The sequence below is a fragment of the Salminus brasiliensis genome, chromosome 1 (genome assembly GCF_030463535.1).
Source record: "Salminus brasiliensis chromosome 1, fSalBra1.hap2, whole genome shotgun sequence".
Classification (NCBI taxonomy): domain Eukaryota; kingdom Metazoa; phylum Chordata; class Actinopteri; order Characiformes; family Bryconidae; genus Salminus; species Salminus brasiliensis.
Window position 1 is genome coordinate 78,789,601 of NC_132878.1, and position 277,709 is coordinate 79,067,309.

The window sequence follows — 277,709 nt, forward strand, 5'->3', positions numbered from 1 at the left end:
TGGCGACATCATGACAGACAGACAAACAGGCAGCTCAAGCTCTCCGTGTGGGTGCTGCGGAGTGTTTAGTGGCCAGTCCAGGAGGAAGCGTGATGTGCCAGTTAAGGGTGGAGCGCTGAGGTGTGGATTTGCATAGACCTGTTGTCTGCATGGGACACTTACCCTGACTGCTCAGTAACCTCTGAAGGTCAGCAAGGGAGAAGAACTCAAAAGGGCAGCAGTCTACACACAGGCTTTCATCAGGTAGGGTTCTTCCACAGGTTCTTAGACCAACATACATGGTCTGGATAGACTAACATACTTCCTATAGCTTCATCAAATGACATGATATGGAGAAATTAGTGTTTGTAAAAGAGATGTGTAAATATGAACCTTGAAATGTGTTCTCCACACTCACACATCTCTGGTACTTCTATGGTTCAACATTAGTTGAAATTCTTGAGATGCTGAGTGTCCATTGCTGATGAAGAGCTGAGTGTGGATCAGTTGAGATGCTTTCATTAACAAGGTAGTCTGATGTGCTTACCTGGAGGTGCCTGGATTTATGAGCGAGCTGAATTACTCAGAGCCCTAAGCCTGCTTTCATCTGTTTACTTAATGTTGACATGAGCATTTTCCTCCCTCTCTCTATGCCTTAGAAACAAGCAGGCCAAGTTTGCTACTGTACAGATCCATGCAAATGAACTCTGTTCTGATTGGCTAACAGCAGTATGAATGGGCCGAGCTGAACTGCTTTTGACTAAATAGGTGAAATTTATGTAAGTGAGTTGTTTTTGTGACATCACTGAAACAGTGTAATTAAAATGCTTAGCTTTTTTTTTTTTAAATGGACTGAGAAGCAAATAGTTGTGCATCTTGTAGTTTGTTAATACAGTTGTCAATCTTATCAACCACTGACTTGACTTTGGGCTTAAGCCCACAGGCTTGACTTTGGCTCAGAAATCCTGCTTTATGAAATATCCCCCTGGCTTGGCAGTGTTAGTTCTAGGGTCAGATGAAACCAGCACACGTATGGGCCTGAAAACACTTCAGACTGGCATCACTGGTGCCACTGGGAATGGGTTCTTCTCATATCAAACCGTGAGCCAATCAGAAAGTTCCCAGGGCAATTGAAGCTCCGCATGCTGGAGTGTAAATTGGGTCAGGATCTTAATAAGGAGCCAGCCTTAGTGAGCTTCACTGAGAGAGACAAGGGAGCAGGTGAGGACCTGGTAGAGGCCAGACGGGGCGTGGTGTTTTGTCGTCCCACGGTGAGGAGCGTGGTGCGGAGCTTGCTTTACTTCAGAACAGGTAAACTTTGTAAAAAAAGGGGGGCATGGCTTTTGACATTTCTCTGACACTAAATAACTGTTTTTTGTGCACTCATTGCAATCTAGGTTCATTTCTTAGCTTCAATTCTTAACACAGATCGTTGACAGTTTAGTAATTGGAGTATGAATGGTGTTTGTTTGGGGTTTAAGGCATTGCTCCACTTTCCTCATCACATCTGCTATGATCCAAGTACATTGAGGCATTTTGATCTGGGTTATAGCAGGCTAAATATACTCATACACTGTTAAACCACCCTGTTGTAGGCTTCAATCAGTCTTCTCTCACTGATGTTACCTGAAGGTAAGCTAAACTGAGACGGCTTTTTTTTAATGAAAAACATCAAGTTGTCAGATTTACTCATAGTAGTTATTGGGTCAATGCAATCTTAGTATGTACAATGTTCATTTCTGGCATCTTCTGGTTTCCTGGCATCTTTCATACGCATGTTGTTTTACTTGTTTTGTGTTCTTGTATTGTCTTTTCCCTTAGTCGACCTTCTCTTGTGTGTGCATCCTTGGTTACATGCCTAGCCTTGTTGTTGTTGTTGGCTGTTAGAGAGTTTCCATTTCCCCTGCTGCTGCTGCAGCTGCTGCTAGTTAAGTTCTACACCTTAATTAAATTATCTAGATCCAGCTTAAACCCGTAACATGTGTTTCTTCTTCACAATCATAATAAGCTGAATGTTGGAGTAAAGCTTAAAACCAGGTTGGGGATGATTCTTCAATGACCAAGTGAGAATCACACCGAACACTCTCTCTATCAGTTAAGGTGATCTTAAAGAAGAAACTGGGACCAATCCAGTAAGGAAGAATTCACTCAAATCACGTTTGTGTGGCTTACTTAATTAATAGAGTTAATTTAGTGTATATTACTCAGTTAAGTGTCTTAGGCCATGTTCAAACTGCAAAGCAAATTGGATTTGCTTCTTAATTTTGACTACCAGCCCAAATCGGATTTTTTGTCATGTCTAGATTGTATCCAGATTAATTTTTGGTAGTCTGGACAGCAAAAAGCCACATGAGGTGGAGGTGATTTGAAATGTGATTACAATCAGATTTGTACAGATCTCAGGACGCTCTGGACACTCACATTCAATATGTTGTTTAGCATCACTCGCAATGTGACAAATACTGACCACATCAAATACTGCAGGAATCCTAGAAGAGCACCACAGGTAGTTACTGATGCGACCCATGCAGATATGTTTGCGATGTCTGGACACACAAATCCAATTTGATCACTTGTAAATAACAATGTGGACAGTCATCTCACCAGATCTGATTCGAGTAACAAATCTGAACAAATCTGAAAACATATCTGAATCTGGGCCCAGTTTCCCAAAATCATCTTGGTGTTAAGATCATTTCAACTGGTCTTTTGGTGTGATGCTGGCTTAGCCATTTTAGAATCACCTTTATGCTAAGAAACGTTTGGGAAACTTAAGCCAGACTTGTATGGTTGGGCTGTAGTCACTTTTTCTTGCATAGCCACGTTGGTTATCATAGTAGCCACAAGGCACACTTATTTGAATTCATCCAGTGCATATTGCTCAGTTGTGTATCTTAGGCTGTGTTCACACTGCAAGGCAAAACGGGTTTGCTCTTTAATTCAGATTTTCAGAGTGTTCAGAATACAAGCTGAAATAACTAAATCTAGGCCCAGTTTTTTTTAAAAACATCTTAGTTTTAAGGTCATCTTTACTGGCCAGACTTATGATTAGACTGAAGTCCCTTTTTGCTTGCCTAGCCACATTGGTTTTCCAGAGTGTGAATCTGTCTACTGTAAAATGAGAAACTTAAATATGCCTCACTTTCTATGATGTAGTATGTAAACTTTGCTCAAATTTCACAACATAACATTCACTCTCTGGCCCATCCACTCCAAACATGCAAATAAAGCTGTAAAAGCAGCTTGTTTGTATATCACTGTTTTTGTGATGTCATGAAAAACCACAACATTTACATGAATGCTTCTATTCAGCCCACAGCAGTTTAGCTATGCCCATTAATCTTCATATTATTTTCTATTCATATTATCTTTTCTATTAAGAAGTACACAATAAGATTAGCTGTCCTGGTTTTCAGAAGACATAAAGTTAAAGATTAAATCTATTTCTTTAACCCCTTGATGCAGAAATGCTTATTACACACTAAGCTGTATTATTCAGTAACTACAGGGACTTCTGTACAAACTGATGGGTTATTCTTTAGTAATAGAAGTTTGTAATAACACTTTCGGCCCACTGGCGGTCCACAGCTCACAGTTTTTTTACCAAAGCAAATGCTTGGGCACCCTGGGTGGTCAGTAAAATCTCTTTTGGCAAGTACCACAGCTTGTTAAATGCTTTTTGTAGTCCGCAAAGGGTCCTTTCATTCTTGTTTAAGGGATGCAACAGATTTACAATTATGTTTATGTAAGAGGACTGTTAGGGCCAAGACTTTAGCTTGCACCTCTTGAGATTGCTTACTGTTGATGTTAGGGTGTGAAGCCATGCTGTTTTTAACTTCAGCTATTTTTACAGATGGTGAGATTTGCGTCCAGAACTTGCTGGTATTTTATTAAAGAATATTTCCCTCTACCAGTGCAATGTTCAATGTGCCACTGGCTTCAACACAAGCCCACCCCTGTGCTTAACAGTTGGAGAGTTATTCTTTTCATGAAATTTCTTTTTTTTGAAATTCCTTTTTATCCAACTCTTCTTTTGCTCATTATGGCCAAAAGGTCTATTTTCATGTAATCACTTGCATCAGTCTTGTTTGTGTGTTTCTTTAAAAACTCCTGATCCCAAAATTTGTGGTTAGGATAAGAAAGATTTGTTTCTAATGACTCTTCCATGAAGGTTATATCTGTGCAAATGTTTGTGCACAGTAGAACAGTGCCACCACTCCAGTGATCTGCTCTGATCTTTCTGAAGGTCTTTGGTATGAGTAGTTATCTTTTTGGTAGTTTTCTTAGTCTTCCAGACTTCAGCATGATCTCCACTGTTCTTGTTAATTGCATAATGAACCGCTACCTGAAATGAGATGAGATAATGATCTCCACTGTTCTTGTTAATTGCATAATGAACTGCTACCTGAAATGAGAAATGAGATACTGATGAGTTTTGAGGATTTGACTGAATGTAGAGTGTCTGAATAAAGCTTTATCGTTAAAGCTATACACCGTTTATATATATAAACGGTATATATAAATTTTTGCTATATATATATATATATATATATATATATATATGCAATATATCACTAAACACTCCACATTTGTGCTATATATTTAATTTCATTAAAATAATTTCACATGACTTTGAGACAGCAGGCTGGTGTATGCCGCTTGTACACAATAAGTGTAGGCCGTAACTTTATACGTAAGTGTATGAGTGAGTGTATAAAGAAGTGACTGTGTTGAGTGTGTGGTCAGTGTGGATAGAAAGCAGTGTGTATCACACGGCTATTTATAGTGAGAACAAATCCCAGATATGAGAGGAATCCCTTTGCCACTCTTCAACCTAGAGAGAGAGAGAGCGAGGGGGAGAGACACAGAGAGAGAAAGAAGGAAAGAGAGTCCATTGAACAGCACCGCCAGACTGCACGGGACCAGGCTGGCCCATTAAGGACAGAGCGAGAAGGCGACGAGGAAGAGGCACGTACATACCTGGCCTGTCCTTAACACAGAGGAGGACGCCGTTGGACAGTTCCAGCAGTAGGTAAGGACGAGAGAAGATGGATGGTTGTGTTCTTATGTGTGACACTTTGTGATGAGTGTGTGTATTTGTGCCTTTAAGTGTTGAAAGATTTCGGGCATCTACTGTGTCACACTTGCTTTCATATACTATAATGTATCACATTCTTTGGAAGTCTCCAGGGTCGACAGGTTGGGAGCCAAATAGTGCTTATGAATAAGCTTACATTTGTGTCAAGCTGCTCCCTATTAAAAAAAAAAAAAACAGCAACAAAAAAATTGTCACTGCATCAAAACTTTACATATCCAAAATGTCATTTTAACCCAAAACTTTGCAACAATGTTGTAGCAAGAGCTTTTTGTAACAGCTTCTTGTAACAGTATGTGCTTGTATAAGCAGAGAAAAATGGCTACTCCTTTCTATATAAAGATTGATATTTAATTTTTACATTGTTGCTGTCATGTCAAAACCTTGTATTTCCAACTTTATTAACAATGTTGCAACATTTCTAATATTTTGTAACAGCTTTTTGTAACAATAGTGCTTATAAAATGGCCCAAGCTAAAAATATTTTTCTTTGTTTATAGTTGTCACATCAGTACCTCATATATCCGCAATATAACTTTGTCCTAAAATATTGTAACAATGTTGTAACATTTTGTAACATTTCTAACATTTTGCAACAGCATTTTGTAACAACAGTGCGTATAAAAAAAGATAAAAATTGCCCAAGCTACTCGCTACTGTATATGAAAAAAAAAAAATTGTTTATAGTTGTCACATCAAGACCTCATTTATCCACCATTTAACTTTATCCTATAATGTTGTGATACTATTGTAACATTTTGTTACATTTTTAACAATGTTGTTACATTACACAACATTTTTTGACATCATTATGTAACATTTTATAACAGCTTTTCTAACATCATTTTGTAACAACAATTTGTAACAACAGTGCTTATAAAAACATATATAAATGGCCCAGGCTTTACATATCCACAATGTAACAATATACAAAACTTATTTAACATTTGTTATTTTCTTGAACAAGCATGGAGATATTTTATTCCAAGCGACTTTAGACTAAGGCATTTTTTAGAGGCACCAGGTGTTCAAAGTACAACCCTGCCTAAAACAACGATGCTAAAAAAAAAAGCTGAAGGACAGGCATGCTTAATTGTGAGTTATTTTTGGCTTTTGACACTCAAAGAGTAATGCAGAATGAAGCCTATTTGTCCAACTTTACCTGAACTCACTATTTCTATTCATTCATTTACAGTGAAATTTTACTGTTTTTGAAAAACAGTGAAAATGTAGCCAAATCACTTCACAATCTCTTCTGTATACCCTACATCCCCCAAGCTTAATCCCTTAAATGAATCCCTGTTAATTCAGTTATTTATTTTAAGACCTAAATTGGAACTTGTTAAGATAAGTACTATGAAACTGATTCACATGCAATTCACAAGTTATGTACTCATGAGAATGATGAACTTGAATACAGGCCTAAATGAAGGACTTTAATCGATCAGTTAAGTCCTGCTGTACTCAACTACTTATCAAAAGTAATGCATTGGAAATCAAATCACTTGTGTAACATTGTTACACAAATAAAAGATATTGGACACTGTTATCAGAGGCAGCACCAGCAGGGGAGTCAATCTGTTCCCCCAGGCCCTGCAATCGAGGAGGGCCAGCAAATATAATATATATATATATATACACACACACTGTATAGAAATGGCTTTCGCAATGTAAAAGTCAGAATAAGATACAGCATTTTCAGAGCAGATCTGAGGTCCAGTACACAACATGTGGCTACAAATGATATCTTCCCAACACAAATATATTTATGCAGGTTTTCAGTGAGTGAGGTATGTTTTGTTCCTGTTTAATGTGCTCTGAGTGGCTGTCGCAGAACATTTATAGTAACGATTCCAAACATGGTCATGCAGCTGCTGCACAATGCTTACAGTATCAGTGTAGATTTTTGTCTGCATCTGTGAGCTTGCCACTGTTGGGCCCTTGAGCAAGGCCCTTCACCCTCTCTGCACCCCGGGTGCTGGAGTTGGCTGCCCACTGCTCTGTGTATTTGTGTGTGCTCATTGCCCCTAGTTCACTAGTGTGTGTATGTTCACTACCACAGATTAAAATTCAGGTTAAATACCATTAGATACCACAGGTTAAAATGTTGTACTACTTTATTACAAGATATTATTCAAATCTCATAATTGCATTTTGGCCCACCCTCTGCATACCCCTTACAAACAAACTTTGCTGTAGCCAGTAGTGCCCACTACCAAGGCCTAGACCCACCACCAACTCCACTTATTCTCATCATCTATGGCTTTACCACTGTTGATCTATGTAGTGTGGTGTGTTTCCTTCTGATTTGTGCACTATGTGGCCAGAGTTTAGCCAAAAGCACATACAGTCATTTCTGTGTGACTGTGTGAATTTAGCATGCAAGGGTAAAATGCCTTTTTTGGGCTTTGAAGGCCTTTGGCCTTACAGCTTCAGCACATTCCCTAAAGGCAGGTCAATTTAAAGGGCATAGCATTTGTCCAATTAACATTCAGTGTGAGCTTTCAGACAGTTCTGCTTTGCATAAAAGAACAGTGTGCATTTGTGCCGTCGGGCTTTCCAGTAACACACCTGTCAGCCATTGTACTATTGTTAGAAATCAACAGGTATTCTGAAGAAGGCTCAATTTGATGTTTGGTTTGAATAATGAGTTTTGTGGTGGCACAGTGAGATAATACTGATAATAATAAAAAACAGTGAGGCTGTGAAATTTATTTTAGTCTATATGGACAAATGTGTAAGGACACCTCTTCAGTCACTATTTCTTCATAAATCAATAGTATTAAAAGTCAAAGGTTTTGTTGGAGTAACTGTCTCTACTCTACTACTAGATTTTGGAGCATTGCAATGTATTTTTCTATTGCCAGTATCTCTCTACAAGGACTAGACAAGTGTGTGTGTGTGAGTGTGTATTTGCACATCTGTGTCAGCAATGGGTGTAACTTAAAGTAGCTGAATGCAATTATAAGAAGGGGTGTTCACAAACATTTGGACATAGGGTGTATACACACCTATACACTAAAACAGTAATGCATTGAATTTGAGTGCATACTTTCCACCATGAACATATTACATTTTTTTGTCTTCCAGTCTCTTAACTTTTGTCAAAGATTTGAATCACTGATATAATATATGTAATTTCATTCAATTCTATTTTCAAGTTATTTCATTCCTTTTCAATTTTTCATTGAAAGGTTTGAAATCTCTTGTCATATTAATACATAAATAGACTGAATAAATGTCTTGTGCAAAGGTTTTTGCAACCCTTTTTGTACCCCCAAAAAGGTTTATCACACACTAAGGTGTATACTAAGGGAAGGCCTGCTAGTGGGCCATAGGCTGTTTAAGGGGTTAATGTACAGTAAACACAGCCTCTTTAGCTATCATCATCATAAAACACCATATATTTTCAGCAGCCATGACACCAATTGTAGGTAGAAACTGTCAGTGGTGTCACATTCACAATCTTTACAGATCTTTGACTCTTCACATTTTGTACTAACACTTTTTAAACATGAGCCCCTTTAAGCAACTAAGCAAACAAAACAATGGTCTAAAGACCTGAAAGCTAAAGTAATTGATGCCCAAAAGGGGCAGAGAAGGATATAACTTCTACTTCTACAGTGCATAATGCTGTTCAGAAATGGCAGTTCAGGGGCACTGTACCCCAATACAACATGGCAGGAAACTGTATGAAAGAAAACATTTACTTTGAATAGGCTAATATTGCATGGAGAAATATTAGAAATAAGTAATATGTAAATTAAGTGAATCCAAATAACTTACACCATGTAGACATTTGTAAAATTTCTAGAATCTATAACAGTATAATGTTATATACCCACACCTTTGTGACCCCTTCTTATTAGGAAATTCAGTTGTATTGAGGTCAATACTGTACCACTACATTTGTGTACATAATTTCTGTTGTTTACCCTTTCAGTCTCCCCAGGAGTACCCTTGATTTTGAAAGAAACCCTGGATAAGTAGGTGTCCACAAACATTTGGCCAAACTGTATAACTAAACAGCAAAATGTCTTTTGGCTGTAGAGCTTAGAATTTACATAGACATGAAGACCATTTGGCAACACTTTATTTTGGTGGTCTCCTGTAGATGATTTGTAGATTATCAGCTTATTTTTGTTTCTAACATTCACCTCATTCAATATCTACAAAATGCAATGGAACTCTAAATTGAATGTAATAGATTGTGTTAAATTTATACCCTTTCACAAATAAGTTCTTGCTACCTCTAATGGTCCGCCCAGAGTAAGTACTTTTAGCACGAGTGCTACTGGAAAATTCATGCATTTTAAGGATGCGCTGTATGTTGTGGGAAGACCAATCAGTGGATACTAATGGATTTGATGAACCAGTAGAATTAAAGCTGATTGTTGCCTCATGTTCGAAGCTGAATGTTCAAATCCCACCTGTGGGACCATACTTTGGAAAGGGTTGAACATAAACCTAACCCTAATCCCAGATGTTGAGAATCGACAGAGTTTCAACAGATCTGTTAAGAGTGTGAGCATCTGTAGGTAATCTACAATGGATACTCTACAGACTCTACAGACTACAGAACAGCAGTGTATATGCTTGAAAAATATGTTGTGGGGGTGAAGTGCTGTTTTATTGGGAGCGTGTGAGGAGAGGATGTGTGTGTGGGGCAGCTGCTCTCCCTTTCTGTAGAGATAAATATAGCGGCACTCAGGGCCTGAGCTGCACACCACTTTAAGTCCCGAAGCCCCACTGTTGATGTAAACAACAACCCAGTTACGGTTGTTAAGGCCTCCAGCAATCTACTCATGTATGTCCCCCACTGCAAGCTTAGCTTGGCTCGTCAGGATCCGTCTGCATAAAAAACAGATGGACAAAACGCATGTGACTCAGCACTGAACCCCTTTTACCTTGGTAGTTCATATAGCTGTATTTTAAATCGTATTATTATTATTACTATTATTATTAATTATTGTACCATTTAAGTACAAAGTTCTGGTTTGATTCCATTAAAAAATTGAATGACTGTTGCCTGCCTCCAAATCATCTTCTGATTTTTGATGACATCACAATTGGGGGTGTGCCAGTCCGATACTCAGGATTGGTATTAGTCTTAAACTGGCCAAACTCACTTGTTTGGAAGAACAAAAGTATAGGCGATATTCTGACACATTACCCCAAACTAGCATGTAAATACATGATTTAAACCCTACATGCTGGTATTCTAGGTTTCGTAACTTACCCTATTTGACACAACCTCCAACTGCAGGTGTGAAGTAAATTTATGATCAAAACGTGGTCGATTTTGTACAAATATCTTAATTCTGTTCATATTTTGTATCTTAAATTCCGACATATGTAAGTAGCCTAGAATCTCCTAACATGACATTTATACAAGTGAAAAAAGTTCAAAAAAGGCCTAGAGGTCAAAGGGTTATGATGGAAAAAGTTGGTATCAGATTGCTATTCGTATCAGCAGATACTCAATGTTGCAGTATCGGTATCATTATCAGACATAAAAAAGTGGTACCCATAATCACAATACACCAGTAGGCGAGACAAAATAATATTAACCAATGATCTTACATTTAACCTCACCCACCAATAGTTGAACCTTTTTTGGTGCTATATAGATACATTGTTGTTAAGACTGTTGTGTAATGACAATGTATGACAGCATCTGACATCTGTCATGACATGGTTACAATATGGTCAAGTGAGTATTATGTAGTAAAGCATTACCAATGTGTCTGAGAGAGAGAGAGAGAGAGAGAGAGACAGACAGACAGACAAACAGACAGACAGAGAGAGAGAGAGATACATGCAGACCCAGACAGTTCAGTTCAATCATGCAAACAGAACATGTGCTTCCATGACTGTCCCAAGGCCATCAGGGGGGTGAGGTCATATGCTCTGTGGAATGCAGGGGACTACACCTATAGCCTATAATAATGTATGCTACCCATGTACCTGCAGTCAACATCCTGGCAAATTTGGTGCTAAAGTGCCAGAGGTGTTTGCAGGTTCATTTACATACACACACACACACACACACACACACACATAGATGGAGTAAAATAGGTGTATTTCCGTGTGTATCTGCGTTGAGGTTATGGAAATAACCATCTTTAATCTCCACATCTCATCTTTCTATGAAGGTGGACGTTATTACATTGTGTCTCTTGTCCAACTAGTTCCAAACTGCAGACTGTTTCTCTGTTCTCATAAAAAATCAACAATCTGCAATAATAGAAAGTTGCAGAAACATGTATAAAATCACTCTAATATAAAGCTAACACAAATTCATTTTCATGTGTCCCATCATTTCATATAACAAATATTGCATAACAGATTCATATCTAGCAACTACATGTAGTAGGAACAATGCTATGGAACCAGTTCTGCTTGGTCTGAAAAGCTGCACTCTGGATGACACTCTAACAGTGCACATGGTTATGGTTATTGTATTACATGCCATACTGTCATTTAACAAATATGGATGTTCTACTAAACCACATGACCAACAGACTGAATTTATTAGGTCATAATCAAACAAGCTCAGAGAACACAGGAACCCAGTTAACATTAACACAGTAATGAAATCTCAAGGCAGTTACACTAAAGTGATAGGGGCAGTAGGTACCCTGTTCATAGTTTTTTACTAAATGTATATTTTTTATTTATTTGTTTACATAATTAACCTACACAACTCGACAATATTGGTCCTACAAATGAAAACAGCATCAGGACAGGCTAGGGAGGAGAAAAATGCTACAAACGTGTTGTAAATTGATAGAGGCACATTTAATACAATGCAGCTCTATGTTATGAACTTTTCCATTTAAATGCATAAAATAAGTGCATCTAAATAAATATGATCGATTGAAAGGAGGCTGTGTCAATAGTGGTACATTTATTTTGGACTAAAAAGTAGAACATTTAACTTTAGATATTTTTCACAAGACATCTGCAGAAGCATTCTGATGAAAACAGAAATGACAATAACCTTTACTGAATTGTTAGGTGTGTGTGTGTGTGTGGGGGGGTGTTCTAAACTAAATACTCTTTTTCATATTGTTTTTAACTGGGAGGCTTAGTTGTAACACGGTTAACTCCTTAGAAAGCCCATGGACTGCCAGAAAAAAATTGTTGTTACAAATTTCTTACCAAAGAATAGTTTGAACCAGTATATATAGAATATAACCAGTTTGTACAGAAGTGTAATAAGCCTTGGAGTGTTAAGGGTTTAAACTAGGAGGCTGTATTTGGCTAGCTCTAGTTTTTTTTTTTTTTGTATTTGGCTAGTTGTTTACAGCTAGAGATTTGTTACTGACTCCAAAAGAGTAAATAAACATACTATAGGAGTGAATTCAGTAACATGTACACATCACAGCAATCAGTTTATTGTCTTCTGGGATGAAATATGCACATTACCACTGTCCCACAAAAAAACAACAACTTATATCTCCATTTTTAAAACAGTTTGTACACTTTTTTTACATGTTGTTCTTTACATTGTGTAAAACCTTAATGGGGAATGAACCAATAGAAATGCTCTTGATGTTTTTACATGGACTTCCATTGAAAGTAGGTTTCTGCCTTATTTGCACGACAAAAACATGAGTAGAAATTATATTCAGAATATGATGAGATGCCCAAACGTATGTTCTACTACAGACTAAGATCTGTAAAACATAAAATACTTTACAGGTTCTAATTTTATACAGTTAAAATGTATTACTTTGTCCTGAGAGTGAGAAACTGAAGTGTGGACCACATGTGGAACCTTAGAGTTTAAGTAGTTAATACGTGTGTGTGTGTGTGTGTGTGTGTGTGTGTGTGTGTGGCTCATGACCTGAACTCCATTCAGTGTGTGTATGAATGATTCAGGTGGTCCAGTCCCTCCCTGCCTCTTCACTTTAGGAGTCGCTTAGCAACGGAAAGACAATCCCCCAGCACCTGAAAGGCACAAGCGGACAATGGCCTAACTTTTACACGCTCACACACAAGTGCATATATTCACACACACGCACGCACAGACAGGGGGTCACACACTTGCTCTGGAACCACTCAATGCTCACTTTCTGTTTTGTTTGCAGCGGGATCGCGGACGTCATTCTGCGCAAATGTCTAAACAGCCATCATCAACCGTCAAAGCCTTGCAGGTGAGCACCGAAGCAGTGTGTTGTTGTGGGTGCTTGTTGGTTTGTGCAAGTTTGTGTGTGTGTGTGAGTATGTGTGCCCTCATCATTTCTTACCATCACCGACCAACAGTTAAAAAAGGATCAGAAGTGCTAAGTGAATGTTTACAGCAGGGCTGTCATTATTACATGATCACTCTTAATTTGAAAGAATCAGTTGAGTAACTGGCATTTTGCATGATGATAACTAAATTATATTTATATATTATATTATATAACTGTATTTATAATTATATAATTTCAGTAAGTGTGCTTTAAATGTATAACAGTTATAATTATATAATTATTCAAAGTAACTTTTTAAATCATTTTAACCATTAAATGTATTTTAATTGTTTATTTTTGTATATATTTGCATTTTATATGTATTTAGTTTATTTTATGACATTTGTTTACATTTGATAGTCTCCTGATGAATGCACACAATGAACAGCATAGATTTTGTTTTATATAATTTTAATAGTCATAATAATGGGGGCCCCTCATTTAGTTAAATTCCTTCCTGATAAAGCTTGGTGCTGACACCTTCCTCTACTTTCCTCACTGGACTAAGTGCTTTCTGGTGGTGCAGTCATCTCTATATTGCCCCTAGCTTCGGTTCAATCCTTGCCTGTGGGTGGTTGGGATGGTCCTCCTTCTCCCTCCATCACTCAGCACTATGCTAGTCAGTGTGGGTGTCTGTTCGCTGATGCAAGAATTAGCAGTAGCTGTTCTGTTCCAAGCTTGTTCAGCTGTCCAATGGAGGTGTGTGTTAGCGGCAGTTTGAGAAGATGTGGACGAGGATTCATGTGACTCGGAGCAAGAACATTCTAGCCTTCACCCTTCCGGCACCATGGAGGAAATTGGAAGTGAGAACTGCGAAAATTGGCGAGGAAAAAAAGGACACGCGACAGTTTTAATAATTTAATCAGCAAAAGAAAGTTCCATTCTGAACACTGAGTTATTACCGTAAAAACACGTTTCCAATGCACAAGGCATTACAGTAGTGTTTCACAATTCACATCAAGCCCAATGATGTACAGAAAATGTACAGGAAATACATACAGAATGGTGCCCATGCTTCTGACTCTGATTATATATATCCAGTTAGATTATGCATACATATACATGTATATATGTAAGCCAACTGGAAATCTTTCCACCTCAAACACTCTGATAAACACACTGCATATAAAAATAGACACTCACACACACTGCAGCCAAAGCTCCTCTGACCACAGAGAGAGAGACAGAAAAGCAGAGAAAGATAGAGAAAAGAGAGGGAGATGAAAAGAGAGACATAAGAGAAACAGAAGATACACAGGAAGGGGAGGGGGGTAGACCAAGAAACAAGAGAGAAAATGAGAAGAGTCAGCAAGAGAAAGAAAGAGAGGATAGAGGGGGAAAAAAGTGAACAACGGGCGAAATTAGAAAGAGGGGTGAAGATGAAAAAAAAAATATATATATATATATATATATATATATAGAGAGAGAGAGGGATGTAAAGGCAGCAACAGGGAGAGAGATGTCTTATTGTCTGTGCAGAGAGAGAGAGAGAGAGAGAGAAAGAGAGAGAGAGAAAGAGAAAGTGAGGGCGTGAAGAATCTTGTAAAATAGAGAAGGAGAGAGAGAGAGAGAGAGAGAGAGAGAGAGAAAGAGGGACGTAAAGGCAGCAACAGGGAGAGAGATGCCTTATTGTCTGTGCAGAGAGAGAGAGAGAGAGAGAGAGAGAGAGAGAGGGAGAGAGAGAGAGAGGGAGAAAAAGTGAGGGTGTGAAGAAGCTTGTAAGTGTTCTTACAAAGTTTCTCCACAGCACAGATAAAACAGCTCACATACAAACATCGGACACCGCAGCCAAAAATAGACGCCTTTCTCTTTCCATAAAAACTCTCCATATACAGAATTATCTATAAAAAGCCCAACACACGTTTACAACTTGAGATATGGTCCCATTAAGGGGCACGGACAGAGAAGAAGACCGGCCATGCATGCAGAGAGGGAAAAGAGCGTATGGTCACGTAAGGGGCAGCCAGGCAGAGTGAGAGGCCAGCGATCTCTGACCTTTTTAACTGACCAGACTTCAGTTTAGCTGTTGTGACGGGTGAAGTTTAACAGTTGGGGTTTGGAAAGCCAGACCTAAAGAAGCACAACAGCAACAAGCCGAGAGGGTGTGGCCAACGTAGCAATAAAAGAAGGGGGTGGGGAGGGGGTTACATACACAGATGAGCCAAAAAATGATGACCACGCACATAAGAAGTGAATAATGTTGATGATCTTGATGTCTGGGTTGTATGTTAGTCAGTAACGGAACAGTCAGTTCTTGAAGTCGATGTGTTGGATGATGGAGAAGCAGCCAGATCACTGCCACTTTGGCAAGGCCACATCATTTAGGTGACTAGGTCAGAGCATCTCAGAAATGGCAAGGCTTGTGGAGAGCTTTATCGAAAGTGGTCAAACCACTGAGTGACACTCCAAGCTCATCAATGTGTGAAGGCAACGGACAGCTATCCTGTCTAGGTGAAACCGGCCGAAGGGCACCTGTGGCACAAGTCAAAGAAATTTTTAATGATGGTGCACCCATGCTAACCTCTATCCAAAGCCAAAAGTGCCTACAGTGGACAGAGTGAACGTCAGAATTGGACCTCGGAGCAATGAAAGAACCCTTTTGGTCTGATGTGTCCTGTTCTCTTTTACATCACGCTACACGCTACGCTACGCTTTTCCTGTAGTTGGTGCTGGGACAACCCACAGTCCAATCTTGCAACATGCAGAACTATTAGGATCTGCTAATCATCATCCTGGTTCCAGATTCCTCAGGACACCTTCAGAGGTCTTGTAGAGTTTATGCCTTGTCCAGTTGAAGTTGTTTTGGTGACAAGTGGAGGATATAGCCTACAGCACATAGGCAGGTGGTCATGGTGTTTTGGCTCATCGGTGTATATGAACATAAAGGAAAACAGAATACTGAGATTATGTTAGAAGGCCAAAAAGCAAAGACAAATAAAACACAATGGATAGGGATAGGGCGTTACTGTCACAAGAAAAACTCAACCTTTTTTTTTTTAAACTAGGGCAGTAACAGAAACACTGATTTTAAAAACGGGCTGATTTTATTTATCATCATACTGTTTACACCTGGCATTAAGATGCGTTTTTGGTGATCGGATGATGTTCAGATTTTACTTGTCCGCGTAAAAAGCCAGGTGTAAACACTCCCGGTACGCATTGTGATCAGATTAGGATCAGATCACTCAAACCACATTCAGAGGTGGTCAGAGGCGGATCTCGCCCAGATTCAATACTAGTGCAAGCGGCTTGCGCTTTCTGCGGTCAGATTCCGCCAGGCAAGCAGAAATACGTCCATAGAAAGAAATGTTAATATATATATATATATATATATATATATATATATATATATATATATATATATATATACACATATAATAGTATAATTTTTCCATAAGTCTTTCCTTTCCAGATTTTCTTATGACAGTGACATGTTTCAGAAACAAAGGGCAGGACGTTGAGTAACAAAAATGAGAAAATGAGGAGATCCAATAATGTTTATATTGTTCAGATTGAGTGCCATCGCCATGCCTTATACGTCTATCTGCACAGTTAGACTGTTGTATGTTCGCTGTATAATACAAGGTAGGCTAAGGCTGCCGGCCTCATTCAGGCCCCCCCACCTGGTGTTAAGAAGCTTCACTCCCACGATCTGTGCATCCAACGACTCATTTTCACAGAAGCACTTTGCTGTTCATAGAACGTACTGAACTCCAGCAGGAAGGAAAGGGCCAGTGTGCGGAGCGGAGAGACTTATCCAAAGGCTCACACTGAGCGGGTCCTACAGGCAACCGTTCACGTGGCCCCACATCAGCTACAGGCTACTGTTCTGCGCTATCTGCTTGACCTTTTAGACGTAGTCAGTTAGAGATGGTGGCTGTAGATTTCTTGTGTTTAAGCTTGATCCAGGTGTGAAGGTGCAGCAGCGGTACAGAGCATATCATTGGCTCATTTCCATGTCTGTCTTAAAGGCCAACCTCAATATTCCGATGGGAGCTTTGCGTCCGGGGGCGGGGCATCCTGTGAAGAGGAGAGAGGAGACAGTGGATGCAGAGGAGGTTAGTGTCCAAATATAGCCAGATTCAATACACACACACACACACACACAGATAAACCACCCAACATTTGGACAATAATTTCATGATCATATTGAGATTGATATTAAAATGGCATAATTAATATTATACATTATAAATATATATATATTTTTTTTACCTAAATAATATTTAATTATATAAATTCTAATAATTATAATAATATATACATTTCACTGTATTTGTAGCCATAAATAATTGTATTATATAGCTTTTTTTATTTATTATATTGTTCTATTTCGCTGTAATAGTAATCCAGGTAGATGATGTAGATGCTAATTTCTACATTTTATAAATATTCACAGTATCAGCAGATATGTACACCAAACATTTTGGGATATTGAGCTGTGGAGCAGTGGAACTGTGTATTTGGGATCACGGCGCTCCAACCAATACTTTTGGGATGAGAAGATCCTAACTATCCTCACTAACACTCTTGTCGCTGGATGCAGTTGAATCCTCACAGCAATGCAGCAAAATCTGGTAGAAAGCCAGTAGTGACATTAACAAATCAACAAAAGTAGGATAAACTCCTTCTTAAAACCATGATTTTGGAAGATACAATGAATGAAAAGGTGTCTCAAAACATTGTAAATATATTTAGGTCCAAAAGTCTGAAATCACATTGAAATTTGTATTTTTGGGTTGAGGAGTTCATGCAACCCAATAGCATGCTGCCATTAAAGCAAACTAAAAAAAAACAAAACAGCAAATATTAAACAATTTCTGAAATTCATGTTTAAGTTACGCTGATAATATAATTTGTAATAAAAGTGAATGTGTAATAAAAGAAATGTGGAACAGAAGCATGTTCACTAGTGGTCACAGATGCTTGAATCTCACTGTATCACAATATTTAAAGTTTCTCTGGGGACCGCAGTTAAATCAGACACAATGCACTATTAAATGCTTTTAAAATGCTATTAAAACTTTAGCAGTGCATTCTGTATCAGCACTGCTCAGCACTATGTCCACATTAGCTGATTTTAATCTCTTAGATCCTGAGCATCAACAGGACTCAAACCATCCTGACCAATGAGGCCAATAGGGCGAAACCTTAGATACCTACACCACTTGAACGGCTCTTCTTAACCTCTTTTTCATAAAACATTCATTTGGTCAGTTGCAGTACTGACAGAATCCACCAAAGGCCTACTGTGTTGTAATTTACAACAATATCATATTAGATTATGGACCACTACTGATTCCAATACCCAATAACCTATTAAAACCCTTTAACAGGTTTTAGTGTAGGAAGCGAACTCACTGCAAACATGAACTATGTAATATAAAATAACAGCAATTATTAATATGACAAGTGATTCCATGCCTCATAACCAATAGTGCACATTTACACAGATCCCTATTCAGTCAGGCTCTAAAAGGTCTGAATACGACAGTGCTGTGATCACTGACTTTTTGACCCCCTCAGCCACCGGCAGTGACTCCCGAGGAGAAGAAGCCCCTGCCCGGCGCTGTCAAACTGCCTGGCCCAGCCGTCAACCTCTCAGAGATCCAGAATGTCAAGAGCGAGCTCAGATGGGTCACCAAGGATTAGGCACATACACACACAGGTACAGTCTGTTCTGATCTCACACTCTACACACAGCATGATTAGTACACACTATGCATGTCTGCATGATAACTTCTCTATTTTGTATTTCATATTAATATTCATTCTTTTCACATTATTTTTTTGTAATGAGTCATTAGTCATTGTCAGTGGATAAAGGACATTCACATTTAAGGACATTATGAAAGATTGTAGCTTTTATAATATTGAATTATGATAATATTAATTGCTCTGCAGTTTACACAGCTCTGTTTAATTACTATACAGTGTGTACACACACACACAGAGCAAGGTCATGGATAAAGGACGACCCATTTTATAAGTGTGTCACCCCACTAAACCTGCTGCATGCTGTGTTCACAAGTGTCCACAGGGTGTCAGTGTCTCAAAATGCTTAGTACTATGGGATGTATAAAGGGATGTGTGTGCTAAAGAGGTGAAATGTGAATCAGAGTCTATTAATATCAGTGACCGAGCCGGGCTTGATGGGGCATCGAGAGTCTGTCTATAGTGTGACAGCCCATGGCATGACTTGGCAACGGAGCTTGCCAACGCTCAAAAAGCACACACAAACACACACACACGTGGCCTAAGACCTCACCATCTATCTGGAGTATGGGTCAGTGTGTCTGTGAAAAAGGAAAGACTGCAAAGGGTCTGTGTAATTAGTCCAAGGTAGTAACAAAGTGTACAATTCAACTGCATGTCAGTGTCTGCTGTATACTACCACAGCAGTTGTAATATTGCAGTGGGATGTAGGTGTGCGGGTAGAGTAATACAGCTACAGTGAAGTATGCTATTTGGCTGGGTAGTTGTTATGAACCTAACTACAGGGATTTTTTTCTGGCCCACCTCCAGATTAATTTTCCACAACCTCTGCTCTGGGCCTAACCCTATAAACCCCAACTGTAAACTCTTTCCTAAATCTAATGCTAACCCGAACACTGCTCTCAAACTGCTTGTTGATATTTATTAATTAATTTATTTATTTATTTATTTTTTCATTTAAAATATTTCAAATTCAGTGTCAAATTAATTGGGTAACGATGACTGTGGTAGTCAATCAGTTTTTTGTGTAGTTCTTACTGTTGTGAACTGCTTAGATAAAAGAAAAAAAAGGTAGCAATGAAATAATGAACAATAAAGACATAATGTAAAACATTGCAATAATTCATTTAAAACAATTCAGTTAATGAATGTTTATGATATCAATATAAGCCATTTAGGTAAATGGGTTAATGCAAAGGTTGAGAGAATTCCTGGTCGGCTGATCACATTTTGAACCAATTACTATGGCCTACTACAATACTGCATCTAGGCATTGTCTCTTGTTAAAAAAAAAGACACAACCAAGTCTATATTTGTAATCATATATGGGGAAAGTCAACATCTCCCTCCTCAAGCTAATGAGTCTCCAGTGGGTAGTGATGATCAATTTCAGCACTGGCTAAGCAGTATGAATTGCTCTGCATAGATTAATCACATGTGCTGTACAAACTTTAAGAAAGTCTAATGCTGTCTGCCTCTTCTGTATCACACTTGTAAGTTCCTGTTCACCTAGTGTCACATATAAATTGCTGTGTCAAATTGAATTGAATCTAATGAATCAAATTATTAGAAGGTGTGTCCACAAACATTTGGACATATAGTTTATTTTTTAATGGATGGATGGGTACATGCAGGGTGTTGCAGGGACAGCAAAACAGTCCCCAAAGAACTGTTTTTTACTCACCATCACTGTAAAAATGCAATTAACCAGTCGCACCAAACCACTCTGAATGATGTTTGAATTGGAGGAAAAATAAAATAGTGAAATATCAGTAAAATTGTTTAATGTGGATGAACACATGAGCTTTACTGAATCCAACTACCACCAGTGTCAACTGAGGCCCTTTTAACAGGTGACTCTTCTTTTCTCACGAACAGGAAGGATCCAGCTCTACCAGCTCTACCGTTCAGTCTCCAGTTCTCTACAACAATCTCCATCATCTAAGGTTTGAGTACTGTAAACCTTGACTTCAGCACAACTTCAACTTCAAACGTCCTAATTACTGCAACCCCAGAAGCCCACCAAACAAGCAGTCCTGCAAAAAACTGTCTGAATGGCTCCAGTGAAAATCCACACACGGCGGATCTGAAGCAAACGATGGCTTGCAACTGTACACAGACTGATGGCATGTGAGCAGTTCTAGGCTTTAGACCAGGCTTTAATCTCTGATTTTGGCTATGGTTTGATATAGGTCACCGCTTAAGCCGCCTAATGACTCCTTTCTTAATGCTGTTTTCCGTCTGAGTGTAAAGTGTGTTTATTCTAGCAGGAACTTGATATTCACTTTGCTGTCACATATTTCACTTTCCTGTAATAGATGCTGAATCACAGCTGTTTATGCAAGTGTACTCAAGAGTCCCACAGTAGCAACGATAATGGGTCTGTGCTGTCCTTGGCTTTAGTGAGAGAACGTTGTCTCACCACATACATCCTGAACAAATGTGAGGCACTGAAAAACATGAGTTTGTGTTTTGTTTTTTTCCCTTTGCTTTGTGGCTTTTTTCTTAAACCACTCCTTTCTGTTGGCCTTTTCTTGCCGCCGGTCCCCCAGGTTTGTTCTGTGTGCTGTATTGAGAGAGTGAGTGTAGGCTGAGGCGCAATAAACCGCTTCTCATGCTCGGTGTAGGAGGCTGAAGCGATCACGTGCTGTCTTTGAACAAACAGAACTGGATTTCAATCACTTTGCCATAGTTTTAACTGCTCGTAAAAATAATTTGCAAAAAAGAAAATTTCATAGCCCTCTTAATATGCAGCAAAGGCAGTGATGATCCCCAGCATGTGTATCCTCATCAGTCAAAGTGTCCTTATTCCAGATTCATATGTTCTTCCTTTGACCACAGTTTGAGTCAGGCTATATTAAGGGCTAAAAGATAAAAGACAATATGTATGCAGGGTAGTTCAAACCTCGATCACAAATAAAATATTATGCCACATTCTTGTTTTATGTTTTATTAAACAGGTACCTACTGTCAGGTACGTAAGGTCCAAAAGATTTGTAATTTTGCCTCGGTATAATAAATAAACCAATTCAGGTGATTAAGGGTTTAACAAAAATGTTGGACATCGCCAAAAGAGTTTCCTCTCTTGAGATGCTTTGCCAGGCCTTTGCTGCAGCCGCCTTCCCTTGACCTTCTCAACCATTTAAGATCATTCCATTTCTTAGCCTTAAAAAGCTCTTGGGTTGCTTTTGTGGTATGTTTTGGGTCATTATCCATCCATTATCCACAGTGAAGCGCCATTCTATTACTTTGGCACCATTTGACTGAATGTAAGCAGAAAGTATGCTCTAAGTAAGCTATATAAACTTAAGAATTCCATTACCATAGCATTGCCTCCACCATGTTTGACAGATGATGTGGTGTACTTCAGATCATAAATCCTGCCCTTACCTCGCCATACTTAAAGTAATCTAGGTCTAAAGAATCTAGTTCCAGAGCTGGTCAGGCTTCTTTAGATGTTTACTGTCAGTGTAATCCAGCCTTTCTGTTCTTGAGCCTTACCAGTGGTTTGCATCATGAAGTAAACCTTGGCCATAAAACTGGTTATCAGCCAATTGTCCAATTACCTTTGCACCTGTGAAAATGAAAAGAATATAGAACAAATATCTGCAAATCCTAAATGGTAACTGCAGTATTTCTGTAGTTTTTCAGTATCTGTGAGTGTTTTTCAGAGGTGGTGTACAGAGGCCATATTACAAATAAATGTGTCACTGTCCAACTTCTTATGGACATGACTGTACTTTGGCCCTGCTGTGCTGCAAGTGTGGTGGTGCATTTTACATATACAGTACAGTCTTATGCAAAAGTTTTTTCTTTTTTGAGGGCCAGCCTAGAAGAGACAATTTTGCTTACTGACTGGCTGGGTGGGAGACTGACTAACTGTTGAACCTTGTTGAAACGTGCACTTGCAAGGACTGCCTCATGTTTGCCTTGAAGAGACTTTCTTTTCGCACTGACGGTCTGAGGACTACATTTTGCCACAAAGCTAACAAGTACATGTGCTTTCGCTGTGTTAGCATGACTATCCAGCATCCAATACTAATAATGGAAGGATAGAAAATAATAATGATAATAATAAAAAGGATAATAATGGAAGGATCTAAAAACTGGTAAATATGTGGTCTACATCTTAAGGCTCTGAGGATTCTAAGTCCTTTACCATGGTACATGAAACATAACATATGTCATTTTATGCCACAGCACCTTTACCTTCAAAGTAAAGAGCATATATGTGGGTCCCAAACTCCCAATTGGTGAAATGCCATTGACAGTTTTATATAGCCAATGGTGGTTTAGCAAAACTAGGCTTGTTTTTTACTGAGAAGTAGTAAACACATGATGCCATGATGTATTTGTGTTAAAATAATGCTAAGGGGCTCAGAAAGACCAGTGTTGAACTGGTGTCTCTGTAGGAGGGCAACCAAAGAGGACAGGGATTAGCATGAGTGGCATGTGGAACATGTCCTGGGATCTGTCAATGCAGCAGGATTCAAAGAGGATTGCTGCATTCACCAGAAGACTAGATGGGAATGTGTGTAGATTAGAGACTCTGAAGTCCTCAACCAGAGAGCAAGGGCAGCTGGCCCAGATCATCAACAAAGCCCTCATAAGACTCTCACTACTCATAATGCAGTGCAGAAAAAGATAGCCTATCTGCTATTTCTCTGACCAGTTGAATCCTGCAGTCTCCTCAAAGACCCTCATCTGCTTCCAGCAATCGCTATACACCTCTCACTATACAATTACAAGAATGTGGGAACCTGCACATCATTCCAACAACTGGCTATTAATTGTAGAGAATAAATCCGTACAGTTTATCAAACAAAGTGGACAGAATTATTTTTTGGCAGCCTCTCAGGAGATGGACAAACGCACCCTGCTGGATTTCATAAAAATACATATTGCCCCATTAGCTGTAACAGATACGAGAAGGCATAATCTGCTGTACACAGATTTTCCTTATAAATAGAATCCAAAGCCATGATCTCTCTCACTCTCTCACTTACACAGAATAAGAGGAGTGTATATTTTCACCAGAGATATTAGAGCTAGAAATAAATACTAGCATACTAAATAAATACTAATAAACATTTACTACTCCAAGAAGTCATGCTTGGTTGCAATAACAAGCGTAGATTTTTGCGCTATAATAATCTCTTTTTTTTTTTGGTCACAGTGGCACGGTGGTTAAGGGGTGGAATATAAATATAAGGCAGCAAGTGAACAGTCACTTGAACAGCTAAAATGGCAAAGCATTAGAAGTCACTTTGACAAGAGACAAACCGTGATGGCTATATGACTGGATCAGAACATCTCCTAAACATCAGATAGGTCTTGTGGGGGTGTTCTCGGTACGCAGTGGTCAGTACCAACTACAAGTACTCCAAAGAAGGACAACCATTGAACCTGTGCCCAGGGCTCTATGGAGGCCCCACCTCACGACTTCCAGGACATGAGCCAGATACCACTGGACACCTTCAGAGATCTTGCAGCTCCAGGGGGACCTACACAATATTAGACTGGTGATTTAAAGGATATGTCTGTACTGGAGGGGGTTTTAAGGAGTTACAGAAAATAATAAACCAGACATACTGTAAAAAATCAGTTTAGATCATTTTACTCATGGTAACATTATCAGCAAATACTTCAACAATTTTTTAACATCAATATCTTTTAAAGTACTACAAGAAAAATATGTATACACTAGGTTTGCTGTAGTTGCCCATAAAAACAATCAACACTGCTGATTACAGACTTAAAGCAACTCTATGGGATATTAGAATTTCTTGCTTCTGGGCTCCCCCTACAGTCAGTAAGTGTAATTTGCACTTTGAGACACCACTCAAAAAGACATATTTCTGAACAAGCTGAGAGATAGAGAACAGTCACTGAAAGTAACAGAAGAAGGTGGACGACTGTGTAGTATTACGGGTAATGACACAAATACTCAGATCGGATCTTGCAGCGGTACACAGTTCTCACAAGCATACTCCTCCCAGCTTCTCCAAAGTTACATACTGTGGTTAGCAGTGTGCCGAGCCAAGACCAGCAACAACAGAGGCTCTATTCTCCCTGTTACAAGTCAGTGGAGCATCAACAAGATTTTGAATCTGTTATTTAACACAATGTTGCTTTAAAGCCTGAACATGCAAATGGATTCTATAGGAAGTCTAAAGGAAGTCTTGAAAGAATCATAGAACCCTAAATAGCTCTTTAAATGTTCATGGTTTCACAAATAACCATTGGCATTACCAAACGGGTATAGGCATTTGCTCAGACTCCGATGATGAAAGGAGCAAGGTGCTTGACCCCAGAACATGAGAGAAGCAAGGTGCTTGCCCACCCTAGAAAAGTCAAGCAATAAGATGGAGAGACTATTTATGAAATGCCATTTGCACTTATTGTATTGTATTAACTGAATTGCATTTTATAGTACTTGCAAGATTAGCCCAGGACTTGGCAGCATGTTAGGCAACCAGTAAGCTGGCAACTTTCCAGTCAGTTGCTTGAGACACCAACAGTGCAAACACAAATGCAGAAGCACTTGCACAGCCCTCCAAGGCATTTTGTTATGGCTTGCAATTCTCACTGTTGTTCTCAGAGTTGTTAAGTCTAAAACACTCAAGTTACCAATTAGAGAAGTGCAAGTGCATTCTCAATCCTCTGGCCTGGGACACAGTTTGGAGTTACTCCTCATACCTCTGAATCAAAGGATCACAGACTACACTGCAGAGTGTAACTAGCACTAGCACCCCCCCCCCCACCCCCCTTCATTATCTGTTCTGACTCCACCATCATATCCCATCCCTGTCCTGGCTTTGGCAGGCGCTATTCAGGGATGATGATGAGATAAATTCATGAGGTTTAACGCACTACTCACTGAGCCAGATATATACACATGCAAAATTTACAGAATGTAAATCATATAGCAAATCAACAGCAATAAGGCCAGCACAAACAAACAATCTATGTCCTATGTACTCTGTTTTTCCTCCATGCCATTCTTTTTTAGAACTCTATCACTCCACTCTCGCTTTCTATCTATCCCCTTCCGTCGTGCCTCTCATCAAGTCCTCTTTTAATGTGTCCCATGTTTCTATTCCTGTCTGCGTGGTAATGTGGGCAGAGAGATGGGTGCTGGTGGCGGCAGACAGGAATGTGGTGATGACTAACCCTTTTATTTGCCGAGGGGTGAGTTCACATCAGGCAATCACAGCAAACCAATACCCTCATCCCTCCAGCCCTGATACTCCCAACCGGGCTGGAGAAAAAGGGCACTGTGTTCAGGGGAAGAGATGTACTGGGGGGGGTTTGGATGTTTCCCCTCCCTGCGGCCCAAAAATGCCTGTCCAGTCCCCCTCCCTCTGTTTGTACTGGGACTACAGACATGCTTACCCCAGGAAAACAGAGGGGCGGATCACGGGATGGCCGCCCGTCCCTGCCAGGGTTGTAATGCTGAAGGGTTTGTGGGCTGTCCACTAGCTGCAAAAGAGATGGTTAGCCCTCCCACTGTCATTTTGCCATGGGCTACACATCCCAGCAGCTGCCTTCCTTGGAGAGTGACCTTCTCTCTCTCATTCTGCACCAGTTTGCAAGAACAAGGGGGCCTTGTACCTTCTCTTCCTTCCTTCCCTCTCCTCTATGGACTTCTCTATGCACTTCTTTCACCTGATCGTCTGACCTTTCTTTCCTTTACCTCTTCCTTTCTCTCTTTCTCTCAGGAATGAGTTACTTTCTGATGCTCAGCAAATCTCACAGCAACAGAATGCTGTCCCAGTTTCAGAGCTTGCGGCTGGAAAGGCGGATGTGTGACATTATTTTGGAAGTTGATGGCAAGGAGTTCCCTGCTCATCGCACTTTGTTAGCCTGCTCCAGCGACTACTTCTGGTCAATGTTCCAGGAACACACTCTAGAGTCTGGAGCCCACACTGTCAGCCTACCAGCACTGACCTCTGCTGGCCTGGAGCAGGTGCTAGATTTCATCTATACCTCCTGGATTTCACTATCTCCATCGACCCTGGAGGATACTCTGGAAGCTGCCTGCTACCTGCAGGTTACACATGCTGTGAATCTCTGCACAGAGTATATCTCAGACAGCCTAACCCCGTATAACTGCTGCTTTTTTGCTAATGTGGCAGCTCGTTATGGCCTCTCTGAAGCATTTGCTGTCACCAACTGCTTCATTGCGAGAAACATGAGCAAGTTGCTGGGCACCAACAGGGACAGGTCTGGGCTGCTGGAATTAAATATTGAATCTTTGCAAGAGGTCTTGGCCCTGCAGGAGATGCCAGGGGTGAAGGAGACAACGTTGCTCCAGTTTGCTCTAGACTGGCTGGGTTGCAACCCTTTACCTGCCCTGGAAAGTAACTCCCTACTCAGCCGTGTTCGATTCAGCCTGGTGCCTCCTGATGAGCTGATCCGACTGAGTGCCCTGAAACCAGCCTTGCGCACTCCCTTTATTCACAGCCTTGTGCAGAAAGCCCTGCATTACCACACACAAGGTCCCCTTCAGCCACTACTGCAGAGTGTCCACACAAGTCTGAGAGCTACAACCAACAGAGTACTTCTGGTAGGAGGGGGACCAGAAGCAGATCGGCCCCAGCCGCAGATCCAGAGCTTTGATCAACGCAGCAGGAAGTTCCATACACTGTCCATTACCATGCCCAAGAAGCTTCAGTATGAAGGCATCTGTGTGGTGGGAAACTTCCTATTTGTGCTAGGAGGGGAGGTGGTGCATGTGGATGCGGAGAATGAGAAGACAGCAGTGATGACGGTCTCTGACCAAGTGTGGCGGTATGACCCTCGGTTTGAACGATGGGAGGAGATGGAACCACTGCTGCAAAAGAGGGCACAGTTCTCCTGCTGTGTGGTCAATGGAGTTATTTATGCCATAGGAGGACGAGGTCAAAGAGGAGAGCCTGCCCTGTCTTCAGTGGAGAGATATGACATGAGGGCAGGATGCTGGCGTAGTGGTGTGTCTTTGCCTCATGCAGTACATGGGCAAGCTTGTGCCACAATCGGTAGAGGTATCTATATCTCTGGTGGGATCCACGGCAGCCAGCCCGAGAGCAGCAAAGAGTTATTATTTTTCAATACTCATGACTGTGTTGCCTGGGAAAGACGCTCTGCTATGTCTATAGCCAGATTTGGCCACCAAATGGCAACAATAAAAGAGCGTATCTATTCCTTCCTGGGAATGTACGAACCATTTTGTGACATTGAGCGTTATGACCCTGAACAAGACCAGTGGACTCGACTGAAGCCCCTTTTGCATGACCGCTTCTGCTATGGTTTGACAGTGACAGCAGGTGGACGTGCTCTGATGTTTGGCGGCAGAAAGTGGCAGGACGGTCAGGAGGTGTGCACTCCTGATGTGCTAGAGTATGACCCTGATTATGACAGCTGGAGGGAGGTGTGTAAACTTCCAGGCCCATTATGTGGGACACAGTGTGCTGTAATGACCATCTCAGAACTTACAGAGAAATAGACGCTCCAACTCCATTCCATATACACACAGAGAAGGTGAGGGGTTCCACTGTCTGACTCTCTGCCACAAGGGACAGAACAAGAGGATATTTTTCAGTCGGTTCACTCTGAAGCTTTGATGTTATCGTAGAAATAGTGGAGTACTAGTTGGATCCAGGTGGACCTTAACAGAGAAACGATATCATCAGTTGGTAAAGGTACAATTGGTTGCGACCTCTTGGAAATGGATCTGCTCCAGAGGTCTGCAACTGAGGGGAATCAGGGGAATCTTGGCACTGGAGGCATGGCACGGTGACTTGAATTCATGACAAGAGCCATGAGAGTGATGGGAGACTGGTTTTAACAACCTGCCAAAAGAAGAATTCCCGCAAGTTCTGGCAAAGGTCCGAAGAGCACAGGACAGTGCTGAGGGCACACCTTTTTGATTGCACAGAGGGCAAGCAAAGAGCAGGTTTTCGGACACTGCATACTTGGCGTGGGATGCAGAGTAAGGGGGAGTGATATTAGGTTTTATGACAGAACTGCAGTGGTAAGTGAAGGTCAGAGACAGAGAGCTCAGGAATGGACGGCAATTGAAAAGAGCAAGAATACATATGTAAGAGCTGAAGGTTGTGATTAAAGCCAGTATTGAGGACCTAAGGTATGCAAGAGCATTTAATTTAGTGAGAGTGTAAAGGTCTCTGAGTGTGTGTGGGATGAAGCTGGGAGAGATGTTAAACCTTTAACCTTAGCAGCTTAGCAGCAACCTTAACAGTACTCAGTAAATGTGCACAGAGAACACAACAAACAACAGGTTATTTGTGCAAAATTGAACAACTGACTGGAATGAGAAATAAGCTCTACATTGCTTTCCAATGCAGACTGTTTGACTAGCCTAAAAAAGCTAATTCAGTGGAAAACTGAAAAAAAAAAGTAGAAGTAGCGGAGATACTTAAGTATGGAATGCAATGCATCAACATGACTGTATGTGCCCTAATCATTTTTAGTTATGTAATAAAAAAATGCATCTGCCTACAGCAAACGTCTTCTGCTGTGCATACTCAGTGTTTTGGAGAAAATCATGCAAACTAATCAGAGCAATTCAGCAGCACACTAGAGAAATGCATGAATAAACATCTGGACCGGGGAGATCTTTCTTGAAGCTTGCGCGGCCCCCTGAAGAAGTCATTTGGAGCAATTCATTTTCGATTTGGTCGTAATGAGCTTAAAATAAATGAAATGATTAATGAGTGATGTTCAAATCGGGAGAGAGACGTGAACTGGGGAAAAGAGACACGAGGGTGTGGTAATTAACAGGAGAGATATGGGCCTGTTCGATTACAGAGTGTTTGTGCCAGGTGGCCAGGGAGAGAGAGAGAGAGAGAGACAGAGCATAACACAAGGAGAGAAAAAGCAATCTGCACGGCAGCTTGGGGAGAAGTCAAGAGATAGAGGGATGAATGGAGCTAGATGCCCATTAGCTCTGGCTGTTGAACTCAGCGAAGGACGCAGACCTAGCCTCTTCCCTCGAGCCGGGTGCCCTCAACAGGCCGCGTCGCTTCCTTCTTTTATCCGCTAATGCTTCAGCTGAGCCTGTTAGCGTTTCGGAGGAGCTCCTCGTGCGCGGCTAATGGGGAACAAGAAGCCAAGCTGAAAAGCTGAGAGACCGGCATGATCTCAGTGAAAGCGTGTGACTTCAAATTTAAAACTACGCATATTACGCATAGCACGACCACAGATTCATGAGCAGAGGTTTTTTTTTATTATTATTATTGACTTGAATCACATTTCGGCTTAAAACTGGAGAAAGCAACGACTCGCTAAATAAATAATGAAATAAATAAAAGCCAGGTAGGAAGCTAAACACAACACGTACTGCGTACGGCACTGCCCAAACCAAACCACATGCCTAGTTATAACAGATAAGGACAGACAGTACCATGGATTTACTAGATTGGTTACAGTGATACAGCTGAAAACTGTAAAAGGCATCTTCAGGACTTATTTGCTAGATATTTACACTTGGTTTTGTAACACTGGTGAAAAAAAAAAAAAAAAAAAAAAAACATCATGTAGAAGCTCACAGAGGGACATAAGTGGGTGGGTATGTAGGTGCAGCTCTGAGAAGAACGACTAAAAACAGGCATTTCTACAGCGAGACAACCAATCTAGTAACTCCATATCCATTGGTAAACATTCTGTAGCCTCTGAAAGCTAACTGAGTCTAGCATGATCTACATAGTGATATTGGCTATATAGTCACATGATCAAGTAAAGGATACAACCGTTCAATATAGAAGGAACTTCTGTTCTACTACAGTATGGTTTCGGGAGAGTATTTCGTCTCTCATAGAACTGATGTACATTATAATACACATCTGAACTTATCTTACATTCAACTCTATTCAGGACATTCAGAAGTTTCTAAAAATCACACAAAATAAGTCCTCTTGGGTTCCTGGGTTGAGAGCTTGATTGCTTTTGGTTGTTGTGCCACAGCCATACGAGTTTCATGTGAAGAAACACAGACTTTCATTCATTTTTGAAAAAAAAAGAAAAAAACAGAAACCCCAAAAGAAAAGAATGCTGTATGTAAACTTATACTATATCTGACTGAGCCATGCAGTACAGAATAGAAGAGTTTGTGCACTGCAACTGCACACGCTAGTCTCTCTCTCTCTCTCTCTCTCTCTCTATATATATATATATATATATATATATATATATATGCTGCTTGATATCAGTAAGTGCTGATGAACAATTAACATCAAGAGGACTATCACTGCTGTGGACAGCTGTCGAGGAGAGTTCAGTAACCAAGGAAACAGCCTTGCCGGTCCGAGCATGCGTCGTGCCTGAGACTGGAGTTGTGTGTGTCTGTGTGTGTGTGTGTCTCTGTGTGTGTGTGTATGTGCATGTATGTGAGTGTGTGTGCATGGGCGGCTTTGCCAGTCGCAAGCACTCGCTGGTCTCAGCCTGAACGACATGCGGCACTATGACTATTGCACTCATAAAGAGGAGGAAATGAAAGCTGTCTGGAGAGCAAGGCGTCCATAAACAGAAAGCCCACAAAGGCCAGAAAGCAATACGCTGCCTTCCACTTGATTACAAATGGTGGCCCAAGATACAAAAACTGCTTTCTCCCAAAAACCCTAAAGTGGTTTAAGCATTCCTATTTCACGTCAGTTCAGTAGTGCCTGTGGGTGTGGCTGTGTGTCTCTTGTGCTTCCAACCCGCAATTCATTTGCAAAGGGTCATGCTTTAGCTGAACTCAAGCATTGGGAAAAAAGGGCTCTAGAATCACGCAGGCAGTGGCTCTCTTAAACGTGTGTGCCTGTCAAAGCCTACACACCCAGTAATTACAGGCTTCGCCCGGCAAAGCCTACAGGTTGGCGCGATGAGATTTCTGCAGCGCAGGCCGATTTCAAATGCTTGAAAAAGCTTATTTTCAGTGCCTCCGGACACAGCCGGATGAGATGAGATAAACACACACTCGCGTCTCACACGCTCACACTGTAATGCGTGGCTGCTGTTTGCCGGGGGCCAGCCCATGGGCGCCAGAGCAGATATTCAATATAGGCGTAGGATATTATCCATTTTACAGTATATACACACACACACACTCGCACACACATACTGTAAAATGGATAATATTAATGATCAAACGGCGTGTATGTGTGTGTATGTGTGTGTTTGCCTGTCTATGCCCACAAGGAGATTTCCCTTTAAATGAAAAAAGGAGCTGGTGGAGGGAGAGAGACATCCACATCCGTCGGCACTTAACAAGAGCCACAGGTAAGATCTTTAGCCTTCATTCAGTGAGAGAGACCAAGCAACATTTAGCGCTAAGCCTTGGCTAGCCATAATTACGGCCAATGCTCTGTTTTGATAATGTTGCTGTGAAGGCCGCAAAGTACGCAGAATAAAAGAAGAAGGGCGACGGTGCAGAATCAAACAATTTGCACCCATCAAGATTGGCTAGAATAATCATCAGCAATGTCGGGCAAAGGTGGCCGAGCACCACTGTTTGATTAATCTTACATGTAGCTCCATTAAATTTAATATTTTCCCCCCTTAATCAAACCCCTCGTTTTCTTTGTTCCATAGTTCAAAGGTGTCTTTCCAAATGTCCTGCTCCTGTATGCCATCCCATGGTTCAGAGTCCTGCTCTTGGTTTAAGCCAGTGGATCTGTCCTGTTGTTGGCTCTAGGCTGTGATGGTTCTTATCAGGTACTCAGTCTTGTCTAAGCCCCTGAGGGAATGGTAGCCATGGTAACCAGTGGGCCACTAGTCGTGCCAGTGCCCAGCAGTTAGTAGCTGCGTCTGGACGTAGGCTGACGTTTTCAACACAGTCAACAGTGTTAGAATCAAGTGAACTCAGCTAGAATACACAAGTCATTGCGCAAAGAACATGTATTACGGGTGCTTTGTCCGAAAGCACAGGCTGCCATCAACGGTACATTTAGTAGCCTATTAAGTAGAAGGTGGGTGTTGATTGAAGGTCCCGAGGCACCCCAGTGAAATCAGACGTGAGTCTCAATGTAAGAGTGCGTGTGCGAGAGCGAGGGGGCGCGAGGGGTGGGTTCGGGAGTGGACCCTGGACTGGGCTCAGAAATGGGACTGGACTGCCTCTCCTGCTTGCCGTCCGCCGAGAAAAGCTCCAGGTACGTCCTCTTCCACTCCTGGAACTCGGAAGACGTGAGCTCAGGCTTTGCCAGCAGCTTGTCAATGGCTGCTATCTCGTCTTCCCTGTCCTATTGGAGCGCAGAAAGAGAGCAGTGGGAGGGGGTGATGTTACAGATGCACTCTCGAGCACATAAAGGGCAGGAGGTCAGAGTCACGGCACGCCACAGGCTGTTAGCTCACATGTATAAAAATAAAATTAAAAAAAAGAAAGAAGAAAAAACGAGGCGGTGAGCGGTAGCAACAAGAGCGTGCGGGGCACAGACACACACACACACATACACACGCCATGCTAGGCTTGACCAGAGTCCTCTGGCACTGTGGGCCTCACTGCCCCTATAGAACTGCCGTTTTTGTCCTCTTTTTGCGGGGACGCCTACAACACCCACAATGCAACAGGAGTCTGCTGGAGAACAGGCACACCACAGCAGCAGCAGCAGCAGCAGACACAACCTGCCAGGTGGTACGCACAGGAGCCATAGCTGTAGCCACAGCAGCCCAGACACAGAAAAGGTTAGCCGCAACCGCAGAGCTTGCAACACGTTCCCAGACAGCCAGGCACATGTTAGTAGACGGTGGGACACAGTTGAGGCTCTAAGACAGCAGCACGGGACCTCCTGCTGCAGAGCAGCTTGTTTTCCCTCTTTTATCCTTGCTTTTCCTGCTTGTTCTAGTATACCCCCTGTGGAAGATGAACAAAGTACGGCTCACTGAACTCCGGGGAGAGCGGGACACAAACTCGCGTGGAGTGAAACGTAACACAGACCTGTTACACAGGGTAGTTACACAGGCATGTCCAAGTAAGACATGATTTCCATCATCTTCTCACATTATCACAGCGTAAGTGTCAATGTTGACTGAATCCGAATCCGATTTTTTAATTTGCTACTATTTTCATGGTAAGTGTTTTTGATCACTTTGATTATAGACTGTGAGTGTGCACACGTTTTGGTGGCTGATATGGAGCACCATTTGGAGCCTGGTTTTAGTTACAGCCTCCACATGGTGGGGTTAGTTTTAGACAGGCCCACAGCAGTCCATGACTAATAGAAAAGAACTGAATCACTTGCTTTGTCGCAGGGTTCACTTAACTGCCATGGGCAATAAATGGGTGAAGGACCATCATTGTTCCAAGTACATCATCGGCAAAGAAGTATACCAGTAAAGAGACCAGTATACCGGGGTCTTAGAATAATGTTAAACGTCTCTACCCTCCCAAATAAATTCAGCACCATCATTTGTTGGAAATGTCATATTTTGGAAACTTTGTTATAGATGTTTTTTTTTGTTTAGTTTTATTGTGCTAATATTTGCTGTTCCTCTGTGGTCATTGGGCATGTTTAGGCACAATATGAATCCTGTTCAAATTGCACAAATCAAACTTACTGAATTATTTAGCCAAATTCAAACAGTGTTAGGTTCTTCTCAGCTCTCTCCTAGTTTCCAATATTAGTGTTTGGGACCCCACTCTCAGCACATTTTTGTGTTTTCCATCCTTGGAAGAAAAAATGTGCATGGGGTATCTAGGACTGTGACTGGGAACCACTGCTGTGAACTGTGGTCTTCTTGTCTGTGTCCTGAGGAGGGAATTGGGCCCGTCTAGTCATAGTCATTCTGTGTTGGACAAATATTACTAGACCTCTGTCTTCAACATTTTGGACGGATAAGCTGTCAAGAGCTTGCCCTGTTGTCCTGTCCTTCATACTGTCATACTATGCAGCAATGTTTTCAATCATAGTCTGTTGTCTATAGTGTGCTTCAGGCATCTGGCTAATGTAGTTAGCAATGAGCATAAAGGTTTAGACATGCAGACATGTTTGCACAGTGTTAAGGGTTGGCCATCAAATAATAGCTACATTAGGTTCGTAGCTCCAAATCTCCTACATTTGAGGTGATGGGAGTCATTTTTGACTGAACCAACGCTTGGTCCCCTGACCAGCACGGCTGTCTTCCGAGCCCCGAAGATGCCCGTATGGGCAGACAGACAGACCGAGAGACAGACAGGACAGACAGATGCGCACAGACACAAACACAGACTGCCGTGCGTGTGGCAACAGCTGTCCAGATACCTTGAGCGTGCTCTGCAGGATGCGCAGGCGGTGCACTTTGTCATTGAGCAGCGGGTCGTTGCAACGACGCACAAAGGAGTGCTTGTATTCTAGACGGGTGGAGAGGCGCCGCTCACCCAACGGAGACAGGCTGGCACGCTCCAGCGCCCGGTACAGGTCACCCAGTGAGTCTGCGTGGCCCTGCCGCTCCCGATCCTGCTCCCCACCTGGAGGTGGCGCCACACACACAACAGTGGTTAGAGGGGAGGGAGGGGGTCAACGGAGAACAACAGAGGACACAGACTCGGCAGTCACCACAGACGTTGACCAGCGGCGTAATTTAGTCTGAAGCAAGTGTACTGTGATTAGCTGACCTTGACAAAGATGATACCTGCCAGAAAAGATTGCCAGAAGCTGCCAGTGACAAGTGCACAGGTAGAAATATCGCTAGTGGAAAGCCAAATAACATTTAAAAAAATCATATCATAGACAAACAGAGACTCGTGTTTACTGTACAACAGGTCATCTAAGAGTCATATTACTAATATTGCTACATATAAGTTAATGCAACAGTGCATCAGTTAGACGTCAGTAAGCTACACCAAAGTAAGACGGGCTATAGTGGTCGTGTCACTTAGGTTGTCGTCCTTCTTCAAGGGTCACAAAAGTATTAAAGGAAGTGTTGAGAAGTCAAGCCTGACTAAAGTTCAACTTGTAGGGTTTGTCAAAGCAAGCCAAGAAGGTAAAGCTCTATCGTTTTTCAGCGATTAATAAATGAAGAACAGATAACTGCATCGTAAACTTCATTACTTCCCTGCGGAAAAATCCAGCTCAACACCTGCTTTTGCTAGTAACTGGTTTCAGATGATCTAAGCTGGTCCTCCATGGTCAAGGTGGTTGAAAAGATGGACATCCAGGAGAAAACATACCCTATGCTGGTAAGCAAGCTGCTTAAGCAGGTTTAGCAGTTTAGCTTATGACCAGCTCAATATATGTTTCATTTGAGTTTGATGGATTTGCTGGTCTATCACTGTGACAAAGGTGGTTGACCAGTTTGGACATATAGCTGGACTAGTGTGGTAAACAACTCAATTAACTGGTGAAGTGTGCTGGTTTGTATGGTTGTTTAAGAAGCTGTAGTTCAGATGATGTCAGTATAGTGCATCAGCGTACATGCAGCAATATTCTTATTTTGACTCTTTAACAACCTCACATTTCAGAGCATCCAGTGCTGTACAGGATGGTTCTGAACTTACTGCCTTATAACACCTTATAATTTCTTACTTTGAAGAAATTGAGCTTAGAGTCCAAATATTGCCATATATATGCATACTATAGCAGAATGATGCAGAACTTCAGGGGTCTACAGTGCATTGGTGGCCAAGACAAAAAAAAAAACACTTGGCTGACAAAGATCTAGATGAAATCTTAATATAACAAGTGATTATTTTGATTGATTTTACCGAAATGGTAAGAAAATAAGCTATTATTTTAATGTGTTCAGCGATACTGTTGATTGGTTCTCCACTGTTTGGCAGGTACAGTCTTCCGCCTTGTGCAGAGACTCTTTAATGTTCCAGATTAAATGTGGCAGCAAAAAGCGAGGTGTTTTCATTTCTCTCCTTCTCACACTAGAGATTTGTTTTATGGGATGTTGAAAAATGTACACAAGGATGACAGATGATACCTGCCAGATAAGACTGCCAGAAGCTTCCACTCACTACTGCATGGGTAGACATATTGCTAGCAGAAAGTCAAACAACTCTCCAAACACTGAATATCATAGATGAACAGAGACCATGAGCAATGACCTGTCTGATCTAGTTACATTATGGAGCATTTTTACCTTAAATATCAGCTTTAAAATTATTTAGTTCTCCACTGACTGTAATAGAGAAAACTCAGTATACCAGAAACTATGTAAGTATGTACTATGTAACTTTGGTGAAGCAGGCAGGACAGCACTCACGGCAGAGAACCATTTAATCAGCCACGTGGTTCAGACTATAGAACCTTGACCAAAGAAGCCTTAAGGCTTTTTTTTAAAGAGTGTATGCTATCAATGTTTGTCTTTTCCTTCATTCTAATTCCATTTTCCTCTATTTACTGGTTTACTATGATAATATTCTAAGACGGTAACCCCATGATAGGCCTGTCAATTAGCATATTAGCACCAAAACCTTTTGCTGACCTCAATATTGCCTATATACTTGTGTGTTTGTTCACATTCAGAATGAACACCCACCAATATTTTAGCCAGTTGCACTACTCTGTTCTGCGTCCTGATGTCTGTTGGAGGCGGGGCTTGAGTCAGCAAGCAGCGATACCTATCGAGTAGTGCCATGCACGCAATGACCAATGCCTCGATAATGGCTCCATAAGACATGTGACAGGTGAAGATGTGTTACTTGTCACGTTTGGGAGATGGGCATGGATGAGGAGGACATATGTACAAGCTTATGATTTTAATAAAAACAGCCAAACACAAAAGAAAAGCAGAAAATTTAGTATGCTAGAGATACTAAACTGACTGGAGACCAAACATAAAGGCAGTAAGAAACACAAAAAACAACCAACAAGAACCACAGGCAACAAAGATGCGACATATACACTGAAACAAACGAGGAACACCTGAGACAGGTGAGAAAGGGGCAGGGCTACAATGGAGAACACCTGGGAGACATGTGCACATGGCAGAATGGAAAGGAGACAGAGAACAGAAAGTAAAAAACGCATGGGCAAAACGAAGACACCTGTTACATGACTCAAGCCCAGAATTGAAAAATATGCTGCAAAATGTTGACAGGTAGTACGAATTGCCAAAAAAAACATATATCCCACATTATTATTAATTTAAAGTGTATTGCTCTTTTAAAGGGTGTGTTGCATTATTATATTACCATAATGTCATCATACCAGTAGCATAAATGGTCGTAAAATAACATTAATATCTTTTATTGCCATTATTTCTGGGAAGATCATCCGTAAAAATAGTTATCCGGACAGGCCTAGATGAGGATAACGTCCTGTCCTGAGCCTTTATCGGCTGATTCAGGGGTCACATCGGGAGATGGGGCTCTGTTGTTGAACGCTGGAGGCTCTGCTCATTCCAAAGTCGTCACCCCGGCTAAACAAAGGACTCTAATGGTAGGGGAGCAGAATAAAATGGAGGCATCCCCAGAGTTAGCAGCCCTTAATTATTAATTACTCCTTATCTGCCCAGAAATCTGTAAACATTCGGCTCGCCCGCTTTGCTCCTCTTTCTCTTTGTAGCCCCCTCATCATGTCTCTCTCCGCCCACGCGCTCTCTCTCTGCCTGCAGTCTCAGCACACACGCGGACACACATCAGCACAGCTCTGTCTAGGCATTTTTCCCTCAGCTATGAACATTTTTTATGCTCGCTCTGACACACACACAGACAAATCCTACTGCTTCCTCTCTCTCCGACACACACACACACACACTCCATGCCTCACAGGCAAACGAGAGAGTGTAATAAGTAAGCTCCGCTGTGGTGCACAAAAGCAGACGAGGAGCAGAGCGACTGCAACTGTTAGCTGACAGTAAAGCTTCAGCGCAGGCCGAAGTGACACTGACAGACATGTGCTCGTAGCAGCGGTCAGTGTGTAGCGCACCACGCTGGTCAGCTGAGCCAGGGAACAGGCCGAGTGGAGAACAGCTCTCAGCTGGGTCATCTATCACTGGGACAGACCCTTAAGGGGGCTTAATAACACTGCTGCTGTCTTAGTGCTTGTTTAGGTATAGGTGTTAGGACAGGAAAGAAAGAGAAAGAGAGAGAGAGTAACATAGACAGTGAGTAACAGGGTGAAGGACAGACCACACTGCCTACAAAGCTCCACTGACATACACACACCTGCTTTAGACAGAGAGAGAGTAAGAGAGAGAGAGAGCAAGAGATAGAGAGTATTCGAATGTAAATATGAGTAAGACAGTAAAAGAGGAGAGGGAAAGTAAGAGAGTGAAATGGAGGAGAGCGAATCATATCGAGAGAGAGAGAGAGAGAGAGAGAGAGAGAGAGAGAGAGAGAGAGAGAGCAAGAGGGAGAGAGAGAGAGAGAGACTGCACTGTCTACATGGTTCCAGAAACACACATACACACACACCTGCTTCAAAAGGAAGCGAGAGAAAGTGAGGGAGCATTCAGATCTGAATCTGAGTAAAGTTGAGTAATCTGAGTAAGAGAGAGAGAGAGAGAGAGAGAGAGAGAGAGACTTAAAAGGAGAGGAAGAGTAAGAGAGTGAGGGTGAGAGAGAGTATCAGAGAAATAGAGAGATAGGTAGAGGTAGAGAGAGTATGCAAGTGAAGAGAGAGAGAGATAGTTAAAGAGTGAAGGAGAGAAAGAGACGAGATGGAATGACTAAAGCAAAATGAGAGAATAGAAAGTGTGTGTGCGTGTGTGTGTGTGTGTAAGATAGAGATAGAGTGTATGGACGTGTTTGTAACTGATGCAGAGATGCAGTGTGTATGTGTTTATGTGTGTGTTTGTGAAGAAGAGGCACTTGTCTGGAGGGCAAGCTGTCAGTCTGAGTATAATTAACTGGAATTTATTGTGTTTGGAAAGAGGGGGCTTCTTCAACCTCAGGCTCATTCATATACACACACACACACACACACACACACACACACACACACACACACTCAGAATAGAGGAACTTCCACTGCTTGCCACACGAGGGCAGCAGACACTTACAGGGGGAGGGGAAGGAACTGTCCTCGCCTGCTCGTCTGAGAGATCTCATTTACCACCTTCAACAGACTTTTAATAATTTATCTGACCAGCACGTCAGTGACCTCCTCCTCCTTTAGATTCTCATGCTTGGACATGCACTATATGCCCAAAAGTATACAGACACTTCTTATCAGTCACTTCAGCTACACAATTAGCCAATCCTTCACAGTCTTTGTTCTTTTTATGAAAGGCAGCTCATCTCCAAATCTACTTTTACTGATTGTATCTAGTTCTACATTGACTACATCAGTCCACATGTCCACATGATCTAGAGATGCTGCACCTTGTAGGTCTTTGTCACACAAAAAGGATGCAGAAATGATAAAGGGCAGAGTGTGGTTGAGGAAATGCAGACATCATTTACTGCATATTCTACTGTGGGAACTGGAGGTAATAATCAACATTCCTGCAAGCTGACAGCTGACTGATAAATGTTGTTCTACCAACTGAAAACGGATGTTCTCAGCTGAAACCACAGTCATGTTATTGTGAGGAATGTCAGGGGGTGATCTAGGCATATTTTTATAGATCGGGTATCGGCTATTTTAATCCCAATCCAGTTCTGAGTCTTTGTTTTAACCCTGGTGTTCAGAGCGCCATTGACGGACATTATTGACCAGCCGGCAGCAGTGCAGATGTTCTCAGAAGGTAAATAAAAGAGTTTAGAGTCTGCAGTGTGGAGCTATTTTACAGTGAAATCAGGAAACAGACCATAATCTAAAATTTTATATATTACTATCACTGAAATGCTGTTTTACCAGCGGGAGAACCGCACGCCTTTCTTTGTTTTTGAACCAGCACTATATAAATCTCAATCATGGCACATTTGCCCACTATTAACCAGTTATTTCACACAAGAACAACATATATCAATCCACAGTGTGTACCACTACACAAACACACACAAAGTGCCTTTCTGGGAGCTAAATGGTCAGCGAGGTCAGTCAGACTGGATTATGAGAAATTAAACACACTATAAAAGTCATTTTAAGAAAAGTCTCTACTTAACTAAATCAATCAGTCCAAAATGTCTCATTATAGAAACTCCTCCTAAAAACACAGTGATTTTACTTCATTATTAATCAGCAGCATGTCTAAATTGAAATTGTGTGCTTGATTTATTTACACAAATTGCAAAGATTCTATTAAGGGTAATTGGGATATCCCTAGCCATTTGTCTGGAAATGTGCCAGCTCATTCACCTCGACATGCCGTCCCTGTGCCTCTCTTTTATATTAGAGTTTCAACTTGCTCTCCCATTACCTTTGTGACCATCTCATAATAGAGGACTTGTGAACGGTACGAGTTGTAAAAATCAAACATAGCTAGAAAATATAATCTGCAAACAAATCCTCCACAGTACAACAAAATTAGATTTTTAGGCATTTTTGCTGCTTATTTCAGACATAATTTCTATTTATGTTTCTGAAGTTAACATACTGGAAAAGACTTGAGTAAGAGTCTTTCCTCCTCTATCTCATTCTCTCCCTCTCTCTATCCCTCCCTCTCTTTGGCCTCTGGAGGACGGCGTGTGGCTCAGTCACGATCGATAAGATCTGCTGCTTCAGCAGGTGGTGGAACAGGCTGAAGCTCGGGCCTGAGAGGATGACTAACATCATCCGCCTCCACAAACACACACACATACAGAGAGAGAGAGATAAAGAGAGATATAGAAATAGAGCAGGAGGTGAAGGAGAGAAAGAGAGAGAGAGAAAGGGAGCGGGAGAAAGAGGTGATAGAGAGAGGCTCGAAACAAGGTGAGAGAGAAATACAGAAATAAAATAAGAGAGAGAGAGAGAGAGAGAGAGAGAAAGAAAGAAGTATGAGAGAGAAGGAATGACATCATACCCGAGTTGACCACATTCTAGTTACACCACAACTGGTTTGACAATCCTTAACCAGTGTTTTATGGAGAATCTGACCAAAATATGTCCCATGTTTTTTTATGTCCTAGGTTAGCATTGTTAGCACTGTCTCAGGTTATCACTGCAAGCATTGTCCCAGGATATCATTGTTAGCATTGTTAGCAACACCAGTTCATAAAAACGCATTCCAAATAAAACACATCCACAGATTGAAGCTGGACATTACTGTGGATACAACGGAGACACAAATTGATAGAAGTGCTACTAAACTGTACAACACTACTGCTTTTACTACTGTGCCGCCAGCTTTGATTTTGAATTCAGAGTCTTCTAAATCTCAGGATCTTCTGAGTGTTACGAGTAAAAAAAAAAACAACTTGTGGAGGCGTTCCAGCTAAAATGTTCTAGTTGAAACTCTAGTTGGGAAGAGAGAGGGGGGGGCCTCTTTGTAGCGTTCGGCTCAATAAAGCACACACAAAAAATGTCATATTGAGAGGACACTTTCCCCACTAGGACGTCCACCCTCCTCCGCCCTGTGGCATAACCAGCAAGCTAATTGGCTCTTATTGTTGAGGGGTACGACTTTATCCATAAACAGATGCCGCGTTTTATGTTACGAGAACTCATATTCATATTTCAGCCAGTGACCGGTCTCCTCATTTCTAATGTGTCTGGCTGAACTTGACACGTCGACAGGTATATGGCTCTATTTGTACCAGGTGAGCCTTAGAGAATCAGCAGTTATCTTGAGCTGTGTAAATTCAGCTTTGCATTTGGGCACTTATCCATCAGAAGTCTTACATAATCAAAACACTAAAGGTAATAAAATAATAGAGATATATAGTCATGTGGTTTGAGCAATATTTAAGAGGGGGGGGGGGGGTTGCTAACAATCTGTTGAGCTTGTCCAATCTAGGAACAGTTGTTGTGGGGGGGAGCATGGACTGGTCAGTTGTCCTTATCGGCCAGCCCATGAGCATAGTGGAGAAAATGCAGACCCAAGCCCCTCAGCGCTGCCCGGGGCTATTTACCTGAGCCTCAGCTTTAAGCCTCACACTGCTATTTCTGGAAGAAAATGTGTCTCTGTGTGTATACTAGTGTGTGTGTGTGTGTGTGTGTGTGTGTGTGTGTGTGTGTGTGCGTGTGTGTTGAGAGAGAGCATGGACGGATCTCTGAACAGCAAGAGGCAGAACAACAAAATGCACTACCCACACACACACATACAATTTTTCTGCTTCAAATAAAAAGAGGGAGAGAGAGAGATACAGAGAGAGTAAGGGTAAAGAGAGAGAGAGAGAGAGAGAGAGAGAGAGAGAGAGAGAGAGAGAGAGAGAGAAAAGTTGAAAACAAAGAGAGAAATAGATATTTATGTATATACTGAAAGATGAAGAGAGAGGGGACAGGGATGATGACAGAAAATGAGAAGACAATGGAAAAGAAAGAGAAAAAGAAGAGAGAGAGTGGACAGATAAAGTGCACAGAAATAGGATGAGAGAGAGAGAGAGAGAGAGAGAGAGAGAGAGAGAGGAAAAAAGCAAGAGAGAGACAGAGAAGGATAGAGAGACAACAAGAGAGAGAAGAGGTAAAAAAAAAAAAGATTAAAGTGCCTAGTGGGAAAGTGAGAGAAAGGATGTAACACAAAAGAGATTTCACCCAAAAAAAAGCCTCAGAAACACAGAACAAACAAAAGCCCACTTTTGCACAACTTCTCTTGATCGCCCGAATCGGCATCCAACAGCAACTATCAGGTACCACGGTGCCCTACTTACATTTTGTTCTTAATGAGCCGCGCTATTAAAACTTAATTAAGATGTGATCACATATTTAGGCCGTTTCAGGGGGAATGGGATTTTTTTTTTTTTTTAAATTAGCAGAGCATGCTGCATAGCTGGCAGCGTTGCACTTTAGCAACAAGCTTCCATTAATCCTTACCTAAATGTCTCCTGACTCATACATTCAGAGACCTTGTCTTTGACCCCTTTAACTCCTTTAATTAAAACCTGCCCCCAGAGTAGTTGATGTGCGCACTAGTCTGCGCTGGTCACAGTAAAGTGGATCAGCATGTGAAACCGGAGCTTCCTGTGTTCTAGCACTGTAAAAACAGGTGCTCCATGCTGCCTTTACTGAAAGTCTTCTAAACGTTGGAATAAGCTGCTCGGGCAACACTACACTGAAGGGCAGTGTTCATAAGGCAGAAGAACACTTACATAAGCCTTTCATGGCAACTGACACAAACCTACACAAACAGGCCTATGCTAACGTGCCACAGCTGTCATAAGGGCTGGCTCAGTTGGTCAATTCTGATTTTGTTCCGTCACAGAAAGTTTTATGACAGCTGAGACTTATTGAAATAAGCCTTAATAAATGTTTATGTAGGTTTATGCCAGCTGTAACTACAGGCTTATGTAGGTGATGTGTTGCCTTACGAACGCTGCCCCTTCAGCTTAGAGTTACTGCTAAAGCGCTTCACTTGAGGTAAGATGAGCATCTAAAAGTAGGCTAATATGCTCAGACTAAGCAGCAGGAAACACATAGCTAACATCACATCACACAACCCCCGGTTCGATATTGGCTTTAATACGCTCTTGGCCTCACCATTTTGGATTAGGGGAATCCCAGACACCATTTTTGGAGCCATTCCTTTACTTTATCACCAGGATAATCAACCAGTATGACAAAGGTTGGCCAGCATGATCCAGCTGGTTGACCAGCATGACCAAAATCAAATGCCACATATTCTATGCCTACCAGCATAGGGTACGTTTTTACCTGAATGACCAGCTAACTACATCGCTAACAACACAAGACTAAGACATACAATTCACTTTTAGACCAAAGCCTAAAACCAGACATTATAAGTTATCATTCACCCGACTGATAAATGTTAGCATACTGAGGCTAATGTAAAGTATATTCTAATTGAAAACTACATTTCTGGGGCTTCCAAGTGCTGGTAGCTTTGCGTAATGAGGGAGTCTTAACCAGTCGGTAGGAACTGGAAATGAGAAAACTGGGGGAAAATTACACTCCTTGTTGTCTTCACGTTGTCCCTTTCTGCCCTTACTTTCTGAGTAGCCACTTGTGTAATGTAGGTTTGACACACACACCCGAGGGGTGAGTTACTGATTGTTATTTCAGACTATTTTTGGTTGGACTATTTTTAAGAGAAATGTGAAGCCCTATCCACTGACGCCTTCAACCCTTCGCACACATTGCTTTCACAAGAATGTTTTTTTTTTTGCTATGGCACCAAAATGGTACCATATGGTGTTTTTTTCTATAGCATTACTCAAAGAACCCTTTGTACCACCTTTATTTTGTAAAAGCATGATATCGAATTAGTGCCTTTCTTGACAGAAACAAAATAAGAGTTTAAGACAGACCTTGTACAGTATATGTGATCATATTCTTTACATATCAAATCCCAGTACCAGCATTGAGAAGTTATTAGAGAAGTTATTAAAGAAGTAAAGTAGACTCTAAGCAAAAAACAGCTCATTCTTTTCTGTTCTGCAAAGTCTCTGAAACTGAGGACAGAAACTCATAAACAAAGACCTGCTTCAAAGCCAGACTGCAATATCTTCTCATAATCCCAAGCTTGCCAGCCCTGCTATTTGTAATACCGCCACATACACCGGCTTATGTCTAACAGGGGCGAGCATCAATAATAAGTGTTTTCGCTGTAACAGAACAACAAACAGCTTTTTGTGCCTTAAAATGTGCACTAGCTGAGAAGATGTGCTACTAAATAATGCAAATGTTAGACAACTATGTTCTAGACACTTGTAGCAGTGGTTGCATGTGGATCAGCATTCTGAAAAAGTCAATTTTATATAGGAGGAAAGCGTGGCTCTCCAGCTCCGATACAACAGCTAACTGATGTAACTGTGCTAACCAACGTCACACTAGGAGTGATGTGGGGAGGAAGTGCCAACATCCCACCCTGGGAGAGCAAGGCCAATTGTGCTATCTCGAACTTTGGCTGCTGATGATAAGCTGCATATTGCACAGGATTAACATAATAGAATGACTTCATACTTTTATCTGTAATTAAATTGGTTTTATATGGTTAAAAACATTTTAATCTTGTGAATTCTTCACAATGAGGGGTGGGTCAGTTAGGAAGACACTAAAATAGATGTTAGTGTTTCTGACTATTTGTCATTTAAACCCTTCACTTATTATTACACAATTGTAGATTCTCAAATGGCATAAAGGAACGTCTGACGAGCTTTTGAAGGCAGCATATGAATATGAAAACTTAAGAAAACCCACCGTTGTCAATGCAATGGCTTCGGCTTAGCTCCCTGCGATGAGGTTCCCGCTGCTCAGCCATGCTAGAGGAGGGTGTGAGGAGGGCGTGCAGGCCGCTGTCCCGTGGCAGTGTGAAGCTACGGGGCTTTCCGCCGGCGACCACAGGGTCCCGCAGCCTCTCGCCCTCGGCCATGGGGAAGGGGCCGTAGTGGTCCTGCATGAGTGTGCGCTGGGCGGGCAGAGTGGACTGGCGTCTGTACTCGGGGGACAGGCCCACACCTGGCTCGCAGAACACAGCATCCTCTAGTGGCAGGGTCTGCAGGTAGTGCAGCCCCGAGCTGGTCAGTGGCGTCTCGATCAGGTCCTGCCACGAGCGCCGCTGGCTGGCCGACTTGCGGGCTGGGGAGCCACCGCCGCTGCTGCTGCCACCTCCTGCAGGCTCAGAGCGGTACTCCTCATGAGAGGAGCGGGACTGAGAGGTCTCGGTGGACGACAGACGGCCGTGCTTGGGCTCCAGGTATGGACTGGCACAGGTCATCTGGAGGGACAGAGGGAGAGAAAGAGAAAGAGAGGGATGTTTAGATGTGGGTTTAAGGGGTTGGGGGTCCAAGACTACGCTTAACGCTTGCTGCTCTCACCCTAAACTAAACCTTAACCCAAAGCCTAAACCCAATGCTAACCCTTACACTGTATGTCCAGTTTCACCTGTAATTAAAGTAATTTACAGTGTTTCGGTGTACAGAACCATAATGACTTCCAACTATCCAAAACCACCAGTGGTTTATTCACTATATGTCCAAACGTTTGTGGACACCCCTTCTAATAAATGTATTCATCTCCCCTGAGAAAGCAAGCAGCATGACCTGGGATTTGAACCAGCAATCCTCAGATCTTAGTAGCAGCACTTTAGTCCACTTGGTCCATTTGATTCATTTACTCAGTCAGCACCCACCAGAAATATCCAGCCAACAGTGTTCTGTGGCCACTGATGAAGGACTAGAAGATGACCGACACAAATCTACAGGTGGACTAATTAGTTAGGAGTGTCTAATAAAGTGGACAGTGAGTGGACACATTGTTTAAAAACTCCAGCAGCACTGCTGTGTCTGATTACTTCACATTCGAAGTTACACTGTGATGATTAAAATAGTATTTACAGAGTTTGCAGGCAACTGGTTAAGGGTAGAGGGTACAACACTGCTCTTTACTCTTTATGAGCACACCGTGCTCCACCCACAAGGGTCCTTGAGCATGACTGTTAATACCTAACTCAGTTGGTTAATCAAACGGGTGGCTCCAAGGAGTCCAGTGGACTAAGACACTGACACTATGACTTGAGGATTACTGGTTTAAATTCTGGGTCATGCTGCTCGCTCATGTGTCAGAGGACACATGCTAGTCTTCACCCTCCTAGTACTGGGGGCATTGCTAGTGATAGGGGCAGTTCACATGAATGAGAATTGGGGAATTGGCTTTTAAAATTTGATAAAAATGTAAAATTAAGGTAAATATGCATTTCACAATTATCCTAGTGCGCCCCATGCCTTGCGAATCAGAACCCAGTGCACTCCAAAACTGAATGACGCAGGGACTCACGGGCTACAGGGTCTAAACCGTAATTCCCAGTAAATAAATAAAGAAGTGCAATTAATCAGCAAACAGAATCTTAATGAAACAAGACTGCTGTGACTGATTAGTTGACTTATCGAGTTGAGAAGGCACATCCCTAGACAACGAATCCGTTAGTCACTGATTGACTGATAATACGTGGACATGGCTGCTGATATGACAGTGGTGTTGGTCACGCACACCTCTGAGCTTTTTGTTTCACCTTCAGACAAGACCTAAATAAACTGAAGTGAATAGAGCCAGTGTGAAGATGTGACCCTTTCATTTCCTCTCTCCTCAATAGGGCAGCAAGATAAAGGGAGGGAGAAGGAGAGGCAGAGGGAGAGCAACAAATGGACACTTTATGTAGAAAGATATTGCTTAGGCAGAAAAGATGAACATTAGCATTAGAATTTATCTAATTTATCTAGAATATTTTTTTCCCCCTGCTTTATTCACAGCGATAAGCCATGAGAGGCTGTGTGTTACTGAGGGTTTTTGGGGCATGATGTGGAGAAAAACTCACTTGATCATGATAAAATCACTATAACACAATACTTGGCAGGGAACAGTGACAATGCAACATCTGGTAAATAACTGTAATTAATAATTTATGTAATTTGTGTAAAGTAATGTGCACTAAATTACAGCCAGCTCAACCTAAATGAATAAAGTAAAGGATTAAGTAGTATTTTTCTAATGAATAATATTTTCTTTTTTCGTTTTTTACTTTTCGTCTCAGTTTGGTCATCAACGTAGGTAATTGAGTTGGGTCTCAAAAACAGTAGTAAATAGGCTGCAGCTGAACTTGTTTAGATACTGCGTAAGATGTTTAGTCTGCATCCCTCCCCTTGAATTTGTTTACTGTTTATTCTCATCTGTAGGTTAGGACTCTAGGATTAGCCCTTTCAGTTGACATCCCCTTAACTGGGAGGCTTTTGACAATGGAGCACTAATCTCCTCACACTTGATGAGCAGGCAGTTAGACTCTTGTGCCACTCTAGTAAAATAAATGTACCTAGAAAGTAAATGTACCTTTTCACAGACTCAGACATGTACATGGCTTCACAGCTCTAAAGTGGCACACCTGTCTAACTGCCTGTTACAAGGATCGACTGTCAGCTCCTCAGTTGACAAAACTTGATTCTTATATCATTGGTTCATTTAAGCAGCTCACAGTCAGTCAACAGCACAATGGTGATTTGGTGCATTAGTTAGACAGTGATAGGATGAGAGTGTATTGAGTTTTTGCTACGCCTTTGAATGCAGCTCAGCCAATCAGAGACTGGGAACAAAACTGTCCATTTTCTACTGTTATTTTATGTTATCTCTGCCTGTCGTTTCCTATGTACTATATGGAGTTACGCAGAAGAAGCCACAGTGAATTGAACTGAATGGAATTGAAAGAGCAAGTGGAGGCATAAAGAGAGAAAGGGAGAGACGGCCTCTTTCCCATAGGAACCACTTGAAGGCTGTGTAAAAGGGTTCCACTCTATAATCTCCCCCCAGTGAAAAACAAGCGGCCTCCTCTGGAGGTCCCGCGGTTAACAATGTCACTCCCCGCCCGTTTCTCTCAGGGCACTTTGTGTGCCTTCTGAAAAAGCCGTTCTGTGGTGGTCTCTGCCCTGTGAATGACCTGCCCATCGGCACTGTGACCAAGAGCGCACACTGTCACACACACACACACACACACACACACATGCACACAGAAACATTAGTCTCTTATTAGCATTCCACATAGTGACTATCACAGACAACCAGTGCAAAATAAACACAGGTGTCAAACAGCTCACACTGCTCTCTTTTCAATAAAAAAAGTTTAATAAAATTTTTTTTATAAAAAATATATTTAAAAAAAATATTTAAAATATTTTTATGACAAATGTGCTGCAAACTGCAGCTCAGTCATATATTTTAAAAAATGTTGCTCCATCAAGTTCAATAATCAGAAATATTGAGCATAACTAAACTTAGCTGAGCTGCAATTTTAACTCAATATACACCAATCAGCCAAAATATTGTGTAGGTCACCCTTGTGCCGCCAAAACAGCTTTGACCCGTTAAGACACGGACTCCACAGGACTTTTGAAGGTGTCCTGTGCTATCCAGCACCAAGACGTTAGCAGCAGATCCTTTAAGTCCTGTAAGCTGTGAGGTAGGGCCTCGATAGCTCCATGGATCACGTGGCTAAGCCTTAGGTATCCATGACTGTCGCCGGTTCACAGGTTGGTAGGTACTGACCACTGCATACTGGCAATGCCTGCTGTTTTTAAAAATGCTCTGACCCAGTCATCCAGCCATCACAACGTGTTTCTTGTCAAAGTGGCTCAGATTTGTACGCTTCCCCATTTTCCCCCACCCTCTTGATTTTTGCCGCTGAAAATCAATGTTATTTAGTTTTTTTGGTTTTAATGTTATGGCTGATCAGTGTAAATATAAGCTTAATAACAATATTCCACTATAAATCAGCTGGTTTTCTTGTGAATTTACTGAAGGGGATACTTTTTAATGTCTCTGTAATTCTGAAATCTATCTTTAGTTGTAAGCTAAATGAGTACACCACTGTTCCTGTGATAAGTGATGGGAAATCCTCTACAAGAAACAAACTTAAATACGACATTTTCTGCTCATTTTAGACCACAGCTGGACCACATACCTCAATGAATGACAGAGGAGCAGTGGACCAGATATGAATTTTGGAACCCATATATAGGTTTTATGTTACAAAAGCATTTTTTGACTAACAAATTCAATAATTTATATATATATACTCCATTTAAAATAATGACAATGCAACCACCGCTGTCAGAAATGACCCATCAACCTCTTAACCACTAGCCCTAGTTCCAATTTTCAGGATAACTTTCCAACTGTGTCTGGCTCTCATCTGGACAATAGTATGTGAGCCAGCTTTGGATGTCGCTAGCAAGGGACCTTTAAAAGACATCCCTATGTAATCATAACCTGTATAAATATAGATCTGTGTATATCCTTGCACATAAGCTGTACAAGCAGAACCTGGCATTTGCTCATTGTTATTAAAAAAGAAGACTTTAAGACCTGACGCTGATCACAGCAAGTTCCTCTAGCGTATATTAATTAGTTACACAACTTCACATACTGTCAAGCACAAGGGTTTTCCATTAGCTTAACTTAGCAATTAGCTACCTGTTTGCTCAGGTATTTTAGTTTGATGCTTAATCTGACTCAGATATGATTAGAACTAAAAAAGAACAAAATAAAACAAAACAACCTTGCGCCTCTGGTTAGTGGTGTATGGGCGGGGGCGATGCCTACGATTCTTTTCTCTCTCCAAGTTATTTATACTGTGGGTCTGGACATGTGCTGACCTGAACTGGCCTGGTCACTCAGCCCAGACAAACACAGTCCACACTCCAGAGACTTCAGAGAGAGAGACACTAGAATCCACCCACACTCACAGCTCTGAATAATGGCCAGTGTACTAAGTGGCTCTATGCACTCAAATTAACCCTTAAAAGAGCAAACGGTGTTACAGTTGTTATGCAATCAATGAATTACCTGAGCTTCTGCTTTTTTAAGAGACTCATCGAGATTTTTCCACACAATGTTTTTTCTTAGAGCCTTTTCTGCTTCTTACCAAAACATGAAATCACTGTAAAGCACAACTTCAGGTGCTTACAAAATGACAATGTAAATGAGTATGAAATACATCAACTTTCAATAAATAATGTATAATAATGCTGCGATAAATTCACAATAAACACTATAGTCAACTATAGTACTAAAGTACTATAGAGTATGTCACTGTTGCCAAGCAACCACTGCTGAAGAAGGACAAGAATGCTGGGTACTGCAGTCATTTCAAGGACTTTTAAATAATTTGGCATCAAAACTGAGGTGATCTTGACACCTCATGCGCAGTTTCTGATTTCAAATTACCCCAAAACAATAATGCTAAACTCCATTAGTGTCTCTATGCAATTTTAGATGTTTGTGTAGAATCAAGCTAACAGTGTTATGTATCATCGTAGTGTTAAATAGGGAAATTATCACCTTATAAGCAGTTACTAAAAGCACATTACCCCCAAAATGATCACTATTAGTATCTCTGTGCAATTTGAAGGATCTCTATGCCGTTCCAAGCCATCCCAAACACATTCAATGATGTTGAGGTCTGAACTCTGGAGGTTGTCAGTCCACAGGTTCAGCCTCAGCAGTTTAATCTGATGTTTAATAGATGTTCTTTTCTCACTAAGAACTTCTCGATCGACTCCCATTACATCCTCTCAGACTCACAGCATTGTTGAGTCATCTTCTCACAGTGGAAGCACGGACAGAAACAACCATAAATTGTTATAGATCTAAAGCGAGAGTGGAGCTTGATTTTCTCCTTTCTCTCAAAGATGAGAGCTTTAAGAGCTATTTAACTGCTGAGGGGGCGGTTTTGGTGGTCAGCTAGCTCTTGCACGGTTGTTAGGGGTCCCATTTTCTCTGTAGCTTTTAATAATTTTCTCAACTCTGGTTTAGCTCTTCCTTGTACAAGTGGATTATATCAAATCCTCTTAAAAATCTCTCCAGAAAAATTAATGGTCGATGTGCCTGAAAAAGAATTTTGCATTGGTAGGTTCAGAACAGAGTCTGCATTCCAAAAACAAGGCAAAAGTATAATAGGGGCCAATGACTATGACTATCCAATAGGATTCATTATAGAATATCTCCTCTTCTACTTACAAACACAAAAGACTGGTTAGATCAGGTTAAGATCTGCTCTTTTAACCACATTTGCTGCTTGTATCAATGTGATGTAAGGGTGAATTGATTAACACTGACTGGCAGTTAAAAAAAACAGTGACAGACAAAGAGAGAGAGACAGAGTGAAAATGGAAGTGTGTGTGTATTTCGCTGTGTGCTGGCAGAGGGACAGAAAAGAGGAGGACGGAACAGAATGTGTCTCTGATGCTGTCACTGAGAACTCATAGCACCATGACTCAGAAAGAGACAGAGTGAGAGAGAGACATAGAGACAGAAAGGGAGAGGGAGAGACAGATTTCACCACTCTCTCCCCTGCAGTGTGCTCCTGTATTTAGGTGCCTGAATCACTCTCAATCACCTTCTCACACACACACACACACACATATACAAAGGGACATACTGGGGCCAGGTCTGGAGGAGGATTAACACACTGAAGAGAGCAAACCTTTAGCACTAAAAACACCAGCCAATTCAGAGGCCTGTCACAGTGTGGGACTAAAGGTTAGGGTGTTCTTGGGCATGACGCGATAAAATCACTGTAATGCACGACTTCCAGGGCTTACATAATAATGTGCATCAATGCTAATAAGAATCACAATAAAAAATCTCCTGCAAGTAATGCAGTATAATTCACTAGAGTATGTTACTGTTGCCAAGCAACCATGGACTGCTAAATGAGGACAAGATCGTTGGGTACTGAAGTCATTTCAAGGACTTTTAAATAATTCGTATAATAGTAAACATATCATAGCATAGCATAGCAGTGTTAAATGGGGACATCGTCTCCTTATAAGCAGTTTCTAACAGCAAATTACCCCTGAAACGACCCCAGTACTCTCTCTATACGAATCTAGAATTTTGTTAGCATCAAGCTAATGGTGTTGTTTGTCGCATTATAAGTTGCCTTATAAATTGCTGCCTTGTAAGTAGCTTCGGGTACCAAATTACCCTCAAAATGACTCTCATTAGTGTCTCTATGCAATTTCAGATGTTTTGTTAGCCCCAATCTAAGAGTGTTGCATTTTACAGCAGTTTCATGGGGAAATTGTCACCTTGTAAGCAGTTTTTTTAAATACCAAATCCCCCCCAAATCACCCAATTACTGTATCTATGCAATTTCAAGTGTTTTGTTAGCATCAAAATTCTTTCTTTAAATGGTTCTTTAGGGATTCCATGGAAGAGCCACTGTGATCAAGTGGCTAGGATTCAGGCGATCACCCCTGCGTCCTCTGTTAGGGGTCGTGGTTGCTTAGCGGGTAAGGCACCAGGCTTTTGATGACAGGGTTGTGGGTTTGATACCTCTGCTTGGCAATCTGCCTCTTTGGGCACTTGGGCTCACTGTGTGTGTGTTTGCTTACTAGTGGGTTGAACAAAAACCTCTTCTACCATTTTTCTTTTTTTTTAATATTTTTAATCTGGCAGTTCTTCTTTATATTTCGTCAAATTTCATGACAAAAGAACCAACAGAAATGCTAGATAGATTGTGTTAGTTTTAGTTAGCAATGATAAGCTGCCCGGAGTGGCAAAAGTTCAAATGTATTCCACTTGGGCTCTGAACTAACCTTTAAATGTTCAGCAAAACAGGATATTTTTAGCATTTCTGTAATGATAAAATATGATAAATACATATAGTCTGTAGTGCAGGCTTTCCTTAATCATAAAGTAATCAGTAAAAATTGTGTGTGCAGTGTTTGAGTTCCTCTCATGGTGATTTGCCATGACCTAGTATTGCCGCTGTAGTGGGTGGTGTGCAATGCACGGGACAGATGTGTATTACAGATTAATAATGTGGAATGTGGGTCAGCTAGTATGAGCAGTGTGTGCTCCTTTCAAAGTTGTAACTAAACTTATAACCCACTGCATAGAACCTTTTAAAAATGGCTTAAGCTCAGTCTCTCCACATGGACATTAATGTGCAGGATGGTGCCAGAAAACCAGGTTTTCTGCTTCTCAGTAGTGGCCAGTGCCACGAGCAATACCACAGAGAAGGTGCTGGAAGAGGCAACGCCTTATAGGGTGGGACTGTTTTTAAGCCTGGCCTCTCATTTTAGTACATAGCTACAAAGATACACCTGATATTCAATCCCTGTGGCAGTGGGGTGGAAGCAACACTCACCTGGGTGTGACCTGAGGAAGAAGTATGGGCACTGTGAAAAAGGAGGCTCAAACAGCCAAGAAGGGAGGGAGGGAGGCTGCACAGCAAGCCAGACTGAGATATATGGTGGAACTACCGAGCTGAAAAGCTCCTGTGTTCAGGAAGGAGAGTTTATTTTAAGGTGATGACTAAAAAAGTGCTTTACTGTACTCATGACTTTGGGCTGTAATAAATGGTCTGTCTTCAGATCCTAGCCACTCCTTGCTCCAGTCAAAATCAAGCTGCTCTTAAGCTCCACTTAGGGACCACAAGCCTGCATGTGGGGGTGTGTTTGGTTGCTCACCGAGGGGGGACGCGGGTATGTGTCGTAAGGTGGTGGGGGACTGTCCTGCTTGGGTGTAGAAGGTGTTTCGTTGTCTTCATGGTCACTTTCACTCCAGTAGTCAGCTGAGAGCAAGAGAGTGCAAGAGGGAGAGCGGGAGGGAGGGAGAGAGAGAGCAGAAGCAGTGTGTTGGAAACAATTACACAGAGCAAACAGTAATCAAATAAAGGCATGGGGGTTATATGCCGCATACAGTCACATACAGGTCTTCCCATGGAGACCCAAATTCAGTTATCAGCACTGCTCCCAGTGAAGGGAAGTACAATACACACACACCTTTAATGTCTATGTGTATAAACCCACCAACACACTTACAGTTCACTACAGACCCTGAAAGGAGGCAGTAAGAAAAACAGAGAAGGGGAGAAGAGAGGAGAAAAGAGACAAAGAGATGTGAAGAGATGTGGAAAGAGGAAATTAGAAGTTGAGAGGTGAAATGAAAAGAATAGAAGATATGAGAAGAAGATGGGAGCAGAGGAGAAGATAAGTGAAGAGAAGTATAAAGAAGAAATGAGTAGAGAGAAACAGAGGAGAGGAGAGAAGAAGAGAGAAGCTGACAGAAAATGATAAGAGAGGATAGAAATGGAGAAGAGAGGAAAGAAGATGAGAAGAGAAGAAAGAACAGAACATGACAAGAGAGTAGAGAAAATGAGAAGAAAAAAAGGACAGAAAATGAGAAGAAAGTAGAGAAAATGTTAAATAAGGAGAGGACAGAAAGGGATAGGAGAGAAGTGGAGAAGAGAGGAGAGAAGAAAAGACATAAAATGACAAGAGTAGAGAAAAGGAGAAGAAAAAATGACAGAAGTAAGGAGATGACAGAAAGGAATAAGAGAAGAGGAGAGGAGAGGAGAGGAGAGGACAGAAAAGGAGAAGAAATTAGAGAAGAGGAGAAGAGAGGAGAGAAGAGGAGAGGACAGAAAAGGAGAAGAGAAAAGAAAAGAGGAGAAGAGAGGAAAAATGAGAGCAGAGAAGAGAGTAGGACCCAGTCTGCTTTCATGAACATAATAAAGTTCATCAGCACTGCAGCAGATCCTGAATGAGTTACTGCATCTCCATTCACACAGCCTTCCCCCTGCTCAAGCTCTGCCTTACTATACACTGCTTAATACGGCTGTGTGTGTCTGTGTGCTACCTAAAGTGCTTATCTATTTTACTGAGAGAGCAGCACACAGCAGAGCAAGAGTGCTGCAGAGAGGGAGGGGGTGCAAAGAAAACTAAAATTGAGAAAGAGGCGGAGAGGGAGAAAGACAAACAAAGAGAGAGAGTGGAGGACTGATGAAGAAAGGGGCAGAGAAAGAGAAGAAGTAAAACAGAAAGAGGGAGAGAGCAACAGAGAGGCATAATAGGAAGAGAGGAGGGCAGAAAGGAAGAAGGACATGGGGAGACTGAGAGGAAGTGTGTGTTGAGGCAGCAGAGAGAGTGTTTGCAGAGACAGCTCCAATCTCTGTTTCTGCTCTCAGTGGAATAAACCAATTCCTCTTACTGATTCCTCCCTCAGCATAACACTCTTCCACCCCCTACCTCTGCTATCCTACTGTCTCTCTTTTGTGTTGTTCCTTGTCTCCACTGCCTTCATTTTGAAACATCTCCTTGTCCATACCGCATGTTCCTCACTCTAAAAGCCCAGACACAGTAGCTTTGCAGAAAAACACTGTTTGTAAAAATGACAGGTGAGCAGACTTCTGACAGCATCACAATATCCCAACACTCTAAATTCAAATTGGGCCAGTCTGGAAATATGCCTGCCCTACCATGGTACAACTTTGTGCCAAAGTATAAGTCTGGGTCAAGTCTGAAGTCTCTGAAGTTTAAGTCTGGGTCAAATTTGAAGTCTCTGAAGTTTAAGTCTGGGTCAAGTTTGAAGTCTCTGAAGTTTAAGTCTGGGTCAAGTTTGAAGTCTCTGAAGTTTAAGTCTGGGTCAGGTTTGATGTCTCTGAGGTGCATCTCTTAAGTCTTAAGTCTGTGCAAGTCTGAGCAAAGTTTCAAATCTCTAAGGTGCAAGTCTTGGTCAAGTCTGAAGTCTCTGAAGTTTAAGTCTGGGTCAAGTCTGAAGTCTCTGAAGTATACGTCTGGGTCAAGTTTGAAGTCTCTGAAGTTTAAGTCTGGGTCAAGTTTGATGTCTCTGAGGTGCAACTCTCAAGTCTTAAGTCTGCGCAAGTCTGAGCAAAGTCTCCAATCTCTAAGGTGCAAGCCTGAGTCAAATCTGAAGTCTCTGAAGTATAAGTCTGGGTCAAGTTTGCCGTATCTGAGGTGAAAATCTCAAGTCCTAAGTCTCTGTGCAAGTCTGAGCAAAGTCTCAAATCTCTAAGGTGCAAATCTGGGTCAAGTCTGAAGTCTCTGAAGTTTAAGTCTGGGTTAAGTATGAAGTCTCTGAAGTTTAAGTCTGGGTTAAGTATGAAGTCTCTGAGGTCAAAATCTCAAGTCTTAAGTCTCTGTGCAAGTCTGAGTCAAGTCTGAAGTCTCTGAAGTTTAAGTCTTGGTCAAGTCTGAAGTCTCTGAAGTTTAAGTCTGGGTTAAGTATGAAGTCTCTGAGGTCAAAATCGCAAGTCTCTGTGTAAGTCTGGGTCAAGTCTAAAGTCTTTTAATTAGCCTACAAAGACAAGAATGTACCATCCCCTCCATATATTATGGCAATGGTCAAAAGCCGATCAGTACCAAGAGCCTTTCAAGGTTCAAGTATAGCTCAGTTTGACCTGCCAGCCCTTAAGAGACTTTTTTCTTAAGAGACTAATGTCCCCTAGGTGTTCGAAAGGCAGAGTCGCTCACTGTCTTCAAACGCAGACTGAAGACCCACCTCTTGGGTGTAGTGTGGAGTTTTATCATCTTCATGTTGACTTTATGTTTAGTAGTATCTAAGCTTAGAGGTTTCTTTGGATCCTAGTCTATACAGCTATGTATAGCTAAGGATATTTAGCTAGCTAGATATTTAGAGCTTCTGTAAGTCGCTCTGGGTAAATGCCTTAAATGTAAATGTAAATATAAGTCTCAAGTCTCAAGGTTAAGTCTTGAATATCTGCATATTCAAGTCAAGTCTGAAATCTTAAAAATAAAAGTCAAAGTCATTTCTGAAGTCTTTAAGATGAATAAGAAAATCTTAAGTTGTATGCTTCAACTGTGTCTCCTTATTACTTTAAGGAATTGCACTGGATGACAATAAACCTGCCATATTGTATTTTTAGAGATTGTGATCTGTAACTTACAACAAACATAGCACACCTTCACTTGCTGTTCGGCTAGTTATCTTCCTATCCCAACTACTGGCTAGCCAACACTTTTCAACTGTGAACCATTGCCATTATTTTGCACTTCAAGTACGCCCATCAGACTGAATGTTTTTCTATAATGAAAGGCTCGTTATGTAAAGGCATACTGAACCTGACACCACTGACGCCTATTAAGGAGAATGTCTTTGCAGCAAATTACTGTGCATGACAATACTGTGCTCAGTTCACATGAACGATGCCTAGCATATAGAACTGCCATTCCAAAATGCACCAGGTGGCATTCCAAATGCACCGCCCACTAAGGGAGGAGCTATAGTCCCCACGCCTTACCCTGCTCCTGACGGATCTTCTCTCTCTCCGCGTAGCCGGCAGCTGCCATGTTTAGCCGACTCAGCCACCTGTTCATGTCGTCCACTCCGTCGGCCGCGAAGTAGAAGCTCTTGATTTTGGGATGGCACGCTTTGAAAGCACTATAACAGAAACGCAAAGAAGTTGTCACAGGAAAACACTAACGTCATTTCTTCTCCATTAAAAAATACCATCTATCTTTTACTTTTATTAAATATTTTATAAGAAATGGACCAATACGAACAGTGCAATTCATTTTACATTATGCGTTAAGTAGTTAGATACCATAATTTACTAATTTCAGAGAGACCAAATTTTCTTCCATCATACTGTAAAAGCTGTTGGTAACACCTCCTATAAATCCTGAGTTCATAATGCTGTATTAATGTACTTCTGTCATTTATAATACCTTGTAAAATTGTTAAAGTTAGCTATAGATACATGCATAACACTTTATGTTTATAAAACAAGAATATGTAATTTCATATCACAGTCAGTTACCATATTTCATTTTAATATCTGTTCATAATATAACTATAATCACAAATATGGTAAAGCCCAGTTTTAGGTCAGGCATCATAATTTCCCCACTGTGGGACTAATAAAGGATTATCTTATCTTATCTTATAAGGTATTATGAATGCCATACAACACTTGATCTCCTGTATAAAACCTAACATATATAGGATTCATAGGAAGTGTTATCAAACTGTAAATGATACAAAAATAATGTGAGATTGTTTTACTTACTACACTACAACACTACAAACCGGTGCAAAGGAACTCATGCAAACTGACTAAATCCTGTAAATGGTCAGGTTCCCAAAGGTGGGTCCAGGCTTTTGATTCTCTTTCCTGTAACGTAAGAGTAACTCAACTAGTTTGCACTGTTTTCCATATAATTATGGAATAATAACCCTTAGGATTCATTTACTCTGGGAACAGCACTTTATTTTTTACAGTCTGCTCTCTCTCACATGCACACATGCAGTGGCCAGCGTTTACAGCAGCACTTACTACTTCTTGCGACACTCGCTGGCACGGTCAATCTTGAACTCTGGGAGACTGACGAATCCTTCAGCTTTCTCATCCTAATAATACAGAGAGGGGGGGGGGCAGAGAGAGAGAGAGAGAGAGAGAGAGAGAGATGGTAGGTGTAGGAGAATGTCAGGGCAGATCTCTCTTTCGCACACACACACAGCTGTAATGACACTTTCATCCTCATTAGGAGTCACACCTCTTCCCTTTCTTTCCTCCTGGCTCCATTCCTCTCGTGCGGAGAGACGCTGCTGCAGCACTTTAAGGCTCGTGACAGGGACTTTACGGGAATAAATGAAAGACATAAATCGTTGCGGGGCTCCGTGAGCCTGTCTGTGTTTGCAGAACCCACGCAGTCCAGCACCCCGTACAAGATCATCAATTACAGCACAGCCAGGCAGGAGCTAAGGCATCCCTCCAGAGCTGAAACCAGCCAAACTGAGCCAAGCCAGAACTACAATCCTCTTCAATGCCATTACTCCCCTTCACTCCAAAATCATCCCTACACAGCAAAATCACCCCTACACACCAAAGTCACTCTCCTCAACACCAATATTACACCCCCGTACACCAAAAACATCCTCTCTAGACCATGATCACCCTGCTCTACACTAAAATTAGTCCCCTACACCAAAATCATCCCCTCTACACCAAAAACATCCTCACTAGACCATGATCACCCTGCTCTACATTAAAATCAGTCCTCTACACCAAAATTACCCCTAGACCAAGATCACCCTCCTCTACACCAAAAACATCCTCTCTAGACCATGATCACCCTGCTCTACATTAAAATCAGTCCTCTACACCAAAATTACCCCCCAGACCATGATCACCCTCCTCTATTCCAAAATCACCACTCTACAATACCAAAATCACATCAGACTCTCTATACAAAGGTCCCTTCATCCACACCAAAGTTCCTTCCTCTACACCAAAGTTCCTCCCTCTAAACCAAAGTACATCCCCTACAAAGTGCAGGACTAAAGGGGGTTGCCATGAGTCCAACCCACAATGGTAAAAGCCAGGGCGGTTATTAATCAGAATTGAGAGAGTGCATGAGAGAGACAGAGAGAGAGTGAGAGAGAGAGAATGTTTGATCTGTCTGGATCAGTGTTCAGGGATGCTGTGGGTGGCGTGGAGCAGTGGTGGGCTTTGTTGCTGGTTGTTAGAGTGAATTGGGATTAATTCTTCCGCACACACCAGAGGACTGAACCAACACCAATTACACTCTCGTCTCAGCTCAGCTCTGCTCGTCCTCAATATTTGACGCTGTTTGTGCCACTGATCTCTCTAAAATTGATGTCTGCCACTGTCCTACCTGCAGTGCTTCACTATATCCCTGCTAACATCTACAATAACGTGCAAATTCTGCTCCACTCCACTGAAACATACAAGTCTCCGTCAGGCTCCTATTCATTTTTAAAGATGCGAGCTGGGCAGATCTGTGGAGACACTGACCTCCTCGTTCATGTACCAATACAAGCAGGCGTCCTTCAGGACAAACCAGTACTTCTTCCACTTCTGTGAGAAGTAGCTCTTGGCGTCCTTCTTCTTCCACAGCCAGCCCTCACAGTCGCCCCGGCCCAGATCTTTACACGAAATCCTCCTCTTACTGATGGAAGACAGGGGACCCCCTGCAGACATGTAAAAGACATGTATTGGAGATACACTACTGACCAAAAAAGTAGAAAAGTAAGGGGCCCATATCATGGAAAACCAAAAAGGACTATGTAAACATTGCTAAAGAACTTCCATAAACTCAACTACATAGAAACTAAGCTGTGCAAACAGTCCATATTGCATTTACTGTTTTGGTGATGTCAAAATAACCAATGCATCTACATATAGTATATTAGCATAATTAACCTACACCCTCCACACCAATGTTACAAGGAGTATTTCAGCTTGGACTGCTTTTTTAATAATGCACAAGCAAGACCACCAATCAAAACACTGATTGCTTACAGTTAGATAGATAGAATAAATGTAGAAATATGCATTTGAACCAACTGGAGATGAAAGGTGGTGCAGTTATAAACACAATTTATTTTATATTATTCTTAAAAGCACAGTCACATTTCATTGCACAGGTTGGAAAATGGTCATGTAAAAATGAATTTTCTTGGCGGTTTTGGTATCTGAATCCACGCCAACATCATAAGTGAACGTCAAGGAAAGAAAAAAGGGCTACAAAAAAGTAGAATATGGGTCTTTTAATAAGTTCACATTTCAACAACCAACTTAAAGCAAGTCTTCTATTGGACAAGTCTTCATGCTCATTGTTAATAACAGTCCCTCACACAGAGCGGCTTTTAATTATTCACAAGCTCATAATTTAACACTCCAAATTCAGTTTATGAAGCCCTCAGGGGTGTCTGAATATGAGAATCAGGTGGATTTGATTAGAGCTGCAATAAAACACTGTCGGAGAACCAGCAGGAGCTAAATAAATGAACATCACAGGACATGTTGAGTAAACGTTAAAACACACATTAATGTCTATTATTATCACTAAACAGCTATTCTTTTTTATTAATTTTTATCAAAGTTAGCTGAACAGTGAGAGTTGGGTCTTATTTATTGCTTGACCTTTTGCTGGTTCTTTAAAAAATACTTAACTTAAGTAAATACTTCAATTAATAATTACAAAAACTTTTATTTGAATTACAATAACTAAAAGACAATGTTACTATGAAATAAATATTTTCTCTATAATCTACCTGTGCCATGAACTGTTGACAGAACTAAAAATTAATATATATTTTAGACTGCATGTTCACCTGAGCAATTTTCTTTACATTTTTAAAACAGATTAAAAAAGTAAACCATGTTTTTACAGCTACTTTTCCTTATGTTTACCAAAGGTATTTGTGGAGGACACTGTATATTTACAGCAGTTTGAGTGACTAACACCTTACATAATCAATGAACGTGAAAAAAATATATGAGGCTATGAAAAATTCATACAAACCTTTGCTCTTCTTCTTGGACTTTGATAACAAGGAGGATCCCTGGAACGTCTGGGAAAAACATCAGACAACACCAACAGCGTGAGTAACGATGAAAGAAGCACTGACAAAAAGAGAAACAGTACTTTTGCGCTGTTCATATAGCTCCAATAATCCAAATATTCATGCGGAAGGCAAACTTGAGTAAAAACACATCATATCGGGCTCTGAGTGGCTCAGTGGTCTAATGCGCTGCCGCAATGGCCTGAGGGCTGTGAGTTCGAATCCTGAGTCATGCCGCTTTGACCTCAGCAGCCAGAGTCTGAGAGAGCACAATTAGCTGTGCTCTCCGGGAGGGTGGATGGAGCTCTCTTCCCTTATCACTCTTAATTTCCGTGAGCGCTGTTTGCACAGGTACCTCCTTTAGCTGTTGATTATGCACATCAGCAGTAGTTGACATGTATCGAAGGAGATGTGTTAAGTCCTTATACTCCCAGGGTCGGGAGCAGTGCTAGAGGGAGGAGGGTCAATTGGCAGCACTCAAATTGGGAGAAAAAAGGAACAATTAAATAAAAGTGAAATAAAAAAAATAATAATAAAAGCCAGTGGTTCATCTGATATTAGATTAGAATATTAGTCAAAGTCAAAGTTAGCTTTATTGTCAAAACTGAAATGTTAAACTGATTGTGTTACTCTCAGACCCAGGATGCAACGAAAACAAAAAACTAATTTGTAGGAATGTAAAAGAGTTTAAGTGTTTGTATAAATAAACAGAGGTCCCTGACATTGACATCAGAAGTAAAGTGACATATGCAGTAATGTGTTAAAGTGTAAAGTGTATGAATAAGATATATGTATAAAGGTCCCTGAAAGGACAAAAAGTAAAGTGACATATGATGAAGATTAAAAATCTGCGTATGGTTAGTGCATTATGTCATTTATTTATAACTTGGTGGAATAATATTCAGTGACTATATGAACATTTTTATGGTCAACATGCAACTGTCAGGCTATATTCAAGCAAAGAAGTTGGGTGCGGGTCCACAACTGTGTAAATAAGGTTGTGTGCAAAGGTTTGTTGTTCAAATCATATGTTTAGCAAAACTGAGGGCAGCTGTCTGGCTGCTGATGTTGACAAGGTATCAAAAGCCTTCTACTAGCTATTATTGTTTAGCTGTGTTTGCATTTTTTACGCAATAATATATATATATATATATATATATATATATATATATATATATATATATATATATATATGTTTTTAAAGAACCATGGAAGAGGTCATTTCAGTATCCAAGTTGACATGGTTCTATACAGAACCACTGCCTTAATTAGGAACCCCTGAAGAACCTTTTTAACAGTGCGGAACATTTCATTCGGATTCAAACCTGGCAATGGGTGCCTTACTGCCTTACTGCAGAATCCTAAGCAGGCAGTTAAACTGTACCATTATCTTAGTGGATGCCATTTGTATGCTGTAGTTATTTACTTTCACATAATGTAAAAATCTATGAAAGGTTAAGGGTTCTTCCTAGCACAGTTACATTATGCTGAAGATCTTTTTGTGGTTCAGAGGATAAGAAAGTGCTGCAATGTCTGCACTCTATCAGAACCTGATCTGAGCATGTGTGGTACTCCACAGCGGTCAGGTCCAGTCTCAGCAGAGTGATGTGATGGGACGGCTGAGTGAAGATGCTCTTTATGGTGCCTTGTGTCTGAGAGAGCTCTCAGCACCTCAGCTCAGAGACGGAGAGAAAGAGAAAGAAGAGAGAGAGAGAGAGGGAGAAAGCAATTTGGGAAATTCTTCTGACTAGCGAGTGTGAGGGACAGGTAGAGCGGCCGAGAGAAATGAGAAGAGAACGGGGAGTCTGTAAGCCTGCCTCCTGCTCTACTGTTCAATCACAGGACAAATGCGTCAACGATCCACAGATAACTACCTCTCTAGTTCTGACGGATTAAAATCAGAGACAGCCCCTGAACAAGGAGAGAGAGAGTCAGAGACAGATAGCTGAATATGGATAAATAGATACACTGCATTTCCAAATGTTTGTGGACACCCCTTCAAATGACTGCATTCAGCTGCTTCAAGTTAATGTAAACCCAACACTAATTGATATATTGACCTGTTGTCTGAGGGCTCCTCAGGACAGCGGGTCAATGTTGAGGGGCTCTGCTGGGTAAATATCAGAGTTGACTGCTTTCTCCTGGTGAGTCACGCTCTTCATAGAAGGCAGTTATGGGAAGCGATGAACCTCATGACTGTTGTCGCGGTAACGTCTAAGAACAAGCAGATGCGGAAGTGACTCATTCTCCAGCTCATCTTCATATCATCGCAGTCCAGACAAATCCTTGTGTCTTCTAGGAATTATCCAATGTTTGCATCCTGATCTGTATCTGCCACGTCTATTGCAGGTGGTCGATTACCACAGGCTCATCTGTTCTCCCAATTGCCTCACATAGTTACTGGTTGGGAATTGACAAGGCTTTGACACGGGTAAAATCATTGAGGTCTGGCGACTGGGTCAGAGCATCTCGGAAATGACAAGGCTTGAGGGGTGCTCCTGGTCAGCAGTGTTAAGTACCTACTGACAGTGCACTGAGGAGCGACAAACAATGAACCAGTGACAGGGTACTCTGGGTACCCAAAGCCCATCGTTGTCAGGGCAACAAAGGCGATTCCATCTGGGCCGAACTGTCAGAAGAGCTACTGTGGCACAGAAATGTTTTATAATGGTTAAGAGACCAATCATAGTGCCTAAGCTAACCCCTGTTCACACTGTCTGGATTGCTGGATTAACAAGAATGACTCCACAGGGGCTCCACAACTCACAAGATCTAAATAATGTGTTACTAATGGTGTCGGATATCTTAAAGCACCTTCAGAGGTGTTGTGGAGTGGGGTGTTTTGATGGCAGGCAGTGTTTTGGCTGATTTGATCTTGTAAAGTTTATTCAAAGCTATCTTTTTTATTATTGTAATTTTCTATCCAGTTTGGAAGAACAATGACCCATTCCCTATTCATGTGAACTCCCCCTATCATTAGCAATGCCCCCAACACTAGAAGGGTGAAGACTAGCAAGTCTTCTCAGACACATATGAAGCCGCTGCTTCAAGGAAAATGTGTCTCCTTAGCTCAGATACAACAGCTAACAGACGCCTGTGCTGACCAACATCCCACTTGATGTTGGTCAGCACTGATGTGGGGAGGAAGTGCTGACAACTCACCCCTGAGAAAACAAGGCCAATTGTACTCCTCTGACTGTGGCTGTTGATGGCAAGCAGCATGACCCGGGTACAAACCAGTGATCCTCAAATCATAGTGTCAGCGCCTTAGTGCAGTGGATCACACAGAGCTCAGACAAAGCTATCCTTTAACATAATTGAATTACACAATATTTATGAGAATTGATACAAATTCAGAAAAAATATTATTATGTATATTTTATATGATATATTATCCCACCCCAGTTTTACAGTATGTACATTATTTACAGATGCCATATCATGGAAAACTGCATTTATCTTTGCAGAGTTGATAGATTTCACATTTTCTGTAACAAAAGGTTTGAACAGTGGCTAATTTTATTTCCACCCCCAAACCCAGCCTACAGCTGAAAGCCTTTTGAGCCCTGAGCCTCCGACGCAGCAAAACGCTACAGTCAGTTTTTTGAGACAGACATGCAAATCACTTTCACTTTTCAAAGTAAAATAATAAGCTAAGTGAACCAGGCCTTGTAAACGGTGCTTTCCCTGTGCCAGAGTCCACAGAGGGGATGCCCAGAATGGAAGCGAGCGGGTATCTGTGCTAGGCTAATAACTAATCCAGCTACACGCTTTTCAGTTAGCTAACTGCTCAATGTACTGAGAGGATGCAGAGGAGCACAGAGAGGACAGAGACACTATACGATAAGATGGAAATAACTATAAAATAATTACAATGTTCTCGTTACAGTGATAGAAAGAAAGCTAGGGTATGCTACACAGCCTCTGTGAGCGGCTGCAGTGCCATAAACCTGTCGGCTGTGTCCGAAATTGATCCCTACTCCCTTTTTAGTATATACGGGAGAGACTATTTAGTTTACTGAGTAGAACAAAGTGAACTAAATAAGACACATCCTCATTATCAACATGAATACAGGAATCATCTTTGACTGTTGTCTTTCACTTGCTTAAATGAGCAAACGATTAGGTGTTTAGTAACAAGATTCATTGATACATTTTGGTCCACATTTAGCTGATGTAGTGGTGAGTGCATTCCAATTAACGTTGGAATTCCACTTCACGATTCGGACACAGAGAAAAATGGCTGACATACTCAATAGTGCCCTAAAAAGTAAATAGGGAGCCATCTCAGCCACAGCTAGCATGTTTCATTCTGAGAAAAAAAGCATCTGGGCGTTTTTCACTCCAAGTCACTCAAGTTACAGCCTTGTATTTATATATATAAATACAAAAAAAGTAAAACTATATAAAATTCAAATTACACTGCAAATCTACACTGCACAAATCTTAGCAATATCTTAGCAAGTGCCTGGGTCATTTTTACATTGTTGCATAAGATTGTTCAATTTATTACAAACTTATTTATACTTGTTTTTGTACTTTTGTTTTTTTTTGTTTTTTGTTTTTTTTACTTATTTTTAATGAAGTAATTTTATCTACTGAAGGTGTATTATTCCTCTGGCAGACAATTTTACTTGTTTCAAGCTTTCCTTCTCGACAAAGCTAAATTCTCTCATTTCTTGATAGAATAAGATCAAAATAATTTAAGACAAGTAATTAATAATAATAAGTTAATTATGTTGTTTTATCTTGTAATATTACTATAATATCAGGGCTCCAAGTGGCTCAACTGTGGTGGAGGTGTTGGCGTTGCTGCATTGGTGGCAGTTTGATAAGAGACGGAGGCTGACTTGAGTTAATGAGTTACAAATGGGTGGGTTAATTGGCAGTACCAAATTGGAAGAAAAAAAGAAACATTCATCAAACACTCAGATTTTAAATGGTGTAAAAAGAGCAGAACAACATCTTTCTTATGACAGTGCTGCCATGCAGAACCCTTACATGTTTTCATTAAAATTTTTTGTATCTCCATTTTGTCCCCAGCCTTCCATCTATCATCCTCACTTTTGGTCCAAGACTCTGATTACTTTCTCTCTTCCTCATCATTGCCATCTTCTCTCCCTCTTTCCCTCTCCGTTTTCTGTCCCTCTCAATGTCCCCCTCTATTACCGAGGTCAGAAGTAAAAAAAAGGACGAGAATGCCACACAGCTCTCTCAGAACAGTGAAGAGGCTAAATTGAGAATGGAATTGCTTTTCAGCTCGATTGTTCATAAAACACAGCGTTTCCTTCAGGGAGCGAGACGGAACCTGCTGTCAACCTGCATCCACCGACTCCAAAAACACAGTCAAAAAAGTGGCCTCACCGGGCACACAAGAGCAGCCGCGCAGGCAGTAAAGCAGCAGCGATGTCTGTGGAAGGCGACGCTGCACATGCTGTGTTAAATTAGACTTGAGTGATGGACGATCACGAGGCCTTTTTTAAATTTCTTGTTGTAACTCAGCAATCCTGGACGTTTGGGTTAAGCAAGTGGCGGCAGGAATTAAGCGAGCGGACTGGACGCACTGGGCTGTGTCTAAAGCTTTCCGACAAGTGCTTTCCTTTGGAGAATGAATGTGTGCGTGGTGTCCAGTCGATCAAGTGAGCGAGCAAACACTCTCCTTTGGTGCAAGAGAGGTCAGTGCGCTGGCTTGGAACAGCCAGTGACTGCGGTACACACTACAGCTCCCTCACTCTCTCTCTCTCTCGTTCCCTCTCACTTTCTGCACTGCAGAACAGGCAGTAAAATCAAGTCTAAACAAAGTTACGCAGCTCTGCACAGCACACCAGCAGGCCGATATGGAGCACTGATCCAATACCAGTGCTCTGTTAAAGGTGAATTCCACTGAATCATCTTTTGAAATTTACGTAGGATATACAGAAGGTCATACAGAGTGGGTTCATAAAGAGGCAGTTTCCTGCTTTCAATGAAGTCCATGAAGCCAACTCCATCTCGTCTGGTTAAGAACCTACCTGGAATCATTAGGGCACAGGGGGAACAGGGCTCCATCACAGGGTACCACACACAAGCATTCATTCACACACTCACACCTAGAGGCAATTTAGCTTGGCCAATTCATCCACCATGTATATTTTTTGGAGGCGGGAGGAAACCCCGCGGACACAGAGAGAACACACCAAACTCCTTACAGACAGTAACTGGAGATGGCATTAAACCCACAACCTCAGGTCCCTGGAGCTCTGCGACAACTGTAACGCCACTGTGCCACCCCAACATTAACCTCTAAATATGCTCCAGGTTTAAAGCAACTTTGTGTAGCATTTTGTACCTTAAAATTATAGCTTCAAAATCATTTGGATGCTCCACTGACTGTAACACGGAGAATGGCGTCACTCCAAGCCTAGGACACTGCTATGTTAACACTATGTAACCTTACAAAACACATACGAGATCTGAGAGCTTGCCCTATAGTCCTTTGAACACTGTCCTTCAGTAAAGTGTTGGCAAAACTGTTTGTGTAAGTTTCAGGAAAAGCCCCTTTCTTCTGCAGGTACTGAAGGCTAGAAAACTAGCTTGTGGTCAGGCAGCTTGTTGTTAAAGGCCTTTTTCAGCTCCTGCAGAAGTACTGTAGCTGTGCTGCAGGTCAAGGCCCGTTTACCAGGAGATGCCCAGATGCCAAGTGGTGATCAGGGAGAAGCAGCGGCTCCATTTGATGAGGTGATGAGTGACAGAGCTTATACAACCACTCACACAAACATCCACACACACACATACACAAACACACACACCTCCTTCTCACCCTTTGGAGGGTGTGTGTAAACAGAAGCAGCAGGAGCTACCCAGTGAAAGTCACCCTAACACAGGACGTCAACACTCCAGCTGAGTGCACACACTGACACCTTTAACACCTCTGTGGCTCTATATATAGAACTAGGTTTTTGGAGGAGAGGAGACAGGAGGGACCCAAAATGTCCCTCGGGTGGACAGTGCTATCTGCACTGTAACCAAATGCTACTACGTCAAACACATGGCACACAGCTTTGGCTAGGGATGGGCGTGGTTTTACCAATACTAATCTTAGTAGTTGTCAATGGACACCCCTTTCAATGAATGCATTTAGCTACTTTAAGTGCAAATGCACACACACAGCTTGTCTAGTCCCTGTACAGAAGTATTGTCAGTGCTGGGCGTATAACTGTGTTCTCTGTAATAATGCTGATCTATCCAGTACTTTTAGGATGAGTTGGGGATTTGGGGGGATGAGGTGGGATAGTGATCATCCAACATCCTGACCTCACTAACGGTCTTGTCGAGATAGGAGGGGCATCAAAGTCCCATGCCAATGAAGTCCAACTGTAGGGTTGTAGGGTAGGGAGTGTAGACAAATCTCCTCAATGACAAGTTCAACGCTTAGACGGTAGCTTCCCAATAAATGAAAATTTTCCTTATTTTTAATAATATTACAATTTTTAAGTATATTTAAAGAGCAAAAAATGGTCAACATGCTTATTGTGTCCCCAGTCTCTGCTCTGCTCGCACGTGCGAGTCACAGATGGAGCTTGTCCAATCCCAGTGCTCGACACAGCGTGGAAGGTTACACTGTGACAGAGCCCCGCCCACACCAACACAGGCACCATCTGCCCACTCAGCATCCATATGTGCTTGGAGACAGACTCACACACCTCAGTGTGTTACCTAGTTTCAGCCGTAGTTCCACATAGTTGTCCAAGTCGGTGTGTGTGTGTGAGAGTGAGAGTGTGTGTGTGTGTGTGTGTGTGTGTGTGCGCACGCTGAGGTCTGAAGGTGTGTGTTCGTGGAGAGAAAGCGTCTGCTGCAGTCTTCTGTCCTGCAGAGGTAGAGTCAGCTCACATAGCTCCTACTAATAACCTCACTAACAGGAGGTCTGATCTCACACACACACACACACACACTCACTCTCACACACATTTTTTTCACTCACAGAGGGAGCGGATATGAGATTCCATTAAGAAAGGGCCAAGACGCTCCTGCTGAAAGCTAAACACAGACGGCCTGTGCGAATTAATCTCTGCACAAGTCTGTGCTGGCAGCAGGCCGAGAGACCTTGAGATAGCGGAGCGAGGACCTGAATGAAAGCAGTTGGTGCAGAGGGCGTGAGAGTGCGTTTGTGTGAGCAGCTACAAAACAAAATCCGGTAAATTAGGGGTGTAGACCTCTGACCTCATTTGATTGCGCAGTTCGAATAGCAAAGTGGCTAACACCGCTACCTTACATGCATCAGACTGGAATCTGATTCCTTGCTCGTGAAGAAGCATCATGCTCTCTCACTGAGTTTTTCCAAAAGTGCTAATTTTGACCGTCTCTGTGACACTAGTGAACTGTACTGTCACTGTAATTACACTGTCTACTTATCGTACAATACATGGACAATTTTGCTGACCTCGATATTGTCCATTGTGTTTAATTGCGTGTATTTTAGCAGAGATGTTGAGTTTTGCCAGTTGTGCTGTTATGTTCTCTGGTCTGCTGTTTGTCTGAGGCGAGAACAAGTATGGCATTAAATGATCTTAAAATGACATGAGTAGCACTGTTTATCATAATTATTTCTAAGACAATTTAGTTCTAAAGAAAAAACAATAGATATTGTGGCAGGCCTAATGGTTATGCCACAGACATTCATGGCAAGAAGTTCAGAAGAGCGTAACTGGCCTAACTCTCTCTGGGTGGGTATTTGTTTGTTATTTTTTTAGCTAACAGATGCTGGCACAGACTGAGTGATGGGGGAATAGGAGGGCCCAAAGGGAGGGCCTCCCAGAGACAGAGTGGCCATATTTCCATATTCCTATACTATTTGTTTTTAAAAGACATGTATTTGAACATCATAAATGGCTGATATGCTTATTGTGACCCCCGTCCCTGCTCTGCTGGCACATGGTTATTAGAGAAAAGCAGAGACAGTGTATAAATCTATCATGTGGCCACACTGAGGTTGTGTGTGAGTGAAATGCAAATGGAATGTTCCAACGTTTTCCTTAATTTTCTAGTGCAAACAAATGTACCTTTGGCATTTTCTGCACAGTTTAGAGCAGAGTTTCTATCTATCTACTGAATTTAATGCGTTAGAACATTATTTTGTGTCCCAGATGTGTTAAATTAAGCAAATAATCAGTAAGTGTGCATTACAATAGTAGAAGTGTGTGCTCTGTAGAGTATTTGTTCACTTATTTTAAAATCAACAAAATGTGATTTGAACAGGGGTGCCCAGTGTTTTACATACAGCTGTGCTGTTACATCATGAAACACATGTTCATTCAAGCTCACAGACTGAATGAGGGGATATAACTCGTACTGGAGTTCTAGCTAGCCTATGCTTTGTGCAAGCGGTGCCTTCTGATGAACAAAGGCATAACTGAGAAAGAGAGAAGACTCAGGAAAAGGAGGTAGGGTGTGGAATATTTCACAGGAAATCACAGAAAACAGAAAGTAGAGAAACATAATAGAATATGTAAAAGATGTCACATACGAGGAGGCGCTTCAGGCATGAACCTCCTCCCAAACTTTAGTTACTTCTATTGAACTCCATTTCAATGGTTTTAATGTTTCTCCTCGCCTTTGGAGTTCAGCACTAGAGGAGAGGACCTAATGGAGAGCACTTACATGGTAGAGCGAGGTGGAGTCCGAGCTGGGCGTGGACATGGACTCCTGACGCAGGACCTCCATCTGCAGGGCGGGCAGGAGGGTATAGTGTGCGGGGCTTCCACCTTTCTCGCTCTTCTTCTTTGTCCTTTTGCCCGTGTCCCGTTTGGCACTGCGGCTGGTCAGATACTCCTCTGGAACCTTGTCTTCACTCACATAGCGCAACATAGAGTTCTCTGGGGAGGAGGAGGGGGGTCAGAGAAAGAGTTAGAGACTACCCTTTATTAATTTCATTTCCAGTCAAGACGGCAATTATTATTTATTTTTCTGCTTCAGGAAAACAAACAGCAAACATATTGAACAGTAGGGATATCCCAAACCAATACCATCGGGGCAGATCCATATATTTTAAATGTTTGCCGGCACTCTTGATTTACGACTGGTTAGAAACAAAGTTATTGTGATAATGGCCCGTTCTACCAGCGGGAGAACCATGCTCATTTCTTTGGTTCTAATCCAGCACAGAACAGAGAGGAGGAAGCTATAAAAAAGGAGGAGGCTGCACACACGCTGTAGAAAAGCTAATCATAGCTCATTCAGTCTTGGCAAGGGCTCACTTGTAAAATAGATCACAGTGGGTAATCTCTGTGTGACTACCCTGCTTAAATAAAGGTTAAAAAATAATTAAATCTCCACACTATAAAACAGTTATTACACATCAGTAGATATATGGCAGTATAGTGCAGTAACAGACAGTACACAAGTTCAATAACAGCAGTTATCAGTTCAGAGTGTGTAAAGGTAAAGGTGCATGTACTTGTCACTGTACTATGTACAGCAAAATGTGTCGTCCGCATTTAACCCATCTGTGGTAGTGAACACACACACTAGTGAACTAGGGGCAGTGAGTACACACACACACCCAGAGCGGTGTGTGTAGCCAACTCCAGCGCCCGGGGAGCAGAGAGGGTAAAGGGCCTTGCTCAAGGGCCCAACAGTGGCAGCTTGCCGAGCCTGGGAATCGAACCCACAACCCTGTTATCAATAGGCGCTCTAACCGCTGAGCCACCACTGCCCCAAAATACACTGTACCACTAAATATACACACAGAGACAGTAATTTGACTGGAGTGTTGACTTAAATGGTCATGTAGGTATGGTCAGATTGTATTATAAAGTCTTATAAAGTATAAAGGATTATAAAGTATAAACATTATATAGTATCTACCAAAATAAATAAATAAGTGAGTTTAGTAAGTCTTATTATAGAAACCGCTCACTAAAAAATAACAGAACTTTTATTCTAAGTTGTGGGGCTGTATCATTTATAGAAACACAAAAATAAGACTTTGAGTGGCTGCAACTTCTATAGCCCAGGTGTTGTGAGGTCGAATCGAGAGCAATGTTGCTTTGCCATAAGCAGCCAGAGTAGATGATACTCTTTCCCCCTAATCACTCTTATGCAACGTTGGCCGGCAGTGGAGCTGGGCACCCAGTGCACCCGGAGTGATTGGAAAAAACTAATGGCTCAATAACTACCTTAATTACAGCTTCCATTCTATTCCATTCAGTTCATCTGCAGAAATCTGCAGGTAGATGCTTCTACATCTCCAGTTTCGTTTTCTGCTTCTCATCATCATTCACCTCATCCCAAACACATTCAGTGATCCTGGATTCTGGGTTTGCCAGTCCATTGTTCTAAGAACATCAGTTTTATTTAACCAGATCAGATATTTTTTGCTTATCTGCTTCGGTCAGCTTTACATCCTTTCAGACCCACAGTAGGTACTGTTGATTCATCTTCTCATAGTGGAAGCATAGACAGAAACCAGAAGCAACCATAGATTAGAAAACCATTAGTTTCAGTTCTAAAGTGAGGATGGAGCTTGATGGGCTCCACTCTAGTAAAGATGAAAGCTTTAAGTGATGTTTATCTGAGGGAAGCGGTTTTGGTGGTCTACCAGGTCTTGCACAGTTGTTGGAAGTCCCACTTCACCCTTTAATCATTGGATGAGGCCAAGTCTTAGAAATGTATTACTTATATCTGAAATATCTCCTAACAAATGAATAGCGTGTCTCTAATGGCCATTTCTGCCTGGGAATGACCTAAAGGAAGAATGACTATTATAACGAGTGCTATTATACAACATCAATTCAACTTTCCAATTCTTTTGAATATAGATAAAGTGATGTTCTACACCCCCGTCAAAAGTTTAAGAACACCTACGTTCTCCACTGCTTTAATGAAACTTTTATATTGGTTGGTAAACATATAACATATAGCATAACTACTCTGACAAGAACTTCAGCTGCAACAGAAAAATAAATGGCCTAAAACATGAACAGTAAACTAAGTGCAAAAATAGGACAACCTAATCGGTGGTTGTTACGTCTGCTCACCTTCTAACTAGGACTTGAATTGTCCTGGAGTAATATATTGCAATTCCGCTCCACTAGCAAGCACATCCATCTCTCAGTAACTCAGTAACCACCCCCCCCCTCACCAATCAAAAGCACAGGCTTACAAATAAGGGGCCAACCAACATCTCAAAAGGCCAATTCTTGCTTAAACGGGTGTGCAGGAGTGATTGGTCACGGCTACGCTGGCCTGCAGAAACAAGAGAGTTCCTCTAAACCATCCCTTTAATTCCAAACCCGCGGTTGCCATCATTAAGTTGGCTTGCTCCCACCCCTTTACTCCTCTGTTGCCCGGCAGCGGCCAATAGGACGTAAATCATTGCGGAGAGCTGCTGTCAGAGTCTCCATGGCAACAGAGTACTTGCAAAAAGAAGGCCTCTCTCTCTCTCTCTCTCTCTGACTGAAAGTTGAAAACAGTATGTAGAATATTTCACACAGATCCCAGAAGCTGCTCCACTGCTAATTAATTACACAGTAATGACTGTGCCAGAGTTGTTTTGGAGCATTTACACCTGGTCACTTCAGGTGACTTGTTTCTGTAGTGTATCCTGATACAATGTTTTACAAGATTTTAGCCACATGCATTTACACTTGGTAGTCAAATGCATCTCTGGTTAGTCTGAAATCTCTGTGAGACTGAAACTCAATCGATGTGTGGGGACAAAAAATGCAAATCTGCTTGTTGTGCAGCAATTATTATTACATTTACATTACATTTATGGCATTTAGCTGACGCTCTTCTCCAGAGCGATTTACAAGGTTACTCGTATTTCGGTAGTGGGCCAATGTAGTGTTAGGAGTCTTGCCCAAGGACTCTTATTGGTGTAGCACAGCATAGTCCCCCAGACTGGGAATCAAACCCCAGTCTCCAACATGGTGTGGTAGCTCACTGGCAGGTAGTGGTTTTATCTGTTGCGCCACACCAACCACTATGTTGTATAATAACACCCGTTATAAGTACCATGTCTCATGGTACAGTCACCATGTCTCAGTTGTACTGGGAGGAGATTTATTTCTTTATTTTTTATTTGTTTATTTGAATAATTGCCAGGCAGCCAACATACTCAGAGGAAAGCGCCAGGTCTCCATCTCGCTTGGATTCTGGCCACTGAGGGCAAAGCGGCATGGCTCAGGATTCGAACTCACGAATGGTAGCACATTAGACAGCTGAGCCACTTTGACACAGATGTGTTTACATTGCTATTACATGGCTCAAATGTGTCTCAGACCACCTCTTAAAGTGGTTTGAGAAATCAGATTTGTCTTGGGTGTGTTTACACTTGGCTTGAATACTCAAGTGACCAGGTAGTCTTTTTTAGACCAACCTTTTAAACAGTAAATATGTCTGTATATTTTAGGACGGTGCTACATTAGGTACTACAACTTTTTCACAGTAGGACCTAGTCAGTTTTTTGTTATTATATGTTAACATCAATAAATTGCATTTGTATATATTCATTTTTGTGAGTGATGCAACAAACTTATAGTATACTTATAGTGGATGAGTCTCTTGCAGCCTTATGTAGTTTTATACTAAAAGTCACCAAACTTTTTCCCCTAAGATTTATTTATTGAGCAATGAGCAAATGAGCAAAAAATGCACAAAAATGTTCCACACTTTCATCCGCGTACCATTTTTCGTATTTGCTTATTGTGGCCAAAAGCCACTTTGAAAACAGCACTTCAAAAATGCATCAGGCTTGTTGAGATGTTTCATTGAAAACTTCGGACACTGAGTTTCATGGTGAGGATGCAGGAAAGGTTTTCTTCTGATGGCTTTCATGAAAGTCATATTTGTGCAGGTGTCACCGCACAGTAGAACAGTGCATCACCTCTCCGGAGTCTGCTTAATCTTCCTGAAAGCCTTCTGCAGTCAGACAGGGGTACGACTAGTTCTTCCAGACCTCAACTTGATCTCCACTGTTCCTGGTAGCTGCCATTTCTTACATTACATTATGTACTGAGGGAACAGCTATCAGAAAACGCTTCACCATCGTCTTATAGCCTTCTCCTGCTATATGGGTATCGCCATTATTTTCATTTTCAGAGTGCCAGTTGGCAGTTGTTTAGACAAGCCCAATGTTGCTGATTATCGGAACATAATTTGAGGTGTCTGAGAAATATGCATCACCTTAGGCCTTCCCTAACGATGAACAAGGCATTCGCTTATCAGGTTTATGAACATTTATGCCTGCCTTGGAGAGCCAGTGCTGAGCAAACTGCAGGCCTAAAATTGTCACACTCCTGCCTCAACTGCAAATAAGTCTTATCTTGCCAGTTCATTAATGCCTATTGACTTTTTATATTTAAATATATATGATTTTTTAAATTGATTATTACTGAGTGTCAAGAACAAGCAGGAGAGTTTAATTTAGCCAGTTCTGCTATTTTAAGAAACAAAACAAACAAAGCTTTTCACATTATAGGGCAACATTTACATAAATCTCTCACTCTCCGTCTCGGCGGCCCAAACTGAAGTGTGGCACTCGCGGTTTAGAGGCTATATGTTTGCCTTGGTTGAATAGATGTACTGCCAGTAAAAATAGCTGCAGTGATGAGAGATGACAAAGCACCCGAGAGCTTTGAAAAGCATTGTGCTCCGATTTTCGAACTGACCTTGATGCATCTTTAGCCTTTTCACACTCTTCTCTGTCTCTCTCTCTCTCTCTCCTGCTCTTTTCCTCCAGTTTCTGCCAGCCTCACTCTGTCACTCTATCACTCTTTTTCTGTTCTCTCTCTCTCTCTCTCTCTCTCTGACTGTCTCTCTCAGTCTTTTATTCTATTTGTTTTTCTATATGTTGACTGTCAGTTTCCAAACTTAGCACCTGCCTAAACTGCCTACAGAGAGAGAGAGAGAGAGAGAGAGAGAGAGAGAGAGAGAGAGAGAGAGAAATACGTCACAGCACTAATCTCCTCACAATGCAGAAAGACAGAGCAGTTTAACAGGATCAAACAGCAGCCAGGAAAAAGAGCCCTGTGATTAGGGCTCCTCTCTCACACATACAAACACACACACACACACACACACACACACACACACACACACACACACACACACACACACACACACACACTACAAACACACCTATACATATAAGGATTGCAGCTCAAGTAAATAAGCTAAAGCTAAAGTGAGAGAGAGAAAGAGAGAGAGACAGAGAGGGAGTGAGAGAGAGAGTTTGAAGAAAGATCAAATGCACCCGGTTTTCTGATGCAAGGCTGGTGTCTGAACTTTGCTTCTGTACTTTTGCACTGAAGCTACAAGACTAATGAAGCTAACAAGCAAAGGAAACCTTGTGCTAACTGTACAGGCTGCCTAACACACCACATACTTACATTGTACTGTGTTGAGCTGCTGAGTAATCTCTCTGTAATTCTCCTACTTATATAGTTCGATACTGTATCACACTCTATTTTCAACAGCACGTTGCAATTTGACTGTGTGGTAAGCACCAAGTATTTAATGAGTAAATATGCAGTAATTACAAGTACTTTCTGGTACAGAGTTTGCAAGTATATGAAATTCTATCAGGTATGTCCAGCAACTAGGGCTGCTGGGATCAGTAACCATCAATATTTCATTTTTTAGTTCTCTAAAAGACTTCAGTTCAAATAAGAAAGGCTTTTACTCGTTACATAACTGCTCCATGAGGTCAGTCGTTTCTGGCTCCAGTCCGGTCAGATCCATTCAAAGCTACAGTTGAAAAAACAATTGGGGCTGCAGCAGAGTCCAACTCGAGACTTTTCAAAGACCTGAGGCTTTGAGAGTACACTGGGCAAAATTGACCATGTTGTTTCAATTTTCGAGTTGTGTACGCGCCCTCGTGGGCAGCAGCTTCATCTGCATTTCCGTCACTTTGGCCTTGCATCTACAGCATGTATGAAACAGCTGTTATTAAGCACTGGAAGGAAACTTTGTGAATCCATTTTTCTCATAGTCGCTAAATGCACTTGTTATTATTGCGATATATTTGTCTGCCTGCTTCCTTAGAATTTACTGTGAATATGTGATTAAGACAAAAAAGTTAAGGCTAGAATTTGAGCTTTTGTGTTGATTGACGGTGCCAGTGTGTCTGTCCGTGCACTTAGGGTTTGACTGCATATAAACCTTATGTAACTACTCTGTTCTGTCCATTGTCCATTGTACATTTCTTTTCATTAATGGCATAAATACACTAGATCACATACACTTTGATAAGGAGTAGAATTGCCCCACTGCACTGCTGACTATTACTACAGTTCTGTCAAAATAAAAAAATAATAAAATGCTCAATTTAACTTTTAAGGAGGAAAATTAATCGCTTAGATTAATCAACTAATCAACAAAATAATAGATGGATTAATCAATATAAAAACCGTTAGTGGCAGTCCTAACAGCAACCACTTATTTTACCTATGATTTACCTTGTGTGGACACCCCCTCTATTGAAAGCAATCAGCTATTTTAAATTGCACCAATTGCTGACACAGATGTGCAAATACACACACACACAGCTTGTCTAGTCCATGTAGAGAAGAGTTGCCAATAAAACAGGACTTTCTGGAGCAGTACTTTTGGGATGAGGTGGGGATGAGGTGGGGTGAACATCCAACATCCTGACTTCACTGACGTTCTTTATGCAAGTGCAATCAAATCCTCACCGCAATGCTTCAAAATGTATTTGTAACATACAATGAACTCAGAAGGAGGTGTTTTTGCAGATATATGAATAGTATGCTATGAAACTTTTAACAGCGTTTAGATTCTAAGTCCAGATACAGTGGGGGAAAAAAGTATTAGTAGTCAGTCACCAATTGTGCAAGTTATCCCACTTAAAAAGATGAGAGAGGCCTGTAATTGATATCATAGGTAGACCCATTAATTCTTTCATGTACATGGACCAGTCGTCCTAGTCCCTTTGCAGAGAAACAGCCCCAAAGCATGATGTTGCCACCCCCATGCTTCACAGTTGGTATGGTGTTCTTTGGATGCAACTTAGCATTCACTCTCCTCCAAACACAACGAGTTTCTACTTTCTACTTTCATCTGACCATAAGACATTCTCCCAATACTCTTCCGGAACATTCAAATGCTCTCTAGCAAACTTCAAACGTGCCCGGATATGTACTGGCTTAAGCAGGGGAACACGTCTGGCACTGCAAGATCTGAGTCCCAGGCGGCATAGTGTGCCTTTGTAATATTGGTCCCAGCTTTCTGCAGGTCATTCACTAGGTCCCTCCGTGTGGTTCTGGGATTTTTGCTCACCGTTCTTGTGATCATTTTGACCCCAAGGGCTGAGATCTTGCGTGGAGCCCCTGATCGAGGGAGATTAGCAGTGGTCTTGTAGGTCTCCTATTTTCTGATTATTGTTCCCACAGTAGATTTCTTCACACCAAGCTGCTTGCTTATTGCAGATTCAGTCTTCCCAGCCTGGTGCAGGTCTACAATTTTGTTTCTGGTGTCCTTCGACAGCTCTTTGGTCTTCAACATAGTGGAGTTTGGAGTGGGACTGTTTGAGGTTGTGGGCAGGTGTCTTTTATACTGTTAACGAGTTCAAACAGGTGCCATTAATACAGGTAATGAGTAGAGGACAGAGAAGCCTCTTAAAGAAGTTGTTACAGCAGAAATCTTGCTTGTTTGTAGGTGACCAAATACTTATTTTCCACCATTATTTGCAAATAACTACTTAAAAAATCAGACAATGTGATTTTCAGAATTTTTTTTCTCATTTTGTCTCTCATAGTTGAGGTCTACCTATGATGTCAATTACAGGCCTCTCTCATTTTTAAGTGGGAGAACTTGCACAATTGGTGACTGACTAAATACTTTTTTTCCCCACTGTAGCATGATATAGGCCCATTAAATCCCATAAATCCCATACAGAAGGAGTAGCCATCTTGTAGCCAGGGTCTCTTGTCTATGTTGATAGTGTTTCATATATATATATATATATATATATATATATATATATATATATATATATATATTTATTTTTTAGATATAACCTTTTATTACTTGTTAGCTTCATTAGCCTCTAATAGCTCCAATACAAAAGTACAGAAGCAAACTTCCAAAACTAAATAAGTGTAGATTCAAGATGAGTGGGAAAAAACGTGTGTGAACTTGCTGAACTATTGCTTTAAATTGAACAAGAAAGCTCTTCATTAAAGATGCTGCTGATAAGGCCAGGCCAGAGGTAGGTGTTCATAATGATAATGACAGCAATGATGACAATACAGATGATCCCCTTAATCAAGACGCCTCTAATGACAATCAAACAGATGCCCACAAAAGATTAGGGAGGTTTTGCATTCATCAGTCTCAGACGAAGGCCTGGGCCTCTCTCTCTTTCTCTCTCTATCTCTCTCTCTCCTTTGCTTTGTGTGCCCGTAGGCAGCCTGGCACTGTGTTACTGGCACTGGCAGGCCGGCGCTCGCTGGCACCTTACTCGGTGAAGCTGCTGGAAGTGGGTAATCAGGGAAGTATGGGCCAAGAGCAGGAAAGTTTTTGAAGAGTGCCGAGCTACCATGGAAAATCGAATCTAAGGTGTGGGAAAATCAGCTCTAGCTCCTGTGAAGAAAAAACAGTCACTAGTACACACACTCAAACACATATACACACAGTGAAGTGGAATAGAATGGTGAGGAGAAAAGAATGTCAAAGAAAGGACAGACAGGATAGAGATAGAGATGGCATGAGTGGCAGAATACAGAGACTGTATAAGGTAAGGGTTAGGTTTAATGTAGGACAGTTGTATGCAACTGTTCTTTAAAAATGTCTTAAAGACCCTGTTTCCTACTATCCACCTTTGACATTTGCATGATTTATGAATCAAAAACAACCAGAATACATTCAAATGACTATTTTCACCATCTGCTTATCCCATAATTAGGGCTGTTTTTGTCACTGTATCTTTAAGACTGATGTATGTAAATGAGCTCTCTTTTCATTAGCTGCCTTGCATTGTGCCTCATTCAAAAAGTAGTCTGGGCTGAAACACTCCTTATAACATCAATGTGAACGAGCTGGGCAAACCAGCCTCCGGGATGAATAGGTGGCTTTGTGTAAATGTGTATTCATAATGGCCCATTTTTGCGGCTTCATTCACAAACATGGACCGTGCAAACTGGTATACTGGTATAACTAAAATTCTTAATTAAGTCCACGTCACCTTCACCCTGTGAGATGGAAATCTCTATAGATAGAAATGGAAAATCTGTCATTTCCACAATGGTTTTACAGTATGATTTTGATGTAGGCTGCAAACATTAGGTCAAAACATGCTGTTTGCTCTCCAGCCCATGCTGCCGCTGTGATGTCACGAACACCAATGCATTTACAATATCCGCCTATTCAGCCTGCTGCAGCTTAGCCCCGCCCCAGTACATTAAAGGTTTTTGAATGAGGCACAATACAGGGCAGTCAATCAACATAATGTCTATTTACATACACTATATATCCAAATGTTTGTGGACACCCCTTTTAATGACTGCATTCAGCTGCTTCAAGTTGTACCCACTGCTGACACAGATGTGCAAATTGCACAAGCACAGTGTGTCTTGTCTCTGTGGTAGAATAGGACTCTCTGGAGCAGATAAACCAGGCGCTATTGTCAGCCGTGGGCTAGAGGGGTGTACAGCTCCACCCTCAGCAATCAGTTGTGGAGTAGTGGAACTGTGTTCTCTGGAATGATGGTGCTCCATCCAATACTTTTGGGACATGTTGGGGATAAGGTGGTATGGTGATCATCTAACATCCTAACCTCACTAATGCTTTTGTTGCAATCAAATCATCTCAGCAATGCTTGGAAATCTTGTAGAATGCCTTCTCTGGACAATAGAGACACCAACACTATGTGAACAAAAAGAGATTCCAACAACAGTAGGATAAAGTTTAGAAGAAAAAAAAAATGAGCAGGTGTCCCAATATTTTTGTCCACATAGTAAATATTTGTCTGAAGTGTACTGTTGTAAAAACAGCTTGTTTTATTCTGAATTCCATAATGGTTAATTCTGACAGATAAAGAGAGGTAGGGACCATAGTCATGTAGAATGAATTATGATTGTTTTTGTTACATAAACCCACACAGACATCATAGGCGGACCCTCAGGCGAAAAATTCAAACAAAAGAAACATGTGGGATTCCGGCTCTTTAATTTAACAGATACTAATGATCAGTAATGAAACTAATTGTCTAAAACCTCCTGGCATAATGAATCTGTTACAGGAGAAGCTCTGTTGTCTAAAAAGGCAACTGATGGAGGTTTGGCCTGGACTTTGGCACCACATTCAAGCCATCAATTATTGTCGAGGAAAGGGAGAGAGGTCTAGTGGAGAGATGGAGAGCTGTAGAGCTGGAGGAGAGGTTTTGGGAAAGAAGGGGAACGATGACAGCTAATAAACATCATTGAGTCTGACAGGCTGCTGACCTGTGTGTCTCTAATATTTGTGCACTGCAGAGAGGAAAAGAGCTGATCTGTGTGTGTGTGTTTAGAACACACTTACCTCTCCTGCCCTCTCTCTTCAGTCTGGCTGGGTCTTCGTAGTCTGGGACCCAGTTATACTCCACTGGCATAGAGATGGGCCTCAGGCGACCTGAAACACAAATAATTAGGGATGGGTGAAACTACCCACTTTCCTTTCGATCTGAAACTGAGTAAAATAAAGGTTGCTTCCCCTACACTGATACCCCATAAGTCCAAATGTTTGTGAACATCCCTGTAGAGAAACACTGTGAAAAGAATAGGACTCTCTGGAGCAGATAAACATGAACCTATTAGCACTGTGCCTAATGCCAGGTGTGAGTTAGAGGGGTATAAAGCCCCCCCATCATTGAGCTGTGAAGCTGTGAAACAATAGAACGATGGTACTCCATCCAATACTTTTGGGATGAGATAGGGAGTTGAGGATGAGGTGGGTTGGTGATCATCCAACATCCAGACCTCACTAATGTCTTGTCTGTGAACGCAATCAAATCCTCACAGCAATGCTCCAAACCATAGTACAAAGTACTTCCTGGAAAGCAGAGACAGTTACTCCAACAATAGCAGTAACAACCTTGATTTCGGAAGAAACTGTAAATGAGAAAGTGTCCCAATACTTTTGTCCATGTAATGTATGCACATCCACCTTGTATCTACACTCTAGACATTTTGTCAGAAACACCAAACAGACAGAGAAAGAGAGATAAAGACAGGTAGTGAGAGATATATACAGATAAACAGAGATAGAGAGTGAGAGAGAGATATAGAGAAGTATGGAGAGAGAGAGAGAGAGAGAGAGAGAGAGAGAGAGAGAGAGCTTGTGTGTGAGAGTGTGAGGCATAGTGCCACTCTTTCTCCCGTAAAACTATGAAACTGCACTCAAGCTCTGTGTCAGCATTTCTGCAGAGCAGAACGCCACGGATGCAGCAGGTACAGCTTGAGGGCTACACACACACACACACACACACACAAACACACATGCACATACACACACACTCACACACAGATACCGCAGACTGTTCTCCTGAGTTTAATTATGGAGTGTCTGAAAACCACTCAAGTATTCTTAACTTGTACCAGACACACTCCCTCACACTTGTCCCGCAAACACAGTGCCCAGCTCAGCCTTGCAGCAGCTCCATTTTGTGGCGCGCAGTGACGAAGCAACTGGAGACCACTCTGCCAGACCAGCAGCTTTTCCAATCAATGCCCTGTGTCTCTCCTCTTACCCTGATACAAGCTAATCAATCTGTTATAAGAGCACAATCCATCAGCTCCACCTTTCTGAAATTCCCACCTAATGGGAATCTCAATAGTTGCTCTTTTCTCAAAACCTCATGTTTCTGGGTACATACTGCAAAATAAAAGCATTACATGTGTATAAATTGAAGTATGTACAGTGTGAAGCTGACACAGACTGGTCATTGGGAAGTTCAGGAATTTTCAGGGTTGGTCTTGGTTGGTTGGTCTTTCCCAATCGTGGCTTTAAAGTGTATAAATATTATAGCAGGTAGCGGTTGCCATCACAGCTGAAAATACACTATATGGACAAAAGTGTTGGGACACCCGCTCTTTCATTGTTTCTTCTGAAATCACCGAAATTCAAAAAGAGATTATCCTGTTTTTGTTGGAGAAACTGTCCAGGGAAGGCTTTCTACTAAATATTGGAGCTTTGCTGTGATGATTAGGCATGGTGCCAATAGGTTTGTATCCGTATCAGCAATTGGAGTAACTTAAAGTATATGAATGTATTTATTAGGGGTGTCCACAAGATTTGGAAAATAAACATGAATAGAAAGAAAAAAACGCAGCCGGCATTGCTGAGACGGTGCGGCAAAAACTTTAAAAGGCTTTGTTGATGTCAGAAATTGTGCTAACTGTTAGCCGATCCAACCCTGTGTCCTAAAAAGTCATCCCTAAAGTCAACATGCAATCTGTCATTTCTAAGGTACAAAACAGACAATATTTGCTGGACATATGTTACAAATAACCCATTCTTGTGATTTATGTATGTTGGATTTCATGTGTGTGTACTAACAAAATTTAATAGACTGGACACATCTAATTGAATAACTGAGTAATTATAAATACATTTTGACCTAAAGGCTTATATTTCAGGGCTCAGACACACTAGAGCCAACCAAGACCATTTGATGATCACCCTCAAGAATTTTGAAGACATTCATATTCCCCATTAGTGTCGGACACAGATGGAATTTTGGCATCTGCCTTTAACCCCTCCATGCAGTGAACACACACACACACTGGTGATCAAACACTCACAGTGACAGTAAGCACACACGCCCAAAGCGGTGGACAGCCGGTCCCCAGCGGTGCTTGGGGAGTAGAAAGGGTGAAGGGCACCCCCAGTGGCAGCTTGCCGAGCCCGGGTATCGAAACCCACTATCCTCAAACATACTGACAAATCTACAGCTGATGGTTAAAACACTCAAATCCTTGTGAATAGGTGTGTCTCAACTTTGAACTTGTAACTTTCTGTGTTGTTCAGACTGGTTTAAGAGGAATACAACTTCGGCCATCTTCTTGTGTCTCATAGTTCTGATGTAGAGCCATAGGTGCAAAAGTCTACTAATTACTAATGACTATTTTTATTTAGCAAAAGCCAAACATTTGTATTGACTACTATATGCACCATATGCATGTGTGTATGATGTGTGTGTAATGATACTGGTGTGCATCTGTGCGTACCATAGGTGGGTGTGCTCTCGCGGCGAGAGGGTGGGGCTCCGCGGCTTGGGTCGTACTCGTAGCAGTAGAGCACCGCCTCTTCCTCCATGAGTGGGTAGCGCCGGCGGTATTCTTGGTCCAGAAATGAGTTTGGCGACTCAGAGCCTTTGGCTGCGGGAATCCCTCCCTGACCTCGCTCATCACCAGGCAGGTTCCCCTGTTCATCCCTGATCACACACAAATCAGAAGAACTCATCAGCCACTTACTAATGTACCTGAAGCCAGTTTCCCCTGCTCTCCCCCTGCTACCGGTGACTGGGAGCTTGCTGAATGGATCTGAAATGGACAGGAAACCACTGCAATAACGCCATTGCCTACAGTTTTTATTGGTAGCAGAAGTCGATCACTGTTAATTGTTAGAACCCAGTTATCCTTCTGTTGAAGCCATCTTCAGCTTTTATACAGATGGTGTGATGTTTGCTTCCGAATTCCAGCTGGTAGTTAACTGAACACCCTTCCCCCCTTAGTGAAGTGTTCTTCACGCCACTGGTCTGCTAGATTCTCCTGAATGTATTTTTCAGTCGAATGAAAGCTTCTAGAAGTCCTATAAGCAGTTCTCTAGTAAGATTTTCTTGGTCCTCCAGACCTCAACTTGGCCCCCACCCTATAAGTTGATTGTTATTTTTAAACAATTACAATGACATTAGAAACTGAGGAAACAGCTACCTGAAGAAACTTTGAAACCTTGGTAAAAGTTATCTGGGAATTTTCTTTTGGAGATCAGAACTATTCATACTAACAAGTTTATTTGACCAGGGGTGTCCAAAAATTTGAATGCCACCGTAAATAACCAACTAAACAATGCATATGTATAATTGAAAGTGATTTAAAGGTGTATAGTGGACCTAAAAACTACTATTAAAAATTACTTAAAAGACACGCTACCGAGTTCAGCAACATGAAAGGACCACCTGGGTGTTTACCTGGGTGTGTAGGGCTCAGCTGGAGGAGGGGGGATGTAGAGGTCTTGAAGGGCAGAGCTATCCCGCTTGGAGGGTGTGCTGATGGTGCTGGTGGGTGTGGCCGAGCTGCTGGTGGGGCTCTTGGGAGCAACAGGCTGTAGAATGACAGACAAAAGTAATTGCAGCAGATCAGTGGACACATCAATCTAAAGCCAGAGAGCCCTGCTCATCTACCACTTTACACCTCCACGAGGTCAGAGAGCTGTCAGGGAAAAGCTAAGTCTAGAGGCAGCCACATCAACAGAATCAGGGTTTAATAGGTCCCAGAGCAGACAGAGTCCGGAGTGAACGCCGCCGGTAAAATGGACACTCCAGATCTTCTCTGCTCTTTCTGTGCCTGGGTCACTGAGCTCTGATCATAATGAACGAGAGCCAGGAGGAACTGGCCCTGCCACTCCGAATAATGTAAGGCTTTTAAACATCCTGATTCATAGGCTCTTGTCACTTGACAGCAGGGCTTGGAACTAATGAAATACAGGGCACGAAAGGATTTAACTTTGAAAATATAGCCCTAATTAAATACCAGCAGTATATTGCCATCAGGAAATTATAGTAAAAAATAATCAAGAACCAGAGTAGTCATCGACTCTAACAACTCTACTTTGCCTATTAATAAAGTAATCAGGGGTTTAAAAAAGGCCAAATTGACCAAACTGAGCAATAACAAACCTTGTATAGCCAAGTTTTCAAAATACTTAGGGCTGTTGAATGAAATAATTAACCACTTTTAATTGCATTATTTATTGCAGTTAAAAAAGATTAGTCATATTTATCTTACTTCAGGTGATTTCCAGAGTAAACACAGTTTCCAAAGTACATTACAAACACACAGCGAGAGCCACATAGCCTCCGTGCCCAGGAGTGCAACCAGGAATATGCAGTAAGTCATTGGATTTGAACCCATTACTTTTTCATTCCTGGTACTGTGTGCTGGTTAAGTACTGTACAGATGTTTGAGACCCCAAAGCACATCCCTTAAAAGCATCTATCCCAGCAATAAGTGTGTGTTCTGCTTGTAGAAACAACATCATTCTAAGGTCACCTTAGAACAGATGCCAGTAAGCATAAATACGGTAAAAAAACATGACACTCGAATATCTCATTTCGAAGAAAGTAGTTGGTTCTTGTGTGAGTTTGTTCAAAGAACAAAGCTTGGTTCCAGATGTTTCCTGGAACGTTTCCTGGATGTTAAATTCCATCACCTGCAGATTTAGCATAATTAAACACTGATTTGCCAAACCAGGTCATGAAAGCTATAAACTAGAAAAGAGCATTTCCTGAAAGAAACGCTGGTCAGTTGTGCAGCTAAAGCAGTTGAATATTCTGTTGCTATGTGGTTGCTCTGATATTGCTAAGTGGTTGCAAGGTGGTTACTATAATGTTGCTGGGTGGTTGCTAAGTGCAATATCTCTCTCTCTCTCTCTCTCTCTCTATATATATATATATATTACAGTTAATGCCAACACCCTTTATTTTGCCATCAGTGTCTTCTTGAATTTGTGTTGTCAGAACTTTTCTTTGTGTCTTTTTGTAAAATTTATCTATATCAATTAATTTCCCTTGTCTTTAGAGCGCATAAGAGAAACGTAGCCATTAGACATAGCTTTACATGCAGGTATTTTATGATAATACAGCAGAAATATTCAAACAAACAATTCTTCCTTCTTCTGTTATCATGGCTTCAGCATCTTTGGTTGCTGAACATGGTTGAAAAAAAAACGAGTGGCCATTACTGGAATGAAAATGAAATCATCAGCAAAACAACTTGAGTGGAAAGTGAAATCTCTAAACGCTTTAATGCCAGCATGCATGCGAGCTGCACTGACTCCGCAAGCCTGTGCGAAAGCCTCTGATGAGCAGATCAAACCCACCTGAGAGTCGTTTGAATATCACCTTCAGCAAAAGAGATTCAAAACACATCCAACCTTTTTGTGCAAAGGCTTTAACATCAATGTCACACATTTGCTTAATTTGAATGTTTGTCTAGACCAAGAGCAGAATGTGGAATATTTCATTTTACTTCTCAGAAATTAGCATTTAGTTGTTTATTTCCACTTTATCCAAATAAAAATCCTAGCGTTTCAAAGTGCTCTCTGACTTCTCAACCCCACTGAATTTGCTTAATGTGCATTAAAAACACAAGCACACGAACAAACAAGCTGTTAGGAGGCACCCAGAGGTAGACATTTGGAGGGAAAGTTAAGGATAGAGTTGAGCGGGTCTGAGTTTATACCCACGGAATTGGAACTAAATACAGGCCAAATGAATTCTTCCATTTAACAGCCAAAGCAGATTAATGCCAGACTGTTTTCTGTTACACAAACACACATACACACACACACAGTACACACACAGTACACAAACACACACACACACTTTTCATCATAAATCCAGTCAGAATATCTAATAATTCTCATTGAGGCTGCATGTCAGAGTATGTTAAGATGATTTTAATTATTTCCTGACAGATTAGCTTGTTTTCAGCTATTTTAGCTAACAATTACTGTTACTTTGTAAAAATGACTAATTAATTGATGAAACAATTACTCAATCAATCAAAAATAAGTCAAAAACTAATAATATTCTTACAATGGTCTCACAGAGAAATATTGCATATTCTGACCAAATTTCATTTTTGGCAGTAGAAATGTTCTTAAGCTCTTCTGAGAGCTTCCCACCCTAGTTTTCTGAAGATATAACCCACCTTATCCAGTTCACAAGTCCCAATGTGCAGGGTAGGGCTATTCCAAGGTAGCAGTGGTAACCGCTGTGGTCAATTTGCAGTTTGCGAACATGCCAGTTCCAGCCTAGTCACGATTGTGGCATAAGAGCAAGCAGGTGCTGGAGCAGCCAAGCCGTATGGGAAATGGAGTCAGAGAAGAGAGTGGGAGGTGAGGGTGGGTAGTCGGGTGGGGAGGGGGGGGTTTGGTGGGGTTGATGGTGTTTTAGTATGTCTAGCACTAAGGGGCCCTGGCAGAGCTGGGACAGAGAGGGAGGTAGGAGGGCAGAAGCAGCCCGGGACAGCGCGTGGCTCATGGGGGGAAGGAGCTTCCTACCTGCAGGGCCAGGGGCTTCCACCTCATGTTCTTTAGCAGAGCTGGGGCGGAGGTGAGCGTGCTCTGGGGACGCTTTTTCAGCGTCAGCGTCACCCCTCCAGGGTCCCCGCGCAGAGAGTTTACCAAGTTTTTCAACTGCCAGCCCACCTACAGCGACAAACACAGGGTCAACAGAGGACACACACATACACACACAACACCACATGTCATGTACTGGACAACAGAATACACACTCTCTGCCTCTTTATATTCAGCCTTAGTGAATATAGAGAGGTCGACTGAAAGCGGAATTCAAAGACGTGCAATCACAGACAGGGTCTCGCTTAGCCTGAAGCTGATGGGATTTAAAATATGCCCAAACTTGCTTAGAGCTAGTATTGCATACACTAATTGAGAGGGACTTCATACCTGTCCTATCTATGTTCACACTGTCCACAAATGTACATCTTTGCACTGCTGTACACTGCTGCTGTTTGACAGCTTTATAGACACTTCACTGGGATCTAAAGACTTCCGTCTCTGGTTCCACCTACTTTAATGCAGTGGCTAACAACTATGGGACTGAAGGACCTCCTGCCCTATCAAATGAGCTAATTAACAAGCCCTTCCTGAGGTGAAGGTGGTGTGTTAGAGCAAGAAACCCCTAAAATGTGCCACTGCCTTGGCTGACAAGGGCAGTTCCTTGCTAAATTATTGAAATTATTGGTTCTTTCTTAAATTAAGCAAAAATAGTTTTTATAAGATAGTACATTTTATAGTATTGCTGTAATAATTTATAAGTGAGATTTATTTTAAGTTATTAGACTACATTCAAGAGGGTTTCACTTGCTAAAATATATCATTTTTTTGCAGCATGTCAAGATTGGGAAAAACTTGACAACAACAACGTCAGGAAAACCTTTCACATATAAACTCCAAAAAATGTCTGATATGGAATCAGGTCCAGAGTCATTAAAGTAGGTGGAATCAGAGACCAGAACCAGTGCCCCACAACCAGCACTGCTCCCAGCGGACCACATACACACACACTTAAACAACACACACATGTTCAGGGAACAGAGATCCCTCAATGTAAAAATACAATGTGCAATACCCCCCCCCCCACACACACACACTTGCAATTAAGAGTCAATTTGCAATTATCTGTAAATAATATTCTTATTGCTTTTTTTTACTTCTATTATTTATATTGTTTATATAGTGGTAATTTATCTATGTTTTTGCATCTGAGTGTCTTACTATCCCTTTGCTGCTGAGAATTTCCCCACTGTGGGACTAATAAAGGATTATCTTATCCAGAGTCCCACTCTCGCACATACAGACAGATATTTCTTTATATCAGACATGTTCTTACTACACTACTTACTATGTTCTGTGTGGTTTAGGCAAGGGATAGAGCCTGTGTAGCTTGTGCAAGAGGCACAGCATGATCCAATGTGTAGTCTCCTCAACATTACCCGCTCTGAAGACACATTAGACCCACTCTACATCTGTACTTTGCACTGTATCACTAAGTAAAATGATTAGTTAACTGCTAGGTTTTAGTTGTGAGGCAGAGAATGGAAACCTCCAAACTATGCTGGACCCCAGCACTCATTTAAGTTTCTAAAAATGAGCCAAATATGATAATATTTCCTTTTTTTGGATTATTAGAACAATTAACAAGATAAAATGGGCTCTATTTTTTCTAACTACACACAAGCCACAAGCTAATTTGTTAGCTTGAGCTAATATGTCCTCTCTTCTCTCAATTATAAGGTAAAGAGAATGTGATTTATTTTCAGAAGCTCCAAAGGCTGGTCTGGTCTCAGAGTGGGCTCTCTTTCTTATTTTTTATTACACTTCATGCAACATAATCATTATTAAAGTGAGTACTTCATTTGTTCCAGTCTGCTGAATACTCCTCAAAACCCATGTGCATTTAACCGAACAATACTGTTGAGTTGTGACACTCCTGAGCCAGGTTTCATTCTCAATTACTTACAACCAATCTATATGAACAGCAGGATACACATGCAAAATCAACAGCATTTAAAAGTTTGTTTGTTTATTCTGACAGCTACAGTTTCTCACTAGTTTGAATGAGGCTTTTGTCAGCGTTTAGTAAGGCCTGTCCAATCAAGCAACAGAGGAAACAGAATGAATGCAAAAGCATGGACAGACCAGAGCTCTAGTCTTTGATCACGAAGCTGAAACCACATGTGATAACCATCCGCTTCTTGCTTCAATAAACCTAACCCACACTGACCTCAAAGTGTAGAGCAGCTACAGGGGAGAAAGCCCTGGGCGCCGAGATTGCTAGAGACTCATCTGGCTGATAATTGATTATTTATCAAGAGTTTATTAAATACAGTCAATGCAGTTCCAATTCTGAGAGAAAGAGAAACACACGGTCCTCTCAAACACACCCGTTATCACAGCTGAGGCATGTCTTACAGGCCACAATCAGTATGGTCCTGTAGGCTTGCCCTGAAACTTGCCCTGATCAGTTTATGTATCCAACTGATTCAGCAATATCTGACAACCCAAATAAACACCAAAGAACGTCCCTTACCGATGCCAGATCAATGTTAACATGAAAGACACAGGCACCCACAATTACACATCAAGATTCCCCCCCAGAAATCACAAAGACAAGCAGTCATGACGACAGCTGGTGGCACAGCACACATAAAAACACACTGTGATGGGCTGGGCCCAGATGTGTGGGCTTTTTTTCTTAGGTTCCAATGACTCATGTGTGCCACTAGGGGTGGGATATATAATAATCCTATTTGTCTTCTTTATATGTATATTTCTTATTCTGCTAAGATTGAAATGAGCACACAATATATATATATATATATATATATATATATATATATATATATATATATATAACAGAACTTAATGGAACATCTGCAACACTGACCAACTGCATGTCTCATTTCTATATCCCTCCCATTAGTGAACTGCTACCAGCATAGGCACTCATCAGTGGCACACCATCAGACAACGCAACACGCTTGGAAGAGAGCACTAACTACCAGTTCTGTTATGATAGCTAGCATCATGCTGAGTGATGGGGGAGAGAAAGGACCATGCCATGGCAATATGCTGTCAACTGCTATGAAAGTTCTTGTTGAAATTACCAGTCCCGTAAGAGATTGAACTGTAGATTGACTGTAGAGATTTAACGTAGTGCAAGATACTTACATTTTGAGAGCAAAAACTCCCAAAAAAAATTCTAGCTACTTATTTTTCTATGTATCCTGTTTTCACTGCAAATTCATGGTTAAGATTGGGCTATTTTAGCTACACATTTTAAGTTCAGTTCAGCTAATTTCATCATGATGTAGGGTCATATTGCTCTGTTTTCTCCACCTTGTAGATTAGTTTCTCCTTAACCATTTTTGACTAGTTAAAATGTGTGGATGAAAGGCTGGTTAACTACAGAATCTGAAGATGTGGAACATCAGCACAACATTAATGTTCACAGCTTGCGCAGACAGCTTCATCAATTAGCTTCATCACAGGAGAATTTTGGTTTCAGTGTTGACATGCGCTTTGGTTTTTTAAATATATTCTGCATTGTCATTTTCACTTCAATTACGCCACAACAACACAGTCCCGCTTGCCAGCATTTTATACTGGAAACTCTACCCTGTGTAGCTACTCCAAAGTTTGTTCCAGTTTTCCATCAGGATGAACGGAATGCATTTTCACCAACGTTCTGGAAAGCTTATATCGCCATAGAACCAGTAGTGATGGACGAATGCATGGATTATTTAGATAAACAGCAACACGCAGTGTATAGTAATTACACATCAGTCCACATGCTTCTTTCACTTTTAGTGACGATTCTATATCTCTCAGTACATCTGGAGAATCGTCCCGTAGTGTTGGCTAAAAGCACAAATTACACTTCCCGACTGTAGGGGTCGCTCAGGACCAAGAACTGTCGGTTCTCCATAGTGTTTAAGTAGTTTCTTTTGGCAAATAATGAATTTAACTTGTTTGCAAACCTTGAAAAACTTACTAGATGCTGCATTGACCCTTAATGACCACTATACAGCACAAGTATTTCTAAAGAGACTAGCAAAAACATCTGCCTCCATTATTACAGTGTCTCCTTCAAGCAATTCCTCTGAGTTGTTTATCTTGGGTAATTGTTCTTGGTGAGGTGTGTTTACACTGTGTTAAAGGATTACTGTATTTACCGTGAGGCTTTCATTTATTCATTTATTTATTTATTATTGTAGTATTGTAGTGTGTTTTTTTTTCTGTGGTTCCAAACACGAGTCGCTTATCACACATTAGCCATGCTTTTCCCAGTAATGCAGTTGACAATGCACTAATTAATTTAGGATTAATGAGGCTTCAGTCTTGTTGATCTTTCATCAGAAAAGAGCAGGGCGACGCTTAGCTGCAGCAACAGAACGGCCAACGGGGGAGATAAACAAACATTTGTGGAATGGAAGATGGTAGAGTAAATTAAAAAAAGGCCACAGGTGACAGAGAAAACATTCCCCTGTTTTCAAACTGTGTATCATTTGGACAGATGGGAAGCACACAGCTAGAGGGCAATCGAGATGGTGGACTACGGTGACTAGGGTTACAATACAGATATTAAATGTTCATCTTTTCCAATATTGGGATACAATACGCAGTGAAAGTGTATGGACACCTGCTCATTCTGTGTTTTTAATTAAACCAATAGGAATAATTAGGAGTTTGTCCCTCCTTTCACTGCAGTAACTCTTCTGGGAAGGCTTTCCAATAGATATTGGACCATTGTTGGGAGGATTTAAATGCATTCTGCCACAGGAGCATCTGTGAGGTTAGGTGGATGATTAGTTGGATGATTAGTTCTGCCACTCCAAAGGTACTCAGTTCCACTGCTATACAGACCAGTGCTGGGGGCTTTACATCCATCTAGCCAACGCATAACATCAGCCATCACTATAGGCTCATATGTGGCTCCTCAAATGTGTCCCACTGGCAGTGTTTTACTATGGAGACTATATAAGCTGCATGTGGAACTAAATGCGAGCCATGAGCACGCCTACTACCACCAACTAGCGCAATTTATTAATTAGAAGTGGTGGCGTGTTACTTACTGGGAATGCTAGTCCACAGTTATTAAAACTGTAATTGACATATTAATAAGCAGGGCTCAATGTTCATCAAAGCTACAGATTCAAAGCAAAGAAATAAGAAAGGTCAATGGTGGTGCAACTGTCAAAGCACTGGCCTTATCATTAGGAGTTTTTAGGCTCAGTCTGGGACATCACTTGGCCAGGTGTAGTAGCATGACCCTCCCTATGTCCAGTCACTCAGTGTGATTGGAGCAAATGTAGACATCTACTAGCTGATTTAACAGAACTAGCAGTTAGCGTTATCCCTCAAGCATGTTCAGTAGTTCGATGACATTGCATTAGCAGCGGTTTACAAAGTGCTCGACAAGGAAGCACAAGCCTGCCTTCACCTGCTGGTAGTATTTTGCAATGGGGCAACATAGCTAGTGGGTGGGGATTGAAAATGACCAAACTGAGGAGAAAGTTGGGAAGTAAATAAAAGAAAAGGGTCAAAGAAAGTAATACGTTACTTTTTTTATTTAAAACATTCTTATAAGAAAATGCCTTGTTTGTGCTATCTTCGATTTGCCAGGTGCTTCAATCTTGCTTTGATATATATATATATATATATATATCTGTAATGTAATGCTGGCATTTCCTGCAAAAACCACAAAGCTGCCTTTTAGAATGTTCCAAACCACTCAGCGTGTACAAGATTATACAAAATTAATAATCACCTCACATTCATCAAAGGAATAATGACCCTTCAGACAGAATGCCTAACTTTGAAGTCATTTACTGCTTCCCCATATACACAAGCACACATACACACACACACAGAGCTCAGTCATCTCCTTGTTACGTCAAAGCAAACCTCCGCAACACTGCTCCTAGATAAAAAAAAAAAGTGGTTTAGCAATCACACACACACACATACACACACACACACATACACATTGTGGTCTCCATAGTCACATATACGTCAATGACACAGATCAGCACTCTGTTCACACTGCAGCTTACAGCTAACTCCCCATGAAATACAATCTGTTAACCCATGAAACCCTGAGGCTCCTTTTTCTAGGCCCACAATTCAACTGCTCAGTCTAATAACTACACAAATCACAGATCAGTTTCAAAGAAGCTCTTTAATAATTTAAAGCAGATACTGAATAATGAATCCTGAGATTTATAACTGAATAATAAGCCCACAGGACTAAAGCACATGAACGTATAATATAAATACTAATAGCACAGGCAAACAAAATACCCATTTCTAAGTGTGCCCATGAAGATATTACATAGTATCTCCTTTGGTAAAAAAAAAAACTCCATCACTGCTGAAATGTACAGAAATATCTGCATTACATAAGGGCAAACACACAGACACACACACACACAGTACAGGTAATAGACATACTGTTCTGTGCAAAAGTCTAAGACCTATAAAACTGGTTCAAAGCTCTCCTTAAAGAAAGCCCAATATTTTCATTCACTATGCAGCATCTACTTTCTCTACTAGTCTTTCATTAAAGTAATTCAGGTGTGCTGCTGACCTGTGTACCTGTGTTCCTCTAGTCAACACATCAATAACTTAAATAGTAATGTTATATAGTGTATCTATACGGAAACAAAGAATAAATAGTTAAATGTTGTTTATAACCACTTAAAGACCTCTGGGCAGTGCCTTAGGTGCCTGAGCAATGTAAGCAATGCAAGTGGATATACTGCCAATTCCATTATTTACTGTGGTTGGGCAGGGGCAAATGCGTCTTGTTGTGACTAAGTCATGTGCAACTGCGTGCCCATGGCTCATTGCTAAACCCTGCGGTGGCTTTGAGGCTATTGCTTTACTGTTGAATGGTCTGGGTTGATGTTAGGCTTGTGCGAAGTAGAGTTGTCTATGTCACTGACACAACTTTGGCCGTTTTCTAAGTGAGTGGGCCGGTCGTTAGCTAGCCACCAGTCAGTAACGTTCCAGGTAAAGGCAGGTGGTCATGTGTGTAGTTCTGTAAACGTGTGTAAACGCGCTGGTCACTGAAAAACATGCACCCCAGAAAAAGACTGGTTGGTGGTCAGGGTGTAGCAAATATGGACACACACCCGGAAAGTGCTGGAGAGTGCAAGAGATGGATGGAAGGATGGAGGGATGGGGCAAAGGGAGAATGGCGGCACGAGGAGAAGATATGGAGCCTTACCACTGTCTGATGGTTCACCTGGATCACTTCGTCACCAGCGTGGATCTTTTTACAGCGGTCAGCTGGAGACTGAGAGACAGAGAGAGATGGAAACAGTTCATTCAGTTACTTGTGAATTAGCCTGGAGGCAGGGGTGGTACAACATCTCCGAAAGTGATGGGGCAAAATGTATTAATTTAATGAATAAATAAATGAATAAATAAACAGCTGGCTTGAGCTAGACGTTCCTCTCTGAAGAACATCAAATTTGAGTTTACTAAGCCTACAGGAAGAAATACTGCAACTGACTTTAAGTAACTTCCACACAGTATAGGCGCACAAACTGTGACCAAGTGCATAAATAACAGTCTGTGCAATGCAGTAAAAGCATTTAAAGGATTTGTGAGCTCAGGCTCCTCTCATAGAAGTTGAAATCATTTCTGACATTTTGGGAAATGTTCCATTCCTCCTGCTCAAATGGATCTTTTAATTGGTTCTGCTGGTGAGTTTCACGGCCTGTCTATAAATCAGTGGTCAGTGTGTTTAGGAAACGTGTTCGTGTTTGTTCAGAATAAGAGGCCTGACCTTAATCAAAAAGTAGTGGAGCAGCAGTCGCTCCAGCAGTCTGAGAAGTGCTGGGTCAAGTGCCAGCTTGGCTTATAAGCCACATTTCATTTTGCGTTGCTTAGTCTGCTATATTTTGGAAAAAAAACATTAGATTTTAAATTTGCCACCACAGTGAATCAGCGGTTGCTGTTTATGTCAATTTGCATGATGAATATGCGTATTGCATTTCAAATCGCAGCAAAAAGCAGACAATAAGAAACAGGGTGGTAGACACACTTTATACGCCTAAAGTCACAGTGGCAGGTCACAGCACGTTGCTCTTACTTTACCAACAAAGTGTTTTTACAACTTCAGTAACAGCCACAGTAAACAAACTAAATAATACAGAGCACAAAATTTACAGAGCAAAAATTAAATTTCTTATTAATCTTATTATTATTATTATTATTATTATTATTTTTAATATTATTTGTATATTTTTCATAGTTATTTAAGCCAATTAATTATGTAATTATCACTGCTGTTGTAGAAGTTTGATAAACTTTACTATGTATCAAATACGATGGCTTTAAATGAATGATGAGGTTATGCATTTTAATGACCAGAGCTTTTCCATGTTTTTGTGGCAAAATAGACTTAAAATCTTAAAATAGAAAAGAACCACAGATTAAAGAGTAAAGACACAAAAACAATGGGGAAAAAAACAATATTATCATGGTGCCAAATGTAAAAGTGACTTCCATTCATTTAAACAATCCACTCCTAAAAGTAACGACAAGACAAAATAAAGGTGAAAGTAAATAGTAGTGATACAGGCAGTTGGTTGTATGGAAGTATGGTTTATGAATCACCAACAGAGTAAACAAAGGAGCACACGAGCAATAGCACCTTTTTAATGCAGATGTTGGTTTGTGAAAAGCAAACGTGTTATAATGGGTCTATTTCTACTTTACATCACAGTAAATCTGGTCCTGCATTTTATAAATCTGAACTAGTGTTGGACAGCGAAGGCTAGCACATGATTCCTGAATCCGCGAAGCATCACTGCATCTCTTTAAACTGCCGCTAACGCAACACCACTGGGCAGCTCAACACGCTTCCATGCCAGTCCAGTTATACCAGCTGACGGACACCTGCACTGATCAGCATCTTGCTAAGTGATGAGGGGAGAGAGCAGGCCAACCCACCAACCCTCTCTGGAATGCTTGGCCACAGATCGCTGTCCAAAATTTGAACAGCTGCTTGACCAGTGTTTAATAACGTGTGTGTGTGTATGTTCATTTTTAATTTATATTATTGTATTGATTATTCATTTCAAACTTGAGATATTAGAGTTAAAGTTGTTATTAAGTATTAATGCAGACAAGGGATTTTGTCCACGGATGCTTCTTTACATCTGTGCAAACATTCCCTTTCCCTCTCCCTTTTCCCCCTATCCTCTATCTCCCTGCCTATCTCAATCCCTATGTGTCTACCAAAGCTATCATATCTCAGTTACACCAACACAATCACACTTAGTCAGGGCTTTTATTGGTCCCATCTGACACACACGTCGTTTTGTTTCATGCTTCTTCTTAGTGTATTAAGACACTGTATCTCATCACCTCCCCACCATCTCTCATCGGCATTGATTGACAGCTCTTATACAAAGACGTCCACACTTAAGATTGCTATTTACACAGTTCATTACATTTACACTCGATTTCCATTCTGTATCATCAGGTCTGACTCAGTACCTCCGACGTCCTTTGTTTTGATGTAAAGCACAACAGTCACTTCACATTAAATTCAAACATGAGTGACATTTCTGTAACTGCACTTCCAATGGAATTTCTCTGCTTGTTTTAATGAGCAACAACTCGGACTGTTCAGGCAATGTTCAGGCATACAGGCCATGGAGAATCTAGAAATGTGTAAAACATTTAGAGAGACAGCAAGTTATGTTCTTACCCACAAACACACTGTAAAAATAGGTGAAAGCACTTACTCCCTCAGTGGTTCCAGTTATTACGTGAAGGCCGTCATATGTGGACTTGATGTACATGCCCTGCAAAACAATACAAATAAACCGAGACACAAGTACACACACATAAACATTCTTTCTCTCATATGTACACTCTCCATCCACTTTATTAGAAACACCTACACTGTGCTTCCACTAACTGGACACTTTATTAGAAACCCCAACCTTTAATTCTCAATCACTGGTTACTTTTTAGAAACACCTTCTTTAAACTTTGACTCACTGACCACTTTATTAAAAAATCCCTACTTTGCACATCAACTCACTGGCCACTTTATTAGAAACACCTACTTTGAATGCCTACTTTATTAGAAACACCCACCATGTACTTTTGAATGCCCAATTACTGGCCACTTTATAAGAAACACCTACCTTGTGCTTCCCCTTACTGCCCACTTCATTAGAAAAACACCAGCTTTCAATGATGAATCCCTGACCACTTTATTAGAAACACCTACTTGACACTTTGACTCACTGGCCACTTTATTAGAAACCCCTACCTTGACATCCCAATCACTGGTTACCTTCTTCAAACTTCGACTCACTGGTCACTTTATTAAAAATCCCTACTTTGCACATCCACGGTCATTTTATTAGAAATACCTGCATTGTGCTTCCACCCACTTAGCATTAGAAACTCCTACTTTGAATGCCCACTTTATTAGAAACACCTACCATGTACAGCCTCTCACTGGCCACTTTATTAGAAACAACAACTTTACACTTTTTTCTCATTGGCCACTTAAAATCTCTACTTTGAATTCACAATCACTGGCCACTTCATTAGAAACACCTACATTCTGCTCCCACTCACTAGCCACTTTATAAGAAACACCCACCTTATACAGTCTGTACAAATACAGACTGTAGCACAAGTGGATGCACATTTTGTCAACCCCTCACTACTCCAGTCTGCAGAAGTGGAGCTACAAGACTGATGATTGGCTGGTTGAACATTTCTTATTAAAAAGGAATTCAACTAATCTTAAAAATGACCACATTATTCAGTGGTACAGTGAAAGAAAGCTATTCATGGTGGTTTGATATGAAATGCTTTGTTCTCTCGAAACTTACTGAGCAGAATTGTCCACAGTGGTGGTGATAAGACCCAGACTCTATATCAAAGAAAGTTATTACAAGAACGGGTAATGAAAGTGCTGACTGATGTCTGAGATGTTGATTTGTGATCATTTGGAGAGAAGCCAATGACCTTAAACATATATTTAAAATTCATTCTGGTGCATGCAGGATGTCATAAGGCAAAAAAGTCCTTAAAGACAACTTATTATTTTCAGATTTTCCACCATTTTACCATAATCAACGTCACAAATAAAACCTAAGGGTCAGACTAAGGCGCTGGCCCTATGGGCTAAAGATTGCAAGTTCGAATTCTTAGTTATACTGCTTCACCAACAGCACAAGCACAATTGGCCATTATATATCACAGCTAGGCATCTGGCACTTTCCTTTGAGCGCACTGGCTGCCTAGTGATGCAGCACTGGTTGCAGTTAGAAAAAGGTGGTGGCTGACTGCACATGTTCCTAAGCATGTGGTTGTCTTCACCCTCCAAGTGTCGAGAGCATTGCAATTATAGAGCTACTCCCAGTGACTGGGAGGAAATTGGGTAACAATAATAATGAAAAAAGACAACACGTGCATGGAGGTTCACTGGTGGTTTTGGGGGATAACAAATGGCAATATTTGTGTTGTACACATTGTAATCCCAGTACTTAACACCACCACTGTAAGAAACAGTAAATATCTACAATTAACTAATTCAATTTGTTTACATCTTAAACACTAAATAACGTAGATCAACATTTTGTAAATGCAGATTTTTTTAAATTAGCAGAATTCTTCTTTAAAGCAGCATTATGCAAGAATTGGTATTTTCTGTTTCTGAGCTCCCTCTCCCGCCGGGAAGAGTAATTCATGCTTTGAGCCATCACTAAAGGACATGCTTTACACATAGATTTCTGGACAAGCAGATACAGAACCACACTGAAAGTGAGGAAAGAACCTGGTACAGTAATATTACAGGATTGTACACAAATATGACTCAGATTACGCAATATTATGTAGCTATCACTATCTATCTAAGTGTTGCCCTGCCCACCTTACAAGAGTTAGAAAGTCAAGCCTGGAGTGACAATAATCAAATAGCTATTCTCACTTTTTCAAGTCAGTGGAGCATTAACATAATTTTAAAGCTGTTATTTCAGGGTAAACATGCTGCATAATGCTGCTTAATTTGTAATGTCAATATCAGAGAACAATATAAAATACGAACTACTCCATGGCATATTTTAACATACACATGACAGCACGTCACTGAAATATACTGCTGGCATGTTTTTTTCATTGTTTGAAATATACTGGGGGCTTAACAGAGACCACCTCTCAAACGCACCCAATTCTGTCATACTGTTAGTGAGTGATTTGTAATACAGGGTGAGCGAGGATGGAAGTAGGTCGGCATTGTTATTTAAACCACGTTTGAATCACAGCTTTGGAGCTGCTAATAGAGAGCAGGTCTATCAGAAGAGAGGGGCTTGATGAGAGCTGATTGGCTGTGATTGGAGGCAGAGCTGTGTGACCATGAGGGATACTGTAATGAGTCTTGCATGCATAGACACACACACACAAGCGTGCATCACACTCCAGCAGGGGTAAAAATCCACCAAGGGTAAAGCACTTTTATCTGATTTTAGCCTAATCTCGTTTATCTCGCACACGCCAAGTCTCCACAGCAGCGGGGAGGGAAAATCTGCTTTACTCAGCCCACTCCACACACACACACACAACCACTGTCAGTGAGACTGTGAGTCAGTTAGTTCACGTATGCGTGTATGTATATCTATGTGTGTGTGTCTTACCAGGCCCTCAGTCGGTTTGATATTGGCCAGTTGAACCACTTCCAGATGGGCCGACTGAGATACAAGAGGATCCGAAGACAGAGAGATGATGTGGTCACAAACCCCTGATAAGGTCTTGCACTACAGGGAAAACAACACATACACACACTGTAGATTATCTACAATAGAAAAGCCCTGTTTCATTGAATTGAAGTTTGCAGTACAACCTAATAGCACAATCCATATGGTTCCTTACACTGTGGCACACACAAATGTGTTCTAGCTCATGCTACACTGCCTGTCAAACACAGCTACATCTGTGTTACATGGACAAAAGTTTGTGGACACCTGCTCATCGACTGTTTTGTTCAAAATCAAGAAAAGCTTTCCGTTAAGATTTTGGAACACTACTGAGAAAATCTGATTGCACTCAGAGCATTAGTCAAGTCAAGTAACTGATGTGGGATAAAGAATTCTGACGCTCCAACCAAACCAAAGCAAAAAAAGTTTAGACGCTTCCTCATTTCAACGAACGCAGTTCCACTGCTCCACAGCCCAATGCTGGAGGCCTTTATACCCTTATAACCCATCCTTGGAATAGGGCTCCAGAGCATCCCATTCTACTAGCACTGCTGATCTCTGGAGGTTTTGCTATGCAAGCTGTGTGTGTCCAACATAACAACAACAAAACTTTTAGACATATAGTGTAGATAATTTTTTGTCTTCGCTATACGAGTGTAGTATGAGAAAAGAGTGTATGCCCGTAGGAAGGGGAAAGAACTCCAGGCTGTGCTTCTGCTTTGAGCTAGTAGGTCAGGGCCCTAAAAAAACCTCAGGCTGAAGAAATAACTGTGCTAAGATATTGCACTGTGTGTTTGTTTGTATGTGTAGTATCTAGATTTCTCAGATTCTAGAGTCAGATTCTAGGGCTTGAGTGTCTTAGTCAGATGTGGTATAAAAGGAATCATAGGGTTTGGTGTGGGAGTTTAGCTGAGCTGGTAAAGAGGTGGACTCCTCGAATTCAGGTTACACTTGGGAGGTGAAGGCAGAGATGATGGTAGAGCAGATGGATTTCTTTTGAGGTCATTTTACGTGTACACAAGCAACTCTGCAGAAACCTTGTCATGGGATGCGGAAGGAAAATGTATAGGCCGTTCGATTAAAAGGAGGAGAAGCTTCAGGCATGGTCCTTCTCCCAAGCTTTGGTTGTTTCATAACTCCATTTAATAAATCTGCAAGTTTGCAAAAGGAAAAAGTAAGAAATGAAGGAATGATAGAAGCACTGACTGGAATGAATGAAGGAATGACTGATAATAGCCCTGCTCTGGGTATTATAGACATGCAAACCAATTATAGACATAAAAATGGAACTGGGAAACTGTACTGGGAGAATTTGCTTCAGTAATTGAATTATACTGTATTATAATCCTGTTAGGTATGTCAAATTAGTTATTAATTCTGAATTATTTGGTAAGGATTTAGTTTAGGCTATGCTGTGGTGTCCCACAGGGTTTGGGTTTAGGGGGTTCAGTCACATTATTTTTGTACAGTTTACCACTGTTAATCATATTCATGTTATTAAGATAAACATAGGGTTCCCATGAAGCTGAATAATACATGATCACAGGACACTTTCATGCATTCATTTTCTCTTTTACACTCTCTGTCTGCTGTAGTGCACAGTTGTGTTCAGAGTAGCAGGTTCAGGTCAGTTTTAGGTTTCCAATTTAACAGCACCAGTTGGACCTGGTCGGGTTGAGTTTGCAATGGGTTCGGGCTTCATGTTCATGCCCTAATCTGTGCTGTTTTTCTGCTCCCACACTTGCAGTAAACAGGTGGTTTATAAGGAGTATTGAAATTCGCTTGGTTAAGCATGTGCAGTGCCTCGGGCGAGAGCTGAGTAGTCCCATGGGAACCGAGGCCTAGTTTTGGCCGAGGAGAGGCACGGAAGAGGGGTCTGTGCTGGTTTCCAAGGGGGGAGGAGGAGTGAAGTGGTGCTGGTGTTGAGGTTGTGTGATGGTTCTGTAATGACTGCTGCTGATGTTCTCAGGCTGGGAAACAGAGAGCGAGAGCAAGAGAGAGAGGGAGAGAGAGAGGGAGAGCGACAGCGAGAGCTGTACTGGAGCCAGTCCTTTCAGTGAAGTGGTTGCAGCATCAACACAAGCAGCTATACATGGCACTGAAACCCAGCGACAGGTCTCGCTACTTCCTCTGTTTACACCCCCCCCGCCCCGCTTCTTTCCGTTTTCCCTTCCTCTCTTTCTTTCTTCCTGATGTGATGTGCCTCACTCTTGTGCTTTGCCTGATGCGACCTCACCGTGTCTGTCAGTCGCAGCGTCTTCCCTGTGCTGTTTTACGCTCTCCAGCTCTCTCCACGTGTTTACATTTTCATCTTTCTCTCCTCCTCACTCGCTCCTTCTCTCTTTCTGACATCCTGTCAGTTTGCTTTCCTCTTCTTCGCTCCGATTCCTCCCATTTATTTGGCTCAGTTTACTGTTTCTCTTCTGCGCCTGTAGGTCTTATAATGTCTGTCTGCTGTCAACACCTCTCTCTCCCTGCCCTTACTGCCTCCCTCTCTTTGTCTGTCTGTCTCCCTCCTCTCCCTCCTTGCCCCTGTCTCTGCCTCTTTTCTATTGCCTCTATCTTTTCCTCTCTGTCTTGATTTCTCTCTCTCTCTCTCTCTTTCTCTCTCTCACTTTCACCAACTGTCATCTCTCCCTCACTCTTCTTCTCCTTTTGTCCTCCCTCCATTTGGCTCTGTCCTTCTCTCTCTCTTTCTTTGCCCCACTCTCTACCTTTCTCCCTTTGTCCACCCTTGCCTCACTCACTCATTCTTTCTCTCCAATTTTTCTTTGCCTCTCTCTTTCCCTCCCTCTTTGTTTAATCTCTCTCTCTCTCTCTCTCTCTCTCTCTCTCTCTCTCTCTCTCTCTCTCTCTCTCTCTCTCTCTCTCTCTCTCTCTATCCGGTGTTATTTATGTGTGTGTGTGTGTTTTTTGCCTCCCACAGTCAGTAAGATGAGGCAAGCGCGTTGTGTGTGTGTGCGGGTGGTGGGAAATAAAAGCTGGAGCTGGCGGGTGCGGTGTGGAGGTATTTATAGCGGAGGGATTCAGAGAGAATGACAGCTGTGCCCAGCCCAGCAGTGACAGCTCAACCTGAGACACACACACACACATATAAACTGACACACAAGCACATAGACACAGGCAGTAGCCTTATGTGTGTTTGTGTGTGGGAAGGCTGATGGTTGAGCTGTAATGGCTGTGTGTGCATGTGTGTGTGTGTGTGTGTGTTTGTGTGTGTGTGTGTGTGTGTGTGTGCAGTGTTGGCAGTGAAGATTGCAGAGACTATGAGCCAAAGAATGAGGCGAAATCTTTAGATTATATTACTTCCCACACACACAAATGGTGCATATTGAGATCGTATCACAACTGCTATTTCAGTCTGTCTGGTTGAGGCTCATACACACAAAACCCAGCTCTGCTTCACTGTCAGAGAAGAGCTGAACCACAGTCAGTGAAACGATGAGGCTTCCACACTACTGTTCAAAAGTTTGTGGGGGGAGGTGTTGATCATTGATATTTTCATTGATATTATATTAGTGTTCTTGAGCTGTCCAATGATGTTGCATTAGCAGCAGTTGAAAAAGATGTGTTCAGCTGGATTCACATATCTTAGAGGAAGTTTATGCTAGCCTTCGCACTCCTAGTGTTCCTAGGAAGGTTCCTAGAGCCCTAGCTTGGAGAAGTGGACTTAATAAATACATGAAACATGCCAGCACACTTCTATTACTTTTTAATACCAAAGCTGTAATGTAAATGGTATGGGTTTAGCCTACCATTTTCCAGTCCGTGTATATTTTTACAAAGGTCATGGTTCGGTGGTAAACTTGTGTTTTTTGTTTTTTTTTTAAGGGGGGGTTGTCCGTTTTCTCCCAGTTTGGTACTGCCAATTAACCCACTCGTGCGTAGTTCCCCTTACGACTAGCAATGCTTCCAACACTAGGAGGGAAGGACTTCTCCTCTGATACATGAAAAGCCAGTCACTGCTCGGCAGCTGATACACCAGCTAGCAATCGTCTGCGCCAGCCAACATTGCAACAAAGTGATCAGGGTAGAAAGCACCATCTACCCACCCGGAGAGAGCACGGACAATTGTGCTAGCTGGGATTCCGGCTGCTGATGGCAAAGACACATGGCGAATCTTTTTTCAACTCATAAAATCATGGTGGATTGGGCAATGATGACATGTTGCCGTTGTATAGTGTGTGTGTGTGTGTGTGTGTGTGTGTGTGTGTGTGTGTGTGAAAAAACAAAAGCACATTTAACATGCTAATTATGCACATTTATGATGCTAATTAACACACCACAGGACTGACATGAACTATCTCAGGGGCAGTATACGGCACTAGATGAAACAAACTGTATCTTGCACAACTGTCTGTTCAAATTAAATGAAAAGGAACCTGGGTTAGTCTTAAATGTTTTTGGTATTTTTTTTCCGTTGTGCCGTGCTCATACTAAACCATGAGGTCCAAACCGCAGTGCGACGTTTGTGTACCATTACACCCTTGTAAATAGCATTATATGCTTTAAATGTGCCGAAGTGGCCAGTTAAATAACATACATCAAATAGTTTACCCATTTGGCGCCACTTCACTGACAAAAACATTGTAAAAGCCCTTGCAAAACCTTATCAAGCCAGCAGTGTCTAACCAACTGGCTGCTAATTACTACTTTATTAAGCAGCAACTAGTTTGAAGCAAGCTTTTCCAGAGCACTTCTATCTGTGCATTATACAGAGGTGTGGTCCTTAAGGCCATGACTACAAGAGTCTCAGACTCTCAGTCTCTGTCTACTGGGGACTTTATAGTGCTGAAGGAGAGAACACAGAGGTAGTGAAGGACATGGCTTACCACATGCAGGATCTTATTCTCCGTCTCATAGACTGTGCAGTCCTACAAGAGAAGGAAACACATGAGCAATCATTTGAGAACGTCACATATTGTACATGTTAAACACATTGTTAGGTGGAACACATTAAACACACTTTGTACACAAGTGATTCTTACAACTACATACACTAAACGGACAAAAGTACTGGGGCACCTCCATGACTGTGGATATGTTGAAAAAATCAGAATCAGTCAGGGGGGGTGATAATCCAAAAATTACCCAAATCTAGTAGAAAGTCTTTCCTGGACAGTAGAGACAGTTACTCCAACAAAAAGCTCCTTTCAATGCCCTTGATTTTGGAAGAAACAATAAAAGTGCATGTGTCCCAATACTTTTGTTCCTATGTGGTACATCAAAGAACCAACTTTAAAAAAAACAAAACAATAAAAAACATATAAGAACAAATTTTATACAAATATGAAAACCAATATTTATTATTACTATTACAATCATATGCTGGGTTATATTCTTTCTGTATGAGCACAAGAGTAATAAAAAAGTAACTTTCTGTTGTGTCATACAGATTTTCCACAAATCTACATAATATACATAATGACAGGAATATTGAATATTGTGGAATATTGACGATTATATTTATGATGACTCTCAAAACAAAATTCAAGAATCAAGCTTGAAGAACTAGCCATCTTCAAACCGTGAGTGTTGACTAAATGCTTTCCCATACTTTACTTAACCAGACGTTTACATACAACTATAAATTGCATTATCTTTGAGTGTTTTTTGACAAATTTGCAACAAAAGCAGCTGATACTATGTTTTATGGGCAGTGAAACTGACCAGTGGGATTTAAGAGGAGGAATACTGTTCAAGAAAATGCTGAAGGAATACTGTAGTGTTCTTCAAACTACTCTCTGTCTACCACATCTTTGCTGTTCATCCCATTTCTCTATGACCCTATGACTCACACACACACTTAAACAGAACTCAGAAGGCACCTGCTTCATCATTTGCCCACTGGCTTTTTTTTTATAAATGTGTTTAGAATTGAGTTTTCTGTTCTTTTACTGAGTACATGGCAAGAGTTGTCTCTGGTGTAAGTGAGCAATATATGCAGTAGATAGAGATTAGGTCATTCATCCAAACATTAAAGATGGAGATGCAGTAGATACCATTATATCTTCATATAGGGATATGCAGTGATATTCATAAATTCAGTTATACATACAGATATAAGAACAGCCAAACTGGTAAACACTGCTGTCCTGACTGAAATACAAACGTGTAACTTTAGACACACACCCACACACACGCACGCAGATCCCGATGTAGGCAGGTGATGTCACCGATACACGCTAACGCCTCAAGGCCCTAATAAACAAACGCCTCTCTGAAATGTGCAGTTCTGCAGTCAGCGGTGGGAATGTGAGTTTTGAAAAGAGAGGGAGAACGTGACAGAATAGAGAGTGGTCTAAACGCTGCGCGGTGGCTACAGTAAAGTCAAAGAGCTTAGAATCACGCTGCCTCCTCCTCCACTGCAACCTTCACCATTATGTATCTGCCCACTCCGCTGCATTGTCACTTAGCTATCATCATCACACTGCTGTCTGTGAGTGTGTGTGTGTATGTGTGTTAAGAAACTCTCTCTCTACTGATTGCTTCATATCAAATCCATTACTGTGGTGTACAGAAGCAAAATTACAAAACTTGTGCCACTGTCCAAATACTTGTGGAATGTACTGTAAATATTCTGCATTTAAGATCGTCCCATGTTGCACTAAACTGTACCAGAGTGTAACACAGAGCATACAGACAAACGTGAAGACATGAAGAGCGCCACACTCAAACAAGGAGAGTACAGAAGAGGCACAGAACTACAAGTGAGGGGGCGCTAGAAACAAGTGTCACATGAGTTATGTCCAAAACTGGGCCCTATTCACTATAAAGTGCACTGAAAACACAGTGCCGAATTGCCAGTGAACTGTAACAATCCCACAATGCACCATAAAATATAGTGTACCAACGATGTACATTAAACAGACATGAAAAACACCCATAATCCAAGATTTGCGAGCATCTTCTCTGAGGAAGACCGACTGCCAGCTCGGCCCTAGTGACCTGGATTTTCTCATGTAGGGGATAGTGAATAGGGCCCAGTTTCGGACACAGCTATGGTGAAGACGGGACAAGAGTGGAGACAAGAGACAACAGCTGACTTCCATTTCACAGGGTCCCTAAGCAGTGCCCTTGTTTTGTGTACACACTAATCGTGATATTGGCTGATGGAACTTTAGCTGGTTAAATCCCTTCATTCAGAATACCGTGTAACATCATCACAGTCCTCTCCGACTGCTCCTTTGCTTTCTAAAGTCACTAGCGAACTACCAATCTGCAGCCATGTATCATATAATGCATGTAATATAATTAGATTTTATGGACATTCAACAGGTTTGTGACGTGATTACATTGCGTTGTATTGCTCAGGATGCTCTCAGATATGTACTTCAGCTGTTACGTTTATTTGTAGCCATTTATATTTGTATTGTATTTGTTTTATTATGTTAAATTTTCCAAAAAACTGAAAAGGCACAGGCCCTTTTTTGCTGTAGTGAAAAATGCTCTGAAACCATATTAAATGGAAACAGGGTATGAAGAGGTGGTGGCAAGGAGACCGGAGATGTGATATTATTAGGTAATATTGTTTTTCCTGGCCTGCTGGTGCTTGGGGACATAAACACAACTCAGATGATGTTTTATAGGGTGCAAAAGCCATTTCAATTTCGGTGGAAGATGACAAGCAAACAAAAATGACATGTTGAACTAACAAGAGTAAAAAATCCATTTTGATCTCAGGGTGATCTTAATTTCCATGTACGTTAATGGAAACAGCATTTTTCCCACAGTAACTGTGGATCATTTCTATTGGCACATTCATCGCGAAATATTACAAAGCATAATAGAGACCATTTTTATCCCTACTGCTATCAAACATTTATTTCGGTGCTTTGTTAATGCATGTTTAATTATTTAATTTCAAATAAAGTCATTTGAATGTGATTCTGTGTCTGAATCTAAGAGACAGAGACAGAGAGGATGGGGTGCTGTGTGATCTGTGCTGAAAACAGTGAAGTCCTCTTGGCCTGCCCTGCAGGCTTAGCTCAGATTAGAGCCACGGCTGGGCCTCCTGCGCTGTAATCTGGCCTGGATTAAACACTGGATTAGAAAAGGCCTTGGGGTTCTGCTGGTTAAAGCCAGCCTTATCCTTTCAATTCTGCTCTCTTTCCCCATGACCTTCTGATCTCACCACACGTGAGCGATAAACAACCTGTTGCACATCAGTGCCAATAAAACCATTGGACTGCATGTTTATTATTCAGTTATTAATTATTAGGACTTACTATTCTGGAACTGCAACAACATATTCAGAAACTGAGCTGGTAGGTTGATTTGTAGAGGGGGGTTGTCTTCTGTAATGAAAGGCTTATTATTTGAAATGGGGTTGAATATGATTTTTATTGAGAGTTTATTTTGGTACAGTAAAATACCTGCAGCAAATAAGAACACTAAACTAAAATTCTCTACTAAAGACACATAGCTTTACTGGGAGACTCAAGACTAGGGTTGCAAAGGGGTGGAAAATATCCGATAAATTACCAGTAAATTACCAGTACATTTTATGGAAACTTTAGCTTGGGGACAAAATGTAAACTTTCCATGGAATTTTGGTGACTTTGGGAATTTATTGGAATTAACAGAAAATATTAGATAATTTAAAGAAACTATATCATATACTATCTTCAATGTACTGTTTTTTGGCATAACAATAAAAAATAATAATTATGACACATAGTTATTAACAAGCAGAACTTTATATATGCTTAATTATTTCATTGAATAATCAAAAAACAAGCAAAAGAACACACTTGGTAAACTAGTCTCAAATGAAAGCTTTTCTGATTTACCAGACAGTGAGCAGTGCTATCACTGTCAAAATTATGAACCATCTGACTTTAGGTAGTCCATGTGGTCCAAATGTGTGCTTTCAGTAGAGATGAGTGTCAGGAAATCATCTGGACATATGCTGTACGTCTCAATAACCTTTTAGTGTGTAATGTGCCATGTGCCTGGGATTGAGGAGCAGCTTTGCTATTTAAATGTTTTGGTCTCATATTTAATATTTTAGCCAAGATTATGCTTTACTATATTTTTTTACCAACTATGTGTACGTTTCTCACCTTTAGCCTTGAATATTCCTATTTTATTCACATGAATTCCCATGATAAATTTCCCAAATTCCCAGAAGTTTTGCAACCCTACTCAAGACAAACACTCCAAAGACTTGAGGTCTCGCACCCCAGGGACTTAGGACTCAAGAGTCTCAGGGCTCAGGACTTGCATGACAAACTAGAGACCTGACTTATACTTGCACCTCAGAAACTTTAGACTTAACTTGTACACATACCCCAGAGACACAGTAGAGAGACCACAGAGAGTCCCAAGATACTCAGAACTCGCCTTTCACCCCAGGCATTTAAGATTTGACCTGGACACACGCCCAGAGCTACAGGACTTGACTCAGACTTGCATAATAGAGACACAAGACCTGACTCGTATTTGCACTCCAGAGTCTCAGGGCTTAACTCAAACTTCTACCACAGAGACTAGAGAGCTGACTCTGACTCACATCCCAGAGACTTAGGACTTGACTTAGATTCGCACCACAGACTAGAGACTCAACTAGAACTCACATCCCAGAAACTCAGAATTCAAATTAGGCTTGCAACCCAGTGAAGACAGTTAAGACTCCACTCGGACTCACACCCCAAAAACCTAAGATTGAATTCAGACTTGCACTCCTGAGACACAGGACTTGACTCTGATTTGCATCTCAGTGACTCTGAAGACTCAGGCCTACACTAATACTCACACCACAGGGATTCAAGACTTGATTTGGACTTACGTCCCAGACTTAACTTAGACTTGTACCACAGAGACTCAAGACTCCACACAAACTAGAGACTTGACTCCGCACCCGAAAACTCAGGCCTCAACTCAGACTTGCACCTCTGAGACTGAAGACCTAACATGGATTCACAGACTGGAGAAATTTAAGACTGGTGACTTAACTCGGACCTGCACCCCAGAGACTCAGGATGCCGATAGACTAAAGACTCGACTTGAACTCACACTAAGTGACTTAAGAACATCTGAGGTACCAAGATGCAATGAGGTCATATGTGGAATTCTGTTTGTTTGTCTATGGGTATAGAGGCTACAGCAGTGTAGGCTTGCTGGTGGTAGTCACCCTCACTCTAGCAATGTCTAAGTCATAATGCTTTCTATCTGGCCCCCATTACCAGACCCCTCCTTAGAATTAAATTCTGGCTGTACCCCTTGCACACACACACACACACACACACACAAACACACTACATTCTACAGTGTGGCAGCACAAAATATGTCCAAAATGTTTCAAACACTTTTCATCATTTTCAATTTCCTCTTTCATTTCAAGTTCACACTGCTACACACACACACACACACGTTTCATTCCAAACTCTGCCACTCTGCCACCACAGCTGCTCCAGCCCCAGCAGCTCCTCCTGCTCTCCTCCCACCTGCCGCTTCAGTGTGGCTCTAACAAGCGGCAAGCTGCTGGCCTACTTCTGCACACACTCACACTCTCTGCTCCCTCAGGACTACGTCACCCACCATGCACTGCTCCATCCATTACACGTTCACATCTACTCCAGTCTTACGTCCCTAACAGTGTTACAGGGCCAGAGGAGCAGTGGAGGAAGAAAGGAGATCACTTTGCACATCATAAAGCAACCAATGTCTGCTCCACACAGCAGGAGCGAGGGAACGGAGGAGGAGAAAACGCAAAGCAGGACAGAACATGCCAACCTGAATTTAGCTGCAATTTATGCTGCTAATATATAATTGTGACATATAGCTGCTTTCCCATCTGTCAGTGTATGATTATATGCATTCAAATTTCCCCTCCATTTCACTAGAAACAATGTAGGTCAAGAGCTGCTCATATAAGAGTACACATACACTCCAAAAATACCACAAAACTATACAACAAATCTCACTGGACTAGGACAAGTCAGCGTCGCACCACAATAACTAAGGACATACAGAGAGTTTTCACTGCCCCTTTTAGAAGGTAAGTACTTCAAGCACACTTCCACCACAGATACCATTTTTTTAAGGTGCTGGGGCGCTGCCAGTCAATCATCTTGGCTGTCACCATGGCAAAACCAGAGGCAACAGGGATTGAAGAGCTGAGATCATCCATCAAATCAATGTGATGCACATTCACTTTCTAAAACTGTTGCTTTCTAAAATCTTCTTATTAACTTATTAATGTCAGCATCTCTTATAAATGCAAGCATCTCATTTCCATGTCATTTCCACTCTAGGTCCGTAAAACTGTTCTAACCTTGGTGGAGCTGTACAGAGTCGTCGTACGCAAACTGCTTAACGCTATGTAATCAGAGTGATATTTGGGATAAACCCTGTAATATCATTCTACTGCATCACTCTTCATGCTTCTTCCAGTTCTGTAGGCTATCCTTTAGCTTGTCAACAAGTGTATGTGTACAGCTGTTTATGTGGACTGGGCCTTAAAGCGCATTTTGCATTTATGAGTAAAAGCAAATATACCTCTGAACTGTAGGGGGGGCCCATGAGCAGAAAACACTATTTCTCACATAATGCTGCTTTAATGCTTTTACGCACTGAATATTATTTGTTTGTGCAATTTATTAATTAATACATTTATTTATTTATTAATCAGTAATGTTTAGAACTGATTATGCCTTAAATAAAAACACGATTTTTTTGACCCTCAGTTTGACTTCTGCAAATACATTTACATTTAAGGCATTTAGGAGACACTTTTATCCAGAGCGACTTACAAAAGTGCTTTGCTATTTACTCACGGATAACCTCAGCTAGTTTGAATAGGCTTAAAATTCAAAGATACCTCTAAGTTTAAACAGTTTTCACAGGTTCAGTCCACCAGTGATTATTCTTGCTGGCACTGGCATAGCAACAACTAAGCTGACCAGAGAGTTGTGTCCCAGTAATTTGAGCTTTTAACTTTTAATTGTCAAATAGATTTCATTTTAATTTTGCTTTGCCTTGCCATGTGCGTTACATCATTTTCAAAAGTATCTTAAACTGAATTATAGCAATTCAAGCTGTGTGTGAAAGTGTTCATAAGATCCCAGTTCCTGAACAAGGTGGTGAAACTCTCTGCTCTCCATTTTCTGCTTTTTGTTTGTTTGCTGTTTTGCAAAGAGTAAAGAATATGTCCATTTAAGACAGCCACCCCCCCAAAAAAAAATTAAAAAATAAAAAATAAAAAATAAATAAATAAATAAATAAATAATAATAATAATAATAATAAATAAATAAATAAATAAATAAATAAACCAAATAATTGTTTTTATCTATTCGGTTTTAAAAGGGAGGCCTCTGTGTTGATCTTGTAACTTTCTTGTAAGCTACTTGTACATTTTCTAAGATGTTTCCACAGAATCAGCACATTTCTGTCCTGGAAGCGTACAAAAACAAAGCCACACACACACACACACACACTTTCTTACCTGCTGTACTATAGTAGTGAGCTCCAGACACAGCTGGATGACGTTGTTCCTGGTCACTGAGTAGTCCGTCACAGCGGCAAAAGGTGACCTGAAAAAGAAGTAGCACCTGGAATTAACCATTAGATCATTCTTAAGGGCGGGCCCACTAGATGGGCAAATGTGTGCACGTGAGTGAAAGTGTCCTCTGTAGTTCCTATGAGAAGAGTAAATGTTTCTTCATTGAACGAAAAAAAACATGAAAAGTTTCATTTTGTGAGGACATCGGGCCGCTCCCCACAAAGTGCTTTTATACAGAATGTGGGTTTTTATTTTACTACTAAAACTGCCTTTGGTCACTGAGGCTAAGATTAGGAGTAGGTTTATGTGTAGGCAGGGCAACATTTAGCTACAGTAAAAGCTAAAAATAGAATGGCCCATAAAGACAGTACGAAAAGCTTATGTGTGAATGTGAGAGTGTGTGTGTGCAACTACATTTTTACAATTTACCCCAAATCTAGGCAATCAGAGAGATACATGTTATGTTGTGCGTTCGTTTCTTTAGTTTCACAGTGGAGCTGTAATGCTAATGTAGCTAACAAGCAGGGCTTCGCAATATGAATATATAGTGAAACGTATGGATGGAATGGATTTTGCACCGATGATGTAAGAATAAACTGATACTCTAAGCTTCAATTCATGATACCGTGTTAAAGTTTCAATGTTCAAATTTTTCGACACAAATACCGATACCAGATTTTCAAGTATCTGCCAATACTGATGCCAACTCTGACTTCTACTGAATAGATGACCATAAATCCTGATATTTATGGTGTTCCTCTTTTTATAGGTTGTACTTTCTTATATCTTACCCCAAATAAGATCTAATAATCTGGCTGAGTACCTACAAGTTTAAAAAGTTTCAGAGCTATGAAAAAAATACATAATCCCCAAAAATGTCCCAACTTTCAGTGCAATGCAAACTGCATCCCTGAATCAGTATTTTCTGAAACTGCATCACGTTGTTCAGTAATCTCAAGTAGACTTGCTTATGTGCTTGCTAATAAACAATGTCATCTAAACCTGTAAACAAAAACACCCTGAATATTCAATACAGTGCTAGCAGCCATCCTGAAGTCTGCATGCATTTTGTCTATGCTCTTACCCATTCTTAAAGATGGATGTGAGCATGTGAGGACATTTTTGTTAGTAGAGTGTCCTCCACACCTAGTTTCCTCTTACTCTGAGCGTGCTGTAGAATGTGGGTCGTTTGTATCGAGGTTGTGTTCTATATATACAGGGCTTTAAGAACATTGCCTCTTCCCTGTGCTCTCCCGCAAGTCTTTAAATACTCCATCCTGTACAACCTGCCAGGACTGTGAGCACAAATACTCCAGTGGGCACTTGTTCTTCCAAATGCTAATGTCACACATTAGAGCTAACCCTTAGGAGTCAACGGTTATTACTGGTATTTTTGCAATACTATTTACATGTAATTAACTGCAAAGTATAACTACTGGTATTATTCAGCAATAATACGAATAATGTACACTCCAATGGTCAACACATACGATTTGTAATAACAGTGTTGTTCAACGCAGATGTTGTTAAATATGCAAAGCAGTTCTGGTTTAACTGCACGGTTCTACACGCTACGTGTTTTTGGTCTGAGCACCTTCATTGGTCACAGTAAAGGTTACATTTATAAAAAGGTTTATACTCAGTGCACAGCTCAAAAATAACCAAAGATAAAGATACTGATTATATATATATATATATATATATATATATATATATAGGTTCAAATGTTTGTGGACATCCCCTTTGTGAATGCATTCACCTACTTTTAGTTGCATCCATCACTGACACAGATGTGCAAATGTATACACATGTGCAAACATACATACACAGCTTGTCTGGTCCCTGTAGAGAAGTAGAGTAGCCAAAAGAATAGGACTCTCTGGAGCAGATAAACGTGAACCTACTGACATCATGCCTAATGCCAGGCATGGGCTAGAGGGTTATAAAGCCCAGCACAGTGATCTGTAAAAACAGTGGAACTGCGTTCTCTGGAATGATGGTGCTCTATCCAACACATTTGGGATTAGCTGGGGAGTTGGGGATGAGGTGGGACGGTGTTGGATCATCGGACATGCAGACCTCACCAACACCAACCTCTTGCTGCTGAATGCAATCAAATCCTCACAGAATTGCTCCAAAATCTAGTAGAACGCCTTCCCTGGACAGTTTCTCCAGCAAAAGCAGGATAATCGCCCGCCTTTTTAATACCCTTGATTTCAGAGGAAGCAATGACTGAGCTGGTGTCCCAATACTTTTGTCCAAAATGTTTGTCTAGTTAATTAAGTGGGAAATTAAATTTACAATGGATTTACATTCTGTATTGATCGCATAAAAAGCAGGAATATCTAGAATCCAAAGGTTTGAGAGAATTCTCTACATGAGTGAGAAACAATGACTATCAAATTACACCCTGCTTTTGTTATCACCACCTTCTAAGGGTTAAATCCACACAGCATGAGCCTAAGCCTAAGTCTTTGCAATCCGCACAGGAGCCCACCACGCCACAGTGAGACCCGTGCCAAGTCCTAACACACTTTTTAGAGTAACATCCTCTCCATAAAGAGAAATCCATTCTCCAAATGTGATTTGGGACGGGGCTTTCATGGAATACCAAATCTCCTCCTCGGCTGCTTCAAAACACTTTATTGCTTAAAGTGTTTTCAAATAAACACTATTCTTCTGGGGGGGGTTCTGAGCATTGAAGGCGCAGATTGCTTTGTGTTCTTAAGAGGCTAGAAGAAAGTGCATTTAGGCGCTTTCCAGCCGAGCAAGAAAGACAGTAACAAGCGCTGTAGGCTAGATGAGGACAGACAGCATCTGCGAGCACATTCACAACAACATTTTTACAGAGAATACGTCATTACTCTCTGCTGTGTCCCAGCGCCAATGATGCTGTCTTGGCCTAGACAAAGATAAGACGTGCTTCTGGACCTACAATGCTCCCAAAGTCACTTTGCCATATATAAAGATGCCGAAGGCATGCGGTTCCCTCATCCAAGGACGCCTTGTCAGGCAACGGAGACTCTGCCATGGACGGAGGCAGGCTTTTCAAGGCCTCTCTCAACTTGACCTGAGGCCCCACAGGGAGTGTGAGGAAAGAGACGGGGGAGCAGAGAACACTTCACACAATCAACAGCTGTAAGGGGGAGAAGTTATGGGAAGGATTGAGCAAAAAATGAGAGCAAATTATATGTATGCATCTGTGAATCTACAAACATGTGCTGGCATTTTGCATATCAGGTACTTGTATGAAATCAGAGGTGGGTAGTGAAATCATGGCTTAATTTGTGCTATTTTAAGCTCGTTGAAAACCTCCGGAACCTGATTAGATCCAGCACCAAGTTTTATGAATCTGGCATTTTTGTTCATGCTGCAAATTGTTAGGACCCTTGGTTGTAATATTCCTTCTTTATTGTAATTAAGAGTAGAAAGATCCCACTTTTTCATGTCCGATACCAATACTGCAACCTTGAGTATCTGCCATTAGCGATAGCTGTCCGATTCCATCTTTTTCCCTCTCCTAAGACCCTTCGGTCAGTTTTGCATGCTTTTTTAATAATTTCACATAACTTTATTTGCCTAAAAATTCCAAAGAACTTAAAAGAGACTATTATTTTTATATTATTAGTTTTATAACAAAAGTTTCGATCATAAATTTACTTATATCCAATCCGATATCCAATCCAGTGGGTTGATCCAATATCAGACCGATACTGAAACTTAGTATCGGATCAGCGTACTCCTAGATTTAAACCAAGCGTTGTTACACATTATACAACTCATAAATATTTGGTTAAAAAAAAAGACAAATGGCCTTTACATTGTTCCCTACACTGATGAAGAATAAACCCATAATGATTCATACAGTTAAACAGAACTGGTGTGTTCATCTAACAGAAGTCTGAAGAGAGAGCCCACTCTCATTTTCTGTTACAGCCTGATACTAGACTGGGTCATAACACAATACATTCATAGTCTGTGCCAAGGAAAAAAACTAATAAGGGCTCCAGAGTGGCGCAACTGTCAAAGCGCTGAGAATTGTGCCACTCAAGATGATGAGTTTGATCCCTGGTGATGCCATCACTGACCTCTCCCTGTCTGGGCCTTCCCATCTCCCCATCAATTAACATGATTCTAGTCAACACGGGTGTCTATTACCTGATGTACCAGAATTGGCAATTAGTGTTCTCTTCCAAGCATTTTGAGCTGTCTAATTGCACTGTGTTAGCAACCGTTCTAAAAGATGATAGGAAATGTGCATGATAGCAGGTGGGAGTTGGCAATGATGAAACTGAGGAGAAAACTAAAAAAACACACACTTATTAACTTCGTTTTTGGCCACACAGTGAGAAAAGCATTAAAAACAGCTGCTATTACTCTCAAATGCTCCAGTACTGCCGCGACTGCTCATCCCTCAAAGAGCTCAGTAACACTGTGCAAACCCACTGGCTTCTGACATTGATTCATTAGTGTGTGTTTAGTTTTGTGAAACTTGTGTATACGAGAACATTTACTGGAAGAACCTTGTTTATACACTTAAAAGAGGATCCTAAACCCACATGTAGAAGGTGGTTCAACTAGGTAGTAGTGTCAAATAGAGTGGTCAGTGAGTGAACACAGTAGAGGCCCAGAGAGAGCACAATTGACCTTGCTCACTCCAGGGTGGGTAGATGGCACTGTCCACCCCATCGCTTTGTTGCGGTGCTTCCCTTCAGGTGCGTTGAATGCCCGGTGATGTCGCTTCGGCGGCAGTTTGAAAAATAAGTGGCTTGACCGGACACTTGTCTGAGGGGTCATGTTGTGGTCCGCCCACACTGGTGACGGGGGCATTGCGTGCGAATGGGGGGTTATGTATGGGTTGGGTAATAGGCAGTCCAAATTGGGGAGAAAATGATGGAAAATCTGATAAAAAAAACAACAACTATATGGTACTATAGTGTAACTGTACTGTGGTTGTGTCCCACTCTCCCCTATAAAGTCCTATGTTTCACTGTTATATAAAGAGAATGGATGGAAGTAGTAAAATACTGACTGAAAATACTGATATTTTCATCAGTTTCATCTGTTTTGGTTCTCGAAGGAACCCTGTGCTGCCGGATCTATTTCCATGCTCACTGAGTGTTTGCTTCGTGCACAGCACAGAAGATTGGCATATGTAATTGAAACCGTGGAGGAGTGCATGCTGGCTCCTCTGTGAGCTACAATTACCCATAAATTCCTTCTCTGCACCTCTATGCAAATATGTTGTTGTGCATCCTTCCAAAGTACAAATCAGAAAGGGCACCTGCCCCCTGGACGGTAACACCTGCGGGTCCCAGAGCTACACTTCTTTCCTGGCTATAGCATCCAAAGCAGTAAATTTTCAGATTGCTCAGAAATCCCTGGGGCAGTTAAAGAACGGCCCCTACCTGGCACTGCTTCAAAAGCTCTCATCAGTGTCTGAGCCTCAAGGAATCAGTGTTTGGATCACAGTCCACAGCTTGCCTGTCTTTTGTGCCTGCATGTATTGACCCTCGCAGCAGGCTGGCCAGAGGGCCCCTGAGGCTGCCCATTAGTCAGGAGACATCAGAAAGATGCTGTACCGTAACCGACAAGACCAGAACCAGTAACTGTTCCGTTGCACAACATCCACACAATCACGGAAACCCTGCAGCATCTGTGCAATACAAATACAACAAGATCATTAACAACTGTGCCAGACCAGCATCAAATCACTGATCAATGGAGCAAGGGTTTGAATGCTAAACCATTAGCAGCTAGGCCAGGACTGCCTGAGCATTCCAGCAGTTACAACTCCGTCTCTGCCTCCAGAGCAGTCGGAGCATGGGGACGCTAGGTAATGAGAGCCCGCAGGAGGGCCTACTGCACCAGCAGCTTGATGAAGCCCTAATGAAGAATGAGACACACTCACTCCAACCACCAGCGGAAAGGTTGCAATGTAAGCCAAGGTAAGTCAAAGTGCTTTACGTTAACCAATTAAAATGAAACAGCAGAAAAATAAAAAATAGGATTTCAGTATTTTAGCTCCAATTGAGTTCAATAGCTCATCATTCCCTTTTTTCCTGTTATTCTGAAACAATAAAACATAGAAATAAAAAAAATTATGCTTAATGCTTAAAAATCTCTCTCTCTGTCTATATATATTAGATTTTATAATTTTAGAAAAAAATGATTTACAGCAAAAACATATTACTTTGTTAATTCTTTCATTGTCTTTCCCTCTGTCTGCAGGGCAGACAGCCGCTCCACCAGGGACTGACTTTAGCAAGAACACATGAGGCTGATTAGCTTAATTAGGCCACTATTAACAAGGGGACCCAAGCTCCTCCCCCTCAGTGCCAGTGACCCTGTTTCTTGACTGTGCTGTGGCAGTGGCCCATAATGCATAATGAACTAGGAGATTAAAACTCAAAGCCCTCATCATTCAGACAGTGACCAGAATTTGGCCAGAATTCCCCTCTAGTCAGCAGGTCACAGTACGTCCCAGAGTGCACTACTGTCCAGCCTGGCACTGTCCAGCCTGGTGTCTGGAACCAAATCTAGGCCACTCTACTCAAGCTTGATTCAGGGCTCAGTTCAAGAGAGGACTCATCTGAAGAAGTTGGACAGCTGTGTTGGATGCGTATAAGCGATCCACACAGGGCCAGAATCAGAGAGGATTGGATTGGAGGTTGGCCATGCTTGAGGGCAGCAAGTGAGTCTTTATTGGACAGAGAGGCGTGGGATAGGGCATCAAAGCTGGGTGTTTGGAGGGTACTCATTCCAAGGATGATGAACACAGCCCTGGGGAAGTGTCTAGGCCAGCCAGCTAAAGCTCAAACCACAGCTTTAATCAGGCCTGAATTTTTGATCAGGGTTACAGCTGGGATATGTAACAAAATTCCCTCTGAACTCTACTGTAGCCAAAAAAAAATAGCTTGGAAGCTTGGAAAATTCTCTGTAAAAGTGACTGCAGACTGAAAAAAAAACGTTCTTAACTGTACTGTAGCCTAGCAAAATTTCTAAACTTGACCGTAGTCTAACCAAAAAACTATACCTGACTGTCTACAAACAGTCTGTCTGACCTTGACTGGAGTCTGAGTTCGACTTCAGCCCCCAAAGACCTGCGTTTTGTTGGGGCCCGAGCATGGCCCAGTGACTGAAGCCCAACATGACTCTGTCTGATCTCAGCTGTAGCCCAACAAATCTGTCTGAACCTGACTGTATCCCATAGAAATTCTGCCTTAACTCAACAGGAGCTCAACAGAATTGTCTGAACCCGACTGTATCTCAACACAATTCCGTCCAATTTCAACTGTAGCCCAACAAAATTAAACTAAACTTAACATCTGGCCAAACATAACTTGACCAACACCAACTACAGATCGAATAACACTCACTCCTAATGACAAAGTTAGATTGTAACAAAAACAGAAGCCAGTACATCACAATGAATAGCCTAATTATCAGCTATCCAAAATAGTCTTTAAATGTAATTCATTACCATTAATCAATTCCATCTAACAACAGTCAGCATGTTTATAGTGCGGATAAATCTTGCATTGAGGCATTGTCCTCATGTTAACCTTGTGGACTTTAGAAAACTTCAGTCACTCCAGCATGCCAGATGAAAAAATGTTCAGAGTAATAAACGTAGGGAGTAAGAATAAGGAGTAATGAGAAAACTAAAATGGGGTAAATACAGATCAAAATGTGTTAAAGGTGGGAGAAGGGATACAGAATACCTGTACAAGAAACTCAAACCTTGACATATATTTGAGAATTGACACCAAAATTCAATCAAAAAGTCATGAAAGTCTGCTATTAGAAGATTCAGGTAAACAATGCAAGCTCTTTGTTTAACACAGCCACTTTCCAAATCTCATTCCCATCATGTTCTCACACTTTTAGCCAACACCTTAGAGATTCATCCCCACTGGGAGTTCTAGACTGAAGGCTTTTCACTTCACACCTGCTGAAAACTCAGCAGGAGAAAGCCCACAATTATCCTGCCTTTCCTGCCTTGGCCTTTCTCCTTATCTCCCCTTCTCTGTTAGCCACCGCAAAGGCTTTCACACCAGTCAGTCTATCACAGAGTAGCACTCTTCAGTTGCACTCTTCTGTAGCACTCTTCAGTAGCATTTTAGTAGCACTCTATAGCATGCATTAAAGCCCTGGCTCACAATACCAGTTAATAAAAAACCTAAGCTTCAGAAAAACAGTTTGTTTGGAAATGATTGTTTTTGTGATTCAACATCTCAACACATTTACGTACACTATATGTCCAAATGTTTATGGACACCCCTTTTAAAAAATGCATTCAACTTCTTTAAGATGCACCCATGGAAGATAGGGATGAGGTGGGGTAGTTATCCTCTAACATCCTGATATCACTAATATCACGCTTTTGAAATGTCATCGAAAGCCTTCCCTGGACAGTAGAGACAATTACAAAATCATGATAATTTTTTTTGGAAGAAACAATGAATGAGCGGTGTACAGTATCTACCTGGCTAGTTAGTCTACAGACGTTTAGCCCTATCTATTCACACTGAAGTAGCAAGCAGTGTTTCAGTCTTGACTGCTTTTTTAATGTGGAACAACACGTGTTGTTACTGGGACCCATTTGGGCTTCCCAAATGAGCCCCATAATTATAGCCCACCCTAATCTCAGAAGAGTCCAATTTGTAGTGTACAACCCAGATTTTATGGGGCCCATGTTTAACCCCTCATCTTAGACCCTTTTGGGAGGTCAACATGAAACCTATGGACAAATCTCTGATGGTCCCTGATTGGGCTAACCGTACAGGCCGCCCTGCAGTTTGGGTAAAACCTTCCAAACTTGCCAATTAGTGATTTATTTTTTGTACTGTTAGCAAGCTATACACCACATTTCAAACAGCTCATCCTCCAAAAACCCACCAAGGCAGTTGTAGTTTTTAAAGAAATTCCACTTTCAAAATCTATCAGGAGTGTTCTCCTAGTCTGGCTGAAGAGCCCCTTTAATGGTTGCATTTTTATTAAATTAGCATATTATACTTTTTGACAACCTTTTATTTGGTTTACCGCCTTTCTGTCATTTATGGCACCGGAGAGCACTTTGAGGTGCATTTGAATAAAGTATGAATCAAGGTGCAACTTACTGTTATTATTAATAAAATAGATCTTTGTGGATAAAGACATCCTTTTACACTACAAGGAAACATGACAAGCGGACAGATCAGGCAGCAAGCCATGAAAGAGACAGCGAATTATAATGAGAGAAAGAGAGAGGGAGATAGCGAGAGAACTTCCCTGAGTTACGTAAGTGTTTCTAACTCATCTTAGTGCCTGATTGCTCATGCATGTTACATAAGAAACAGATCAACATAGTTGTGTTTGCGTGGTCAATAATGCGCACATACACACAAACACATCATGCAAAAAGACCCGGCACAACCTCCGCTACTAAATACAGCCGCATAAATCCCGTGACGCAGCACAAAGTGTGTGTGGCATTTAGAATTTGTATGCTGTCACTTCGCATAATAGGATGACCGGGCAGATTCTACACCCCAGAGCCAAGAACCTGACCTAAAACATCCTCCTAAAAAACACTTCTCGTCTAAAGCAGGTGAGCGAAAAAAAGAACGAGAAACCTTCCATTAGCTTCTGCACTGATGAATCAGCCTCCAATCAAATCCTCATTCAAGTTAATCAAGGGTACTCTAATGATTACCATCCAATCAATGTTAGCTCATTAAGAAGTCACCTGGGGAGGGGTAGGGGGGGTCATGGTAATGAAATTGAAAACACTGACGTGCATCAATCCCACAAGTCAAGAGCTTCTCCATCTGGCTAATAAGGACCAAAACTACAACGTGTAAATCCATTACTTAAGGTGGTGTTTCCCAACACCAGCCCTGGAGAACCCCTGCTCAGTTTGGCCTTTCTCCCCCCCAACTCTAAATCGCTTCATTAGCTTGTGAAAGGCCTGATAATCAGCTAATTAGCGGAAAACAGGTGTGCTACGCCAAAACCAAGGATGGGAAACATTGATCTGAGCTATGCCTTCAATTCAATATTTATTTCTTCCAGCAGACTCCTACCTCGAATCACTCACTTGCTATGAATAGTTATGTGGGGAGATGATTAACATGAGGAGGATGCTGGTAAACAGCCTGAGGCATCGATACAGTTTAGCTTACTAAAATTGTTTGTGACTAGGTGCTCTGAGTAATACACGCTCAGTGTACACTACATTTACATTTACGCCATTTGGCCCGAAGTCTTAAGCCAAATGCACACTATGCGAGCGTGGCTCCGTAATCGACATCCACATGGAGGATGAATACATTAGATAGATCTAAGCACAGAGAAAAAAAAGACGATATGGCTGCCTGGCCAAATGTGTGTTTCAAAAACGCGTGCTGAGTCAAAGAGTATAAGTGGAGTTATGACATAACTACATTTTGGGAGATGGACCACACCCTGAGCTCCTCCTCCTCAGCCCTATATATTCCCTCCACTCTCGTGATGAACAATTTTGCATCCACCTTCACCCCGTATCCTCCTTTCTCCTCCAGAGCTCAACGCACCAACCGCAAAGCCGTCCTAAACTTCAGCCCACAGGTCCTGTGAGTTCGCCTTCCCATTTCAACCTCCCAGGGGGTGTTCCACTCATGCAAATATGTATTTTGTCTTTGAATTAATTTCTGTGAGGGGGGTGGAGTGTTTAGATTAAATTACTTTTAAACCAATTAATTAAGCAACTGATCTAAAAATTGCTTGATCTGACTAGAAATCATTCACCCAGTAAAAGTTCCGCCGCAATGGTTGGGTTTGGAGCCTTTGAGCAAACATTCATGGGAGCTTTCTCCTCTATACCGGTCACTACAGGCACAGACCTGAGTTAAAGGTATAGTTCCGAAAATAACTGAATTAATATGATTGAAGATGAAGTCAGATGAAGTCAATCAGACATGATATGTCTGATATCTGAACACTGCTTTATTATTTTAGAACAGAAGATGCTAGGCTAATCCTGCTAACAAACACTCGATGTACACTGTCACTAATCTCATTTTGCTCTAAAATGCATTTGGTGCAGACAAATTGGTGTGATTTGGTCTAACACAACTCAAATCCTGAACAGCCATGGGACAGCCATTTTGATTAGGCATTATAACTTTAGCTTAATGGTTAAATAGACCCTACCTATTCTATTTTACTTTACAAACTTTACATATTTGTTAGATTTGTGTAGCAAATAAATGAAAAATGTGTTTACTGAGATCCAGTGTTTTGACTAAACTATATTTTTTAGCAAGATTTTCAGTTTCAGATGGTCTAAGCAAGTTTTTGAATGTCATGGTGATTGAAGAGCTGGTCATGCAGCCGGAAACATACCCTATACTGGTGAGCAGCAACCCTATACTTGATCAGCATAGTGTATGTGGCATTTCACTTGGTCCTGCTGGTCATCCAGCTTAGTCATGCATTATGATGGACAGAGATGTAGATAATTCCCAGAAAGCTATATCAGGTCCAGAATGTCTTGCATTAACCCCTTAAACAGCCGAGGGCCCAAAGTGTTATAACAAACTTCTATTACCAAGAAATAACCCCACCAGTTTGTACAGAAGTGCATGTAGTTAATGTGTAATAAGCCTTTTTGCAATAAGCGGTTAAGCCCCCTTCACACATGCACTGTTCCCAACAAATGTATCTGGTCTTGTGTAAACAGTAGCGAATACATTACTGGGAAATACTGTAGTGTCACGGTTTTCAACCTGTGGGCTACAGCCCCCCGGTGGGTTGTTACAATATTACAGTATGTAAACATTTAACTAATAATAAATTCATCAAATTTGGGCTGAGCAAATTAATTAGTCTGTCAGAACTGACACAGCTAGTTTGTTTATATTTCCAGTGCTAATCAGCTTTTTCATGATCATATGGAATTCACCCATATAGTTGCAGGGTTACAACCAGAAAGGGTTGTAACTACAGTTAATAATATGTAATGTACAGTTAATAATAGGACATGCAGTTTATCGAAATGTACAGTCTATACATTTTATTAGCTTGTTTTTGTTATACTTTTTTATACAGTGTATATAGAGCCTTTATATATGTATATGTGTGCTGGTCAGTGTAGCTCTTTGCAAGACTAACCTATCCAGCCAAGCCAGCAGGCTCTTGGCGGCAGCGATGAGGTCTACTACAGAGGTGAGGAAGTCGTTGGGCAGTTTGCGGGTGGTGCGACCATCATAGTGACCGCTTCGCCGGCGGCCCGTAATGAAGTTTTGTAGGTTCTTGGCGGAGGCATTCAGCTTGTGCGAGAGGGTCTTTAGATTCTCCGTCTCCAGCCCATAGTTCTGCTCAAACACAGAAATATACACACAGACACAGTCACTACCAGGAGTGTGAGGGTGGCAATTCTGGACAGTTAGCATAGATCATAATGAAAGTATGTTGTCACTGCCATACAAAAACACTCCTAACTCTAAAAAGGCAACTGGAGGACTTTTAATGGGTATTAGTGTAAAACAATACATGTATGCAATATTTTATATATATATACAGTCATGCCCGAAAGTATTCATACCCCTGGCAAAGTTTGACTTAAATTTACTTTTATTTAACCAGAAGTTATATTTTTGCCTTGAAACGACACAGGCATCTCCCAGGAGATAACATGATGATGTACAAGAGGCATCATTGTGGGAAAAAGTATTTCTCAGCTTTTATACACATTTGAACAAAAAGTGGCATGTCCAAAATTATTCATACCCTTTGAAAACTGTCACAGTATATGGGAAAATCCAAAGTTCTATACCATTCCAAATAGTCCAAGCTGTTTTAAAGCATCCTAATTACCCTGATTCATTGGGAACAGCTGTTTTAATCAACTCAACAGGAGAAAAACAGCAGCTCTCTGCAGTTGGTTTGTGGACAGTCATGGCTAAGACAAAGGAGCTCACTAAGGACCTGCGGCTGTGCATTGTGGCCACTCACAAGTCAGGAAAGGGCTATAAAGCCATATCAAAATGTTTTCAAGTTCCAGTGGCTACAGTGCAAAGTATTATTAAAAAATACAAGAAGTTCCGCACTGTGGAAAATCTCAGAAGATGTGGTCGGAAGCCAAAAGTGACACCTGTGCTGGCCAGGAAAATAGTGAGAGAGGTGAAGAAAAATCCAAGGATCACCACCAAGGCCATCCTGGTGAATCTGGACTCTGCTGGTGGCGACATCTCAAGGCAGACAGTTCAACGGACACTGCACACTGCTGGGTTCCACGGACGCAGGCCAAGGAGGACACCACTTCTCCAGAAAAGGCACACAAAAGCCTGCTTGACCTTTGCAAATGCTCATCTGGACAAAGAAGAAGACTTCTGGTGTTCTGTTTTATGGTCAGATGAAACAAAAATTGAATTGTTTGGCCACAATGATGTGTGCACCATTTGGCGTGAAAAAGGAGAAGCCTTCAACCCTAAGAACACCATCCCCACTGTCAAACATGGTGGTGGGAACCTAATGTTTTGGGGGTGTTTTTCAGCCAATGGACCAGGGAACTTGATCGCAGTAAATGGCACCATGAAAAAAGAGCAATACATCAAGATTCTCAACAACAACATCAGGCAGTCTGCAGAGAAACTTGGCCTTGGGAACCGGTGGACATTTCAGCACGACAACAACCCAAAACACACAGCCAAAGTGGTGAAGAAATGGTTAGCAGACAAAAACATTAATGTTTTGCAGTGGCCCAGCCAGAGTCCTGACTTGAATCCAATTGAGGATCTGTGGAGGGAGCTAAAGATCAGGGTGATGGCAAGGAGACCCTCGAACCTCAAAGAGTTGGAGCTCATCACTAAAGATGAATGGGCAAAAATACCAGTGGAGACATGCAAAAAGCTGGTCAGCAATTACAGGAAGCGTTTGATTGCTGTAATAGCCAATAAAGGCTTTTCTATTAATTATTGAGAAGGGTATGAATAATTTTGGACATGCCACTTTTTGTTCAAATGTGTATAAAAGCTGAGAAATATTTTTTCCCACAATGATGCCTCTTGTACATCATCGTGTTATCTCCTGGGAGATGCCTGTGTCATTTCCAGGCAAAAATATAATTTCTGGTTAAATAAAAGTAAATTTAAGTCAAACTTTGACAGGGGTATGAATACTTTCGGGCATGACTGTATATATATATATATCATATATATATCATAAATATATACATAACTCATGTTAATTAATGTTTTAAATAATTGAATTATTGAGTTAATCCTTGATATATTAGGAAATTATTGAACTATTCAATAATTTCCTAAAGAATCAAGGATTAACTCAATAATTATGTGTTCAGAAAGATACAGTCATATTCATTATGTTTATGTTAAAAGCTCCATATCAGAAAAAAAGCCAGTTTTCTTGTATTTCTGAATTAAGAGTTTGATTGAGTATAAAATATTTTAAACATATATTTTAGTAAAATGTATTTTGCTTCCCAGTCAATACAGTCACATATAAAAAATGATACTCAATCAACTTAGTATATACACCCAATCAGGCACAATACAGAAACAATTCATACACATGTATCAGTCTTAAAGGTACAGTAACAAAAATAGCCTTGTTTATTCAAAAGGATTTTGGCACATAAACTCACCCAAATGTCATATCTGGAGAAAAAAAAATATATACATATATCTAGGAGATGGGCCCTGTATATGCTTCAGCAACAATGTAGCTTGCAAAACTGGCATAATTATCAATGGTAGTTTCCAAATGTACCATCCACTCATCAGTCCACACAGTCCATATACAGAAAAATCAGCCTGATGAACCCACAGCAGCTTAGCTGTACCGTTGAATGTAGATGTTGTGAGGAGGAGTTTCTCCGGAAATCAGGATGGTCAATCAGAACAGAGAACACTTACATACAGTGTATCAGCCTTAAGGCTACAGTAACAAAAACTGTTGAATTCTATAAGCATGTAAAATGGTCTATGAGCTGACTTTGGTAAATCAAACCATTCAAATGTTGTATGTGGATCTCAGGAGAAAAAAGAATGTAGGATATAAGCCCTGAAAACCTAAAAGAGGGACTCACTACTGTTCAGCTTCTCTGAGGAACTGGGGTATAAAGCACAACTGACAGTGACTAAAGAGGTGGGAAATGACAGTAATGACTGAACTGTGTGTGTTTGGTTGCCCCACTCTCTCTATTTGACTAACACACACGCAAACTGCCTAACACACACCAATCTCTCTCTACTTCTCTCTCTCGCTCTCTCTCTAATATGCACATATACGGTACTTTCTCTAGCTCTCACAGACACACACACAGACACACACACACACAAAAATACACAGCAGATGAATATTCAGCACCTGGCTATGTGCTAGCTCTTTATCTGCAGAGGTGTAAGCGAGTGGGTGGAGGCGGACCTTTGTGTTAGCCCAGTATAAAGTGATGCGTATAAATAGAACATGGAGGATCTGTACTGCCAGCTTATACAAGACCAGAATGTATTACTCACTTCACACAGAGAACTGTCACACTCACCCCATTATACAGGGGAAACATTACCATCACAACTGTAGGCAGACAGGAACTTTTTTTTTTTAGGTCTAAATTAAGGCAGTATTCTGATGTTCTGATTCTGATGTTGTACTTTGTGCATCAGGTTGCCTAGACTTACTTTATGTAATATAAGTAAAAGTAGCTTAAATGCGGCCCATTTCGAGTTAGCTGTTTTTATGATGTCACTTAAAGTGGTCTATTTACATAAGAAACTTGTATTTCCATTTCTCACATTTTTTGCTTTTTGACATAATGTGAAATTCTTTATAATGTGTCAAAATTTCATGATGGACCAACAGAAATGCTCAAAAATTACTTGGAATAAAAAGTTTTTACACTGACTTCTATTGCAAGTTAAAAGGTTTTTCCTTTAAGCGAAAGAACATGAGACTGAGTGTGTTATTGCAAATTACATCACTGCTGTCATTTGGTCGCAAGCAGGAGCCGAAGGGGAGTGCCGTAGATCATCACTGCTGTGATAGTATTCATGGCCTCAAGTGTTTTATTGCTTTTATGCAACAGTTTTAATAAAATAAAGCAAAATAAATAAAAAAAGCCCTGAATTTTTACTGAACATGATTTAACACTGTCAGTTCCTTCCACCAAAAATGATTTATGGCTGTGCCTAGGTAACAATTCCAAAAACACCAGGACTCCACCAAGTGAAGTTGTGTTAAGGTACCTGTGAAGCCCTGTACGCAGTCTAAGATAACTGCTGATCCTATAAGGCTAATCTTTTATGGTACAGATAGAGCCATAGAACTGTCAAGTGACATTATTTATGAGGAGAACGGACACTGGTTGAAATATGAATAGGAGTTAGCGTCTGTTTACAAATAAAGTCCCGCCTTTTAATAAAAAGAGCCAATACGTTTACTGGTTATGCCAGGAGGAGTGGGGAATGATGATGTGTTCATGAGGAAAGCATCCTCTCGACATGGAGATCTTTGCCAGAGCAGAACGCTTAAAATATTCATTTTGTTTTTTAAAATATGTTTTTGAAATGCTAATTTCACCTTCAGTTTCGAGTAGTCTGGTCTCTCCTCATTTACAGAGATAGGAGCATGGTCTTGGTGTGACTGGAAATTACTCTAAACAAGCCGTGCTGTTATCACAACTATCAGCATGGATAGAATGCTCCCCAACCAATCAGACTGTGAGGTCGGTACTAACTGTTGAATAATCTCTTGTAAAGTTGTCATTTTGGTGGTACAAGGGTTTTGCATGACAGCGATAATATAGTCTTTCTGCTGTGTCTTATGTAGCCATGGAAAACTCAGCACTGCTTAGAATCTACATGCTATTCCCCATCAAAAATTATTTTCCCCTCACTCAAATAATATTCCTAACTGAACACATCTTATAACTTCAACAAGCTAAACTTTTTATAGGCTAAAACAACAGACATATGTAAATGTTAGATTTTGTGACATCAGACAGGCTAGTACCTGAATAATGCTTTGAACCTTTAGGTCTTATTAGGTCTTATTTCTGTCTTATTTCTACTACCTCTTAAACAGTGAGGAACACTTCTGTAAACTACAGCGTAACTTGCAAGAGTTAACAACATAGGAACAAGAAAATCTATGGATTTTTGTAGCACATGACTTTCTTTTAATGAAGAAGTGTGTAAATGTGTTGAAGTGTGTGTGTGTGTGTGTGTGTGTGTGTGTGGTTGCTCCAGGTCCCTAAGGTGCCTGTGGCAAGATGACAAAGCACCATGCCCATGATGGATTACCCCCATGCACACACACACACACACACACTTTTATATCTGCAGTGGCTGTAGTGCTGGAGTGACAGGGAGGATAAGGCTCAGTCAGTAAATCAGATGGAGACAGAAGTAGTGCGTGCAGATGAGAATCAGTTTAGCTTTTCACACATCAGTGTCACGTCAGTACGAGTAATGTGCACTGTCTGCTTCTGAGCCATGACACAATGATCTCCTACACACACACATGATCAGACAAAATACAGGCAGACATGTCTTAATGTATGAGTATAAGACACCAAACTGCAAAGCACACAAACACATATCCCACAGTCAAACTACAGGCAACTACAGAGTTATTGCAGTTGTTTATCTACCTTAATGAAATGCAATTATGCAAATACATACACAATTACGTAATCAAAACACATAATTGACATTCTGTATCGACAGGTTTGAGTTTGTGCTTATGATTTTTTTCTCGAATTGTTTTGATGTCAATAAATGACACTATAAATATGTAAAGGAATTATATACTTTTCAGATTTTTTTCTATATTATATTTTGTTTTCATTTAATTTTATTTGTACAGTGCTTTTCATGATGGGTGTTGGCACAAAGAAGCTTTAAACCCTAGTTTGAGCTTCTTTTGACAGAGGCACGGAAAAACTCTTAATCAAGACTCAAAAGGGGAACTTATCCTTATCTGGTCCACAAAACAAGACCTGCATCTGATCAATCACCAAGCCATAATAAAATAATTACAAAGAGCAAAGTGGTACTATTTGAAAGTTTTGATCAGAATTTTTGTTATAGAATAAAAGAACATATCAATCATGTTGTGCTGCCAGTGAATTCATGACCATTAATCTTAAGACACATCAACTGCTATAAACTATTCATTAACTACTATTAACTATTTAGTAACTACAATGACCTATTCAATAACTACTTTGAACTATTCATTAATTATTATTAACTACCCAGTAGCTACTACAGATTACTGTTGAATTGCTATAGATTATTCAGTAACTATAAATTATTCTGTAGCTACTATGTATTATTGTGCAACTAGTATGTTTTAGTAGTATCTACAATTGTTTTGTGACTACTGTAACATATTTTATTACTATCATAAATTATTTAGTAACCAATATGAAATGTTTCAGTAAAAGTATATATTTTACTACAAATTATTCAATAACAACTATAAATGACTCCTTAATTTCTAGACATTATCTAATAACAACTATAAGATACTTGATAACTACTAGAAATTATTCTCCAATTGTCATGAATTAATCAGCAACTACTACGAACTACTAACTACTAAAATGAATTTGTAGCTACAGTGTAGAAACTTCTATAAATTGGCATCATTTAGTATGTGCCTTGTGTTCAGAGGTTAATGTGATTATGTTTGAACCATTAGCAAACATGGTGCACAGCAATGCACACATCCAAGTTCAATATTATTTTACATTTAGGAACTGTCTTTGTTTTAAGATTATTTTTTATATTTTAATATATTTTTAAATTGTGTGCAAAATTTGGTGATGCTCAGAGTAATTCCAAATTTTCTTGTCAGGTTTAGGCATTTTAGCAACACTAAATTCTTAGACTCAGAAAGCTGTAGAAGATCCATCAACATCCAAAAGGCCTGGATGTTTAAAGATGTATAAAAATGTTAAACAATATAATAAATTATATTCAATTAAACTGTTCCTCCAAATATTTGATATATTTATATTGCAAATATAAAAAATCTAAATTATCTTGGAGAGTGTCTAGATTACAATATTTCAATGTTATAAGTTTTGAATGTAAACAAAATGTATTTATTAATATGAGAAATTATGGTGTATATCTGAAATGGATTGTGTTCCTCGAGCTTTCAGTTTGGATTTTAAATTCAGTTTGGACTGTTGTGTCTCATTTAAGTACTGGTTCATTCAGACTAATAGAATTATTGTGAATGATATTAGTTTCACTGAAAACATCTGGATGCCACTCTGGCATCCGTCGTCACTTTTTACAAATTTCCTCATTCTCTGTGTTTCTGTCTTGCTGGGAGGACTGCAGTCATTCTGACCTCAGCCAGCTTTCTCACTGGATACTCATGCAAATTCTCCCGCGTAATCATCTTAGCATAATAAAAGCTGCTGGAGAGCCATCCGGTCCTGCCCAGGTAATCTAACAGAGCTGTGAAATAACCTCACACACTGCTGAGGGGTATTTTCTGTATGTCTTCCTCTCATCTCCATCTCTCATTCTTCTTTTCTCTCTCTCATTTTCTTTCTCATTCTCTCTCTCTCTCTCTCTCTCTCTTGCTTTCTCTCTCTTATGATACAGAAATATTGCAGCGATATGGATCTTCATATAGGATTTCCCTCATTGTGTATGTGTGTGTGTGTGATAATTCTACATATATGTATATATATAGTTATTTACATGGCTTTTTAACCTAAAGCCTGGGTTAATAATTTAGATATTAATCCTGAAGAGCAAATTATTAGTTATTTACTAGCTGTTTAATTCCCCAGATTCTGAGGGGTGCCTCAGGATTTTATTTTAGGGCCTTTTAAAGTGATGCAAGTTATGATAGTAATATAATGTGGGTCTAGATACAGGTTTTAAAGGGTTAAAGAACCTTTTTAAAAATAGTTTGATTAAGACCCCCTTTTTTTTAATATTACATGGCAGCAACTGTTTTTTTCTCTAGCAGAACACACAGCCAGCAAAGATGTTGACCATGTGGGGGTCCCTAAGAACAATTATTATTTTTTTATTACTAAATAATAAGCTGTAAGATGTAATAAGCCTGGAATTCATTGTGTTTGTGTGAAGATTATTTGAAATATTTTGGTAAAAACTGAGTCCGAAATTTGGTGATGCTCAGAGTAATTCCAAATTTTCTTGTCAGGTTTTGCAATTTTAGCGACACTAAATTCTTAGACTCAGAAAGCTGTAGAAGATCCAGCATAAGTGTATAAAATGATACTGTCTATATTCAACAACATAACATATTATATGTTTACCACCTGGGGGTCTCTAAGAAATGCACTGATATATTGATCTTTATCTACAAACTCTTTATGACTCAACTGAAAAGGTTTATTTGAAACTCCTAAATGCCGGATCCAAACTTCCTCACTGCACTGTTTATGATCCATTTATCTGCTCTATGGTTGACATTCACACGCTCAGGTTCTGCTGCATGATCTAATTGATGGGAGACGCTCCCTGAGATGAGTTTGAGGTCGGCCCCATCACTGCTGGCTGAGATTTGCACCTTTTGAAATGCCATCTCCGCGCCTGACTAATGCTCCAACGGCACAATCACTGACACACACGCACACATTCAGGATAGATTACCTACATGACATGACACATTTAACATCTTTGGCACAAATACGAGCGAGGTCCATTACCCACAATGCAAGAAACACAACAGATGCATCTTCGACACAACAGGCTCGTTACGGAGAGAAATATGAGCCTTCCACGCAAAGAATACCGTGGCATATGAAACAGCCACACACATGAGCCTATGGTCACCAAGCACAATGTTGAGGGGTATAGGGTCGTCCTGGTGTTGGTTGAGCTGCAGATCAGCCCAACTACATTTTCTCAAAACATATATAGCTAGCATAGTGCTAACATTTGTGTATTGGTTATATTTGGTAAGCAGATTTCCAGCCCATCCCCAGTCATAGTATGCATGCCCTGAATAACTTGTTTGTTAAGCCAAAATCTGAGTGGCAGGAGCAGCCTCTACTCTTCTGTGAAGGATTCACACCAGTTGTGGAACCATTGCAGTGAGAATATGATTGCACAAAGACAACAGTTTTATCACTGCTGTGGGTATGTGAACTCTTCCTGCCGTTTGGATTGTCTCATAAGATAAAGCGCTGCCTACTCCGGCACCTTGTGGACGACAGCCGAAGCCTGGGCTCGGGTTTTCGAGTGTAAATTTTTACAGGAGACGTGAGGCAACAGTACGCTGACTGAAACGATCATCAATTGGCCTTGAATGATGCCAGTTTGTCTTTGGTGGCTTGCTGTGTCTGGGCCTACAGATTCTTAGAATAGCCCTTCTCTCTTAACTTTAAGCACTCTTGGCATTCTCTTCAGCAGCTTCATGAAGAGCCACATAAATTTGTCCAAAAAACTAATTTGAACAATTTAAGGAGAAGCTTTTTAATTAAACTATCCAATCAATCAGGTCTATCCACATTTAGGTAGTGCACATTAAATAGAAAGAATTATGGTCCAAAATTGTTTTGTTTCTAGTTTACTCAAGGTCCAAACTTTTACTCAAGTGTCCAAACTTTTGACCAGCACAGTAGTTCAGAAATGCACGAGTGATCCTCTCCAAGCACTGAAATCTCGAGCCCTCTCCAATCATGAGGCAGGCTGAATAGGTTAATCGAGAGACAGACACATCAACAGCTGTGATTAATAGTGATGAAGTGCTACAAGTGAGGAAACAGAGAGAGAGAGAGAGACAAAGAGATACAGAAAAAGAGAGAGAGAGAGAGGATTCAAATGAAGAGAAGAAAGGCTTAGAGCAGGAAACACGTGAGACGCCCCAAACGAGTGCAATAAGCCTCCTCGCGCTGTCCTCCGTTCACTCTCTCCATCTGCCTGACATTATCAAAATGGTAGGCAGATAAGTCATCCGTTTAATACAGCGGGAGAAAATGTGAGAGAGTGAGAGAATGTTGAGTTAACTCTTAAAAGCCAAGAGTTACTGCTTACATTATGTTATACTATTGAAATGTTCAAATGTAATACTTAAGCTCTCAAAAGAATAGGCACCAAACGCCTGCTTGTCACTAGGGTAACATCTCGCTTTTTACAGTAGTAAACCCAGCTTCTTACTGGGGTAACATTGTTCCTGTCACTGGGGTAACACCCTACTTGACACTAGGTTAGAACCCTGCTTGACACTGGGGTAACACCCTGCTTATCACGGAGGAAATACCTTGCTTGTCAAGGGTGTAATACTCTACTTGTCACTGGGGTCACGCTCAGCTTATCACGGGGGAAATACCTTGCTTGTCACTGGAGTAACACTCCACTTGTCACAAGGGTAATGCCATGCTAATCACTAGAGTAATCCCTGATTGTCAGTACAGTGGTGAAGAATCAAGTGTGGGGTCAACATATACAATGAAACCACACTAGTGGTTCTTGTTTCACCAGTGACAACTGCAGCTTTTAAGGGTTAAACAGTAGGTAGGAAGTGGTAATGCATATGGAGGGGCTTTGTTCGTCTTCTAAGGCATTAGAGGCCTAAAAGTAAAACTTCAAGTGCATTTTCCTGCACATCTGTGCAAAGCCTCCTTCTTCCTCTTTCCCTTTATCCTTCCACCTCTCTTTATCCTTCCCTCTTAATCCCCCCCACCATCGTCTTTCTGCCAGCCCTGAGCAGCCACGCTCCCAAAAGCCCCATGGCACCTGTGCCACTGCTTTATAGGCACTACTAAAACATCCATCAGTGGAATTGAAAAAATAACGTCCCCCAGTAGAAACACAAAGGCACAATCTGACCCACCGGTGCATGAGGGAAACCGTCTGTGTTCACTTCACTCCTAAAAGTCCTAAAAGAAAGTAGTAATGTTTACTATAGCAGGTGGAGAGATGAATACCACCTTTACTGAAGAGACACTGAAAATTGTTACTTCAGGCAATAAGGCAATATGTTATCATGATGAAAACACTTTTCTTAGTATCATGACCATTATCTACACTTCTAGTACAATGACTACAACTGCATGTATTATTAAGAGCCTGTAACCAAAAACAACCAGTGCACAGTAACAGTGCAGACTTTTTGAAGTGAAATTAAATTTGGTGCCATATGTACCATTTTTTGCAACTCAAAGACTGACATTCTGACAAAATGAAAATTTGAAATTCCGCACTTTAATTTAAATGTGTTTTTTAATTATGTGTGAATTGCCTGAAATCTAAAGAGTTAAGGGATATTCTTGGACAGATTGTAAAAATGTAAAACCTTTAGGGGCTCCAAAGCTGACAAAACTCTATAAGCATGCAGCTCAACATTCAGAAGATCATCCACAGCTAAAATGACCAAATAAATTAAGTATATATATATATAATATTGTTTATAAATCTAAGACATTCGAGTTGGGTGAACTCTTGCTCTGATTTCTAATTTTAAGTTGAGCTTTTTCTACCCTTATAGTGCACCAAGTTAGCTTTTTCAACCTGTATCTTCTTGATACAGTCCTTAAATCCTAAGGTGTGTTTAGAATACGAAAGCAAAGCTACACCCTTTACAAGTTTTTTTAAAGACAGTGGTTCTACATAAAACCATCTGAATGCTTAACTTTTTCATAAATTGTACCGGTTAGATGGTTAAATAGGCAAAAAAAAAAAGGCAGACCTAGTATAGATAGTTATTGTACAGAACATTTTAAAAATCATTCTACAGCACCATAAAAGGTGTCACTAATATTAATTTAAAATATGAAAAGGAATTATGCCTTCAGTATCATTTGTTTTCACAAGCTAAATAATGTGTATTTCCCTTTTTTTATTTATCAAGGCCAATTTGAGGACACTGTAGTTTGTCTTTCATTTTTACATAAAACACTACTGTTTTGCTAGAACTCGTAGCCTGATTTAACATGTTGGCAAATCAAAATATCATGTATCATCAAAATATCAAGTATCACAAGACAAGATATCACCGACAATGACTGTAGTTAAATAATTTAAAGTAGTAAAATAATCTAAAACATGTTCCAGCATGAAGCTGCATGTATGTTATGGGTTCTTATACGTTAAAATACAGATGAGAAAAGGCTTACTCAGAAAACATGCAATTTTAGAAGCTTTCTTTTCTGACTAAAGCTGTTTTATGTTGTTTACAGAGATTTGTTACAGTTATAACACTGTCAAATGTGTAGACTTTTAGAACATGTATAAATTATTCATATTTTCACTTACATGGGTAGTTGACTGTTTCCTTTTAAATCAGTATTGATTTACAACCTTTATGTTTGTTTTTGTAATATTTCTGCAGCCAATGGGAAATTTTCCATTTTTCTCCCCCAGACTATATGCATGTAAATTCTCCCAAAGTGAATTCAAGGCAAAACAATGCACCAGACACATTTTAAAATACAAGCCTAGTTGCTGCTCTGGGGTCAGTCTGGGGACAGTTCAGTGCATTTTCTGGAACAGAATGAAATTCCACATAAAACAGAAAGGGTTTTCTCTGCTTTTCTGTTACTCTGTTCCACAGCACAGACCTGTAAAAGCCTCATAGTTTGATTGTGAATAATGACTAGCTGCATGTTACCTACTGCCATTTGTTGGCACTGCACAGCATACAAACTTAAGAAGGGGGTTCCTGGAGTGTTTTTAGTAAAGCTATGGGCCAGATTCATAAATCAGAGCACAAGATTTACTGTGACTACTGTGACTAATGTGACTACTGTGGCACTGTGGTGAAATATTTCTGCATTCATTATTGAGGAGTGACCCACACAGCTAAAAAGCTTGTTTTAATCTTTTTAAATCAGACACCATGGTTAAAGAGAATGTGCAACTGCAGTTGAGATCAATTTAACTTTCATTAATACAGAGTTAGAGGATATTTCTGACATCTATACAAATGGTCCACCCTGAATAAAAACAGTAATATTAAAATACAGTTTATTCTGGGGGTTCCTCAAGTTTCCTTTAGTAAAGTTAATGACTCTAAACAGAACCATGACAACTCAGTTAACCATTCTGAATGTTTAAATGGTTCTTTACCTGGCTAATGGCAGACATTTGTCTTATATAAAGTAAGCACGAAGCCTTGGTGTAGTCATAGATGATCAGTTATCGTTCTCAAGTCATGTTGCAAATCTGACTCAGTGATGCAGATTTCTCCTATTCAACATCTGGAGAATTCAACCCTTCCTCTCTAGAGATGCCACCCAGGTGCTTGTTCAGTCTCTTGTCACTTCAAGACTTGATTACTGCAACTCCCTTCTGGCTGATCTTCCTCTGCGCACCATTAGAACCCTGCAATTAATCCAGAATGCAGTGGCACAGTTTGGCTTCCTGTAGCTGCTTCATGCATCAGATTTAAAACCCTGATGTTGACCTACAAAGCCAAAAATGGACCAGCCCATGGTCAAAGTTTCAAGTGCGGCTCGGCTTGACCCGCCATCCCTTAAGATCCACGGAACAAGCATCCAGGCTTTTTTTCTGGCACCGAAGTGGTGGAACGAACTTCCCCTGGGTGTCCGAACAGCAGAGTCGCCCACCTCTTCCGAGAGTACTTGGGCGAAGTGTAGTGCCAAGTATTGTGGTCTCCACATTGACCTCTGTGATTAGTAGTATCTAAGCTAAGGTATTTTTGAATCCTAGTCCATATAAACTAGTTATAGATATTTTCAGAGTAAACAACAGAGCACTTTTGTAAGTCGCTCAGGATAAGAGTGTCTGCTAAATGCCTCAAATGCAAATGTAAATGTGAATTAAATAAACAAGTAAATAGTATACATAGTGTGAAATGAGGAGTGGTTGCTGTTTGCAGTTCACACTGGGAACCCCTGTATATCTGCATGCCTTTTTATCCCTTTTTCTTTTAACTTTTGACAGCGAAATTATTGTTCCAATCGAAAGGACACTGATAATGCATGCTTACCGATTGTTTTTGCTTTTTTTGTTGTGTATTTGTGGCTGAATTTTACCAAATAGCACTTCTGCTTCCTTTATTAGAATATGTGGTTCTGATTTTCAAGATTTTCAGCCCATTTTGGCACCCGAACAGGCACTCTGCGTTGGTAACTGACAAAATTACCTCATTAATTTGTCTGTGTTATTTGGCAGCTACTGAGAAGATCATGTGTAAAAGACTGCAGTCATAAAAGGGAGCAGTGCGCTGTGCACTGACATGGCCCCTTTATGAATATGATTTAAATACTGTGCTGCACATTTTGCATTGCACAGCGCAGTCACCATCGAGTTATATGAATCTGACCCAGCGTTTCGATGCATATTGAATGCTAATTGCTTATACTAAATGCTCAAATGGTTCTGTGCTTGATTAAATGGTACTTCTCTACAATGGCAATCGCATGATAATTCATGTGGTTCTACAGCACTAAAAAGTAAACTCCTTTTCAGTACTTTATGGATCCCTTTTTGAAAAGAGGGTACGCTACTAGGCAAGCAGCTGCCTGGCCATGTAACCGATAACATAGTATATCGGGTAAATTGAGCAACTGACATTTCAAATAAATTACGCACAGCATGTGCTGATCTTTTGAGAGGCTTATAAGGAAAACATTAAATATGATTTGAGAAGAATAACAATTTCTAAATACACATATTTTTAACAAATGCTGATTATAGCTTGTCCAACCTAGCAACAATAGCTATGAAAAGAACGCATTTGTTGGTGAAGCATGGAGTCATTTTAGACTGTGTTCAGGCTCTCACCAGAGCACATAGGAGGTCCACAGCTTCCAGGATGAGCTCCTGATGGCCGATGCGGGACACGCCTAGGTCTTCCAGCTCCTGATGGGTGATTCGTAGAAGCTGGTCCCCACCCACTTTCTCTCTCTCAAAGTTTTTAATGTATTGCTGCAGACAGTCATCCAGCCCTGCAGGGAGAGAGAAAGAGGTAAAAGTACAGTTAATAATTTTGATTAGGTATGCCTTGAGCTGAAAGATCAATACATATTTACATATTCAGATCAAAACATAAAGACATATTTATAAATGTCCATTTAAAAATGTTTAAGTAGTATGTAAAAACAGCCCACCTGCAATATCAGCAATCTCAAGGCTTCAACTGTAGTTAAACCTTTTAATCTAGTGCATAAAACTGGATTTTGTAGACATTACGCTTTACTCTAACCATATGGAGCTGAAACAGGGTTCTTTGATTCGATATGATAGTGGAACCCTTTCCTGATATATCCTAATCCTTTCACAAGTACGTTCTGGCTACCTCTAATGGTCCACCCAGAGGAAGTTTAAGGTAGAATGGAAAAAATCTCTGCATTTTTGGGATGCACTGTATCTTGTGGAAATACTACTAAATAGTAGACAGTGTTGATGGACCAGTAGAAGTAAAGCTGAACGTTCGGATCCCACAGGTGGGACTGTAATTGTAAAAAGTGTCCCTTGAGTAAAAATAGTGAAAATGTAGGCCTTTCATTGTCAAAGTTAACAACCAACAGACGCCTTCATGAATGTAAATACAGAGGGTTTACTGTAAGATGCAAACCACTGGTAACACTCAAGAACAGAAAGTTCTTAATTGATTGATGGGAAGAGAAGTATGGAAAAGGAAAGGATGAATATGGAATAGAACCTTATCTGCCAAACATGATGCAGAGACTGTTATGACATGGGTCAGTGGTGTTTATTCACAATGTGACTGCTGATAGAAGTAGCAGAAAATGAACTGCTGCTATTAAGCACAAAAAAGAAGAAGAATTTTAAGAATTATGTGACGTTTTGTTGGGCCTTAGTCTGCATCTTCTTCTGGGTGCTTTTTCATTTGTTTTGACATCAGGAAATGACCCAAACATGGGAAATATGAAAAAGCCGCTAGACAAACCCGTAAATTCACCAAAGTCAAACTATAATCATATATCTCCTCTTCTACATACAAACACAGCTGTGGCCGCTCTCTGATTCAGTTGACAAAATGAAACACAAACAGGGGCAATGGTTTGGCTCCAGGATAAGTCAGTGTGCGTTGGTGACACTTAAAAGAAGGGAAATGGTAGCTGGTCTCGGTCATATTACATGCTTGGGCAATAATGTAACCTTGTAACGTTCACATCGAAAATGCTCTACTGAACTGACATAAAAGCTGGAGGAGGAAGCTAAAAAAAAAGAAAGAAAGAAATGCCTTATGAATTGCTGTAATACACTTTACTGTATATTTTTAACCATATTCTCTAACAATAGATAACTGTATTCATTGCATTAGGACACCACATTCAGGGAAGAGTTTCAAAATTCCAACCTGCTGAGTAAAACAGTAAACAACATCACTCAGCCATTTGATTTGGGTTTGGTGTGAAATGGTTCACTATAGAGAGCCATCTTTACAATGATGGTAATACGAATCAGGGGTCTACAACACAAATATAGCCATTTTATCTAGTATTCCAAACCACCTACATGTGCCTCTAGGAGTTTCTATATGCTGATCATGGTAAAATGTCCAAACATTTGTGGACACCCTTTCAAATTAATGGATTAATTAACTACTTCAATAAAATAGGACTCTCTGGAGCAGATAAATGAGAACCTACTGGCACCATGCCTAATACCAGGGGTAAACAGCCCCCAAGCTGTGGAAATGTGTGGAAGGAAGGTGGCCTCAGCTCCCGCTTTAAAGACAGTCTTCGCATGTTATAGCTGATGCCTTCACAAAACATCTGCTAAGCTCTCTTTCTCTCATCCATCTCTGTCCAATCTCAAAGATAACACCACACACTTCCACACCGGCTTTACACACCGTCAAGATCAGTAAATTCATCCTGTCCATCTTACATGTCCATCCCTGCGACAGTGAGTGACAGCTCCATCACATGACCACAAGATACACAGAGTCCTCACATAGTAAGACCTCAATTCTTCACATTCAGACACCTCAGTTACCAAAGTGGTTCTTTAAAGAATCATCTACTGAAAGGTTCTTTGGGGAACAAAAGTGGTTCTTTTACAACACCCTAGTCCTGGAATACCCCTGGTTCTGTACATTTTAGTTTTGCACAGTTTTCCTGCTCTAACACACCCACTGCAACCCACTCAGGAAGGGGGTGTTAATGAGCTGATTAAATACATAAATGCGTGGTTAATTACAAAGTTATGTCCTGAATTCCATTAGCATTCAATTTACATTCTGTATCGACAGTTTCAGGTCTGCACTTCTGACTCTTTTCCATTCGTTTCAATGACAGGAACTGACCCAAGCATAGCAAAAAGGAAGAATCTGCTTCTGTTCTGTGGTGATGCCCTATAGAAGGAAGTTAAAAGGTCTTGGATTTGAAAATGTTTAAAGACATTTTGGAATTTTCAGCACCACAGCCAACAGCTAAGTCGACGTTTGAGCCTGAACTAATCATGTTTGGCCGATAAAAACTAGGGATGCACCAATACCACTTTTTCCTTTCCGATACTGATACCGAACTCTGACTTAAATACTCAATAGATGGCAATAAATCCTGATATGTACAGTGTTCCTCTTTTTTTTATAGGTTGTACTTTTTATATCTTATCCCAAATAAGATATAATAAGCTTAAGTACATGCACATTTCAAAATTTGCCACAATGCAGTAACATGTGCAAGTAGGGAATCTTGCTAAGCTTAACCAAAGAGCTTTTAATGGTGTTCACATTTACAGCAGTAAGCTTTACGGTATCGATGCTCTCTATTGCTGATACCAATACTGTATGTAAGTGCCAGTCGATGCCGATGCCAGTACGGTATTGGTATTGGTATCAGCGCAACACTAACAGAAAATATAAAAACAAAAAATAAAAACATGTGCTTGTTTTTTTCTATTCACCTCTTAAGACCTTTGTCTTTATCTTTTTAGTTTGGTGTTAGGTGTTTCCTGTTTTCTTTTGCTCAGTGCATTTCAGGGCTAGGTCTTGGTTCATTTCATGATTTTATTTGAGTGATAAAATGTTTGTGAAAAAAAGAGCTGGCATGAGCTTCTCAATCAACCGGCTTGTGTGGACGGAACTAACTATTGCATGTATATATAGTGCTGTGATGCAAAAATCTTGCATCTTCATTATTAATATTTTTGAAAATTTCAGAATGACTTAGAATTAGGCATTTTGAGTTTTACATCCACTGAAAGCTAAGTTTTTTCTACTCTTGTAAAGATGCCATTTCGAAGATCTGTGGTTTTTGTATGACAATCCCAATTCATAAATTATTTTTTTTTGTAGACGCTTTTAAATGAAGCACAGTACTTAAATACAAATACCTTTAAATCATCAGATATAAGATATAAGTTATAATGTCAGATAACATCAATATGATATCATGATTCAACCTACTTTTAAATATGCTCCCCCCACAGTCTAATCAAACAGCTATCAAGACTCTCTTTTAATATGTTGCCTTCTTAAAACTGATCCAAATAAAGTTTTGGAGTGTAAACCAGGTGGGGAAATTGGACAGACAAACTCTGCATGAAGCTCTGAGTCATTGCTGCTCTCCCGATCAATGCATTCTGCCTCATCAGCAACTCTCTGTCCAAGGCAGCGCGCAGCATCCAGGCTAAAAACAAACACCAAATTTTACCAGCGCCATGCTGCCTTAAAATGCACTCATCATCATTATTTGTGATTACTTTAGAAACGCACTTCACTGGAGAAACTTTGTGCCACCGTAATTTATGTGCAACTTTGTGCCAGTCAGTAATGGAATCATAATTTAAAGGGCTCCTACCACAAAACACTGACTTATAGTTTGAGACACTTTAAACTGAAACATTCTGTATACTGCACTTCCATATACTTGCTGCAAAAAATAACATCCAACACAGTTTTAAATCCGTCATGGTTGTGATTTCACAACCAGGAACATATTTACGTATGACTCATCGAGCCTTTAAGCTGTTTAGACTACCCATGAATATCAATGAATAAGAGCGTTTCAGCCTGGACTGCTTTTTGGGCAAGGTTCAATATATCACAGCCAATCAGAGCAGTTATTTACACATATCAGCCTTAAAGTTCCCATCTCATGCCGTCAAAACATGCCATCAGCAGACAGAGTCCAAAAGAGCAGAATTGGCCTCTAAGGGGTGGCTCGAATGACACCTCCTCCTCACGTCACTGCTAGTGTGATGTTGATCAGCACAGGCGTCTGTTAGCTGTTGTATCAGAGCTGAGGAGCAGCGATTTCCTCCGGCAGGTTATAAAGAGGTGGTGGCTGGTGGTGTGTCGGAGGAGACATGGGCTAGTCTTCACCCTCCTAGTGTTGGTGGCATTGCTAGTGATTGGGAAAGTTCATATGAACTTGAATCGGGTAATTGACTTTTCGAATTGAATGGAAAATAGAGTAAAATGAAAAATCAAACTTGTATGCACATAGTTCCTCAAAGCTCCAAACACCCCATTCATTCCCCAGTCCATATACACACACTACACAGTCAGTGTTGAATTCATCATGGATGTCGTGTCACAATGCATGACCATATTCTGTTCACAGCAGCTTAGCTTTAAGTTACAAGGAGAGTTTCAGTCCTGGTTGCTTTCTGAATGTAGTACAGTAAAACGCAGCCAATCAGAACAGAGGTCATTTACATATGTCAACCTTAAAGTGCCCACACACTGGAAAACTGGATTTTCTTCGCTTTTTGGATTTTGACTAAAGTTCTAAACATACCATTCCTTTCCCAGTCCATATATACAAACTAAACAGCCAGTGAAGCACAGTGCAGCCAATCAGAACAAATTCAATTTGCATACATCATCCTTCAAGTGGCAATTTCATGGAAAACTGTTTTCTGTGTTTTCTGGAAATAAAAGAGTCTGTAGTCCATAGCTTCACTGTAAACAGCCAGTTAGGAATTCATTATGGTTGTGATGTCATGATCTATCGTGCCTCATAAGATACAAGGCAGCCAATCAGAACAGAGGCCAGTGATTTTTTTTTTCAGTAAAACAACCCATCCATCCATTCATCTTCTTCCTGGTCAGGGTTGTTGTAGGTCCAGACAGGACAGGACGTAACACACACCCATGTACTCACACCTAGGGTCAATTTAGCATAGCCAATTAACCTACTATGTGCATTTCTGGGAGGCGGGAGGAAACCGGACTACCTGTGAAGACAGTGGAGCGAGGAATGAGCCCCTGGAGCTGTGAGAAACACCGCCACCGTGCCACCCTGCACCCAACCCAGCCCATTTAATTATTAAAAAATAAAGAGAGGAGCCCTGATGGTATACATGGCTGTCATGGGACAAATACTTCAGGGTCTTCATTGGGTCCCTTAAACAAATGCTGCACTAGTACCTCCTGTCCAGCACACTTAGAGTCTGAGCTCATACTCTGAGCTCATGCTGTATCCTAAACGCAATAAGAAATGATTTTTGCACGGCCTCCAGGTACTGCACGCCTCAGAAAAGTGCTCGAAAGCACACATAAATCAAACTAATGAAGCTACTGTCACTTTGCACAAGGCTAAGAGTGCGGCTAAATTAATGTGTGCGTAATACTAGAGTTTGAGAAGGCAGGAGGCCCGAGAGTTAGATGGCAAGAGAGAGAGAAAGAGAGAGAGAGAGAGAGAAAGAGAGAGAGAGAGAGAGAGAGAGAGAGAGAGAGAGAGAGAGAGGGAATGAGCAAAAGAGAAACAGGGGGAGGGAGTGATCCTAATTTGGCCCTGCAGTTTCATAAAAGACATCAGTCAGTGTGCCACAACTGTGTTAGGCACGCACAAATGCAGTAACACACACACATACTACTCCATTACTGCACATACACGCACATACACACAGTCGGTCGCAGTCGCAGAGCATACACACTGACAGACGGCATTTGTCAGCCCTTGGCATTCTTGTCAGTCTGTTTAATGCCTCCATATCTCCACCAAACGCCCACTGCAACTGTTCACCCAGCATAAGGCATGTCACAGACCCTTGCAGAGTGTGCACACGTGTGTGTGTGTGTGTGTGTGTAGCCATTATTGGAGCTCATCCTTGCAGTCTAATCTGGTCTCCAATAGTCAGCCATTTTTGGAAAAGATGAGAATGAGGGTCTAAACTGCATCCATTAAACCGGAGATTAGCTGCAGAACTGATAACACACGCAGCTCCACGTTCAAGGCTGTCCCCAAATAATGCTCAGCTTTCTGACTAATGGCCGCTTCGGGTGTTAGGCCATTACTCTGTTTGCCTACTGAGGCTTAATTCAATGTTTGTGTTACACTGCTGATGATCAGTGGCTTTATGGTGATTAGTGTCTTCTGTTAATGCCACATGTGTGTGTGTGTGTGTGTGTGTAGTGGGTCGTTAAGAATGTGTTAATTGGCTGTTAATTGTGACTGGTAGCTTCGCAAGTGCAGGCACTCTGAGTGAAGGGGGTTCTCCTGAGAGAGAGAGACAGAAAGTAGTAAGAGTGAGAGAGAGTGAAATGAAAAAAGAGAGTGAGAGAGTGTGGAAAGTGTAAAGGAAAGAAGAGGGGGGAGACAAAAGTGTGGAGAGAGAGAGAAAGAGAGAGACTTAAAGCAGAGCGAGGGCCACGGAAGAGAAGATGTCAGTGTTAAGAAAAGAGGACAGAGAGAAGATGAGAGAGTTATAGATTATAAGAAAGAGAGAGAGAGAGAGAGAGAGAGAGAGAGAGAGAGAGAGAGAGAGAGAGAGAAGAGTCAAAGAGAGAACAAAGTCAAAGAGAGGGATATATATATATATATATATATATAGAGAGAGAGAGAGAGAGAGAGAGAAACCTAACAGAAACAGAAGTAGGGAGAAAGAAATAGGAAGTGAGGGAGAAAGAGAGAGAGATGGGGGAGAGAGAGAGAGAGTGTCAAAGTGTAAAAAAAATAAAAGAAGAGACACAAAACAAAAGAGAGAGAGTGAGATTGAAATGGTAAAAGAAAGGAGATAGAGAGAAAAGAGAGGGTTAAAAGCTAGAAGAAAGAGAAGGAGAGAGTGGAAGAGAGAGAGGGGGAGAGAGAGAGAGAGAGTCAAGCTGTAAAATAAAGAGAGAGAGAGAGAGAGAGAGAGAGAGAGATAGAGAGAGAGAGAGAGAGAGAGAGAGAGAGAGAGAGAGAGAGAGAAAGAGAGACCCTGTGAAAGTGCAGTGTTAATCTGCATCATTTATCACTGTCAGTGCCACTGGTATCCCAATTTACAGCATACAGATCAGGAGACGGAGAAAAGACATAAAGGAAGCAAATAAACTCTCATTCTCTCTCTCCCTTTCTCCCTCTCTATCCTTCTCTCTCTCTCTCTACCTATCTCGCTCTCACACACACACATACACATACACACACTGAAAGGAAACTCTGCTGAAGAACTCTGTCATCTGGGACTAAATGCCCCCTACTCCTGGCCAAGCAGTGTGAGATTAATTCATCTCTGTGGTGGATTATTAACGCACCCGGGACATAAATTACTGCTCACAGAGTCTTAAACACGGCCTCTCTCCACATGCACACACACACACACACAGACACACACTTAAATAATAAATATATTCACTTTGCTACAGAGCATTATTTATACTAAATAACAGGACAATTGGGCAATGTGATGACAGGTTATCGTTATTGTGATAAATTCTCTGAGTATATCCTGGCAATCGTCAGCACATCTAGAACACTGACCGACTGCAGGTATCATAAAACACACAGATTTAAATCAGAGAGTCTATAAACAACAACCACCTCCTACACCACCAACCAGTACTGGCATAGACTAACAGTTAGCTCACTGGATGCAGGTAAATTACACAATTACACAATTCTCATCATCGTTTTCAGTTATTACAAATAAAACATAGTGTGATTTTCACTTAAACAAAGACATACACTATATGGACAAAAGTATCGGGACACCTGCAAATTCACTGTTTCTTCCAAAATCAAGGGTATTAAAACCATCCTACATTATCCTGTTTCAGTAACTGTATCTACTATCCAGGGACAGTAGATTCCTACTAGATTTTGTAGCATTGCTGTGAGGATGTAATTGCATTCAGCAACAAGAGTGTAAGTGAGCTCAAGATGTTGGATGATCACCATTCCACCTCAACCTCAACTCATCCCAAAAGTATTGGATGGAGCACCAACCAGCATTCCAGTGTTCCACTGCTCCACAGCTCTATAAGGAGGGGGGGGGGGGGGGGGCATTATATCCCTCTAGCCCACACTTGCAACTAGAAATAGAGCCATTAGGTTCATGTTTATCTGATCCAGAGAGTCCTATTCGGTCAGCAGTGCTCTTCTATAGGGACTACATAAGCTGTGTGTGTGCATTTGCACATCTGTGTCAGCAATGCGTGTAACAGTACAAAATAGCACTTTGATGTTGTCTTTGAATGATGTGTCTTAGCCTCCCATTGTTGAGCTCTCCACCACCGCACAGAACCACACCCCCTAACCCGCCCTCTCTACTGTACTTGCAATGACCTCAGTGTGTGCTACACAAATAAACGTGCCTTGCCTTGTCCTGTCATTTACTCCACAGCCCATTTTGGGGTGATGTATTGTATATATATATATATATATATATATATATATATATATATATATATATATATATATATATATATATATAATGACCACTGCTCTGATCAGACGGGCTGTCTCATAGAAGGGGGTGGAATTGGGGGTGTGGTTCTGTGTGGTGGTGCAGAGCTCAAATATGTATAAACCTGGGAGTTCTGCACTGGGTCCACTGTCATCCTGCTGATGCGCAAAGGGTTGTGAGGCAACCTTCTGGCAACCTTCTGAAGTCCACGGCCATCTTTCTTTTTTTTTTTTTTTTGCTTTACTGACATTCAGAGAGATACTGTTCTCCTTGCACCAGAACTCAAGCTGCCTCACCTCATCTCTGTAGGCTCCTTCATCTCATTTTTGGAGACGAGCCCCACAGCTGTCGTGTGTCTTCGGCAAACCTGATGATGTGATTGCTGTGATGTAATCCCACAATTAAAGGATAAAGGTGCACGTATTCGTCACTGTACAGTGTGGACTGTACAGCGAAATGTGTCCTCCGCATTTAACCCATCTGGTAGTGAACACACACTCACACACACGTGTTAGGGGCAGTGAGTACACACACACACCCAGAGCGGTGGGCAGCCAACTCCAGCGCCCGGGGAGCAGAGAGGGTAAAGGGCCTTGCTCAAGGGCCCAACAGTGGCAGCTTGCCGAGCCCGGGAATCGAACCCACAACCCTGTTATCGATATCCCGGCGCTCTAACCGCTGAGCCACCACTGCCCACAAATTGTGTCCCAGTGAGCGACCTTTCAAAAGGTTGGTCTAGTTGGATATTTGAAGCAGAGCCTGGAAGTGCCTTTCTTGAGCTGCTCCAGGTCCATTTAACGGCCACTGTTCTGGAGAGCTACCTATGGCTCCTACCCACCACCACTATGTAGATGGTTGCCGTGGCGACAGACTAAAAGCCCCAAGTGCCCGAGCTGAGCTGAAGGGAAACCCTAGAAGTGCGCTTGAACCCTGCTATTAGCGAGGGCTTTCTTGTATGGACACAAAAAGCCGGAACCAGAAGCCCCGCTAGCCCCGCTATTACTCGCGCCCACGCACACACCCCGCACAGCACACAAAGAGAGGCCTAACATACCTGTGAATTGGCCGAGAACTCCCACACATACACACTGTGGGTCATAAGACCACCCATGACCTCTACAGACCCCCCATGATGTAACAGAAACAGTGTATCCGTGTGTGTGTGTGACAGAAAGGTTAGTGAACTCTGGTCAAGTGTGTTGTTGAATTGAATGCTCTCTAATCAGCGACTGATTAGGTGGGCAAACAGCTTAAAGGTGAAACTCTAGAGTTCCGCTCATCAATGGAGGGAAAAAACACAGGTGACCAGGCGTCTGGTAGCTGATGTTACATCTTCCGAGTGTGTTTTGCTGTCCAAGGATCTTGTTAAAAATGGTGACTGGATTTATGTGACTCAATGGAAACACATGCTAGCCTTCACCCTCTCAGCACTGGTAGCATGGGGGAGTTTTAGCTACTGGGCGGAAATGAGTGATGTCTATGAAAATGGTGTGAAATGTGGGTTAAAAGATATGTGTTAATCAGGATAAAAATACTTTTTAGACTCTCTGTTAAGCTTAGTCCTGCATCCAGCTCAGCTTTCTATCCAGCTCGGTTCTCCATTCAGCTCGGTTCTCCATCCAGCTCAGCTTTCTGTTCAGCTCGGTTCTCCATTCAGCTCAGCTTTCTGTTCAGCTCGGTTCTCCATCCAGCTCAGCTTTCTGTTCAGCTTGGTTCTCCATTCAGCTCAGCTTTCTGTTCAGCTTGGTTCTCCATTCAGCTCAGCTTTCTGTCCAGCTCGGTTCTCCATTCTGCTCAGCTTTCTGTTCAGCTCGGTTCTCCATTCAGCTCAGCTTTCTGTTCAGCTCGGTTCTCCATCCAGCTCAGCTTTCTGTTCAGCTCGGTTCTCCATCCAGCTCAGCTTTCTGTCCAGCTCGGTTCTCCATTCAGCTCAGCTTTCTGTTCAGCTTGGTTCTCCATTCAGCTCAGCTTTCTGTCCAGCTCGGTTCTCCATTCAGCTCAGCTTTCTGTTCAGCTCGGTTCTCCATTCAGCTCAGCTTTCTGTCCAGCTCGGTTCTCCATTCAGCTCAGCTTTCTGTTCAGCTCGGTTCTCCATTCAGCTCAGCTTTCTGTCCAGCTCGGTTCTCCATTCAGCTCAGCTTTCTGTTCAGCTTGGTTCTCCATTCAGCTCAGCTTTCTGTCCAGCTCGGTTCTCCATTCAGCTCTGTTCTCCATTCAGCTCAGTTCTCCATTCAGCTCAGCTTTCTGTTCAGCTGGGTTCTCCATTCAGCTCGGTTCTCGATCCAGCTCAGCTTTCTGTTCAGCTCGGTTCTCCATTCAGCTCGGTTCTCCATCCAGCTCAGCTTTCTGTTCAGCTCGTTTCTCCATTCAGCTCAGCTTTCTGTCCAGCTCGGTTCTCCATTCAGCTCAATTCTCCATTGAGCTCAGCTTTCCGTCCGACTCGGTTTTCCATTTAGCTTGCCGTCCAGCACGGTTCACCATTCAGCTCAGCTTTCTGTCCAGCACAGTTCTCCATTCAGCTCAGCTTTCCATCCAGCTCGGTTCTCTGTTCGGCTTGGCTCTCCAATTCAGCTGAGTTCTCTATTCAGCTCTGTTTGGCTTGGTTCTCACTTCAGCTTGGCTTTCCATTCAGACTGGTTCTCTAGTGGACTTGGTTCTCTGTTTAAAGTTCCTAAGAATTCCAGCCTTTGCAAAAAAAAACTTCCCACAGGATTCATGATGTGAAAATATAGGTAATTCCTGCAGGAACAATGTGAAGGACATTTTAGCAGGAATATAACCCCACAGGATCCTCAGGAGTTTCTCATTTTCCTGTAGGATTTATGAAGGAATCCCACCAGACTACTGTCAAAGAAACACAGCAATATCCAAGTCGTGCAGACCTGAGTCCTGCAGGAATTTAAACCTTTAAGGAGGAATTGTGATGGAGTCCGGCAGGAATTATGATGGCGTTAGAAACACCTGCAGACAGGAGTTAAACAGGCAATAATTATCCTTCAGAAGTCCTGCAAGACTTAAACCTTCTTAATCTGGGTGCTCTTGTAGGCAATTCCTTTAGAGTTTAGTAGTTACTCATTGATTGGTGCATACTGAATAACTGTATTATTGAAGTCTGCGTAACAAGTACATTAGTTTCATAGTCATGGTTCTGCAAAAAAAGACGTGGTTCATTGGCCAAGACAAATTGGGTCTCCAGAGTTTGCTTCTTTAGTTTAGAACAGGAACCATGAAGCTAATGTAGTAAACGAACACCAGGAGTCGACAGTCATTCCAAGCTTTTTCCATGAATACAATATACGGACAAAAGTAACGGGGCACCTGCTCATTAATCGTTTTCCCCAAAATCAACAGTGTATTTGATTGCATTCAGCAACAAAAGGTCAGGATGTTGGATGATTCCCAACCCACCCCACCTCATCACCAACTCCTTGACTTATCCCAAAAGTAATGGATGGAGCTCCATCATTCCAGAGAGCACAGTTCCACTGCTCCACAGCTCAATGCTGAGGGCCTTTATAACCCTCTAGCCCACACCTGACATAAGGCATGGTGCTGACAGGTTCACGTCTATCTGCTCCAGAGAGTCCTATTGGTAATTCTTCTCTACAGGGACTAGATAAGGGTATGTCTGACTTGAGCCGATATGTGACTTAAGCAGACATGTTAGGCTGTGTTCTCTTGTGCAAAGTACCTCTGACTGGGCCATTCGTGCAGTGAGTCAGTGAATGAGTTCTGATCAGGCTTTTAAAGCCTTTTGCTAGGCAGTAAGAAACTGCTTTAGTGATACTGGTTTAGGTGGTAGCAGATTGCGAATGCTTTAAAACTGCAGTAGTAGTACAGAGTTTGATACTAAGCAATGGATAAAACAGACCGTTGTTCTTCTGTACATACATGGTATCTTCATTTGAGAGCTGTGTGTCACCCCCCTCCATATGCCGCTCTGTTTAAAACATCGAAATATCACCCGGCCCTAAATGACTATTGACTTCTAGTGTGTGTTTGCAGCATTAGCCTTGCAGTTCAGTGTATTTAAAAGACCAACATCTCCAGGGAGCCAAAATAAGAGTGCTGTATCAACAGCAGGTCAGCCTAATTATTAGAAGTGTGTTCTGTCCAACACAGTTTTTGCACCCCGCTAATGTAAAAAAAAGCTGACTTGATGAGAGGACCCTATTACAACCAGCTCATCTGTTTTTATGCCAGCTATAAAAACGAGGGTGGCATTACTGTAATATTTGCTGAGCAAAGTGTCGGCCTATTGCTTTCTGGATATCTTGTCTGTATCAAGCTGATGTGCTTTGTTGCATTTCCAGGCTTTATGAAGTACCGCTGACAGCCTTGCGTATCTCTTAGCATTAAAATGTGAAGCCAGTACAGTACAGTGTCCCTAGTCTGCTGCGTGTTCCATGCATGTGTGTGTGTGTGTATGTGTGTATTTGTACCAGTTTGTTGGATGGATCTCTCCATACTGCAGAGAGCTGTACCTCTGTGCCCGCTTCTATAGAATGACTCAGCGCTGACTCACACCCTTTACACCCACTAACCGCACATAAACACACTTTTACACACTTTCACAGGAGGGAAAAGTCGCCCAGAGCCAAAAGCCTCACACCCACACAGCCGCCCGACAACGCAGCAGCTCAGGCCACAGCACCGTGTGTGTGCTTGCGTGATTGTGTGTGTGTGTGTGTTTGAGAGAAAAGTGTGTGCGTTCATTAATATGCAGAAGTCTTTCAGCCTCTCATTCCCCTATCCATTTCTCTATTTCAGCAGCAGCGAGAAGTGAATTGGAAAATTCCACTTAAGCACAAGCACTGTTACTTCAGAGAGAATCGACTTAATTAGAAGTTAAATTGCTAGCTGAGAACTTGGATGTGGTCATTTTCAGGAGAGAAAGGAGCACTGAACATCTCTGCTCAAGTAAGTGTACAGCTATTGCTACTGCTAATACTACACTGGAACACAAGAAAGCATTCATGAATACAACTCATGCTAACTGGTCATGCTGGTCACGGTGGTCGACTATGCTGGTCATACTGATTGGCCATTGGGGTGATAATGGACAACCAGTTTGCTCATGCTGGTTGACCAGGTTGATCAAGCTTGGCCATAGCGGTTGTCGAGGCCGGTCAGACTGATCTTGTTTGTAAACCATTAAACAAAAAATAATAATAACCAATCACTATTGGTCTATATGTACCTGCATCTACATGCAACCAATTGGTCAAAATGAATGTATTTATTTCATTTGTAAGACACAAGTTGAAATGAAAGGAGGTGATTTGGTCACATCAGCTGGATATAGATTCAGGATATTTATTAGTGTTAATAAGGTTAATAAGTAAATGTTTATGTATTAATATTCCTTAACACAGTTGCATGATTTCAGAAGTGTTTAACTTGCTCCCATAGTCCTACAACTTAGGACTACTTGAAGCCGCATGAACCCAACATCTTAACCATGGTGGTCTTAACCATGGTGGTCCTCTTTTCTTGACAATCAAAATATGGTCACCCTCTATTAATGTACATATTCTAAATTAGCCAGCTAACGAGCACACGCAGTAGAACGCATAAGTGAACACTAGGTTCAACAAAGTCAACAAAGTCAATATGACTCATGCTAACTGGTCATGCTGGTCATGGTGGTTAACTATGCTGGTCATACTGATTGGCCATTGGGGTGATAATGGACAACCAGTTTGCTCATGCTGGTTGACCAGGTTGGTCAAGCTTGGCCATAGCGGTTGTCGAGGCCGGTCAGATTGATCTTGTTTGTAAACCAGCTAAACTATTAAACCATTAAACAAAAAAATAACCTATTTAACTTGCTCCCACAGTCCTACAACTTAGGACTACTTGAAGCCCCATAAACCCAACATCTTAACCATGGTGGAAGTCTTCTTTTCTTGACAACCAAAATATGATCCCCCTCTATTAATGTACAAATTCTACATTAGCCAGCTAACGAACAGATAAGAGAGCAATAGGATCAACCTAGGACCTATCAGTCCTGTTATGCTTGTTATTTTTGAAATAAAACTGTGGTAAAAAAAATAGTGGTATAAAAAGTGGTAAAATAGTCAAAGGCAAAAGCTACAAACATCATATTACTGTTTGAGTACCTTACTGTCAAAAAACTCGTTTTCTCTCACATGCTGTTAAATTTAGCATGAGAGATGTAAGAAAAAAAAACAATAACATAAGAATTATTACTTTATTTAGGTTTAGGTAACAGATTTGACTTTAAATGACCATTCTTTATTTAAATGACTGTTGAAAGACATTAGCTGCCTCCTATTAATGTTTCCCTACATGTGAGAATACAGATCACTACATAGGAACAGAATTCAACAAGGTAGTAAACGATTTGGGACACCTTGGGACAAAACGTTGTGTGTGAGTTCACTGCTGTGCAACAGCAGAGTGAGTCACACAAGCAATCTGAGTGTTGGTCTTCCTTAGAGAAGCTGCACACGAATCTTACAACCTGACAACGCAATGAATTAAGGATATTCCATGTCAGCTGGTGTACATGGTTCAACATATTGTGGTGCATTTTGGGATTGTTACAGTGCACTGTAAAGTCTGCATGTTTTCAGACAAACAAATACAAAATTGTAAAATCCCAAATTAGAATCACAATCTTAAAAGGACTGTTACAAGGAAAGCAAACTACAAGTAATCTAATTATCTTCACATCTTTATTCAGCTGATCTGTGGTCAGCACATGCAACTTCTTTTCTGACTAGAACTTTCTTAGAGACTATAAAACGTAGTGCAAGCCTGGCTTAGGGAAAAAAAAAAACATTTTTATGAGTTTTTGATGGTGACTACAAGTACAAACACACACCCTTTCTAGAGCCTGCCCTGTCCACATTCACCGGGTCATTCGAAATATAATATTCTATTCATGTGTTCCCATAGGACACACCCAGGAGACAAGCCAGGAATACTTAAAATATCCAGCCTGGAGACAAGAGGGGCATGTTTGTGTGCGCATGTGAGGGTGTGTGTATGTATGTGTGAGCAACACGAGTAGAGGCCGAGGGCGCAGGCAAGGTGCACAGTCATTATCCTGTGAGCATCACCCACTTCAGTGAGGAAGAAAACAAATCTGATTGCAAAAAGCAGCTAATGCACCTTCATACATCACAATCAATTATAGCGGCAGAGCTGCTGGGGGAAAAAGCCCTGCCTTTATGCTGCCTTTCATCTTTCAGTCACAGCGTTTAAGCCGCCGCTGCTGTGACTGCTGCTGCTTACTGCCTTCTTTTTGGTAAAGAGTTTAGGCAGAACAACCAACCGGAATAAACAAGTAGAGACTTCGGGGGCGGAAGGGGTATGGGGGGTGGGGGTGGGGGGTGTTTGTGTGAAGGGGTTTGAAGCGCAAATGCATTAGAGCTTAAACTGACTGCCAGCCTACGTGCAGACGACTGTCTCTATCAATCCAGAGTTGACACTGCCATTATACAGAGGCGCTTCTCTTAATGGGGTTGGTGCTCCCCCAGTTTAATATTAAAACAAGAGAGAAAGTGGCGACAGCAAATTGGAATCTGGATGCTGGGGGGCTGCTCCTGCATCACGTCTTCCTCTGAAGATCCTCAGCTATCCAACTGGGCTTCAACTAGCACTGGGCTCTATTTGTCATTGATCTAACATGCGCCACACACAGGCTACTACACCCATTAATTGCCGCCATCAATATTGTAAATGTCAGCAATAGAGATGTCGATATACAGTCGGAACTGATTAGTGATCTTTCTAAGCTGCCAGGTGGATACGTTCTTGTCACAGACAACAGCCTATAAAAAACGGCTGCAGCTTCTTCGAAGTTCTTCGAAGAAGATCATTAGTTGATCTTCTGACAGCCTGTGGTGTGACCAGCCAGATCCAAAAGGCTCAGAAATGTATTTGAATAGTCATGCTTTACATAACTAACAAAAGATGACAAAAAAATGGGATGTGCTAAATGGCAGAGCACCAAGGCTGCAGGTCAGAAAAGCTGACCATGCTGGAGAGGTTATCTCAGGACAAAGAATAGGAACCACTTTCACAGAAGTGAATCTCTGCCAAAGCCGCCTCCCAGCGGCCTATAAAAGCACCTCGGGCCAGTTGCACTGCAAACCCACAGATCCTGCTTCTATTTCGAACCAGTTACTCCACCCGCATTTCCACTGGCTTGACTGGAGACTCAAAGCTTTCAGGACTGGGCTTGTTGATAGGCCTGTCAAAATAACTGTTTTTTTTTCCTTTGAGCTATTTATTGGACCAGAAATAACTGTGATAAATGATCAAATGTCATTCTAAGACCATTTAATGGCACTGATATGATGATATTACAATAATGTAATAATGCAATTATACTTTTTAAAGAGCAATGCACATTTAATTAATAATTGTATGAATTAATAACACCATTATTAGTTTGTTTAATTAATTTAATAATTAAAAAAAATTTTGTTTTGGGAGGTCTTTTTTGACAGTTCATTATGTCTGTCAAAGTGTAGCATTTTTTTTTTCAGTGGCAGCATCGCTTTGGCTATATAGCGAGTAATGCCATCTGTAAGCATGTGCCATTTTGTACCTGATCTGAAACCAAGCATATTCTAGTAATAATTTTTTATTTGCCATAAAAATTCACAAAACTTAGTGGGGCAGTGTGAGATAACCAGTCTTTTAATAGTCTCTTTTGCCTTTAAAAGTCCAGTTGTGTGCCCAAGGCTTACCGCATAGCAACACAGCTTCACCTGTTGCAGTCCGCTCTGTGTGTATGCCGGTGTCATTACTGATGCGTTGGTCATTGCGTTAGTGCACTGCACTCTTTTTCTACACGATGGATGTCGCTGCTACTCACAGACTCAGGCTCTGTCTCCAACAATATTGGTAACCTTTACTTTTTGTGTAAACAAACATGCAAGATAACAAAATGGACAATATGGTCAGCAACAATATTAAGGTAAAAATGATGGCAAAAGACCCAGTTGAAAATAGTGATCATGCATACTAATGTAACTGTGACCAGTCTGCAACCAGAAATCTCCAGTTCATTTATGTACTTGGTTCATAATTTTTTCCAAATCGTTTATGTTTAAACTCATGCAATGCTTGTTGAGAGACTGCAGAAAACTGACATACGGTAACGCATATCATGTTTCATGTCTTATCATGTCTCATTGCCGTATTGCCCATATTGGTGACCAAGGTGCACATCAGATGACGCAGGAGAGACTGCGGCAATGTGGCTGTGTAGCACTTAATTGGAGCTTAAGCTCTAAGTCAGTGATCTAATCCAGGGGAGATGCACTCTCTCTCTCTCTCTCTCTCTGACACACACACACACACACACACACAAGAATTCTTTCACTTAGTCGCCAACTGTTGCATTCCAGCGTCTATAGGATTAAAGCACATTTGCTCAGCATCAAGTTATAGCACACACATAAATGTGTTACACAACTGCTGTCTGAGGAAGTGAATGTGACGAGTGCAAGCAGAAGTGCCACGGTTTGGCGGCTGCTCATGGTGTATGAGGGTTACCTCACCATAGACCTTTTCAAAACACTGATTAAAAGGCCTTTCTGTTTAAATGAGTACTTGTCAGGCAGTTTTAGCTGTGATATCCCTGCCCTTGACTGAGTGAACTTCACTGCTTGTCAGTAATATCCCAAACGTCTGCTACTAAACACACAGAAAACATGGCAGTATTGGCCTCAAAGGAAGTCTACACCCACAATCATATCTGATCTAGTTCGACTTTGTAGATGAACCACATTTTGTCTAACATTTTGTCAGTTTGCATAACTGGTGACTGCGAAATACATTAGAATATGACAGATTTACCCATTTATGTATGCTAATTTGTGTGGCGCTCTTAATTTCCTCATACAGACTTTATTAAAGGTTTTACACAAGGACCTACTTTTCTCCTCAAAGATTTACATGTTCTTGTTATGATTCCTTTTAATTCTCTTCTTTGTGATTTGTGGTTTGTTGTGCCAGGCGCAAGAAAAAGTGCTTCATTTTTGTAAAATGAAAAAATCATTGAAAGTCTACAGTGATCATTTTGTGGCACTGGATTACCAGGGGCTTGTATGAAACTGGGGCTGTCACTGCAATGGATCCCTACTCCCTCACCCCCCCTACCCTACATTATCAACATGCATCAGGCTGAGCCATGTTTAAAGCTCTGTACACACAAACTGAATTCAGGTTAGTAAAAACAGTGCGCTGTTCACCGTTATGTGGCTTAGAAACAAGCTATGATGTTTACTCTAAATTATGAGTGTATTGTGGGAGATCATAGCACTCTCAAAATAAACCACACTCAAATTCCTATTTTATAGGAGAACTCGCAAAGGCCCTGGGTGTTCCCCACTGCTAATTAGGGTGATGGTATGTGTTTTGGGAGGCAGCCTGCGTCTGTGTTGTTGACTGAAGGATAAATCAGTGGTATCTGTTGATATATCTATATGGGGTCTCTCACATTTTAACATTGGTTAGGACTAAGGTTAGAGCTGAAAATGATTTCTGCGAATGTAAGGTTAATAATAAGGATGTCCTGATCCAGTCATTTTGCCCCCTGATCGAATCTGAGTCTGCTAATGCTGAGCATCAGCCGATACCAAGCCAATCCAATTTGTGGCTGTACAAATAATACAGGCACACAGTTTAGATAAGTTGAGCTACTCATTAAAGTAGAAGAAATTAAAAGTAAAATACCTTTATTTTTAGTAACAGTTTCTATAATTAAACATTTTGGGCTGATTGATTTAGTTTAGTAAAGACTTTTCTTAAAATTATGCTATTGTGCTATGATTGGGATTTCTCCAGCGTGTATGACCGTTAGTAAACCCTTCACTTGGTTCTGAATGAGCTCTTCAGTGCTAGTTTAAAAGCACAGAAAGCCATGCGGTTCTCCCGCTGGTAAAACAGAGTTTTATAAAGTTTTAGATGTCATGGTCTGTTTTCATGTTTCAATGGAAAATAGCTCCACAATGCAGTCTCTAAACTCTTTTATTTATATTCAGAGAACATCTGCACTGCTGCTTGTTAATGGTACCTTGAGGACACCAGGTGGCACTATGAACATTTGTGGTTAAAATAAAGCCTCAGAACTGGGTTGAAATTAAAGGAGCCAATACCTGATCCATCAAAATATGACGTTCCTAGTTATACCAGCTTATCCAGGTTTTCTGATCCGAAGTAAAGGTGGAACCTTTATATTGGCCAGTCGCATCGACCAAACTATTATTTTATCAGCCCCTTCGTTTTTTGCATTTGTGTGTGTGTGTGTGATTCTGTGCATCCTCCACTCTATCGGAGCAGCATGAACGTCTTGGCGCTCCTCTAAATCATGGCAGGTCTCCTGGGCCTCTGTGCTAACACACCCCCCCTAAATGTATCTCACCCCCCAAAACAGAGGCTCCACTTCTCTCTTCTCCTCCACATGAATATTAATCAGCCCTCCTCTACCGCCGCTGAGAAGTTCAGAGGCACGACAACAAAAAGCGGAGGAAAAAGAGTGGAGGAAAAGAATGCTCTCCCACCCTCGTGAGCTCCAAACCCACACACAGAAAAAAAACACAGTTCTAACAGTTCTCGTTCAGCAAGGAGCCTCTGGACCACAGGAGAGGACCCACAGCTTCACTCTCTCCCTAGAGCTTCAGCTTCCTCTCTATCCATCTCTTTATCTCCCTCCTCTCTCTATCCTTAGCCTCTTCTTTCCTTTTTCTATCAGTTCTCTCTCTCTTGCCTGTTTACTATCTTCATTTGTTCCCTCTCTCTCTCTTCTAGCACTACTTCCACCATCTCTTTCACTCCTTTGACTTATTTTCTCTCTCTGTCCTTTTTCTCTCTTCCTTCCTTTACTTCTCTCCCTCTCTTGCTTTGTCCCACTATGCCAAAATATCTGATGTCATTTGGGAGCGTGTTTATTATTATTATTTTTTGGTTATTTTCATCCAAAACAGCCTGCCTAACCATCTCCATCGCCTCAGGCTTTCTTCTCTTTCATACCGTATCTTGGCATTGCTTTCCCCTCGTTCCCTTCTGCTCACTCACTTCTGTCTCCCTCGTTTGACTTGAGGGATTTATTCATCATCGTCTGACGTGATGGTCTGATCACCAGCGCAGACGTGGGTCCAGTTCTCCTCATGGATCTGATGAGAGCACATCATTTCTAGGGCAGGCCGATACAACTGGATATCGATAGCGATTGACAAGTAACTCGACATATAAGTGCACTTTCATACCAGGACTGTTGAATTGGTTTTGTGAAAGAAATAACCTATAAACCTTGATTTAAACTGAAAGCTAAAGGTCACAGAAACATGTCTTCTCTGCCTGGTCAGGACTGTGTGAGCGTTTCAGACCACACCATGTTTTACAGTGGTGTAGTGAACAAGATATAAACGACCCTACAGCAGCCGTTTGTTTTTATTTTGTGTGTTTGTTTTTATTTTGTGTGTTTGTTTTTAATTTTTTTTTATTTTGTGTCAGAACTTGTATCGAATTACAAAGGTTAGTTTAGTTCCTATAGTTACCGTGATGTTGGTGCACACTGCAAGTAGGAATCGGATCAATCATGTAAACACTGGCCCACACTTATCAAACCTCTCATGGTACACAATGCTGATCTGGAAACAGTTTATGTCCTTTTAGATGGCAGTCAGTTCAAATTCCTACTCATGCTGCCTGTCATCGTGCTGCACAATTGGCCTTGCTCTTTCCGGATGGGTAGATGGTTCTCTTGCTCTCTCTCCCCACATCACTACAGTGCGATGCTGGCCAGCATGGGCGCCTGTTAACTGATGCATCAAAGCTGGGTACCTGGTGCTCTCCTCCGAGCACGTTGGTTGCCAAGTTACGTTGCATCAGCTACAGGTCGAAAAGAGGCAGTGGCTGGTTGCGCATGTGTTGGAGGAGGCATGTGTCACACTCCCAGTGTCGGGAGCATTATATGCGATTGAGGAGAGTACTAATGAGTGGGTTGGATAATTGGTTATCCCCAATTCCTTCCCTAGAGGAACTGGGGAGGAAAACTGAGTAAAAACTCAAAAATATTGATAAATATGGGCTACTGTTTTTTGGGGTTTTTTTTTTGCTAAAGTGTTCCACAGTGACTAAATGACTATGATAAATGACAAATAATTAAAGTACTGTTAGTGACTGTCTAACAAACTATGCTGAAAGAAGCCTGACTGATTAGTCAATTAATTTAAAAATGTTAGCAGTCGTTAGTTGCAGCCCTAAAAGTAAAGTGCTTTTTTATTGCCATTAAACATATGCACTTGTACAGTTCAATGAAATTCCTCAGCTTCTTGAAGCAGGGCCTATCATTGGCTGCTTAGTGTACATGGGTATCAAACCACAACCCTGTGATTAATAACCCAGCACTCCTACCCATGAATGTGAAGCTCATCTGTGTTGTTATTAGACAAATATGACCTTAAAATTTAGCACAAAACCTGGAGGAATTCCTGTTTAAGGCTGTACTGAAAATGTAACCTGTCCCAAATCATTGCCTTTCTGTTCTCATCTGACTTAGCACAGCATCCTCCTTCTGACTGACTCATCTTCCCTCGCCTGCCTTGCCTCTGTCCATGTTCAAGTACCTATTAATTGCTAAATGCAGATAAGCCCATGTCTTTTAAGAGCATGATAGCTTGGCTGTTGGGGGAACTTGTAGTGTCTTCCTTTGAGCATTTGTCAAAGCTGCAGAAAAAAATGAAAAGAAGCATCCAGGGGGAGCGGACAAATCCATGGAACATTTACGAACGCTCCACAGTTATCACGAGCGAATGAGTTCCCTCCACCCCAGGCAACCTTTATACTGAGAGGACCCACGTAGCATTTCTAGCGCCAGCACCGCTTTAATCACGCTGGTTAAGTAATGCCATGGAGGGTACTGGCGGAGTGTAAATGTGTAGGCCTGCGGGTGTACGCGGAGCACAGTGATCCATCGAGCACACACCGGCTGTCTGACTCACTCACTCCAACCCATCATGAGCCACAGAATGCAACTTGTTCCAAGCCTCATGTAACAATGCCCCCCGCTCCACACACACACACACACACACACACACTTTGAAGACGCTCTCTGAAATGAGCTGTTCATCAGCGTCATCATGTCTCTCAATATATGATAGCCAAGCCTGCCTTATTCGGTCTAAGCTGCAGAAGGCTTTTATCTATATAAGGTCTACAACTGATGTGAGCTGTGCAACTGTTGCTAGGGCGAACAAGCATTACAGAACACATCAACTTAATGAGAATATGCAGCCCACAACTTCAAAGGTGTTGCTCCAGACCACAGATCGGACTGAGTCACACTGAGATCTAAAGAAATTGTAGGCCATGCAAACACCTTCAGTTCTTCGTTATGTTCCTTAAACCATTCCCAAACAGTGTTTGTAGTGTAGCAGGGCGCATTATCCTGCTGAAGGAGGTCCAAACAATATTTAGGTTGTTGGCATTTACCAAATTGACATCCAGATGAATGCCCAGGCCCAGCAGAATGTTGCCAAAGAAGCCCTGTCAGTTCATCCCAGATGGGTAGCCTATGTTGACCTCATGCACAGATGAGCCTTTGGTGATATCTATGAGATCCATTGCCTGCAAAGTATTTGCATCCAAGTGTTGTAAATTCTTATTATATTTACATTTTTTTGGTTTTGATTGAGGGACTATTCAAATAATGTCCAGCAGCAATTAAAGTCCAGCAGTTATTCTTTACACTCTTTTGACAACAAACTGGACCTCAGATTACAACTGACTACACAACAGGAGGCAAGACTCTGCAACATTACATTGAATACAATGCTACTAAAACATTTCAACTAAATCTGTTTCACATCTCTCAGCTTCTTCAGTTCTTGCTACCTGTAGTACTTTTTCTTTTTTTAATTTATCCCCTATCCTATTTATTGTTTAGTGAAATTTTCCTTTAGTTTAATACTATAAATAATCTGTGTTCTGTGTTTTTGTTACTTGTCATATGTGTTGCTCTCACCAAGACAAATTCCTTGTATGTGTAACATACTTGGTGAAATAAAGAGATTCTGATTCTGATTCGTCATTTAGCTAAACAAGCTACTTTTAACCAATGTACTAGACTCTGTACTTGTTGGAGCCACACAAGTATAACACTTGCAACAAAACCCCTTAAAGGCTCGTTTACCCACATACTTCTATGCATCCTTTGTGTTGGTATGGAAGTTAAGCAATACATTTGGTAGAGGGCAGTGGCAGCGGTGGAGGAAGTTGTGATAATATATTTACCACAAAAAAGATGAAAGAGGCAGCGGTGTATATGTTTGTAACTGGTGTAAAAAAGTTCCACTATAAGTTTCTTTTCCGCCATAGTTTCTACTTAGTTGTGTCCACATGGTCGTGTTTCGATTGAACTATTGGCTACTCTGCCTCTGTGATTTCCAGTGGTAATGCTCCGTTCTGTCCTAATCCGTAAGCTTTCACAGAATGTGTGCAAATACGGACAAAATTAACGCATGAATGAGTGCGGACAGAAGGCTCCGTCCGTATGCGTATTCATATTTAACGTTGAGCATAAGTGGGCCTTCAAAAGAAATGCAACCAATAAATCAGATGAATCATTATGTCGCTTTTTTGTTGTGTAAAAAATACTCGTTAACAATAGCATGGTGGAACATTTGGCATTGTCATTTCCAACCTGGCAAAATTTTTAGGTTTAATTTGTTATTGTGTAGAATTAGACATTTTAAAAGTATTTATGGATGGAGTATGTATAGGCCACTTTGAAAGTAGGTGAATGATGTGGGTGAATGATGAGTGGCTCAGCGATCAAATGCAATGCAACTATAGACCTGGGGGTTGCACATTTGAATCCCGAGCCATGCCTCTTTGCCATTAGCAGCTGAGTCTGCGAGAGCACAATTGGCCATGCTCTCTCCAGGTGGGTAGATGGTGCTTTCCTCCCTCATCACTCTTAAAACGACGTTAGCCAGCACAAGTGTCCTTTAGCTGATGCTCCTTCGAGCATGTTGACAAGCACACACACATACTCACACACATAGTCCCTGAACCACTGAAGTGTGTATGCCTGGCTCCAACCGTCAACTCAACTGTCAACAACTGTCACAGTCTCTCTCACCTGTTTCTTAAAGATGCTGTAGCAGTAGTGACCACACACACAGAGACAACATGCAGAGTGTATGGAGACTACAGCAACAGTTATGACAAATGTAAAAATGTAAAAAAATGTATTCCAAGTCATTTTGGAGCATTTCTATTGGTCCATTCATCGATTTAAATTCTAAAAACAACAAACATGGAGATTAAAGATTACAGGGAATTTTACACAGAGAAAAGCCAACAAATTAAGAGTCACTATCTAAACTACCTGTAATGCAAAACTATCATAGGTAAAGAAAGTTTTAAATCACGGCCTGCTGACTTTAACTATTGGACAACAAGCCATGGTACTGGCGGCGCGTCAGTATTACACATTCACTGCTAAAGCAAACCCTGAGGAATATCCGCTTGTTCATTGTTAGTTTCCCATTAAGAACATAAGGTGACAAAGGAAGGCTCCAAACAGTTCTGTGCATATTTGAAAGACCAGTCTCATCTTGCATTATTGCATTATGATTAGGCAATATGAATAATTGATCAGACAGGGGAATTCTATGAAATGCTCTCCATTACCTTTCCTCATATGCTAAAAAGAAAGGGGACAAATTAGGTTCACAGGTCAGATAAATCCATAGTCCAACTGCACTTAACTGATGGTACATGCATTTAGACAAGCCAGTTGTTTAATATTTTCAAAAGGAGTTGATACACGATATATTCTAAAGTCTCTAGACTCGTCCAACAACGTTTCCAAAAAAAGTTATTAATAGGCAGTTTCTTCTGCCTTTGCTGCAGTTACACTACTTTTCTTAGAAGGCATCACACTATTGGAGCATTGTTATAAGGTATCGACTGCATTCAGCAACAAAAACATTAGTATGGTCAGGTACTGATGTTGGGTGATTAGTTTTGGCACCCCAAGTTGTTGTAGCTCCATCACTTGCTGGAGGGGAGCTTTATACCATTCTGGACAACTCTTAGTATTGAGCATGGTGAACTAATGCTGCTCCTCCAGAGCGTCCCCATTCTATTGCCACTGCTTTTCTATGGACATTCAGTAAGCTTTGTGTTTGCACAGTTTGCACCAAAAGATTGAATTGAATAATTAGAAACGGTGTCTGGATACTTTTAGACATACGCTGTGTGACATACTGAAGGATTTACTTCTTAACTTAATACACAATACAGCACTAACTAACATTAACAAACCTACGTCCAAGTGGATGCTGGTGCTCTTTGAGTAACATTTCACTGACAAATTCACAACCAAGGGAAAACAATCAAACAAATCAACACTCTGTAACTAAATTACAATTCGTTTTAGCGATTATTTCAGCTGTGTTTTTACACATAGATAAGTTATGTTTCTAGTTAAGACAAGCTGTTTGACTCCCTAATGTGGTGATGGGCTATCAGAAAGACGGCCGGAACAAGCCAGATAGCTAACAGATCTATGTTTACTCACAACTCACAAGCCTAGCTACTGTATATCGGTCTCTGTCAGTTATGTGTGTTTATTGTGTTTAAAGTCACAACGCACCATTTCTGAGGTATTCTTACAGTGAGTGGTGCTAAATTGGGACGTTGGCCTAGGACTGTTCTTTGGATAAATATGGATTTACAGCATTTAGCAGACGCTCTTATCCAGAGCGACTTACAAAAGTGCTTCGCTATTTACTCAAGAATAACTACTAAACACAAGTCAATATGGAGACCATAGTACTCTAATATTCGTCCAAGTACTCTCAAAAGAGGTGGGTCTTTAGTCTGCGTTTGAAGACAGCGAGTGACTCTGCTGTTCAGACACCCAGGAGAAGTTCGTTCCACCACTTTGGTGCCAGGACAGAAAACAGCCTGGACACTTGTCTTCCATGGATTTTAAGAGATGGCGGGTCAAGCCGAGCCATACTTGAAGCTCAAATGGCTCTTGCTGCAGATCGGCTTTTGACCATTGCAAGTATGTAGAGGCTGGTCTGTTCTTGGCTTTGTAGGCCAGAGTCAGGGTTTTGAATGTGACGGCCACAGGAAGCCAGTGAAGAGAACCCAGCGATGGAGTGACATGGCTGAATTTAGGAACGTTGAAGACGACCCGTGCTGCTGCATTCTGGATATGTTGCAGGGGCCTGATGGTGCACAGAGGGAGACCAGCCAGAGGAGAGTTGCAGTAGTCAGGTCAGGAGACTGAACGAGCACCTGGGCGGCCTCTCTAGAGAGGAAGAATTCGCCAGGTGTTGTACAGGAGAAATCTGCATGAACGAGTTACATTTGCATCAACTTGAGAACAATAACTGATCATCCATGACTACACCTGTTTTTGCTGTCCTGTGTGGATGTCTGTTTTCTAGCATGGCTAATACAAACAACTCATGGATATAAGGTTAACATAAGCTGCTTCAGAGGACAGAAGACCCGCACAACAAGCAACACGATCGTCACACAAATTCACATGTAAAAAGAAGCTAATCTGAGTTGACCACAAAATAGCACTGACCACAGAATACCTCAATAATGGTGATGAACTCAAAATGCCTGTTGGTATTTGAAGTATTTAAAGTATGTGAACATCATCTGAAGTGTTGCAGAGTGTAATTAGTAGTATTTGTAATAGTTGGTATAGATGTCTGTTCTTTTAGTAGTTGACAGTTATGCAACGTGAGCATGCGAGACAAGAGGGACAGACAGGGATAGGTTATTTTTGTGCTAGAGAGTACTTTGCAAGTAATGAAGGGGAAGGCGGAGGTGTTGTACAGATCTGTAAATCGAGCATGTAAACTGATGAGTGAGACTAAGCGAGATGAGCGATGAGCGAGATGAGGAAGACAGATCGCAGTCTAAATTTTGTAATAAGAGTCATGAACATCTCAAAGTGTTTAGCTCTCTAGTCATGCCTGTAGCTTTTATCCATCCAGAAGTGTTCACAAACACACAGTGTGAATTCAGTATACTGTATATAATGCACTATTTCTCTAACAGCGGGCGCAGCAACAGTGCATGTGTCGATGAAAAGTGAAATCATGAGAAATCATGAATATCTCCCAGTGTTTTGCACTATACGCTGCTTACTCCTGCTAACCGTTATCCATAGTGTTCATTTAATCTATTTAGTGCGCTATTTCTCACACAAGGAGCGTTTCTGAATGCAGCAACAGTGTATATATATATATATAGACAAACAGTGCTACTTTTTATTTTAAACTGAAAGAGAATCATGAACATTTAGCACTCAGCTCTGCTGACTCCTACTAACCATTATCCATCCGGAAATGTCCACAAACACACAGAATAAACTCTGCCTACATAGTGCACTATTTCTTTAACAGTGAGTGTTTGCGGACGCAGCAACAGTGTGCATGTATGAATAAACAGCACCACTTTTTTTATTAACTGTAAAAAATCATGAACATTGTTTAGCGCCGTACGCTGCTCACTCCTGCTAACCAGTATTCACCCAGAAGTGTCCCAAAACGCTATATTTAGCGCATAATCAGTGTATATATAGTGGACTATTTCACTAAAAAAAGTGTTTGTAAATGTGAATGTGCACAGAAGAAAAGTGCTAGCCTTCTTTTACTATTTAACACTGAAACCAGTTCAATGAAATGCATATTTTTAGGTAAAAGCTGTGAGCTTTAAACCCCTCAGCTACTAATGATATCATCAGAGACGAGCTCGTGTCAGACTCTCTGTTATTGTGATGTAATAATGCCCACTCGCGTAGCCCCGCCCACCCCCGCTCTCAGAGCCGCTGCTCTTCCCTCATCGTCTAACGCTGCTTCTCTGCTTTCCTGTATAAACTTGTAGCTACTCTTTTCCCTTCAGGTGAGTGTGTTTCATATCATCTCTACAGCGTGTGTGTGATGATGGAGGTAAGCAGGCATTACTGCATCCAGTAAAGGCTCGGACAAAATAAAAGAGTCGTCACACTTGGACTGGAGGGTCTGATTAGCTGTGTGAATTTATCATGAGCACCAAACACCTGTTCGATTAACAGCTTTATCCTCACTTATTAAACTACAAAAAAAATCTATATTTTTGTGTATTCTCTGTATTTTCCTCTCTCTCTCTCTATTTGTACTGTGACTGAACTGAACAGTGTTTAAGCATAAAGGAGCATAGCCTTCAGTGGTAATCCTTAAGCTAACCAAAAATAAACAAGCCCAATTTTGGCGTTTCGCCCCGAATTCCTCCCCGCCACGGTGCACAGTTTTAGCCCCCCACCCAAAAAAAAAAAAAAAAAAAAAAAAAAAACACCACCTGCCTACCTTTCATCCAGTCCACCACTTGGCTGGGACTCCATTTGCTAACAGGTTCCATGACGAGGGCCATGGGGAAAGTTTCTGCACTCCTCTTCTCGGCGCTGAGGTGCAAGGGGATGAATGAATTTGGGGAGGCGGGGGGGCGAAAAGCCTTCCCCCCCTCTGTCCAGTCACGCTTGGCTCGAGGCTCGGGCGCTTCTCACGCGCACTGCCGCCGGCGTATCCCCGTGGGGGTGGGTCTCATCGTCTCCAGCCCGTCGTTCACGGGGGTTTTACGGTTCATGTCAGCGCGCGCCCGTTCACCCGTTTACCTGTTATGCATCCCCCCGTTAGGCGCCCGTTTATCCGTGGTCCCTCTTCTCCGCCCACCAAAGAAGGAACCGGTGTCTCCTGTTTTTCCCCGGTCAGCACATGCTCACAGCGCGCCGTTCATCCGTTCCCTCTCTCTCTCTCTCTCTCTCTCTGTGTCTCTCTCTCTCCGTTTCTCTCGTTGACTTTTCTCTTTTTTGCGCTGCTGCCCCACCGGCTGCAGTCCCTCTCTGCCTCTGCCGTTCCCTCCTCCGTCCGCGGTGAGAGCGCGTGGGGACCTCCCAAAAGACAAAAGCGCCCACTAGCGGCGGAAAAGGAGGGGAGGGGGGGGGCACAAGACAAGCTGGTGACGGCCACGGCGCGCGCGCGCTCTCTCTCCTCCCGTGGGCGGCGGTGCTGCAAAGTGAATTTGACTCAGTGCTTGATTATTTCCCGCGAGGATAACGGGCGCGCTCCCGGCGCCGGTTTTAATGAGGGCAGGAAGACTGAGCTGTTTTAAAGCCCAAAACTGAACTCTGTGATGGAATTAAGGTGGAGAGTGTTAACGGGCAGGGATGTGACGCGTCTACAAGCAAAAGTAATATTCTTAATAAGTCATGTGTATATTTTTATATTTAGATGCTTAACTGCCAAAAAGAGATAGTGGGAAGTAGGGGAGAGAGAGAGAGAGTAAGTCAGGGAAAGGGAGAAAGAAGAAAAGAAGAGTGGGAATGAGAAAGAGACATAATTGGGAAAATGGAAGAGGAGAGAGATGCAAATAGAGAAATAACAAAAATTGGGTGGTGGGGGGGAGGGGGGGGGGAGAGAAAAGAGGCCAGAAAGGGAGATGTAAAGAAGAGAGAAACGTAGAACATGGAAGAGTGGGAACCAGGGAGAGGGAAGGAGGAGAGAAGTGGAGGGAGGGGGTAAAAAGGAGAGAGAAAGGGGACGAGGGAATATAGGGAGTTGAAAATGGGAGACATGGAGAAAAAGGGAGAGGGAAAAGGGAAAGAAATGTATAAAGATGGACAGCTGGGGTAAAAATGGAGAGAACTGAAGGAAGAGGGACAAGGGGAGAAATGCAGAATAGGGACAAAAAGGAGGAACAGAAAGAAATGTGAGGTGAAAATGAGAGAGAAAGGAAATAGAAGAAGGGGAGAGGAAAGATAAGATGGAGATGGGGATACAAAGGGAGAGGGAAATGGTTAAAAAAATGCAGAAGGAGGGGGAACAAAAAATTAAACGTTAAGGGACGAGGCAGTACGCTTTCTTGTCATCTTTTGGAAAGCACCAAGCATATCCATCATCAAACATCAAGTGAGACCATTTTAGAACACTCCACCATTTTCACGCTGGTAGTCGATGCATCTGTGATGCAATCAGATGCAAATGAAAGACTCAGCTAGTGTATCCTCAGCACTTCCCATTAGGCCTGATACAGTGTCAGTCACAGCATCATTATGAGCACGCCTCTCAGCGCCATGGTTCACAGGCTCTTCATCGAGTCCATCACCAGTAACCCTCATTCCGTTCGCCTCCGCAGCTCCCAGCCAACTCCCCATATACTGAAGGCCTGGAGCAGATGGAGGCAGGAGACTGGAGCCAGACCCACATGGGCCCAGATTGGACCTCAGTATGTCAACATGAATCATACAAGAGCACCCAAGCGACACTCGGCGCTACCACAACACGGCATGCTCCCCAAAAACTACGCTGCATTCCCACAGAGCAGAAAGACAGCTTGCCACCTGCTGGCCACCTGGAGGCACGAATCAATTACACACCAGCCTAAACTTCAGTTTCTCAGGAGGGGGCACCTGGCAGCAGGGAGGGTGCATGTGTTTGTCCCTGGATGGAGGGTCGTTGTTTGTATACTGTATGGTCAAAATATTCTATATGCACCTCATATGAGATAAGCTTCTGAACAGAGGCTCTAATGCTCAAAATACTCAAGCACTCTATTCCCCCACATGAAGATATTCTCTGTGTGATTTCATGCCAGGGAGAGGCAGAGTAACATAACTGGAGGACCATGAGAAGCTCAGAGACCCAAATATGTTTTATTTATAAGTTCACCAAACACTCCCAAAACACTACTTCTCTAGTATGAGTGTCTGTGGTGGCTCTCGCTTCATGGCCGGGAGGCTAGCGTCCTCTCTACTGGCTTTCACTGCTTAGCGGGGAGGCTAAGTTGCTCTCCTCTGGCTCTTGCTACTTGGCCAGGGGGTTAACGTCCTCTATCTCACGTGCCGGTGAGAGCAGAGCTTTTAAAGCTGCTGGGAGGTTCTTCCCTAACAAGGTACAGCTGTCTGAATCAGGGGACATGCACCCAGCACCTTCCTCATTAGCTAATAACATGACATTAGTGTGTGCTGTCAGAGGCTAGATTTGCTGCAGGATTGCATTTAATTAATTCCTGATTCTCCTCTGATATCTGTTCCTGCATTTTCTGATGACTTCAGTCCAATACCGACATGCCATCCCCAGTATTAAATGACAGGACCCCCTAGCTGACTATGGCCATTGTGCATTGTGCTCTCCAAAGAAATCTGCTTCTTCAGAGCATCCTTTTCTGCTACCAGTGCTGTTCTATACAGAATACATGGCTATATGTGTATTTTAGACCTGTGTTGGTTAGGTACTCTCAAAATAGCTGAATCCTCTAATTGGAAGAGGCATCTGAATACTGAATAGTCTTTTTTGTTATTAGTCATACCTAATTCGACATCTGCTTTACCTTTGCTGTCTAGATCTGCTTCTGTGTTTTTTAATTTTTGGCATTAAAGAGCTCCTGCCCCTGCTAGTGCTCTGAGGAACGTTCAGTGGTGAGAAAGGCTCAGCAGGGTGCATTGGTCTCGGCCTGCGTGAGCAGAAACACACAGGCTTCAGCTTCTTTCGGCCCTGACGCCGCTCACGTTGCTTGTGCTGCGCGAGCAGCTCAATAAACAAACGCCCCCACACTGAGTTGGGGGGTTTAATCTGTGCAGGGCGAGAGTGAGGTGTGCTGCTTGGCGCATTTGAGTGGGAGGACAGCGCGTTTTCATATCCTGACAGAAGAGATGCCAGTGTCGCATTAACCCCCCACCCCCCACCCTCCCCAAAAGGAAAAGAAAAAAGAGAACATATTCTCCTGTGGAACTGCAGGAAAGCAGGGCTCTTTTTTTGACAGAATGTGTGGGTGGGTGGTCGTGGTTTTAATGTGTATGCTTATGTGTAGTAGTGGCAGTGCTGAAAGTGCGGAGGTTAACCCCTTACTCTAAAGATCTTTAGGGTCGAGTCTTCAGGTCTATACCTGCTTATTTACATAACTTACATAATGATAATTGCAGGTTATTCATGTTCCTTAGGGATCAATAACAGAAAAATATGCATAGAGCTAAAGGTTTAAAGTACAGAAAAAATGACCAAATAAAACTGTGAATACTCTGCCTGGCTCCATAGGCCAGACATGGCACCAACTGAAGATGGAAGGCCCTGCACTCCTAACCGAGGTTAGTGGTTGTTGATGGAGTTTGCCCTTTAACATTTGTTTCCAGCTATTTCTTTCTTATTATAGCCAAAACTACAGCCTGCAAAGAAGAAGCTGACCCTACATCAATATGAAAAGCTCACAGTTGTACCCATAGCCCAGACGCTCACTACATGTCCAAATGTTTATGGACACCTCTTCTAAAGAATGCATTCAGCTACTTTTTAGTTGTACCCATTGTTGACACACAGCTTCTCTTGTCTCTGTAGAAAAGTATTACCAATAGAATAGGGCTCTCTGGAGCAGGTAAACACACACCTTTTAGCATTATGCCTAATGCCAGGCATGATCTAGAGGCATTAAACTGTGGAGCTTTGAAACTGTGTATACTTTTGGGATGACCTCACTAACGCTCTTGATGCTGAATGCAATCAAATCCTCACCACAATGCTCCAAAATCTACAAGGCTTCTTTGGAAAGCGGAGTCAGTTACTCCAACAAAAAGCAGGATAAACACTTTGTAATACCCTTGATTTCAGAGGAAACAATGAATGAGCAGGTGTCCCAATACTTTTGTCAATATAGTGTAGTTATTTTCTGAATAGCAGCATCTTCGAGCAGTGTTACAAATCAAACTTAATCAATCACAGCAGAATAGATTCCTCTCTATAATTAGGCCTCTGCATGGTTGTTCTAATTGGAGCGATTACTCCTGTCTGACTGGCCTCCTTCTTCGGTATCTTTATTTACAGAAGTGCAGCTGCTCTGGTGATGAATGGCCTTTCCCACAAAGTTAAACAAATGCTTTTGGGGGGAGACGCAACACGTAACAAAGCCTGTAGCAACAGGCTGGTGGAGAGCCCTGTGGGAGGCCTTTGGGGGGAGGGGACATTGTATGAAACCTCTCAACCCCTCAAGCCTTACCAGATCTCATATTTAAAATCAGTTCCAAGTAAGAAGTTTAGGTCCAATGGAAAGGAGGAAAACTTCCTGCAGATCACCAATCGATAAAAGCAACCAGTCTCTAGATCGTCTGCCAAGGCCTCCGGAGAGCTGCGCTATTTTTCCTTCATAGCTACATTAAAGGCATGTGGTACATCCATTATTCATGCAGCGAGAGCCGTAAGGGTTAAGCTGGAGGGAAAGCCTTGGTCTCCAGAAAAGAAAGCTCCCCTTAACCAAACTGGGCCGAAGATAACATCATTGAGGACATCATGGCCAACTGCCTCCATTTTGGCCTGGTTTTGCTAGAGTGTTGATCCTGATGAATCAGAGAGCACTGTGAGAAGCATCCACCAGACAGACGATAATTAACCAGAATTTCCCAGCAGTGGCTGACAAGAGCGTAGGTGTGTGTGTGTGTGTCGGGGGGGAGGGCGGTTTGTGACAGGATTAGTATGTTTGCATCATTAAAGGCTTGTGCTCTACATGCCTGTGTCATTTTCTCTCATCAGTTCTGTCATATGCTTGCCTTTTCTTGCTGGTATTTGTTACTGACACTATCTGTGACACACTCTCAGGTTGACTTGATGTGGCTGAAGTGAGTGTGCTGCAGATATCACTGAACAAGGTCCCAGGCTGAGCCGGCTAGACCAAAACTAAGGCTGCCTCTCCACTGGAACATGTATAATTAAATCCTTCAAATTCTGCAATACTTTCTCTTTCATTGCTCCCTCTCACTAACACTCCCTTAGCTTAGTTCTATCCTGATCAACCATACCTATGGAACTAATGCAGAGATAGAATTGAGAAGATTACAAGGAGACATGCAAGATTAATGTATTTGCTTTCAGTCTCACGCGGTTAAAGCAGCATTATGCAAGAATTGATTGAATCATTTCTTGATCCTGGGCTCCCCCTACAGTCAGGAAGTGGAATTTGCCTCTTGAGACACCGATAAGGGACACACTTAACACATGCATTTTACTATCACTATCAGGATTCAGATTCAGTTTCTGAAGTGAACAAAGCATGTCCGGCTACTCTCTTACAGGTCACTGGAGCATCAACATGATTTTCAAGCTGTTATTTTAAGGTAAAAATGTTACATGGTGTTGCTTTAAAGCGTTGATATGTTGATATGATAATTTCATGACAAATGGTCCAACAGTAATGTCCCACTTCCTGAAATAAAATCTTGTGAAATCAATGTAAATCAGAATGACACATTAAAATTTGTCCTACTCTGGTAAGGTTACCGTTCCAGAGAGTCAACCTTTTCCTACTACAGCAAAGATATAGAGTGTATCAGTAGATCCACATGAATTCAACACTGACAGACCATCAAAACATGAGCGCTAAACTAGTGCAATACTACAATCTAGTGGTTACAAGATGCAATATGCTGTGGAAGAAATTCTTTTTAAGCAGTACAAAATGCAAGCATTCTGTTTAAGTAATATTTCCAATATATTTTAGCATTTAAATATTAAATTTTTGTTAGAAACGTCTATCTTGCATTTCAGTACCAGTTTTTACATGTCCTCATCCACTTAGCCCATCCATTCATCCTAAAAAAAAATTAAAGGGACCATCTTAAGGACCAGTTCATTACTTTTGGGATTGAGTGAACACACAGTAAGTTTCGGCTTCAGCAGAAAAGCCTGAGAAAATGGCGGACAAAGCTGTTTGTAAGCCATAGCAGCAGAATACTTAAAAATGCCTAATATTTCAAAAGCATAATATTTGATTTTCTGGGCATTAGGTTGTAAACTTATTCATCTGTAATGGGACTGCTGAAGTTCATTTCTTTACAGTGCCAGCTTACAGGTTAGCTAACTAAAAGCTCCATGGCTAACAACAACAAAAATTAAGACGATGTACCACAGTTTTAAACCAAAGCTTATTGACGGACGAAGACGACAGACAAAGCAATTATTTATAAGCTTTATGCATGTTATGTTCAAAATTCACAGGACCAGCTGGCTAGAGGAGGCTAAGCAAGCCGCAGGTGGGTGCATTTTAAATAAGACGAATGCTTCCCTTGCCCCCTATTTCCATTGCGATGCATATATAGCCATATGATGAGCTTTCAACACATACACTAGTTTCTAGTGCAGAACCATTCACTGGGCTAGAGAAAACTACTACATTGCAGTGAAATTTATGATGTAATAAGGTATCTACCTCATTAGAGCCTTTTTCAATTTTATTATTTTTTTTATTTCACCGCCAACCTTCAACATACACAGGAATGTCACTAGTGCACCTCACAGTTACCTAATAGAACATCTCCCCTTCTCTGCAATAGTTATGTCAACAACATACACTCACATATCAACTTATTAGGCCTGTTGAACTACTACTGGGTAGGCACGAACTCTAAATGTGGTACACTCATTGAACTCATTGCTCTACTCATGAAACCAGATTGAGATGACTTTGTATTTGTGACATGTTGCTTTATGATTCCTAAAGTAGCCACTAGAACCTGGGTAAAATTGCACATGGTCAGCAACAGTACTCAAATAGGCCATGGCATTCAAGTGATGATCGAATGGTATACATGTGTGCCAAGAAAGCATTCCCCACACCATTATGCCACCTCCACCAGCCTGCACTGTTGACACAAGGCAGGTTGGGCCCATGAATTTAAGCTGTTGGTGCCAAATCTGTGTGCCTCAGCGGAAATCCAGATTGATGATATCAGGTGACAATTGTCCAGTCTTCATTAGTCTAGTTTTGGTGAACCTGTGCCCACTGCAGCCTCAGCTTTCTGTTCTTGGCTGATAGAAGTGTAACATGAAATGGTCTTCTGCTGTCGTAGCTCATCCACCATACGTTTGATGTGTTGTGCTTTCTGAGATGCTTTTCTCTTCACTTAAAACAGTTTGGTCATTCATCAACATAGCATTTCTGTCCACAGAACATGTGTTTTTATATTACACCATTCAGAAGAAAACTCACTGTGTCTGTTTTCCCCAGCTTTCCATGCCTGGCTCTTTCCATGTTTAGGCTCTAGGGATCACTAAATTACTGTCTGTTGTGTAAACTCTTTGGACAAGCCTCAGATTTTGTACCGTCATCCAGGGATAGTGGTGGCTTTCTGTCACTTTCTACCAGCAGGCTGCAAACATTGACTTTACAGATGGTTTTTCATTAGACAGCGTCACTCTACCCTCTACCCTCTTGTAGGAATGGGCTTGTCTTTGTACAATCTCAGACTGATCTTTTTCTTATGTTTTTAGGCTTCTTACTGTGAAAGATGTCCATTCGAAGGATATTGACTTGCACAGCAGTGTCCATTTTGACGGTGGTTGCAGTGCCATAGACAGACGTGTAACCTGACATGGTTTGACGTGTTGTGCATTCTGAGATGCTTTTGTTCTCTCCACATTTTTACAGAGTGGTTGTCTGAGTTACCACAGCCTTTCTGTCAGCTCAAACCAGTCTGGCCATTCTCAGTTGACCCCACTCATCAGCTTCAGAGACCAATTTTTTTAAATTGTTGTGCCGTTGACTTCCAGTTGTGCTGTCCACTTATCTGTGGGGCTGCCTTTGTCCTCCACTGACTCTTTTTTTTAATGCTGTCATTGGTCTCTTGGCCTTGCTCGTTCGTTGTGCATATTTTTTTCTCCACCTCAGAGAGACATTTGGCCTATGTTTGTTACCACATGAGTCACATTATTGGTTTTCAATGTAGTGGTTTTCCTTTTCCTGATTCTGCACCAAATCTACTGCTAATTTAAGGTGGCATTGAGAGACTGTAACTCTAACTTTGAGAGACTGTGACTCTAACTCTAACTTGCTGAGTGTATGATTGGTTATTAGTTGTATTTTTCCAGTCAGCTGCAGAAACAATTTGGTAATTGTTCCTAGGTGTGCAGTAGTCTTCAAACCTTTCCATAACTGCTGCATAGATGTCTCTTTCTTTGTCTCCTAGCATCAGAGAGCAGTAGTGCGATCTTTCAGCAGTCATTTTCTCTTCTCCAGACCTATCGAAAGCTCAAAACTTTACCACAAGCTTAATAACCACAAGCTTTCATTCATCCAGCATTGTCATTCTAGTGCCCCCTGCTGTTACTTATCGGTGCATTATAATTAAATCCTTTTATATGTACGGCTTCCTTGGAGGGAGCAGCTGCTTTGACGCCTCCTAATTTTCATCCAAACTATGCACAGCTGTGTTCTTTATAGAGAAATCGTACTTCTGCCTATTGCCAGTGTATCTCAAAGGCAACACGTTAGGCCTAAAGTGTCTTATGAGGCACTTGCATTTAGTTGAAGGAGAAACCCTTGAACTGTATAAGACAGGACACTACAAGACTGGGCCATAGGTCATGGTATGCTGGGAGTTTGTTTTCAGCACTATTACCACTATCACCATTATATGAGTGAGAGTGCTTTTCTCTATATAAGGACAATTGCTATGAAAGAAAGTAACTTATGTTGATCAAGGATGTGCATCATATCAGCATTCAAATGTTATCAGAATTACAAATATTAAAAATATTCAACAAAAATGAGATGGAATTCCGCAAGGCTCCATTTTACGACTGTTAATATTTACACTATTCATGTTGCACTTGACATTTGATGTCAAATCTGTTATCTCTGTTATTCCTAGTTTATAGTTAATAGATCTGAATAGTTGAGTCAGATCTATCATTTGACCCACATATAGCTAATATTACTATGACAGTGGTAAACTGAGATGCTGATGCTGTCGTCCTGTCGCTTGCACACAATTACTGAGGTTTGTGGACAATGGAATGGATGGGCGCCAGTGTTTCTGGGTGCTCCCATGTCTGTTTTACCTTCTGGCTCTCATCTGTTATAGTCAGATCTGCCAGAGTTGTTAATCACACTCTGATAATGTAATATCTTTATCTTCTCCGAGTTAATGACTGCCCACTTGTCCCACCTGACTCCGATGGAAGACTGAGCCCTGGGCTTCCCTGTTACCTGCATCAGACCAACTGCCCACCCTCAAGACTGCCTACTGGGCTCTCCTACTACTGCCATCAGATCAACTGACCCCCCTCCTGCTGCTGCTAACTTCCTGCTGACTATGTTATGGTTAACTAAAAAATATTTTTTTTATTAAAAATACTTTTTATTAATAATTTATAAGTAGTTCTGACCAGAGGAGGATTGTTATCTTCAAGGTTTCCTCCTCCTGTCCTAAGGGAGTTTTTTCTTGCCACTGTCGCCTTTGGCTCGCTCACCAGGGTTTTTTATGTTTATGTATTGTTGATCTCTTGTCTTGTTACTGAATTCCTGAAAAGCTGTTTTGGAACAATTGCATTTTTGAAAAGTGCATTACAAATACATTCAAATTAATTAATTAATTTGAACAAATTAATTAAATTGAACTTATGTTTCTGATATGCTACAAGATATGGACAGCTGCATATGTTATTGAACAGGAGTAGCGTTGAAGCCATTAGGAAGCGACTTGCAGTGGGTGTAGGTGCCAGACAGACATGTCTCTCTGAAAGCTTTTGAAGCTTTTGCATGGTCACACTCATTTGCTTTCACTGAGATGGAACAGCATAAGACATGTTCAGCAGGAGGCAGTTGATAGCAGAAAAGCCTTAAAAACAAACACAGTTTCACAAGGAATTTATTCAGTGTAAATCCTCAATATATATATATATATTGAGCAAACCACGTTTAGATTAAATCATGCAAAAACTTTCATAGAATTCATTTACAGGAAAACAGGAGTTACATTAGCTACACTAGTCATGAAGAACCAGTGGGATCATACAAAGCGTTTGTCAGCCTCTGTGTAGGTGAAGGTGTCACCCTCAAATGGCAGAGGAGGAGGATGGTTGTAGTTGCCCATCAGGAAGATGCAAATGGTTCCAACAGTCATAATGGGAGTCACAATGTAGAAACACAGCCGGTCCACTGTTCTGGCAATCCCGCTCCAGTTGTCCTTTTCCTGGTATGGGTGTTCAGAGGTAATCATATTAGTTTACTTAGCAACCTCTACAAATTTACTACAGAAGGTTAAAACCAAATCTAACACCAGTGAACTCAAACCTTACCTCATTATAGTCGTTCTTGTTATGCATGTGCTTGACAATGTAATTGGCTCCTTCCACGGCTGGCTTCATCTCACTGTACAGCTGATCATTCACGTCATTGTCATTGCTGGCCTTGTGCGCTGCAAAAAGAGCTCTCCTTTCAATGTTTGCAAAAGTATTAACACTTGCTAACCGTACCAGCACATACTAACAACTGAAGTAAAGGCATGCCCATACTGTACACTGTACCTGCAGTGGGTGTTGGGCGGGTTGCAAGGCCATGCCTTTCAGACTGCTTTTCAAACATCAGCTCGCTCCGTGACTTGACGCTGTAGTATTCCTCAGCCTTAGCAATGTAGCCCACAGAGCTGGAGCGCCGCGGCAGAGCCCCCTCCCAATTGGGCTCACTCTCAGCAGGACGGGACATATGCAACAGGCGAGGCAGCTTCTCTAGAAAGAACTGGGGAAAAAAAAGACAGGATAGAGAGTCATTAGGATTCAGATACTACAGATTTTACAGATCCATCTCCGTTAGAGTTGCATCAACTATTCAGGTGTAAAAATGCATCCATGCATTGTGATGTCTCAGACTAAATACCACAATTCAATGGCACCACTTCTGAATATTAAAACAAACTGATTAGAACATTATTCTGCAAAATATGCAGTGCATGAAATTTATTTGAATTTGGTTTGGTTTTATTGAAATATGGGACAAAATAAAAATTTACAAAGTGTTAAAATGTGACTACCACAGACAGTAATTTCAGTGAATTTCCTTGTACTTACAACTAGGGATGCACCAATCTGGCTCTTTTAGTTCCGATAGCGATATCAATACAGATACATAAACTTTGCATATCGCTCAATACCCGATACCATTGCTGAATTAATAAGCCGTGTACCGCACCACGTGGGAGAGACTTAAGACATTATATTTGACTTTATCATCACTTTATATAACAAATTAACACATAGATATAAATGTACTAAATTGCCATTTGTCATTTATTTATTTGCACATTTAGTACAGTCTCACACCACCAAATTAAAGTGAAAAAATTTGTTCCATGGTTCGGCCTAATTATCCGAAACCCAATCCAGCTAATTTTGTTCATATCAGGACCGATATCTGATCTTAATATTGGATTGGTGCATCCCTACTTACAGCAAAACAACTTTCTTACAACTTTTTTTTGACCATATGCTACAGATAGGAACTAAATAGGGACTAAATTGAAAAACGCTAAAAATAGGGATGGGATTAAACAGAGAAACATTGAGAAATCATTTTTGTTTGGTGTGTTGTTTTTATTGTCTATTTCACTATGTAAAAATGTCCTCCAGTCACCATTCCCTGAATGCACTGCACACTGTAAAGTAATTGCTAATGAAATTCAGTCATATGCTGTGAGATTCTCCTCTAACCTCTAGTTTAAGAGGTACACATTTGCTTTTCTACAGAAAAGTTGTTCAAACGGCTGAATGTCTAGTGTGGACTGAAACACTAACAAAATGTTTTCAGTAAAACTATTTAAAAGACTACTTCAGTGCAGCAAAGGCCAAAAATTCATCTTAAGTTCACTAACCTCCTTGGTCCACTGAGTCATGACATGGGTGCTGGGGGTCCGGAAGTGGAGATTCAGCACGATCACACAATTCAGCACCACCACAGTGACCAGGACCATGATGAACATAAGATACCTGCAAGATTCAAACCCAGTGCTCATCCACTGTTTGACTTCCAAATATTTTAACGCTGTTTTAACAATATTCTGTGAAGACATTCCTCATTTTACTCACTTGACGATTAAGGGTACTGCCATGGAGGTCTCTGGTAAACGTTGTGATATCAGCAACAAGAAGACAGACTGGGCCAAGAGCACAGAGATGGACAAGGTCATTTTCTCACCACCTGGATGGAGTCAGAAAACAACCTTTTTAGCATAACCACAGGATTTTACACTGTATGGACCTATCATTCATTGTTTCTTTCACAATCAAGGGCATTAATAAGTTTAGCCTGTTTTGTTGGAGAAACTGTCTCTACTGTCCAGAGAAGGCTTTCTACTAGATTATGGAACATTGCTGAAGGAATTTGATTGCATTCAGCGACAAGAGCATTCTTGAGGTCAGAATCTTGGCTGACCACCCCACCCAATTTCAAAGTTTTCCCCCTCTAGCTCACACCTGGCATTAGGCGTAATGCCAAAAGATCATGTTTATCAGCTCCAGAGAGTCCTATTCTATTGCCAGTACTTCTCTACAAGTGCAGTTAATTACTGTTTGTTCAGCTTAATTGAAACAGTAGTCAGAGCTGAGAAAGAGATGTAATAGCTGCATAGTTATAGGAAAGCTGTAGTTTTCGCTGTGCAATGCCAAGTTGGCCATAGGGGTGTCAATGGACCCAATTTGTTGCTGTGCCCCACTAAAATCAAGACGGTAAAATGCCAATTTTGTCCTGGATTGCTGAGCAGACCCACAGGACACGCCACGCAAAATCACCACAGGCACTACATTTCCCATAATGCCCCAGCGTCTTTCCAAAAGCTTGAGCAGCTAACGCTTTCAGTCAGAGCCAGTTTATTTCAGTAATGGACATAAGTAAATAATAAAAAATAAATAAATCAGACATGCAGCAGACACTGTAATGATAGCTCATAGCTGTATGTATTAGCCATATAAACTACCCAAAATACATATTAGACCACCTCAAGATTCTGAAGGTTCTGAGTCAAGATGCCACTTACTGTCAGCCGGCAGGTAATAGACCAGCGAGGCCATGAAAGAAATGAGCACACAGGGAATGATGATGTTGACGATATAGAACAGAGGCTTGCGCTTGATGATGAGGTAGAAGGTGATGTCCTGATGCTTGTTGCTATCCATAGGGATGTTCTTGTAGATGTTCCTTCTGGCAGGCCTGTGAATGATCTCCCACTCGCCATTTTCTGAGGAGAGGGAGAGCAACAGAGACAGACATGGAGAGATCTGTTGGCATGTCCGCAACATAGGCACCACCTGTTTCAGAGATTCCCTTCTGTGCATTTAAAGAGCCGCTCAGGCAACTTCCAGCATGCTTACTAACCAACTCTAAATAGGACTCCTCTCTTATTCAGTACTGGGCAAAGGGGTGGAGTCATTGAATTATTATTATGATTATAGAATCATGTGTTAACTTGCATAATTTGTTTACCATTTGTATTCTGTATTATTCATTCATGGATATGCCAGTTCCACCAATTCATGATGTGACATGCCAGTCATCCTTACCAGTGAATCCTTCAGGGTCAATGATGATCCATTCCACCTTGTAGTTCGTTCCTGGCGAATCCTCTTCTTCTTTCAAATGTAGACTAATCTCTTTGGCATTGTAAGTTAAAGAGCTGGAAGGCAGTGAAACGTTTGACAAAAGTAATTGTTACCTAAGTTGAAGATTAAAAAGTATTGGGACACCTGCTCATTTATTGTTTCTTCCGAAATCAATGGTGTTATAAATAGTTTATCCTGGAGTAACTGTCTCTACTGTCCAGGGAAGGCTTGCTACTGGATTCTGCAGCTTTCTTGAGCATTAGTCCAATATGATCACCACCCCACCCCATATTCAATTGCCCAACTCATCCCAAAAGTATTGGATAGATCATCATCATTTCAGACAGTTCCATTGCTCTACAGCTCAATGCTGGACGGGGGTTACACTGATCTGGCCCACAGCTGGCATTATGGCATGGTGCCATCAAATTTCATGTGTATCTGCTCCAGATTCTCCATTCCTATTAAACTGACATCTTTACAGGGACTAGACAACCTCTGTGTGCATGTGCATTTGCATATGTGTCAGCTGAATGCATTCATTAGAAGACGTGTCCACAAACATTCGGACATATAGTGTACCTTAGTATGTGAGCCATTGTTTATGGTAAACATAGATGTGTCTCACCTGAACTTTAGGGTACAGTTCTGCCAGTCGAAAGGAAAGTAGTGGACATTGATGGAGCAAGAGCTACGGAAGATAGCTGGAGGCAGCCAGTACACAAATCCACTGGGGTACACCAACACATTACAGTAGTAGGCCACCTGGAACTGGGCATCATTGCTAATGTAGTGAATAAGAAGAATAATCAAGCTTACAAATCATTGAATTTGCACTGTCAAGAAGGCAGAAGAACAGGAACACAGAAGTGATATCTTACTTGTTTTCTAAAACTATCTCTGGAAGCCACACCATACTAGGAGGGAGGCGAAGAACATCAATATCGTCAAACTCTGATGCATTCCATGCAAGCCGGTAGTCAGTCCAGCCCTAAGAGGAATTGACAAAAAATTGACAAATTGTGTACAGCAGTTTTCTAAAGGTCTTGTTTTTAAGGGTTCTTAATTAAGCTGTGCGGTTCTGGGAGGAGCCATGACAACCTTCGGTCTCGGTCTCAGTCTTAAGTCTCAGCCTTAAGTTACCCTCAATGTGCAGGTTCAAATGTCTCCACGAGACACCAGAGTACCAGAGGCCTGGAGGTTCAAATGACATTCCACTGTATTCTGCCACTAAATCTGTGCTGTCCAAACAACACCTCTTATCTCCAGAACAGGAGCTTTACTAAAAAAGATGGGAATAATACAAAATTGAAAATTACTGTAACAAGATTGTGTTTCAAGTAATCCTAGACTTAAAATATGATATCTAAACTTTCTGGTCAAACTGTTAAAGTTTAAAGCCAAAGAAATCTGTATTGACTAAACAATTCCTATACAGAGGTTAGAATCCTGATGTTTTAGAAAAGGGTGTTAAATATGTTTTTCTTGGTGATGTATAATTCTTACATTATACAGAAAAAAATGTGTTCCAAAATATAGTCTAAATCCGAGCTTAAAGAGGGTCTGAATGCTTTACTTACATGGTCCATCCACACATTTGTCAGTAGCGTCTCATCAACTTCATTCTGTCATAGAGACATCAGTAAAACAAACTAAAGAGGCGTGTCTTAATGCAAAAGATGTGTCTTAATAATGAGTTAAATAAGAGGAGCTTAATGGTATTGGAGGGAAATAGACTCAGAATAGACTAGAATAGACTTGCCAAGTCCTTCACAAACCCCTATCAGGGAAAACTGGATTTCCATCTCTTTTTTTAAATGAAGAGCTTCAAAGTAACGTATTAAAAGTATCTATATTTAGACATACTCAAGCATTTAACAGAATTTTGAAATAATTAAATAAATATTATTTTAGAACTTTAATGCTGGATACAAGCAAATCACATTCTACATTAGAGACATAAGCAAGTCTTCTGCTTCAACATAATAGAAAAGTCCAACACACAAACACTGCATACACATCTGCATTAGGGAAGATGGAAAATGTTAGTCTTCACACAGAGATAAATTACAATATTTTATTTAGATCATTATTAATTTCCTGTTTTAATGTAAGAATGGATAAATGGATTAAATTCCCAAAGTACTAGAAATGGAAACTTCGGGTCTGGTGCCTGGGGTGATTTTTACTTTCTGGACCTAAATCTTCCATCTCTACAAACTACAGGTACAGTCCAAACCCTCCAAAATAATACTTGAATACATCAAGAAAGTTAATTATATGACCATCAGCAAATTGTAGCACATGGTTTAAAACACCCACTAGAGAGATGAGGTTGGAGAGTGTCAGTGCCAGGTAAATGGTCACGGTTTCATCTTTGTTTTGCACCGGCCGCAGTTCTTTGTTGTAGCCGCGCTCTTTAAACAGGTGGTTGATGAGACGCTCTTCCTCATTTCTGCCACTACATCCTGTAAATAGCATACAGACAAATACACACACTGCCCTGTACAGTAAATAGGAACTAGTTACATTTACTCTGTTACATGTGTTTCAATAAAAATGTACATGCATTTGTACTCCTGTGAACGTTTTAACATTTGATACTTTTACACACACACACACACACACACACACACACACACACACACACACACACACACACACACATGTAGAGTAGCTTAAACCCAGACTCAAGCCAAAGTATTGCTGCCTCTGTGAAATAACTCAAGTTGAGGTAAAAGGACTTTCACAACTTGAGAAGAAGCACAAACTTAAAGAGTTACTGACTATCAAAATGACTGAAAACTGCAGTGGACCTTCTTAGTATATCAGAAAAATAACTTAAGAACTTAAGAACTAAAAATAAATATGAAACCTGAAAAATGAGAATTAACTAAAAAAGGTTAACTGAAGAGTTAAGTTCAGTTTGGTCAAAGGAAACAGATTACCTCACTTTTTTAATACATTAACAAGTTCACTCTACTCTTCTAATTTTATTTTAAGGAGACTGTTACACTTTGTTAACAATAATAGTATACATTACAATATAGACTTGTGTGCTTATTTTTAAACAAACTAAAATAATTCAAACAACTTAATTAGCTGTTAAAAAGTAGAAGATTTCTTGCTTATTACTTAAAATAAAATGTTTGATACTAATCTTTAGAACTAGTGTAAAAGTTTGACTTTTTGTTTGTATACTTAAATTAATTTGTTAATTTACTGAGGCAAGTAAAATTAATTGATTACAGTTCAATAAAATAAATAAAATTTAACTAGAATTTAACTCAGCACTACTGTATATTACCATCCTCACTCTAATATACTTAAGTAAAAGTATTATTATTTAAAGATACTCAGGAGGGCTACCTGAGTGCATGTAGTTGAGTAAATGTGACAAGCTCCCCCTCATACCTGCTTATGCTCAACTATATTTTCCCCCAGTTCCACTTTCCTGCTTTTTCATTAGTTCTTCTCCAACCACTTATACCAACTTTTTCTCTGTTTAATTTCATTCAGTGCTGTTGGTTTCCCTCTTGGACTGGTTTGCTGTATTTAGACCAAAAAGAAAATCATGGATAGGCCTATGCAGACAAATGATGTTATGATATACTAAGCTGTTCCACAACTGTTCTCTGATGAACTTAATACTAACTCAGTTTTTAATCTGATACCCTTCTCTTCTTTCAGCTACACTCATTTTTACACTAGTCCAGCCACCTGTGCACATTAGCATATATGAATTGCAATTCACAGCCCGATCCTGAGTCCTTTTGTGGCTTAATGAATTGTAATTGTAATTCATGGCCTGATGCTCAGTATAATCAGAAGCAAATGAACTAACACTATGTTGCCTGAGCTTCTGCCTTCTGAGATCTTAATGAGCAATTGTGTAGCAGCAACATCTTTCTTAATTTACTCAGAGGACTGTGGTCAGTGTATACGACCTGAATGCTAACTAACTGCTGGAGGGATTCAGGCTGCACTGTTCCCCCATGACTAAACCCAATCTACCTTGTTGCTCTGCCTAGCTGGAGGGGAATATTTCAATAAGCAAGGAAAAGATAATGCAGCATTCTAGCTCTGTCCGTAATGAGACTGTGGGGGTGGACAATGCCCAGTCAGATTACAGTTCAGTCTTTCTAAAATACCACTGGAAAGAGTTTTTAGTGAGAAACTCAGGGCAGTTGAAACAGCACTCTTAAAAATTAAGGCTCATGAATGGTTTTAAGCTTGGATGTACTGTTCTGTGGGGGATAATGAATTGATGTAGATCTTTTACATTCTAAAATATTCGATTGTTCTGTGGAAATGAACAATGTGAAGCGATCTGGACTTTGGAAACTGAAGAGGTAGGTGAGCAAAAACGCACAATGTGTAAAGCAGTATAAATAAAGTAAGCCTAAAATGTAACCCATAATCTAACACACCTTGTGCATTTAATTGTAAATAACAAATTGAGGTTCTTGTTTCTTGACTCTGAAATATTTTATGGAAAACCTGTAATTGATATAGAATCTTAACACTGAAGGGTTTCCACAGAACCAAAACAGCTTCTTCCATGAAATCTCTTCATTGAATTATTTGGACATTATTATTTCAGTCCCGGAAAACTACAGAGACTGGAAATCCATTGTGTATCAGGGTCTGCCTATCATGTTTGACCAGGTCTAAAGAAATGATCAACAATCTGCAAACTCTAGAGAAACCTGTGAAAACTGTTGCTACAGTTGCTTTGGAATAAAAAGGCACAATGTGTGAACTAGACTAGTATCATAGGCCCTAACATGCAACCCTAGCTTGGTGCACACTTGTTAAAATAATGTATTTTTGGCTTGGATGAATTGTATATGAAAATCATTTCAATTTCTTAGAGTTATTAGATTACAGGTTTATAAAGGTCATTCATACTCACACATTTGAATCAAAATGTTTTGATTGAAGCACCAAAGGTGGTTCTGCAATGGTACGGCTCTAAGGAGCCCTTTTGGGACACACAGTTGGCCATAAATCCATTTTAAGCTGTACAAGCAACAGGTCTGTAGCTAAGGGGACACAGTAAAGCTGATTTCTGCTTGCTTTTATATATAAAACTGTATATTAGTATACATTCTATATAGCGTATTTTCCCCCAGCATGGTAGATGGTTATTTAAAGACAGTGAGGCTCAAAGCCTTATCCACAGGAGCAGACGGGGTTAGTAGGTCACAGTATGAGTGGAGTTAGAATATGTTCGATTAGTTGGACGTACCTGCCAAAAAGAGGAAGAACAAAAGCCCCAAACACAGCCCGAGAACACAGCTCCCCATCTCAGAGCAGTTTTGTGATTTACTCTCGGTGTTCTTGCTGGGATTGTGTGGACCTCTGTCTGACTGACAGCAGCAGGTGGGGAAACAAACCTCCCCCAGAAAAAAATAGACATGCGATCTGTCACTTCCGCAAAGAGGTATGGTGAGAATTAGGTGGTGGGGGGTTGGGTGTGGATAGCAAGGACACTTGCAGTTCCACTAATAACCACACATCATCTATTCACTTTAATGCACTGACCATGATCACCTATTATTATTGATCATCTATTATTAAATTATTTCACAAACAGAGAGTGCAATCAATCACTTTCAAAACTGAACAGCTAGTGCACTCATCTGCATCTATCCCAATGAAAAGTCTGTATGAAATCTATGAAACAGTAATAAGATACGATAACATATAAACAATAATAATGTTTGAAATCCATCACACAATAATGACCCCATGTGGACATAACACGTGAAAATGTGAAATAAGTGTGTTGAATACTAGAAAATAGCATAAAATATTTGATGATGATGATGATGATTATTTTTATTATTATTATTATTATTATATGACCATAATCAGCATGTATTCCCTATATCATAACAGTAAAATCTATATCTATATGCAATCTATGAAACAACATTACAATGTTTGAAATCTATCACAAAATAATGACACCATATAAACATATCAGTGAAATCAGTGAACTAGAAAAAAATATTGAACCACTTTTCTAATCTTTAAAGAACCTTGAACAAACATGAAAGTATGAGATTATTATTATTATTATTATTATTATTATTATTATTATTGTTGTTGTTGTTAGATAACGAATTAAACTGCCTCTCAAAAATACAGGCATATACATGTAGCATTTTAAGAAATTACTTATATTCAGAAAATATAGAGCTGCAGTAGAACATCTTAATACTTCCTGCATCTATAAGCATCAGGACTGAAGTCTATTATACTCAATATATGCGAAATAAACCCAATGCTCACTTTGCTAGTCTAGACAGTGCATTAGGGAGGAGGCAGTAAGAGAGGGGAGAGAATTCAGAGAACTTGCTGCAGTTCAGGCAGCTTCTACTCATGGTGGGAAGCCAGTCCCCACTCTCTAATGAGTGGAGCCAGCAATGATAGATGACAGAGTTAATAGGGAGGTGATGGGGTGGTGGAGGATTGAGAAGACTTGTCAAAGACACATGAACAAGTTAAAGGTGACACCTATAGGGAGGAGGGGCTTCAGGCATGTTTCCTCTCCCAAAATGTAGATACGTTCATAACATCACTAAAAAGAGAATTATAGGGAACAGTAAAGCAACACAATGCAATAAATGTAATCACAAATAAGAGTTACTAAGTATAAATTGCAAAATTCAACCAAAAGGTAAGTTACTTTCCTCACTACAGAGCACAAACGCATCAGAATTCTAATGAAATGTTACCTACTATTCACAACAACATAGTTTGGCCTGGTAGTGCAGCATTTCACCATCAAAGTTCAAAGATATATAGCAACTCTAAACAAAGATCTCTACAGTTTTTCATTTAATTAAGTGGGATCCTTTTCTTGCAACAGTAGGTCAGCCCTAAATGAACTGCCTGCCTGTGTTCAGTTCAATTTCTTACTGGGCAGTTCAGAGGAGAGGCAGCAGATGGCGCCAAAAGACTGGGATGGGGGCTTCTGCGACCCCATGCAGAGCAGGCAAAAGGCAGGAGTGTCAACAGCTGTTGTTTTCGTAGGCTACCCTTCTGACCTTTACCCCGTCTAAGTGAGATAAAGGGGGTGAAAGTAATTTGGAGAGAGTGTGTATTTTTGCTGGCGTAGCCAAGAAACACTCTAATGCTGAATGTGCTTCAGTATTGAATTAACGTACAGCAGAACAGCTGGACACAAATGAGTGAATTTAAACCTTTCTGTGGGATGTTTTTGTGTGTATGTGTGAGTGAGTGTGTGAGTGAGTGAGTGTGTGTGCGAGTGAGTGTGTATGTGTGTGTGTGTGTGTGTGTGTGTGTGTGTGTGCCAGTGCTAACCAAGGTGCTGAAATCTCTTGCTCAGATGCAGTAAGAAACATGGCCATGCTCAGGCAACCGGCCGAGCTGAGACCTGATGAACAGATCAGGCACACACTCAGCCTGTCTAGTCACTGTAGAGAAATACTGCCAATAGAATAGGACTCTCTGAAGCAGAAACACACGAATCTCCTAGCACCGTGTCTAATGCCAGGCATGGGCTAGAGAGGTATATATCCCCCGAGTGTTGTGTGGACTGTGGAGAAGCTGAGCTGTGTTTTCTGAAATAAAGGTAAAGGTGCACGTATTTGTCACTGAACAGTGTACAGCGAAATGTGTCCTCCGCATTTAACCCATCTGGTAGTGAACATACACTCACACACACGTTAGGGGCAGTGAGTACACACACACACACACACACACACACACACACACACACACACACACACACACCCAGAGCAGTGGGCAGCCAACTCCAGCGCCCGGGGAGCAGAGAGGGTAAAGGGCCTTGCTCAAGGGCCCAACAGTGGCAGCTTGCCGAGCCTGGGAATCGAACCCACAACCCTGTTATCAATATCCCGGCGCTCTAACCGCTGAGCCACCACTGCCCCTAATGATGAAATGATGATGAAATGATGAATGCTCCATCCAATACTTTTAGGATGAGTTAGGGAGTTCAGGATGAGGTGGTGTGGTGATCTTCCAACATTCTGACCTCAGCAAAGCTCTTATCTCTGAACGGAGTCACCTTACTGCAAACTCTCACTGCAGTGCCTTCCCAGTAGCTCTTTTCTTGATTTTGACTTGATTTTGGAGAAACAAAAGCAGGTGTCCCAATACTTTTGTCCATATTGTGTTTGCACTTTACACTCACAAATTTCCAGATTCCTCATGTCTAACAATGGCTCTTCAAAGAAAGGGTTCCAGTAGCATTGAGACTGAGTGGCATATATGAAAGATTCTCGACATAGAGAAGAACCAGGCTATACTGAAACCCCCCTGAAAACCATCTTTTTTTTTACTTGCTTGCTTCTTTTTGTCACCTTTATTAATTAAAGGCTACATTGGAAGGAAAGCAAAGGTGTGCTGTGTCGCATCAGTAGAGTCAGTGGGGGTCGCTGGTGGGATATTGGAGCTCTTCACAGGTTGTTGGGAACCTAATCCACCCAGGCGCAGGTTGTTTTGTTCCCCTGCTGGCCCCGCCCCCTCCTCACCCGGATGAATGACTTCACTTTTCCGTCTGGGTTTCCTTTATGGTCTCGGGATCTCCCTGCATTTTTCACACGAGCTCCGCCGGCGCGCGCGCAGTCCGCTCACTCCCTCTCTCCGTCTCACACTCACTTACTCTCTCCCTCGCTGTCTCTTTCTCACTCTCGCGCTCAGAAGTCCAGATCGCCGAGAGCTCTGCGCTCCTCCAACCGGTTGATTTGCCCGTCATTTTTGTTTTTACGCGGGAAAGACAGCAGCCCTTCAGCCAACCTTCCCTCCGTCGCACGTCGACTCTGAACACGCTGTTAGTTTAGTCCAGTTGTGTAAAAGTAAGAGAGTGTGTGTGTGTGTGTGTGTGTGTTTTTTTTCAAGTCCATCTCTCTAGTTTGAGCCCCTCTCCATCGCCATGTCCGAGGTGCTGCCTTACAGCGAGGGGAAAATGAGCGGCTACGGGGGGGATAACGATGTGAGCCAAATTTCATTCAGCTGCAGGCTGCAGGACACCAACTCGTTCTTCGGAACGTCGCAGTCCAAAAGACCACCAAAACTCGGGCAGATCGGCAGAGCCAAGCACGGTGAGTAGATGAGGAGAACCATCGCTGTCGTAGGAAAACCTCGGATAGTACTTAGCCTACACTCTTAACAGTGTTAAGGGGTTAGAAAGGGTGAAGTTACCACTTTCCTTAACGTCCTCCATTCACTGGACGATTCTTGAAGAACTACTGTTATTAATGAGATCCTTTTAGAAGTAAAAAGGTTCCAGGATGAGCCCTTACATAAGATGAACCCTTTTTCTTTGAGAGTGTAGGACAATAGGGGGAAAATATTGTTAAGTAATTTTGGCTCATTTTGATTGGTCCATTCGATGTGAATTGGAAAAAAAGGGCACCTGGCGTTTTCATATGACAGCAAGGATATAAAGATATTCTCCAAGAGTCCAGATCTCAAATATTCCCTGCAGATAACTCTTCAACAGTCCACCTAAATTCTCATTTTTACCCTTTTCCTACAATATATGTGTCTATGAGGTTCCTCTATGAAGTGATGGCATACAGTTCAGTCAAACTATCATGTTTATTGTATTGTATGTACAGTTGGCCTTTTTAATATTGAGTATACGTTTCCTTATTTCCGCAGTGGTGATCGAAGATGACCGAATAGACGAAGTCCTCAAAGGCATGACAGACAAGTCCTCCCCAGGTGTTTAAACCCCGCGGAACGATGCCTCGTCAACGTTTTTCTTTTTCAGTCACCGGTTTGAAGCACTTGTCGACTGTGCATGTGAGCAGTGAGGAGCAGCCGAGAAGGTTTTTTAGGAGACTCGAAGCCAGGAGGAGGAGATGCTGAGAAAGACGAGGAGAAGGACGAAGAGAGCGACGCTGGTTTGAAGGGGGAGGTTAGCTCAGAGATTTGCAATCGAAGCTGCTGGCAATTCTCCAACCCAAACCCATTCCAAACTAACAAACAAAAAAGAAACACTTGAAGAAAGTTTACCAGCTCTTTTTTTGTCTTCAGTCCTCATTCAGCCCCAGCAGATGAGAGAAGCAGTGGCCGGGTTTGACATTGCATCACATTTGAAGTCGTCTGAAGCCCTGTTCTCACAGATCTCTGCAGGCTTCAGGTTCTCCGGCTGAAGGGGAGCTGTCCGTTTCAGCACCACGCATTATTTCCAAACCCATCAATGCAGTGTTCTTCCCTTGCATGGAAAAGGCGAGCTGCATTGCAAACAAGAAGATGCCAGTGCATTTTCCTTCACGCAGAGCGTGCACCAACTCAAGCCCCAGAAAAGCAGCAGGCTAAAGGAAGATAAAAAATAAAGGGGGTTTTGTTTTTGATAATGCCAGCAAGGATGGTCTGAAGAAACATGGAGTAATAATAACAATAATCACAGTGATAAAGGACAAAGAAGGAGGATATCTTGATTACTTTGTTCCATCTCTCTTTTGTCATTTTTAAACGAATATTTAAGTTTGGCGTCGTGTATATAGTAATACTATCTCTCTGGTCTCTTTGCATGAACTTTAAGCTCTTGTGCCAATGTGGGTGTTTCCACCACTCTTATAAAAAATCTAAAAACCCAGGCACGCTTCTTTTTACCGAAGTTCATATTTGTATTTTTATAACTGAATATTTGTTACCTAAGATGATAGTTTGACGTGGAGTATTCATCAACAGGCAGAGTGTGTGGCCATTCAGAGGCATAAAATGATCTCATTGAGTATAATATCTCATAAACAGACAAAGTGAATGTTTTCTGGGGGCTTTTGCACACATTAACACGTTACCCTGCTATTGCTTTCTCATTACTTGGTCATATATTCTCTGTTGATGAAGGAGTCATTACAGTTTTAGTTCATTGTACTTATTTATCAAGGTCAGAAAAGTTTTTTTGGGGGGGGCAGATTGTTTTTATTATTATTCATTTTCATTTTTTTAATTCTTTTGAAAAGGTCTATACATGGTTTGTCGTGCATGAACCTTAATGTTTTCCAAAATGACTAAACATTTTATGAAGCAAAAAATTTACACAGGAATGAACCATTGTGTACAATGATGCCATATCACTGTACTTGGTGAATTAATAAATGGGGACAGAAGCTGTCGAGACTGTTCATTGGTTCGTTTTTTTGACTCCAAGTTTGTCTGGTGTGCTGCGCAGAAACAGAACAGAATGGTACACTAAGGTAATAAGATTTTTTTCTATTATACAGAAATCATAAATAGGAAAACAGTGAGATCACTGACTGATCCTGAAAATCTTTATTTCTCTTGTTAAGGCTTTTGAGCTACTCTTGAGCATGACATGGTATATAAATAATGTTTATTATTATTATTATTATTATTATTATTAATAATAATAAGTCATAATGAACAGAGAATATGTATACATCAAAAACATCAAGCTACAAATAATATGCACACTATAAGCATTCTTACATGAGCAGTATAAGCAGTCCCATTTTTTTCTTAGTTTGTTTTTTAAACAATCATTGTTGCAAAGGATACACAAATAATATGATGAAACAGATTTTTTAATTGTGGCATGCTAAGGTATTTTTATCACAAATAACAATAACAATAACAGCAAATGAATAGCCATATTGAAAAACGGAGTAAATATATACGTATGATATATATATATATATATATATATATATATATATATATATATAACATCTGAGAAATAACTGTATGGACTAGATTATAACCCACAACAGTGGATGGATGCACCCTAAAACTATGCAGATAGAAAAACAGTAAATATCTTTACACACAAAGCTCCACTGTTGCAAAAAAAGATTACACAATAAAGAAAACAAGATTGTGCACAATAAAGGTTGTGTTAAAACCATATCAACTGACACTGCAGCACAAAATATTCATGCACAACTTTTACCACTTTCCAGGTCACCCCATCTGTTAATAGGGCTGAGGACCTGTGGCCCTTTATTGCTAATGATCTTGCTAACTCAACCTGAAGATGCAGGTACAGCTCAGCAAGCTGCAGGCAAGGACGCCTTATGGAGGGGAATTATTAATTGAGCATGTTGCCAGAATTGTTAATTGTGAGAAAATATCTTTTCATGGGAACCAAAATCCTTGTTTGATTTCTGCTGTTGTAACTTGTTAAGTGAGTGGAAGATGAACTGATCTCTAGGACTACCTAGATAACTTTTACCAATGTCTCACCCTTAAGGAGCTTAATTAGGGCCATGGCATGTTGACAGCCATTATTGGAAAAGGCTTATGCAAAGTTTATTCAAACCTGGTCCCAACAATCAGCAGTCATGGGATTCTCTAAGCAACTGCCTAACAAAAATGCAGGAAAGGTACAGAAGGCACAGAAGAATGGTGGTGGTCACCTTGAGGTCTGAAAGACCAAGAAAACCTTCCAAGATAAATGTTGACAGGATTGATAGGAGATCAAAATCAAGCCCCTCTCTGACTTCAAAGATGGTAGACTGCAAAATCATGGTACACTGTTCTACTGTGCAGCAGCACCTTCACTTATATGACCTTGAACAGTCATTAGAAGAAAAAACGTTCCTGCATCCTCAGCACAAAATTCAGCATCACAAGCCTAAAACAAATACTGGCAAAATATATGCCTTTGGCTGGATTGAGCAAAGGTATGTCTAGAGTAAAAAGGATGCAATCATGCTTGTGCTTGTGCTGCAGCCAGTGGCACTATTAGAAACATTTCACTGATAGAGAAAAAATAGATTTAATTCTATTTAAATATAGAATTAAATCTATAAAAATCACATAATCTGTATTACAAAGTGAAGTATTTACAGATATTTACAGCAGAATAATGCAATAATACAATCCACAATGAAATACCTCAAAAGGGGCAGGCTAAATGTTTCACCATGGTCCCTAAAGATGATATCAAACAAAAATACTCATAAAACTCTTTGCTGGCTTCAAAAAGCCTTTATGAGCTTTTATAAGCTGCAATACTTAATTATTTTAAGACCATACAAGATGGAAATGAAGAAGTGATCTTGATTAAAATACTTCAGAAAGTTCAATGCTTCAAAGCTATGCTTTATTAAATCAGTTAGCTATTTACAGTAAGAGAAAGTCTAACAGCTAACGGAGTAAAAGATAAAGTAAAATTAAAAGTTATCATATTACTAATAATAATAATAGATAATGATAAAATGTTGATGAAATATATCATATTTAATTAAATGCCTTTTAAAAATCAGGTCATCTTTTACTCGGTTAGCTATTTACAGAAACAGAAAGTTTGACCTGGGATGCCCAGGCTCTTGCATGCCACTGTACTCACTTGCCTACTACCAAAAAACGCCACAAAAACTAAAATAAAAAACACAACTCAGCTTTACTGTAATCTATAAACCCATCCCATGAGTAATTTCACTATTAGCACTGCAGCTGCAACAAGTACACTTAAAAAAACAGAAACAGGACTGAAGTTGATATAAATTGTTAATAATCGGAAGAATGTTGTAGGTTGCTTTCTGTCAAGCAAGTATCAATAAAAGTATTTATTTGACTTGAATAAAACGTTATTTTACTTTAGTTAAACTGACTAAAATTATTTAGCAGAAAAATGAAGACAAACAAGAAGAAGAGGGAACATCAAAGGAGGAAGAGGAACATCAAAGGATAAAGTTGGCCAGTAGAAGTAGCAGTAGATGGTAAAGAAGAAGAGGGGAAGGAGGAGGAAGACGAGAAGATGAAGGCACTTACTAGAATGAGAACAAGAAGGAGAAAAAGAAAAAGAACAAGAACAAAAAGGAGAAAAAGAAGGACAAAATGTAAAAAACAAGAAGGAGTGAAAATGTAGAAGAACTTGAAAGTCCTGGACACGAAGACAATGAAGAAGACCAAAATAATGTATAGACATTTTATAACAATGTAAATAACAAGTAGAAAATGGAGTAAAATATGATGCAGAAGAAGAAGAAGAAGAAGAAGGAGAGGTAAGAAAGAAAGAGAAGCAGTAAGTAGTATTAAGTGAAGGAGAAGTGAAAGGACAAGAAGAAAAAGAAGAAGAAAAGGTCACTATTAGAATGTTTGATATTTAGGTATATTTAGGTCATTTGTCTTCACCTGACTGAACTTTCACTACTCTACATTTTTTACCATTAGGCCAGTAAGGTGACTGAAAGCAAGATAACTGCTAGAACAAACTGCTCTATGGAACACAAAAGACCCACAGAGTATTAGAAATCTGAGCGCTGTATGAATAGGGCACGTCTGCAAGCTGTGGTGAAGAAATGACTCATGATGTCTCCTGCGGGCATTCGTTTGTTTCTTCAGATCTGTGTTCTGAACTGGATCTTCACAATCACCGCTGAGATCATCTCACCAGGTTGTAAGATTAGAAAGTGATCTGAATGAAATGTCTGTCTGGGTCCTGGTAAATAAAACTGTGAATGAATGACCTGTTATAGAAAGCAGTTATAGACGTTTTATAGTTGCATTATGATGATCTTTCTACCCCAATTTGGAAAACATGTTTTAGCTAGTAGGAGCTTAACCAAGCATCTTATCAAGTCTTGTAAGGTCCAGACACACAAGCTGTCTTGTTGTAAAGTGTTTAATCGACAAAGTCGTATCATATCATTGAAGTGACATATGTCAATTATACAAAAGTTTGTGGACACCCCTTCTGGTGGCTACTTTAAGTTGTATCCCTTGCTGACACAGATGTGGAAATGCACACACATACAAAGCTTGACAAGTCCCTGTGGTGAAGTACTGCCAATAAAATAGAACTCTCTTGAACTTATTAAGGCAATACCTAATGCCAGGCATGTGCTTAAGGGATATAAAGCCCCTCAGCATTGAGGTCCTGAGCAGTAATGCTCCAAAATCTAGTAGAAAATCTTCCCTGGACAACAAAAGCAGGGTAAAGATGTTTTTTTTAAATATTCTTGATTTGGGAAGAGACGATGAATGATCTGATTTGATCTGATTTGATTTGATTTGATTTGAATGATCAGGAGTCCTAATACTTTTGTCCATATAGTGTATGTTAAAAACAGTGGCATTACATGACATAATTTATTGAAAATCTATTTTTAAAAGTGTAGAAAAATAGTGTTTAGTCTGTGCCTCTCTGGCATGGTCAGCAATCATATCCCATCAAAGTCCATCAGTATTCTCATGAGGATCCAGAGGATTAGCGTGTGTGTGAGTATGTGTGTGCGTGTACAGCGCTTGAGACCTTGTTTGCTCTGCACTTATGTAACAACACAAAGGACAAAAACAGTCAACTGCTCAGACCTACGCTAACTACACTCCTATTGTATGTACACCCATCAGCCATTTAATTAAAACCACCTGCCTAATATTATGTAGGTTCCCCTCGTGTTGCAGATCTGACCCTTTGAGGCCTGGGTTCGACATCACATAGCTAGCAGAAGCTTTTCTATGGAACTGAATCAGATGGGCTAGCTGTCACTCCCCACACACAACAGTAAGCATCAGGCACCTATGGCACTGTTGATGGTGCACCAATTGTCCTTCCTTGAACCCCTTTTGGTAGGTACCAACCACTGCATACTGCAAACACCTCACAGGACCTGCCTGATGTTTTGGAGATGTTCTGACCCAGTCACCCGGCCATCATAGTTTAGCCCTCAACAAAGTGGTCATATTCTTGTGCATGCCCATTTTTCCTGCCTCCAACAAATCAACTTTCAAGACTGGACTGTTCACTTGCTGCATAACATCGTCCACTCTTGGCAGGTGTCATTGTAACAAGATGGTCTGTTATTCACTTTACATCTTTGGTTTTAATGTAATGGTCAATCTGACTGTGCTATACACCTTAATTATCTAGCACTGAATTCAAAGAACTGCTGCAGTCAAGGAGCCTCATTTTAATGAACAGTCCATGCTATGATCCCAACATTCTAATCTTAATCATAGCATGCAGCCAAATCGGTTAAACATCACACAATCTGCTGCCCCCTAGAGACTTTCACGCGAGCTGTAGATGCCTTAATAAACACCACACGCAGGAAAATAAGGCGCGTGAGACAGGCTGTACCAGTTTGATAGGAGTTGGCCCTGTGAGCTGACAGGGCTGCGCTCCAGAGCAGATCATCATTAAGCGTTTTGAAACTGTCACTAGTGGTCTGATTAATGCATCGACAGTGCAGACTGAGGGAGTCTAGGAGCCGCTGCCAGCAGCAAGTCCCCAAACATCTGTACAACTGACTGAACGGGTGAATGAAAGGGAGAAATCAGGGTGCGAGATGAGAGGAAGCCAATTAGAGCCATCGGTTCAAAACGGCTCCAACGGCCTCACACCGCGCACGTCATAACAAGAAATGAAGGATCTCCCTTGGAGTGCAAGGCTGAGAAAGGCTCTTTGATGTTTTCTGTCCCAAACGTGAGCTGGTTCACTTGTTATTCAAAGAAGGTCTCTGAGTCAGTATACAATATCCACATTTTGAGCATAGAAATAAAGCCTACAAAATGTGTAGAAGGCCGGATTAGCGTTGGAAGAGCTATAAGGACTGGCCGCTCCGCATTTCCACGGTAGGATGTTGGAGACTAGTAAAAAAGCAAATTCTCTTGTTGAAAAAGTCTCCTAAACACTGTTCCCTACATAGACCTCTGAGGTCATGCATTATTCCGTAGTCAAATTCCTGTTCATATTAGGATCTCTGTGTCAACAGAAGGTGTTCATTATCAAGGTTTACTGGTCCACAGTGGATCGCTGATTGCTCAGTACTACTCGGCAGAGTCGTCATTCCCTTCTGGCATCAATGGCCTGTGGGGCACCACTGTTGAGAGGTATGTGGGAGGAAACCGGAAATTTTATGGAATGTTCTAGAGCCGCCGTAGTGAGGGTGTACTGAGAAAGGACACATTAAGTCTCCCAACAGCATAACAGAATATAAATATACAGGTATATTTAACATAGTATAGCAATCAGATTGGATCAGATTTTAATATAGATGATATTCTACCCATTTAATATTATTTTTTCTAATCATTTTAGTCATTTTAGATATTATTATTACAATTCTTTTCTTTTTGGTCAATTTTTTTGAGCACATTGCTCTGTCTCTTGGGCCAAATGCTAATGCAGCAAAAGTATTATGTGAAAAGAAGCCATTTTTCCAAGCCAAATTTCTGGGCCGTCAACACTTTAGTCTGCAGCAATGCTTTACAGACAATTCAACATTTCAGATCTAAAAACTTATCCACTTCTGACTTTTGAGAATGATATGATTAAGCTGTGTAACTCCTAGAGCTAGAAAAGCTGTCTAGTTGGAGAACGAATTGATAGTAGAAGAGCAGCTTGTCTTTTCTAGCAGCTGGTGTTCACAAAAAACTGCTAATGACACATCCTACGCATAAGCACTTAGTCATCAATTTGCACTTTCTTTTATCAATACGTGAGCATTTGTTTGTGTGTGTGTGTGTGTGTACTGCCATTGCTGCTCTTCCCCATCTGTGTATTCTACCAGATGTCCCATTGTGACAGATACACTAGCTAACTAGTTACTAGTCAGAAAAGTTTCAATCCCTGGCAGACTAATTATGGTGCAACAGTGAATCACCTGTGAAGGCCTAGCCACGTTGTCTACCAGATGTCCAACTCTGACAGAAACACCAGCTGACCAGCTATAGTCTGTCCGCAGATTCATTCCCTGGCAGACTAATTATGGTGCAACGGTAAATCACCTGTGAGGAACTCTCCATGAGGATAAAAGTCCAGGCCTGGGGAATGACCTGAGAATTTGTCCAGAGACTTAAGGATCTGCCTCCAAATATGAAAGAAACAGAACATTTTAAATTAGGAACTAAATAGACTCCCTTGCAATGAACTGGCATCCTGTCCAGGCTGTGGATCCACAATGACCCTGACCAGAAGTAGCAGATAAGAAGATGGAAGGATTAAATTGACTGCTATCTTAAAAGGGACCAATGGCTCTCACTATTGCTTTCAATTGGATTCCACTCAAAAGAATGTCAGCAGAAAGTCCAGCCAGCTATCCTGACCACCTTACACAAAATGATCAAGATGATGTGAGCGCACTTCAAGTCTATCAAGACTTACATGATTTTATTAATTGGAAATTTGTCTGCAATAGTGAAATCCCTTAAAAGGTAATTTGGTGGAAGGGCGGCATGAAAGTGGTTCTAGATAATTAAGTTAAATAAGATCCAAATGCTTAGCTTTTATGAACTATTTTAATAATAAAATAGAAAATATTAGACAACAAATCCAACCCTGCTTATTAAATCAAACATGGCCGTCACCTAGTGTAGCTGTTTTAGAACATAACTTGTTGTACAAGAAAGGCTGGAAGCCTTCTACCCACTTCCACAGCCAGAACTAGAAAAAATTATTTCCTCATCAAATCGTACAACCTCGACCCATTTCCCTCTAAATTGCTAAAAGAAATACTCCCAATTATAATCAGACCTCTTTTAACAATAGTAAACTCATCCCTTAGCCTCGGGCATGTACCCCAAACCCTTGACATAGCAGTCATAAAACCTTTAATCAAGAAACCAAACCTTGACCCCAGTGTATTGTCTAATTACAGACCCATCCCCAACTTAACATTCGTATCTAAGATATTAGAAAAAGCTGTGGCCCAACAACTCTGCTTATACCTGAGAAAGAATGACATGTATGAGAAATTCCAATCTGGATTTAGACCCAATCACAGCACAGCGACAGCCCTAGTGAAGATTACAAATGATGTCTTTCTTGACTCTGATCAAGGCCATGTATCTTTATTAGCCCTACTAGACCTTAGTGCAGCCTTTGATACAATAGATCATACTATATTACTAGAAAGATTAGAGAAAATGGTTGGAATCACAGGAACAGCCCTATCATGGTTCAAATCATATCTAACGGGACGCTATCAGTTCGTAAAGATAAAATATTTATCTTCAAATTACACAGAAGTAAGATATGGAGTTTCTCAAGGCTCTATTTTAGGACCGCTACTATTTACATTATACATGTTATCACTGGGCTCAGTTATAAGCAGACATGACATTAAATTCCATTGTTATGCAGATGACACACAGCTCTATATATCAGCCAAACCTGACGATAAATTTAGATTACAGAAAATGGAGGACTGTGTAAAAGGATATAAAACTCTGGATGTCACATAACTTCCTTCTCCTCAACAGTGACAAAACCGAGGTTCTCCTTTTAGGTCCAAAAGACACTAGAAATAAACTATCCGACTTAATGTTAGACTTGGCTGATGCTTCCATTATTTCTGGTTTAGCAGCTAAAAATCTTGGCGTCATATTCAACTAGAAAATTTGACCATATCAGTCCAGTTCTATCAGCACTTCATTGGCTCCCAGTTAAATCTCGTATTGATTACAAAATTCTTCTATTAACATATAAAGCCCTACATGGCCTCGCTCCTGAGTACCTGCGGGATCTTATTACATATTACGAACCATCAAGACTACTTAGATCTCAGGGTGCTGGACTCTTACTCGTTCCCAAAATTCAGAAAACCTGAGCAGGGGGAAGAGCCTTTTCTTATTAAGCCCCCCAACTCTGGAATAACCTTCCAGATAATGTTCGGGACTCAGACACAGTTTTAATCTTTAAATCTAAACTAAAGCTCATATGTTTAGTTTAGCTTTTGGTAATTAATGTTTTTTTTAGATAAAGGTTGCAGGTCCAAGATTGCCTGCTGAGGTCCCATCTACCTTTGTCAAACCAGCTGCCATCTACCGGTCCAACCAGCAGGCCCCCCACCCACCACCACCCATAGCAGACCAGCGGCTGCTACCACTGCTACCTGCTTAGTGAGCATGTTAAAGCCATTATTAACTATCTGTTGTATCTGGTTTGGTAATTTTTATCATTAATGTTTAAATAGTTCTGACCAGAGGAGGATGGGTCCCCCTTGTGAGTCTTGGTTCCTCCCAAGGTTTCGTCCTCCAGCTCTGAGGGAGTTTTTCCTTGCCACTGTCGCCGTTGGCTTGCTCACTGGAGGTCTTTGATCCATCATATCTTACGTAATTTTCTTCTTTGTCTCTGTCTTTTATTAATCACAATTTATGTAAAGCTGCTTTTTGATGACAACAGTTGTAAAAAGCGCTATACAAATAAATCTGACTTGACTTGACTTGACTTAGCTGACAGTTACTGATTTCTGAATGGGACACACTCTAAATGTTCATTTTGACAACAAAATGAATGATGAAGGTGCTTGTTAATAACAGTGGTAACATCAAAAGTATTGGATGAAGCACCATCATTCCAGATGCACAGCACAGTTCCACTGCTCCACAGCTCAGTGCTGGGGGGGTCCATGTTTATCTTCTCCAGAGAATCCTATTCTATTGGAAATACTTCTCTACAGGGGCTAGACAAGCTGTGTGTGTGCATTTGCAAATGATATGATATGTCAGCAATTAGTGCAACTTGAAGTAGCTGAATGCATTCATTAGAAGGGGTGTCTGCAAACATTTGGACATGTAGTGTATTTCTCCTTTTATTCCCAGGACAACAGATTGAAAATGAATTTATGATATGACTTAAAGTTGTAAACTTTTGACTGTAAACTTTGTGGCTGTGATTTGCTGTACAAAATGTAAGACATCCCTTAATAATCCAGGAGCTATCCCTTAGGTATGTAGTACTCACATAAATGGTGCCCTGTGTGAGGAACCTGTCTGATGATGCAGGGCTTTAGACACAAATTAGGCCCAATCCTAGTCCAGCATTAGACCAGTCTGAGCATTCTAGAGGCACAGTCACTCAGTTTAACAGATTTATTATCTTGAATTTGTGTCCATGATGGGTTGAATCATGGGGAGTTTCAGGGCCCAGAGGTTGTTAGATGACGGGCAGTGACTCAGATAATGGAGTGCGCTATAAACATCTCTTGCATTCTCACGTTATGAGGCTCTAATTATATTTCAGCTGAGAATTAAAAATAAATGATTTCTGGTTTATTAATGTGGGCCTCTGAGGAGTTCTGCGCTTTGCCGCTGCTATATTTAGGAGCAGCCCGGCACGTGGCGCCGTTTGATGTTTCTATGCAATGAAAACAGAGGAGAGGGGCTGGGGAGAGGCACGAGACATGTTTTTTCTGCACCTGGTGTAGTGCCTGGCCTCTTTCACTGGGACAAATGCATGCAGCCTTCCACATCATCACACAGGGCGAATGGGTAAGAGGAACAAGCGATGATCTAGACTTCAGTCAAAAAGAAGGCAGCAGAGAATGAAATGCACAACGACATCACACTGCAGCAAGACATGGATTTTGCCACTGTGGTCTAATGCGTTATATCCCAGGAGATGTTTATGTGTTTTATGATATTTATATTATTTACCAGTAGTTACTTCATGCTGGAGATTCCTGTATAACCACAGGAATCCATCACTGGAGAAAAAGGCTATTAGTCAGTTCCACTCTTTTAGGAATTGTCTGTGGGGTCATGGGGTTCATCTTCTTTGGGTTTCTTTATGTTGTATAGAAACATGCAAACACAGACATGGTAGTGATTCTTCCTGGAAGTTATAGTGAAAGCCATGGAAGTGGTAGTAAGGTGAAGAGGTGACCATCGCAAGTCAGAAATGATTTTCGAGTTTCGACAGGGTAAGATCATGGACATGGAGATTGTGCTTAGGGCTTTTGTTTTCCCTCTGTTGCTCCTTCATTCCTGGGGAAAAAAAAGCTGAATGCAAAATCAGCTTCCTTCCATTTCATTTCACCCACAGCCCCAGGCAGGACATGTGGAGCTGGGAAACGTGGAAGCTCTGTTGGGGAGTGGAGGGGAGGTTGAGCAGAGCCTGGGAGAGACATGCTTTTACAGGACATTGTTTTTCTACTATGTTCCACCTTCAGTGATGAGAGTGCATAAATAAATACCACCTTTCACAAAAGCCAATAATTAAAAGGTATTTACAAATAAATTGTCAAAAGGAAACCAAAGGAAAATCTTTGGCTCCAAAACCCCATCTTTGGCTCCAGGTTTTGTCACATCTGGACTGGTTTTATCAGATCCTGCCGTACATGGAAGGCTGGGGTGAAGCTAACCCCCCGGACAACCAGACATGCATAAACTGGTGGTTGTGGGTATGAAGGAGGCAAGATGAAATTGAAGCATCTAAAAGTAGCCAAGTAGATGTGCACATAGAGGTCTTTTAAAGATAAGTGGATGCTAGTGATTGGTCAAAGCAGAAGTGATGTAGCATTAGAGTCTTATAGTAGAACATTTGCTGAGGTTTTTATTTTTCTGGAGATACTTCAGAGGATATTGAAAACAAGATAATCCACTTGCATGAGAAAGAAGAAAAGTTTTTAGTCACAGACTATGAATTTGTAAAGGTCACATCTTGCAAGGTCACAATTTGCAAGACTGCAACTGGATTTCTTTTTGGGTTATTTTCTGTTATTTTATTATTATGGTTCTATAATATTATAATTGATATTTATTTTATTGTATTTTATTATTACTATAATTTCTTAATTATATACCTCCCTGGCATCTCCTCAATGTCTCACCTACCTGCCAGAGATGTTCCTGTCAGCCACTTTGCTGCATCCAGTTTGGTGCTGGAGAGAGCTCACCTATTGGTTATTCACAATGCCCATGTGAGGATTTACCAAAGCCAAAACCAAAAGCTTGTAATCCTGTTAAATGCTGTTTATTTTGCTGGAATGTCAAGATGAGTTAAGACCACTATCCTGACCACCTTACATCAAACAATTGTTGCAGGAGCTTTGTCTGCAACAGCAAAATCGCCTGAAAATCCAGCATAAGTGCAATAACTGTTAACAAAACTGGAGATGTGTGTGTGTAGTTGTATGTGTGAGGGAAATCTTGCTAATATAAGATTAAGGGATCAGTAAATGTGAAGAACCTTGAAATTGCTGAAGATCCTTCATCCTACATTGATTCCTTTAAACAGTTAAAATATTTTTTTGCAGATCAGATTTCTGACCACAAAAAAGGTCTGCATCAGATTAATGCCACAGAAATTAAGATTATCATGTGTTTCTATTCAGCTTTCCACTGAGAGAGGACGGCTCAATGCTGTTGGTCTGAATGGATGTAGACCTGATCAAAAAACACATACTGAGAAAAGACATAAACAGACAAAAACTAAGAACATTTGATCAAATCAAACCAAAAAGCTGCTGATATTCTCAGAACAATGGACTGGCCACCCCAAAGTCCAGACCTCCCAGTGTGTTTGGAATGACCTGGATGGTGAGGACCAAAAATGCTCTAAGCTCTAAGACTGAACTTTGAAGGTGTGGGACAATCTCCTGAAAGTAAATGTACTGAGAAGAATGGCAGCAGTAAAGAATGTGAGCTAAAGTTGAACAATTCAGACAAAGTCCTTTACAATCCATGTACATACAAGCATATGCCTTAAATCTGACTTCTGCTGTATGCTAGATTTATATTTTCACGACGATAATCAATAAAGGTAAAGGTGCACCTATTTGTCACTGTACAGTGTACAGCGAAAAGTGTCCTCCGCATTTAACCCATCTGGTAGTGAACACACACTCACACACACACATGTGTTAGGGGCAGTGAGTACACACACACACACCCAGAGCGGTGGGCAGCCAACTCCAGCGCCCGGGGAGCAGAGAGGGTAAAGGGCCTTGCTCAAGGGCCCAACAGTGGCAGCTTGCCGAGCCCGGGAATCGAACCCACAACCCTGTTATCGATATCCCGGCGCTCTAACCGCTGAACCACCACTGCCCCAATAATAAGGCAATAAGGCAATAAGGCAAGATGCAGCATCTTGTTGAATCTTTTTGCCGTGGAAGCAGATTAGTCTCTGTATTTGAGTGTAAAAAATCTCTTTTATGAAGGCAACAAGAGCATCAATGCAACAAATTCACATATTGGTTCATTTAGACTGAGCAATTTTATGAAAGTAATAAAAATAGACCCAGAACTGTCTTTAATTTCTCTTTGAACAAATACTTTCAGCATCACTGATCTGCTTTTCTCACACTACCAGCTAATGAGTCTCCTGATCTCTCAGTTTCTGCAAAGCTTCTGTCATTTCAACAACAATGCCATGCAGTGCTCTCTCTCTTTCTCTCTTTCTCTCTCTCGGCTTTGTTTAGAGCACTTCTCACTGTGCCATGCGTGAGCTCTGTTTACCGCATCACACCACAAATAGGTCAGTGTGAAGAGCGCTAATGGGTAATGATCCAGCTGCTGTCCCTCAAATAAGCCCCACAGAACAATGTGTGCAATCTTCTTGCTTGCACACCTCATTTGCCATGAACATCAATGCAGTCCATTGCGCAGAGTCGTGTGCAGGTGATACCTGGCCAATAATATTGTTCAGTAATTCTATTACTTGCTATTTTAGCCTTCTTTGGATCCTTCCTCATTCTTTACTGGTTAGCCAGTGCCCATTTAATGCACTTTTTATGAAATGCAGCCCATAGATGCAGCCCATAGACCTATTAGGGATTACATTCTTAGACGATCCCTGAAGAACCTCTGTCACAGTGCTGATATGTGACAATAACTGTCAGTTTTGTTTTTCAGTATTGCACAGTCCCAACTGTGGCATATGTAAGGAGGAGGTTTAATAAAGATTATTTTTTTAATTGTCAAACACACCATACTGGGAATTTCATCCAAGCAATTTTATTTACCTCCAGTGCTATACTGTTAAGAAAAAGAAAAACTGCAATCTGTAAAAGAGACCAACGATAGAAATGTATCTTTTAATGGTGAAATATACTTAAAAAATATCAATAATTTTACTCTAAGAAAAGAAAATATGAAAAGAAATATGAAGGAGGATTATTGCACATATAGATTCAATGTAGGGCTGAGGCTTACCTTAGAGAGAAGAATTTATCTGGAATTATGATTATCAACCGCATGTGCAAACAAAAAAGGAAAATAAATACTAAAAACTAAAAACTAAAAGCAACAACAACAAAGCAAAATGCAGTAAAACACCACCACCAGGGATTAGGCTCCCCACCTGGAGCACTCAGCAACTACTACACAAAATAAACCCAATTTAACACACTTGTATCTCAGGTAGTTCTAGTACAGCTGCAGTACAGTGCAGCCACTCCCACGGGATCATTTACTGCTGCCTGCCAACATTACAGCACATTTACCGCAGCAGCAATTACAGCACAAAGTGAAAAGTGTATTTTGGAAGTGGCACCTTCCAAATAAACAAACCAAAAAATGCAATCCAAATATAACAGCATTTAAAACAAATTCAAACTGGTAAAATGTCTCTGAATATTGAGCATGTGAAGCCACACCACTGGCTGGTCGGATTGGATTGAGAACTTTGCTGCTATTATTAAACACTTTTTCTGGGTTAACATATTAAAAAATATATATGATGATGTTTCTCTCCAGAGCGACTCACAATATTGACCAATATTATACAACCCAGACCAGGATTTGTTTCTTGATTACTGCCTGACTGTTAATCCCTTTAGACATTCAGCCCAGTCCATTTGTGCTAGCATTGTGGTAGCATTGTGTATAGTTGTGTGTATTTGAAAACCATTCATACTATGTTTGTAAGATAAGTTAGAAGATGAACTACCTGATTGTAGAGTTACTTTTAAAGCTGAATGTTCTACGCTAAATAATCTACATTGAGCATTCCAGCGCAATGCTAACCAGGGTCCTACCACCCTAAATCCCACTGGTATGACCACACTTGCAAAAGGGCTAATGTAAAGACACAGTTTTGAATGATTTCTGCTGGTCTATTACTTATGATTTGTTTTCACATGATGTAATAATATAGAGATGCCAACTATTATTGTATGGCAGTTTTCTGGCTAATTGTAAAAGTGCCCTTTTCAATTTTGAGGCTAGTTTTTGAACAAAACAGTAATTTAAGGATTCCAAGTTTATGACTTTTGTAATTCAAGTTGATTAAATACTTCCAACATTTGTAGTCCAACATCTGTGCATTTAAAGTCAACTGGAGGAAACCTGTAATCTCTTATTTGCTATTTATTCAATATTTCAGGATAAAATAGTAGTAAATAAAGTGTTTGAGCATTTTAGACTGTAATTTAGTCAATTTGTAGTGTGTATTTATTTACTTATTTAAGTGTAGAGCTGAGGTAAATAAAGAAGTCTGAGACACAGATGTAGGCCATAGTTATAAATGCAATCAAAACATATTTTGGCAGGGCCCCAGTACAAATGCAGCAATGTTCCCTGTATTGTCCTGTAAATAGCAGAACATGCCTATTTATTGGTGTGCCTCAGAAATCCACGTGCTGCTCACACCGCCGAGAAACACACAGCTGTCCTGACTATGCAGACTGCATAACGAACACAGCGTTTTATTTAGGTCACCATCTAAAAAAGATGAAGAGCTTGCTAAATTTAAAGGCCAGCTCTGATCACAATCTACACATTTTTTGTTTGTCAAAATTGCAGCAAAATGTCAAGGCAAAAATGTTCTAAAAATGTCAGTCAGAGAAAGCATTATGTGTTGGCGGAACATGAGCGAGATGGCCGTTTTATGTTTGGTAAATGCTGGAGGAGCCGTATTGTCTACATGTCCATTCTACCATCTACCATTTATGTGTAACCATTCTTCTCAGCTTTGTCAGTTGTGAAGGAGTACCATTTGTAAAAAGCCCTATTTTGGGTTTGTCAGACACCTCATTCTCTCACTTCTGGAGTCTTGCTGAGTCTGATTCCCTGTTTGATCTCTGTTTTGATCGTGAGTTTTGATTTCTCAGTAGCACTTTGCTTTTGTCTTTGCTAGCAACCAGGTCACTGGTATCCCTGAAAAAAAAGCTAATAATAAGTGTTGCTCTTTCAACATTTGGCCTTATTCACCAATCATTCGTAAGAAGAAAAAGCCACTTATGCAGTTTTCACAATCAGAATCAGAATCAGAATCTCTTTATTTCACCAAGTATGTTACACATACAAGGAATTTGTCTTGGTGAGAGCAACACGTATGACAAGTAACAAAAAACACAGAACACAGTCTTAAATTCTTTAAAGTCTTAAAAAGTATTAAAGGTAATAAAGAGCTGAATATTTACAGAAAAGAACATCTGTAAAGTGTGCAAATAGGCAGAGTGCAAAATAGCTGTTCAGTCCGGTTTGGTACAGTTCAGTTGTATGTTTTGAGGTTTACAGTGGGAGGTGTTCACTGTGGTTGAGGAGTGCTACAGCTCTGAGGAAGAAGCTGTTAGCATGACGTGTTGTGCTGGTTTTGATGGACCGCAATCTTCTACCAGAGGGGAGTGTCTGGAAGAGGAGGTGTCCAGGATGTGAGGGGTCAGATGTAATCTTGCCAGCCCGCTTCCTCACCCTGCTGGTGTAGATCTGCTGAAGTGATGGCAGGTTACATCCAATGATCCTCTCTGCTGTCCTGATGATGCGCTGGAGTTTGGCTCTTTCTTATGAGGTGGAGGAACCAAACCAGATAGTTATGGAAGCTGTGAGAATGGACTCGATGATCGCTGTGTAGAACTGGATCATCAGGGTCTGTGGCAGGTTGAATTTCTTGAGCTGTCTCAAGAAGAACATTCGTTGTTGAGCTTTCTTGGTGATAGAGAGGGTGTTTTCCTCCCATTTCAAGTCTCTGGAGATGGTGGTGCCCAGGAACTTGAGTGACTCCACCATGGATACTGCAGTGTTGTTGATGTGGTGGGTGGATTGCGTCGGAAGTCCACCACCATCTCTACGGTCTTTTCTGTGTTTAGCAGCAGGTGGTTGTTGCTGCACCAGGACACCAGCTGCTCAATTTCCTTTCTGTGGGCAGACTCATCACCGTTGGCCCACCAGAGTGGAGTCATCTGCAAATTTCAGGATCTTTACAGCTGGATCTTTGGAGACACAGTCATTAGTGTAGAACAAAGATGATGGCAAACAGTAGTGTTTTCTTATTTGAGATTTGTTCAGTTTTTGTTTTAAATATTTGTTGCCTTAATTCTGTGGTTTAAAAAACATCATGAATCATAAATTGTTAGGACATTTCTCAAGAATAAATTTAAGAAAAATTCTTATTGGTGAATGAGGGCCATTGCATTTGAGAACCATGGCTTGAGACCAGAAGGTTGCTGGTTTAATCCCCAGGACTGGCAGGAAGTTGGGGTTTTGGGGAGAAAAATGATGCTGCTTTCTGCTCCCTCAACATTCAAGGCTGGGATGCCCTTGAGCAAGGTGGCCTAATTGCTCGGTAGGCGCTGAGGTGAATGTTTACTGCTCCAGATGAGTTAAATGTGGATTACTGGAGTATCATACTGCTGTGCAATGGCTATTACATGGGATCTTACCTGACCAGGACAGACTACATGAGCCCAAGTCAGATGATATTAAATGTACTGGAGTAATTATACAGGACCTGTACCGATTGGCCATGTCTATCATTTTTTAACCACATAGGAAATAATAGACAGAAAAGCCCCCACCCCTCCTTTTTAACCTGCTCCAGTCCACACAATGGGCTAAACAAAGAAGTTCGAACATGGCTGTTAAAAGAAATACAAGTGCAAAGAGTACAGACTTGAATAGATTAGATAGATATGTAAGTGGTAACAGCAGCAATGTAATGCATAGTCCTTGAGCAGTTGATGAGGGCAATTTAGAGAAGAGGCTGTGATAAAGTATATACCATTCACATACAGTGATGAAGAGTTCCCACTCCAGGTCCAGTTTTAGGAGCTCATCAGTTTCAGGCAGAACCCGTCGATGGTGATTCATTATATCTGCTGTTCATAAGTATTTTACTTGATACCAGATAAATTATACTAGAGAAAGAAGCTAAAACATGATCAGAACATTAGCACTTACAATGAGCAAAGGGATCTTCACTGTGGTGGCTGTGGACTGTGAGTGAAACTGACCCATAAATCATCCTTCACTTCATCACTTCATCGCCAAGGGACTGGGGCTTCCCTAAAACGCAGCAAGAAACTGGAGAGTATCCAGAGGAGAAAGTGGGCCACCATGTCTCTTGACCACGAGCCATGAGTCAGAGTTTGTGTGTGTGTGTGTGTGTGTGTGTGCATGTCGAAATGCATGAGCAGACTTTTAAAGACAAAGCAAAACTGCTTGTGTGGATTTGTATGAAAGTATCCAGTGATACAAAATACTTGTGGCGCAAGATTAAAACCAAGGACTGCCGTCAGAATGAAAACCTCATTGTAAAGCACCTTTTGTGGAATGTTTTTATGTGTCATCGTTATTGTTTCAAAACCTCATGACATTCTCTTTTTGTTTTGCTTTATTATTATGCTGACAAATGGATCAACACAAATTCTCCTTACATGAAAAGATTTGAAGTTGGAGTTCAGACTTTTCTACCTCTTTTCTACCTGCTCTGTACATTTGCAACTTGCATTTGCACTTATGCAAGTTCTTCCATGAGTCACATATGCCATGCAGTCCCCCCCCCCCCCCCCCCCCCCGAATACTTTTTAGCTATTTAGATCTAAATATGTCATAATTTGACATGTGCTCTAAATGCACTGTTTACTACGGTTTACCTACAACTGGACACATTGCTGAATTTTAGCATGTATAGACCGTTGAAACTGTTCATAATAGAGAAGGCTAGATCTTATGGTATTAGTTAGGACGATTCCCAGGGCCTGGGACTGACAGGGGCCCTAAAATGTATTAAAACACTTTCTTTCTTCTTTATTTCAATATTGAACTATTAAACTTTTATCATTAATGAAAACTTTATAATAAACTTTAATCATTAATGAAATATTTTTATTTAAAGAGTAAAAATGTTTTTCATGCTTTTTTGGCATATACTAAACAGCTAGAGCCTCTGCACTGCCTGATTTGCTTCCCTCCTTTTATTTACATGAAATAATTCAGTCCACCCTCAAAACAAGTGTGAGTTGTATTTGCGAGCAGTGCCTGCAAGTTGGGAATCAAGCATCATGTTACATTTAAAAGAAAAATCCAAAAATGCAAAGAAAGAAAACAAAGACAACAGAGAAAAAGAAAAGGGGTTAAAGGTATGTCACCCAGTTTTCCAGGAAAAAAGTTTTCCAGGTGTAGTCTTTGAGTGGTGGGAATGAACCTCTTGGCTTCGTCCATAATGAAATAGTATAGGCCAACATTAGATATTTCATATGTTCACAAAGAAGCAGACATTTAATCAATGCAGGCAAGTTTTTAGCAGCTATTACTAAATAAGTAGCCCTGCACCCCCATCCCCATAACACAGTCATACTCTCAACTAAAAAAGGAGGTGAACAGCACTGTCTCTAGCAACTTGCCTTTTGCAGGGGCTCAGTGGGAATTACTTTTCCACAGCCTGCGGGAAAACACAAGCATAGACCATCATGCCTGATGCTTGGTCTGATGCTGGTTATCTGGTCACTCCCAGGTTGCCAGTGCTGGTTATCCAGCATGACATCATTCAAAACATTATGCTGGTTTTGCTAGTGACCAGCAAATGATACACACATGACATCATATTTGCCTCATGTGTTTTAGATCAGCGCATGTCCATTACATTACAGCTATCGCTATCTTTATATAAGCAGATTAGCATGCAAACTGTTGCTAATTGTGAAGCATCTGGCTATTGTTTAAATAGCCAACTGGTTATCAACAGCAGCGCTAACTTGGTAGCCACCAAGTTAGCTCTGCTGTTGTCAAACAGGGAGGTGTATTATGTAAAAAGATCCACTGTTATGTGTTTGTCTTGAGTATTTTGACAGAATTGTTAAAGTTATATGTAACATATTCTGGGTTGGCATTGGTTGGTCTGTATGATTAATTGTTCCTGAATTCTAAAGTCTGGAGTACAGGTGGCTTAAATTTCAAAAACAGCAGTATATAGTCCTGTTAGTTCTGAGGATGCAAAGCAGACAGTAACAAATGTTTTAAAGGTTTAAATTCCATCATTGGCTGCTACTTAGAGATATGGTACTCTATCACTCCTGGAACTTTTGTTTGTATTCACTCAAAAAGGAAGAAGAAATGTGTTGATAATGATCTGTTGAATCTTTCACAATGCAGGTCAAGGTCTTAATCACTGGTTTAAGTTTTCATTGTTAATTGCATAAGCTATGTTTAAGATCAAGTGGTCCAACTGAATGAATATGTAGAAAATTAAAATCTTTAATTAGATTAAAATCTTTGATTAATGATTAAAGGCTGCTTATTGGCAAAACCTGTACTGAGTGTCTGGACAGAGTCATATTGATGGGACTGGAGTCACTGTATAAATCATTCAGATTTTAGTGACTATGCAGTAGGTTATTTAGGGACTGGATTACTGTGTCCTCTTCTGACTTGAGGTAAAGCAGGTCTGAACACAGTTCCTCATCATCTCTCTGTCTCTCACTCTCTCTGTCTTTACTGACACTTCTTCTGTGTGATGCTGGTGAATCAGATATTATTGCGTATAAAGACATTTTGATGACCTTTAAAAAAGAAGTCTATGCTTTCCTTACTTGCTCAGGGTACCTTCTGTGAGTGTTTTTTTTCTGGATGGGTTTATATTGTTTTACTCAAAAAAGCAAAGGGAATTATCTTAGACCTCATCAAATCTAGTGTAGTTCCTATTTTTCATTTTGGGATTGTTTCACATCATTTTCCACGTAATTACTTCATAATAATACTGCATTGGAATAAATTGCAGTAAAAATCAATACTGCTAATGCAATACAATTACTCACTATTCTGATATAGAAAAGTAGTTTTTAAGAATCTGTTGCAGATGTTTTTTTTGTCTGTGATTACATGTGTTGTGATAAATATTGCGTATCATGTATTTTTACCATATCGCACTACTTCCTGGCTATACATCATGGAAGAGCTATACGTAAGAGCTATGCCCTTAAAGAACCACCCAAAATGTAAAAGAAAAAATGTGTTTACTTCTACGGCATCAATCTCATGGGACCTTTAATTTTCGGATTGTTTGCTTATTAAAAAATATGCTTTTGCAATTTCCTTCATTAAAAAAAACTCTGAAATTTTTTTTTCTTAACTGGAATCTATGTTAATGTAACCAATATAATAATGTGCACCAATAATGTGCACCAATATAAGAACTTACATAATATGCATATATTTAAACATGTCTACAATGGCAACATTATTTTAACCATTGTTTGCTGATACCAACATATTTTAAATATACTTTCCCACAATGAAAAAGGCAGCTGACATTTGAAGCAATTGAGGTACATAAGTGTGTTGTTGATACTAAAGTGACAATTTTTGGGCTTGGATCTCAAAAAATGAATGCCCTTTGTTTTTTCCAGTGTTTCCGTACAGTATTGTTCATGTAATGTTGTTAACCCAAATTAGTTATATCACCTTAATGCAACCCAGTTGTACAGTACATTGCTAAAACTAGACTAGCTGGATTCATTCCAAGAGATTTGCTATTTTAGGATCTATTGCTTCACAGATTACTTACTTATCTATTCTGAACACCCCGGTGTGGGAATTTTTAGCAAGGACTCATCAGGATGAGCTCTGCTGGAAGGAGTCTATCTGACCTACTGCCACAGAACAACCTACTGTAGAACTCAGGGCTGGGCCTGCGGGCAGGTTAATAAAAGAGCCAATCTAAAACATAGTTTTTCGAAACTAAGGTTCTGAGCGTCAAGTGGGTCATGGTGTGCTAAAATAGTGTTGTCCATATGGCCTAACTCTAACTTCTAACTATAATTATAATGGAACTTTACCGAGAACAGCTTACTGACATCATGTCATTTTGAGGGCACAACTGTACTTTCAAGATGTAAGCATGAATAAAAAGTGGCTTTTACACATGACCTCAATAACAACCAAACCATCAAACTTGACATGTTATTGTAGTAATGCATATTAATGACCAACACTCTACTGGACTGAAAATCTCGGAATTTTCCAGATTCTAAGAAAGGAAGCAAAAGTGCTCATTTTGACAAATAAACAATGTAAAAATGAGTTAAAGCATTTGATATGCAAAGAATGTCAACCTTTTCTGAAATCTAACATAAGCCTCCAAGCACAGCTTCACACAAAAGTGAAAGTAAAACCATCCAGGCCTTTTTGAGTGCTCAAATAATAGAGCAGTAGAATAATTGACTGACTGAGACTGTCTGAAAGCCATTCTGTAATAATGTGCTCTGAAGTCCCTTTCAATAAGGTAAAGTTCACTTCAGTGGTAGCTATACATTATACATTTGCCATCGGAATAATTCCTAATTTTCTGTATGTGTGAAGCATGAATCCTTTATGGTACAGGCAAATAAGGGGAACCTGCAACACCATACATTTGTCACACAGATAGACATGCTGGATTTGCTCATTCTCATTTATGATACACAAATGTTACTGTGCTTTACTTACTTGCTTTACTTAGTTTAGCTGCTTTACTCCTCTGAACTTTAGTACTAAAACTCTGTTTCTCGGAAATGGTAACTTTAAATGTGCACTAGAATAGAAAACTGTTGAATAATGAGAGTTAAGAAACACGGAGGTACCATGTACCTCATACACTATTGTGCCCTCCTTCTTTAATAGTAAAACCAATGTGAGTAAAACAGAGCGTAATACAGGCCAATTCCAAAGTCAAAAACTGTGACATAACATTGTGATTGCCACCTTGGGAAAATATGTTGTTTTTGATATGTGTAACTCTGGAGAGGTGCATATCACAACCATCTAGTTATCTGAATACTATGCAAACCTTATGACTGCAGCTTTTCCCATACTAGTGTCCACAGAAGGACACCTAAAACTTGGCATGCGATGAAGCAATAGCCAGGGAAGTAAGCTGGTTTCTACGCTAGGCTGAAGGTAATGCCAGCAATGTGGCTTTTATCTATATTCTATTTATCGTCCACTTCCTCAAAACGGATCTGGACAATCTCAACCCAACTGGAGCTAAACGCACATCAGTACCTGCTTATTTGTTCATGCTAGGACTTGAGAAAGCCAATCCTGGGGAAGGGAGCAGGTGCTAGGCTAAAAGCTATTACGATTAGAATCTTTTTAGCTTGCTAACCACACCCTGTGCCAAGAGGACACTGAGAGGACAGCAACACTATCCTGTATCACTTAAATAATTTAATAATTGTTACATTTTGGACCATTTTTAGGGACCACTCATCATAAAGCTCTCATCACATCAATTATATGTTCACAATGTATGAGTGTTATGCGGGTGCACTTCACACAAGGTGGGTTTCGTTGGAGAGCCTTCAGGGTGAACTTGAGACCATCTGTCACTGCCAATTCCTGGGATATGAGAAGGTTTTTGTTGTTGGCATCAGCCCCGACAGCACACTGCAAAACAGCTGGAGTGGCTATTTACAGAAGCATGGGTGACCTGTATGATTCACACTGGCCTGTGGGCTGTACTCTGACCTATCTGGACCAGCATGGCACCCTGTAAAGGCCATCCAGCAGGGGAGAGAGTCCACTGACTCTTTCATTAACACACAGCATGCTGTAGGCCTCTTCTCTAAAGGCCTGGCCAGCTGTTATCTTCATCCTTACAGACTAAGTGGGGTTTTTCTTATTCTTATTACACAATGTTGTCTGTTTACTCATTTTATTTGGAATATGTAGAGGATATATCTTCTGGAATATATGGGACCTAAAATTATATCAAGACTTATATATTTAGGAACAGCAGCTGCCTGGAGTAATCTTGTTGCAGTAAAGTATAATAACATTTTAATAATAAAGTGGATTTAAGATTTTGCACTACAAAAATAGAGAAGCATATAATTATATTTTTCTAATCTCTACATTATAGATATTGCTATAACAATTATATTAAGATTATTTAACTCATTTATACATAATGTATAATTTTGTCTAATGCAATTGTCTTTTTCTGTTAGCAATGGATTTTTGTAATGAATGATAATTCATTGTATAGAAATAAATGAAAATATTCTAAAATAATAATTTAGAATATATATATATATATATATATATATATATATATATATATATATATATATATTTATAGGACCTTTTTCAAACTGAAGGCAACAAAATCAAACACACAAACATACCTATTTTGCTCTAGCAGGCAGAGGAAAAAAGTCCCCAAACCGTGGCATGAAGCCTATTGCTGGCTCAGATATGTCATGAGTAAGGGGAAGGTCAGAAAGGCTTGAGAGCCACAATGAGAGTCACCTGCAAAAAAAAAAGCCTGCAAGCTATGATGCAATCATTCAGCAGCAGGCACCGAAAGCCTCTGAGTCACGGTATAGAGTCACTCAGGTGGCCAGCCCAAATGTCCTTTAGGCAGTGATATAGAGTTGCTCCAGTGACCAGCCCAGCTATCCTCCAAGCCACAATGTACAATTGCTCCAAAAGCAGGCCCAGCAAGCTTCCACACTGCAATGTACCGTTACCCTGGTGGCCAGTCCAGCAATCCAGTTCCTCCAGCAATTGGCTTGAAAGACCTTGCAGCTATTATGTCCAGTCAATGTACATATACTGAAGTATACACAAAAAATTATCTTCATTATATCCTAAAACATGCCAGTAGAATAATGCAATACAAAACATAAAATAATTTTTGAAATAAGTGCTATTGTCTTGGGGCCAGATACCACAGGAGACCTTCAGAGGTCTGATGTAGTCTATGCCTCGAATGATCAGGGGGACATACTTAGTGTTAGATAGGTAGTATTAATGTTATGGCTGATCTGTGTGTATTGGCTAATGTTATTCTTAATTGCCATATCAAAATAAGTCCTGTTCTTAAGCCCATTCTTTAAAACAGCTACAACTGAGACATGTCATTAGTGCTATTAACTCGACTCAGTGGGCTGTTTTGAGCTGGCATGGGGACAAATATCTGATTCTAGTGGCGGAAATGCCTTCTGGATATTATTTTTCCTAATTATAAATTTGGACCAAAGAAGAAAATTCAGCAGATTGGTCGACTTATTTATTCATTACCAGCCTGTTTCAAATTTAAACTCGGGTTATTAAGCTGATGTAATCGCTGCTCTCCTGATTCCAGGAAAAAATGAATGATTATGAATGATGCTAAAGTGAGTATAATGCTAATGCTAATGCTACAGGAAGTTGTGGCTTATTGGTTTTTGTTTGTTTATATGTCTAATTAGTCTTTATATGTCAAAATGTATCCAGACAGTTCTCCATTACTTCAATGTGCACCCACTGCTGACACAGGAATTTGACTGAACACAGATAGCTTGCATAATCTCCAAAGAAAGGCTTTGCTATGCTGACCTTAGGCTCATGTGCTTCTCTACAACAGAAGCACATGAGCCTAAGGTCAGCATTCCCAATGGCAAGTTTTGGCTAGAGGTGTATTAAGCCCTCTAGCATTGGGATGTGGAGCAGTGGACCTCTCTGTAGTGATGGGGCTCCATCCAATACCTTTGGGTTGGGTTGGAGTTCCAGAACTCAACATACAATATCAGTACTTGACCTCGCTAATTCTTTTATGGCTGAACACAATTACATCCTTGAAGCAATGTACCAACATCTAGTGTAGAGCCTTCCTACAAAAGTAGAGGCTGTTATTGGAAGAGAGGTGGCTGATCTCCAGAAGAAACATTGGATTAGTGGGTGTCTACAATCTTTTGGCCAATCTGAGTACATAAAGTGTTTTTTTTTTTTTTTACTTATTTTTAAACCAAAAGGTTTATCTCACGTGTGAGGAGTTTTGCATGTGCTCAGGTGAGAGGGAAGTCTGTAATGAGCAGATACTGCAGGGTTGACATCAATTTAAATGTCAGAGGTAATCCTCTTACTGGCACAAGGTGTGAGTGTGTGTGTGTGTGTGTGTTAAACGTCCATCCTCATATCAGTTCAGTCTCTTCTTTAGAGTGAGTCACTTTTCCTTGAAGCATGCACTGTCATCTAGTTTCCATAGAGACCTGTCTCCATGGCAACCTCTCTCCAATTCGGCAGCGGAGCATAGAGAGAGGAGAGAAATCCACACTTCACAGCATTCACTCTTATTACTGCCCTGATGAAATGAAAGAGGAGAAGAGAAACGAGAGACGACTCAAATTAAATACAGTTTCTGCAGACCCTCAGGTGTAGCCCAGTGCATAAGCACTGCCACCTGGAGCAGCCAGGTCAGTCCCAGTGTCACTTAGTCAGCACTTAAAGGCTCCAGTTATACACTCTCAGCCCACTGGCTAGTCTTCTTATCAGTAGGGAACATTTTTCTATCAACACTTTAGACGTAGTCGAAAGCCCAGGGGACACCAACCCAATGTTCTTCAAAAAGCACCAGCAGACCCAAGTGTTGGGTCAGTGTGGCATACTTGTATGTCTGCCATTTACACTAGCTCATTTGACTTGTCAGTTCATCGGACATACGGAACTCCATATGCTCAATAATAAAGGTGCTACAATGGGTTCTTTGAGCGATGCCCCACAAGAATCATTTTTATAAAACTCATATGATAATATTTATGTAGAATATTTTCATTTTTCATAAAAACATGAACTTCTTGAGCCCAAGATTATCAATTCTTATGCAGAAATAGTTGTGATTTAGTAAAGTAAAGTATCAGTTTGACTTAGCATTTATTGTGGAGTCCCTCCAGGTTCTATTTTTGGACCTAGAAAGCTGATGTTAATTATTACAGTCATGTTGTTATGAAAGTGAAGTGTAGGCAATAGGGTCTAAGAGTTAAGGTTTATGTAAAGTTGTGGTTCTTTACACTCAGAAGTGCGTTTTATGAAACCAAATGTTTTTTTTTCTATGACATTGCTTGAAGAACCCTTTGTAGGATCTATATTTTAAATGCGTAGAGTGTAAGACAACGTCAGCAATTGCTGACACTAACATAAGACTTCTGTGAGAACTGACATAAACCTACATTAATAAAGCTTTATTCCAACAAGCATCAGTTTTCTGACGTCAAATGCTGAACGTCATTTTACCTGATGCAACTCATGCATAATAGAATTAACTATTCTAAATCTTTATGTAGGTTTAGGCCAGTTGTCATAAAAGGCTTACACTGGTGACTTGTAACCATAAAAAGTGCTGCCTATCCTGCCTATCAGTAAAATGTTACTGTCAGTTGTAGATTGCGGATCAGCATAACAGAACACTAACCCAACAAGCAGAAATAAAAAAATACTACAAATACTAGGTGTATGCACCTGCACACTTACAAATACGTTGGGCTGGGTGGACAGTTAGTAATTGGTATAGAATCTGTACTTTATGACTTTATGAGCAGTGGAATAAGAGGAAGAACATCGAGTCTGCTTCATCAAACCTGGTGACAGTGTCATCTAGCGCTCTGGTGGTGGTAATGTGGGTTTGAAATGATTCGTACCATTTTAATAATTAATTTATAAAACCAAAAAACGATGCAGCACATAAAAAATGTAACAGAGTAAAAGTATTAAACTCAAAATATGTAGTGAAGTAAAACTGGAAGTAGGAGAAAGAAAACACTCCAGTAGAGCACAGATACAGCATTTTAGTACTTAAGTACAGTAGAGAAGTAGTTCTACTCCGTTACTATACACCTCTGACCATGGCATTCACTGGACACAATGTAAAGAACAACTGGCAGATTCACATTATGTCAAAAAAAAAAGAACATGTAGCACACGTGTAAATTAGTTTGACCTAGACTGTCAACTTTTGCATATTATATATCTCATAAGCAACTTAGTGACAAAACAATGACGGCGAGCTAAGAACATACAAACAGTGTAGCATGATGACATAGCTCGCAAGCTTATGCCTATGAGGCAACTAGTATTACTACTATTTGCTACTATTACTATTACTAGTATTTGTGTAGCTACATCATAAAGGTTACTGTTCGATTCAAAATAAGACTGAAGCAGCGAATTGATCCAAAATACAAGTAGGTGCAAAAAAAACTATGATTTTTGTTGAGTGGAAGAGGACTGAAAAATGCCAGCTTGCTTTTTTTTCCTGCAGATGAATCAGCAGCTATAGGTTATATCGACTCAGCGGCTGGGTATTTACGCTTGGCAGTAGTAGAAAAAGCTGGGAGTGGTTATATCTACACTGTCCATGTGATCCAGTAGGCCCAATGTGGTGTTTGGGTAAAAAAAGGCAATTTTCTAAGTGTAGAAAATTTTTTAATTAACCACTTTTGCTAGCTTTATTTCAGGTGTGGAATTTTTCAGTGTCTCTAGACACTGTTCTACAATGTCCTCCACATCACACTGGTCTGACTGTGGGACAGTGCAAAGCCAACTGCCAAAATGAATATCCTGCTGTTATTGAATGTTTGGTCGGTCTGTGCTGGTCTTAGGAGTGCAATATTGTGTAATGAATCTTTTTGTGCCTGGACTTTTAGACTTTTTGGCTTCTTTTGACTGACATGGGGTAGATTTGAGACCTTCTTACCTAACTTCTGGAATGAGTCACTCTCTCACAGCGCACAGCGACAATATGACAGTATGACCAAGAGTGTGTATTTTTGTGAGCCAGTGGGGCCTCAGTGAAGCCAGGAGTCAGATGCAGAGAAGCAAAGTGTCAATAGAAGCCCTACAAACAGCCTCACTTCTATTCTGGTCAGCTTCCATCCTCCGAGTCCACATTAGCTCTTACGTAATGCTTATATGCTTCACTGATATAGCTGCCTAGAGACGACAGGCGAGGAGCTTATATAAAGACACTTGCAGAACTCTCGCTAACTTGCTAGAGGAGAAATGGAGGGGGAAGGGGTGCTCACTATGGACAAAACGTGAATGATATTAAAGTGTCTTTATCTGTTTTTGGAAATACAGCTCATATAACTATTTTCCCCAAAGATATGTATAAAGAAGCCATCATGGAGCCTTTGAATGTACAAATCTCAGTCTGTATGCAACATACTCCGAATGTGTTTCTACATCAGACTGCTTCAAAGACATGTTCTTGACATAAATCTCAATAGGATGCTTACCAGGATTTTTGGGCCAGACTAAGTCAATTCATCTAAACATATCCTGCATATATATATATATATATATATATATATATATATTGCCCCAACAAAAGTGGAGTGAAGCCATGGAAGCACTCACGTCCCAGAAGAACCTTTCCATAGATTTCTCTAAATAATACAAACCATCTAATTGACCTCTCCTCACTCCACTCATAAATACATTCATTTGTAACTCTTGGCTGTTCAATCTAATAAAAAATTGTAGCGAGTGTTGTTAGGAGTAATGACCAACATTTGAGATGTTATTTTACAGTGCTACGCTGCCAAGGTGGACTGAAAGAAACCAGGAAAGGTCAAACTTGCAATAATGCTAACATTAGTTTAATTGAAAGATACATCTAATCCATCCTAACAGTGTGACCTTTCAGAAGCATGCACAACAAAAAGCTCTAATTGAAATGATACATTGTAATTATACACTGACGTAATCACCTAGCAACACCATAGTAACCACCTAGCAACTGTCTGGAAGTGGGAACCACATAAGCTGTGCAATCTTTTTTATTTATTTATTTTCATTAAATGCACCAAATTAGACTGAATAGTATTTTTCCAATATTCTGTCACATTTGTCCAACAGTTCCTAGAAAGGAACTTCCATACTGATTTTATGTTTAGTAGTATATTAGCTTAGAGGTGTCTCTGGATCCTAGTCTATACAAACTAGCTAAGGATATTTTCTGAGTAAATAACTAAGCATTCTCATAATTCTCAAATTATTTTCATTTGTATTGCACTTTTTACAACTGAAAATGTAAATGTTAATGTAGGAAGGCATGCACTTACAGGTCACGCACAAATGTGATACAGTAATTAAAATAATTAGTTATTATTATTAGTGTAAAATGCAATACTTAGTCAAATGCAACCTCCATGGTTACTGGCCATGAAAAGCAAGCATAAATTTGATGTGTGTGACGCACTGTTTTTGTTTTACTTTGCTTACGTCTGGCAGTGTGCAGCGTTATGTCTGGGGCTGCATGTGCTGGAGTGGCACACTACCCTGCTTTCTGTTGGGGAGCTTTGTGTGGGAAAGTTTCCGAGCGAAAAGTGGGGCACATTCTCCTGCGATGACTCCGCCAGCCCTTGGGGGCTGATTATTTAGTGTGAGTGTGGAGAGCGTGAAGAAAGAGGCTTCCGGGGGCTCCGGCCCTCCCCTTTCTCCCTCGCCTCATCCTTTTCTCTCTGGCTTTACTGCAAGGTTGCGGACCCTAATCGCGGTGCATATTGTAGCGTGACGTCCTGCTAAAGTCTGGCAAAGCATGGGAGGCACAATGTGTATCTTGTTCACAAATTATGTCTTGGCTTCATAAGTTGAAGAGAGGTATCTGCATTTATTACACCAATATTCAATAAAAGCCTTGAGCTCAAATCAGTTTGAGTCTTATTGCTTAGACAAGAAGAAAAATGACAAATGCGGTTGCCTTGTTGCACGTAATTGGTATACTGGTAGACTTTAGCTTGGTTCCTCCCACAGTTTAATCATTGCCAGTGTCTACTTACAGACTATGACCCACCATGCAATCCCCCTTGCCTGGGACGTGGAGGCTTCTTCCTATTAGTCTCTTGACTGATAACTGTCACGATTACTGGGATTGATGTCTTGTCACCAGAGGCCATTATTTCATTTAAACAAATGGTCAGATACATCTGATCCATCCTAACAGTGTGAATTTTCAGAAGTATACACAACAAAAAGCTATAATTGAAATCATACATTGTAATTATATGCCAAAGCAATCACCTAGCAACCCCATAGTGACCACAAAAACTATCAACTGCTTAGTGACCTCACAGCATCCACCTAGCCACTGTCTGGAAGTGGGAACCACGTAAGCTGTGCAATCATTTGTTTTTAACTTCTCCATAGTTATTTAGCCACATAGCTTGTGGGATCTTTTGTGGAGCAGTGTAAAGCCAGCTGCTAACATTAATATCTTGTTGTAATGGAATGTAATAATAATTATTCTCATTATAATAACACTTTTAATCAAAAACAACAATTTCCAAATTAGGCTAAAGAGTATTTTTCCAACATTCTGTAACATTTGTCCAACAGTTCCTAGGAAGGCACGCATTTAAAGGCCAAGCACAAAGGTAATACAGTAATTGAAATGATCAGTTATTATTACTAGTGTAAAATACAATATCTACATATGTTAGTGGCTTCACACAAAAAATATTTATATAGTCAAATGCAACCCCCATGGTTACTGGCAATAAAAAGCAAGCATATATTTGATGTTTTTGTTTTATTTTGCTTTTTATTCTCCCAGAGGCCACTTTATTTTCACTTCATTATTTCAGTTGATATTCAACAGGAGATTAGGAACTGTCCGAGCACGTCTTTGTGGCTCCTGAGTCATGCAACTGTGTAAGTGCCTAATATTTAAATAACCATGACTGAGTGTCGGCACTAAATACCATAACTAACCATTAGACACCATGTCCAAGCCACCAGCAACAAACAGGAACCTTTATTAGTTTCTGGGTTTTTTTCCAGCTAGACAGACAGATACAATTGCTACATATATTTACACCCTCAGATATGATCAAAGCCATGATTACATGAAGGAAATAAAACGGTTTCAAATGGCTATTAGAAAGTACACGAACACAGGCACAAACACATGCTTTGGCTTTGTGTCTGGGTTAATTTTTCAGCAGCTCCATAGCTTGAGATTTCAACAAGTGATCCATCTAAGACAGCAGTTTTAGACGAGAGAGAGTTTCTTCCAATGTCTCTGGGAGTTAGCCAGAGCTATTTGGGACATCCCCAGCCCTGGGGAAGAACACTTGTGGTACAATTACAAAACTGAAATACTGAAACAGTCATGCAACAACTCAGTCAAGAGGATCTAGTGCTCTGTTGTTGAGCCATTTAATTACATAACAGGACAATCAAATTATTTACCATAATACTCATATAATTGGACCAGGGACAGATCCTTGGGGTATCCCACAACATAAACATTAATGGACTAGTTTAATCCTTGATGATAACAAGTGATGATAACAAAAACATCTGATATGAATTATGAATTGTCGAATACATGCTTTGGTCCCATGTTATATTAAATAATATAATAATTATGTAGTTAGTTAATGAAGTAATTACTAATCATTTTGCATTGATAGGTTTGAGCCAGCACTTCTGACTATTCACTGTTTGTTTTAATGTCAACAATGACAGGAAATGTTTTTTTCTCACCATAAAACAAGGCTATATGCTATAAATAGCATATGAGTAACAAGACTATATACAATAAATGTTTGATTTGCAACTTTATATTACGTCTCCCATAACAGTGTAGTTACATGTTAACTATCCATATAATAACTACATCACTATTGATGTTTCAGATGCATTAACAAAGTACAACTTTACACACGTTTATCAACTTCAGTTTTGGCACAAGTGTACCTCAATTGTTGTAGTAGAAAAAGCAGCAGTTCATATAAACATAATGACTCTCACTTTATTACACATGTATAATCTCAAATAGCGACTCAGCTATTACAGATTTTGAATTATACTTGTGTAAAATAAAAGTTGATTGAAAATATGATAATTAAGTAATTATACGTTAAGGACACTTAACAATGCAAGCATAATTGTAATTACTTATGTAAATGAATACATTTTAAATCAGACAGCTAGCTCATTATATTTAAACAGCATGGTAAATTGACAGTAAAAACTGTTGACTTTTAAGGGTTAATTAGCAAATCAGTGCACATCTGAAATCACTAGCATGCAATATACACCTTAAGCAAACATGTAACTTTATTATGTGAAGGACTGAGCAACTAAGAGGATGCTTTATACTGTACACTGCTCTCAAATTCCCTTCCTTTCATTTCCACTGAGGTTCTGCAGCCCACAGCTCGACACTGATGCTGAGTAAGAGAGGCAGACCGAGCAGAACGAAGGTGCACCACACATAAAGAGACACCGGTGCCTTCTGAACATCGAAGAAGAAAGAAAAGAGAAGACTCAAGACAGTTTATCTGTGTGTGTATGTGTGTGTATGTGTGTGTGCTCGCTGGGGGCTCACTCGTCGCAATCAATGTGCCAAGCCTTGGTTCTTTAAGCTGTTGGGAGATGTGCTTGTCTGGATCAATGAGCAGGAGCCAGCAGCCTATTATCCACTAAATCTCATTAAAACAAAGCAAGACGACAGAAAGTACTGAGCAGAGGAGAAAGAAAGTGTAGCATAGTGTGTGTGAGTGTGTGAGTGTGTACAGACTACATAAACAAAAGACGGGGAACAACTGCAGTAGGAAAGACAATAGGAGATCACCCTCCAGTCATTACCACTCATTACTTACCCATGCAATCCTCATTGATGGAAGTTTCTATGAGAACCATTTGCGCACACTAGCCCAAGACCTTATTATGTAATATTACAATTATTATATAACCGTAATATAATATACAATACACTACCTTCCGGCAGCGTCCAATGAGCCAATTCTAGCAATGTGTTAGCATTAAGTTAAAGACAATGCACTTGTAAATGAAGCTTGTAAAGCACATTAACCTATACTTTACTTAGTCTGTGTTCCATTTTTAACAATTGACTGAATCCTGGTTAGCTTACTGCTCGTGTTCACAGCCAGTAAGCCAGGTTGGTTGTGTCTGAAACTGAAGGTAGCTGCCTTATGTCAGTGCCTTTAAGGCAGCATAGAGATGAAGGTTGTAACCACTTCATGTCTGAAACACATTTACAAAGCATCAATACATTGCCACAATACTGACAGTTTACTGCTGACCATTAGCTAGCCTTCACAAATTGGTCAAATAGATGTATCTCAGAATGCAGCATAAGATGCAGACACTCGATTCAGGCATAACCAGGTGCCTTACTGCCTTATACTGTCTGAGTAGGCAGCATATTTTACATTTCAAGCAATGCAATTGATTGCACTGTTACTTTCTAGTTATGTTGATGCTTAATCTGACAGAATTTGGCCTTCAGTACTGTTACAGAAGTCCCGATCAATGGGAGAGCAGGCTGTGTCTATCAACATATCACAGTTTCCAACCTAAACCTAAACCTGAAATGAGACTAGTATTGTAATGCTTGCATAGTTTAAATACAAGCATCATCCTCTTGACTAAAGATTAGTCAAACATTTGACATATTTTCATTTTTCATAAGTTTTCAGAAATCATTGGGCCTTCTCTCAAGGCCTGGGAGGCCCTGGAGGTTCTTCACTGCTAATGTCACATCTAATGTGTTCAATCTTGCTGATTCACAAATGATTCATGAAATATGTGAAGTAACTCAAATAGCTTACCTTTGCTAAGATGGCTTTACAGAGTCTCTAGGCTTTTTTGCTTCTCAGAAAGTGTTGAATAATTAGTTTTTTTATAGCTGAGAAAATTCTAGTTTTATTCCTGTTCATGATATGGATTTTGATGCACTGCATCTTGCCTGCCAGAGTACTGCACTTCTTTATTGATTTGTTAATCAATTAAAATCTTAAACTGCTTATATGCTATTAATTATGACTAACAGGAGTGTACTGGATATTGATATATCCCAGGTCACTGATATCTGTGGTTTTCTTGGAAGACATATAGACTAGGACTCTCTAAAGCAGATGAACTTGAACCTATTGGCACCATGCCTAATGCCAGGTGTGGGCTAGATGGGTATAAAACCTCACAGCATTGAGTTGTGGAACAGTGGAACCGTGTTCTCTGGAATTATGGTGCTCCATCCAATATTTTTGGAATGAATTAGGAAGTCGCTCTTGTCACTGAATGCAATCAAATTCTCACAGCAGTGCTCCGAAATCTAGTAGAAAACATTCCCAGGCCAGTAGAGACAGTTACTCCAACAAAAGCAGGATTAACTATCTTTTAACACCCTTGATTTCAGAAAAAAAACAATGAATGAGCATTTGTCCCAATACTTCTGTCCATATAGTGGGTTTTTAAGTATTTTACCCACTTCAGAAATTAAGCATTACCCTGGTGTAGTTCAGTGTCCAAAACTCAACTGCTTAGTCAGTAAGGGCACGACCCTTCCCTTCAGGCTCAGAAACTTGTCTTTGAGAGTGAGTCCCAGCAGGACAGAGGCAGGGAGAAGAGGAAGGGGGTGGTGTTCGTGCTGTCAGCAACCTTCAGATCAGCTCAGGGCTGATAAGGAGAGCTGCAGAGCGACAGCTACACTGACAGATCGAAATGACTTAATGAGAGAACGGCATCAGCATCGATCCTCCACGCACACTCTTAATCGTTCACGCTGCAGAGGGCTGGGGAGAGCAGGGGAGGTGTAGAAACAACAAATGTATACCCCAATCTAAAAGAGCATTAACTACTTCTAATGTGACCAGTATGAATGATGAAGCCTTACTATCCTGTAAAAAAGCATACTGTCAACAGACTGCTTTATATACAACCCAGCTGCAGATGCAGCTGCACAAGTGTAAGTACACTGAAGTCAGAGAAATCAGATAGAGAAGCTGCATTTTTCTTTTATGATGCTAAGATATATTTATGATGTTAGAACTCATGAAGTAGCCTTCTTTACTCGGCTTTGATCATGCCCTTACTCTTACTGCTAAATGTGCAACAGCGTGGCTTATGTGGGTTATGATTAGGGTTAGGGTTAGGTTATGTTTAGGTTATGGTTAAGATTAGGGTGAGGGTTGGGTTAAGTTTAGGTAATGTTTAAGATAAGGGTTAGGGTTAGGTTCAATTTAAGTTATGGTTAAGATTAGGGTAAGGGTTAGGTTAAGTTTAGGTTATGGTTAAGATTAGGTTATGGTTAACTTAGGGTTAGGGTTATGGTTAAGATTAGGGTTATGGTTAGGTTAAGATTTGGTTATGGTTAAGATTAGGGTTATGGTTAGGTTAAGATTAGGTTATGGTTAGGTTAAGTTTAAGTTATGGGTAAGATTAGGGTTATGGTTATAGTTTTGGTTAGGGTTATGGTTAAATTCATCCATTCAGAGATGTACTCATATAAACCTACAGCCAAAGTAGTTCTAGCACATGAATGTAGAGACATTCAACTCTTCAGATGTTTGGTTCCTATCAACACTTCTGTAAAGAATTCTGAAGAATTTTCCAGAACAGTCTATATCAAATGTTTTTTTTGTACATGTTACATTACAACCTCTTACTTATCCAGAAATGCAGAGAGGTCCCTGGAATTCTGCTTTAATATGGTAAATACTGACAAATAATGCTGGGAGTGGCTTTGACACTCTTCTTTAAGATCTGATTGCAACAACCTTGTGATATCCCCACTGAAAAGCCTGCTCATCATTGCACACCACTTAACTGCCTCTGTACTGCATTCTGCCAGCAGGCGGAGAATGGCTGGACATTTCTTTGACAAGCCTATGTTGTGGTCAGTCGCCAACTGGCCTGCCTGTCCTTTCTCTGTTGCCCACTGTATCTGTCTTCCGGCCGACAGGCTGCATTGTTACCTGTTCTGAAGGTTAGAGCTTTGGTCTGTGGTTTAGGAATCCCAGGACAATACCCTCCTCCCCCTTCCCTTTTCTTCTGCAATCTACTCTGCGGCGAGGCGACACTCAGACTCTGATGGGGAGATAAGGTTAATGAAAGAATGGCTTTGTGTCGCTTATCCTTCTCTGGACCAGCTTGCACTCTCTCCCTCTTTTGCCCTCTTTCTCCCTCTCCCTTTCCCTGTCTCTCTCTCTCAGCACCTATCCTCCCCAGCTTTGTGAACGCACACAAATTCCGTCTCTTTTACTACTCTCTGTGCTGCGGCATGGTCTTTTGTTGTGTTGCACAATGCTGCGCTGATTAAACGTAACACACACCACACACACCGCCAGGTTAGCCACCAGTCAGCCTGGCAATGGTCACTGAGGTGGGACAACAGGGCTGGACTGTGAGAACAGGTTACACAGCTACTGTTAGAAGAAGCCACCCTGTAAACTGTTTATCCATGCCACCTACATTTTGAAGGGCTTACATCCTACACTGTTTTGCATGCATTTTTTTCTTAAGGGCCACATCTGTCGTTTGTGTGGTTTTATGTGGCAAAAACAGCCATCATTTATTTCATATGATGTTACTGTACCTTTAAGACCTGTAAGACATCTGTAAGTGAACTTTGCTTGTGTTTAACTCTCACTCTCCTGTGACTCACTGAATAGCAGTCCAGCTTGAATTCCGCCCTGTGGACTGGCTAACCCCACTTTGTAGGTTAGTTATAAAGATATACACCATATATCCAAATGTAATGAATGCATTTAGCTACTTTAAGTTGCACTCATTGCTGACACAGATGTGCAAATGGACACACACACACACATCATGTTTAGTTCCTGTAGAGAAGAACTGCTAATAGAACAGTATTCTCTGGACTAGATAAACATGAAATCACTGGCAGCATGTCTAATACCAGGCGTGGGCTAGAGTGGTATAAAGTCCCCCAGCATTGAGCATAGAACTGTGTTCTCTGGAATGATGGTGCTCCACCCAATTCTTTTGGAATGAGCTGGGGAGTCAATGAAGGAGTCACTGGTCCCCAATGTGATGCTTGTAAATTATCATTTATATTTCTTCTCTTTGAATGTTGTTTCTATTAAGTATGCTTCTACGTTCAAATGTAGGTGCTACAAAGGGTCCATTGAGCGATGCCATAGAATAATTATTTTTGGTTCCATATAGAATCATTTTTGTAAAAGAGATGTTTAAATTGGTAAATAACCTTTTTTATTGATTTCTTCAAACCTTTAAGAGATTCTTCACACATCTATCATACTAACGTGGTTCATTATAGAACTACTAGTGGTTCTTCTATGGCATTTCTCAAAGAACCCTTTGTAGCACCTACATTTTGGTCAGCAGTACATCTCTCTGCCAAGAAACATTGGTGGGTGTGTTGAAATGCTAGGGTTTTAAAATGAGCTCCCAAATGTCAAGTGAGGCAGGGTGATAGCCTGGAAAAAAAAAATACACTGAGGGCACACCATAAAGTTTGAAGCTTCCAAGTCAATTTCAACATATCTTTGCAAAACTTTTGCCCACCGAGTTGGCAAAGTTGGTGCATAGGAATCCATGTTCAGTAAATGTCCACATGTGACCAGGCCCCCTTTTTAATTAGTTAATACAGCTACTTGAAGTGTTGTTTGTTTATTTATTTATTAGGGACAACATTAATCAGGGTAAATGATAAGTTCCAGATTGAGCCAACTGAACTGTGTTGCTGGCACTGGTGTTTGGATGTGTGGACACAGCCATTAGAAAAGTTCCATTTTAATGTCCATCTCCAAAGAATGGATACATACATCCAAGAATGGATGCACTCTGGAGCAGCTAATATGTGTCATATGCTCGCCACATGCAGTGCTAGGCTTTGCCGTGAGGGTGGTAACGCTCCTGTCATTGGAAAATGGGATCACATTTTTGGGATTTGGTAAGAGTTGGTGTGATAAAGTTCCATTACATAACTTTGGGATCAATTGGAGTGATAAAGGACCTTGAATAATTTGGGGAGGTGAAGCTCCACTCCATCTCATCTTTGCAATGAGTTCTCATCTAAGCATTCGTTTAGGATGAATTGAAGTTGATGAACATTCCATTGAACACATGTGGGATCAGTTAAAAACATAAAGTTCTACTGAACACATTTGGACTGAGCTGGGGTGATCAAAAGTGAACACTGAACACCTTTAAGATTATATAGTGAAGCTAGATGAAATATGAAGGTCACTATAAATGTTTTCTGGTGAGTTGGAATGGGGACACTCCTCTAAACATCAAACTACTGTGAACACCTTTCAGATAAGTTGGAATGATGAAGCTGTATTGAAATTAATTGGAGTGAAGGTCCACTGAACAGCTTTGGGAGGATTGGGAATCATTAAACTCTAGTAAACACTTTGTAAACCAGTAAACACTTCAGTAAACAAGTGATGAAGCTGCAATTAACTCATCTGCATGTGAGCATGTCCAGCATTAACGCCGACCATAGTTGTGGCTGGAAGGGATAAAATTTCAGCAGCAACATTCAGCTACAACTAATGAGAAACCTTCTCAGAGGCAAAGGGGCTGTAGTTGAAATGAAAAAAGACTAATTCTTCATTTTAAAGAGAAATGTTCAACAACCAGGCATCTGAATAGTGGATGCATTGTGGCACACTTTGGAGTGTAAGGGAGTGGCATTACATGAAGTGTTGCTCTTCTGCACAAACAGCCAGCTGTGAATTTTGCTCTGAAGTGATAACAGGCTGTGGGAATGGAAGATGGCTCATGCAGTGCAGTGGACTGTTCAAGAGACAGACGATGGAGAATAGTCAAGGCGTCCAATTGACTGTGAAAGTCTGTCGGGTGCACAGTGTAAACACAAACCTGCAATTTTGCAGCAGAAGATGCTGGAATTTTGAAAACGCTATGTCTATAAACAATGCCAATTGCAAACCTCTATACCTCTATATCTCTTAGTCTTTCTCAGCAGAAACAACCGAAACACACTGAATTAAAAGTATATTGATTCCCCATCATGTATTAAAGTAGTAAATCCCTTTCCCCATATGTACTTAATCAACTAAGGCATGATTGGTGTCTGAGGTTTGCTTCTTTAATTTTGTAGATATGCTAATGTGGCTAAATAGTGATTTATGGACAATGGCTAGCATACAAATGGCATCCCTGAATCACCTTGCACTTGTCTCCAACAACGGAGTTGTTGAGTAATCTCAAATAAACTAGTGATTTCTGACTTTGTGCAACATGCCATTGTCTATTAAAATGGCCAGAACTATGTAGCATAGCCCAAAACAGTATTAGCAGCCACCATAAAGCCTTACTGCATTAACAAATCATCAGAACTACCTAACATATTGGCAAGGTTTGATGAAATTGTGTATTTATTTTAGTATGCAATTTGCATGATGCTATTTTATAATGATGCTAGAGGATGCATGATGCTAGATTACAGTAGCCAAATGCTAGATTCACAGCTGCAGTGCAAAACAAACTCTGGCAGAAAACAACTTAGTTAATTGACTACATTTAGGACAAGTGGATCTGCAAACGTGTAAGTTTCAGGAGAAAATTGGACACAAGCATCAAAACAGCTACTTGGCTCTAGTTGGCTCTGCAGAGCTGATGACCACAGGGAGCTTTGAGCTGCCTACACAAGCTTACCTCTCACTATGAGTTTTGCTTCCCTCTCTCCGCTCACTGACCTACATTTCACTCAACACAGAAAGCTGACAGGTGAATAAAAAGACCCTCCTCTGATTGAGGGGGTGGAAGAGAGAAGTTGTGAGTGGAGGGAGGAAAGGAAGAAGAGAGAGAGAGAGAGTGTTGCACAATACGGACCAAATCTGCTTTAGTTCAGAACCGCACCTACGAGGCTAACATCACTAACAAACGCTAGAAGTCAACAGTCAGCCAAATTGTTTTTGAATGGATGCCCACACACTCTACTCCAACCATATCTGGCTCTGCTTTAAGGTGCCGCAGGCCTGAGGCTGTGGTTTAGAACACACTATGACTGATTAAATCTAAAATGAAATTTCTTATCTGCCTTCAGCTTAACAAGCCTCCAAAAACTTAATAGAGATTTTGATGCATGTTGGGAGAAGTGTTTGTGTGTATATTAACTGAAAGATTACAGTGACGACTGAATAAGCCATATTTGGACACTAAGCTGAAGCAAGTATTGCACTGCAAATGGTCTTCTACCAATCACAAACTGGGACCTACACAAACTAATGCTCCTCACATTAGTTCCTCACATCTTAATCTGTTGAAATTATACTATATGTACTATTAGAACACAGCAGGGATCTTCATTTCTGGCCCAGGAAGGCTGGAATTCAGCATAGTTTAGTGATTTCTCTGTTTAAGCACACCTAATTCAGCTGTGCTCCACAACGACCCTCCAGGTCTGGAACTGAAGAAGAACACTGGCACACAGCATGCTGTATCTAGACGTCTTACTCGTTATAGGAGATCCTTCAATGAAGATGTAAGATCCTGCTATAAAATGCAGTTAAATCAAACACAGTGGGACGGTTGGTTGAATCTGGTGCAACGGTTGAAGCACCTGGAAAGCATTGTTGTCCTATCAAAACCTTACTTTTCCTTTTTATCCTGTGTATGAAAACACCAGCTTTACTCTATGAGATGATTAGATAATAATTGGATCAAAAGAAAATGTACTAAAATGATTAGGGAAAAAGTCTTGTTAAATTAATGTACAACAAAAGACTATTTCTCCTCTGCAAGTCCATTGAAATCTCCATTTCAGGAATATGCTGGATTTTGTTATGTTATAATCATGTGAAAATGTGGTAGTCTGCTCAGTAAAAGAGCTCATATACAGCACTGCACTGATTACACTTCTTCAGAAATGAGAGAATAAAAAAGCAAGACAGATGAAATATGTTCAAAATAATTCTACATACTTCTGTCGTCCTGTCGAGTGGAGGGGATGGCTCTGACACTTGTGGGAAATTATTTGACGGAGTATGACGGGGAGAGAAAGAGAGGCACAAGGGATAGAGAGAGAGGAGAAGGATAGAGTGAGAGAGAGAAAGATAGAGAGAGGAAAAGAATGAGGTGAAAGCAAGAGAGGTGAGGGAGAATGGAGGAAGAAAGAAAGAAGGAAAGAAAGAAAGCAATAAAGAACAAAAGCGAGAGAGAAAAAAGACAGCTGAATCTTCATTGAATCTCCATTTTTATATTTCTCACAGAATGAAAAGAGAAAAGAAGTGGGGAGAAACAAAGAGAGAGAAAAGCGAGACAGGGAAAAGAAAGACAGAGAGAGGGACAAAGATACAAAACAAAAGAGAGGAGGGAAAGAAAGAGAGAGAGAAAAAAAGGAAAATACATTTAGGATTTGAGAAAGAGAGAGAAGAACAGAGGGCACAAAAGATGGAAGGAGACAGGAAAGAAGGAGGAGAAAATGAGAGAGCTGATGGAGAAAGAGAAGACGGAGGGAGAAAGGGAAGAGGGAGCAGAATGAGAAAATGATTGAGATGAGAAACAGAGAGGACAATTGAAGGAGAAAGAGAGAGAGCAGAGGAGATGAAAGAAGAGAGGAAAGAAGGGGAAGGACAGAGAGAGAAGTAAGAAAGGAGAAGAAAGCAAGTGAGCAGAGAGGGAGGAAGAATGAGAAAAAGTGTGTGTGAGCGAGAGAGACAGAGTATAAAAATGAGAAAGAGGACAGAAAGACAGACAGAGGGACAAAGAAACAGAGGAAAGAATGAGTTCGAGAGGAGAAGAGAAATGGATTAAAAAGAAAGAAAAAGAGGGAGGAAAAGAGAAATAAAGAAAAAGTGTGTGTTTGTGTGTGTGTGTGTGTGTGTGAGAGAGAGAGAGAGAGAGAGAGAGAGCAGTGCTCTCTGGGTGAAAGTTTTTTTCAGCTGACTGGTTTCCTTGTTATTAGCATGAAACGTTCCACATGGGCATTGCATGGGTAAGAGGCAAAGAGAGTGTGTGCGTGTGTGTGTGCTGCAGGTTCGGTTGGCTGACCCAATTAAAGCTCACAGCGTTCGACAGCACAGAACACACTTCACCATGCGATAATCCCACTGCTCATTAACAGTACTGTGTGTGAGGCAGAGTGTGTGTGTGTGTGTGTGTGTACAGTAGATGTGTGAGACAGAGAGTAGAGCAGCACGTGTTGGAGCTTCACGTGGCAAAGTCTCTACCGCAAGTCTGGGATATACACTGTTGCCTAGTTACCAGTACAGATTTCTCCCACCCGACCTAAAAGAGGATCTTCGGAAATCTTTCCATTTTTCTCAGATCCCCCATGTTCAACTCCAGCTCTGAGAAAGCAGGGAAAGAGGTTAGGCGTTTGAAATGAGGCAGCTGGTTTGGGCTTTATGATGGTTAAATTTTTATATAATTGAGGTTAACTTTGCTGTGTAAGTTTTTGTGTGTTCCATATTGGACCTGTCCACGCTCCTATTCAACCCTCAGTCTCTCTCTGTTTGTAAAATTAAGCAATTAAATTTAAATTGGGGAAATGTCACTATTTTTTTAACTGGAAACGCAATTCTAAACTCGAAATTAGGTATATGTGGGTAGAGCATGGCAGAGTTAGTTATCTAATGTTGCATTCAAAATATTCACTCACCCATCTAAATCGCTGAATTCAGCAATCAATTCCATAGCCACAGGTGTATAAAACCAAGCATTTAGGCATGCAGACTGCTTCTATAAACATTTGTGAAAGAATGGGTCACTGTCAGGAGCTCAATTAATGGTACCATGATATGTTGCCACCTGTGCAACAAGTCCAGTTGTGAAATTGGAACTCGCTACAAAATATTTCACAGTCAATGGTATCATAACAAGTGGAAGTGATTGGGAACAACAGCAACTCAGCCCTGAAGCGGTAGACCACGTAAAATGACAGAGCGAGGTCAGCGGGTGTTAAGGTGCATTGTGCGCAAAGCTGGAAAATGAGCGGAGTCAATCCCTACAGACCTTCAAACTTCATGTGGCCTTCAGATTAGCTCAAGAACAGTGCACAGAGAGCTTCATGGAATGGGATTCCTTGGCTGAGCAGCTGCTTCCAAGCCTTACATCACCAAGCACAATTCAAAGTGTTGGATGCAGTGGTGTAAAGCATGCCGCCACTAGACTCTAGAGAAGTGGAGACGTGTTCTCTGGAGTGACGAATCACGCTTCTCTGTCTGGCAGTCTAATGGACGAGTCTGGGTTTGGCGGTTGCCAGGAGAATGATACTTGTCTGACTGCATTGTGCCAAATGTAAAGTTTGGTGGAGGGGGGATTATGGTGTGGGGTTGTATTTTAGGAGTTGGGTTCAACCCCTTAGTTTGATGAACTCCTAATTCTTAAAGTACTCTATAGTACCCTTATTGCTCAGAATGTATAGAGACAAACACACTTGCACATTTGTAGTGGCAACACTGAAAATAGTGAAGCTAACAGATATTTAGCATTAATATTAAAAGCTGACACATTTGAATCATGAATTAAACAAAAGTCAGACATTGAGATATTATTTTTGTGTTTACTGTTCAGGTAACACACACCATTTGCATGAAAACAGGAACAGAAAAAACCCTTCAATAGAAAATCTGACATTTAATTTGCAATAATAGGCACTGTATGCCAGAAATAGATACGTTTTGCCTGACCCAGAAATAACCAAAGTTATCAGATAAAAACATGAGTGGGATTAGAGGCAAATGGAAGTGGTATAAGCGAGATCCACTTTGCAGGCCTGTGAGGGTTTTCCCTCATTGATTTATGAATGTATTGCTTTAAAGTCTGTTGAGAGTAGGGCTGTCATGGTTACTTAATAAGAAATGCTGTATTTTGAAAATTAATAAAATGTATCTTTAGAGAATCTGCCTATATGAAAATAATACATACTTTAAATGGTCCCACTGATCTCTTACAGTATGAAAAAAGGGGCATTTCCCCCTAAGATTTTATTATATTTAAAATGTCTTTTATGCACCTTATTCTCACTACCTACTGGTTAAATATATATGCACCTTATAATCACTACCTCTACTCAGTAATGCGTCATATTTATTGTATTTATTGTATTGTCTTTTCTAGTTTAATGTAATTTCATTTCACTGTGTACTTGAAATGACAATAAAATAGCCACTCGACTTGACTTGACTTTTATAAAAGCATCCTTGTTTTTCACTTTTCAGCAAAGTGCATTGAAATCTTCGTATTTAGTTCTTTTCAATTACATTGATTATTAATAATTGACAGAATGCTCAAATACTATTATACCCATCAGCTAAAGATGAGCCTTTGTTCTCAAGCCTATGTTCTCAACATATCTTCAATATTTTATCTTAATGACTCATTAAAAACAGCCCATCTAATGACTCAAAAAAGGTGAGAAAATGAAAATCTATTCGCTAAGATACATAGCATCTGTGAGTCCGTTCCTAACACCCCCCCCCCCCCCCCCCTTACACACACTCTCATGTGAGCACAGATCCACCAGCAATGAGCAATCCAGCAGGAAAAAGACTTCACTTCACCTCCACTGCAGTCAAGAAGAGGGAGTGTTTAGACATCCCAGTGAAGCTCCACAGTCCAAAAGAAGTGTCCACTGCTGGCATCCCTGCCCATTTACCACAGGCCTCTTCAGGCATCTGCGGTTCCCTTGGCAACCTCTGCCTCTGGCTCAGGATGCACATTGCCATGACAACTGACCCGCAAGCCCAGTGTCCTTGTGTCCAGTTTTTAGGGTAGAACTTGACAATGGTCATTTCCTGCCTGACCTAATTACAGAGTACTGTTACAGAGCCTACTTCTTACAGCCCTACTCGCACCCATTACAACACCTACACACAGGCCTGGGAAGCCAATGGGAAGTCTTCAGCACCACCAAAGTACAGAGGAATGTCTCCAAGATATTTGACCGTATGCTACAGATGTAGCAGATAGAGAATGGGCTGAAAAATGCTGAAGTATTCTCTATAAAACAAACAGAGACAAATATATACACAGAGCAGCCTACAAATAATGTACAACAACAAAAAGGTGACAAAAGGAACATTCATGCACTATGGATGCAAATGCTCCAGGAGAAACACCAATATGTCAGATAAGTGCCACCAAGCTCTGCTGAAAATGACACGGCTGGAATCAGTAATGTATCTAAAAGGTTGAAGTCAGCTTTTTTTCTTTACACAAAAGAAAACCTAAGTAGAACATGTCTAGATTGTAGTTGGGAACCATTTCAGAGATAACTGTGCTTTCAGTTACCCATGCCAAAACCCTTGTCCACCTCTTATCCTTTTTTACAGTGTCCTATTGATGGGCCTTGTTGAGCTGTTGGATTTTGTGGAGTAATTTAGCAGTCAGATGGATTTAGGGGACTGAGTGAAGAGGGAACAGAAGGTTTGGAAGATGTAGCTTTCACTGTAGCAGTAGGCAGATTGAAATAAGGAGGTCAGTTGCTGCTGGAGCTGTCAGACCATCGTATTCTTCACACAAAATAGATATTCGTAAGAGACTAGTGATATGAGCTGACTGAACGCCAAGTTGCCCCTAACCTGAGACTTGAACGTTTGAAACTCAGACCTAAAACCATGTAGTGTTAACCTGGCATTAGCTGTAGCTTTAGCTGTAGCAGGATGTAGCAGGTTAGCTGTAGCAATAGGTTGGTAGGGTGCAGTAATTTACCTTTACTTTTAGCTGTGGTAGCAGGTTGGCCCCAGATTGGCTGGAGATTGCAGGTTAGCTGTAGAAGTAGCAAGAAGATTGGATAGAGTGGTTTAGCTATGACTATGGTAGTTGGTGAACTGGACGAAGCAGGTTAGCTGTAGCTGTAGCAATGAGTGGATTAGATATATTGGGTGGGGTGGGTTGGGTGAAGTAAGTGAGCTTTACCTTTAGATGTAACATTAGACATATTGGATGGGTGAGGCAGACTAGCTGTAGCAAATGGATGTAGTACTGGACTGTAGTAAATGGATGTAGTACTGGGCTGTAGTAAATGGATGTAGTACTGGACTGTAGTAAATGGATGTAGTACTGGGCTGTAGTAAATGGATGTAGTACTGGACTGTAGTAAATGGATGTAGTACTGGACTGTAGCAAATGGATTTAGTGGAGGGAATTCAGTATTTTATCCAAGCTTGGATATAGAGTGGTTTTGCTGTGACGACAGATGCTGGTGGACTAGATGCAGAGGGTTTGCAGTAACTTGAGCTGCAGCAGTGGATGGATTGGGTTAGGCCTAGTTAAGTTGGTAAGGGGAATTAGTGCAGACGTTTAGCTGTGACTTCAGCAGCACTCACTCATAGCCTCCATGCTCAGCACAGTCTGGGCTTGAGTCAGCAGCTGCACAAACAGAGGTGACCTTCAGCTCCGGCTGCTTCTCATTTTCTCAATGGCAGCTGGAGAAGGACGTCTGAATAGGGGCTCTCACACACACATAAATCTTCACACACAAAGTATTTCCAAATATACACCAGCGTGTACACATCCCACGAAGATAGGGCAAACACAATGATGATTCATACTGGACATGAATCAAAGGCACGCTGGTTCTGTATATAAATCACTAAATACTGGAGTGTGACTTGATACTGTCATTAAAGCATCACTACTACACAATGTAGTAAAAAAAAATAGAGCCTGTTTAAGCTTGGTTACTGAGAGAGCACCAGACTCCATCTCAGTGCTTAGCTGTAACTTAGGTTCTGTATGGGTGTGTGGGCTGAATTATTCTGCAGAAGCAGACCTGCAGTGCAAATCATGTCTTTAACAATTCCAGTGTTTTTTAGTGCTGTTCTTGACCAATCTCAGTTCCAGATAAGTGCTTAGACCAGAGGTGGGGAACTTTGGGCCGAACTCCTGCACAGTTTTGGGTTTTTCCTGCTCAAGCACACCTGATTCATCTTACCAGCTAATTGCCAGGTCTAGTGGGTGTGTTAGAGCAGGGAAATCAGAAAGCTTTGCTCTGCTTCCCAACCCTGGCCTAGGCCATTACACACCAGACAAGCTGCGCTGTGATGCAGGGGTGCCGCCAGGAATTCTGGGCCCCCTCAAAGTACTCTTTACCCCAGGCCACGGCAACCCAGTAAATGTAACATTGTGCATGTGTTGGAATTTACTATTTAATCTAAAGCTCTTACCCTCTATAAGAAAAGTGCTAAAACACCTACACTAAAACATTATTTGTAAAGCTGTTTCTAATAATAATTATAATAAAAAGAATAATAATATTAATAAAAGAAATCCCCACTGAGCCCCTGCAGTTATGCCAAAAGACTTGAGAATGGCAGTCTCTTTTTGTGTTTGGATTTATGTGGTATCTGAACAGGGCTGTAAGTTAAATGTCAAATTAAAATAAAAACAATGGTTGTGAATCTCTGAATGTTGTGTGACACAGTCAAACCATCCAGAGAGAAGGTGGTCTATCATGGTGTAAGCTAAATTATTCATTATTCTTTATTTATGTCTCATTATCTAACACCCCCAATTGTTTAACCATTGGCTACCTCCCCCACTAGCTAGGTCTCCCCATCATACTGAGAGAGTGAAGGCTAGTATATGCTTCCTCCAAGCACCAACACATTTTTTAAACTGCTGCTGATGCAACATCATTGGACAGCTTCACAGGCTTGGAGGAGAGCACTGAGTGATAAAGGAGAAGGAGGGCAATCCTACCAACCCAGAGCTTGGTTATTGTCTCCTAGACAAGTAGCTGTGGTATCGCCAGGGGCTGAATGCTTTGTTATGTATTCATAAGTCATATCCCAATTACAATACATAGCAGTATAATCACTATACTTGTGTTTTATCCATATTATGGAGCTGTGTGTGTGTGTGTGTGTGTGCGTGCGAGAATGATGTCCAGCAAGCGCACTCTAAAACAAAGCCTGCAGCATCTGTTCGCGAGCTGCATGCCTGATCCAAAAGCCCGCCTACAGCAACCTGCAGGCTTTTGCCCCGGGCACTAGTGTGTGTGTGTGTGTGTGTGTACAGTATGTGGGTGGCAGTCGTGGGTGGCTGTCTTTAAACTACTATAAGACATTTATATAGCATATGTTAAGTTCAGCTCTTAGACTAAGTGTCAAGTTGTAATGTACTTCTCTCTCCCTCTATTGTCTTTCTTCCCTCTCTCTGTATCTCTTTACCCTGCCCCACTGTCTCTGTCCTCTTTTCTTTTTCTTTCTCTTTCTCTCTCTCTCTCTCTCTCTCTCTCTCTTTCTCTCTCTCTGTATCTCTTTACCCTGCCCCACTGTCTCTGTCCTCTTTTCTTTTTCTTTCTCTTTCTCTCTCTCTCTCTCTCTCTCTCTCTCTCTCTCTCTCTGTATCTCTTTACCCTGCCCCACTGTCTCTGTCCTCTTTTCTTTTTCTTTCTCTTTCTCTCTCTCTCTCTCTCTCTCTCTCTCTCTCTCTGTATCTCTTTACCCTGCCCCACTGTCTCTGTCCTCTTTTCTTTTTCTTTCTCTTTCTCTCTCTCTCTCTCTCTCTCTCTCTCTCTCTCTCTCTCTCTCTGTATCTCTTTACCCTGCCCCACTGTCTCTGTCCTCTTTTCTTTTTCTTCCTCTCTCTCTCTCTCTCTCTCTCTCTCTCTCTCTCTCTCTCTCTCTCTCTGTATCTCTTTACCTCCCCACTCCCCACCTCTCTTTTCTTTCTATCTATCTATCTCTCTGTCTCGCCCCCTTTTTTCTCTCCCTCTCTTCTTTCTATATCTCCTTCTCTGTATTTCTTTACCCCCAATTTTCCCATCCTCTCTTTCTTGTCTCTTCTTTTGCTTTTATCTTTTTCTTTCTAGTCCCCACTCTCTCTTCCATTCCTCCTGTCTTCTCTTCACCTTCTCTCACCACTCTCTCTGTATCTCTTTATCCCCCACATATTTCTCTCCCTTATTTCTCTCACTCTCTTTTCTTTCTATCACTCTCATTTTCTTCTCTCTCTTTCTCTCTCTGTATCTCTTTACCCCCGTCTTTTCTCTCTCTCTTTTTTCCATCACCTTTTCTTTCTTATTTTCTCTCTCTTACTGTTGTCTTTTTCTTTCTCACTCGCTATCCCCCCACATTCCTCCATTCTCCCTCCTGTCTCCCTGCTGCCTTCTCTTTTCCCTCTTATCATCTCTCTCTCTCTCTCTCTCTCTCTCTCTCTCTCTCTCTCTCTCTCTCTCTCTCTCTCTCTCTCTCTTCTCCGTCCCACTTCTCCCGTCCATCTCTCCTCTTCTGGTTCATGCTCTGTTTGGCTGCTCCAGTCTGCTCTGTCTGTTGTTTTCTGTAAACACTCTCCTCCCTCTGTTCACTCTAATCCTGTCTACTACAATACTGATCAAACCGCATTCCGTCTCACGACACCTCCTGCTGTTCTCCTTCAGCTCTATGAGCATACCAGATGTCCCCAGGATGTTGGGAAGCATGAAGTGTTTGACATTATGGGGATATTTACCTGATGACTATGCAGAAAGATGATTAAAAAAAAGAAAAAAAGAAATCCTATTGGTTGCTGCAGTTCAGTTCAGGGATTAGTTATGAGGGGTTAGTTAAAGCATTTTTATTTAGATATTGCAATGTAGATGTAGTAGTAGTAGTAATAGTTATAATATTACAGTATGATTACTGTAATAATATTAATACAAGAACCCACAAGGAGAGGATTGCAAACACCTGTGTGTGTCATCTCTGAGGTCTATGCTGAGTTCAGTGCAAGAGGGTGAAAGAGAAGATAGGTCAGTCATGTGTGCTTGTGTGTGCCTGACCTTCGAAACCCACTGGTGAGTCAGATGACATGGCACACACCTGGTGACTGGCGTCCACTCAGCCCCTTAGTTGCACAGAACCTACACTTTTGCCCCGTCATTTTAAAGCAACTGGAGGCCGCCTGCACGCTTTTATCACACCCATGCATGGATATACCACAACTGTGCCAGTGCACAAACGCATACACACAGAAATGAAAATTAGTAGGGCAGAAGCACAAACCAAGCCAAATGAGTCATAGGAGCCACAAAGGAGAATTAAAATATGTGTCAGTAGCTAGGACATAAGTGTGTGTGTGTGTGTGTGTGTGTTTGTGTGTGTTTCTTATCAGACAAAAAATATAGAGACTTGGCATGGGGGTGCAGTAGATATACATGTACACTTCCGCTCCAGGGGCCTGGGGTTGTGTGTTTGAGCTCATTCAATGTCTGTGAGGAGTTTAGTCTGTTCTCTTGGTGTTTGCATGGTTATGAAGGTTATTCAAATAGTTCTTTGAGGATTGCCTTCGGATGATATGTGTGAGGGTGAAGAACCTGACAGCTTCACAACCACCCCACACCAGAGCCTCGTAACCAAGTTTCCCCTCCACAGAATGGTATGAACAGATATATAAACGTTTCGGTAGATGTTTTACATTTAGCACCTTCAACTATAGATGCAGGTCCTCTTCTTTGGAAGGCAGGTATGTGGTGCTCCACAGCACTACTATCTTTTTATGTTGAGTTTAGCTATACACTAAATAACTTTAAATAGCCTGCTGCAATGTTGGGTTAGCATAGAAGCTAGCGGCATGGGTCATCTTCAGTGTTCCTAAATTCAGCCATGTCACTCCTGTGCTGCGTTCTCTTTACTGGCTTCCTGAAGCTGCTGCCCACATCAGATTCAAAACCCTGATGCTGTCCTACAAAGCCAAGAATGAACCAGCCCTTCCGTACTTGATGGCAATGTTCAAAAGCCGATCCGCACCTAGAGCCCTTCCAGCTTCAAGTACGTCTCGGCTCGACCTGCCATCCCTCAAAATCCGCAGAAGACAAGCGTCCAGGCTCTTTTCTGTCCTGGCACCAAAGTGGTGGAATGAACTTCCCCTGGGTGCTGGAACAGCACAGTCGCTTACTTCAGTCTTCAAACGCAGACTGAAGACCCACCCCTTCAGAGAATACTTGGACGAATAGCAAATAGAGTACTATGGTCACCTTATTGACTTGTGTTTATTAATGTCTAAGCTTAGAGGTATCTTTGAACTATTTGTCTATTCTAACTAGCTGAGGTTTTTCTTGGGTAAATAGCAAAGCACTTTTATAAGTCGCTCTGGATAAGAGCATCTGCTAAATGCCTTAAATGTAAATGTAAATGTACTGTGTCCACAGCAGCAGTCAGACTGCACTCACTGTGAATATGATACGACCATGTACCATTTGATATGAAATGACCGAAAATTGTTACACTAAGATGGAAGAAAAAAAAAACTCATAGAAGGTAGAAAAACCTTCTATGCCATCCCTCAGAGAACCTTCTGAAGCACCTTTATTTTGAAGAGTGTACTCTGCTGTTCTCCAAAAAACTTATGGTGGATGGATTGGATTTGCTATATTGCCCCCTGTATGTTAGTGAATGGGTGCATGCAATGCAATGTAATGGGGCCCCTGTCCATGTGTAGTCCTGCCTTGCACCCAGGTGGACTCCTGACCCACTACGGGTCTTACAGGGAAGAAATGGATAGGAAGAGGGTTGCATGTAGGAAATGGAGAGAAAAATCTGTCCTGTGAGGACCAACAAAACTGTGATGCCGTTTTTTTCCTTGTAGAGTGTACAAAGCGTTACTGGGTCATTTGAAAAAATGGTTTGTTGGGTTAGGGTTGGGTTAACTAAAGGTAAGAAGAAAGCACATGTGACATACTCAAGAAAGACAGTGTGTTTGTGTGTGGCCAGTTTAAAACCAACCAAGCCATTCTGAATTTTCTGTCTGCTGCACCCCCTTTCAGTCTGTTTTATCAATGCTCTACCTAGCTAGCTACTGTGGAACTTTCTCTTCAAATCCAGAACGGTATGTGTCCACCATCCACTTTACCTAGCCGCATCGTATTCATTTCTAAGGAGTGAGAATGTGTTGCATGACAGGTTGCATAGCATCAAGAGCAGCCTAGCTGTAAATGAGTACAGCCGCCACACCTGATCTATCAAATCAAGAAAGAGTTGGTTGATAAGTCATACATGTATCACACACAGAACATACACCTTTTAAAAATGGAGGAAAAACTGATAATGGCTAATGGAGTTACAGAATTAGACTGGAATACAATTGATTAAACAATCTTAACAATAAAATTGCTTGTCTCGTCACAGACATGCCCACGCAAGACAAGGTGAGAGATGCATCACAACGAAGTACGCCCAAAACAAGTGGAAATGTACCGTCTGTCAGATTCAGCTCATTTGCTGCTAGTTAGAACAGCACAGTGGATGCTATAATTGAGATCTAATTACACTTGCATACTGCAATTATGTTTATAAATGTAGACAGGCATACATCAGTAGATTGACAGGAGTAAAGATAAACACAGATGTTTTTTGTCCCTGTTCATCTGAAAATGTGATGTTCTGTCCCTCAGCCTTGTCGAATCAGTCAAATGTAGAAATAAATAATAAATAATCTACCTCAGCTGGAGTGTTAAACTGCAGATTCATAACCAATAAATGGCCTTGATTTGACTGATAATGAGCTTGACTAAACATTTGGGAGAAATCCTAGACCTTAACAGATGTGATAAGATGACTCAACTCTGTTGGTATGAAAGGGGAAAAAGAGAATTTGGTCAAATTAAACCAAGAAGCTGCTGCTATTAGCGGAACAATGGATCAACTACCCCAAAGTCCAGATCTTAAACACATTGAATGTGTTTGGAATGACTTTGTTTGGATTAATGTTCTGTGGACAGATGACTTGAAACTGGAACCATTTGGAAGATATGGGTGTCATTATATCTGGCATACAGCCAACACAGCATTTCACAATTAGAACATCATACCCACAGTCAAATATGGTGGTGTTAGTGCCATTAGAACATCATACCCACAGTCAAACATGGTGGTGGTAGTGCCTTAAGAATATCATACCCACAGTCAAACATGGTGGTGGTAGTGTAATAAGAATATCATACCCACAGTCAAACATGGTGGTGGTAGTGCCATACGATTATTATACCCACAGTCAAACATGGTGATGGTAGTATAATATGAATATCATACTCACAGTCAAACATGGTAGTGGTAGTGCCATAAGAATATCATACCCACAGTCAAACATGGTGGTGATAGTATAATAAGAATATCATACACACAGTCAAACATGGTGGTGCTAGTGGCATAAGAACATCATATCCACAGTCAAACATGGTGGTGGTAGTGTTATACGATTATTATACCCACAGTCAAACATGGTGATGGTAGTATAATATGAATATCATACTCACAGTCAAACATGGTAGTGGTAGTGCCTTAAGAATATCATACCCACAGTCAAACATGGTGGTGATAGTGACATAAGAACATCATACCCACAGTCAAACATGGTGATGGTAGTATTGTAAGAACAGTAAAAGGGTATCCTTGAAAAGTCCTTTAATTTTAACAGAATACTAACCTCATATTTATTGAGAACTGTGATTTGGAAGAACAGGCCTAGAGAGAAGTGTGCCAAAATGTTTCCATGAGTTCTGGGCTTGATTTGCAGTTTAATGTAGGCCGTGTTGGGGATTTGTAGAAAGTAAGTTCTGTCTGTCGCCATGGTGCAAAAAGAGAAAGATGCAGAAAGGGAGAGAAAGAGACAGAGACGACTATGAGTTATTTTTTGCTCATGTTATGAAATATTCACTGAGCCCTTCATGATGAAATAGCATCTCTTTCCCTTCTCTGTCTATTGCTACTCGATGCCTCTATCTTCCCCTACAGTCTCTCTCTCACCCTCTCTCTCTGTCTCTCGCTTCCTTACCTTTAAGCCAATAAAAACTCTTTCTGTCCTTAAGTTTCTTAACGCCACTCATGCGATCACAAAAAGAGTCCAATTAGAAAGAAAAGAGGGGGAAGTGCACATACACACACACACACACACACACACACACACAAACACACATTGAAAAAGAAGACCCATGTGAATAGGACAGCAGATGCTACTGCATTGTTAGAGCATTGGTTTGATTGTGTTTCAGTGTTTTTTCATCTCTAAAAAAGAATCTCTAACTACCACTACATTAGCAATAATAATAATACATATTATTGTTATTATTGTTGTTGTTATTATTATTTTTATAAGTGGTATTCTTATTATTCATATTCTTATTCTTATAAACAAGAACATAAACTCATTTGCATAAAACACACATGTAAAAGAAGGTAATGGGCAGCTTCTTCAACTGTGGCAAACAGAGATTAGGTAGAAAACCGCTGAAGTGAACAGAGCTCAGGGACTTTTGATTTAAATTAGTTCACAGCCAGAGCCATTCATCAGGCAGTGACCTCGACCTTCACTCAAGCCAATAGTGTGAAGTATGTGAGTAAGTGTGTGTGTGTGTGTGTGTGTGTGTGTGTGTGTGTGTGTGTGTGTGTGTGTGTGTCGATACAGGGCATACACCTGCTCTGATCAATCATCTACCAAACAGCTCCATCGATTAGAGAGCAGCACCACCTGACCCACTTCATGCTGCTACTACAACACATAATGTTGCCATCATAGTCACATTGTGTGTTGTGTTATTATTACAAACAGTTAACTTCATATTGCCAGAGGTCATAATGTATGAGTTTTTTTAGTACAGTTGCACTGATACTGATACTGATACTGTATCGGTATCGGCAGTAGAAAGCACTGATACCATAAAGCTTACACTTCAAATTTTGGTTTGCATACTTCATGAAACCAAATGTTTAAGCAACCAGTAAACAGCCAGTCTTAAATAGTTATTGCCATTAAACACACATTTAATGGAACTTTTTCTGTCCATGTGGTGGTTATGTTGGTTCTAAAACCAAATGTTGAGTTTAAACAGCTTATTTTAAGGTCACACACTGAAGTTTAGTATTTTTTTACTTAGAGATGTGTCCTCGTAATGAAATGTGAATTTTAAAGACTAAATAAAAAGCTGTTTGGTCGAGCTTAGCAAGATGATGCTTCTCTCCTTGCTTACTGCACTGTGGCGATTTTTATTGTTTCATAGCTCTGAAACTTTTCAAATGTGCAGTTCCTTAACCAGTACATGCTGTTTTTTTTAAGAGTATCAGGATTTATAGCCATCTATCGAGTATTTAAGTCAGAGTTGGTATCAGTATTGGTACTCGGTATGGGCAGATACAGAAAATCTGGTATCGGAAAGGAAAACGGGGTATTGGTGCATCCCTAGTTTCTGCTGATTAGCATCATACACAATCAGATAGCATTGTACAAACTACATGCACCAACTCGCCTCAGAATGTGCTGCAGCTGTTTCCTAAAGATTGGAGGGGCGAACTGGCATGAGGTAGGTGCAGGGGGAGTGGAGGAACAGTTCTTTCTTCTCCCTCCACATTCATGGCTGAGGTGCCCTCGACCAATTGCCCCCTGGATGCTGGGGTGGCTGCCTACTGCTCCGGACATGTGTCCTCACTACCGTAGTCACTAGTGTCAGGGTTCTCTGACATAGATGGGTTAAATGTGGAGACATAATTCTGTTGTACTGCTGTGCAGTGGCAATAAAGCATTTAAACAGTGATGAGTAGCTAAGTTATGGGTTTGATCTCTAAAGTTGCTGAAGTTCATGAACTTCAGTGCACACCAAACCTGACACCAAACCTGTCTCAGATGTTCGGTGTAAGCAGAAAATGGCATAAATTAATTTCTACTTAGTAATTAGTAAGCCTTCCCTTCAAGTATAGTTTGGAAATAGTAGTTAGTACCATGGACAGCACCTGTAGCCATACAGGCTGTTATTGGCAAAGTATTATGCCGGAATGAAATTCTTACAGTAACAGAAAATTTCAAATGAAGACATTGTGTCACCAAACTTTTGACAGAAACACATACACGCACAGTGAGTGAAATAAGCGCGTGTGTGTGTGATGCTGATGTGCTGTTAGCGGGGTGTGAGAGCCAGTGTGAGTGCGTAGACGTGCTGACAGCTCCACACAGTGTGTGGCAGGGAAACAGAAGGAAAAGCATTGATGTTGTGAAGGTGTGTGGGTGGCTTTGATTTCAAGTTGTGCCAAACTGGAGGGAGGGAGGAAGATGGAGGGATAATGAAGGCATGAATAGAGGTGTGGAGGCACGGAGGAGGAGGGCCGGGGGCGATTTGGAGCGATGTTTATTGTTTGGGTGTTTGTGGGCAAGTCTCCAATTAGCTTTAGAGCAAAAAGAAGAGTCGTCGTAGCGTTTCCTAGCCCAGACACAGCGTGGTACGTGTGCATTTGTATGTACAAAGTGAGAGAGTGTGCATATGCATGTGTGTTTTCATGCAAATGTCTGATGTTTGGAGGCTAAAAATGAGCATCATAGGAGGTAAAGTTATATAATCTTGTTGGGCCAACTCATGAGCTCAGCTGATCAGCTATGCTGATGTTTGCATCTAAAGTTTGATTCTTTAGTTTTTTTTTTTAATGAGCTTATTAGGCTAAACGTAGTGGAAGCTTACACCTATCATACCATAACATTAGCACCTCTGATAGGTGGAGTGAAAAACATTGATTACCTTCATCTAAAGTGGCATCTTTCAAGGGTGGGATATATTATGTGGGTGGAAGAATCTGAGCCACTTTGACAAGGACTCAACTATGATGGGTAGACAATTGGGCCAGAGCATCTCCAAAACATCAGGCAGGTATTGAGTTTTTATTTTATCAGAATATGCAGTATGCAGGTTAGTACCTACAAAAAATGCTCCAAAAAAGCACAATCGGTGAACCAGTGACAGGGTCATGGCTCATTGATGCAATCCATAGAGACCCCACCTCACAACTTACAGGACTTGAAAGATCTGCTGCTAACATATTGGTACCAGATCCCACAGGATGCCTTCAGAGGTCTTGAGAAGTTCATGTCTGGAATGCTCGGATCTGTTGTAGTGGCACAAGGGGGACATACTCAATATTAGGCACTAATGTTATGGCTGATTGATTTATTTATTTGTATAGTGCTTTTTACAACTGGCGGTACACCACATCACATGTCCAATTTCCACCAATGACAGCATTATATCAAAGCAACTGCTGCTATGTTAAACTGGAATGCAGTTTTTACAATGCTAATCTTTGGGCTACACAATTCTATACTTGTTAGCTAGATTAGCTTTGTACCTTGAGAGCACTGAAGAGTTTGCTGTTTGCTGCATTGTCACGTTTATATTGTTGCTGTCCCACAAAAACGTTGTTTTCTTTTTGACATACAGTGAATCTGAAGTTCCTTACATTGTGTAAAAACCTCATGATGAATGGATCAAAAGAAATGCTCCAAATTGACTCTAAATCCAATCTTTTTACATTGACTTCCATTGAAAGTTAAAAAGGGTTTTCCCTTCTCCTGTAATGCTTCTGTTTTGGAGATATAAGTTTATTATAAGTAACAATATACTCACAGAGGTGTGTATCATTCATTTGCTGAGGTGATGATATTATTTATGACGGTGGCATTCCAGATCCAGTGACACACATCATGTCGCTGAAGTGTAAACACAGTGCTGCTTCATGTGCTGAACGACGGATGGGTGATCACTGAGCAAGAGGAGCAGATGCATCTGTCTGCCTCTCTCCTACACAGCCAAACACTAACACAAGCAGACACCTCCGATCTCAGCCAAAAGTTTAGAGTGGCTAAGAAGCACCCAGCAGTTGCCATGGCAACAGCCTCCTGTCTCTGCTGCTGCTCCTGTCTCCTTCTCTTTCCCTCTCTCTTGCCTAACTCTTTCATTCCCTATTTTTCACGTCCTCTCTTTGTCTCCCTTTTTCTCTCTGTCTCTGTTTCCTTCTTCTCCCATCTCTCTTACCGTTTCTCTTTCTCTTTTTCTTCCCTAACTCTCTCTTTCCCCTTACCCCTTTTTCTTTTCTTCCATAACACCCCCCCCCCCCTGCTCTTGGTTCCTCCCAAGATGGTTCAGTAATTTTGGCTTTACAGTTTCATATAACAGATGCAATACATACACAGAACAGAAAGCTGAGCTGATTCTTTCAATACAGTCCCCATCACTTTATTCCCTCCTAACCTTATACCCCATGCGTGACCCATGCATGACTCATGCAGAGTGGAAATACACAGTCACACACTCAGTTACAGACACACAAAGGGTAGATCAGTGTATGAGTGCAGCCTCCAGCCAGTGTTAGACTAACAGCCACCAATTAAACTCTCCCTGAAGGCCCACTAATTAGTGATGATGAGGCTTCCAAATTGATCTATCACATACAAATGCATTCATTATTAATGCATGGCAGCACACACACAGACACACACACACACTCACACACAGAGACACACAAAACAAATAAGCTCTATTAGTGATGTTATTTTAACTGATATACTAACTGGACATTAGTTGTCCATAAGTAATTGGACATTGGCACAGATTTTTTGCTTTGGCTCCCATTTCACATACAGGTGTTTAAAAGCTGTGCCAATAGAACAGAATGCTCCAGAGAAGCTGCACCTGAATATAAGGTCACCACGACCAGGTCGAGGTCAGCATCGGGTGCTAAATGTATTGACTGAACGCCATCCAGCACCTAATCATCCAACATCAGAGCCGGGGCTGACTAATGTTTCTGTGACTAAATGCAATCAGATGCTTACAGCAGTGTTCCAAAGTCTAGTGGAAAGCTTTCCCAGAAGAGTAAAGGCTGTTACGGCAGCAAAGAGGAGACAGATTCCTTATTAATACCCTCGGTTTCAGAAAAAATATTGGATAAGCAAGTGTCTGCAAACTTTTGCCCATGCAGATAGAGTGTAGATAGGGCATTTAGATTTGTTGGCTGTGTTTGATCATCTTAACTGCTAGAGACTGCTGGGATGAATGAAACAAACTGTACATGTACACATTTACCCCATTTCTCTTGCTTTCTCTTTCAAACACACACACACACAAACATTGACTGATCTTTACTGAGCATAACCAAAAAAGTTCTCATTTCTCACTCTGTGTGTGAAGTGTCTCAGCTGAGTTCTGACGTCAGAGCAACGAGTGAAGCAGTAGATCTAACAGATAGAGAGCTATTAAAATTTCATTCAAAGAGAGAGGGAGAGACAGACAGAGAGAGAGAGAGAGAGAGAGAGAGAGAGAGACAGAGAGAGAGTAGTTAACTGACCTTGGCTACTGCAGTCCAGAACTCTGCAACATAGGAACACAGTGAAAACAGTCAGTTCAATAATAATAATAATAAAAAGAAGAAAATGATGATGAAAATAGTCAGGACATGTGTATTAAAGTGAAATGAGAGAACGACCAAAAAATATATATAAAAAAAGAGAAACAAAAAGATAGAAGAAGGAAGATGGACATCACGTTCATCCTCATCACAAGATTCAGCATCAGAAGATCATTATTAGAAAAAACATCTAAACAAGCCTGATACATTTTGGAAACCTGATGGACTGCTGAAGTTCAAATAGAATGTCTTGGTCGCAACGAGATGCCTGGAAAGAAAAGGTTGCAGAATTATACAAACAGAACACCTCTCCAACTGTTAAGCATGGGGTTGGTGGATCATGCTTTGCGTTGTGTTTCAGCCAGTGGAACAGGGAATGTTTCCCTGGTAGAGGCAAAAATGGCTTCAACTAATACCAGCAAATTCAGCACACATCTCACCATCAGTAAAACAAAAAGCTGAAAATGTAAAAATAAAAAAAGATCCAACCTGATAATGCTCCTAAACACACCTAACAGAATCCACAATGGACTACCTCAAAAGATATAAGCTTAAGGTTTTGCCATGGGTCTCACAGACCACGACCTTGGAGTCAAAGAGAAAAACAAGGACAGAGAAAGAGAGTGCAAAAGAAAGGATGAACATGAAAGAATACAATACAGAGTGAACAGGCAAGACGTGGTGGAATGATATGTGCCATGGAAACGACTGGGAAATGGCTGGGTTGGAGTAGAGCTGCACAGCTGGGGCTGGTTGGCAGAGATTTAGGTTTGGGAAGAAAAGGATGAAGGTGTGTGTGTGTGTGTGTGTGTGTGTGTGTGTGTGTGTGTGTGTGTGTCTGTGCTGTGTGCTGTGCGTGTGAGAGAGAGAGAGTATGTGTGTGTGTGTTGGGGTTGGAGGGGAATGGGATTAAAGGGTTTGGATAAGCACAGGCTGTTTTTCTGTGACCTGTGACTTCTAGACATAGGCCGTCCCAGGACCCACACACCATCAGTTACAGTTACACCCTCGGTCTGACCTCTTTACAGGAGTGTGACAGAACACACAAACTCTCATAATGCATGTGTGTATCTTCAATCCTGTAAAAACTGCACACACTACTCATGCATACATGTGTCTATAATGCAACTGTATAATATTCACACACACACACATGCTTTTTTTATTGTTATTAAATGTTTTTAATATTTTGTTAGACGTTTTCATATAAGCAGGGATGGTATATGCTAGGATTGTCTGTGACTGACAGAAGTACTTTAGTATTTTGACAGAACTGTTAAGAGTTGTTTAATAGTGTAATATCTTTTAATGGGGCCTAAAAATCCCTGGCAGTGACTCAGTCAATCATCCGCAATATGTACAATGCCTGAAGTTAGCTACTAAGCTAATGTAGCTAACACATAAAGGAGGCTTTTGTGGATAATTGTTGGATAGATAAAATAGGAGCAGAGGCCGCCTTGAAGGCTGCATTTTGTTGGAAGTGTGCGATGGTTCAGGCACGTAGCTTCTTAATCTGCGAGCCCTAGTCTTCCATTACTTGTACGGTACATTAGCTGTAGCCTGAGCACAACATTCAAGAAGCAAACTCAGAGCTGGACACATAACCATAAACAATAAACCATGTACGCATAGAGTGCAAAACCTATGACGTACATAGATTTTTACATTATATGTAAGATAGTCCTATGCAAAAGGTTTTGTTGATAGATTCTCTACATTCCTGCATATTTTAATGCATACTTACTGATTGGTTTGCTTCATTTAACATATTTAGTGAAAAATGAATTCATATTTGTATATATTTTGTTATTTTTGTTCACTTGGGAAATTCACATTAATCAAACTTGTGTTTTCAGGTAAGGGATTTTGACCAAAATACCACTATCAAAGTGTCTGAGGTGGAGAAAATGTTTCTTCTTTTGATCAGGACAGCAGGCATCTCTGGACCTCTGCTCTGCTCTGCTCCGAGAGAGAGAGACAGAGACGGAGAGAAAGAGACAGAGATAGAGAGACAGAGATATAGAGAGTGCAGCAGATTATAAAGTCCTGAAATTTTCCCAGAAATGCTCTGGGGCACTCGGAGCTCTTATTACTGTAAGACGGAGAGGAGGTGGGGTGGTGTGTGTGTAAGTGAGTGTGTGTGTGTGTGTGTGTGTGTGGGTCAGTCCAGCGGTGAGTTACATCACAGAGCACAGCCAAGGGGACATTTTAATCAGCGAAGGAAGGGCAGGACACTGGCTCTGAAAGACCTGCCAGACTTCACCACCCACACAGCCTCTGCAGGCGAGCATATGTCCATCCACAGCCGGCTGTTTTCGAACTCTGAAACATACATTTGAGGTAAAGGAGGTCAGCTAGACGGAGAGATGCTGGGATGCTGTTTAACAGTGTGTACGTGTGTGTTTTCATACATTTCCAGGACACAACATCTCCTGACTGTAGTCCAGCAAAACGGTCCTGCATTCACATGATGACAGTAATCAGCTTATCACTCAAGACATAAAATATATGGACAAAAGTATGGGGACACCTGCTCATCCATAGCTTCTTCTGAAGATGTCAAGATGTTGGATCATCACCATCCAAATTCATCCCCAACTCATCCCAAAAGTATTGGATGGAGCACCATCCATCATTCCAGAGAACACAGTTACATTGCTCCACAGCTCAATGCTGGGGGGATTTATAATCCTCTAGCCCACACCTGGCATTAGGCACGGTGCCAATAGGTTCATGTTTATCACCTCCAGAGAGTCCTATTGGTAATACTTCTCTACAACGACTAGACAAGCTGTGTGTGTGCAATTGCACACAGACCTTAACCATGTTGTAGATACATCACTGACTGTGAACACAAGCAGTTACCTTATCAGATATTGGTCTTTTGGTAGAAATGGAGGACAACAGCCACAGCTAGGAGCTAGTTAATAGTGCTAGCTTAGTGTTAACATACAATTAAAATCCCCATATAGACGCTAACAAAAATTAGCATTATCTACAGATGGTAGTTTTGTCATTTTTGGCTGAATGTCTAGCCCTAACATCACGAATGATCACCACCCCACTTTATCCCCAACTTCCCCCATTTGCACATCTGTGTCAGCGATGGGTGCAACCTAAAGTAGCATACATAGTAGTATAAATTCATATACAAATGTGTGTGTGTGTGTGTGTGTGTGTGTGTCTTGCGTTAACTGCAGTTTGCAGTTTGCATGAGAAAATGGACAGATAGACATTTGCCTTCCCCTGTGTGATGAAAATTGCTCTCCTCCCCCCATAGCTGGCTGTTGGTCGGAGACATGGTCATGCCACGGCAAGAACGCTGCCTCTGAGGGGCAAGAACCTAATCATAACTGTACAGGATCAAAACTCATGTTGTCCTGCACCATCTGCTCAGCCAGAGCTTGTGTGTGTGTGTGTCAGGAAACTCTGATTGGGTTTTAAAGGGCTTTGTGTTCCTGATGGACACTGGCAGACTTTAATCACACACACCAGAGGAGAGCAGGAGAGGAATGTAGGGGAGAGCAAAGCGCTACAGAAGATAATCCCCAGCAGCTTCAACCACACATACACACTCTCTCACACACACACACACACTCATGATGTACAGGCAGATTTCACTTCTTAACTAAGCCAGACTGAAGTTAACCCTTTCACAGACGAAACAGGGACAATATTTATCTGCTGCATCAGTAGTTTACAGTTGAATATTATGGACATAACCATGGAGCATAATAGAGGCAAATAGCTTAAGCTGATGAATGATTTTGAGAATTCTGTTCATGTACCGATTACAGGGAAGTGCACCAGTTATGGTCTGTGTTGGGAAAACATGCTGGGATGTTGCAGACTATATGCAGTGGTGTTCGAGAGTGTGGGCTTCTCGGGTTAGATTTTCTATTAATGTGAATAGTTAAATGAGTAGAAGTAGAATCTCTAATCATTCAGTTAAAGATGAAACATTCATCTAGAAAAATGTTAGCCAAACACCTCTTATTTTTGTTGTGTACAATTTTGGAGAGAAAAAAGGAAAGGAATACCATGCAAAAGTTTAGGCACCCCAAGAGATTTGAGCTCACTTCAGGAGATTTAGGCTCTACAATTCTAATTGCTTTTAATTAAATATTGACAATATTCACATTTACACAAAAAACCCATTTCCAGTGTAACGGCAGGGTTGCAATACTCTGTTTAGTATAAACCAAGTTTATAGAAATATATAAAAGGAATGATGCTTACAATCAGGCTTTCATTTTTGCCATTTTCATAATACAAAATCTTAATAAAAAGTTAAAATCTAATTGTACTTAAATTAATATCACCACAATATTTTTTCATCATATTTGACACAGTTAAACTACTTTAAATAACTTTACATCTGTCAAATGCTCTTCCCTGTTTCATAGTTTTACATTTATTTTGTTATAACATCTAGATGAGTACAAAAGTCTGGCATTTTCCCCTATTGTAATGGGTCAGAAAATCCCTGTTAGGAATGCATCTCACAATCCCCTATGCAGCATATATTGAGCTCTATCTCAACCAGAGCTCTGTCTCAAGGGTTCTGACAGTAACCAGCAAGCTAACTGCAGCTAACGTTTAATTATGTTAACCACATCACCCACTCACTGTGGACTCACCTGAAACAACATCTGTCTGCTGTTCAACGTCTGCAGTCCGGCTCGTTCTGGCTACTGCTAGTGCAGATTTCCACGTCGAGGGGGCTTTTCCCCACTTGCACAATGACCCTCCTTTGCTAGCAGCGTAACCAACCAGGCTGCTGAGGCCTTAATAGTTTGTTATGGATATGGCTTGTTCACAATCATTCTTAAATTATTGCAAAGTACTTATAATTCCTTTGGTCCAAATCAGTTAGTCAGTTGTTGGAACATTTTCTCTGGTTTTGTTTGTTTTTAGACAAGACAATTCAAGCACCCCAAAATACGCCACATCAAACATGTGAGAATGTTCTCTCCGCTCACTGGTCAGATCTGTCTAGGGCGGGATCGAGAAAGTAAATACAGGAAGAAGGTCCTGAGTCCTGGACTAATGCAATTTCTGTTAAATGTATAACGGCACAATGGAAGAGATGCTATTTGTTCAAAACCGTGGTAATTATCTAGGCAACATACCGGGTAAAGACTATACCTGCAAAACGCTGTTCAGCTCAAACGTGCAGAGTACACCTGATAGTTCTCACCACAAACGTTTCATAAGCTTTTATAAGATAATCTGCCAGAAGCCTAGATTGGTGTGATAGAATGATTTATTTATATTTATATTTATATTTATATATTTATATATTTTTTTATTTTATGACGGTGTCATACACAGTTATTTTAATTTCTTGTGTCTATTTTTCTGTCTTTCTTATTTTGTGAACCTGACTACAGGGCAAGTTTACCTTGAAAAAACTCTTATCCTGTAACTAACTAGTAAACCGAGGCATATTTTCAGTATATCATGGCACTAGGCTACCAAACATGCCATTCCACGGAAGAAAAAAAATGTATTTCTAACCTGCAAATCGCTGTTACATTACTACTCTCTAGGCAACAGCATGGCAGGTCAATGCGCATACTGGTAGACTACATCCTAGCCTAGATGTTTTCAGCCACCAACTTTAATTAACATCGCCCATTATTAGCTACCACGACTGCCTCGTTCGTCTAACGCATAGGGAAGTTCCATGAATAAATACTGAACAGTCCTAAAATCTTAATGCACCTAAGTCTGTATTTTAACAGGTTACATTTTCATTTTATTGGTTAGCTAATGTTAGCTACTGGGCGCATTTTGTTAGCTAGCTAACTAACCATAAACTGAACCGAAGACTTTGGTTAATGATGATATTGTAATATTGGACATGCAAGCCTACCTTTGTCTTGCTGTTTTCTCTCTTCTTCAAGCTTCTTTTTCTTTCTTTTCTCTGCTCCAGAAGGATAATTCTTTTTTTAGAGACATGGGAGAAAGGCACCTATTATCGACAGGTCCCCTAACTCTGACCACCTCTGCACATTGCGCAATTCCCTGTCTCTCTAGGCCAGAAAAAAAATAAGTGGTGGGAGCTGATGGTTGTTTTTTTTTTTACATATATATTTAGAGCAATTTGCAGAGAGAGAGATATTGTGCAGTACGCTGAAGCGCCCGAACCTTTACACACAAGCGGTGCTTATCTGCATATCCCAACAGTGGCAGCAGCCAACAGCAGAAACTGATTAACCTAGTATTGGTCTGCCAACTATAAATTAAATTAATATAAAACCTCTTTTACCTGTGTAATATCGTTTCATTTTACTATTCTTTAATATGATTCATTTTGCTTTGGCCCCACTTAGCTCTCAGTACCCTTGACATAGTATGCATGTGATCAGGCACGTTAGAGTTAGGACTTGCTGTGTAAATCCTGCAATCGTGACCTCATGACATTGGTCTGCTGACCTTCTTTGTGACCTGTATGAGCCCTATATGGGCCAAGATGCTTAACAGTTCTCAAATCCTGCACAGATTTCCATTCTTCAAAGCAAGATTTCAGTTTATGCTGAATGCATCCATCATCTGTTGATAAGAACCGTATCTCCTCTGCCAGGGAGAACATCTAACTTCTGTTCAGAGAGTCCCTGAGTGCTCTAGTAAATTCTACAGTGAGGAGGGGGGAAAGAGAGGGGGCTTGAGGAGAGCTTTCATTAGCAGAACTCTCCGAGTGGATCTGCTGTGAGAGCTTGTTAGGGCGGGTTTTGTTTCTGAACAGATTAAGGTTTTATTTCCCTTTCTCTAAGTGGGTGAAAATGTACAGACTGTATGGACTAAAGACAAAGAACATGGGAGGATTTACACTAATACATACAGTATAAATCCATTACGACGCTGTGTGAATGATGGTGAGAATGAGGCGCCTCAAAGCCAATATGTTGAAATCCATGGCATATACAACGATCAGCCATAACATTAAAACCTCAGGTTAAGGTTAAAACATGGACAAGGGTGAAGATTTGACAAAGGCTGCACTGTTATGGCAAGAGCAAAAAGTAAAGAGACCATTCTACATTATCAGTTTCTCTGGTTTTACTATTAATAGGCTATGTGTTTAGGGAAATCAACATTGTTTATAAAACATTTCCCCTAAATTCCAAATAAAAATATTGCTATTAGAGCATTTATTTGCAGTTATGACAATGTAAACAACAAATGTAAACAACACAGTACTAATAATTGAACGTTGAGAGCAATTTAAAAATCACTATGGTGAAATAACCTTGACTGCCAATCACAGTTTGTCTTGGCAGGTTTTCCAGAGCTGTATATACAGTATATATATATATATATATATATATATATATATATATATATATATATATATATAAATATACTTATGTGTGTTCTCTGGGACTGGAAACCTGCAGCATGTGGAGGGAACAATGGATTTAATCAGGTATCATCAGCTTAAGAGGTGGGTCTTCAGTCTGCGTTTGAAGACAGCAAGCGACTCTGCCATTCGGTCCCCCAGGTGAAGTTTGTTCCACCACTTCGATGCTAGAACAGAAAAGGTCTGGTACTTGTCTTCTGTGGATCTTAAAGGATCTGCGCCAAGCCGAACCATGCTTGAAGCTTAAGGGTTCTCGGTACAGATGGGGTTTTGACCATTTGACCAAGTATGGAGGGGCCGGTCCATTCTTGGCTTTGTAGGCCAGTGCCAGGAATCTGATGCAGGTAGCGACAGGAAGCCAGTGAAGAGACCAAACTACAGGAGGTGGATCTGATGCTGCACATAGGAAATGACAAGAGACTGAACAATCACCTGGATGCTTTCCCCAGAAAGGAAAGTTCTTCTATGGCATAACTCAAATCACCATCTGAAGCACATTTATTAACATAATAAATATAAACTTGTATAATAAATATTAAACTTAAGGTTATTAATAATTGCAACATCATCCTGAAACCTTAGTTCTGTCCACATTGCATCATTTGTTTTGTAGATAATGACATGTAATAATGCAGTGCAAAACCTTCTCTTAGAGATTTAGCATCATCTACCCTGATTCTACTACATTTCATGCTGCTAATTAAGCCCTTATAAAAGCAGTATTCAGACCAGAAGGAGGATTGGTGACCACTATCATAGAATATCACATGAAAAATATTTGGCAGACAATTTAATTCTTCACCTTCTTTAGGATTTTGTACAAAAACACAGAGAGAGGGACTGTGTAGGAGTGCTGATAGTTCAGATTAAATATCACTGATTTGTGAATGAATCCTAGACGAGAAGATTGGCCTGAGGGTGAGCTCATACTTATGATGTCATTGCATGTGTGTGTGTGTGTGTGTGTGTGATTACTCACAGCTCTGCAGTGCTCTTCTCCATTCCACACACTGCTGTCCCACTGACCTGTGTGTAACTTTGTCTATTCATCTCAGGTAACGTAGTGGCCATACTCATCGGCAATGGCCTTGGAGGCTCTGCTTTCTCTAGAGTCTCTTCACCTGCTCTCAGTCTATTGCTTTCCTCACACAGTTCTCTTTCTTTAGCATCAAATTACAGTCCTTACCTGAGGCAAATCTTCATCTTCATAGTTTAGCTATTAATTATACAGGATATACAGAATACCTGTTATCTACCCATTATATTGCATACTACATTATATAACTACATCTTTATAGCAAAACACATAAAATAGAACTGCTCTTCATGGTATTGTTGTTTTATATATAACACATACTATCATATAGCTCTCGTTTGATAGTAAAAGTGTGTTATATAATTTTCACTTATATGGTTCAGTATTTGTATTAGATACTATTGTATGCTATTCATACAATAGTCTCTTTTTAGATTATACACTGTTTAAAGTATTAGGTTCTTTAAACCTTCAATTCCTCAAATATAGACCTTAAGAGGTCCCTCCACAGTTTAACAGAACATTAGAAAGTTCCTCAAAGATACTTTTAACAGTGTACCTGTTGTTATCCTATAGTAAATACACTCACTAAGCATGTTATTAGGAATGCTTGTACACCCAGTCATTTACACAGTTCTCAAATCAGCCAATTGCATGGCAGCAGTGCAATGCTGACTGGTAATGTTCACATCAGCCATCAGAATGGGGAAATATGTGATCTCAGTGATTTTAAGCATGACATGATGATCACCAAACCTTGAGATGGATGAGCTATAACAGCACAAGACCACATCAGATTCCACCTCTGTCAGCCAAGGGCCGAAAGCTGAGGCTGCAGTGGGCTGGTGACTTGAAAAACATTGCCTGGTCTGATGAATCTAGATTTCTGCTGAGGCACACATTTGGTGCCAGAGTCAGAATTTAACACCTACAGCATACATAGTATCAGCAGTCCAGGATGGTGGAGGTGGTGTAATGGTGTGGGATTTTCTTGGCATGTCTTGGGCCTATTAATACCAATCAATCATCGCTTGAAAGCTATGGCATATTTGAGTGTTGCTGCTGACCATGTGTATCCCTTCATGGCCACAATTTACCCATCTCCTAATGGCTACTTCCTGCATGATAATGCACCATGTCACAAGGCAAACACAGTCTCAGACTGGTTTTATGAGCATTACAACGAGTTCATTCAACCGATTGCAATAAAATTCCTTTGGGATGTTGTAAAACAGGAAATTCGCCGGATGAAAGTGCTTCTGAAAGATCTGCAGAAACTGTGTGATGCAGTACTGCTGTAGTGTTCCTAATAAAGTGCTTGCTCTTGACCCATGCTAACCTGTGCTCGGTTGCCCGGGGAAACGGGCCTTCTTTTGAATTCGGTTCACGGTGTCGCTGCACTCCCTCTCTTTGGCTGGAAGCATGCGAGAGAGAAGGAGAGAGAGAAAGCCCAGGCTTCCTCCCCTTTCTCGGGGCATCTGTGACCTGAATGTAATGTGTATGTGAAAAAGCGGGGGGAGATGCTGGAGCCCCTCAGCCGCAGCCTCGCCATTCAGCTTGGAAATTTCATTCATAAACAGCAGCTCCAGCGATAAGGGCAGAGCCAACCAGATTGGATGGAAGCAGGGAGGGAGGGAGGGATGGAGGGGTGGGTGGCCCCTGCTCTGCGGCAGAACAGAACAGCATGGCTCCATCAATGAACGCTCAGGCAGCAGAGGCAGCGCTGCGGCCGCATACAGAACAGAAGCTCTGCCGCGCTTTCCCTCTCATTATATACATGCTTGCCTTTCACACCCTGCAATTAAGTGGGGAAAAACACAGGCGTGTAATCAGAGCTCCACCAGATGCATTAAGCAGTGACCCATTCATACTTGGGCCGCTTCATGTATTTTTTAGCAGGACTGACACCATCACCTCTCCAGTTTCCCCTCCTCTCCTTTTCTCCTTGCGAAATAATTCAGCTATTCAACCTTGCAACCAGTGACATCCTTCAATTTTAGGTTTACTATACAGTTATTACTTAAGTGATAGTATGGGCTAAATTTCCCCCTTACTAAAAATAAATGTGCTACCAAAGGCTCTTTGAGTACCATTTTATGTAAAATAGATAGATGGGTGAAGAACCTTTTAATGGTTTAAAGAAGACAATGGAACAATTCTTTACCAATATAAAGCAGCATTATGTCATATTGGTATTTCTTGCTCCTGGGCTCCCCCTGCAGTCAGGAAGTGTAATTCACGGCTTGAGCCTTTTCAGGGACATGCATTACACATGCATATCTGGACAAGCTGAGAGATACAGAACCATCAGTGAAAGTAATAGAGGATTAGAGGATTTTACACAAATATGACTCGTGTTTTGCAGCATTAAGCGGTTTTTGGGAGCTTTGTGAACATGATATGACTTTCTCTAGTTTACAAAAACAAAGAAAAAGCTGAATGGTGGGGCAGCCATTTGGACTGTTTCTATTATTTAGCTAGCTCATTTGGCTGCTTCTATTTAGCTTTGTAGTATATTTTTGAGATTTACGGTATGTATTTACAAAGATGAGATCAGTGACAGTCTAAGTACAGTGTTTGTTAGCAAAATTAACCTAGCATCTTCCGTTCTAAACTAAAAAAGCAAACTTTTACTTTATTAAACGTCCTGTCTGAACGACTTGATGTGGCACACACACATGCACTATGTAGACAAAAGTCATTGTTTTTTCTGTAATCGGGGGCATTGAAAAATAGTTTATCCAGCTTTTGTTGGAGTAGCTGTCTGTACTGTTCAGGAAAGGTTGTCTACTAGGGTTTGGATCATAGTAACAAAACTAAATTTGATTGTGTTGAGGGACAAGAGCATTAGTGAGGTCTGGGTGTTGGATAACACCCTACCTCAACCCCAACTCATTCCAAAAGTATTGGATAGAGCACCATCCATCATTCCAGAGAACACAGTCCCACGGGTCCACAGCTCAATGCAGGGAGGTTTTGTACTCCTCTGGGCCATACCTATCTGCTCCAGAGAGTCCTATTCTATTGACAATACTTCTTTACAGGGACTAGACAAGCTGTGTGTACCAGCAATGGGTGCAATATCACATACTGCCATGCATAACCTTATTAACCTTATACACATGCACATTTACACATACACAAAACAAAGTAGATGCACATACACCTGTTTACACATTCAAGAAGTATGAAGAGCACTGGATATGCTGGATATGGGATCTCAGATTAGACCTCCAATGCAGACAGTACAGTAAAGGAGTGTGAGCCACGGCACACTGTATCTGTAGCCCTGCTTTCACATCTAGCAAGAAAAACAGGGTTTCCATCTCCCTCCATCTCTCTCTGGGCTGCCGAGTAGGCAGATAACAGAGAATGCATCAAGGGGTCTGGGGAGTTCATACAAATGCATGTGTGTGTGTGCATATGCATTCCAGGCTGTATATGTAGGACATTACACATGCATGTGTGGAAGGGGCTAGAGACACGTGGCTCTCCCACGCTCCTGCATCCCCCTTGACACATACACACACGTTTCCCCCTTCCTCTATTCTCCCCCACTTTCTGAAAAAGGCCTGCTCAAGCAGGCAAGTGCAATTCAAAAGGCATTGAGAAGATGGTAAAGAACAGGCCAGATGAAGACAGTTATTAGCCAGTAATAGCCCAATCAATGTGTACCTCTCTTCAGAAATCAGTATTCACAAATTTGTAGGCACTTTGGTACTCCAACCCACTGAATGGAAACACTCATAACAGAAACCAATGGGCAAAAACTGATGCAACTGCCCACTGTCTTCTACTAAAGTGTGGTTGAGTCATGGGTTGTCTAGTAGGCTTCAGGGATGCGTATCAATGTGTGTTAATCTCTGTGGTAGTCAACCATGCAACACAAGACGTGACAGACAGATATGAATGTTTGTTGAGTGTGTTGGTTGTTAAATGGTGGATTCCAGAAAAACTTCCAATTCAGATTTCATTACAACAACAGAATATATTCATTACCTTTACTGTCAATAAGCAGCAGTGAAACAATGCATATGCTGAGTAATAAATGTGATGCTGAAAATTATATAATAGTGCTAAATCTAAAAACACTATTTTGCCTTGTACCACTCTGCACATACTGTACCTGAAGAGAATACTTTTTAGGGCAAAATATTATTTTAGACAGTCTCAGGCATCAGGCAGCATAGTAATTACCATTTCACAATGACATTTTGTGATGTCTTTTAAGATGCCTGGTTCCTGTCATCACCATTTGGAACCTTTCTGACGTGGCAAATGTCTCTGAAACAGAGCATTTTACATCAGACCTCTCTGAATGACGTCATTTATACTTACACCACTTTAAAAATGCTGGGGGATATCATTGCTTCAGCTTTCTGCTTAGCCTATTACCCTGCTGAAAAATTCAGCACAAGACTAGCTTTGGCTGGTAGCTGGTTTCAGATGGTCTAAGCTAGTCTTTGATGGTCAAGGTGGTTAGAAAGCTGGTAATGCAGACGAAAACATACATACATACTCTTTACCAGCATAGTAGTGTATGTGGCATTTGAGTTTCGTCATGATCGGTTATGCTTGGTCATGCTGGTCGACCAGCTTTGTCAGGCCGGTCGACAATCTTGCTGGTCGCCCAGCGTGGTCTTGCTTGTCATGCTGGTCGACCAGCGCTGTCTTGCTGATCATGAAGGTCAACCAGCATGGTCAAGCTTGGTCATACTGGTTGTCTATCGGTTGATGGAAGATTGATCATACCCTATACTGGTGACGAGCTAAACTTCTCAACCAGCTACACCAGCTTGCACAGTCTATTTCAGTCTTTTTTCAGCAGGATAGTAAGATATGTATTGCTAAAAACTTCAAATATACAAAAAACAAGCTATACATGATTAACGTTGACATTAGGAAGAGTGTTTATGTTACCTAGGTCAGGCTAGGTTTGGCTTAAATTCAATTAGCCAACTGGCTAGCAAGCTTAAGTGATAGATAGCTAAAATGTTGATGAGACAGCTAACATGTGAGTTAGGTAAAAGGCCTGCGACAGCTAGCTAACACATAACTAGAGGTATAGCTAACCTAATCCGACCAACCTTATCCCTAACTCTAACCACAATAATGTACTTTTAAAGGAACAGTTTGCCTTGGTTAATGTGGCTGGGGAAGAAAATTCCTCTGTTAGTTCATGCTGGTTAGTTCTTTTTGATTATGGGAACCGGCATGATCAGACTTTTGTCAAAAACTCAACAAATGTTGGTTCTGCTAGTGAACAGCTATGCCGTTTCCTGTTGAGCTGTCTAACAGTAATGTTAGCTACCTCGCCACCACTTGCTCACTGCCTAGCATTTGTACATTCATTTAGAAAAGTGGATCAGTCAGTAGGCTACTGTAACAGTTTACAGTCAGTAGCCTACTGTATTTCTGAGGTAAAGTAAAACACAGCAGCTAACATTTTATTTACAAGCCTGCTAAGAATCATTGGTATGGCTTTACAGTGAACAGTTAACTTCCATGTGGATTCACAAGCAAAATGGCAAAATGGTAATTGCCAATAAATGTAAAATATGTCAGTTTCTTCAGATTTTTGTTCCTTTTTATTTAGCTGTGAGCTGTTTTCTACTGGCTGAATGCTGTGGTTGAACGTGCTTGGGCAAAAAAGCTGCTGTTAGTTATTCAGCATCAGGGCTTTCAGAGGCTGTCCGGAGTGGCAGAAAGGACGGTCAATTATTGAGCACAGCAGAGGCTGAAGCTGGTCAGGGATTCTGCAGCCGTAGCTGCTGCCACATGGGGCCCAGCAGAGCGGAGAGCTCCTGTCATTCCCTGACACAAATTTCAAAAGCCCACAGGTGATGCTGTACATACTTAAACTACTGTACTGCGCCATCAGGCTCACTTGCAAGCTCAGGAGTGCCCCCAGCAGGTCCTGTAGCAGAACAGCGCTGCCTGTTTTCCAGCAGTAAAAATCAGAGGCGTTGGAGAGCGGCCTGTTTCCATTTTATACTGCGTTCCACCTACAAAGCCCTCGGGTGATTTTGTAAAAAGGGCACCTCCTTTTTGATGTTACTGAGTTTATAATTATACAAACACACAAAATGAATTACAGTAAATCAGTACAGAAAAACTAAATTATGAGTTAATATTAGAGCCATTGTGTGCTTCAGTTTTTCAAATAAAGACATGAATGAATAAATGAATGAATGAATAAATGAATGAATGAGTCTATTTACACTCAACAGGCACTTTTACTTTTACTATAACTAATAAACCATAACAATATCTAATCAGCTAATCGTCTGCCTGCAGTTCAATGCATAAAATCATGCAGATACAGATCAGCAGCCTCATCAGAAAGAAATCAGTATCTGTCCATCTGTCTGTCTGTCTGTCTGTCTGTCTGTCTAACTATAACTACGTGTCTAGAACCCTCTTCCCCTTTGCTGCAGCAACCTCTACTCTTTACTCTAGATGTTGGAAGATGTTGGGAGACTTTTCCTTTAACTAATGAATCTTAAAAATATCTAATCAGCCAATCATCTGTCAGCCATTTCATTGCATAAAATCACCATCAGCAACCAGAGTCAGAGATAGCACAATTGGCCTTGCTCTCCCAGGGATGAGTTAATGGCACTTCCTGCCCACATCCCTAGTGTGATGTTGGTCATCACAAACATCTGTTAGCTGTTGTACTTGAGCTAGGGAACCACGCTTTCCTCCGAGCGCGATGGCTACCTAGCGATGCTGCATCAGCGGCAGTTTGAAAAGAGGCGGTGTCTACCATCACATGTGTCAGAAGAGACCTGTGCTAGGCTTTACCCTCCTAATGTTGAGGGCATTGCTAGTGGTGGGGGGAGTTCATATGAACGGGGATTGGGTAATTCGACTTCCACATTGGGTAGAAATTGGGGTTAAATGAAAAATAAATTAATATAATTTGATAAGTAGTTCTGGCATTTCAGTTCATCCCAAAGGCCCTACATTGAGCTCTATCACGCCAAAAAAAAACTCCAGAGCGCAATGCCGACCTTGCATGGTGTCCTTAGCCAGAGCATCTCATTCTATTGACAATGCATTTCTGTAAAGCTATTATGAGCTGTGTGGCACAACAGAACTCCCAAATGGTCCCAAATTAGCTCTGGATGCTCTTGACATATAGAGGACAAATCTGGACATATAGTGAATGTGATCTAACACATACGAAACACTAAATGCTACAGAACAGTCATTATTGTTGTCCATTCCAGTATTATTGAGCTATACTGACCTCTGCTGTCATTACAATTAATAACTGCACAACTTTTCCATGTCAGTACAGCAGATGGCAGTAATCAACCAATGCATTTTTTACAGGGTCAGGAAGCACAGTAAGAGTAAACATGCTTCACCTATGAGGTGATGGTAACATAACACTGATGACCGGCTTTCACAAAGGAATTTGAGAACTGTGCTTCCATTTGCTGGCCAAATGCCAAACACTTGATGACTGTCAGCTTTAGCTTCAAGACACAGGGTGACAGAATATATGATTGATTGGTTTGATGGAAACCTAACTGGATCAACCAGAGCAGAAGCTTCTGCGGAAATCTGTCCAGCTGAGCGGATGGCATGATTTCCTTAGGTTGGCTGATACTGTCCAAGTGAAAGACTCAGGGCTCAGGAGGGTGGCACAGTGCAGGCTGTGAAAAAGCAAATGTCCAAAAAAAAAGCAGAATCTCATTTCGGCTATTTAAGAAAACCAGCTTTTTTTATTTTTGTACATTTGTAAGGTCCCAACACATCATATGTTCTGAAATAAATGTCATGCAAATGTAACAAACATGTTGACATGAATTGCAGTTGCAGTTATGCTGATGTAGCAAAGATAAGATAAGATAATCCTTTTTTAGTCCCACAGTGAGGAAATTCTCAGTGTCACAGCAAAAAAAAAAAAAAAAAAGCTACCTCAGTTCATTGAAGTTATTTTATGCTGATACAGATCTATAACATGTTATGGCAGGGATAGTGTATAGCTTATTTTCATAGCAGTTATGCATGTTCCCATTCCTTTTCCTGAAGGCCCACATCCTTCTTTTCTCATTTTGGTACAGGTTTAATGTTTGTGTGTGTTTTATGTATCAATCAATTTTATGTAAAATTAATTTTTTCATAAAGATAAGGTACGGTCACTGTAATATGTACAGTGAAACATGTCCCTTGCATTTGAACCATCTGTGGTAGTGAATACACACACAGCCAGAGTGGTGTGCAGCCAACTCCAGCGCCCAGGGAGCAGAAAGGGTGAAGGGCCTTGCTCAAGGGCCCAGGCATCGAACTCACAACCCTATCATCAATAGCCTGGAGCTCTTATCGCTGAGCCACCACTGCCCCACATATAAGTTATAAGAATGTTTCAGATTATGCTGCTTTTGAACAAAGAACAATACACCAAAGTCAATCAGAATGGAGAGTTCACACGTCCAGTCAAAAGTGTTAAAACACCCCTATTTTTTCCAGAAGTCCACAGGTTGTGTTGCATAGCCCAGACAGGCCTGCTTTTCTTGTTTTGCTCTCCTTAGCAAAGGCTTTCTTGGGGCCAGTTTGTGCTTCTGCTTCGTATCTACGTCATATTCTACATGCCTATGCATAGACGCATAACCTACAGTCCAGTTTATGCGTCTGCGTTATTTGACACAAATGTCATAACTGGACAAAAAGGAAAAAAGTTGTAGGTAGACCCTTTAAGACTGATATGATTAGAGGTTAAATGAGGAATGTTATTAATATAAGTAGTCTAAAAATAAAGGCACACTCAACCTCTTTTCGAAAGCAGTTATTGGCATTCCTGTTATTACCTGCTCCTCCAATGCTTATTTCTTTCTGCTGCTACGCATCCGGCACACCAACGAAATCAACAAGCCGCGGCAGGCTTCCTCATTTAATAAGCGATTCCAGCACAAGCAGATGCATTCAGGGGGAAATATCTTAACCTCAGGGCAGTAAGGCTAATGTGGGGATGGTTAGCATAAAGACTAAAAGACAAATATAAGAGCATAGGTGTTGGAGTGGCCAAGAATAAGAAACGAGAAAAGGACTAGTCCCTTACTAACAGTTAGATGAGGAGTGTATTAATGATTGATTTATCCAGTTGCATAACTCCCTGTCTCTGCATACAGAAAGTTACAAACATGCCATGTCATTCTGCAGCTCTGGGACTGTGATTCACCTTTTCTCATCAAGGAAGAAGTAAAGTTGCAATAGCAGAGATCATGGAAGAGTATAATTTGCCTAAGAACGTCACGCACCAGTGCCAGTAACATCACATACGGCAAATTTCAACTACATGGACTGATGAGTAAGGACATGGTGCTGGCCTCTGGTCTGTGATCTAAAGAATACCAGAGTGGTCATGTGTGGGAAGCAGTTGAGCAGCGTCTTCTTCTTCGTTAACTCTTTTTTGGAATGTTTTCAAGGTCTTCTTCTGCAATTGTAACATTGTAGCTCCTGACTGACATCCTGAGAAGCTAATTGTTACAGTCTGGTACAGAACATCTGGTAAATCAATGCGAGTACTAGTATTCAGTACAGTTCTGCGTTGTTTGAACCAGATGAGATGTCCAAGCTAAATATGTCTTAAAATATATAAATATTTACAGAACAGGCCAAAAGATTGGACACTCCTTCTCATTCAATGCGTTTTCTGTATTTTCATGACTATTTACATTGCAGATTCTCATTGAAGGCATCAAAACTATGAATGAACACATGTTGAGTTATGTACTTAACAAAAAAAGTTAAGTAAAGCAGTAAAAAAGTTACTGCAAAGCAGTAATCAGAGCAAAGGGTGGCTATTTTGAAGAAACTAGAATATAAAACATGATTTTAGTGATTTCACCTTTTTTTGTTAAGTACATAACTCCACATGTGTTCATTCATAGTTTTGATGCCTTCAGTGAGAATCTACAATGTAAATAGTCATGAAAATACAGAAAACGCATTGAATGAAAAGGTGTGTCCAAACCTTTGGCCTGTACTGTAAATAAGTGTGTCGAAGGTGGGTGGGACAAAATTGTATAACTATTTAACTGCTATGACTTTTTTATAGGGGCAAATGAACTTCTCTCATTGTTTATTTAAGGGTCTTCGCTGTAACACTGTGTTAAACTAACCTGTGTGTAAGTGTGGCTAGCTCTCACTGTGAGTTGATGACATGCTGAATTTTTTTTAACATGGTGCTGCCCGAGTGATGCAACCGCCTAAGCATTGGGCCTGCAATTGAGTGATTGCAGATTTGATCATTGGTGATGCCACAGCCATCCGTGGTCAGAGTCCCAGAGAGCACAACTGGCCTCTCTGAGTAGGTTAGATGCTGGTCAGTTTGAGTGACTGTTAGCTGATGTAACAGAACTAACGGTTACTGTTCTTCTTGTTGAGCTGTGATGTTGCATTAGTGGCAGTTAAATAGGTGCTGTGGTGCTTTGGGTGACTCAGAAGAAGCACGCGCTAGCCTTCACTTTCCCAGCATTGTGTGACCGGGGAGTTCTAACTACTGTGTGAAATTAGGAAATGAATCAATTTTGGGTGAAAATTGAGTTGATTGAACATTTCCCCTCATGTGTTAATGCGTGATTGAGCTGCTTTTGTTTCATTTAAATGAACATTTTTAATTATTAATTTAATGGATGTATAATAGAACTACTTCTATTGCTGGTTACCAAACATCTTATCTTCCAGATCTGTCCTTTTTGCAGTCACAGGTTCCTCAGGGTTCCTCTGAGTGTTTCATGCTCGTTCAGATGTTGTGAACTTTTCAAAAGAGGCACAATGCAAGGCTGCCAATAAGAACAGAGGTCATTTTTCACAAATCAGTCTTAAAGGTACAGTTACAGCCTGTTTAATCCTAATGTATGTTCTTGACACATAAACACAAATATAACAAGCAGATCTCAGTGAGCAAAAATAGATGAAACCTGTATTATATGGGCCTTTCAGGACTGATCTCTGCTCTGATTGACTGGTATGTGTTATCCCTCATTCAGAAAGCAGTCCAGCCTGAAACGCTGCTGTAGGGCTGCATCGGTGAATATTTTACAATGTGCTCATTCTTGTGACAATACAATATTTTACTTAGCTACTGCAGCTTAGTTTCCAGGTGTTCCATGTGTTTTGTCCTCATGCCCTTATGTCTTACCACAGTCACCCTCAGTGATGCCTATGAGTGCTCTGTACTCTGTAGATTTTTAGGAAACCACTTTGGGCTAGTACCTGCACTTACTGGCGAAGGTGTCAAAAGTATTCACATTCATTACTCAGGTAGAAGTGTAGAGGGTTTAAAAAGACTTCTGTAGAGGTTGAAGTATCAACTTAAGCTTTTTACTCAAGTAAAAGTGTAAATGTCCTGGTTTCAAAACTACTTAAAGTATAAAAGTAAAAGTAATGTAATGAAAACAAAGGCCACGCCACAGGGCCTATAGTGCACTACCCCACCTCCTCGAAAAACATTTTTCTAAAAGCCTTAATGACTATAATGTTATATTAAAATGTTAATGTTAAAAAAAATGTTGGGATGCACTAGGCTGCCTGTTTCAGCTGCATATCTGCCCATTGAAAATGAATTAATTTTAATGCATATATTAAAATATATTAAAGGAGCATCTATGTGCACTACTGAGCATTAACATGTGTTTCATGGAGGGTAAATATGATGAGTAGTGGCCTATAAGTGTTGTAATGGTGCAAAAAGGCAAACTTCAGAGGCATGCGATCAATAACCTGTATTGGAGTGTAAATGTGGGGCTTAGTTGGGACATTTCACTCGAGTTCTCTTGAGTCTCTGCCACAGACATCTTCATACTAGACTACATACGTCTGCTATGTCCTTGCTGGAGTGTGACGTGACCTGTGCAGGTGCAATGGATCGCTTACAAACCAATAGGGTGTCAGAATGGTATATGTCTATACTTCTCATCCAAATATAAATTCACACTTCAAATTCACACTTCCCGGATGGATGATTTATCTGGATTTTTTTATGTTGTTGTTGTTGTTGTTTTCTTGAACAATGACAAGCCAGAATGAAAACAAGCCGAAATGAAATAGGAAGCTATTTTTTTTAATGTAAGGAGTAGAAAGTACAGATAACTGTGTGAAAATGTAAGCAGTAGAAGTTAAAAGTCGGCTCCAGTAAAATATAGATAACCAAAATTTTTACTAAAGTAAGGGAACTAAGTATTTGTATTCGTTACTTGACACCTCTGCTCACTGGCCGCTTCATGGTGCACTTCTTAGGTTTACAAATTTTGGACCAGCATAGGACCACCACTGACAAGCTATAGATCAGTGATGTTGGGCCTGTCAGATGAAGTGATCTAGAGGATTTCCTCAAGACAGTTGCATGGAAGCCTGGGTTTCTGCTGAGTGGGAGTTTCATGTTTGTTGTGTCATGTTGATCTGCTCTGAATGTGTGTGTTCATGTTTGTTGTGCCCTCAGGTGTCATTTGACAAATAGGCATGCACATTTTATAGTTGCTTCATTAGTGCTTTCATCCAAGCTATCTGTGTGTGTGTAAAAGCACTGTAAGTTACTGCTGTGTGAATCAGTGACTCCTTGCTTCATGAAGCAACTCATTGGAGGAATAGTCTCCTGCCTCGCATTAAAGAACTTACCATTCTAAATCATGCATCCTGTGCTAATGTTTTTGTAGACTGTGTACTCTTGCTGGCCACTTTATTAGAAACCTCTGCCTTGTTGGTGTACAGTTAGTGACTGCAGCTCATGTTCTTTCGTGTGCCAAGTGTGTTACCAATCCTCTTGCCCTTTATCTATGCTCCATTTCTGACCACAGGGCAATCTTGGCTGGATATATTTGTTAGGTGGATCGTGCTCAACTCTGCACTCACTCGGAGGTGTTGAAAACCCTCCGGCAACACCAAATTCACTTATAGCAGCACAACACGCACTTCAATGCCACAAGATCAATGTCATGGCTGTGCTGAGAATGGCTCACCACTCAAATATTATAATGCTACGTTCACAGAATTATAGTAAACACAAGTTCCCAACTTGGAAGTTGCATGTGATCACCCCCTCAAGTCGTGATTTCTAGTGGGAAATTCAGAGATTCTCGAGTTCCAGAGTTGAGGTGACCTTCAACCTTTGAACATAGCAGAGAATACAGATTCAGTATTGGATGGTACATGGTAATGGTAGTTTGTGCACATCAAATAAATCTGTAATCTACATGCATTTACTTTAAATTCTATCCATAGCAGAAAGCCCGGTGCAATTAGTTAACGTTACATCAGCCGCCATGTTTTTTTGTCGCTTCCGACGACAAAGCACTTGAACGTGACGTGCTCTTAATTCCGACTTCACAAGTAGGATCTTCCAACTGGCATGTGAATGCCGCATGAGTTCCTGTTGTGTTTTTTTTTTTTTTTTTTAATGGATGGACAGGGTGCGTGTGGGTTTTGAAGAATGGTGCTGATCAATTGTGCAGCAACAGAAAAGCTAAAAGTGGGTAACTGCAACTTACATAGCAGAACTTTTCTGATAAACTGTCCAGTGACTGTAGACGAGGTAGATGCATCTGAGCAACAGATAAAACTCTTTGCAGATTTAAAGAGATTACATCATGGAAAACTTAATTCTCCATACATATCTACCTAATTAGCCAACAGCAGGTTAGCTCCACTGCTTCACCTTACAGGTGGTTACAGGTAGTTTTTAAAGCTCTGACTGCTTTTTGAATGAGGCATTTCACAGAGCAGCCAATAAGAGGTCATTTACATACACCAGTCTTAAAGGCACAGTTAAAA

General features: G+C 40.8%; 5 protein-coding genes across 12 annotated transcripts; 3 read left to right on the forward strand and 2 right to left on the reverse strand.

The window, feature by feature from the left end:
- Window positions 1-13,174: 13,174 nt before the first annotated feature.
- On the forward strand, window positions 13,175-21,964 carry smpx (small muscle protein X-linked). The gene is made up of 4 exons (XM_072690261.1): window positions 13,175-13,236; window positions 17,289-17,375; window positions 18,844-18,985; window positions 20,911-21,964. Exons 1-3 carry the CDS (start codon window positions 13,198-13,200, stop codon window positions 18,967-18,969), a joined length of 252 nt encoding a protein of 83 aa, XP_072546362.1. The 5' UTR covers window positions 13,175-13,197; the 3' UTR covers window positions 18,970-18,985; window positions 20,911-21,964.
- Window positions 14,163-171,531, reverse strand: cnksr2a (connector enhancer of kinase suppressor of Ras 2a). Of its 8 annotated transcripts, none has more exons than XM_072690198.1 (21): window positions 170,981-171,531; window positions 141,801-141,964; window positions 127,204-127,406; window positions 115,012-115,117; window positions 107,395-107,436; window positions 102,503-102,622; window positions 99,590-99,649; window positions 97,057-97,125; window positions 89,802-89,948; window positions 86,707-86,840; window positions 85,745-85,950; window positions 83,058-83,147; window positions 72,177-72,391; window positions 62,501-62,549; window positions 60,988-61,163; window positions 59,506-59,579; window positions 58,471-58,610; window positions 54,878-54,981; window positions 46,119-46,635; window positions 35,366-35,455; window positions 14,163-17,337 (listed from the first exon to the last, which is right to left on the reverse strand). In XM_072690198.1, the coding sequence occupies exons 1-21, from the start codon at window positions 171,042-171,044 to the stop codon at window positions 17,258-17,260; spliced, it is 2,850 nt and encodes a 949-aa protein (XP_072546299.1). In that variant the 5' UTR covers window positions 171,045-171,531; the 3' UTR covers window positions 14,163-17,257. The 8 variants fall into 8 exon arrangements, with proteins under 8 accessions (XP_072546299.1, XP_072546296.1, XP_072546311.1 ...); XM_072690195.1 differs by having other exon boundaries at window positions 35,250-35,455; XM_072690171.1 differs by lacking the exon at window positions 14,163-17,337 and adding an exon at window positions 30,237-33,251 and having other exon boundaries at window positions 35,250-35,455; window positions 115,012-115,099.
- On the forward strand, window positions 26,674-28,519 carry klhl34 (kelch-like family member 34). The gene has a single exon (XM_072692641.1). It carries the CDS (start codon window positions 26,756-26,758, stop codon window positions 28,517-28,519), a length of 1,764 nt encoding a protein of 587 aa, XP_072548742.1. The 5' UTR covers window positions 26,674-26,755.
- Window positions 171,532-181,437: 9,906 nt separating the features above from the next.
- Window positions 181,438-190,326, reverse strand: chrnd (cholinergic receptor, nicotinic, delta (muscle)). Its single transcript, XM_072690124.1, has 12 exons — window positions 190,269-190,326; window positions 187,340-187,485; window positions 186,598-186,642; window positions 185,899-186,008; window positions 185,646-185,801; window positions 184,979-185,091; window positions 184,456-184,656; window positions 183,509-183,620; window positions 183,295-183,409; window positions 181,955-182,165; window positions 181,727-181,845; window positions 181,438-181,620 (listed from the first exon to the last, which is right to left on the reverse strand). Exons 1-12 carry the CDS (start codon window positions 190,324-190,326, stop codon window positions 181,438-181,440), a joined length of 1,569 nt encoding a protein of 522 aa, XP_072546225.1.
- A 3,271-nt stretch (window positions 190,327-193,597) lies between these two features.
- Window positions 193,598-196,143, forward strand: camk2n2 (calcium/calmodulin dependent protein kinase II inhibitor 2). Its single transcript, XM_072690138.1, has 2 exons — window positions 193,598-194,115; window positions 194,678-196,143. Exons 1-2 carry the CDS (start codon window positions 193,947-193,949, stop codon window positions 194,746-194,748), a joined length of 240 nt encoding a protein of 79 aa, XP_072546239.1. The 5' UTR covers window positions 193,598-193,946; the 3' UTR covers window positions 194,749-196,143.
- The last annotated feature ends 81,566 nt before the right edge of the window (window positions 196,144-277,709 follow it).

What these genes read in the sequence shown, in the direction of transcription:
- camk2n2 (XM_072690138.1), top strand. Translation starts at nt 193,947, where the DNA reads ATGTCCGAGGTGCTGCCTTACAGCGAGGGGAAAATGAGCGGCTACGGG. An exon ending in GATCGGCAGAGCCAAGCACG is followed by an intron (nt 194,116 to 194,677) that starts GTGAGTAGATGA and finishes TTATTTCCGCAG; the next exon opens with TGGTGATCGAAGATGACCGA.
- smpx (XM_072690261.1), top strand. Translation starts at nt 13,198, where the DNA reads ATGTCTAAACAGCCATCATCAACCGTCAAAGCCTTGCAG. An exon ending in CAACCGTCAAAGCCTTGCAG is followed by an intron (nt 13,237 to 17,288) that starts GTGAGCACCGAA and finishes TCTGTCTTAAAG; the next exon opens with GCCAACCTCAATATTCCGAT. An exon ending in AGACAGTGGATGCAGAGGAG is followed by an intron (nt 17,376 to 18,843) that starts GTTAGTGTCCAA and finishes TGACCCCCTCAG; the next exon opens with CCACCGGCAGTGACTCCCGA.
- chrnd (XM_072690124.1), bottom strand. Translation starts at nt 190,326, where the DNA reads ATGGGGAGCTGTGTTCTCGGGCTGTGTTTGGGGCTTTTGTTCTTCCTC. An exon ending in TGACCCTGAAGGATTCACTG is followed by an intron (nt 184,657 to 184,978) that starts GTAAGGATGACT and finishes CCCTCTCCTCAG; the next exon opens with AAAATGGCGAGTGGGAGATC. An exon ending in GCAGTACCCTTAATCGTCAA is followed by an intron (nt 183,410 to 183,508) that starts GTGAGTAAAATG and finishes TGAATCTTGCAG; the next exon opens with GTATCTTATGTTCATCATGG.
- cnksr2a (XM_072690163.1), bottom strand. Translation starts at nt 171,044, where the DNA reads ATGGCCCTCGTCATGGAACCTGTTAGCAAATGGAGTCCCAGCCAAGTG. An exon ending in GAAGAGAGAGGGCAGGAGAG is followed by an intron (nt 72,392 to 83,057) that starts GTAAGTGTGTTC and finishes CCTCCTCCCCAG; the next exon opens with AGAACTCTATGTTGCGCTAT. An exon ending in ACTCCACCTCGCTCTACCAT is followed by an intron (nt 62,550 to 72,176) that starts GTAAGTGCTCTC and finishes TGTTTTTCCCAG; the next exon opens with ACGTTCCAGGGATCCTCCTT.
- klhl34 (XM_072692641.1), top strand. Translation starts at nt 26,756, where the DNA reads ATGAGTTACTTTCTGATGCTCAGCAAATCTCACAGCAACAGAATGCTG.